The 288,358-nt window shown below is 42.2% G+C and overlaps 5 protein-coding genes and 6 pseudogenes across 31 annotated transcripts in view; all 11 read left to right on the forward strand.

Annotated features, from left to right (window-relative positions):
- The first annotated feature begins 23,334 nt into the window (after window positions 1-23,334).
- Window positions 23,335-31,232, forward strand: LOC103564379 (leukocyte immunoglobulin-like receptor subfamily B member 3). Of its 14 annotated transcripts, none has more exons than XM_008540073.2 (13): window positions 23,335-23,452; window positions 23,614-23,649; window positions 23,841-24,125; window positions 24,274-24,576; window positions 24,799-25,095; window positions 25,343-25,645; window positions 25,958-26,008; window positions 26,690-26,809; window positions 27,122-27,197; window positions 27,281-27,318; window positions 27,554-27,606; window positions 28,407-28,565; window positions 28,645-31,232. In XM_008540073.2, exons 1-13 carry the CDS (start codon window positions 23,419-23,421, stop codon window positions 28,786-28,788), a joined length of 1,899 nt encoding a protein of 632 aa, XP_008538295.2. In that variant the 5' UTR covers window positions 23,335-23,418; the 3' UTR covers window positions 28,789-31,232. The 14 variants fall into 14 exon arrangements, 12 of the variants coding, with proteins under 12 accessions (XP_008538295.2, XP_070414604.1, XP_008538294.2 ...); XM_070558503.1 differs by having other exon boundaries at window positions 27,281-27,348; window positions 28,645-29,596; XM_008540072.2 differs by having other exon boundaries at window positions 27,281-27,348; window positions 28,410-28,565; window positions 28,645-29,596.
- A 21,820-nt stretch (window positions 31,233-53,052) lies between these two features.
- LOC103564378 (leukocyte immunoglobulin-like receptor subfamily A member 5) lies at window positions 53,053-56,745 on the forward strand (annotated as a pseudogene).
- A 12,299-nt stretch (window positions 56,746-69,044) lies between these two features.
- Window positions 69,045-85,923, forward strand: LOC139085394 (leukocyte immunoglobulin-like receptor subfamily A member 6; annotated as a pseudogene).
- A 10,405-nt stretch (window positions 85,924-96,328) lies between these two features.
- Window positions 96,329-97,346, forward strand: LOC139073670 (leukocyte immunoglobulin-like receptor subfamily A member 5; annotated as a pseudogene).
- A 7,401-nt stretch (window positions 97,347-104,747) lies between these two features.
- Window positions 104,748-147,574, forward strand: LOC103564375 (leukocyte immunoglobulin-like receptor subfamily B member 5). 10 transcript variants are annotated; one of them, XM_070558522.1, is made up of 11 exons: window positions 141,149-141,276; window positions 141,440-141,475; window positions 142,079-142,381; window positions 142,604-142,900; window positions 143,145-143,447; window positions 143,762-143,812; window positions 144,095-144,142; window positions 145,180-145,305; window positions 145,764-145,831; window positions 146,041-146,093; window positions 147,076-147,574. In XM_070558522.1, exons 1-10 carry the CDS (start codon window positions 141,243-141,245, stop codon window positions 146,050-146,052), a joined length of 1,278 nt encoding a protein of 425 aa, XP_070414623.1. In that variant the 5' UTR covers window positions 141,149-141,242; the 3' UTR covers window positions 146,053-146,093; window positions 147,076-147,574. The 10 variants fall into 10 exon arrangements, 7 of the variants coding, with proteins under 7 accessions (XP_070414620.1, XP_070414623.1, XP_070414624.1 ...); XM_070558523.1 differs by having other exon boundaries at window positions 145,189-145,305; XR_011522456.1 differs by lacking the exons at window positions 141,149-141,276; window positions 141,440-141,475; window positions 142,079-142,381; ... (6 more) ...; window positions 146,041-146,093; window positions 147,076-147,574 and adding exons at window positions 104,748-104,821; window positions 104,985-105,020; window positions 105,630-105,932; ... (5 more) ...; window positions 109,310-109,639; window positions 110,639-111,547.
- A 17,386-nt stretch (window positions 147,575-164,960) lies between these two features.
- Window positions 164,961-169,005, forward strand: LOC103564381 (leukocyte immunoglobulin-like receptor subfamily A member 5). Of its 4 annotated transcripts, none has more exons than XM_008540084.2 (7): window positions 164,961-165,115; window positions 165,618-165,653; window positions 165,843-166,127; window positions 166,275-166,577; window positions 166,883-166,933; window positions 168,476-168,526; window positions 168,674-169,005. In XM_008540084.2, the coding sequence occupies exons 1-7, from the start codon at window positions 165,100-165,102 to the stop codon at window positions 168,808-168,810; spliced, it is 879 nt and encodes a 292-aa protein (XP_008538306.1). In that variant the 5' UTR covers window positions 164,961-165,099; the 3' UTR covers window positions 168,811-169,005. The 4 variants fall into 4 exon arrangements, with proteins under 4 accessions (XP_008538306.1, XP_008538305.1, XP_008538304.1 ...); XM_008540083.2 differs by having other exon boundaries at window positions 164,981-165,115; window positions 165,603-165,653; XM_008540082.2 differs by having other exon boundaries at window positions 165,012-165,457.
- Window positions 169,006-184,636: 15,631 nt separating this feature from the next.
- On the forward strand, window positions 184,637-189,832 carry LOC103564382 (leukocyte immunoglobulin-like receptor subfamily A member 6; annotated as a pseudogene).
- Window positions 189,833-192,759: 2,927 nt separating this feature from the next.
- On the forward strand, window positions 192,760-217,834 carry LOC139073671 (leukocyte immunoglobulin-like receptor subfamily A member 5; annotated as a pseudogene).
- A 3,006-nt stretch (window positions 217,835-220,840) lies between these two features.
- Window positions 220,841-235,787, forward strand: LOC103543607 (leukocyte immunoglobulin-like receptor subfamily A member 6). 2 transcript variants are annotated; one of them, XM_008510478.2, is made up of 9 exons: window positions 220,841-220,972; window positions 221,193-221,228; window positions 221,399-221,686; window positions 221,846-222,145; window positions 222,365-222,646; window positions 222,952-223,251; window positions 223,541-223,591; window positions 235,186-235,236; window positions 235,385-235,787. In XM_008510478.2, exons 1-9 carry the CDS (start codon window positions 220,924-220,926, stop codon window positions 235,501-235,503), a joined length of 1,476 nt encoding a protein of 491 aa, XP_008508700.1. In that variant the 5' UTR covers window positions 220,841-220,923; the 3' UTR covers window positions 235,504-235,787. The 2 variants fall into 2 exon arrangements, with proteins under 2 accessions (XP_008508700.1, XP_070414619.1); XM_070558518.1 differs by lacking the exon at window positions 221,399-221,686.
- Window positions 235,788-250,048: 14,261 nt separating this feature from the next.
- Window positions 250,049-253,625, forward strand: LOC103543369 (leukocyte immunoglobulin-like receptor subfamily A member 6; annotated as a pseudogene).
- Window positions 253,626-287,637: 34,012 nt separating this feature from the next.
- LOC103554711 (killer cell immunoglobulin-like receptor 3DL3) overlaps window positions 287,638-288,358 on the forward strand; it is a 10,371-nt gene continuing 9,650 nt past the window's right edge. The window contains exons 1-2 of the mRNA XM_070558525.1: window positions 287,638-287,786; window positions 288,027-288,062. Of these exons, the coding sequence (XP_070414626.1) occupies window positions 287,753-287,786; window positions 288,027-288,062 (70 nt within the window). The 5' untranslated portion in view covers window positions 287,638-287,752. The remainder of the gene's footprint in view (window positions 287,787-288,026; window positions 288,063-288,358) is intronic.

The following is a 288,358-nucleotide window of genomic DNA, read 5'->3' on the forward strand; positions in this document are numbered from 1 at the left end:
CATTTTTCCTGGCCTTGACATCCCTGTCTATGATATTAGGATGGAGAAGAGTCCTCCCTAGAGTCTAGACTCTCTCTTTCACTCACAGATGTATCCAAACCCATGAACCCTGGGCCACTGAAGCAGAGTATGCAAATTTAACCACTATGCTACCAGGCTGGCCCCTGATTCTTGTCATCTTTCAAAAACATTTTTACAATCTCACATTCAAGAAATTAAATTAATAGCTTAAAACTTTCCTCCAAAGAAATCTCCAGGCCTAAATTGTTTTATTTGTAAATTAAGAAAACAATAATAATACCAATTCTACACAACCTTTTCTAGAAACTAGATGAAGAGCAAATGTTTTTTCTATTAATGAGGACAAACTCTAATACTAAAACTAAACAAAGACAGAACAAAAAACCAAACTAAACCAAAAACTGCAGGCCAGTATCCCTCATGAACATAGACACAAAAGTCTTCAAAAAAATATTAGCAAATAAAATTTAACAATATCTTTTTAAAATACTACATCACTGGGGGCTGGCCCCATGGCCGAGTGGTTAAGTTCGCGCGCTCTGCTGCAGGCGGCCCAGTGTTTCGTCAGTTCGAATCCTGGGTGCGGACATGGCACCACTTGTTAGGCCACACTGAGGCAGCATCCCACATGCCACAACTAGAAGGACCCACAACTAAGAATATGCAACTATGTACCAGGGGGCTTTGGGGAGAAAAAGGAAAAAAAAAATCTTAAAAAAATAAATTAATTAAATAAAATAAAATACTACATCACATCCAAATGTAGCGTATTCCAGGAATGCAAGGCTGGTTTGATTTTCAAAAATCAATCTATTTTATTGATAATCTGAAGAAGAAAAACCACATGAAATAACCACATCATATCAATGATATTGAAAATTGACTTTTGGCGTAATGCCACATCCATTCATGATTAAAAACACAGCCAAAAAGAACCCTTGGAAGACTATAAGTTGAAAGGAATGTCCTCAACTTGATAAACCACATCTGCAAAAGGCTTCAGTGAACATCGTATTTAATAGTGAGAGATTAAATGTAGGTGGAAAATATGGAGGAAGTAGCTGGAGACAAGGCCCTGAAGCTCAAGCAGGGAGTCTTGTCTGGGGAATGCACTAGGCCTCGAAAGACACTTTTCTTCTGGCATAGAGTCATCTTCTTTGTGGCCATGAGAGGGCACATAAGAGACTCAGTAGAGTCTTGTTGGACTAAGACCCTGTTTGTAATGAGACATATTCTAGGGCTTCTTATTGAACAGGGGCGTTAGTTCACCTAAATAAGTGCCCTTCCTGCAGGAAAAGCCATAAGTCCATCCCATTGGGATAGCAGAGGGCTTTAAACACTCTTCAGTAGGTTAGAGTCTCTATGTCTTCTTTTCCCCTGAGACTCTGCTGTTTAAATGTATCTCCCACATAACCATTAGCTCCCACAGCTCTGCTATCTCATAGCATGTGGGACTTCAAGTTGATAGATTTGGGTGGAAAAGCACTGGACTGGGAATTTGAACCATCTAGTTCTCTCCAAGAGTACCCCATGTTTGCATGATGAACGTGGACAAATCACATTTCCTTTCTTAGGCACGTTTTCTGCCTCTGTTTTAAAAAAGAAAACATTATTTACTACAGACAGTAGATGTTAGACTCACCTAAGATGATACATGGGTTATAGAACACTAGATACAATTATAATTATTAAGTATTTACATCACTTGGGACAAGAGGAACAGAAGACAAACCTCACCAAAAGCAAGGGGCTTCAATATATAACTATTCCCTAAAGGTGGGTCCTCAAAGGGCTACACATTCCCTGGAGGCCAATCAGAAATAAATGTGCCCCAACTAAGGGTGAGGGAGGACAGTCATGGCCTGTAACCAGTAGAAGTAGTGTTTTTCAGGTCTGTGGGGCCATGGCCAAGCAGGGCCCAGGCTTTCAGGAGTCCATGGGTTTTCTGCTGCATAGTGTAGCCAGCTGTCTGCAGTGGGCATCAGGGATCGGCAGGATCTCCCAAGCCCTCAGTGATTGGGCTCCATGTACAGTGTATTTGAAGGAGTAGGTCCTTTTTTTTGCTGAGGAAGACTGGCCCTGAGCTAACATCCATGCCCATCTTCCTCAGGAGTAGGTCTTTTATTGAAGGCCAAATGTGAGATTGAGCAGCTGATTCCAAATCAGGAAGTTTCAGAAGAAACAGAGATACACAGGAACACCTCCAGACACCTTCAGAATAACAATCTCCAAACTCTCAGGAGTGTAGGATTCAGAAACTGAGATGAATTTTTGGAAATTCAGCAGGGAAATTCTACCAGGAAGAAGCTGAAGATGAAGACCAGAGATTTAAAGCCAGTGGAAATCAAGGATGCAAAAATCTTTCTGGAGAAGAAAATCTAGAAAGGTTTTTAAAAAATTGGAGGACCAATTTAGTCTAGGCTCAAAAGGTATTTTTCACTGGAGAAATCCCAGGGAGAAGAATGACGAGCCAGCTTCATAAGTCAAAACACAAGTCACAGCTTATGAAAGGCTTTGATGTGTTGCCCCTCTAGTAGCCAAATTTCAAGAGTCCCCATGGGGAGAGAAGGTTCAAATAGCTCCACCTGACAATCCATGTTATTCATGAGCAGGCTGAACTGAACACTCAAAACCCAACAAAGCCAGCTGTTCCCTACAAACCAAACTCATCCCCGTTGACCACCTCCCCTCCCCAGATGCAAACACAACCTGAGTAATTACCACATTTGCACCTTCTCATGGGCAGCTCCCTGAGCCAATCTGAACATAGCAGACTCCTTTCCAAAACAACTAGACCATGATAATGACAAATTACTCTTCCTGCCTCATCCCACTCAACTGTGAATGTATTTTTGTTGTGGGATTTGTGTAAGGGTTAAATGAGAAATCCCCATCAGCCACTTAGAATAGACATGGCTCATCATCTAGGGGTTGGATTAATGGTGGAGTGTTATCGCTGTTTATATCAATAGGGTCCTCCTACAGAACATTCCTTACAGAGTGGTGCTCTTCTCAAAGCAGTAATCTGTTCATACGTTCCTTTAATGAAATGTTTCCTTTTGCTGAGAGATAAAATCCAGAAATACCTGCAGGATGCACAACACCCTGTGTGACTAGGGTTCAGTGTTACCCGATTTTTCACAGTACTCAGTCTAGTTCACCCTCTTCTTGGTTGAGGATGCTGGTCCCTCACCACACTTGTGCCAACCTACCTTGTCTTGGTTTCTCCTTCTCCAGAGGGTCCCCATATTCTCATGTCAATTAAACTGTGATGTCAGAATTCTAGTACATCCATATTAGAGACAAAAAAATTCGAAATCAATTTGGGGAGAAAATATTGAGTACTTAGAATCTCAATACATTTCTGGGAGGAACCCAAATTGCTTCAGTCAATTTGGGAGTATGTAACAAACATCTTCAGACAATTTGGGTTTTAGATAGTAATTATCTCTTAAAAGGAGAGACACACAGTTGTCATGTATATGCATAACATGTATGGGTGTATAAGGTATATATATGTCCTAATATACATGTATTATACCCTAGATTAAAATTTGTGCAAATAAACAATGATACATTTATGAGAATATTAATATTCACAGATATGTAATTCATTTTAGACACAAATCATAGAAATAAATATCACAAATAATGAATATTATGTTATATATATATACAATGGAATATTATATGGCAGAAAATTGCACAAAGTAAAACTACAGACAGTTAATGCAATGTTATATTTCTATTGTGCCTCAATAAAAAATAATATATCTGAATACAGAAAACACAACAAACAGTAATACAGATCAATTTTCAAACATGATATTGAGTAAATGGAGGGAAATTTTAAGACACATGAGTGTAGGATTATTCAATTACATACATGAAGTTCAAATGGAGACAACGTTTATTATTTAGAGGTAAAATTAAGTTTAACTCTATAAATGAAAAAGGAAAAAGAATCCCACAAACCGTAATAGTGGTAAACTATTAGGTAATTTGGAAGGTTTTTCTCAAGATGGAAACCACCATCTTTAATACACTAGGTTTTTAAAAAATTATTTTATTGAGGTTCTATTGGCTTATAACATCCTGTAAATTTCAAGTGTACATTATTATGTATCAACTTCCACATAGACTGCGTTGTGTTCACCATCAATAGTCTAGTTTTTGTGCATCACTATACATATGTGCCCCTTTGTCCCTTTCACCCTCTTCCCCTCCTCTCTGGTAGCCACTAATCTGTTGTCCTTATCTATGTGTTTATCTTCCACATATAAGTGAAATCACATGGCATTTGTCTTTCTCTGACTTATTTCGCTCAGCAAATACACTCAAGTTTGATCCATTTTGTCACAAATGGCACAAATTTGTCTATTTTATGGCTGAGTAGTATTCCATTGTGTGTGTGTATATATATATATATACACACACTACATCTTCTTTATCCATTCACCAGATGATGTGTACCCAGGTTGCTTTCAAGTCTTGGTTATCATGAATAATGCTGTGATGAACATAAGGGTGCATGTAGTTTTTTGTATTATTGATTTCATGTTCTTTATATAAATACCCATTAGTAGAATAACTGGATCACATGGTATTTCTATTTTTAACTTTTTGAGAAGTCTCTCAATGTTTTCCATGATGGCTGCACCAGTTTGCATTCCCACCAGCAGTGTATGAGGGGTCCCTTTGTCCAAATCCTCTCCAACATTTATTTCCTGTCTTGTTAATTGTAGCCATTCTGATGCGTGTGAGGTGGTATCTCATTGTAGCTTCGATTTGCATTTCCCCAATAAGTAGTGATGTTGACCATATTTACATGTGTCTCTTGGCAATCTGAATATTTTCTGTAGAAAAAATGTTCATAACCTCTGTCCATTTTTTAATCAGGTTGTTCATTTTTTTGTTGTTGAATTATATTAATTCTTTACATATTTTGTAAATTATCCCCTTGTTGGATATATGATTTGAAAATATTTTCTCCCAGTTGGTGGGTTATCTTTTCATTTTTTTCATGGCTTCCTTTGCTTTGCAGAAGGTTTTTAGTCTGTTATAGCCCAATTTGTTTATTTCTTCTTTTGTTTCCTTGCCTGGGTAGACACAGCACTTGAAAAAGCACTGCCCAAAGTAATATCAAAGAGCGTACTGCCTATGGAATACTGTCTATGAAGTTTTATGGTTTCAAGTCTTACAGTCAAGTCTTTAATCCATTTTGAGTTAATTTTTGTGTATGGTATAAGATAATGGGCTACTTTCATTCTTTTGCATGTGGCTGTCTAGTTTTCCCAACACTATTTATTGAAGAAACTTTCCTTTCTCTGTTGTATATTCTTGGCTCATTTTTCGAAGATTAGCTGTCCATATATGTGTGGGTTTATGTGTCACTGTCACTGCTGGGGACCCAGAGACTTTTATACAGCCCCCACTGCTGGTGGAGCTGTTATCTGGGGTGCTCCCACAGGGGGCTGGGTCTCCACTTCTGTTGTGTTTCCTGAACCTCTGGCCACTGGTCAATCTGTTACTACTTCAGATGTACATGTGCATAGATATCTATGTGTCCTGTTGTGCTGTGTAGTGAATCCTGTGTTTGTAAATGGATGTCTGATTGGTTGTGACTTGGGAGGGAAGGACAGAGGAAACAACTCACTTAGCCATGATGCTGAAGGGGGAGTCACAGCTTCTAACATTCTCCTGGAGTCTTGGCCTATGCCTTCATGTGAGGACCTGGGGACCTCTCTGTGTCCACACAGGTGACCTCTTACCTTGGACTCTTTGATGGTCCCAGGCACCAATGGCCACACAGCTTTGTTCTGTACTCTTTACTGTGGTTGCCTCTCTCTTGTGGAAACTTTTGTTTCTCTTTTTCTGCATTTGTCTGTGGCTGAGTATTTCAGAAATATTGTAAGTATCATTTCTCAGTGTTAGGAGCAGACAAGACCTCTAGGGGGGCACACCAATCATCCACTTGACTGTGGAGTCTGATCACATGACCACCTCCCCCCCCACCATGTCCCAAGCTATTCATTTCCGAGCCTGGCCTGGAAATTGATGTGCACCTTCTATGAACCCAGACCATTGACCCACACCACTTTAAGGAGTAAGATTCATGACATCGTGCTTCAGATGTGAAAAAAGCTCAGAGATGGGGCATTGGTGCTCATGGTTACATGGGCAGAGAGTGATGGAGGAACATTAAAATAAAAGTCAACATTGTTCCCAAATTCAGAGCACTGATGTGCTCATTGTCCCCTAAACCTGAAGATAGGACCACAGGATGAGGAGGAGAGCTCCGCCCATGGAAACAACGATCACTGAGAAGAGAGAAATGACTCATAAATCTGTTCCCAGAGAATTGGAGGTAGATGTTGCAAGGAAAAGAGAAGTCTCTGAGGGAGGCTGTGATAGAAAGAAAACCAACAGTCTGCGGCCAGCAGAGGAGGCTGTTTCCCTGTCTTAGATTACTGTATTTCTCCTTTATGCTCATTGCCACAGTGACCTTGAGCTGAACTGTACAGTGACATGGTGAATGTGTGTCTCCACTGATCTGAGCTCTGCAGTGCAGCAGGAACCTGCATCTTTGCTGAAGCATCTCCAGGGCCTGAAGAGTACTGTCCATGGTGAGGACCCCACAGGGATCTACTGATGGATGGACTGAGGACAAAGACTCCATGGAGGAGACTTTGCGAGGAATGGTCGTGCCATGGGTCCCCATCACTTGAAAGGGGCATCTCAGGAAGGCATCACATGTTTTTACTGTGAAGTCCTGTCCTTCAGTGATATAAGTCAAGATCAGGCACTGTGTGGGCTCAAAGGAGATCCCATTTCTATCTGAAATGTCTACATAGAACCTGGTACAACATCAGACCCAGCCCTGGAGAGGTGCCCTTCCTTTTCCTGTGGGGCTGGTGAATGACCTCATGACTTGAAGGACCCGTTTCCCAAGGGCCACACCCTGTGCATCTGTCAGTCCTACTAAGCAACTTTGTCTCCTCCATCTTCACAGTAGATCTAGAGTGAGGAGATGCGATGACCCCCACTCTCATGGCCCTGCTCTGCCTTGGTGAGATTTGAGTAGTGGGAGAAGAAGACCCAGCCTGGGAGGGAGCCTGCCACGCATCCATGTCCTGGTCTATCAGGAGACCACAGCATTCAGGAGGCTCATGGGGAGGAGGGTTATGCTCAGGCTTCAGGGGAAATATCTTTCACAGATAATTCTATTCCAGGGCTGAGTGTGAGCCTGAGGACACCAGTGCACACAGGTGAGTCTCTCTCCAGGTGTCCAAAGTCCCACCTCCGCAAAGGGGACAAGGAGCCATCCTCAGGCAGCTGGGGATGGAGAACAGCACTTCTGGGCTGAGGGATTGGGGACGTCTGGGAGGGTCCAGGGGCTGAGATGTGGGGAAGTGGGGGAGTGGAATGTCTTGTGACTCAGCTTCTGATTTCCTTCCAGGGACTCTCCCCAAACCCACAGTCTCTGCTGAGCCAGGCTCTGTGATCCCCTAGGGCAGGCCCATGACCATCTGGTGTCAGGGGACCCTGGAGGTCCAGGAAAACCATCTGGATAAAGAGGGAAGCTAAGAACCCTGGGACAGACAGAACCCACTGGATCCCAGGAACAAAGTCAAGTTCTCCATCCCACACATGACAGGGCACACTGCAGGGTGATTTCATTGTAAATATTAACAGCCTCATTATTGGGAGATGATTTTTCTCAACAACTCTGAGCTCTTGGGGCACATCCAAACTCTGTCCCAAAGTGACTCAGAGGCAAATTCAGAAAACAAAGGGAGACTGAAAGAATCTAATTAAAACAGAGGGAACCCATCTACAGCAGAGAAAGTGTTTATTAAGGGACTACATAAGAGTTATCTCATGAGAAATTGTAAGGAGGAATTATAAGAACACAGAGCCCAGGGAAAATCCTTGAGCTATATCAACTCCTCACCCATCCCCACTTTTCTATGACTTTCATAGTCAGCTGACACCATCAGAAAATAAGTCAGACTCCAAGAGTAGTAAGCAGGAAAAATTCTCAGTTATGCAGCTGGTACAGGAGGTCATTTCCTGTCAAAGGGAAGCAGGTGCCTGGGTGGACATCCAGGGATTCTGGGTGATTTTTGTCTGCCCTGACCTCTGTGGCCTTTCTGTCCACAATTCTTAGCCTCACATTCCAAGCATTAACAGTGGAGAATCTCATCCAGACGGTTGTGGCTGCCTTGATCCTGCCGGTCTTTGGGATTCTGCTATTTCAGGCTCTAGACAGACCGAGAAGACCACAAGATACAGCAAGGTGGTAAACATAAGAGAGACAATGCACTGTTCAGAGTGATAGGGCCTTGGAGATAAATCTTGTGTGTCCAGGAGCTTCTGAAAAACATCTGGGGCATATGCTGTGTGAAGTATCAGACAGTCATTGCAATATGGAGGAATCATTGTTCATGTGCAAGGACAACGTCTGGACTCTTCTGCCATTAAACTGTGGAACTTTACTTCTCAACCACTGTTGACTTATCTTGAGGTGCTCCTGTCTTCACTCCTTTCTGTGAAATTAGCATATATCCCACATGGAAGATATGGGACCACACCTCCTTACACATTCATGCTTTGGTGCGTTTTCGTGTAATACATTCTTCTTAATTTCTAATTACCACATAACTTGATTTCTGTGTTAAGGAGTCTCCATCTCTTCATGAAAAACACACAATCTATCTTAAATCAATAAATTGGCATAACAAAGATCTTGGCTGAAAGAAGAAATCTAAAATGATGCCCTAACAACCTCTCTGGGCTCCAGAAACCCTTTACTTTTCATCAGGTTGTACCTGTGTAATTTCTGTAGAAATATCATCACTTGGAATCAAGACATTGCTTTCTGAAGTGACAGCACAGTTCTTACCACTTTTGAAAAACCCACTGTTATAAACACTGATCAAGGCTTTTTTCAGTTTCTCTGGTGTATATTCTCCCTTCACAGCCAAATTTAAGGTGCCAAGGTGAAGTCCCTGATGTAGAGTTGGGAAGTGATGCACAGAATTGACTCTTACAAAACAGTCTAAGCCATTAGGACGCCTTGAATTCCACTCTGACAGCCTCCAAATGCTGTTAATTTTCCTTGCATTTTATCTGTAATGATCATTCATACTCCAACGCTGTGGCACAGTTTCAGTGAAATCACAAGACCAAAATTCCAGCACATTCGGGTGAGATGCAAAGTGAAAAATGGGAATATCAGTTTTAGGAAAGAGTAGTGAGCACATAGAATTCTGATTCAATTCACTTCTTGTAGGAACGCAAGGTACAGCCATCAATTCATAGAGTAGATTATACTTATCTACTTGAAGTAAGAGACACACAGCTCTTCTTCAAGTATATACCTTAGAGAAAAGGTATATGTAGATATGCATCAGGATCCATGCACAAGGACATTGACAAGAGAGTTATTCACATTAGTCAAATCTTTTTAAGACTACGTGAACCAAAAAACATAGAATTTGGTGTTCTATGTAGAAAATCAAATATATGCCATTGAAAATGAACAAACTAAAATTCAAAATGGCCGTGCATATCTATCTTCGAATATGATAATGAATAAATGTAAGAAGATTATAAAAACAATATCTTTAGTACTATCATGTTTACTTAATGTTAAAAAGGAAACAATGTATTATTTAGGAATGTATACCTAAGATAAACCCCATGAAGAAAGCAAAGAAAGAATTCCACCAAATACATGATGGTGGTTACAAATAAGATGAGGTTGGATAGTTTTGTTCAAGATGGAAACCATAGAATCTTCTGGAATACTGACAAAGTTCTTCTCAAGTTTCATTTGATGACTCATAAGTCTACTTGTCATTACTTGTAGATTACATTTCTACTCTACAGACTCTATTTTCCATACAAGTTAGTGAGGTGTGTGACAGCCACATCCTATACTAGTGACTAATTCCTAACAAAGTCGCTGTTGACTTGTTATAGCAAATACTTCACAAGTTGGACTTGTGTTTTCATCAAAACATGACCTCCACCTGCCTGATCACTGTCACCTGACTCTAGTCAGACAATGAGCCTCTTTCCAGGTGACAAACTGTGTCTCTGAACAAAGACTTTGGCCAATACTTAACCATATGCAACTAAGAATTTAAAGAAGGTTCATGTGAGTTCCTGAACCCATAATGGCCCAAGTCTCTGAATTGGGATGAATCCAATCAAAACGTGCTTGAGGATGATTTCAGAGATGAGGTTTAACTCCATCAGGTAGTGGTTTGAGGTCATATCCCTAGGGTTGGTTCCAAACTATACCATACTCCGAGTATTTGGCCTTTTCTTGGACCTACTCAGCAAGAACAAGATAGAAGTCATGGGAGAGAACCAGCTCCCCTTTCCTACAAAAAGACCTACGTCAGAGTTTCTCGTGTACCTTGTTCTGTGAATCTTGTTCTGTTCTGTCTGATTCTGTCTGCTTCCCTCATCTGCACTGAACCAGACAAGATGAGCTGGTGTAGTACCTGGATCTCCACATCCTCACCCTGTGTTTCCTGGAGTGGAAGTGGTTTGGACTGCAGGGAAATCAGCCCAGACCTGATTCTAGAAAAATTGGGTCCACATGGAGCTCAGCAGACATAATCACTTTCAAATGGGGTCCTTTATCTATCCACTTCCTTTTTCCTAGAATTCTCAACACTCCTGTTCACTTCAGCTGAGAGTCTTCCACATCTCTCAGATCTATCCTCTCACTTCACCTTCTTGAGGTTGACCTTCCATGATGCCCAGACTAGTTAGGATCCTCTATTGTCTAATATCCAATCTTCAAGGACTTATTCCACACAACATATGTCATAGTGTATAATTACATATAGGTTGTAATTAATTATTTGATGTCCATCACATCCCCAAGACCAGTATGAATCAAGAACAGGATCCACTTCAGTTAAGCACATATTTTTGTTTTCATGCTTGGCAAATTGTGTGAATATGTTGACATTTCTAGATAAATTTTGACTGATCAGAATGTTGAATGGATGGATTGTAAATGGAAAATTGAGAGAATGAGGTTCATTTCCCACACACACTGCAATCTGAAGTAAATCAAGCCTGCATCTTCCCTTGCTGCCTTCCTCTTTCATTTGTGCAAATTTGGTCCCTCTCTCAGTTCCAAGACCCAAGAATTCCCCATTTTCGACACCATTCAGCTGAGACATAAGAAAAAGTTGGCAGAACAAAATAATCCAAGCCAATAAAAAACAAAATGATGGAGGCAAGATTGGCTACACAGTCTGTGGGGCACAGTGCAAAATGAAAATTCAGGGCCTCATGTGCAAATTTCAAGATGGTGACAGCAGAACATTCACACAGTTTTGAGGCATATCCAGGCACACAGCTCACCACCCGTGAAGCCTGCCCTGCAAAGAGCAATGGGGAATCCAGTTATTGCACATTGTTGTGCTGATGAGCATTTTCTGAGAGCCTCTTGGGTGCCAGGACCGGGGAGGGGTACTGCACACACTCCTCTGCTGAATCTTCACCACATAACTATTAAGTGAGGCTCATCTCCTCCTTTGTAAAGAGGATTTCAGGGTCATGAATTAAGTTGCCTAAAATTCACTGATTCAAGGAAACTATCTATTTACAAATGAGCCTGTCTTCTATCTTCTGCCCATTCCAGCTCACTTCCTCCCAACTCAGTCCTACCCAGGCATTGCCTTGAATAGCTGGCAGGACCCTCACCCACAGCTTCACGGTCGGTCCTGGTTTCTGTCTCAGCCCCAGTCTCTGTAACTTTGATGAAGGCAGCTGTGTAAGGAGGTGCTGAACTCTGGGGATTGCGTGATCTGGATTCCATTCACAGATGGAAACTCACTGGAGATATGACCTTGAAGAACAGACACAATATTTCTAAGCCTTGATATTGTAGTCTTTAAAGCGGAGATGAAATTTGAGAGTTAGAAATCATTCCAAAAAATAACTCCACTGACAGGCCCTGAAATAACTGACACTTCACAAACAGTAGTCCCTTCCCTTAGGCCTTCTTTCTGGAAAGGAGAAAAAAGTAGGGCCCCTTGAAGAGAGGTTCTCATTTCTTCCAGGGCCCTCCCTGCACCAAGATTCCAAATTTTCCAGACATTTTTCCATGGCAATGATCCTGTGAACATCTATGCCTGGAGAAAGGGATACGTTGAGCTCCAGTATAACCAGGCACATTGAGATCCAAGAGCAAGACAGCAGTCCCCAATCACTCCATGTGCACAATGACTGCAGGCTTTGCAAATGCCCCCAACAGAAAGTGCCCCTGGAGGTAGAGATGACAGGCCAGGGGCCTCCATAGCCCACTCTTCTATTCTCTGCTTCTGTCCTCAGGCTGAACAGGGAACTGTGTCCTCACACAGATCCCATCTGTACCTGGACCACCCACAGTGCTTTAGGGACCAGACATGGATCATGGTGCTGCAGAGTCTCATGCTACCTTCATAGAAATATCTCTATGATGACGTTAAATATCCTTCAAATAATAAGGTGGCATGCAGTTTGTAAAGTTTTCAATGTAATAAATAATTTGATCCTCATATAAATCTCATGAGGAAATTACTAATTTAATTTACATTGCATGATTAGGAAGTCAAGGTTCAGAGATCCTGCAGCATGTTTAGAGTCACAGAGCGAAAGATCCCTGAATGAGACCAGGCTGCCAGACACCAGAGCGCAGTCTTGCAAACACTATACATTTCTCTATTCTATTAGTTTCCTAGGACTGTCATAACATTATTACAAACCAGGTAGATTAAAACAAATGGATTTTCTTACAATTCAAGAGACTAGAAGTCCACAATCAAGGTGTCCAATGTGCCCATTCTCACTATAGGGTCTCTAGGGAAAAATCCTTCTTTGTGTATTCTTAGCTCTTGTTGGCCCCAGACTCCCCTAGGCTTGTGGCAGCATGACTCCAATCTCTGCCTCCATCTTCACATGGCTGACATTTCCTTGTGTATCCTCTTCTTCAATGACTTTCTCCTTATGTGCCCACTCTCTGCTTCTGAAAAGGGCAGCAGAAATGCCAGATTAGGGCCCAGCCTAGTTAATTACAATCTTATCTTAACTTGATTACGTCTGCAAAGGCCCTATTTCCAAAAAAAGTCACATTCACAGACACTGGAACTGAGAATTTCAACATACCATTTTAGGTGATGCAATTCAACACATAACAACATCCAAAAGAAAGCATACCCAGGAATGAATTTATCAAAGGAAGCGCAACACTTATATATTGTATTATTGCTATTGTTGTTTTAATCTGCTGAAGGAAATATGAAAAGACCTAAATCAATGGAAAGACATTCCAGGATCTTGGCTTGGAAGATTTAACATTGTAAAGATGGCAGTACTCTCCAAGGCAATCTGTAGAATCCCTTTCACAATCCCTTTCAAAAGCACAAAGGCCATTTCTGCAGAAGTGAAAAATCCATTTCTCTAAGTGATGGTAAGTGCAAAAGACCCACAATAGCTAAAAAATCTTAGCAAAGAAGAAATAAGTTGGAGAACTCATGCTTCCGGCTTTCAAACTTACTACAAATCCCGAGTTATCAAAACAGTGTGGTGTTGGCATAAGGACAGACATAGAGCTGCATGAAATAAAATTGAAGGATGAGATATAAACCCATACATATGAGCTATTGACTTTTGACAAAGGTGTCAAGACCACTCAATGAGGAAAGAATAGTCTCTTCAACAAATTGTATGGAGAAAACTAGATATCCACATGCAAAAGAAGGAAGCTGGGACCTTACACATCATATGCAAAAATTATCTCAAAATTAATCAATGTAGAAGCTAAAATTATAATACTATTAGAGAAAAACACAGAGTCAATCTTCTCAACCTTGGACTTGACAGTAGTTCCTTAGAGAAGAATTAAAGGACAAGGAGCAGAGAAAAAAATAGACTAATTGAACATCGCTAAATTTTAAAATATTTATCAAGAGTGTGACAGACAACCTACAAAATTGCAAAATATATTTTCAAATCAAATATCTAATAAGAGTCTAGTATCCAATATCCAGGGCCTAGTATTTAGTACTCTTTATAAAAGCATAAATAATACTTTTAATCCAACAACCAAAAACAATGACCCAATTCAAAAATAGTCCAATGGCTTGAATAGATATTTCTACAAAGAAGATGTAAAATGTACAGCAAGAATATGAAAGATGGTCAACTCATTAGCAATTAGGGGAATGCAAATAAAACTACAATGAGTTACTACTTCAAACCCATTAGATTGGACATAATTTGAAAAAGACAGCTAGTGTTGATGAGGATGAAGAGAAAGCTGAATCCACATACATTGCTGCTGGGAATTTGAAATGATTCAGCCGCTGTAGAAAGGAGTCTGGCAGTTCATTAAAACCTTAAACTCAAAATTACTATATTACCTAGAAGTACCCCTTCTAAGTTTAGGTTTCAATTATGCAAGTTTAATAAGTTACAGAGATTTGCCATACAGCTATGTGCTACGGATTATATTCCATGATCACGTGGCATTTCAGACAGGAATGCAAGGTTTGTTTAGCATTTGAAGATCAATCAGTGCAATTTACTATATCAGTAGACAAATAAGACACAAATATCTCATTAAAAAATGCTTGACATAATCCAACACCCTTTCATGAAATCACTCTTAGAAAATTCAGAAGAGAAGAGAATTTCATCAATGTAATAAGTAGCATTTAAAAAAACCAACAGCTAATGCCACACTTAATGGTGAAAGAGCAAATGCTTTTCTCTAAGATTGGGAACATGTCACAGATATTTCTTCTTATCACATCTATTCCATATTGTACTGGAGATTTAACCAATGCAATAAGATTAGAAAATGTAGTAAAAGGCAAATATGTTAAAAAGGAAGAAATAAAATTGTCTTTATTCTCAGCTTACATGATTATCTACACAAAAATCCTAGAGAATATGCAAAAAAACCAACATCAATCTATAAATGACTTTATTAATGTTGCAAGATACAAGGTAAATAGCTTTTAATTCAATTTCTATATACTAACAATAAACTAGTTGACATTGGCATCAAAATGTCATTTATAGTAACAGTAAAAATCATGAAATACTATGAAATATATTGAACAAAATATGTGAAGGTTCTGAACAGGAAACTACAAAACACCAATGAAAGAAATGACATATGACCTATTGCTGCATTCTATTTCCTAATATTTTGTTGAAGATTTTTGTATTTATGTTTATGATCGATGTTGTTCTGTAGTTTTCTCTTTCTTGTAATTTCTTCACCTAGCTTTGGTATCAGGATAATGCCAGTCTCATATAATAAGTTAAAAAGTGCTACTGCCTTTTCTGGAAGCTTTTTGTATAGAATTGGCATTATTTCTTTCTCAAATATTTGGTGGAAATCAACAGTGTACCCATCTGGGCCAGAGATTTCTCCATGGAAAGGTTTTTAAGTGTCAATTCCATTTATTTAATAGACATAGGGATTTTTACACAATACATTTATCCTTGAGTAAATTTTGGTCACTTGTTTCTTTCAAGGAATTTGTCTATTTTATCTAAGTTGTGAAATTTCTTGGCATAAATTTGTTTGTAATAATTCTTTATTATCCTTTTTAAAGTCTGCAGGATTGGTAGTGATGCCTCTCATCCTTTTTTTTTTTTTTTTTTTTTTGAGGAAGATTAGCCCTGAGCTAACGTCTACTGCCAATCCTCCTCTTTTTGCTGAGGAAGATTGGCTCTGAGCTAACATCTGTTCCCATCTTCCTCTACTTTATGTGGGAGATCCACCACAGCATGGCTTGCCAAGCGGTGCCACGTCCGCACCCGGGATCCGAACCGGTGAACCCCGGGCCACCAAAGCAGAACGTGCAAACTTAACTGCTGTGCCACCGGGCTGACTCTCTCTTATTCTTGATACTGGTAATTTTTGTTCTGTCATTTTTCCTCTCCTTCTTGTCATCTTTCTTTACATCCTATGTGCTTTGATATGTAGTAATGTCATTGACACTTTTTTCAGCAATATTTGGCAAATTCAATTTTGTGTGATCCTATACCTCATAAATAATCAGGATTTTGTTTCCAAAGTACTTTTTTCTTAATGTCTTCTCATTCTTGACTGCTTTTTAAATTGCACTGGAATCAGGAAACATGGTATGTACAAAACCAGTTTGGAGAGAAAAAGACACTTTGTTGTCTAATAAGTAGTCAATATTTTTTGTTCAACACGTGCTTTAGAAATGAGCATTCCCACTTGTTGCAATATATATCACAGAAATATGTCCATAAAAGTTATGCATACTATATACACAATTGAAAGCTTTATCATATATGCACTTCAGGTGAAGATTTAATTCTCATTCAACTCTCATGGAAAATATGTGCCTACTTAATCTATCAGATATTATATATTATTCTGATAAATGTTTGTTCAAATCCTTCATTATATATCTATTTATGTTTTGTATGTTTCAAGGATATGTGATTAGTTGAGTGAAAGTTCATAACCGTTATCTCTTCTTAGTAGTTTATTTAAAAATATGAAATATCAATTCTTGATCTTTCAGAAGTATTTTTGTGTTTGTACCAAATGACCACAAATTTAGCAGCTTAACACAAATTTATTATCTTATGCTTCTGTAGTCAGAACTCCGAAAATGTCTCATCTGGCTAAAATCAAGGTGCTGACATGGCTGAATTCCTTTCTGGAGGCTCCAGCGAGGAGAATCCATTCCCTTACTCATTCAGATTATTGGCAGAATTGTACGTTCTTGCATATATACATATATGTACATATCAATTGATTACTAATTTTTCTATGTACTGTCAATTTATTTTGTTCACAGTAGCATCTCATTTTCTCCATTTTGGGTTTCTTATTCTTCTCACTGATTTATATCATTTAGTATTACTTTCAGAGAGAGTGTGCATGCAAAAACATCTACATCCTTGTATCTCTAAAAATGCCTGATTCATATTAATGTTCTCTCTCTATCATGGTACTTGGTAAAGGAGAAGATTCAACTTGTTAGAGTGAAAAAAATCTGGTATTTAAGAAATTTGCCCACCAATGCCCTCCTTATGCCTCACAGAAATGCAGCCTGACATGATGGGTTTAACGTGTGAGACTTGAGTCCCAATATGTCAGATATTCCTCCAGTCTCTTTATGTTTAAGGATTCAACCACTACTGAGAGTTCACCTTTGCCCCTTAATAAGAACTAGGCTCAGGATAGAACTCTGTACTCACAATTAATACCTTGAAGGTATTTCTCCAGTATTTTCTGTCACTTGTTTTTGTTCTTGAGAAGTCCAGTCCCAATGAGCTTGTGAGGCATTTGCATTTTCTCCACTAGTTTTAGAATTATTTTTTTTAGCTTATTCTCAATGTTCTCTGCCAGAGTAAAGATGTGATTTTCATTTACAAATTCATGCACTTTAAATCCATGTTCTTTCTTCATTTCTGTAAAAATTTCAACCACTCTCTCTTCAAGTTTCCCTGATACCATTTTCACTTCTTTCATCCTGAAACTGTGATAGATGTCTGTTTACTCTTCTCATTCTGCTTTCTGTGAATATTTGTTATCTGTCCTATTTTTCCATTTCTGGTGTCACTGTGATACATTATAGAAACTTTAATCAGTATTTTGTTCCAGTGATGTCAGCAAGATGGTGGAATAGGAAGTCCCAGCCCTCTGTTCCCCAACAGAAGCACTGGTAAAACAATATTTTGGCCAAAACACCTTTATGAGAACTCCAGAATGGAGTTAAGAAGTTGCAACACCTCAGACTAGCATAAAACCAAGAAGAACCAATTTACAAATGGATAAAAAGAGCAGTTTCACTTTTCCCATGTCACCCCTCCCCCAAGCCTCTGAGAGATCAGCTCAGCCCAGGATTCCTCCCTCAGAGAAAAAAGTGTGCAAAGCTGCATCTGAGGGCACTGCCCCAGAGACCTAGGGATGTCTCACCTCAGAGCACAAGATGACAGGTGCACCTGGGGCAGCCAAGAAAGAAGAAATGGGCTCTCAGAAATGGCACAGCCTTGAGACTACTCCTCCAAGAGGGTGGGAGAGGAGCGGAGTGTGCATTTCCACAGAAAACATTTTAAGAGGCTCCCAGAAGCTGTAACTGGGCTGATTGGCGGTCTTCTTCTGCCATAAACAGACCATAAGGACTGGAAGAGGTGCCTGCTTCTTCCAGTGCACAGACACCAAAGCAAAGCTACAAGAAACATGGAGAATCAGGAACATATTACACTACCAAAGGAAAGAAAAAGAAATCTCCATTAACTGATGATATATATATCATATATATATATAACATCTATTATATATATATATATATATGTGTGTGTGTGTGTGTGTGTGTGTGTGTGTGTGTGTATGTATGTATATAATGGAGATCAATGGGTTGCCTGACAAGTTATTCAATATAGTTGTCCTTATTTTAGGTGAACTAATCTTGCAGAAGGGTACTAAGAGTACACAATCATGAAAGAATAGGCTCCTCAATAAATAGTATTGAGAAAAACAGATACCCACATGCAGAGAAATGAAATTGGAACCCCAGCTCACAACACAGGTGAAAACCAACTCAAAATGGATTAAAGTCTTCTCAACTTAAAAAGCAAATCTCCCTGTTATTTTAGCCTCAGGATAAGTTTATTCGGGAAAAGTCAAAAGAATTGCAGTCCAGGTTGTGCATGCTATGGTGAGCCATAGGAAAATTCAGCAAACGAAGGAGGGGAGCTGCCTTTATAAAGGAAAAACGGGGAGTAGGGAGAGGCTGTTCTAGATGAAAATCCATTGGAAAAATGAAACAGTTGAGGGCGGCAATAGCTTTTCACTGGCTGTTCTGTGGAGTTTTTCACTGGCCAGGAGAGAAAAATCTCCCTTCGATAGTAAAATAGTTTTACTTCCTGTGGAAGATGCAGGCTTCCTCTCTTCCGTTTTTGGTATAATTGACAATGCATGATAGGGAATGAGAGCTCCACCTACAGGCCTTCCAGACTCCAGATTGGTTAATATTTGTTTCATTAATTTCCACAGGCATGAACTTAAGACCTGAAACTATAAAACTACCAGAAGAAAACATAGGTGAAAAGCTTCTGACATCTATTTGGACAATGATTTTTTTGGGGGGATATAACACTGAAAGCACAGGCAAGAAAACCAAAAATAGACAAATGGGATTGCATCAAACTAAAAAGCCTCTGCACAGTGAAGGAAACCATTAACAACATGGAAAGGCAATTTGCAGAATGGGAGAAAATATTTCCAAACCATATATCTGATAAGGAGTTAGTTTTCAAACTATATCAGGAACTCGTATAACTCAATGCAATAATAATAATAATAATAATAATAATAAAATAACCCAATTTAAAAATGGCCAAAGGATCTGAATAGGAATTTCTCAAAAGAAGACATCCAAATGGCCAATCAGTATATGAAAAGGTGCTCAACCTCATTAATCATCAGGAAAATGCCGAGCAAAACCACAATATCTCCTCACACCTGTTACAATAGCAACTACCAAAAACAAAAGAGACAACAAGTGCTGGCAAAAATGAGGATGGAAAGTTGTGTACTGTTGGTGGGAAGGCAAATTGGTGCAGACATTTTGGAAAACAGTATGAAGGTTCCTCAAGAAATTAAAAACAGAACCACCGTATGATCCAGAAATCCTGCTTGCGAGTATATTTCCTAACTAATGAAATTAGGATATCAGAGAGATATCTGCACTCCTATGTTCATTGTAGCATTATTGATAATAGCCAAGATATCGAAATAACCTAAATGCCCATCAACGGATGAATGGATAAAGAAGATGAGGTGTATATATACAATGGAATACTACTATTCATTCTTTAAATAGAAAGAAATTCTGCCATTTGTGACAACATGGATGAACCTGGAGAACATTATGCTAAGTGAAATAAGCAAGATAAAGACAAATAAAACATAGTTTCATTTACATGTGGAGTCTAAAATAGTCAAACTCATAGAACCAGAGTGGAATGGTGGTTGCCAGGGGCTGGTGAAAGGGAGAGATGGGGAGATGTTGGCCAAGAGGTGCAAAGTTTCAGTTACGAAGATGAATGAGTGGTGGAGATCTAAGGTACACTCATGGGACTACAGTTAACAATACTCTTCTGTGTACTTGAAATTTGCTTGGAGGGTAGATCTTAGGTTTTCTCACCACACATGCAAAAAACGGTAACTCTGTGAGGTGATGGATGTGGAAGTTAGCTTGATTATGCTGATTATTTCACAATCCATACACATATCAAAACATCATGTTGTACACCTTCAATATAAACAATTTTTATTTGTCAACTATACCTTAATAGAGATGAAAAAAATTGTTTCATGTAATAGATGTGTGCATGTGTGCAACTGTGTGTCCATGAGCGTGTGTGTGTGTGTTTGTAGAATTTTCCTTTACTCGTCATTCCTTTAGTCACCCTTGCATCTCACTTTTTCCATTTTGGGCTCATTGCTTGCCTAACTCAACTGCATCACTTAGTATTCTTTTGGCTCAGTGGGAAAATAGTAAAATATCTAAGAACTTGAAGATCCAGAAATGCCTTCTTTCACTCTCGTTCTCTTTATCAAGTTACTTGGAAACATTTTCTTATTTCAAATAAAGTGTAGGGTTCAAAGTGCTAGGAGACAAAAATCCATCAAGGATCCATCCCCCTAAAGCTCTTCTTGTCTCTCATGAAAACATGGCCCCACGTGGTGGGTTTAACCTGTGAGATTCAGGTCGGAGTCTCCTGCTTGGGGACTTGCCCCTGCTGACCGTTTCTCCTTTGTCCCTTAAAAATAATTTGGCTCCATATACAATTCTCCACAGACTCCTAATTCCTGGAAAGTATTTCTCCAATCTCTTCTGGCATCTCTTTTTCTATGGGGGAAGTCTGGTCCCAAGAGCTTGTCATTCTATTGATGGTTATTTGCATTTTCTTTAGGAAATAATTTTAGGACTTTTCATAGGGCTCCAGGACAGTCCTCCTCAAATTTTTCTTTTGAGTTGAAATTCACGTAAAAGAAAATTGACCATTTTAAAGTGTACAATTCAGTGTAAGATATATATATATATTTAAATCTACCTTCACTTTCTTCATTTACCTAAAGGGTCAAGACAAAAATGTCATTTTTAATTATATGCCTCCTAGCACTTAGTCTTTCCTCATCTCTGTAAAAAGTTCAATTCTTTATCTCTTGAGCTCTTGCTAGACATCATTTCCCTTCTTTCCCCTGACACTTACAAAAATTATGACATTGGTCCTCCTCATTCTGTTACCCTTGAATCTTAAATTTCCATGTCTTGTCTCTCTGCATGGCATTCTGTAAAATTCCCTCATTATTACATTCCATTTTCATAATTGGCCTTAAGCTGCCTTGTCCATGAGGGATGAATTTTTTTAATGTCTTAATTCTACTGGATTTCTCATCTCTAAAATTTCTTACTCATTAAAATAGTTTCTTATTCTATGAAAACGATCCGTGTTATTGCATCAAAAATTCAATTTCTCCCTTTATGTTACAGATATTTAAACTCACAATTTAAAATTACTCTCCTATTTTCCTATTGACCCTATTTCTTGCATATGACAATCCCATTAATCAGTAGCTTGTTTCTCACAGCATGTTCATCATGATTAGGACAACCCGACTGTCCATTCTTCTTAGAAGGCTCTGCTCCCACACACCTGATCTTCCAGAGAGGGTTTTCCCAGGGCTGTCCTGGATTCAGGTTGGCAATGGGGAACTGTTGAAGCTGCTCCTGCCCCATGGCATCCAGTCTCTCAAACTTAGCACCTGCTCAGGGTTGTGCCTGGCAGGGATGGCCCAATGGGAGCCTCACATTCACATGTGGGCCAGATGCCTAGGACTGAAAATACTGGATTCAATCTGTTTCAGGCCACACAGTGGAGATTGCTCAGTGCTGACCACGGGCTCTGGGCAGTGGGAAGATATTTCAGTGCCCACCTAGAAACATAGAGAAGGGGGAGCCACAGCTTCCAACCTTCACCTGGAGCCCTGACCCTTCCCTTCTTGTGAGAACCTGGGATCACTTTCTGCGTCCACACAGATGACCTCCCCACCAGGACTCCTTGATGGTCTCAGGCACCAGTGGCCATTCAGCTTTCTTCTCTATGCTTTGCTATGGTTCCCTCTCCATCTTTGGAACTTTGTTTATCTTTTTTGCATTTGTGAGTGGCTACGTATTTCAGAAATATTGTAATTTACATTTATCAGCGTTAAGAGCAGAAGAGAGATCTTGGGTGGGAACAGCAATCATCCACTTGACTGTGGAGTCTGAATCCATGATTCCTTCCTGGTCCAACCCAGCCATGTCTTAACCTGGCCTTGAAATTGATTTATCCCTCTCATGAACCCAACACCACTGGCCAAAAAACACTCTGAGGAGTGGAGTTCATGACAATATGCTGCCAATGAGGATACCAAGGCTCAGAGACTGGACATTAAAGCTCAACATCAAATGGGCTGTGCATGTTGGAGAAATATTTAAATAAAAATCATCTCTGTCCCAAAATCGGAGCACTGACCCACTCATTGATCCCTGAAGCTGAAGACAGGACTACAGGATGAGGAGGCGATATTGCCCAAGGAAACAAGGGGTTTGAGGAGGTAAGAATGATTCAGAGGTTTGTTTCCAGGAAGATGGGGCTGGATGTTGTTGCAAAAAAAATAAAAGTCTGTGAATTGGGCTGTGATAGAACGAAAGCCCACACTCTTGGGCCATGAGAGGAGTGATGTTTCCTTCCCTTATTTCACTGTATTTCTCCTTTGTGCTCATTCTCACAATGACCTTGACCATAACTGTACAATTAGACATTGAGCGTGTGTCTCTGCTGATCTGAGCTCTGCAGGCAGCAAGAACCTGCATCTTCCATGCAGCATCTGGGCCTGGATGATCAGTGTCCATGGTGAGGACCCCACAGGGATATTCTGATGTGTGGGCTGAGGATGAAGGATACCTCATGGGGGAGGATCTGAAAAGGAATGATGGACCCTGGGTCACCTTTACCTGGAAGGGGCATTTCAGGAAGACACTGGGTGTGTCTGCTGTGAAGTCTTGTCCCTTGGTAAGATGAGTCCAGATCAGGCGGACAATGTAGATCAGGGGAGACACCATTTCTATTTAAAATGTCTCCAGAGAGCCTGGTACAACATCAGCCCCAGGCCTTGGGAGGGGCACTTCCTCTTCTTGTGGGGCTGCTGACATGACAACCCCATGACTGGGAGGACCAGTCTCTGAGTGTTCACAACTCGTGCATCTGTCTTTCCTTCCGGGTACCCTGGTCTCCTCTGCCAGCATACCAGAGGAACCCAGAGGAGACGCCATGACTTCTGCCCTCATAGCTCTCTTCTGCATTGGTGAGATTTGAGGAGGAGGAAGGGAAGCCCCAGTCTTAGAGGGACCCACCCCACAGCCAGGACCTGGTCTGTCAGGGGACCTCAGGACTCAGGAGGCTCATGGGGAGGAGGTGTTCTGCTCAGCTTCAGGGGCAAATCTCTCACAGGGAACTCTCTTCCAGGGTTGAGTGTGGGACTGAGGACCCCAGTGCAGGCAGGTGAGTCTGTTCCCTGGTGTCCCAGATCCCAGGTCCTCACTGGAGACAAGAGACAACTTCCAGGAGCTGGGGAGGGAGAACAGCACTTCTGGGCTGAGAGATGGGGACTGTCTGGGATGGTCTTGTGGGAACTGGGGAACTCGGGGTGGCGTGGGGAATGTGTTGTGACCCAGCTTCTGACTTCCTTCCAGGGACCCTCCACAAACCCACCATCTGGGCTGAGCCAGGCTCTGTGATACCCAGGGGGAAGCCCGTGACCATCTGGTGTCAGGGGACCTTGGAAGCCCGGGAGTATCTACTGTATAGAGAGGGAGTCTCAGTGCTCTGGGACAGACAGCAACCACTAGAGCTGAAGGAAAAGGTCAGGCTCTCCATCCCATACATGGCAGAGCAATATGCAGGGAGATATGTCTGTTACTATATCAGCCCCACTGGCTGGTCAGAGCATAGTGATAACCTGGAGCTGGTGGTGACAGGTAAGAGGACGCTCAGGGGTCCCAGCCCTAGGGTCTACCCTCAGGATGGGGGTCTGGTCTCAGGGATGTGTCCCCTATCTCAGACCAGCTGTGGGGGATAGGAGGGAGTTGTGAGCCCCATTTAACACGCTGCCTCCTCCTCTCCTAGGAATCTACAGCAAACCCACCCTCTCAGCCCTGCCGAGCCCTGTGGTGACCTCAGGAGCGAAAGTGGCCCTACAGTGTGGCTCATGGCTGGGATTTGACAGGTTCATTCTGACTAAGGAAGGAGAACAAAAACCCTCCTGGACCCTGGACTCACAGCCAAAGCCCAATGGGCAATCCCATGCTCTGTTTCCTGTGGGCTTTGTCACCCCAAGCCACAGGTGGACATTCAGGTGCTATGGCTGTGACAGGAACAAACCCCAGGTGTGCTCACGCCCCAGTGACCCCCTGGAGTTCCTGGTTCCAGGTGAGGACGTCCTACCCTTGCCCAATCCATATTTTAAGGCAACAGACAGGGGTCTATACTCCAAGGATAGCCCCAGATGAGAGGGTGGGGTGAGGGCAGCAGGGGTGTCACCTGGAGCAGAGACACACAAGGTGAGAGATAGTGAGGCCTGAGGTCCAGGATGGAAAAGGGGGTTTATGGGAGGAATCAGCCCTGACAATCTACATGAGGTTTTTCTCTCAGGTGTGTCTGGGAAGCCCTCCCTCCTGAGCCAGCAGGGCCCTATCGTGACCTCTGGACAGAACTTGACCCTCCAGTGTCTCTCTGATGTCAGCTATGACAGATTTGCTCTGTCCAAGGAGGGGGGACATGACCTTCCCCAGCGCCTTAGCCAACAGTCCCAGAATGGACGCTCTCAGGCTGGTTTTCCCCTGGGCCCTGTGAGCTGGTCCCATGGGGGCCAGTACAGATGCTATGGTGGACACAAGCTCTCCTCCAAGTGGTCAGCCGCCAGCGACCCCCTGGACATCCTGGTGGCAGGTGAGGAGCCAGTGGATTCCATCAGGGACCCAGACTCTGCACAGACTCTTCCAGGGGGAAAGCTCCAGTTGGTGATGCTGGAAAGAAGGATGTGGGGTTCCCAGAGAGTGATGGAGACAGAGAGATGGGATGGGTAGGGAAAGACTAAGAAAAAAAACAGACAGAGATGATGAGAGTCCTCAAAGGAAGGCCTGGGGACTTAGTTCATAACAAAGTGCAGCCCTTCACCGACACTTAATCTCTCTAGGAGAACTGCTTGACAAACCATCCCTCTCGATGCAACCAGGCCCCACAGTGGCCTCAGGAGAGAACGTGACCCTGCTGTGTCAGACATGGAGCCCGAGGGACACTTTCCTTCTGTCCAAGGAGGGGGCAATGGATCCCCCACTGCGTCTTAGATCAAAGTACCAAGCTCAGCAGTACCAGGCCCGATTCTCCATGAGTCCTGTGACCTCAGCCCACAGGGGGACCTACAGGTGTTATAGCTCATACAGCACTGCTGGCCACCTGTTGTCACACCCCAGTGATCCCCTGGAACTCGTGGTCTCAGGTGAGGGGCCCTGACCTTGTCCTTTCTGAGTCACTCAGCTCAAGGCCCTGTCCCCAGAAAGCTTTGGACTGGGATGGGAGTGAGGGGGCTCTGAGGAAGGGGCGCCCAGAGAGGGATCTGCCCTTCAGAGTGTAGTAGGGAAAGAAGGCTCTCTCATGCCAGCCCGTTCCCACATCCTCATCACCAGAATCCTCCAGGTGGGCAGAGGGAGAGACCCGGGGACCACAGGGCAGATGCAAGAGAAGAGTGTGGACAGAGACAGGGTCTCTGGAGAACCTGCACACCCTCATGTCCTCTTGTCCTTTCTCACAGGACCCTCTGGGGACCAAAACCCCCCAGTCACAGGGCTCAACTTAACATCTGGTGAGTCACAGGGGCCTCTGTCCAGAGAGTTCACAGTTTCTCCAGGCTTGTCTTGAGACTCAGCTGACCTGACTCCTAGTTCCTCTCTCAGCACAGCTTGTCTGCAGGGGGCTGGGAGTCAGGCAGAGATGGGGGATCCACCGGGCTCCAGGGCTGTTAGGCTGGGTGGATGGTGAGTGGGGCAGTCACGGCAGAGGGAGATGTTGGGGTCCAGCCTGGGGGAGGGGCATCCTGGCTGAAGTGGGGAGAAGAAGCCCCCCTCACCTCCATCCTGATCCACAGGAGGCCCTGAGGATTTACTTTTCCCAGTGGAGTCAGGTGTGCAGTGAAATTGTATGGGTAGGAGAGGGGCAGGACAAGGGTCTGGGGCATTCAGGCCCTTTCCCTTCACCTCAGGGTGCTCAGATGGAATGGAAAGTACAAGGTCTGGAATCAGCACCTTTGAATTCTGGTCCTAGCTCTGCCACTTCAGGCTGGGTTTTCCAAGATGTTTGATTTACCTCTTGGTGCCACAGTTTCCTCATCTGTGAAATGAGTGGGTGGGAGTGGAAGCCCTATGTTGTGGTTGATTGTTGGGAGTTAGAGGAGATGAATGCACAAACCCCAGCACACGCCTGGCACACAGTAGGCACTCAATTAAATAGCATCAGTCACTCATTCTTGACATCACTGGTGCCCAAGATCTCAAGTGGTACCTGAAGGCTGTGATCGGGATCTCCGTGGCCTTCATCCTGCTGCTACTCTCCCTCCTCCTCTTCCTCCTCCTTCAACGCCAGCGTCAGGGCAAACTCAGGACATCAGGTGAGTAGGGAACAGGGTGACCTGGGTCAAAGGAGCAGGTGGGCTTAGGGCACTAGCCAGAGGGAAACCAAATAGACGGGAAAGTCAGCCTAGAAAAAGACTTTTCTAGAATCTCAAATCACAAAATACTATAGAAACACTTGATACAGCACACATACACATTTAAGATACTCTTCCACCTTTTCAATTTCATGAAACATTGAAACATACAGACAAGTATGTGTCAAGGTTTCCTTCTTTCCTCTTGAATCACATGTGGAGGGCGGGTGGTCATCACCTCCCAGGGCTGAGACTCTGTCCGTCTTGACCCAGCCCAGAGACAGGCTGATCTCCAGCTTCCTTCAGGGGCTGCAGACCCAGATCCCAAGGACAGAGGCCTGCAGATCAGGTAATTCCTGCCCTGAAGACCGCAGACTCCCACCCCGCCCTCAGCCCCCTCTCTGCCCCTAACACTCCCGTCTCCTCCCCCAGCTCCAGCCCAGCTGCTGATGCCCAGGAAGAGGCCCTCTGTGAGAGGAAGAGGAGGGATCTCCCTGGGGGTGGGGACAGAGATTTCAGTGGGCCATGGGGAGATAGGCTGGGAGGGTCTGGGGATTCGGGGTGAGAAAGACTGAATTCTGAGTGACTCGGGCCATCTCCACACCCCTGGACCTCAGTGGCCCATCTGGGAGCAGAGGGGCCTGCAGCCCTGAGAGACCTCAGGGAATCCTGACAAGAGACACACCCCTTGTTCTGCCCCAGCAGATTCTGCCGTGAAGGACACACAGCCTGAGGAGGGAGTGGAGCTTCACCATCAGGTGAGACCCCTGCCCTGTCCAGGCCACCAGGTAGCTTCCTGTTGCCAAACTTAATCCATGGGACACCTTGCTGTCCTCACATCACCCGGCTCTCAGCAGCGTCCCACACTGACCTCTCCTCTCGGGCACCTGGGTTGTCCTGCTGTGACTTCACTCCTCCTGGTTTCTATGACCTCGTGACCCCTCCTACATGGTCTCCTTTCTTGATTCCTCATCCTCTGTCTGGCCTTCTGGTTGTTGGACTCACCCCCAGGTCCCAAGAGGATGCATGAATTAGTGAGTCACCCACAAGTCCCCTAGGCTCCCCTTCTTTCATTCACCCAACCGTGTGCACAGGGAGCTCACTGTTTACCTGGCTCCATTCAGGTGCTGCATCTACAACAGTGAGAAAAACTTTCTCCACAATCCTTGAGCTCACCTCGTGGGTGAGAGACGACATGAAAATATGTGGGCATGGTCCTAGAGTGCACAATGATGTTAAGGAAAATAAGTAAGGAAAGGGGATAGAATGCTTGGAGGGGTAGAAGGAACAGCAGGTTCAAGGGTCCTGATACAGCAACATGCTTTTTCAGGAAGATGGCCTGCGTGACTGGAGCCAAATAAGTGAGAAATAGCATGTTAGGATAAGAATCAGGACATCTGGATGCTATAGGAAGCATCCAGATGTGCAAAGCTTAGGAAGTCCCTGAAGATTCCATCAGGAAAGTGATCTCACTCTGGCAGCAGTGTAGACAATTGATTGAAGGACGTCAGTTGAGAGATCTAGGAGACAGTGTTTCTAGCCCACTCTCTCCCTCCAGCAGGATCCCAAGGATGAAGATGCCCAGGGAGTGATGGATGTCCAAGTGAGCCACTCAAGATCAAGGTGGGGAGTGGCCATCTCTCCTTTCCCCCTATCAGGGAAGTCACTGGACATGAAAGATAGACATGACGAAGACGACAGACAGAGGGACAGACAGGTGGGTCCCATCCTTTCCTGGACCCCAGGCTTCCCCCACACCAGCCACATACCTATACCCTCCTCTCCCCCTGCTCCAGGCTGCTGCATCTGAAGCCCCCCAGGATGTGACCTACGTCCAACTGAACCACTTGACCCTCAGACAAGAGATGACACCCCTTTCCTCCCAGTCAGAGAAGGCCCCAGCAGAGCCCAGTCTGTACGCTGCTCTGGCCATCCACTAGCCCATGAAGGACCTGGACCCCACATTCCAGGGAGGCAGACTGCAGAGACCCCAGAAGGCACAAGATCTGTCCCCAGTGGACACTCAGCTAATGACCCCCTGCCAGCCTGGGCTCCTAACATGGACCACCAGGAGCTTCTGGGACTCTTTGGGACTCACCTGATTCTGCTGTCATGATAACTGATATCCTTGCATTTGGGGAACAAAGCAGCAGACTTCTCAGTAATCCATGAGAGAAACGAGAAATCCAAAACAGAAATGAGACCCTGTTTTAAATTGAATGATTATGTAAATATTTCACATTAAACCTACAAAATGGGAAAATTAAGAATCACAGATGAATATTAGAAAAGGATTAAAAAATCAATGAACTAAGCTATCACACCAAGACTTTAGAAAAAGAATAGCAAATTATTCCCAATGAAGGTAGAAAGAGGGAAATAATAGAGACAGCATTAGCTACTAAAGAGGGAAAATTAAAAAATAGAGAAAAATCAATAAAGCCAAGAAACCTCATCTTTGAAAACATTAATCACACTTATAAATCCTAGTCACAGCACTCAAGGACAAAAGAGAGAAGACACACATTACATCATCAGGATAGCATTACAGATCCTACAGACGTTCAGTAGATAACAGATAATTATGATCAATTTTATGTCAATGTATTAGAAAATGCAGAAGAAATGGACAAAATGCTCAAAAATACAATTTACCAAAATGATGGACATAAAAGTAAGTAGAAAATCCGAATTATCTTATATATTAAATATGTTGAATCTCTAATTAAAATTTTCCCAAAAAGTGAACTCTGAGTCTGGAAAGCTTCACTGGTGAATGCTTCTGAACACTTATGCACTTATGAAATACACACATACACACACCTGGATACACACACAAACACACATGGACACACATACATATATACACATAACAAACTTAAACTTCTTTCAAAAATAGTGAAGGAAGCAATATTTATCACAACACATTTTATCAGGTGAGAAAAAAAGCTGATATGAAAACCTGACAAGGAAACTGCAAAATGGGAAAATCCCCGGAGGCTCTCTCACAGCATCTTAGCTGTAGATTCCTAAACAAAATATTCTCAAACAACACTAAGTGATATATAAAATGGACGATATATCATGACCATGCTGGTATGTTTTTTTCAGAAATTCATGATTCGTTTCATATTCAAATCATTTAGCACAACCAGAGGCATTCACAATTAGAATAAACAACTATATACTGGGCAGCTTTGGGAAGAAGAAGAAGGAAAAAAAAAAAAAGATTGACAACAGATGTTAGCTCAGGTGCCAATTTTTTTTAAAAAAAAACAAATCAATCAATACATTTCAAACATAAAATGATTAATATAAAAATGATAATAGCATCAGATTCAAAACTTCTGATAAAATACCTCACCATTTATAATGGAAAAAACCTCCTCGTCAGCAAAAGGGAATTTCCTATCATTTATTGAAACATCTTTAAAAATCTACAATAGGAATAATTTTTGCAGGTAAAATCTTGAAATCTTTCCACTTGCGATTGAGAATGAGACAAGAATATTCACTATGGCCTCTTCTATTCAGCACAACTGTAAGAATCAACCAAATAAATAAAGCAAAGAAAAACCATGATATCCACTGAACAGATGGAATTAAAGCATATTACTCATGGATTACAAAATTTCGTACATGGAAAATCCAAAATAATATGAACATCCATTAATTAATTTGAAGAGGATTGATCCAATGTCACTGGATACATCATCAATATATAAAAAAAATCAGCAGCATTTCAGACATCCAGTTTTGGACCAGGAGGAAGTAGCAGTATGTCTCCCTAACTACCCATAAGGCACAATAAAACTCCTGGACCTCGTATATACAAGGAACATGAGAACACTCCAAACAGTGGAGAAAAGACAGCAGATGGGCTAAGACTGTTAGGACCCCAGGAGTGACAGAGCGGGTGTCAAGGGAGCCACATGGGGGACCTGGACTGTAGCCTCCACCTGACAATAATGAGCCAGTAAGAGCGAGACAAGAGGATCAGAGTCAGCAGTAGGAAATGCGATGACAGAGTCAAGAGGTTGCAGTGATGGAAGGAAGGGCTCAGGAGCCAAGCACTACAGGCAGTCTCTGCAAGATGGAAAAGGCCAGGAAACTGATTCTCATGGCAGATCCCCCAAAATCAACCACCCCTGCTGATACCCCAACTTTGCCCAGTGACTGATTTTTTTGATTCATCCTCAAGAACAGTAAGATGATAAATTTGTGTTGTTTAAATCCACTAAGTTTGTGATAACTTGTTACAGCAGCAATGGGAAACTTAGGCAGCCACTTAAGCTCTTTTAATTAATGTTTGCATAATATATTTATCCCTTCACTTTTAAACCATGTACATCGTTGTATTAAAGTGAACCTCTGGCAGACTGAATAGAGTTGGTCATACTTGTTGTTATTCCAACCCTACAATCTCTGCCATTTAATTGCACTTGCACCGTTTATATTTAATGTAATTATTGAAGGTTCTTTTTTGGGTTTACCATTGTATTGTTTCTTTTCTGCTTGTTCCCTCTATTGTTTGTTCTTCAGTTTTCCCTTTCCTGCCTCTTTTGGCTTTTTGGAATACTTTTTAGTATTCCATTTTAATTTATCTATCGGTTGTCTAACTGAAACTCTTTGCATGTTGTTTCTTCAGTGGCTGTTGCAGGTATTATAATTTCACGTCTAATTTCACAGAGTCCACAGAGTGTTAACATTTTACCTTTTCAAGAGAAATCTAGGAGTCTTTACATGTATAGGTCCTTCCACCCTCACCGCTTTGTGCTGTAGTTATTCTGTGTTTCATCTTCACACATTAAAACTCTACCAGACAATGTTATCAGTTTTGCTTTCAACAGTCAAACACGTTTTAAAGATCTTAAGAGGAGAAAAATATGCTGTTACATTTACTTGGATATTTATCGTCTTTTGCTCTTCATTTATGCTTGAATTTTCAAATTTCCCTTGAGAATAATTTTCTTTCTGCCTGAAGAACTTACCTTATATCTTTTAGAGCAGATCTACTGGCAACAAATTCTCTCAATCTTCCTTCCCCTCAGAATCACTTTATCTTACTTCCATTCCTGAAGAATACATCCAGAAAAATTCCTGGTTGTCTCTTCTTGTCTCTCATAATTTTAATATCTTCAGACCTTGATGGTTTCTGATGTGAAATCTGTAATCGTTCAAGTCATTTTTCCTCTGAGCGTTTCATGGCATGTTTCTATGGATGCTTTCAACCTTTTTTTCCTTTGGTTTTCAAAAATTTGATTATGGTTACAATGTGTGTTGGCATGGTTTTTAAAGCTTATCCTATTTTCTTTTGCTGAACATCTCAAACGTATATTTTTCTGACTTTCAACAAATCTCTGAAATGGTCAACTACATATTTCTTCAAATATTTTTTCTTTGTTAATATCATCTCCTTTTGCTGGGAGATCAATGGTATAAATTTTCTTGTACACCCCTGAGTCTGTTAACTTTTTAAAGTATTTTTGGCCTCCAACCCATGCTCTCGCCCAGTTCTTGGGGAAAGAACTCACATTATGAGATGGAGAGTTCTGCCCAGGAGAGGAAGTGGCACTGAGGAGGCAGAAATGACTCAGAGGTTTTGAAGGAAGGCAATAAATAAAAAGATAGAAACTCATAGAAACAAGAAAGTCAGTCAAGGGAAGTGTTTATGGGTAAAAAATCCACAATCCTGGCTCAGGAGGGAGGGCCATGCTTTCTTCTGAGTAATGGTAGTCAGTATTCTAAGCATCTCCCCACGCCTCCTTCTCCCCCAGGGTCATCCTGCCTGTGAGGGCCCCACTAGCTGCTCCAGGTACCAAGGCAGAGAGTGGAACAGCCCTCAGTTCCTCACTCTCTTGCACTTCACATCCAATCATCAAATTCACACCACCACACCCCTTGTGTCCTTCCTAACAATATCCCTTATCTATTGCAAGACTCAGGACATCTCATCTGTGTCATCACATCAGCCTCCTTCCTGGTCCTGCAATCCAGGCCCCCACTCCTTTCTCCAGTTCATTCCCCTCTCTGCCTCCAAAGGACTCTTCTAATAACCCTGTCTGGTCTGATCCTGCCCTGCTCAAAACCCTTCCAACAGATTCCATCTTCAAGAAAGATTCAAATTGAACCACCTGATGTTCAAGATTGACAGTGATCAGGCCTGAACCAAACTCAGCAGCCTCAGCAAACACAACTTTCCTCCTTAACCAAACTCATCATAGTTAACCACATACATCCACAAACACACACGCAAACTGAGCTATTTAACAATTCTCTGCCTTCCTTGGGCTGCTCCCTCAGCCAGTCTGCACCTAGCTGGCTCCTTTCCAAGCTGAGGGAACAAGAAGCCATCCTGTTTCATTCCATTCAACTTTAAATATATTTTGTGTTATAATTTTGCTCAAGGGAAACCACATAAATGACTTAAAATACTGATCAACACACCATCCAAGGACCAGAGTAATGTTGGAGTTTTATTATCAATAGAGACTTCCTGCATTACATTTCTACATGGTGGTAGTCATTCTAACACAGAAACCTGTTCATAACGTCTGTTTCTTGAAATCTTCCCATTGCCTTAAAGATAAAATCCAAAATACTTGCATAGTGCTCAAGATCTTGTGTGACAAGGCCCAGGCTTCTCCGGACTGCTCTCAATTCTGAGAACAGTTCAGGTCTTTCTGGGAGAGGATGCCACCACCATGTCTGGGCTAACCTCTGCTCATGCCTTGGATCACCGCTTCCCCAGAAGGACCCAACACAACCAGGACACAGGTTGCAGGATGACTACCTGTTAGTTAGGATCCTCTATTATCTAATCTCCAACCATCAAGAACTTATTCCGCATAATACACGTCATAGTGTATAATTACATACAGTTTGTGATTAGTTATTTGATGTCCATCACATCCCCAAGACAAGTATGGATCAGAGAAAAGGATCCTTGTCAGTTAAGCACATATTTTAATTTTCATACTTAGCACATTGTGTGAAATATAGTTGACATTTGTAGATAAAATTTCACTGAATGGGTGTATGAGTGTAAACGAAAACAGAAAAAATCACTTATTTCATACACATGGACACACAAACACACACACACTCCAATATTCAATAAATCAAGCCAGCATCCACCCCTGCTGACTTCTCTTTTAATTTCTGTAAATTCAGTCCCTCTCTTACTTTCCTTGTCCAGGATTCCTCATTTTCCAATCCACGCATCTGAGACATAGCCAAAAGTTGATGAACCAAAATGAGGCAATCAAATAGAAAGCAAAACCGTACAAGTGGAATTAACTACATAACTGATGGGGCACTGTGTAAAATGAAAATGCAAGGCCCCATGTTCATATGTCAAGATGCTGACAGCAGAACATTAACCCAGTTTGGAGCCCTGTCTGGTTGTGCAGGTCACCACCCATGAAGCCAGGTCCCCATAAAGCAGTGGGTGACTCGATTACAGCACACTGTGTTACAGACCAGCATTTTCTGATTGCCTCCTGGGTGCCAGGACTTTGGCTGGGTGCTGCACACATTACATCACCGAGTAGTCACCACATAATTATTAGCTTGGGGTCATCTTCTCCTTTGTAAGGATGATCTCAGGCTCATGAAGTAATTTATCTAAAACACACCGGATTAGAGCAACCACCATCTTACTTGTAGTTTTGTTTCCTAGTTCCTGTGCATTCCTGATCACTCCTCCTAACTTGGTCCTACCCAAGCATTGTGCTTAGTATCTGGAAGTTCCCCCACCCCGCAGCTTCATAGTTCTGGTCTGTGTTTCTCCGAAAGTCTCTATAATTTCAAGGAAGGAAGCTATGTTCAGGGGGTGCCAAACCCTGAGTCATGGTGATATGGATTCCATTCACAGATAGAAAGTTGCTGGAAGCTTGAACTTGAAGAACAGACCCAGTATCCCTAAGCTTTGGTGGCGGCATCAAAAGGGGAGATAATGTTTGAGTAGTAGAGAGGTTCCAACAGAAGGAAAAGCTCCAATGACAGGCTCTGCAATAAAGATACCCCCAAAACAGTAGTTCCTTCACTTATAGAGCTTCCTTCTGGAAAAGAGAGCAAAGTTAGACCCCTTGAAAAGAGACTCCCAATCCCTCCAGGGCTCGCCCTGCACCTAGAGGCCAAGTTTGCCAGACTTGTTCTCACAGCAATGAGCATGTGACCCTCTATACCTGGAAATGAGGGATGCTCTGAGTTCCAGGATGACTGGGCACATTGAGATACCAGAAAAACATAGCAGTCTCCAATCACTGAACATGCACAACGACAGCAGGCATTGCAAATGTTCCCAACGGAAGGAGTCCCTTGGGTGATGGTGACAGGTCAGGGGCCTTCAAAGCCCACTCTCTTACTCTCTGCTTTTGTCCTTAGTCCAAACACAGGCCTTTGTCTCCAAGTGGAGCCCATCTGTACCCAGTCCCCATATGGTGCTGTATGGACTAGACCTGGGTCACAGAGCTGCTGAGTATCACAGTGTCCCCATAGAAATATCTCTATAATAATGTTTGCTACCCTTCAGATAACAAGGAGACATGTACTTATGAAAACTTTTAAATGCAATAAATAATTTGAACTTCTCGTAAATATTAGAAGGATGTTACTAATATCATCCACATTCTCAAATTGAGGAAGTTAAAGTTCAGAGAACATGCAGCAGCTCAGAGTTTCAGAACCAAAAAGTGGAAGATCCAAGAATAAGCCATAATTCTAGAGGCTAGAGCCCAGCCTTGAAAATACTACACATTTCTACCTTGTATTAGTTTCCTGGGGCTGTCATGACAAACTACCACAAACCACGTAGATTAAAACAACAGAAATTTATTCTCTTACAATTCTGGATACTAAAAATCTACAATTAATGTACAGGAAAGCCATGCTCATTTCATTGGTTTGAAGGAAATATCCTTCCCCGCTTCTTCTTAGCTTCTGTTGGGCCCAGGCTCTCCTAGGTTTGGGTAGCATAACTCCAGTCTCCACCTCCATCTTCACATGCCTGACATCTCCTTGTGTGTCTCTGTCTTCACATGGCATTCCTTCCTATGTGTCTCTTCTCTTCTTCTTAAAAGGACATCTGAAATATTGAATGAGGAATCACCATAATTCAGTATGAGCATCTCTTAACTTGATTACATCTGCAAAGACCCTATATCCAAAAAAGTCATATGTACGGGGGCTGAGGACTTCAGCCTATCATTTTAGGTGACATAATTAAACTCATAACAGTATCCAAGGGAAAATATAAAGAGGAATGAATTTATTACAGGTGGTGCAATACTTATACACTACTTTTCTTTTTAAATCTGGCGAAGAAAATTTTAAGACCTACAACAACAGAGAGACATTCAAGGATCACGGCTTGCAAGATTTAACACTGTCAAGATGCCAACACTCTCCAAGGGAATTTACAGGATCAATTCAATCCTGATCACAATAGCTCTCAATATAAGAGCTAAAATTATAAACTCTTAGAGAATAACATAGAATAAATCTTCATAAACTTGGTCTTGACAATAGATTTTTAGATATGACACTGAAAGGGCAAGCAGCAAAAGAAAAGAAAACTATGTGAATTGAACTTCTTGAAAATTTACAATGTACATGTGTTTAAAAACCTGATCAAGAGTATGAAAGACAACTCAAGAATTTGGAAAAAATAATTGCAAATCATATATCTATTAAGCATCTAGTATCCACAACATATAAAGAATACCTTTACTCAACAGCAAAGAACAAGCCAATTAAGAACTACTCAAAGGAGTTGGTTATACATTTCTACAAAAAAAGAAATACAAATGAACAGAAAACAAGAAAGACAGCCCACTCATTAGTCTTTAGGGAAATGCAAATAAAACCACAATGAGATAAGACTTCATGCCTGCTAGACAGGCCATGATTTGAAAAAACATAGTAAATGTCGAAAAGGATGTGGCAAAATCTGAACCTACGTATGCTGTTGTGGGGAATGCGGAATAGTTCAGCCAGAGTGGAAAGCAATTTGAAAGTTCCTAAAAGAGTTAAACCCAGAATTGCCATATGACCTAGAAATTCCCCTTCTAGACAAGAGTTTCAGTTATGTGAGACTAATAAATTCTAGAGTTCTGCTGTACAACTATGTGCCTATAGTTAACAATTTGCATTTATGGAATCTCATTGAAGAGAAGTGACTTACCTCAGATCCCACAGGTTCTATAAAAGGCAGAGTCAGATTTGGAACAGAAATTGTGCTGGCTCCTCTCCTGCCCTCTTCAAGCCTCATTCTCTGGGACGAGTGTCATCTCTGTATTTGGGTTTGGCATGAAGTGGAGGCAGAGTGTGTGGGATTTGATGAGTCTCAGATCTGGTCTGAAAAGTCCCCAGAACATGCTGTCTTCTGAGTCTCATCTCAGGGAGAGCAGAGCGAAGCCCTGACAGGGACTGTTCCCCTTCCTGTGAGACCACAGATGAGGACCCTGTGATGTGTCTCATGGAGCCTAGACTTTGTCACACACCTTGCATCTGTCTGTCCTTCCAGCCTATGTGGATTCTATAAGTTACATATATGCGTATCTGAGGACCATGAGAGGAAGTGGCAGGACCCCAACCCTCACTGTCCTTCTCAGCCTTGTGAGTTTTGGGGAAAAGAGGAGGGATAGGTCCCCTCCCCTCCCAGGTCCTAGCTTCTGAGATCCCAGGACTCAGGATGCTCAGTGAGGGCAGAACTTCTGGAGGACAACAGATGTGCTAAGTATCACATATGACCCCAGCCCTCAGGGGCCCAGACTAGGCCTGTAGCTTCTATGTGTGTGTTAGGGGGCATGCTGTCTTAAGGAACTCTCTGCCATGGCTGTTTTGGGGCCCATGACACCAGGCCCATGTGGGCAAATCCTCCATCAGTCCTCCAGGTTCAGCCCAATAACCCCCCCCCAGGTAGCTTGGGGGAGATCCAAGGGTCTGCGCTCATGGTTGTCAGTCTCAGAGGGCCCTTAGACTGACAACTGGGGAAGCTGGGGGGAGAAGGGTTCCCCTGAAACTTCAAGTCTGATTCCTTTCCAGAAGCCCCACACAAGCTCTCCACCTGGCTGACTCAGGCCCTGTGGTCACCACAGGAAGCCCTGTTATTGGCTGGTATCAGGGGTTTCTGAAAGATAATGTCTACCATCTGTATAAAGAGAGGGGTTCTAAACTCTGGGATACAGAGGCCCCACAGGACTCCAGAAATAATACCAGTTTCTCCATTGAACCCACAAGTGCACACACTGCAGGGCTATATTGGTATCCACATCACACCAGCTGGAATGGCAAGTCAGAGTGGAATGACCCCTGCTTCTTGGGGTGACAGAGAAAAGGGAGGATTCTGCTTCTCTCCCCACTATGGACTCCTCCTCACAGGCAAAAGGGAATGAAGTGTGGTTTTAGGGGACCTCAGCCCTCACAGTCTACACCTGGGGCATGTGGGCTGACAGTCTCCCTCTCTTTGATACTGTTTCCTCCTTCCTCAGGAATGTAGGCCGCACCCTCCCTCTCAGCCCATCCAGGCTCTTTGCTGGCATCAGGAGGGGATCTAAGTGGTCAGCATGAGAGGAAATGTATGAAGGGGAAGACCCTCAGCTGAGGTGGGGGAAAAGAGTAGACTCCATCTCTGTTCGTGTGCTGATTTCTAGGGCTCAATAAGAGTCATCATGGCACCTTTGAAAGAGGAGAGTAAAGATAGCCCCTCATTTTCAGGTCGAGGAAGCTGGGGGATTCAATAGAACTTATAACCTGAAGTTGAGTTCTCTCAGCCTCCTCGGCTGAGACATTTATAAAATTCTATCCATATCTGAAACATTATTCTCTCATCTCTCAAAAGTAAAATCCTATCCTGGATTTCAAAACGTTCAACTAGTTCTGAAGTTCTCTGCCAGTGAATTTCTGTGGAGGAAGGTCCATAAATTCTCCTCTAGGAACTTCTGTCCATCCTCAGCATGTTCTGTCCCCACCAGGAACCACTGTCATTGCATGAGAGGAAAGAAGAAAGGTAAGATCTCTGCCCAGTTTCCATGAGCAGCAGGTTCTCAGCCAGATCTGGTCATTCTCTTAAACTTCTCTCATAAGAACTCATGTTTAGTATCTCTTTCCTCACCCTCAGGGTTACATGGTATTCCTTGGTATTGATTTTGTCCAATTTTTAGAGACTGTTGTACATCTATAGATATGTGTAATTTGTCCTTGTGTCCTTATAAATATTTTCTTTTATCATTTACCTTTTTTGCTTGTTTCTTATCAATATTCCTACATAGAATACAAAGTGAAAGAATAATTAGAAGCTCTTGTATCTGGAAAAGTTAGCTTACATGGTTCATATCCCAGAATGAACAGAGAGCATACAAGAATTCAATTATTTCTGTGTTAGGAGACCGCTTTATTTCGACAGTCCTGAAGTCTTGGGGTACATTCAAACTCTATTCCAAAGTGACTCGGAAGCGGGCTCTAAATTCAAAAACAAAGGGAGACTGAAAGAATCCAACAAGAACAGAGGGAATCCTTCCACAGCAGAGAAAGTGTTCATGAAGGGACTGCATAACAGTTATGTCATGAGAAACAGGGAATTATAAGAACACAGAGACCAGGGAAAAGGCTTCAGTCACATCAACTTCTCATCCATCCCAAATTTTTCATGATTCCCGGAAGCAGCTGACACCATCAGCCCATCACAAAACAAATAAGACTCCAAGAGCGGTGAGTAGAAGAAATTCTCAGTTATGGGGAAGGTGCAGAAGGTCATGTCCTGTTCAAGGTGATGCAGGAGCCTGGGTGGACATCCAGGGATCCTGGGGCGACTTTGCTCTGTCCTGACCTCTGTGACCTTTCTGTCCATATTTCCTAGTCTCACATCCCCAAGACTACACAGTGGAGGATCTCATCCGAATGAGCGTGGCCAGTTTGATCCTGTTTGTCCTCAGTATTCTGCTATTTCAAGCTTGACACAGCCTGAGAAGACCCCAACATGAGGCCAAGAGGTAAAAATAAGAGAGACTGATGCATTATTCATAGTGGCAGAGCCTTGAAAATAAATCCTGTGTGCCCAGGAGGTTCCAGAAGAACATCTGGAGCATATGCTGTGTGAACTGTCTATAGGTCATTGCGAGGTGGAGGAATCATTGTTCATGTGCAGGGACAATGTCTGGACTCTTCTGCCATTAGACTGTGCAACATTCCTTATCAACCACTGCTGAGTTATTTTGATGGGTTCTTAGCTTTTCCCACTTCTGTGAAATCAGCATATATCCCACATGGCAGATGCGGGTCCACACCTCCTTACTCTTTCATGTTGTGTTACACATTCATGTAATATATATGTATTTAATTTACAAATATTTAATATATACATTAAATATACATATATTTAATTTAAATGATATATAATTAAATTTATAATTGCCACATATCTTGATGGATATTAAGGAGTCTCCATCTCTTCATTCAGAGCATGCAGTCTCTTTTAATAAGTCAATAAATTGCCATAATAAGGATCCAGGCTGAAAGAGGTAAATCCAGAAGGAAGCCCTGATGCCCTCTCGGGACTCCAAGACCACTTTAACTTTCATCAGATGCTATCTCTGTAATTTCTTCAGAAATATTGGGGCTGGCCCCGTGGCTGAGTGTTTAAGTCTGTGTCCTCCACTTCGCGGCCCAGGGTTTTGCTGGTTTGGATCCTGGGCGCGGATCTAGAACTGCTCATCAAGCCATGCTGAGGCTGCATCCCACCTAGCTCAAGCAGAAGGACCTACAACTGGAATATACAACTATGTACTGAGAGGCTTTGGGGAGAAGAAAAAAGATATCATCACTTGGAATCAAGACATTACTGTCTGAAGTGATAGCAAGGTACTTACTGCTCTTGAAAAACCCATTGTTAAATAGACTAATTCAAGGCCTTTTTCAGTTTCCCTGTTGTATATACTCTCTTCACAGCCAACTTCAAGATGTCAATATGTGGTCCCTATTGTAGAGTTGGGAAGTGATGTGCAGAATTGATTTTACAAAACAGTCTACACAAACAGGACACCTTGAATTCCACTCTGATACATCAACATGCACCTGAGTTTCCTTGTGTTTTGTGCATAATGGTTATTCCTACCTCGATGTTGGGGCACAGTTTCAGTGAAACCACAAGGCCAAAACTCCAGCACATTCAGGAGAGATGCAAAGAGAAAAATGGTAATATCAGTTGTAGGAGACAATAGTTAGCACACAGAATTCTAATTCACTATTTGTAGGAGTGCAAAGTACATCCATCAATTTAGGGAGTAGATGATATTTATCTAGTTAAGGTAGGAGACATGCAGCTATGATCTTTAAGTATATATCTTAGACAAAATGTGTACATATGCACCAGGACCCATTCACAAGAACATTGACAAGAGAGTTATTCATATTAGTAAAAACCATTTTAAGACTACACGCACCAAAAAGAGAGAATTTTATGTTCTTCAGAAAATATGAAATGTTATTTGTCTGTGAAAATGAACAAACTAAAATTCCAGTGGTCATGCGTATCCGTCTTCATACATGATAGTGAATACATGTAAGAAGATTATATAAACCATGTCTTTAAGATTATCCCACTTACCTAATGTTAAAAAGCAAATATCATGCATTATTTCAGAGTATATACTTAAGCTAAACTGTATGAATAAAGGAGAGAAAAGAGTTCCATCAAGTCCATGATGGTGGTTACAAATAAGGTCAGGTTAGATGATTTTGGTCAAGTTGGAGACCATAGAATCTTCTGGAATACAGGTAACCTTCTTCTGGACTTTCCTTTGATGATCCATGAGTATACTTGTCATTTATGGTAGACATTGCATTTCTACTCTACAGATTCTCTTTATTTTCCATACAGTTTAGTGGGGTGGGGTTGAAGTAGGGTGGTGAGAGCCACATCCTACACTAGTGTCTAATTCCTAACAAAGCGGCTGTTGGTTTCTTATAGCAAATACTTCCCATGTTGCATTGAGTTTTTCTCAAAACATGACCTCCACCTGCCTGATCACTCTCACCTGAATCTAGTCAGACAATGAGCCACATTTCAGGTGAGAAACTGGGTCTCTGAACAAACACTTTTGCCAGTCCTAGACCATATCCTGTTGAGAATTTGAAGTGGTTCTTGTGAATACCTGAAACTGTAATGGCCCAAGAATATGAATTCAGATGAAACCACTAAATATGGACTTGGGGGTGATTTCAGAGATGAGGTTTAACTCCGTCAGGTAGTGGTTTGGGGTCACATCTCTGGGGTTTGTTCCAGACTCAACTACAATCATAATGTCTGCTCTTTTATTGGACTTCAATGAGCAGGAATCATATGGAGATCATGGGAGGGAAGCAGCTCCCATTTTCTGCAGAAAACCTATGTCAGAGGTTCTCATGTGCCATGTTCTGTGAATCTGTTCTATATGGTTCTGTTTACTCCCCTCATGTGCCTTGAACCAGACAAGGTGACCTGGGGCAGTGCCTGGGTCCTCATATGCCCACCTTGTGTTTCCTGGAATGGAAGTGATGTGGACTCCAGGAAAATCAGCCCAGACCTGATTCTACGACAATATGGTCCCCATGGAGCTCAGCAGCCATGATCCCTTTCAAATGGCGACCTTTATCTATCTGCTTTCTTTTTCCAGGAATTCTCATTATTCCTGTCCAGTTCAGCTAAGACTCCTCCACGTCTCTGAGCTCTCTCCTCTCAGTTTACCTCCTCAAGGTTGACCTTCCATGATGCTCAGACTAGTTAGGATCCTCTATTATCTAATCTCTAATCTCCAGTGATTTATTCCACATGTGTCATATTTGATGATTACATATATTTTGTAATTAATTATTTGATGTCCATCACATCCCCAAGACTAGTAAGGATCAGGAACAGAGTCTATGTCAATTAAGCACATATTTTAGTTTTCATGATTGATATATTGTGTGAAAATGGTTGATGCTTGTAGATAAACTTTGTCTGATTGGATGAGTAAATGCATTTATTGTAAACAGAAAAAATGAACAAAAAGTTTCTTTTACACACACTGCAATTTGACGTAAATCAACCCTGTATCCCCCCCTGCTGCCTTCCTCTTTCATTTGTGTAAATTTTGTCTCTCTTTCACTTCCCAGATCCAAGGTTTTCCACTTTGCTCAGCTGAAACATGAGAAAAAGTTGGCAAACCAAAATGAACCAATCAAATACAAAAAAAATGATGAAAGCAAGAACAACTACGTAACTTTTGGGTAGCAATACAAAATGAAAATGCAGGGCTCTTGTTCAAATGTCAAGATGATGACAGAAGAACATTAACTCAGTTCGGAGACCTGTCCGATTCACAGCTCACCACTCATGAGGCCTGACCTGGATAGCGCAATGGGGAATCCAGTTATTGCACACTGTGGTACTGACCAGCATTTTCTGAGTGCTTCCTGGGTGCCAGGACCTGGGCTGGATAATGCATACATTCCATCACTGAGTCTTCACCATATAACTATTAGGTGGGAGTCATCTCCTCCTTTGTAAAGATGATCTCAGGGTCATGAATTAATTTGCCTAAAACACCTTGGTTTAGTACTACCATCGGTTTACAAATAGGTTTGTCTCCTATCTCCTGCCCATTCCAGCTCACTGCTTCCAAACTCAGTCCTACCCAGGCATTATCCTGAGTACCTGGCAGACCCTAACTCCCAGCTTCATGGTGCTAGTCTTTGTCTCACCCCCAATCTCTCTAATTTCAAGGAAGGCAGCTGTGTAAGGAGGTGCTGAACTCTGGGGTCAGGGTGCTCTGGATTCCATTCCCACACGGAAACTTACTGGAGATTTGACCTTGAAGAACAGACACAATATCCCTAAGCCTTTGTGCTGTCATCTTTAAAGTGCAGATGATATTTAAGTGTTAGAAAGGATCCCAACAGAAGAAAACCTCCACTGACAGGCCCTGAAATAAATGAGGCCCCACAAACAGTAGTTCTCTTACACTTTTCTTTGGAAAACGGAGAAAACTGGGGCCGCTTGGGGAGAGGCTCCCTTTTCCTCCAGGGATCTCCCTGCACCAAGATCCAAGATTTTTCAGCATTGTTTCCACAGCAGTGAGAATGTGCCGATCCATGCCTGGAGAAGAGGGATGCTCTGAACTCCAGAATAACCAGGCACATTGAGATCCCAGAACAAGGTAGCAGTTCCCAATCACTGCATGTGCACAGCGACTGCAGGCTTTACAAATTCCCCCAACAGAGAATGCCCCTGAAGGTGGTGTTAACAGGTCAGGGGCCTTCATAGCCTGCTCCTCCACCACCAGCTTCTATCCTCTGGCTGGACATGGGTATGTGTTCCCACATGGATTCCATCTTTACCCGGCCCCCTCACACTACTGTAAGGACAAACACGGATCATGGTGCTACTGAATCTCATGGTATCCCCATAAAAATATATCTATAATCATGGTCAGTAGCCTTCGGATAACAAGGTGGCATGCAGTTCTGTGAAGTTCTCAATGTAATAAATAATTTGGTCCTCATGTAAACCTCATGAGAAAATTACGAATCTCATTCACATTTACACGATGAGAAGATCGAGGTTCAGAGATCCTACACCATGTTCAGAGTCACAGAACCAGAGAGTGGAAGACCCATGAATGAGGCCGGGATGCCAAATACCAAACCCCAGTCTTGAAAACACTATAAACATTTCCACCTCCTACTACTTTCCTAGGACTGTCATAACGTTACCATAAACCAGATGGATTAAAACAAATTTATTCTCTAACAATTCTGGAGACTAGTAGTCCACAATCAAAGAGTCAGAAAGTCCCTGCTCACTATGTGGGCTCCAGGCAACAATCATCCCTTGCTTCTTCTTAGCTCTGTTGGCCCCAGGCACCCCTAGACTTGTGGTAGCATGACTTCAATCTCCGCCTCCATCTTCACATGGCTGACATCTCCTCATGTATCCCTGTCTTCACATGATGTACTCCTTATATGCCTATTCTCTGCTTCCGATAAGGACAGTGGAAATCCTGGATTAGGGCCCATCCTAATTCATTAAGATCTTATCTTAAATTGATTACATCTGCAAAGGCCCTATTTCCAAAAAGGTCACAGTAACAGGTACTGGCACTGAGGACTCCAACATATTATTGTAGGCTACACAATTCAATTCATATGAGCACCCAAAAGAAAATGTACAGAGGAATAAATTTATCAAAGGAGATGCAACACTTATACACTATAATATTACTTTTTTAATCTGCTGAAGGAAATTTGAAAAGGCCTAAATCAATGGAAAGACATTCCAGGATCATGACTTGGAAGATTTATCATTGTAAAGATAACAATACTCTCCAAGGCAATCTGTAAAATGAATTCAATCCCTTTCAAAATAACAAAGGCCATTTCTGCAGAAATGAAAAAGCCTTTTCTCTAATCCAAGATAATTGCAAAAGACCCAAAAAATCTTGAAAAAGAAGAGCAAAACTGTAGAACTCACACTTCCTGATCTCAAACTTACTGCAAAGACCCAGTAATCAAAACAGTGTGGTTTTAGCGTGAGGACAGACATATAGCTGCATGAAATAAAATGGAAAGATGAGACGTAAACCCATACATATGAGCAGTTGACTTTTGACAAAGGTGACAATACCACTCAATGGTGAAAGAATGGTCTCGTCAACAAATTGTATGGGGAAAGCTGGATATCCACAGGTAAAAGAAAATAGCTGGACACTTCTTATGCACAAATTATCTCAAAATGGATCAACTTAAGAGTTAAAATTTAAAAATTCTTAGAGAAAAACATAGAGTCAATCTTCATAATCTTGGACTTGACAATAGTTTTTTAGATATGACAAAAAAGAAGCAGCAGCAAAGAAAAAAAGACTCATTGAACATCATCAGATTTTAAAATATATATCAAGAGTGTAAAAAACAACCTACAAAACTGGAAAAGATATTTTCAAATCATATATCTAATAAGGGTCTAGTATCCACAATATATAGAAATCATTTTTAACACAACCACCAAAAAAAATGACCCAATTAAAAAGTAGTCCAATGGTTTGAATAGACATTTCTACAAGGAATATATACAAATGGACATCAAGCATATGAAGGATGATCAACTCATTACCAATTAGAGAAACACAAATAAAACCACTATGAGTTGTTACTTCATACCTACTTCATTGAACATAATTTGAAAAAAATAACAAGTGTTGATGAGAATGCAGAGAAGTCTGAATCCACATATAATATTTGTAGGAATGTGAAATGATTCAGCCACTGTGTAAAGCAGTTTGGGAGTTCCTTAAAAATTTAAGCCAAGAATTACCATATGACATAGAATTCCCCTTTTAGTTTCAAGCTTCGGTTATGCAAAATTAATAAGTTTTAGAGATCCGCTGTTCGATTGTGTGCCTATAGTTAACAACACCGTACTGTACATGAAAATTTGTAAAGAGAGTAGATGTTATGCTAAGTGCTCTTACCACAATAAAGAAAAGAAAAAAGAATTATAAACACATATTTGAACAAACACTTATGCAGTGTGTTCATAGAATAATTATTCATAATAAACAAAAAGTAACAACAGCCCAAATGTCTGTCAACGGATGAATGGAAAAAGAACAAATGAAACCCATCAATTGTCTCCAGCTAGTGATTTCCCAAAGTGTGGAGACAGAATCCACAGTTTCAGATGAAGAGCTGTTTTCTGGGGGACAAGAGGTCATGAGGAGGCAGAAATGACTCAGAGGTTTTGATGGACGAGTGATGAAGAGGTGGTACTGCTGCTCATAGAAACAAGGAAGTCAGAGAAAGGAAGCGCTCGGGAGAAGCAAAACCACAGATCCAGGCCAGGAGGGAAGTGGTGCTTCCCTCTGTGATTCAGTTGACAGTATTACAAACAGCTCCCCAAGCCTCCTTCTCCTCTTGGGGTCCTCCATTCTGTGATAGCTCCATTGACTCCTCTAGCCAAGCAAGGCATAAAGTAAAATAGCCCTCAATTCTTCACTCTTTTCCACCTCACATACAATAAACACGTCCGCTCAACTTGTTAGAGTGAAAAACATCTGGTATTTAAGAGATCTGTCCACCACCGCCCTCCTTATCTCTCATAAGGGCTCAGCCTGACATGGTGAGTTTAACACGTGAGACACGAGCCCCAATATGTCAGATATTCCTTGAGTCACTTAGTGTTTAAATATTTGACCGCTGCTGACAGTTCAGCTCTGCCCCTTAATAATGCTAGGTTCAGTATAAAATTCTGTATTCACAACTAATATTTTGAGGGTATTTCTGCAGTATTTTCTGTCACCTCTTTTTGCTCTTGAGAAGTCCAATCCCAGTAAGCTTGTCAGTGGAGGGTAACTTGCATTTTTCCATTAATTTCAGAATTTTTTAAAAATTTATTCTCAATTTCTTTACCAGGGTAAAGATATGATTTCATTTTTAATTTCCTGCACTTTAAATCCATGTTATTCTTCATTTCTGTAAAAATTGCAGCCACTCTCTCTTCAAGGTTGCCTAACGCCATTCTCACTTCTTTTATCCTGAAACTGTGATAGATGTCTGTTTACTCTATTCATTGTATTTCATTTGTATATTCAAAACTTTTCTATTTTTCCATTTCTGATCTTGCTGTGATGCTTTCTAGAAATTAAATCCATATTTTCTTCCAGTGATGTCAGCAGGATGGCAGAGTAGGAAGTCCCAGCTCTCATTCCCACATAGAAACACTGATAAAACAACAATATTTGGGCCAAAATATCTTTAAGATATTTTGATTCCGGAATCCAGTTAATAATTTGCAACACCTCGGGGAAGCATCAAACCAAGAAAAAATACTTTGAAATGGATAAAAAGAGCAGTTTCACTTTACCCACGTCACCCTTCCCCCAAGCCACTGAGAAAGCAGCTCAGCCCAGGATTTCTCCCTAGGAGAAAAGAGTGGGTGAAGCTGCATCTGAGGGCGCTGACCCAGAGACCTACTGGTGTCTCACCTAACCAAGAGAATGAACTGGCAGATGCACATGGGGAAGCCGAGAACAGCAGATAGGGGCTCTCTGAACAGGCACAGCCCTGAGACTGCTCCCCCAGGAGGGAGGGAGAAGAGTGGAGCTTGCACCCAACATCCTAATATTTCAGGGCACTGCCCTCTGGGAAAAAGATGCATGAGGTGTGTGGTGGCCGACACCACTCTGCAAGATTGAGAGAAGGTGCCCAGCCTTGAGACTGCTCCCCCAGGAGGAAGTGGAGGAGTGGAGCTTGCACAGTCACAGAAAATGTGTGATAGGCTCACAGAAGCTGTAACTGGGCTGATTGGTGGTCTTTCCCTGCCAGAACCAGACCATAAAGACTGGAAGAGGTGACGGCTTCTTCCAATGTGAAACACCAAAGCAAAGCTATAAGAAACACGAAGAATCAGGGAAATACAACACAGCCCAAGATAAAAATCTCCATTGACTAACCATAAGAAAAAGGAGATCGATGAGTTGCCTGACAAATTATTCAAAATAATTATCTTAGTTATTTTAGCTAACTAATCTTCAACAAGTGTACCAAGAACATAAAATGAGGAAAGGATAGTGTCTTCAATAAATGGCATTGGGAAAGCTAAATATCCACACAAACGGGAATGAAATTGGGCCCTCAACCCACATGATATACAAAAATCAACACAAAAGTAAAGACTTAAATGCAAGACCCCAAACCATAAAACTACTAGAAGAAAACATAGGTAAAAAGCTTCTTACGTCGTTTTGGGCAATGATTTTTTTTTGATGTGACATTAGAAGCCCAGGCAACAAAAGCAAAAATAGACAAGTGGATTGCATCAAACTAAAAAGCTTCTGCACAGCAAAGGAAAGAATCAATGGAGTGAAAAGGCAACTTACAGAATAGGAGAAAACTTTGCAAACCATGTATCTTAATTTTCAAAATATATAAGGAACTCAAACAACTCAATGCTAGAATAATAATAATAATAACCCAATTAAAAAATGGCAAAGGACCTGAATAGGTATTTCTCAAAAGAAGACATCTAAACAGCCAATCAGTATGTGTAAAGATGCTCAAATCACTAATCATTGGGGAAAAGCAGAGCAAAACCACAATGAGATATCACCTCACATCTGTTACAATAGCTGCTATCAAAAAGACAAAAGATAAAAAAGTTTGGGCAAAGATGTGGAGAAAAGGGAACCCTTGTGTACTTTTGGTGGGAATATAAATTCGTACAGCCATTTGGGAAAACAGTACAGAGATTTCTCAAAAATTGAAAAATAGAACTACCATCTGATCCAGCGATTTCACTTCTGGGTGTACATCTCAAGGAAATGAAATCAGGATCTCAAAGAGGTATCTGAACTTGTATGTTCATTGCAGCATCATTCACAATAGCCACGTTATGGAAACAACCCAAATGTCCATCAGTGGATGAATGGACAAAGAAGATGTGGTATATATGTACAAAGGAATATTATTCATCCTTTAAAAAAGAAGGAAAGGAACGTCTTCCATTTGTGGCAACATGGGTGAACCTGGTGTACATTATGCTCAGTGAAATAAGCAAGACAAAGACAAATACAATACAATTTCATTCAAGTCTAAAATAGTCAATCTCATAGAAACAGAGTAGAACGGTGGTTACCAGGGGTTGTGGAAAGGGGGAAATGAAGAGATGTTGATCAAGGGGTACAAAGTTTCAGTTATGCAGGTGACTAAGTTCTGGAGATCTGATGCACGGTCATGTGATGACGACTAGCAAAACTCTATTGTGTGCTTGAAATTGGCTTAGGGTGTAGATTTTAAGTGTTCTCACCACACAAATGCAAAACAGTAGCTATGTGAGGCGATGGATGTGTTAATTAGCTTGATTATGCTGATTATTTCACAATGTATACGTATATTGAAATATCAAGTTGTACATTTTAAATCTAAACGATTTTTATTTGTCAGTTATACCTTAATAGAGCTGGAAAAATGTATTTCATCTAATTACACCAAGCATTTTGAAAGTTATTCTATTTCTAAATTTAAGTACTCTCATTTTTAATATATGTATTTACAGGTTTATTTCTGAGGAAGGTATCATTATCCTCTTCCTTTAGAAAAGACAAGGTTCTAGTTACACTTTACCTGAATTCTGAGTACTCATATATATAAATATGTGTGTGTGCACATCTGTATGTCTGTGAGCACCTGTGTGCGTGCATAAGTGGGAGTGTGTGTGTATTGTGTGCAAGTGTGTGTTTGCATAATTTTCCTTTACTTATCATTTTTTCCTCACTATTGCATTTCACTTTCTCCATTATGAGTTCATTGTTCTCCTAACTCAATTTCATCACTTAGTATTCCTTTCACTGAGTGTGTAAATAGTAAAATATCTAAGAACTTTCAGCTCTGGAAATGCCTTCTTTCACTTTTGTTCTCTTTATCAGGTTACTTGGAAACATTTTCTCATTTCAAATAAAGTGTAGGGTTCAACTTCCAGTTGAGGAAAATCCACCTGATGGTCAAGGATCCATCCCCCTAAAGCTCTTCTTTTCTCTCATGAAGAAGTGGTCTCATGTGGTGGGTGTAACATGTGAGATTCAGGTCAGAGTCTCCTCCTGTTTAGGGATCTGTCCCTGCTGACCATTTCATCTTTATCCCTTAAAAATAATTTGGATCAGGATAAAATTCTTCACAAACAATTAATTGCTGGAAGGTATTTCTACAATCTCTTTTGGCATCTATTTTGTCTAAGAGGATGTCTGCTCCCAAAGAGATTTTGATTCTATTGACAATTTGAATTTTCTCTAGGAAGTAATTTTAGGACTTCTATAGGGCCCAAGGGCAGTCCCTCCTCAATTTTTTTTGAGTTGAAATTCACATAAAATAAAACTTACCGTCTAAAGTGTACAATTCAGTGTATGATACGTATTTTTTTAAATTTGCCCTCCATTTTCTTCATTTACAATGAAGGGTCAAAACACAAATGTCATTTTTAATTACATGCTTCCTAATGTTTAGTCATTCCTCTTCTCTGTAAAAAGTTCAATTGTTTATCTCTTGAGCTGTTGCTAGACGTCATTTCCCTTCTTTCCTCTGACACTTACAATAAATATGACATCAGTCTTCCGCATTTTATTCTCCAAGTATCTTAAATTTCCTTTTCTGGTCTCTCTACTCTGAAATCTGGAAAATTCCCTCCTTAGTGTGTTCCAGTTTCATACTAGGTCCTTCGGCTGTCTTGTCCTTGAGGGGATGAGTGTTTTTAGTGTCTTAATTTTGCTGTAATTTTCATCACAAAGTTTGTAATTCAATTCAGTAGTTGCCTATTCTATGAAAACAATCCATAAACTTGAATCAAAAATTCCATTTCTCCATTTATTTTTAAGATATTTAAACATGTTTAATTTAAGATTACTCTCCTATTTTCCTGTTGACCCTATTCCTTGCATATGATATCCCCGTTAATCAGTAGCTCGTTGTTCATAGCACATTCGTCATGATTAGGATGACTCTCGACTGTCCATTCTTGTTAGAAGGCTCTGCTCCCACACACTTTGTCTGCCAGAGATGGTTTTCCCCAGGGCTGTCCCAGGAGTCAGGCTGACAAGGGGGAACTGTTACAGCCATTCCTGCCCCATGGCATCCAGGCTCTCAAACTTAGCATCTGCTCAGGGTTGTGCCCTCAGGGATGTTCCACTGGGAACCTCACGTTCACATGCGGGGAGGCACCCATAGCTGATGATACTGTATTCAATCTATTTCAGGATAGACAGGAGGGGTTGCTGAGTACTGACCACGGGCTCAGGGCAGTGGGCAGGTATTCCAGAGCCCACCTAGAAACACCTTCACCTGCAGCCCTGAACTTTCCCTTCTTGTAAGTATGGGGATCACCCTCTGTGTCCACACAGGTGATCTCCTCACTAGAACCCCTTGATGGTCCCAGGCACCAGTGGCCACTCTCCTTTGTTCTCTATTCTTTCCTGTGGTTCCATCACCATTATGGGAACTTTCATGTCTCTTTTTCTGCATGTGTCTGTGGCTATATATTTCAGAATATTGTAAGTAGGATTTCTCAGTGTTAGGAGCAGATGAGAGTTCTTGGCTGGGCACATCAACTATCCACTTGACTGTGGAGTCTGATCCCATGATCTCTTCCTGTCCTAACCCACTCATGTCTTAATCTTGCCTGGACAGTGATTGATCACTCCCATGAACTCATCACCACTGACCACCCAAATCACTCTGAGGAGTGGGGTTCACGACAGTGTGCTGCAGATGAGGAAAGTGAGGTTCAGAGATTGAGCATTAATTCTCAAGGTCACATGGGTAGTGGATGATGGAGGAATATTTATATAAGAAACAGATTTGCCCACAAATTCAGAGCACTAACCCACTCACAGGCTCATAAAGCTGAAGAAACGACTGCAGGATCAGGAGGGGAGCTCTGCACAAGAAAACCAGGGGTGCCAAGGGGGCAGTAATGACTCAGAGGTTTCTTCCCAGAGACAGCTGGGGGTGGATGCTGTTGAAAGAAAAAAAGAGAAGTCTGTAAAGGGGGCTGTGATAGAAAGAAACCCCACACTCTGGAACTAGGAGAAGAGTGATGTTTCCTTCCCTTATTTCCCTGTATTTCTCCTTTGTACTCATTGTCACAATGACCTCGACCTGAAAATTGAGCGTGTGTCTCTGCTGATCTGAGCTCTGCAGTGCACCAGGAACCTGCATCTTCCCCGCGGCATCTCCAGGGCCAGGATGACCACTGTCCGTGGTGAGGACACAATAGCAATGTTCTGATGGATGGGCTGAGGATGAAGGAGGCCCCATGGGGTCAGCTCTGAGAGGGAAGGACATGCCCGAGGTCTCCCTCATCTGGAAGAGGCATCACAGGAAGACACCACATCTACTTGCTGCTAAAACTTGGCCCTTGGTGACATGAGTCCAGATCAGGCAGACAGTGGCTGGAGGTGAGAGGAGAACTCGTTTTTGTCTGAAATGTTTCCAGAGAACCCAGTCCATGCCTCTGCCCCAGCCCTGCTAAAACAAGAGCTAGGCTCTGGGAGAGGACAGTTCCCCTTCCTGTGTGGCTGCTGCAATGACTGTGACTGGAAGGACCAGCCTCCTAGTGCCACACCCTGTGCATCTCTCAGTCCTTCTGAGCACTGTGGTCTCCTCCATCTGCACAACTTGGACCAGAGGTGGGAGACGTCATGATCCCCACTCTCACGGCCCTGCTCTACCTTGGTGAGATTTGAGGAGGGAGAGGGGAAGCCCTGGTCTGGGAGGGAACCCACCCCACAGCCAGGCCCTGGTCTGTCAGGAGACCCCAGGATTCAGGAGGCTCACGGTGAGAAGAGGTTCTTCTCATGCTTCAGGGGCAAATCTCTCACAGGGAACTCTCTTCCAGGGCTGAGTGTGGGCCCAAGGGCCCCAGAGAAGGCAGGAGAGTCTATCTGCAGGTGTCCCAGGTCCCACTTCCTCAAAGGGGACAAGAGGTCGCCCCGAGCAGTTGGAGACTGAGAACAGCATGTTTGGGCTGAATGTGGGAGACTTCTGGGAAGTTCTGGAGCTGAACTGGGAAACTGGGGCAAGGGTGGCAATATATTGTGACCCAGACTCTGATTTCCTTCCAGGGACCCTCCCCAAACCCACTGTCTGGGCTGAGCCAGGCTCTGTGATCCCCTGGGGGAGGACCATGACCATCTGGTGTCAGGGGATTCTGGAGGCCCAGTAGTACTGTCTGGATAAAGAGAGAAGCTCATCACCCTGGGACCGACAGAAACCATGGGAGCCCAGGCACGAGGCCAAGTTCTCCATCCCATACATGACAGAGCAACATGCAGGGCGATATCGCTGTTACTATATGAGCCATATTGGCTTCTCAACACTCAGTGACCCCTAGAGCTGGTGGTGACAGGTAAGAGGACACTCAGGGGTCCCAGTCTCAGACTCTGTCCTCAGGAAGGGAGTCTGCTCTCATGAGTGTCTCCCTTCTCACAACCCAGCCCTGGAAGATATGAGGGAGGTGTGAGCCCCATTTTGCATGCTGCTTCCTCCTCTCCTAGGAGCATACAGCAAACCCTCCCTCTCAGCCCTGCCAAGCCCTGTGGTGACAACAGGTGAGAACGTGGCCCTACAGTGTGGCTCATGGCTGGGATTTGACAGGTTCATTCTGACTAAGGAAGGAGAACACCAGCCCTCCTGGACCCTGGACTCACAGCTAAACCTCAATGGGTATTTCCAGGCTCTGTTCCCTGTGGACCCCATGACCCATAGTCAAAATTGGACATTCAGGTGCTATGGCTGTTACAGGAACAAACCCCAGGTGTGGTCAGACCCCAGTGAGCCCCTGGAGCTCCTGGTCCCAGGTGAGGAAGTCCTTTCCTGGCCCCAACCATGTTTTGAGACATCAGACTGATTATTTGTGTCTTTATTCTCAGGAAATTGCCTTGTGAGAGGTGGTATGAGGGAAGCACGGGGATCCAGGGCCAGAGACACAGAGGGTGAGAGACAGTGAGACCTGGGGTCCAGGATGTACAAGGGGGTTTATGGGAGGAATCAGCCACTGCAATTCACAGGTGGTCTTTCTCCTAGGTGTGTCTGGGAATCCCTCCCTTCTGACTTAGTAGGGCTCTGTTGTGGCCTCTGGACAGAACCTGACCCTCCAGTGTCTCTCTGACGTTGGAAAGGTCAGATTTGCTCTGTAAAAGGAGGGGCTACATGGTCTCCCACTGTGCCTGGGTCTGCATCCCCAAGGAGGTATCTCTCAAGTTGACTTTCCACTGGTCCCTGTGAGACTCTCCCACAGGGCCAGTACAGATGCTATGGTGAACACAACCTCTCCTCCAAGTGGTCAGCCCCAAGTGACCCCCCCGGACCTCCTGGTGGAAGATCAAGAGACAGCGGGTCAGTCAGGGACTCCAGAAGTGCACAGGCCCTGTAGGGGAGCCCCAGGTGGTGATGTCAGGAAGAAGCGTGTGTGGTCTCCAGAGAGGAAGAGAGACAGAGAGACAGGGAATTGATGGGAGGAGACTCAGAGAAAACAAGACAGACAGAGATGAGGGTCCTCAGAGAGAGAGGCCTGGGGACTCTCAGTTCAGAACAAGGTGGGTGGGCAGCCCCTCACCCACTCTTCCGCTCTCTAGGACAGCTCCCTGACATACCCTCCCTCTTGTGAGGCCGGGCCCCACAGTGACCTCAGAAGAAAACATGACCCTGGTGTGTCAGTCACGGAGCTTGAGGGGCACTTTCTTTCTATCCAAGGAGGGATCATCTGATCCCCCCCTGCGTCTTAGATCAAATACCAACCTCAGCAGTACCAGGCACAATTCTCCATGAGTCTTGTGACGTCAGCCCACAGGGGGACCTACAGGTGTTATAGCTCATGCAGCACTTCCCCCTACCTGTTGTCACACCCACATGACTCCCTGGAGCTCTTGGTCTCAGGTGAGGGGCCCCTGTCCCTATCCTTTCTGAGCTCAGTCAGCTCAGGGCTCTGTCCTCAGGAAATCTGAGACAGTAATAAATGAGGGGCACAGGGGAATCTCCAGAGAAGGGGATGTTCAGGAGCCCCTGACTCCAACCTCCAAACCATGAACTCTGTTGCCTCAGCTGTTCAGTAAGGGGGGCTCTCAGCTGTAGGGGAAAAATTACGCATTCTTATATCTAAGACTGAGCAGAGGATGCACAACACTCATTATTTCTGTGTTGGGAGACCTAATCCATATTTCAACCTAATCGTTAGCTCTTGGGACACAGCCATACTCTTCCAAAGCGACTCAGATGCAGGTTCTGAATTCAAAGAACAGGGACGCTGAGGGAATTCCACCGAGGAGACCAGAGGGAACCTGGTGAAAGGAAAGACGGGTTCATTAAGGGATTATATAAAAGTTCAGATATGAGAAGTGGGGAATATGAGAGCAAAGAACCCAGGAAAAAGGTTTGTATCTACCCAACTCTTCATTCACTCCTTCATTTTATGATTCTCAGAAGTAGCTGATGCCATCAGTTCATCACGAAACAAGTCAGACCCCAAGAGTGGTGAGTAGGAGAAATTCTCAGTTCCGGAACTGCTAAGGAGTCAATAGGAGGCGGGTGCCCTGGGTGGACATCCAGGGATCCTGGGGTGATTTTGGTCTGCTCTGACCTCTGTGACCTCTTTGTCTACAATTCCTAGCCTCACACCCCCAAGACTACACAGTGGAGAATCTCATCCGGACGGGCATGGCTGGTTTGATCCTGGTGGTCCTTGGGATTCTGCTATTTCAGCCTTGGCACAGACAGACAAGGACCCAAGATGCAGCCAGAGGTAAACACAAGAGAGAACAATGCACTGTTCAGAAGGGCAGAACCTTGGAAATGCATCTTACATGTCGAGGAGTTTCTCGGAGAAAATCTGCAGCATATGTTGGTTGAACTGTCTTTGAGGATCTCGATGGAGTAAATGTGGTTTGGGTACAGGAAAATGTCTAGGTGTTCCCAGTCTGGCAGTTCCTTGACTGCCCTCCCGTCTTTTCTCACTACTGAAACATGGGGTACGTCTCTCACCTTTATCCACCTTCATGTTCTGGTCCACTGTCTTGTAACACATTTTTCTTTATTTTTAAATTCCGCATTCACTGACGTGTGCTCTTGACCTGCATCTCTTCAGCCCAGAAACAGAATACTGTTTAAATACCTGAATAAATGGGTGAATATCAAGTCCTGTTTGAAACAGATAAAAACAAACCCATTTACTAAAATCCCCTCTAGACCTGTCAAACTCTTCTCTTTCTATCAGATGATACCTGGTATAGTTTCTTTAGGAATACCACCAGTTTGAATGAATGTACTGGTGTTTGAAGAGACAGCTTGGTGGTGAGCTGGTAAACCAGCTTTATTAAAAAGTCATTTTCCCAAAAGCACTTATTTGCGGCACTTGTCTATTTCTTTGGTGTAAATACTCACTTCATGGCCAACTTTAAGATGCCAGTGTGAATGTACTGAATTCAGAGTTGGGGAGTAACAAATAGAATTGTCTTTCTCAGGTGAGTAGGAGCCAGAGGCGGCTCGCCTCACCAATAGCCCCATGTGGACAGTTGTTTCCTTCTATATTAAATGTCATTATAGCATTGTTTCCTATTCTATTTATGGCAGTTTCAATGAAATTATGATGTCACCACCCTAGCACATTCATTTAAACACAAAAGAGAAAGCAATGGCAATATCAATTGTGGGAGAAAATATTGAGTCTTAGAATAGCAATACTTTATGGGTAGGAGTACAAATTGCCTCAGCCAGCTTTTACAGTAGATAGTAATTATTATTCAAAGAAAGAGACACTCATCTCTGACCTATAAGTATATTCCCTAGAGGAAAATGTGTGCATGTGCATAATGATACATTCATGAGACTATCGACAGGATGTTGTTCATATCCGACAAAATGCACAGAAATAAATCTCACAACAAATGACTAGTTTGGTATATATATGCAGTGGAAATTTATACGTTAGTAAAATTCACAAAGTAAAACTACTACAGTAATACAGATCCTTTTTTAACCATAATAGTGAACGAATGGAAAAAATTATGGGGAGTGTAGAAGTGTGTGGGTTACTGAATTACGTGAAGTTCAAAGGAGAAATATTTATTATTTATGGAGGCATAATTAAGTTTAATCTTTTAAATAAACAAAGAAAAATTCCATGCAATCCCAGTGATTGTTACATACAAGGTGAAGTGGGAAGGTTTGGTCAAGATGGAAACCACAGTGCTGTGAGAACACCGGTAATATTCTTCTTGACTTTCATTTCGTGAACTTATGTCAACTCATCATTATTGGTAGATAGTGCATTTCTGCTATAACCTATCATCATTGCCCATGCAATTTAGTGAGGTGGGGTTGAAGTAGGGTGGTGAAATCCACATCCTACACTAGTGACTAATTTCCAACAAAGTGGCTGTTAATCAGTTATAGCAAACACCTCATGTATTGGCCTTGTGTTTTCCACAAAACGTGACCTCCACCTACCTGATTAGCCTCACCAGAGTCCAATCAGACAATGAGCTTCTGCCTGGGTGAGAAACTGGGCCTCTGAAGAAACACTTTGTCCAATACCAGATGGTATGCAATTCAGAATTTAAACTGGCTCCATGTGAATTTCTGAAGATATCATGAACCAAGAAGCTAAATTCAGATGGAGGCCACCAACATGGGTGTGATAGTTAATTCAGAGATGGGGTTCAGATCCATTATGCAGTAGTGTGAGGATCACAGAAAGACTTGGTTACAGACGGAACCATATTCAGGATGCCTGGGCTCTGCTTGGTCCTCAGTGAGGGGAACAGAGAGCTCATGGGGGAGAATTCCTGTGGAATTCCTATGTGAGACCTTCTTGTATGCCACGTTCTGTGCCTCTGTTCTCTCTCACTCCATTATCCCCTCATCTGACCCAAACTATGCAGGATTTGTCCTGGACTTGACCGCCTGGAATGGAAGGCAGGTGGACTGCACGGAAGTTAGCCCAGCTCAGATCCAAGGACACTGGAGACTGTGTGGTACTCAGCAGCCTTGATCCCTCTTAACTTGGGACCTTTACCTATTCCACTTCTTCTCTATGGAATTCTTAACACTCTTGTCTACTTCCACTAAGACTGCTTCACATCTGTCAGCTCTATCCTCTAACTTCACCTTCACAGGGTTAATCTTCCGTGATGCCCAGACTAGTTATGATCCTCTATTATCTAATCTCCAATCTCCAAAGATTTATTCTACATAACACACGTCACAGTGTATAATTAAATATAGTTTGTAACTATTTACATAATATCCATCACATCCCCATAACTAGCAGGGATCAGAGAACAGGATCCATGTCAGTTATGCACATACTTCAGTCTTCTTTGTCAGCACATTGTGTGAAATATGGTTGATATTTGCATAGAATGGGTGGATGAATGGATTGATTGTCAACAGAAAAGAGATAAGACAGGAATGTTTATTTCACACAGTAACACACGCACGGGCACACACACACACACACACACACACACACACTCTCAATCTACTGTAAATTAAGACGACAATCTCCCCTGATGACTTCCCCTTGAGTTGGAGTAAATTGACCAACTACCTGTTCCATGGTCCCAAGACCATCCTCATTATTCTTCTTCACATTGATGCAGCATAACAGAGAGACAACAAACTGAAAACAGCCAATCAAATACCAAAACAAAATCATAGAGCTAGAACCAGTTGTATACTTTGTGAGGTCCAGCGAAAAATGAAAATACAGGGCCCCATGTTTAAATTTAAATATAGCAAAAGCAGAACATTAACCCAGTCTGGAGCCCTGTCTGGTTGTCCAGCTCATCACCCATGAATCTGGCCCTGCATGGAGCAGTGCATGATTCAGCCTCCTGGATGTCAGACCTTAGGCTTGTTCTGCACACACCCCATCACTGAATCTTCACCACGTAACAATTAGGTGGGAGAACTCTCCTTCTTTGTAAGAATGATTTCAAGCTCATGAAATAATTTGCTTAAACACACTGGATTAGGACAACCATTTCAACTATTTATACGTCTTCTGCCCAGCTCACTGCCCCCTGACTCAGTCTTATCCTAGAACTGTCCCCAGTAGCTGGCAGGACCCTCACTCCCAGCTCCGTGGTCTCAGTTTCTGTCTCATGTCCAGTATCAGTAATTTCAAGGCAGGCAGCTGTGTGAAGTGGGGAGCCAGCCTATGAAGTCAGGGTGATCTGGAATCCATTTCCAGATGGAAACTTAATGGAAGCTTGATCCTGAAGAACAGACACAGTATCCCTAAGCCTTGGTGCTCTCATCAAAAGCAAGATGATATTTGTGGGGTGGAGAGGATTCTAGAAAAAGAAAAGTCCCAATGACAGTTCCCCTCACCACTTTGGGCCCTTCCTCAAAGGAAGAAGGGAATAGACTGGTGGTTCAGGGGACCTCAGCCCTCACAGTCCACACCAGGGGAATGTGAGCTGATGGTCCCCCCTTTAACACCACTCACTCATTCTCCCTCAAGAGTATATGATGCACCCTCATTCTCAGCCCATGACAGACCCTGTGGTGGCATCAGAAGGCAATGTGTCCCTCTCGTGTAGTTCATAGCTCACATTGGGCACTTTCCAAGTGCGAAAGGAGGGAAGAGCTGACCTGCCCCATCACGTGGAACTGAGGCTCTATCCTTAAGGGGGCAGGCTATCTTCCATGTGGGCCCAAAGAACACCTCCCATGGGGGACCTACAGATGACGTATCTTTTACCCCTATGTGTGGTAACACTTCAGTAACTCTTTGCGTCTTGACGCCACAGATGAGTCCCTGACCCACCTCTTTCCTGGGACCTCGAAATGACTAACCTAAGCTGTGTGCCCAGTGGAGCTCTGAGGTTGATGTGGTGTCGGTGACATGACCTCCTGGGGCTTATACCACATAGTGGGATGTTTGCAGGGTAGACCAGCAAGAACTCTCATTGCAGACTCCAGTGGGCAATGTGGGGTGTGCATCCCCTGCGAAGTAGCTGTCCCCTTCTGTCCTGCTGTGTTTAAGGAACACTCCCTCTCGGTCCAGTCAGGCTGACTGGTGCTCTCTGGAGACAACCTGACCCTCCAGTGTCACACGGAGGCCGACTTTGACAGATTCATTCTGATAACTACAAGGGACTCATATTCCTTTCCACCATCTTCATGGATAGCAATGCCCTGAATTCCCTCGGGGCCATGTGAACCACACCCAGGTGAGTCAGTACAGTGCTATGGCGCACACACCTCTCCCATGCATGATCAGCCCCAAGATCCCCCGTGGTCATCCTGATCATGGGTGATGAGCCCCTGCTCTGTCCAGTATCCTGATTGTCTGCCCAAGGCTGCCCTTAGTGGTGATGGGGTCCAGCGAGAGGGTTCTGAAGCAGAGGCTGAGATGGGGCAGTGATTGAGGGATAGTGACTGAGACAGGGGAGTGAGGGGCAAGGAGATAAAACAGACCCACACAGAAGGACTGGGAGGAGCTGAGAGGGGGTCACAGATAGAGTCCCTGGAGAGAGGACTGTGATCCCTCAGCTTGGGGTCAAAAGCATGTGGGAATGGGGCAGATCTCTACACACCATAACTTTATCTCCCCTAGAATGTAGGACAAATCCTCCCTCTTGGCCTAGCCAGGGCCTTCAGCACCCTGGGGAGAAAACATGACCCTGCAGTGTCACTCTGAGACCTGGTAGGATACCTTCCATCTGTCCAAGGAGAGGTCACTTGACCTCCCCAGCACCATCATCTGCAGGACATGGCTGCACTTTTTCAAGCCAACTTCACCATCAGTCCTGTGGTCTCAGATCACAAGAGGACCTACAAGTGATATGGTTCAGACAGTGCCGCCCCCTGCCTGTTCTCACAACTAAGTGAGGCTCTGGAGCTCCTCGTCTCAGGTGAAGAGCTCCCATTCCATATCCATCGAGAGTCCAGACCCTCAGCTCATAGCCCTGTCCCATGAGAGCTCAGCTGGGGCTTGAAGGAAGGAGCAACAGGAAGGTCAGCCACAGGAGGATCTCACCTCATAAAGGGACGGAAAAGATAGGCATTCCCAAACGTTCTCCATGCCTTACCCCCACTAAGGGACCAGACAGTGTGGTTTGCATGCAGGGAAGAGACTGAAGAGTGTAAACATTGACCTTTGAGGGAAAACAATGGGGCTAAAGGTGACAGGAAGGGGCAGTCATAGCCTCACAGCATTCTTCTGTCCTTGTTCCAAGTAATATTTGAGATCTTCAGACCCTGACCTACATGGATCAACTTCATGTCTGTTGAGTAGCAGAGTCCTCTTACCCTAGAGGAATCACAGACTCCACCAGGTGTTTGCTAGTTTCCTAGCTTATCCCACAACAGGACAAATATTTATGGAAGGGATTGTTTCCCACAAAAGTTGGAGACAAAGGTGGAGATTTGACGAAGGGGTGTCCTTTCTTAAATAGCATTAAGATCATCGGTGACTGTCAGGTGGTCAGTATGGGAGGAAATGCATGAAGGGGAAGAGGCTCAGCTCAAGTGGGGAGAAAAGAATGGAAGCCACCCTTCACCTCTGTCCATGGTGCCAACTTCTAGGGGCCCCTAGAATCATCATGGTGCCTATGAAATCAGCCCCATAATATGAAGTGTGGAGTACAGGGGACCTCTCACTTTCGAGTCAAGGATCTTGGAGACCCACTGGGAGTCATAATTTGAAGATTAGTTGTCTCAGTCACTCGGGATTGAACTCATTCACAAAATTCTATCCATATCTGGGAATTTGTTCTCCACTCTATCAAAGGCAGAATCCAATCCTGGACTTAAGAAAACACTTAATTAGTTCTGAACTTCGATGCCAGTGAATTTCGTAGAAGAAACCACAGGGATTCTTCTCTTGGGACTAGTCTCCTCTGAGCGTGTCCTATCTCTACCAGTGACTGTTGTCATTATGTGGGAGGAAAGGAAGAAAGGCAGGATTTCTGCCCAAATTCCATGAGCATCAGTTTGTCAGCTGGATCAGTTCATCCTCCAAAACATCTTCCATAAGAACTCAAGTTAGTATTCCCTTCCTACCTTCCATGGTTACATGGCAGTTCTTAGTATTTGTTTTGTCAAATTATCAGAGACTGTCTTGTACCCATAAATATCTGCATTTTTGTCCAGGTGTCCATCTAAAGATTTTATTTTATCATTTCTATTTTTTGCTTGTTTGTTATCAATCTCCTTATCTAGATCACAAAGTAATTGAATAATAGAAGTTTTGGTTATCCTTTTTTTTCTTTTTTGGCGGAAGATTAGCCCTGAGCTAACATCTGTTGCCAATCCTCCTCTTTTTGCTGAGGAAGACTGGCCCTGAGCTAACATCCGTGCCCATCTTCCTCTACTTTATATGTGGGACGCCTACCACTGCATGTCATGCCAAGTGGTGCCATGTCCGCACCCGGGATCCAAACTGGTGAACTCTGGGCCGCCGAGAAGTGGAATGTGTGCACTCAACCGCTGTGCCACTGGGCCAGCCCCCATGGTTATCCTTGATACTAGAAAAATTTCCGGAAGTGTCGTACATATTCCGTCATTTACTTCCAAAAAGAAAAGATGCAGAGATGGAAGAAAGCAACATGACTTGGAAATACATCACCCCACTCAGAGACAAAATGAGCTGCCTGTAGTGCGAAAGACCCAGCCTTTCACTCCTTCATGTTTCTGATTCTCAGGATCTACTGAAGTCCCAAATCTTCATCTCTCCCTCCTAATTAGATGCAAGGTGAGACCTCAGAGATGATCACTTTGAGGGATTGAGAATGGCACTATTAGTTTTGGAGATTCATTGGAGAGCAGAGAAGAGACAACATAAGTGTTCCTGTGTCTCCTCACCTACACACTACTGTTTTTCTTCTCAAGAGTAGCTGATACCCTCAGCCCATTGCAAAGCAAGTCAGGCTCCAAGAGAGTTGAGTAATGAGAAATTCTCAGTTGTGGGCCTGGGCTCAGAGGTCAAATCCTGTCAATGGCATGCAGATGCCCCCGATGGACATTCAACGATCATGGGGTGATTTTGGTCTGCTCTGACCTCTGTGAACTCTTTGTCTACAATTCCTAGCTTCACACCCCCATGATTACACAGTGGAGAATCTCATCTGGATGCACATGACTGGATAGATCCTGGTGGTCCTCGGGGTGCTGTTGTTTCAGACTCAACAAAGCCAGAGAAGCACCCAACATGCAGGCAGGAGGTAAACACAAGAGGCAGCAAACCCGTCACTCAGTGAGGTAGTATGAATCTTGAAAATGAATCTTGTACGATCCAAAAGTTCTGGAAGAATATCTGCAGCATAAATTAAGGGAACTGTGTGCTGAGATTGTCAAGAGGAGGAAAATATGTTAGCATGAAGGAAATGTCTGGAGAGCTGCCTGTAGAGAACTCTGCTGCTGCTCAACTGTGGTGCTTTCCCTCCTTCCATTTGATTGTCCTTCATGGTCCTATTCTATTCTCACTCTTATTACGTGAGACTACGTCCACACGGCAGGTTTGGATCCACATCTATATGTACCTTCATGCTCTGACCCACCATTATATATACACATTCTTCTTTATTTTGATTTGCCAAGTTCCCTGATGTATATTTCTCTTCAACTAAGAACACAGAATCTGTTTTAGATAAGTGCATAAATGGGTGAAAATAGGGTCCAGTTTGGAAGACATAAATCCAAAATCATTCCCTAAAACCCTCTCTGGACTCATCAAGCCATTCTCTCTATATTAGATGATACCTGGTATAGTTTTTCAAGAAATAGCATCAGTTTGAAAGAGTACACTGGTGTTTGAAGAGAAATTCAGAGGGTTTGCTGATACACCAACTCTGAAAAAATAATTTTTCCAAAAACCTTGATTTGTGGCATTTGCCTACTACTTTGGTGTAAATATTTCCTTCATGGCTAACTTCAAGATGCCAGTGTGAAGGCGCTGTATGCGTAGGTAAGATATAATGGATAAAATAATCTTTTGCAAGTCAATCCAGCTTCAGCGCACCTCACCGATGACCCAAATGTGCACATATGTTTCCTTCTATGTTAAAGGTCCTGATAATTTCCACCTCAATGTTATGCCACAGTTTCAATGAAATTATGATTCCAAAATCCCAGTACATCCACACAAGAGGCAAAAGAGAAAACAATCGTAAAATCAGTTGTGGGAGAAAAGTAATGATTGCCTAGTATCCCAACACATTTCTCACAAGAGTACACATTACTTCACTTAACATGGGGTTAAATAACAATTAAAAGTTAAAAAGAAGAGACACACAGCTCTGGCCCATATCTATATACCATAGAGAAAAATGTGTGTGTACCCACGATGCTACTTTCATGAGAATGTTGGCAATGGTGTCATTAATTTAAGACAAACACAATGGATGTCAATATCACAATTAATGAATGTTTGTGTTTTACATATGTGGTGGAATAATTTATATCAGAAAAAAATCACAAACTGAAACTATAAACAGTAGTACAGATAACTTTTCAAACACAACAGTGAAAACTGAAGAAATTTTAAGAAGCGTGTACGTAGATTTATTCCATTATATACATAATTGAAAAGGAGGAACACACTATTTATGTAGGCGTAATTACATTTAACCCTATAAATAATGGAAGGAAAAGTTTACCATATAATGCAATATGGTAATAAACTATAAACAGATGTTGGAACATTTAGTCAAGATGGAACCCATAGGATCTTCTGGAACACTGGCAATATTCTTATTAACATTCATTTGTTGACTCATAAGACCACTTGTTCTTATTGGTAAATAACACATTTCTATTTATAACTAATTTTCTGCTAATTTTCCATACAGCTTAGTGAGATGGGATTGAAGTAGGATGGAGAAAGCCATAGCCTTCACTCAACACTGAATATCAACCAAAGGTGCTCTTGATCTGTTATAGCAAATGCTTCACATGTTAGCATTGAGGTTCCCTCAAAACAGGATCACCATGTACCTGTTCAGCCTCACCTGAGTCTAATCACAAAATGAGCCCCTTCCAAGGTGAGGAACTGGATCTCTGAACACTTTGCTCCATATCACAGGATGTGTAATAAGGAATTTTAATTGGGCTCATGTGAATTTCTGAAACCAATATGTCCCTTGATCTGAATTGAGATTGAGATCATCACCACAGACTTGGGATTATTTCAGAGATAAGGTTCACAGATCTTCAATTTCAGTTGTCAAAATTGTTGTTCTATGGGACATGATGGTAGGAACTCTTATTCTGCCATCCTGCTAACAGTTTTCTGTATGTCTGCATTTTTATTCTGATATTATCCAAGTTTTGATATGCTGTAATTTCATCATCCCTTTTTCTTAGCACTTCACAAATTTAAATATTCCATGTTTTAGTATTTTACTAATTTCATGAAGTATTGAATTTTTGATGATCTCCTCTGATTGTTGATTGCTAATTAAATTGCAGCATACTCAGGGAATATATTGTATATGCCAGTAATATGAAAAAGTTTGAAGATACTTGCTTTTTTGTCTAACAAGTGTTCAACATTTTAGATACAATATGGGCCTTAAATATGTGCATTCCTTCCTTGTTAGTATATGCACAATATTGTATTTTATTTACTCACTTATTTTTGCACATATACATCAAAAATCATTCTATGCATATCATATTTAATATTTAAAATACTGATTTTTATATTTTTACACATTACATCAATCATTTTTTAAATTTTATAGTTGTGTTTTAATATGGTTGGTTTCTTTTTATATCCTATATAATGTATTTCATACATTGAAAGTATTTTCTGAGAAGAATTCCACAGATTTCCTCAAAGGACCAAGGGCATCCATAACACAAAAATGGCTAGTAATCCTTAGTTACACAGAGAGGAAAGATGAGGTAGATATGAGAAAGGAGCAGGGACAAGAGTCCCTACTCCTCTGGAGAGAAGATTCTGATGAATTTCTACTTTCCATTTTCAATATGGTCCCCATTTTGCTTTAGCTGGACTGAATCCAGCTTCAAGATGCCTTCATACCACCAGTGTCAGCTGACATCATAAGCTCAGTCGTTTCATTGTTGTCCAGTGAAGAAGTTTATCACGTAAGAAAGATGAATCCATTCAGGTAAAGCCAGGTACAGATTAGACTTCCAAGCCATTAGAGCTCTTCCAGAACTAAATAGTAAATCACCACTTCTTAAGTAATCCCAACTCTTTTCAGACCAGTTACTTGGGTTATAAAAACAACTCCCTAGAGAAAAGAAATGCACTAGAGTAGGCTGAAGGCCAAGATCCATTATGATTGCTGAAATGCAAAGCTACTCCAAGCTTCCCTGGTTTTTTGTACCAAACAAACCTATAGAAGTTGACTGAATTTTATAGACTTCCTTCCTGGTTCTATACATCATTATCCTGTGTCCTCTCACACCATAACCATTGACTTTTCTCTTTGGACTAGTACAGAATCTCACCTCTCTTTTCTACAAACAAAAAATTGCTTGGCGATATTTTTCTACTCACTCAGAAATATTCACTTAGATTTTTATTTCTCGTCAGTTGCCTAATACCTAGACTGCAGTCCAAAAGCACATTTTAATTTACAAGTCAAAGTTGACTCTCTAGATCTCCAAACAAAAGCCATCCTTGGAAAACTAGGAAAGAAAAAATGAGAAGGGAGAAGAGACAATTCAAATTTTTATTTTGACATACTTAAATATTTAAATATTTCATTTAATTCCTCTTTCCTGTATTAGCACATACTTCCCAGTAAGGTGTGTGCTGGCCTGAATTAATCTGTCACATACCTTCTATTTGAGCTGGCACAGCAAAGTTGGCCTTGAACTGCCGGTACCTTCCATAATAAGTACTTCTGTTCTCTTTTGTGTCTTCCTCCAGAAAACTGAAAATGCTACTGCAGGCTCTCCTTCTTCAGGATTCAGCTTAATTTCTATTAAGCCTGGAAAAGAAGGACTTGATCCCTGACAGCTTAGGCAAGGTGTGGAGATGCACACTTGATCATACTTACTTTATCAACAGCTGCAGTATAATTTGGATTCACAAGCAAGTTTCCTAAGGGCTTTACTGGCAGAGCATGTATATTGCTGCAAAAGAAGTGAATTACTAATTTGGAATATTGCCATCCTGTGCCAAGGTAGTCCTGCTGTTCTTCTGCTGGGAGAAGGAGGAGAAGCAGCATGAGTCCAGAAGCCAACTCTAAGTTAATCACCACTAAATGTGCACACGCGGCATAGACCTTGGCATTGTGTAGGTGCCAATACTGACTAACAGAGGACCCGCTGTCAGTATTACCTTTCTCCTGTTTGTGACTCTGACACTAGAACACAGTAGCATGAGGGACATGGTCTATAACAGGGGTTATCAAACTATGGCGTTTGGGTCAAATCCAGCCTGCCATATGTTTTTGCAAATAAAATTTTACTGAAACAGGGCCATGGTCATTTATTTACATATTGTCTGTGGCTGCTTTCACACTACAACTTGCATATTGAGTAGTTGCGAGAGACCATTTGGCCCTGCAGAGGTGAAAATATTTACTATCTAACCCTTTAGCAAAAAAATTTGCTGAATCCTGGTCTACGCTGAGGGATTGAAAGTTTCCCTGAGGTCAAAATAATTTGAGAATCATTTAAAAGAACTTTGGGATGCTTCAGGGCAGTGCCTAGAACCAGAAGAGGGCTCTAGTTCTCACTAAGGGGACAAAAAGGAGACTTCAAGCATATGTAGGGTGGGAAGGAGGCACAGAAATTGAGGCAAAAGGTTGTCACATTACATCAATCATTTAAATGTGTCATTTTCTCTTGTAAATATTTTCTTTTTACCCTCTTAATCTATCTTATGAATATTTATTTGAATCTCCAATTATGTACTGACATATTTTCTTTATTTCAAGGATATGTTATTAGACAACTGTATGTTTATGAGTTCTGTATCTTTGAAGTGAATTTATTATTTATAATGACAAAATACTGTTTTATAAAACTGTTTTGCGTTATATTCAATCTTGAATATTTATAAGCTATGCTAATTTTATTAAACAAGAATAATATTATGTGAAATACCCTTTAATGATTTTGCAGTGGATGACAGTTTATTGTTAGTATAAATCTGTTTTTCTCTGGGAGATGTGCTTCGTTCTAACCCTGGAGTAAGTCCATTAACCTTTTAATGTTTGGTAATAAATGAACACTTTCAAGTATTACCACCATTTTATTTGTGTTGGTTCATTACAGATTAAAACATCCTGCAATCTCTTACTTTTGTTTCAAATTTCCAGACTGCTTTTGGTTTGATTAAGATTTAATTGTTTTATATAATGACATCAACCAGTTTGGAGGTTATATAATTGCATTTTAATTTTAGATAGTTACCCCCATTGTTAATATTAGTATTTAAATTTATAATTTTGAACATGCTTTATTCATCCTCTCATTCAGGTAAGAAAAGAACATTTCACATTAGCTGAACTGCTCTCTCCCATGTGCTCACATACACACTCCTCAATTTTTTATTTTGTTTTATTTTATTTTTTGCTGAGGAAGACTCGGCCTGAACTAACATCCATTGCCAATCCTCCTCTTTTTTTGATCAAGGAAAATTAGCCCTTAACTAACATCAATGCCAATCCTTTCCTCCATTTTGTACTTGGGACACCACCACAGCATGGCTGGTGAGTGGAGTAGGTTGGGACCCGGGACTGGACCCCGAACCCGGGCCACAGCAGTGGAGAACGTGAACTTTAACCACTGGATGGCAGGGCCTGGCATCACACTCCCAATGTGTTGAAAACGCTTCCTTAAATATAAATGTGCATGTGCATATATATAAAAATAGGATTTTCCAATGTTTGTTTGCCATTACTTTTCTCACTTTTGCATTTCACTTTCTCCGTTTTGTTTGTGTTTTGTCCTTTTAGCTTAAGTATATATTTTAGTACGACTTTTAGCGAGTATGTAAATAGTAAAATGTCTAAGACCTTGTATATCTGGAAATACCTTATTTTTACTCTCTATTTTTATTAAGATACTTGAAAATATTTTCTTATTTCACGTATAATCCAACTGCGAGGGGGGAGAAATACATCTGATGGTTAAGGATCTACCGCAAACACCCTCCTCATCCCTCATGAAGATGTAGCCTGTCGTGGTGAGGTTAATCTGTGAGACGTGAGTCTCATCAGGTCAGATGTGCCCCAGGTCTCCTCGTACTTATGGATTTTTCCTCTACTGACCCTTCCACTTTTGCCCCTTAATTCTAATTTGGGTGAGTGTAGAATTCTTCACTCACAATTAATTTCTTGAATGTACCTTTCCCATATCTTTTGTAATTTTTTTTGTTTGAAAGTCACCTAACATTGATTTCCTTCACTTTGCCATGAAACGTCAAGACTCACAGTTCATTGATATATCCATGCACCCCAGGGCTTACATGTTCTTTCCATATCTCTGTAAAATGCCCAGCATTTGCCTCTAGGACTGCTGCAGACATTCTCACTGCTTTCCTCCTGAAACTCACAGTACACATTGTCCTTCTCTTTCTATTCCCCATGCATCTTAATTTTCTCATTCCAGTTTCTCTGTGTCGCATCTTATAAATTTCCTCAATATTGTCTTCCAGCCTCATAATTGGATCTTCAGCTGCATCGTCTCCTTGATGGAAAGATTCTTTGAGCAAGTTAAATGAAAGTATTATTTTGGGCTTTAAGATATTTGTCTAATTCATCTCTAAAATAATATATTCTTCATCAATATGACACTTTTTGCTATTCCAGTAATTCAATTTCCTCCTTTAATGTTTAAGATATGTAGACACACTTAAATTAAAATGTTTCATATATTCCTAGTATTTTATTTCCTCGGACATGAAAATCCCCATTAATAACTCCATAGATGATCTTTCCTAACACCATGTGTCACTATTAGGATTTCTCTTTGATGTCCACGACTGTGGGATGCTAACCACCCCCCCACACCTAATTTTCCAAAAAGAGTTTCTCCAAGACTTTCCTGACCTTCAGGGCTGAAAAGAGTGGATTATTGCAGTTGCCCTGCCCCATAGCATCCACTCTCCCAAACTTAGCATCTGACTAGGGATGAGCCCAGCATGCGTGGCTGCACCATGAGTCTCACACTGATACATGAACAGACGCCCATGTTGGACTATCCTGAATTGAATCTGTTTCACACACCATGCTTGATATGGCTCAGTGCTGACCATGGTCTTGGGTCAGTGGGCAGAGATAACTCAGTGCCCACCTCCAAACATGGAGGAGGGGCAACACAGCTTCCAACTTTCACCTTGAGCCCTGCTGCCCTCCCTGCCTGTGAGGACCTAGGGTCCCTCTCCTGTCCACACAGAGGTGGAAACCTCCACCTCTAATAATCCTTTGCTGGTCCCAGGCATCTCTGGCCGCTCAGCTTTGGTATTTTTTCTTGTGGTTCCCTGTCTATTTGGAACTTTCATTTCTCTTTCTCTGCAACTGACTGCAGCTATATATTTCAGAAATATTATAGACGGCATTTCTCAGTGGTAGGAGCAGATGGGGCTCTTGAGTGGGCGCATCAATCATCCACTTTGACTGTGGAGTCCAACAGTTGATCCTCTCACATCTCAAGCCCCATACATCTTAATGCGGTCTGGAAATTGACAATGATTTATCCCCCCCATGTCCCAGGACCACAGACCTCACAACCACTCTGAGGAGTGGGACTCATGACAAAATGCTGCAGAGGAAACTGAGGCTCAGAGATTGGGTGTTACTGCTCAAGGTCACATGGGTAGTGGATGATAGAAGAATATTTAAGTAAAAATCATCTTTGTCCCTCAAGCCAGAGCACTAATCCACTCATTGACCCCTAAAGCTCAAGACAGGACCCCAGGATTAGGAGGAGAGATCTTCACAAGGGAACAAGGGACACTGAGGAGGCAGAAATGACTCAGAGGCTTGTTCCCAGAGAGATGAGGGTAGACGCTGTTGTGAGAAAAAAGAGAAGTCCGTGAAGGGGGCTGTGATAGAAAGAAAGCTCACATTCCAGGGGCAGGAGAGGAGTGATGTTTCCTTCCCTTATTTCACTGTATGTCTCCTTTGCAGTCATTGTCACAACGACCTCGACCTGAACTGTACAGTTAGATGTTGAGCGTGTGTCTCTGTTGATCTGAGCTCAGCAGTGAAGAGGGAACCTGCATCTTCCCTGAAGCATCTCCAGGGTCTGGATGATCAGGGTCTGTGGTTAGGACACAAAAGGCATGTTCTGATGGATGGGCTAAAGATGGAGACCCCATGAGGGAGGCTTTGAGAGAGAAGGACACGTCCTGGGTCACCTCATCTGGAAGGGGCCTGTCAGGAAGTCACATCTATTTGCTGCTCTGCTTTGTAAATGAGCGCCAGGCTCCTGGAGTGGGGTGGTTCCCCTTCCTGTGGGGCTGCTGTTGTGACAACCTTGTGACTGGGAAAACCAGCCTTCAAGTGGCCACACCATGTGTGTCTGTGTGTCCTGCCAAGTACTGTGGTTTTCTGAATCTGCATATCAGAATCAGAGGGTTTAGATACCACAAGCCCCAGCCTCATAACTATGCCCTGCCTTGGTGAGATTTGGGGAGGGGTGGGGGAAGCTGCATTCTGGGAGGGACCCACATCACAGCCAGGCCTTAGTCTGCCAGGAGACCCCTGGACTCAGGAAGCTCATGGGGAGGAGGGTTCCGCTCAGGCTTCAGAGGTAAATCTCTCACAGGGAACTTTCTTCCAGGACTGAGTATGGGTTCAAGGACTCCAATGCAAGGAGGTGAGTCTGTCCTCAGTTGTCCCAGGTCTTACCTCCTCACTGGAGACAAGGGGCCACCCCAGGCATCTTGGAACAGAGAATAAGGATTTGGGGCTGAGGGATGGAGGGTGTCTGGGAGAATCCTGGGACTGAGAGCCAAGGAACTCAGGCTGGGCAATGACTGTGAGCCAGCCTCTGATTTCTTTCCAGGGACCCTCCCCAAACCCATCATCTGTGCTGAGCCAGGCTCTGTGATCCCCTGGGGGAGGCCCCTGACCATCTGGTGTAAGTGCACCCTGGAGGCCCAGGAGTACCATCTGGATAAAGATGGGAACCCATTCCCCTGGAACAGACAGAACCCACTGGAATCCAAGGACAAGGCCAATTTCTCTATCCCACACATGACAGATATATCTGCAGGACAATATCACTGTTACTATCACAGACTCACAGAATTGTCAGAGAGCAGTGACCCCTTTAAGATGTTGATGACAGGTGAGAGGACACTCAGGGGTCCCAGCCTCAGGCTCTGCCCTCAGGAAGGGGATGTGCTCTCAAGGGTGTGTCTTCTCTCACAGCCTAGCTCTGGGGGATATGAGTGAGGTATGAGCCCCATTTAGCTCGCTGCCTCCTCCTCTCCTAGGAACTTACAGCAAAACCACCCTTTCAGCCCTGCCAAGCCCTGTAGTGATGTCAGGGAGGAATTTAACCCTTCATTCTAGCTCATGGTTTGGATTTGAGCTTCATCCCTAAGGAAGGAAACCACCATGCCTCCTGGACCCTGGACTCACCCCAGTGAGCAACACCCCAATGAGCAGCCTCAGACCCTTTTCCCTGTGAGCCTTATGACCCCTAATCACAGGTAGATGTTCAGACGCTATGGCTATAACAGTAAGTCCCAAAGGGGTAGTCAGTCCCCATTGACACCCTGGAGCTTGTGGTCTCAGGTGAGGAGCCCCTGTTCCCGTCCTTTCTGAGCTCAAAAGATCAACTCAGGGCTCCGTCCATAGCAGAGTTCTGATCATGAGGGAAGTAATTGGAGCACAGGGGTGGTTCCACAGGGCAGGGTTCGTCCATTAGAGGATGGAAATAGGCATGGGCCTCTGACTCCTGGAGGACATTATCCCTGAATCTCAGCACAAATACAGAGTAGGGAGGGCTGAGTGAGATGTGGGTGAATCCAGGAGGAATATGACTAGACTGAGGGTAGAAGAAGCTTATTTCGCTTAGCGTAATACCCTCAAGATTCATCCATAGTGTTGCAAATGGGATGATTCTGTCTTTTTAATGGCTGAATAGTATTCCATTGTAAATATATGCCACATCTTCTTCATCCAATCATCAGCTGATGGGCACTTGGATTGTTTCCATGTCTTGGCTATTATGAGTAGTGCTACAATGAACATAAGCGTGCATATGTTACATTGGATTGTTGATTTCAAGTTGTTTGGGTGGATACTCAATAGTGGGATAGCTGGCTGATGTGGTATTTATATTTCTAGTTTTTTGAGGAATCACCATACTGTGTTCCATAGTGGCTGCAATGGTTTGCATTCCCATAAGCAGTGTATGAGCGTTCCCTTTTCTCCACATCCTCTTCAACATTTTTTGGATTTTGTCTTGGTAATTATAGCCATTCTGACTGGTGTAAGGTGATATCTCATTGTAGTTTTGATTTGCCTTTACCTAATAATTAGTGATGTTGAGCATCTTTTCATGTGTCTGTTGGCCAACTGTATATCTTCTTTTGAAAAATGTCTGTTCATATCCTCTGCCCATTTTTCGATCAGATTGTTTGTTGTCATTGTTGCTGCTTTTGAGTTGTGTGAGTTCTTTATATACTTTGGATATCAGTCCTGGACTGAGAGTTTGGGAACTGGGGGTGGGGAATGTCTTTTGACCTACCCTCTGATTCCTTCCAGGAACCCTCCCCAAACCTCTCAGGGGACCCTGGAGACTCAGGAGTACCTTCTGTATAAAGAGGGAAGCCTGAATCCATGGAGAAGACAGAACCCACTGAAGTCTGGGGAAAAGGCCAAGTTCTCCATCCCATACATTACACATCCATATGCAGGGCTATTTCACTGTTACTATCTCCACTGCACTGGCTGGTCAGAGCCCGGTGACTCTTGAAACTGGTGGTAACAGGTAAGAGGAAACAGGTAAGGGATCCCAGACTCAGGCTCCATCCTCAGGAAGGGGATCTACTGTCAAGGGTGTGTCCTCTCTCACAGCACAGCCCTGGGGTTTATGAAGGAGGAGTGACTCCATTTAACACGCTGCCTCCTCCTCTCCTAGGATTCTACAGCAAACCCACCCCCTCAGACCTGTGGAGCCCTGTGGTGACCTCAGGAGGGAACGTGGCCCTAGAGTGTGGCTCATGGTGGGGATTTGACAGGTTCATTCTAATGAAGGAGAATACCAGCCCTCCTGGACCCTGGACACACAGCGACACCCCAGTGGTCATTAACAGGCCATGTTCCCTGCGGGCCCTTTGACCCTCAGCCACAGGTGGACGTTTACATGCTATGGCTATGACAGTAAAATCCCCTAGGTGTGGTCACACCTCAGTGACCCCCTGGATCTCCTGGTCCCAGGTGAGGAAGTCTCATCCTGGTCCCATTCATGTTTTGAGGCGCCAGACAGGGATCTTTAGTCTCAGGGAGCTCCAGGTGAGTGGGTGGGGTGAGGGGATAATGGGGCTCCTGAGGAAGAGGCACAAAGGGTGAGAGATAGTGAGTCTTGGGGGCCATGACTGGAGAAGTGGGTTCTTGAGAAGAATCAGCCCCTGCAATCTACAGGTGGTCTTTCACCCAGGTGAGTCTGGGAAGCCCTCTCTCCTGACCCAGCAGGGTTGTTTGGTGGCCTCTGGACAGAACCTGACCCTCTAGTGTCTTTCTGACGTCAGCTATAACAGATTCGCTCTGCCCAAGGAGGGGAGATATGTCCTCCCACAGCATCTAGCCTTGAAACCCCAGACTGGAGTCTCTCAGGCCAACTTTCCATTGGGTCCTGTGAGACCCTCTCACAGAGGGCAGTACAGATGCTATGGTGGACACAACTTCTCCTCTGAGTTGTCAGCCCCTAGCAACCTCCTGTACCTCCTGGTGGCAGGTGAGGAGCCATGAGGTTAGTCAGGGACCCAGCACAGGCCCTGGCAGGGGAGCCCCAGGTGGTGATGTCAGGAAGAGGTGTGTGGGGGTCTCCAGGGAAGGAGAGAGACATAGAGACAGGGGATGAGTGGGGAGAGACTCAGAGAAAACAAGACAGACATAGATGAGCATCCACAGAGAGGCCTGAGGACTCTCAGTTCAGAACACGGTGGGAAGGCAGCGCCTCATCCACCCTTGCTCACTCTAGGACAGCTCCCTGACACACTCTGTCTCGGTGCAGCTGTGCCCCCTAGTGGCCTCAGGAGAGAATGTGACCCTGGTGTGTCAGCCATGGAGTCTGATGGATACTTTGCTTCTGTCCAAGGAGGGGGCACCTGATGCCCCGTGCATCTTAGATCAAAGCACCAAGCTCAGCAGAACCAGGCCCAATTCTCCAACAGTCCTGTGACCTCAGCCCACGGGGGATCTACAGGAGCTACAGCTCAGACAGCACCACTCCCTACCTGTTGTCACATCCCAGTGACCCCCTGGAGCTCATGGTCTCAGGGGAGGGACCCTGACCCTGTCCTTTCTGACACAGTCAGCTCAGGTTCCTGTCCTCAAAAAATCTGACATTGTAACAGATGAGGGGCACAGGGGGAGGGTCCACAGAGGAGGGTGCAGGTCATGAGAGGGTGGAAAGAGACGGAGGCCTCCCATCCCTGGAGCACCCCACCCCTGAGGCCTCCGCAGAGATACAGAGTAGGAATGACAGAGTGAGATGTGGGTGAACCCAGGAGGAACATAACTAGACTGAGGGTAGAAGATAGGCCCCACCATCACCTCCTGATGTGTCCATCTCAGAATCTGGGCCTCTGGTGTCCCAGGGCCCACTGGACACTCTCCTATAGACGGAAGCAATCCCACCTGTGGGTATCGCTCTGTACGGCCCTCCTGTGCTCACCTGGAGGCCTCCAGCCACTCAGTGCACACCTGAGACTAAGGAGGGACCATGCACAGCTCACTGAGGTCACTAAGGGCATTACTGCACAGCACTTCTGTGTGCCACTCATGTCTACTCTGCATTTTCTGTGCACACTACTCTATTATTGTTCTCTCTTTCTCTAAGAGCTTGCGTATATAAATTTACAAATTTAATTGGTAAATATTTCTGACTTTAAAACAGGTAATTCTACTACTATGTTCATGGGGATTATTAAACTTATACTTTCATTATGGAGAACGATTAAACTTCTTATTAATATGAAGTTTTCTTACAAAAGCTGCTTAAAAGGAAGGTTTATTAATGACTTCTCACACTTTGTATTTCTATTCATAAAATTGTCTATATCCATAGCTTAAAAATTGTTTAACTACTTTAATATTTTATAATCAAGATCTTGATTTCTTCATATTTTTATTTTATTTAATCAATTTATTTTAAAATTTCACTTTTCATATTTTTTGTATATTATATTAATAAGACATGATTTTTTTCAAATGATCATTTCTGGTTTACTGACAATAACTATATCAACCACAAGAAAATGGAAATTTCACTTCTTTGGGGCTTTTGTTAAGAATTTTTCTTTTTTTTTATTTTGCAGCAGTAGATTCTCCCCAAGCTAATATCTGTTGCCAATCTACCTCTTTTTCCTTCCTTTTTCCCCCAAAGAGCCCCAGTACATAGTTGTGCATAGTTGTAAGTTCTTCTAGTTCTTCTGTATGAGCTGCTGCCACAGCATGGCTCCTGACAGACGAATGGTGTGGTTCTGCGCCTGGGAACCGAAACTGGGCCGCTGAAGTGAAGCCGCTGAACTTTAACTGCTAGACCATCAGGGCCAGCTCCGAAATCTCTCTTCTTTGTCTAAATTGTATGACAATTTTATTTGCATCAAATACCATATGATACTGATGACAAAGAAAAGGTTAAGACGTACCTAAGTGTCACTTTAGGAAAACATCTTCATTTTTAGCAGAAATTATTGAAGGCAAATGAATCAAAAACGTATGTTTTCTATGCACAGTGTTATTAATCCCTCCATTTCAGTTCATTCTTCTTTTAAATCAGGGATTTATTAGGAAAAATATCTTTTAAAAATAAGTCTGAATTTCTTTTCCAGACAATTGTACCTCTCCTGAGCAGTTATATTTTCTCTTTAATTTATAATATGGTGAGATACTTTTTTTTTGAGGAAGATTAGCCCCAAGCTAATAGCTGTTGCCAATCCTCCTCCTTTTTGCTGAGGAAGACTGGCCCTGAGCTAACATCCATGCCCATCTTCCTCTACTTTATATGTGGAACGCCCACCACAGCATGGCTTGCCAAGCGGTACCATGTCTGCACCCATGATCTAAACCAGTGGGCTGCAGAAGTGGAATGTACACACTCAACCACTGCACGACCAGACCGGCCCCAAGTGAGATACTTTTAAAAGTCTTCTTGGTGACAAACATTAATAATAATCCCACTGAAGGATATCTATCCTTAGTTCATATTTTCTGAATTGTACAAGCTTATTTAAAATTTTTACATGGCATCTATCATTAGCATTAACCTCTAGTATATATATATTTTTTTTTCTTATTTTGCATTTTTAAAACCACATTACCACAAAGTATTTAGACAGTTGTTTCACTTTTTCTGTGTTTATTTCTTTGGTATGATAATTTTTTAAATTGAGCTCATAGTAGTTTACATCAATGTGAAGTTTCAGTTGTACATTATTCCTTGACTCTAACCACATAAGGGCTTCCCTTCCTCCTCTGTGCCCCTTCCCCATACCTCTAACCCTGGTAACCGCTGAACTGTTTTCTTTGCCCATGTGTTTGTTCATATTCCACATATGAGTGAAATCATTTGGTGTAGGTCTTTCTCAGTCTGGCTTATTTCGCTTAGCATAATTCCCTCGAACCCTTTCCATGTTATTGCAAGTGGGCAGAATCTGCGTTTTTTATGGCTGAATAGTATTCCATTGTATATATATACACCACATCTTCTTTATCCAATCATCTGTTGATGGGCACTTGGATTGTTTCCATGTCTTTGCTATTGTGAATAGTGCTGCAATGAACATAGGGGAGCATATGTTACTTTGGATTGTTGACTTCAAGTTGTTTGGGTAGATACCCAGTAATGGGGTAGCTGGGTCGTATGGTAGTTCTATTTTTAGTTTTTTGAGGAATCTCCATACTGTTTTCCATAGTTGCTGCACCAGTTAACATTCCCACCAGTAGTGTATGAGGGTTCCTTTCTCTCCATGCCCGCTCCAACATTTGTTATTTTTAGTCTTAGTGATTATAGCAATTTTAACAGGCATAAGGTGATATCTTAGTGTAGTTTTGATTTGCATTTCCCTGATGATTAGTAATGTTGAACATCTTTTCATGTGTTTATTGTCCATCTGTATACTTTGGGAAAATGTCTTTTCATATCCTCTGCCCATTTTTTATCATGCTGTTTGTTTTTCTATTGTTCAGTTGTGTGAGTTCCTCATATATGATGGAGATTAACACCTTGTTATATATATGATTTGCAAATATTTCCTCTCAATTGGTGGATTGTCTCTTTATTTTGATCCTGGTTTCTTTTGCCTTGCAGAAGCTCTTTATTCTGATGAAGTCCCATTTGTTTATTTTTTCTTTTATTCTCTCGTCTGAGAAGACATGATATTTGAAAAGATCCTTTCAAGTTCAATGTCGTATAGTGTACTACCTATATTATCTTTCAGGAGTTTTATGGTTTCAAGACTTATCTTGAGTTCTTTGATCCATTTTGAGTTTATTTTTGTGTATGGCTTGAGATAATGGTCTACTTTCATTCTTTTCCAGTTTTCCCTATACCATTTATTGAAGAGACTGTCTCTTCACCATTGTATGTTCTTGGCACCTTTGCTGAAGATTAACTGTCCATAGATGTTCGGCTTTATTTCTGAGGTTTCAGTTCTGTTCCATTGATCTGTGTGCCTGTTTTTGTACTAGTACCATGCTGTTTTGATCAATATGGCTTTGTAGTACATTTTGAAGTCAGGGATTGTGATGCCTCCTGCTTTGTTCTTTTCTATCAGTATTGCTTTTGCAATTCAGGGTCTTTGGTTGCCCCATATAAATATTAGGATTCTTCATTCTATTTCCATGAGAGTGTCATTGGGATTCTGACTGGGATTGCACTGAATCTGTAGATTGCTTTGCATAGTATGGACATTTTAACTATGTTTATTCTTCCAATTCATGTGCATGGAATCTTTTTCCATCTTTTTATGTCATTATCTATTTCTTTCAGTAATGTCTTATAGTTTTCGTTGTATAAGCCCTTCACCTCCTTGGTTAAATTTATTCCAGGTACTTTATTCCTTTAGTTGTGATTGTAAATGGAATTATCCTCTTGAATTCTCTTTCTGTACATTTGCTATTAGAGTATATAAATACAATTGATTTTTCTAAATTGATTTTGTATCCCCCAATTTTACTGTAGCTGTTAATTATTTCTAACAGTTTTCTGATGGATTCTTTAGGGTGTTCTATATATAAGATCATGTCATCTGTAAACAACGAGAATTTCTCTTCTTCACTCCCTATTTGGATTCATTTTATTCCTTTCTCTTGCCTAATTGCTCTGGCCAAAACCTCCAATACTATTTCGAATAAGACTGTTGATATTGGGCATCCTCATCTTGTTCCTGTTCTCAGAGGGATGATGTTCAGTTTTTGCCCATTGAGTATGATGTTGACTGTGGGTTTGTCATATATGGCCTTTATTATGTTGAGGTAATTTACTTCTATCCTAATTTTGTTATGACTTTTTATCATAAATGCTGTTGGATCTTGTCAAATGCTTTCTCTGCATCTATTGAGGTGATCATGTGGTTTGTATTCCTCAATTGGTTGATGTGGTATATCTTGTTGATTGATTTATGGGTGTTGAACCATCCTTGTGTCCCTAGTATCCATCCCACTTGCTCATGATGTATGATCCTTTCAATGTATTGCTGTCTTTGGGTTGCCAATATTTTCTTGAGGATTTTTGCATCTGTGTTCATCAGTGATTGGCCTGAAGTTTTCCCTTTTTGCGCTGTCCTTGGCAGGCTTTGGTATCAGAGTGATGTTGGCCTCATAAAATGTGTTAGGAAGCATTCCATCTCCCCTAATTTTTTTGAATAGCTTGAGAAGAATAGGTATTAAATCCTCTTTGAAAGTTTGGTAGACTTCTCCAGGGAAGCCGTCTAGTCTTGGGCTTTTATTCTTTGGGATGCTTTTGATTGGGATTCCTTGTGATTGGTCTATTCAGATTATCTGTTTCTTCTCAATTCAGCTTTTGGAGGTTGTGAGAGTCTAAGAATTTATCCTTTACCTCTAGATTATGCATTTTGTTGGCATATATTTTTTCGTGGTATTCTCTTATAATCCATTGTATTTCTGTGGTGTGTGTTGTTATTTCTCCTCTTTCATTTCCAATTTTGTTTATCTGAGCTTTGTCTTTTTTTTCTTTGTAAGCCATGCTAAGGGTTTGTCAATTTTATTTATCTTCTCAAAGAACTAGCTCTTTGTTTCCTTGACCCTTTCTACTGTCTTTTTTGTTTCAATAGCAGTTCTACTCTTATTTTTATTATTTCTCTCCTGCTGACTTTGGGCTTTGTTTGTTCTTCTTTTTGTCACTCAGGTGTAATTTGAGGTTGCTTATTTCGGATTTTTCTTGTTCGTTAATGTGAGTCTGTATTGTGATGAATTTCCCTCTTAAGACAGCTTTTGCTGCATCCCATATGAGTTGGTATGGTATGTTTTTATTTTCATTTGTCTCCAGATATTTTTTATTTCTCCTTTAATTTCTTTAGTGATATATTGCTTGTTCAATAGCATGTTGTTTCGTCTCCACATCTTTGTCTCTTTCTCATCTCTTTTCTTGTAATTAATTTCTAGCTTTATAGTATTGCTATTGGTAGAGGTGCTTGTTATTATTTCAATTTTCTTAAATTTTTTGAGCCTTGCCTTGTTTCCCAACATACGTGCTATCCTTGAGAATATTCCATGCACATTTGAGAAGAATGTGTATTCTTCTATTTTTGGAGAGAGTGTTCTATATATGTCTATTAAATTCAACTGGTCCAGGATTCATTTAATTCTACTGTTTACTTGTTGATTTTCTGTGTGGATTATCTATCCATTGATGTGAGTGGAGTGTTGAGGTCCCCTATTATTGTGTTATTATTAATGTCTTCTTTTAGGTTTGTTAATAGTTGCTTTATGTACTTTGGTGCTGCTGTGTTGGGTGCATAGATATTTATGAGTTATTTCTTCTTCATGGAATGTCCCTTTGATGATTATATACTGCCCCTCTTTGTCTCTCTTTACCTGTCTCATCTTGAAGTCTACTTTGCCTGATATAAATAGTGTGAGTCCTGCTTTCTTTTGTTTGCCATTAGCTTGGAGTATTACCTTCCATCCCTTCACTCTGAGCCTCTGTTTGTCCTTGGAGCTGAGATATGTTTTCTGGAGGCAGCATATTGTTGGGTCACATTCTTTAATCCATCCCACTACTCTGTGCCTTTTTATTGCAGAATTCAATCCATTTACATTTAGGGTGATTATCAATATATGAGGGCTTAGTGCTGCCATTTTATCACTCGTTTTCTGGTTCTTCTGCATTTCCTTTGTTTCTTGTCCTGTGTGTTTTGGTCTACCCATTGAATTACATAGTTTTTTATGATGTGTTTCTTTGTTTTCTCCTTACTTATTATTTGTGTCTCTGTTCTGCTTTTTGTTTAGTGGTTACCATGAGGTTTGTATTCAGAATCTTGTGTATAAGATAGTCCATTTTCTGATGGGCTCTTATTTCCTTAGTCAAAACCAATTCAGTCCCTTTCCTCCTCCCATCCTAAGCTGTTTTTCTCACATCTGATTTCATCTTGTGTTGTGAGTGTGTGGTTAAAATGAGAAGATTACCTCTGGTTTTGCTTTTGTCCTTCCCTTTATCTTTAATGCTATAATTGAGTATTTGCCATCCTATTCTGATTCTGTCTATTTATCTCCTTAATCTGTGCTTGTAACTCCTTTCTCTCTGTTTTTGTTTTTTTTTTTTTCCAGGTTTGACGGCTATCTTGAGGATTTCTTGTAGGGGGAATCTCGTGCATATGAACTTCCTTAGCTTTTGTTTGGGAAAGTTTTTGTTTCTCCATCATATCTGGAGGATATGTTTGCTGGATAGTGTATCCTTGGCTCAAAATTTTTGTCTTTCAAAGACTTGAATATGCCATTCCATTCTCTCCTAGCCTCTAAGGTTTCTGCAGAGAAATCCACTGAAAGCCTGATAGGGGTTCCTTTGTAGGTTATTTTCTTCTGCCTTACTTCTTTTAGTATTCTCTCTTTGTCATTCATTTTTGCCAGTTTTACTATTATATGCCTTACAGTAGATCTTTTTGCATATCTAGGAGATCCAGAACTTCTTCCACATGGATATCCATCTCTTTCCCTAGGTTTGGGAAGTTCTCTGCTATTATTTTTCTGAACACACTTTCTGCTCCATTCTCCTTCTCTCCTCCTTCTAGTATGCCTATAATTCTTATGTTACATTTCCTAATTGAGTCAGATATTTCTTGGAAACTTTCTTCATTTCCTTTTAGTCTTTGTTCTCTCTCCTCCTCTATCTGGAGCATTTCAACATGTCTATCTTCGATTATTTTGATACACTCCTCTATGATGTCCACTTGAGTATTCAGGGACTCTGTATTTTGTTCCTATAGACATTGTGGCATGTTTCCTTCCAGAATCTCTTAGTTTTGTTTCTAGAGGCTTAAGGTCAACCATGTTTTCTGAGGGTCCTCGAAGTGGCTAGTTGGTTGCATTATCTGAGAGAACTCCACATACCTTATGGCTTCTAGGAGCAGTAAGACATGGAGATACAGTCAGGAGGCAATACATAATCAGGAAATAGCAGGTTCATGAAAAGACACACACACACACAAAATCAGTCAGCACTGCAGAAAGAAAGGTGACATTGAGAGGCACTAGAAGACATACACTGTGGACACCCTAGAGCAGGAATAGAGAATGCTTTGTCATGACCAAAGACAGTGTGATAAGACTTGGGCTCTCAGAAAAGGCCTCTTTTCTCCCCCTAGGAATATACAAGAAAACTCTCTCTGTCCAGGTGGGCCTCATGGCAATGTCAGGACAGAACCTGACCTTCTTCAGAAACTCCAAGAGCTCTTTTGACGTGTCACATATACTGAGGGAGGTAGAGGCCCATGAATTCTGGCTCACTGGAGGGAAGATCCACAATGGTGCATTCCAGGCCATCCTCCCTCTGGGCCCTGCAATCCAACCCATAGAGGGACCTATAGGTGCTATGGCTCTTTGAATCAATCTACCTGTGAGTGGTCAGGCCTAAGTGGCCCATTGTACCTTTCTGTCACAAGAGAGGAACCTCATCCTGCCCGTGTCTTATGATACACTAAATCATGGAGCTGTAGCTGAAGAGCACCCTATTGGTGATAAGAAAACCTTAGGGATTCCAGAGAAATCTCAACAATGAAAAACACAGAGAAGAAGAGATAGGATGGTAATCAAGGTACCTTCAAACCTTGCTCCACCTCTTGTGTGGACACCCATGTTGGGGTCCTATGTATCCAGGACAATGAAGAGAGGGGTCAGGGCTGACTCAGCAGGAGAGGCTGGGCACTGTTTGGGGATATCAGAGGTTGCATGAGGTCGTCACCCTTATGTTTTTCTCAGAAGCCCCTCTGACACACAAGTAACTTACCAGTTTTGGAGCATAGATATTCACCACCCAAGATGACATAATGCTTCATGATCATAGCTATCTTTCAGCACTAAGCATATCCGAGTACCTCTTTACACTATCACATCTCAGGGTAGAAGAACCTACACAAGGCATTCAGGTGGAAGGACCAGAATGCCCCATAGGTCCTTAGGGGGATGGCAGAGTAAGGGATGGAGAGAGGACCAACTTTTGAGGAATGGTCCTACTTCAGTGGGCAAGGAAAGACACTGGCTCACCCTTCTCTGTCCTTGTTCTTAGTATTACTTACAAGTACTTGCCTGTCACCCAAAAAACCAAGTACCACAAAAGGTGAGAAAGAAATCCTCTTAATTTATTCAAAGGATCCTACTTTCCAGAGGGCTCCCATGTGAATGGTGGCTCTGCCACCTCCCAGCTCTGTGACAGTGGGCTGGTCAACTTCCCCCTCTGATCCCCAAATTCTCCATCTTCATTTGAGAATGTGGTTAGCATGGAAATCAGAAGAGGCACTTAGTTACTCATGCTCTTGGACAGGGGCCTTTTCTAATAAGGATGAAGTGGTCATGGTGACCATGACCCAATGCCCAAAAGAGATGCTTATCCTCCCTCCATCAGGGCCTATGGGGATGAGGATGATGAGAAATGGGAAGGATTTAAAGGAACACTTTAAATATGTACTGTCTATCTGTTAATATTCCTTTAGATGAAAATCCAGAAATTAAACAGAGTACGGATCTTGTTATAATGAAGATCATATTCCAGATTTCTGTGGAGGTAGGAGAAAAAGTATGACTAATAAATAAATGAAAATGTTTTAATACTCATGAACCCATATACATTGAGATAGGGTCATATGATAGAAAAAGATTAAGTGGATAATTTAGAGTGGGTGGGATAGAAGAACCTATTGAGGGTGACATTTCAGGTGTGATCTAATGACAAAGAAAGCTAGTCTTGAGAAGATCAGTGGACAGGTATTCCTGACAGATGGAACCATGAGTGTCGTGAATCCAATGAAGCAATGTGCTTGGTGGGCTCAGAGAACCAGTGTGCCTGATGTGTGCTGGGTGAGGTGGAGTTGAGAGAGGTGGACAGGGCCAAATTAGCTAAACATGGATAATTAATGAGAAGAAGGCTGGATTTTATTCTGTCTCAAGTGAAAAGCCATTAAAATATTTATATCAGAAAAGTGGGATTATGTGCATGATATTTTAGAAGGAACAAATTGGCAGGTGTGAACAGAATTTATTCAATGGAACATGAAGGAAAGTCATGAGCCTGGCAGGAGGCTATGTCAGTCCGTCAGGACAACAATCATGGTGACTTAGCCATGAAAGTTCTGCAGAAGAAGTTTAGTGGGTGGATTCATGACATCCTCAGAGGTAGACTCATTAGGAAAGAGCTTTCAGAACATAGTTCCTGTATTTGTCAGTTGAGCAAACTTGGGTATAGTGATTTCTTTCAGATTCTCTGCAATGGGTGGAAACTCATACTTGGGATGTCAGGGAAAGGGACAGCAGGCAGGGAGCCTAGTGCGGGAGCCATTATTCTTGAAAGACAAAAGTTTTGGGCTCTACTGAGAGCTCTTCCACTTTTAGTGACTAAACTAAATTTCCTCAACTAGAATGTTAGGTTAATGATTCCTCCCTCTATGGCTTGTGCTGAGGAAAAGATACACAGCCACAAATGTGAAAGTCTCCTTAGCCCCAGAAGGAACTCAGGCACAGAGAAGGTGCTCAATCTATGATATAATGCTTACTAACTCCCTCCTGCACTCCTTAATACCTCTACCTACCCTACTCCTTGTCATTCTAGGAGGGTGCATCAATATTTTTCAGAGCAATTTCAAATCTCAGTACTGTGAACTAGATGTATCCTGCAAACTCTTGCCACCTCCACTTCAACTCTCAGAATGTGAAGCTGTGGTGGAGTGAGAAGGGACGGGGGTAAAGACGTTCAGTTATAGTAGATGTAGGGGGTACCCTTTCATGCAGAACCCTAATGTCTTGCCTCATGGGCAAAATACGTATGTTGAAGCTTCTTAGTCCTGGGTTCTGACCTCTGCTTGTCCCTCACTGTCTTTTTGATTTGGAACATCATCATCACTTCTCTTGGATTTTTTTTTTTTGCACATGTTAAAAAATTAAGTATTTGCTCAAATTTATGGACATTGAGAGAACTTGAGACAAGATATGTAATGATTCCAGTACATACTCACACAAATAGGAAACCTATAAATGGAGCTTCTATCATTTTCTTATTGATGGAAACACATCTTTCTCAAGGACACTCCAGCACACTGTACATTCTCATTGGACACTTCATAGCCTTCATCTCCTTTGGTGTTTTCCTTGCTGCTATTGTTTGTCACTGATGTACCATAAAAGAAACTCTAGATCTGATGGAAGAGAGGACAACATCATCTGGACTAAGAGAGGGATATGATTGGGGCACAAAAATGCGTGTTCACTTCCTGTAACTTGATCTGTGTCGTTTTCTTTTTTGGTGTTTTGTTTTGCTTTCATTTGTGAGAAAGATTGGCCCTGAGCTAACATCTGTCTCCAATTTTCATATTTTTTTTTCCTTCCGAAAGCCCCAGTCCATAGTTGTATATCCTAGTTGTAGGTCACCCTAGTTCCCTTATGTAGAACACCCCCACAGCATGGCCTGATGAGCAGTATTTAGGTCCACGCCCAGGATTCAAATCAATGAACCCTGGGCAGCTGAAGTAGAGTGCACAAAATTAACCACTCGGCCACAGGGCTGGCCTCTGATCTGTGGTTTTGGCGTTGAGATACTTGATTGAAGACCTTCCAGAGAGACCATGGGACCCCTGTCCTTTCCCTCAATTCCCCAAACACCCCAATGATGTTAAAAGAAATATAGTGGGAAACACAGGCTGAGCAACATCGGGCACATTAGTACTTTTTCTGGCCTTGATGTCTACATCTATGATGTAAGGACATGGAAGAGTGCTCCCAAGAGTCTTGATTCTCTGTTCCACTCAAAGATGCTACCATTATGGATCCTGAGTCCAAGGAAGATGAAATGATAGATGGGTAGTTGAGCTCTCCCAGCCCAAACCCTCACCACAGCTTCAGCTCCTCCACGTGTCCAATGGTTCTGCCTTCAATGATCATTTCTAAGTCCATTATACTTTACATTTCTCCTCCTAGAACCGGGAAGCAGAAGAAACACAGGATGTAATATATCTCCATTTGAAACACTGACATTCTCACAGAGAGGATTCACTCCCTCTTCTCTAAGCCATAGGTATCCCTTGGCTGAGGACAGTGTCTACATGGAACTCAATGGAATCCAAGCCCATGCTGAGGCCAGATATGGCCCCAGTCTCTGAGCAGACAGAGTTCCCAAACAAGGACCTGGAATGCTTCCTAGAAGTTCCTCCAAGCACGTTCTTCCTCCTCAGAACCAGCCCCAGATCTCTAAGCTGACAACAGCAGACTCTCAAGACTTGTGGGGTCATCTTCAAAATCCCACTACTCCTTACTAAATGCTCAGCTTTATTATAGGGCTCTATTGTGAATATCCAACTATTCCCAGAGATTTTACCATACTCATCCACACACACCGGAAATCTAATCATTACCATCCTACTTTTTCTATCACTAAAGAAAATCTGGAAAGCCTGAAGTAAATACTCTGTCTGTTAATTCTTCAATTAATCAATAAACTATTACAGACATAAAGTAAAATCTATCTGAGCTGTCTAATATGGTAGACACTAGCCATATGTGGTCAGTTTAAATTGAAATTAGAGTAGGTTAAGTTAAATAAAATTTAAAATTCAGTTCCTCACCTATACTAGCCAAAATTCACATGCTCAGTAGCCACATGTAGCTGCTGCCTGCCATATAGAACAGAGCAAACAAACAACATTTCCATTGTCACAGAACATAACAGATGTTCTAGATTGATGATGAAAATTTAAAGACATAGGGTCTATATTCTCATGGAGCTGAGACTGATGGAAGAGACCTACAGGTAATGATAATATTTAAAATCCATCTATTAGGAGATGACCACATCTTATGGAATGTAAGTATTAAGCAGAATCTCTTCCTGGAATGTCTTATCACCTCCCAAATCCATGAAATTTCTCCCAGATATATTTTCATCCAGACTCTGAGAATATCATCTCCTACTTACACATTTTCTTGGTCCCCACTGTCTTCTGGAGGGAAACCACATGTCTGTCCTTAGCACCCAATATACGTAGGATATGGCTTCTGCTGATGTCTCCGTCTTACCCTTAATTCTTTCCCTTTCTATTTGAATTGGTGTCTACACAAAACAACCTACAAACAGCCATATACAATACACTGGTCACTCACTTCTTGGAATTAGAAGATGCTATTTCTCCACCTGGCAAATTGCTAGATTTCTTGAGTATTCTAATGTAACATCACTTTTCACAAGTATTTTTATCTCATGGTCTTAGGTACATGAGACTTTTGTCCCCAAGGTGCTTATGCCATCGCTCCTACATGAGCAATACGTTGAGTTATAATTGCAAGTTCTCCACTGGTCCTTCATGCCTGGACCATGAGCTTCCTGAAGCAAGATGGAAGGTAACTACTCTCTGCGGCTCAAGTGTCCAACAAGATCCTGCCCATAGGAGGTTTTAGGAAACCCAGGCCTGGTGAAGACAAAGATACCCACGGCCCAACAGACAGAAGATGGTGTTGCCGCTTCTGAAAACACCTAATGTGATGATCAATGAATATCCATTTTGTTGTAGTTCAAAAGGGGAGAGACAAAGAGAATAGCTCACTCTGCTGTGTTTCTGACTTCATCACCAAATTCACCTGCTATTTTACCCTCAAAATGAGTTTATTCAGGAAAAGCCAAATCAAGCAAACAAAGGGGGGAGCTTCTTTGACAGATAAATAGGGGGGAGTAGGGAGAGGCTACCCTATAGTAAATTCCACTGGAGAAAAGCAACAGGTCAGGGTGGCAACCACTTCTCATTGGCTGGGCTGTGGTGTTTCTCAGTGGCTGGATTGTTTCCAGGTGGGGAGAGAAGTCTTCCCTCAGCAGTAAGTAGTTGTACTTCCTGTGGAAGGTGGGAGCCTCCTCTCTTCCTGTTTAGTGTAATTGATGATGTGAGAAAGGGCATGAGAGTTCCAAATACAGGCCTGCCCATATCCAGTTTAGCTACGGGTTCTTTTCTTAGTTTCCATAACTTCAGCCTCTCCCCTCAGATTCACAGGATTGACTTGGAGTGAAAGTGACGTTCACACTGACTCATACCCAGAGCAGTGTTTACCAGATGTCCTTAATGTCTTTGGACAGAAAACCATTTAAAATAATAAACATCAAACTGACACTGCTGACAGGAGCACATTTACTATCAGCATCCGAGAGACAGGTCTAAATTCTTGCCTATCCCTCAATTCAGCCAATGTAAGTCGTGACGGCTACTTTATTTTATCTTATTTCATTTTTGGTTTAGTTATTAGCCTGTTTTCTGGGGGAAAAAAAAAACTTGGTACTTGTACCTGTGTTTAGAAGACATTGATAATCTACCATCCTTTTCCTTCCCAATCCTCTAAACAGAATATTTGAATGAACACAGCAATCGAGTGTGTCCAGGATTAACAAATTTCCTATTTGAGTCTGACCAGAGCCTTAAGCTTAGCCCCAAGCACACCATGCAGGGAAAGTCACTCCTGTTTGGGTGATGTTCCCTGCAAGACTGTGTGTGATGTTAAACTTGAGGAAAATGCACACAATTCAGGAACTTGAGTGTTTTCTTATTAGCAAAGGCAGATTTGGGGACACACTTTAAATGCCAATGTTCACTAAAACACTTTGTCTCTGATGAGTGTCATTTTCAGCAGTTATGGGGCTCCTTAAAAGGACATAATAGTTTATTCTCTGTGTGTTCACACAGGAAATCCAAGAGATAGAGCTCTCCTCAAACACCTGTATGTCTAATTTAAAGGCAAAATCACTTAAAAGATTAACTCTCTATCTCCTGGATGTGTGTGTTTGTGCGTGTGTTTGTGTGTGCATGGGCATAAATTGGGGGGCATTTGGTCGTGTTTGCAGGCCACTTAGGAGAAGGTCACAGGAGATCATGGTGTTCTATCTGTGTGACACGGTTGATGGAGAAACCTTGAGTCGATGCTCTCAGAAAACATGCCAGGGAACCTAGCATATCTGTAAAACACTGTCACCAACTCCTCCACCTCAGAACGAGACAATATGGACTGTGGCGGTGCCAGGATGCTGAAATTCACCCCCTACACTGTCTGGAAAAATGGAATCCACTGGAGAGAAGTGATGGGGACAGAGGTTTCCAGCTCAGCTTGGTTATAGTGCAGGGAACCCCTTTAAAGGAGATCCTTTAAAGGACATGCTATTCTGACATCGGGTGGGACAGTCCTACACAGCACCACACCAGCTCTGTTCTCTCCTCCCTCACACCTGCACCAAGATATTAAGGGCATCCTAAGTCTAAGAGTCAGGGCCCTTGAACCAAATAAGATATGTGCCTGTCTTCAAATCTTGAATGGCCCACCAGCCCTTACATGCCCCCACATGGCCTCACTCATTGACGAGGCTCCAAATGAAGTGCACCCCCTACAGCAGGGGCTGGAAATGTAGTCTTTCAGGGCCAGCAAGCGACCACTCCACCAGAGCCCCCCAGCAAAAACACTACAGAATCACTGCCACCTGAATACATAAATGATGTTACCCGATTTTTCTGGAAAAGAAGAAGAAAACACAGAAACATCTTTCTACATATTTGATCTGTGTACACATGTGGTCCTTGGATTGGGGAGAAAGAGAGGCAGAGAGAGCTGAATTTTCAGTCATAGTCAGATAAACAAGAAAAGTCAGAGCTCGCATCTTCATTTCTCTTCTAAGAAAGCCTGACCAAGGTCTCTATTAACTGTCTTTGTTTAGTAGGAGAAGTAAGAAATTTGCAGCCAGTACTAGGAGAAAAAATATGAAGTGGGACACATTTGATTTCTCTTCTGAAAGCGTTCTATTAGATTAAAAATACTTATATATTAGCTTAGGAAGACAATATTGTATATTATAAATTGAATCACAGTTATGACTTTCAAAGTGCAACATGATCTGTTAAAATCCTTACATGATTGTAGTGTTTAGGAAAAGTAAATGTGCTACTTTAGGCTTGAGGTGTGATCAGTGACATGGCTCAAGTCACACCCTCAGCACCCACCGTCCTTAGGGTGAGAAGAAACTGGTCATCTTCCTGTGTGACAGGCACCTTGTGAACTGCACACACTGAGGTGTGGGGAACCTTGCCCACCACATCCTGTGAATGTGTCAGCTCTGCTCAGCTCCTGCCTCTTGTCCACTAGAAGCGGCCTCAAGTCCCCCAAATTCGTTAAGCTCCTGAGTTTCATTGCATCATGGAAGGGAAGGGAGGAGAGGGTCATCGTGGAAATCTGGGCTTCTTCATGGCACATGACCAGGTTTCGTGGGTGGGGGAGCATCGAAGACTGGAATCCATGGGGGATGAATCATCTATGATGTGGTTTCCTTCAAGGTTTCTGTCTGACCCAGAGGATCTGGGCACATCTGAGTGAGTCCTCCCCATTCCCTCATTACTGTGTGGACCAATAACAACATGTTTTATCCACAGCTGTGTGGGAGCAGAGGATTTGACGCTAGTGAGGATGACACTCAGGGATCCATGTTGATACTTCTTGAAATACAAGGAGAGCAGCATGCCCTGTGGTTCCTGGCTTCTTATTTTGTCCCGGAGACTCTTCCTACATGCTCCCTGGAGCCTAATCCAGTTCTTTACTTACCTGAAGGAGGCTGTCAATTTCTGAACCTGTGGCCAGGGCAGATGAATGACACTTCTATAATGAATGGAGGACAAAATACTGGACCCCCAAACCCATCCTAAAACTATGACCTCACATGCTTTCTCCAAACTGTCCTTGAAATTAGGATCTGCAGGGCCTCCCAGTAGACCTACCTCAGGGGAAAGGACTGGTCAGCAGGCAGGGCCACCTGGACCTCGGGGCACACTCTGATGTAGGAGAACTTATCAAATGATCACAGGTCAGATTTCACCTCACTTTCAACAAGTAGAACTCACTCCTCTCTCCTAAGTATATATTTTGTTGCTGTTGTTTAAAACTGTGCTTGAAGTGAAATTTTGTTGAAGATTTTATCAAGAATCAACAAGGGGATATACAATGGAATATTATTCAGCCATAAAAGATAAGGAAATCCTAACACTTATGACAACATGGACTGAGCTTGAGGACATTATCCTAAGTGAGATAAGTCAGAGAAAGACAAATGCTCTATGATCTCTCTTATATGAGGAGTTATAAAGAAGGAAAAGACAAGGTTATGGATACAGAGAACAGCTTGGCGGTTTGCAGAAGCAGGAGGTGTGGGGTGGGAAAAACGGTGAAGTGGGTCAAAAAGTATACACTTCCAGTTATAAAACGAATAGCATAAAGGTGTAATATACAGCATGGCCACAATAATTAAAAATATTATGTTGCATAGTTGAAAGTTTCTGAGAGAATATATCTTCAAAGTTCTCATCACAAGAAAAAAATTGTAACAACATGTGATGACTGATGTTAAGTAGACTTCCTGTGTTCATCATTTTGCAATATATACAAGTATCGATAATTATTTCATACACCTGAAAGAAAGATAATATTGTATGTCAATTACATCTCAATTAAAAAAATTATCAAAACAAAACAAGTGGGACTACATCAAACTAAAAATTGCACAGCAACAATCTATCAACAAAAGCAAAAGACAACCTACAGAATGGGAAAAAAAATTGGTAAACCATATATCAGATGAGGGATTAGTATGCAAAATATGTATACAGGGGTCGGCCTGGTGGCGCAGTGGTTATGTTTGCACGTTCCGCTTCTCAGCTGCCAAGGGTTCGACAGTTCGGATCCCGGGTGTGGACATGGCACCACGTGGCAAAAGCCATGCTGTGGTAGGCGTCCCACGTATAAAGTTGAGGAAGATGGGCATGGATGTTAGCTCAGGGCCAGTCTTCCTCAACAAAAGAGGAGGATTGGCAGCAGTTAGCTCAGGGGCAATCTTTCTCAAAAATAAAGGATAAAAAAATAAGTATAGAATGTGTACAACTCAATAGAAAAAAATACACATAATCCAACTAAAAATGGTAAAAATACCTGAAAAGACATTTTTCAGAAGAAATTACACAGATGGCCAATAGGTACATGAAAAGGCGAGCAAAATCACTAATCACCAGGGAAATGCAAATCGAAACCACAATGAGACAGCACCTCACCACTGGTAGAAGGGCTGTCATCAAAAAGACAAAACATAAATGCTGGTGAGGATGTGGAGAAATATGACCCCTTGTGCAATGTTGGTACGAACGTAAATTGGTGCAGCCAGTATGGAATGCAGTACGTCGGTTCGTCAAAAAATTCAAAATACAACTACAACATAATCTAACGTTTCCATTTCTGGGAATATATCTGAAGGAAACAAAAACACTATCACAAAGAGATGTCTGGGCGCCCTTGTTCATAGCAGCATTACACACAATGGGCAAGACATGGAAACAACCAAAGTTGATAGACATATATAATTGAATATTACTCAGCAATAAAAAGAAGGAAATCCTGACAATTGCAACAACATGGATGGAACTTGATGGGATTATGCTAGTGAAAAAATCAGACAGAGGAACACAAGCACTGAATGATCTCAGTTATATGTGGAATCTAAAAAGAAAGAAAAATGAATGGGAAAAGATATTAGATTTGTGTTAACCAGAAGCAGAGAGTGGGGGGAGGGTGAGCTGGATGAAAGTGGCCATAAGGCATAAACTCCCAGGTATAAGATAAATAAGTACCGGGAATGGAGTGTGCAACATGATGACTATACTTAGCACGGCTGCATGGTATACCTGAAAGTCGTTAATAGAATAGATCCTAAGAGACAATAACAGGGAAAAATACTATTGTTTTCTTTTCTTTTGCATATATATGAGATCATGTATGTTAACTAAAGTTATTGTGGTGATCATTTCACAAAATATCGAAGGAAAGTCCTTATACTTACACTTTAAATGTATACAGCGCTGTATGTCAATTATATTTCTATAATACTGGATGGATAGGAAGATTGACCAATTAATTCATTAATAGGTGAATAAGTAAACAAGTAGAGATGCACAGACATAAATATAAATCATAGCACTACCACTTCCTGAATGGGCTGATGTCCTTTAGCAGGCTACTTCCTCTCTTGTTCTCATATGTGTGTATAGATAAGGGTATGTATCACTGTTCTCAATAGGAGCTCTGTTGGGGACCGTTCTTATCTGAATCCTGAATAGTCTCCAAAGTTTGACCTGGAGAGCAACACCCAGCACCGAAGGCTGCTCTGAACAGGCAGAAATGACACAAATGATTCACCCCACGGTGATAGAGAGAGAGGTCCTGCTTCTTACAGAAACTAGCATGTCAGTCGGAGAGCTGTTTCTGAGAAGTAAAACCCACATTCCAGGACCAAGAGGAAGAGTTGTGCATTCCTGTGGGATCAGAAGCATACTGTGCCCAAATCCCCAGGCATTCTCCATCCCCACCACCTGTTGATTCACCATATCTCTCAAGGCACTGCTAATGTCTCCAGGCTGCCAAGGCAGAGAGTGAAGGTTGCCCTCACTTCCTTGTCTCTTACTCCTGTTACCCAATCACCCAATAAAGACCATTAAGCCTCCACAATCCCTTGGACCCTGTGGAGCTCCCCATCCACAGAGTCCAGCCCATGGCTCACAACTGGACACACCTTGCCTGTGTGGTCACATCTACCACTTTCTTGGTTTCTGAGATTCAGATCCACCCTACCTTTCCTAATTCACCCACCACATATCAGACTTTCTAACATCCATTTCAGAATCTGTCCCTTACAAGCCCAAAATCATCCCACGCTTCTCACTGTCTTCAGGGTAAACTCCAAACTCTTCTTTCTGAACTCGAGTGCTCATGGTCAGTCCAGACATGACCCTCCACCCTCAGCTCTCACCTCTCCTTCCCTCCAACCAGACAGTGAGGTTACACCACAAATACACACATTTGCACTCAGACAAGGGACAATTTAAGACATCTGTGTTTTCCCTTATCAGCTCTCCTGCAGAACTAGGACCCAACCAAGCCCTTCCCAACTCTCAATCCAAAAAAGACATCAAAAATAAACTCTGAATCATTTCTTTGTTTTTTTCTCATTAAGGGGCACATGACTTCAATATGAAAAGTCCACATAAATCATTTACAATGCTGCTTGGCACTACACTATGGGAATTATTTGAGTTCAAATATTGTTCTTTATTTACTTATTTATTTGTATTTACTTGCTATATAGCATCCAATATATCTTCATGAAAACGTCTTGTCATAAGTCTTTTGTTTATATATTCCATTTCTATTAAAAGTAAAATCCAATATCCTCACATGGTGGACAGCACCCTGCATGACCAACCACCACCTTCCCCTCTCTTCCTCCCTTTAAGACTTTCTCAAAGTCTCTAGGGTTCCCCGGAATGTCCTTACATTTCTATAAAGTTCTCCTAAGTGTCCTATCCCATAGATCTCCCTTCTTCAAACAGCTGCTCCCTCAACCAGATTCTAGTCGTAGTCTCCATTTATTCTCTTATTTCTCATATTTCTCCTTTTAAATATAATAAGTGCAATATGAGCCTTTGAATGTCAATATTCTGTTAATCTAAGTTCCCAATATAGAGCAAATGAGTTTATCTGGATCACGGATGTACTTCTGGTTTCTGGCATTCATGTCGTGTACATGATAGGTGCTCAACAAATATTTGTTTATGAGCTGGCCAAAGACACAAAGTAAATTCCACTTGTGGAGCTGCTGAGGAAATACTCGGCCAGTCCTATTTAGAGCCAGCCATCAGAGGCTGGCTCGGGATGAGATTCTGGGTCGCACCCTCCACTAGAAGGATTCAATCAAGGCAGAAAGAGGCTTGGGAATCAGGTGGGTTCTCAGGTTTGGTCTGAGATGTCTCCACAGGATCAGGAGTCCTCCTGAGCCCCTGCTGTGGGGAAAAGCAGAGCCAGGCCCAGAGAGGAGCCCTCCCCTTCCTGTGGGTCCACAGCTGTGGAAACCCAAATGGGTGGCAGCAGCCCCTGAATTACCACATCCTGTGCATCTCTCTGTCCCTCGGGCCAATGGTCTCCTCTATGTGCACAGTGGGAGCACTCAGAGCAGGCACCATAGTTTCCATCCTCTCTGCTTTTCTCTGTCTCAGTCACTTGTGGAGAGCAGGAAGGGGGACAGCAGGAGGAGATGGAGAGGCTCTACATCACACTGTTCATGGGGAACCTCAGCACTCAAGCAGCTCAAGTGGACTGGGGCCCTGATGGGAAGACAAACAGCTCAGACATCTGGCTGCAAATCTCTCCCTTTTTTCAAGGGACTCTTTTCAAGGGCTGAGTCTGGGCCCAAGGATGTGAGTTAGGCAGGTGAGTCCTCCCCAGTCTGCCATGTCCCCACCTCATACCTCAGCCCGTAAGCACTCAGGAATGAGCCCAGAGATTCTGAGATGATAGTGATAAAACCATGAGGGGTCATGGGCTGAGCTTTGAGAATGAGGGGTGGGGAAGGAATTTAGACTCCGGGCTCTGTTTTCCTTCTTGGGACCCTCACCAAACTCACCATCTGTGTTGAGCTGGGCTCTGTCATCTCTGGGGAGGCCCATGACCATCTGGCATCAGGGGACCCTGGAGGCCCAGGTGTACAATCTGGATAAGGAAGCCCATCTCACTGGGACAAGCAGAACACACTGGGGTCTCAGGATAAGGCCAAGTTCTCCATCCCACACATGATAGAGAAAAATGAAGGGCAATATGAGTGTTACTATCAAAGATCCACATATTGGTCAGAATGTGGTGACCCTCTGGAGCTGGTGGTGACGGAGGAGAAGACACTCAGGGGGCCCAATCTCAGGCTCTGCCCTCAGGAAGGGTATCTCCTGTCAGGGTGGTGTCCCCTTACACAGCTCAGCCCGGGAGGTATGAGGGAGGTTTCAGCCCCATTTAACACACTGACTCCTCCTCTCCTAAGATTCTCTCGAAAACCCACCCTCTCAGCCCTGCCAAGCCCTGTGGTGAGCTCCGGAGGGAACATGACCCTCCAGTGTGGCTTGTGGCTGAGATTTAACAGGTTCATTCTCACTAAACAAGGAGAACACAAGACCTTCTGGACTCTGGACTCACAGCGACACCCCAAAGGGCAGTCCCAGGCCCTGTTCCCTGGTGGTTCCATGCTTCCGTTCTACAAGTGGACATTCACATGCTATGGCTGATACTAGAACATCTCCCAGGCATGGTGACCCCAGTGACCCCCTGGAGCTCCTGGCTCCACGTGAGGAAGTCCCACCATTGCCCCATCGATGTTTGGAGGCACCAGAGAACTTATTGGGACCTTTGCTCCCAGGGGCATCCCAAGTGGGACACAGAGGAAAAGGAACTCAGGGATCCTGGGACAATGGACACAGAGCTACAAACACAGTGACACTAGAAATTCCAAGGAGGAAAATGTGACATCTGGGGAATAATCAGCCTGTGCAATTCTTGGCTTGTCTATCTCCCTGGTGTGCCAGGGCAGCCCACCATCCTGACACAGCAGGGCAGTGTCATGACCTCTGGACAGATTCTGACCCTTCAGTGTCCCTCTGATGTCAACAATGACAGATTCACTCTGCTCATGTCGTGGGGGCCTGGCTTCCTGCAGGACATTGTTTGACAGCCCGAGGCTGGGCTCTGTGAGACAACCAGTGGGACTAACAGGAAATCTAAAGGGAAATGTTAAAGCATGTTGAAACAATTGAAAATGGACACACAATACACCAAAACATATGAGGTGCTGAAAAAGAAGTTCTGAGAAGGAAATTTATAGCAATAAATTCATATATAGAGAAAATAGGAACATTTCAATTATCCAATGTAACTTTATACTGGAAGGAATTTAATAAGACAAATGAAGTTCAGGGTTCATGGAAGGAAATAACAAAAATCAGAGAGGAAGTGAATGAAAAATACCAGAAAATCAAAAAAATTAAGCGCTGGTTTTGCCAAAAGATAAAGAAAATTGTCAAACCTTTAGGGAGACTAACTTGGAAAAAAAGAGAGAACATTCAAATAAATAAAACCAGAAACGGAAGAGGAAACATTACAATTGATACTACAGAAGTACATAGGATCATAATATGTTACTATAAACCATTATATGTCAACAAATTAGATGACATAAGAAATGGACAATTCCTAGAAACCCACAATCTACCAAGATTGAATCAGGACACAAAACAATCGATGCGATACACCACCTTAACACAATGAAGAATAAAAATCACATGATTATCTCAACAGATACCTTAACACAATGAAGAATAAAAATCACATGATTATCTCAACAGATGCAGAGAAAGCATTTGACAAGATACAGCATCCATTTATGTTACAAACTGAATAAAATAGGCATAGAAGGAAAGTATCTCAACACAATAGATGCTGTATATGACATACCCACAGCTAGTATCATTCTCATGGGATTAAACCTGAAAGCTATCCTTCTAGAAAAAGTAAACAGAGAAGGATGCCCACTTTCACCACTCTTATTCAACATAGTATTGGAAATCCTAGCCAGAGCAATCAGGCAAGAAAAATAAATGAAAGTTATACAAATAGGAAATAGAGAAGTGAAGCTGTCACTTTTTGCAGACGACACGATTTTATGTATGGAAAACACCAAAGAATCCATGAAAAACTTTCAGAAATAATAAATGAATACAGTGAAGCTTCAGGATACAAAGTCAACATACAAGAATCAGTTGTGCTTCTATGCACTAACAACGAAGTCGCAGAAAGAGAAATTAAGAATACAATCCTATTTATAAGGACAACAAAAAGAATAAAATACCTAGGAAATAACTTAACCAAAGATGTGAAAGAAATGTACACTGACAACTATAAAACATTGTTAAAAGAAAGTGAAGACACAAAGAAATGGAAAAATATTCCATGCTCTTCTTTTGGAAGAATTAATATAGTGAAAATGCACATACATCCTAAAGCAATCTGCAGATTCAATGCAATACCTATCAAAGACCAAGAAAATCTTTCACAGAAATAGAAGAAAGGATCCTAAAATTCATATGGAACCACAAAAAGCCCTGAATAGCCAAAGGAATCCTGAGATAAAAGGACAATGCTGGAGGTATCACACTCCTTGATTTCAAAATATGTTACAAAGCTATAGTAATCTAAATTGCGTGGTACAGGCACAAAAACAGCAACACAGATCAAGGGAACAGAATCGAGACCCCAGAAATAAACCCACACATCTGTGGACAGCTCATTTTAAAAGGGAGCCAAGAACATACAATGCAGAATGGAAAGTCTCTTCAATAAATGGTGCTGGGAAAACTGAACAGCCACATGCAAAAGAATGAAAGTAGACAATTATCTTACACCATACATGAAAATTAACTCACAACGGTTTAAAGTCTTGTATGTAAGACCTGAAACCATGAAACCTATAGGAGAAAACATCGGCAGCATGCTCTTTGACATCGGTGGTAACAGCATATATTCAAGCACCATGTCTGATGGGGCAAGGGAAACAATAGAAAAACAAATGGGACTACAACAAACTAAAAAGCTTCTGCACAGCAAAGGAAACCATCAACGAAAAGAAAAGACAACCAAATGCTTGGGAGAAGATATTTGCAAACCACATATCTGACAAGTGGTTAATATCCATAATATGCAAATAATTCATACATCTCAAAAACAAAAATCTAAGAAGCCAATTAAAGGATGGGCAAAAGATCTGAACATACATTTCTCCAAAGAAGATACACTGATGGCCAGCAGGCACATGAAAAGTTGTTCAACATCGTTAACTATCAGGAAAATGCAAATCAAAACTACAATGAGATATTACCTCATTCCCGTCAGAATGCCTACAATTAACAAGACTGGAAACAAGTGTTGGAGAGGATGTAGATAGTAAACAACTCTCATACACCACCGGTGTGAGTGCACATTGGTGCAGCCACTACGGAAAACAGTATGGAGATTCCTCAAAAAATTGAGAATAGAACTACCGTATGATCTTGCTATTCCAATGCTGGGTATTAATCCAAAGAACACGAAAACATGAATGGATAAAGATACATGCACCCCTATGTTCATCGCAGCATTATTCACAATAACCAAGACTTGGAAGCAACCTAGGTGCCATCAAGGGACGAATGGATAAAGAAGATGCAGTGTATATACACAATGGAATACTACTCTGCCCTCAGAAATGATGAAATCTGGCTACTTGTGACAACATGGATGGACCGTGGGAGTATTATGCTAAGTGAAATAAGTTAGAGGGAGAATGTCAAATACAGGATGATCTCACACATAAGTAGAAGACAAAAAACAAAAAACAATCACATAGAGACAGAGATTGGATTGGTGGTTACCAGAGGGGAAGGGAGGAGAGAGGAGGGAGAAAGGGGTCATTAGTCACATGTGTGTCGTGATGGATTGTAATTAGTCTTTGGGTGGTGACCATGATGTAATCCACACAGAAATCAAAATATGATGATGTACACCTGAAATTTATATAATGTTATAAACCAAATGTAAAACCACAATAAAAAATAAATTAATTGAAAATAGAAGTACTGCATGATCCAGAAATCCTACTTCTGGGTGTATTTCCTGTTTAATGAAATTATGATCTCAGAGAGATATCTGCCCTCCTAAGTTCATTGCAGCATTATTCACAATAGCCAATATATGAAATAACCTAAATGCCCATCTATGGTTGAATGGATAAAGAAGATGTGGTATATACGTACAATGGAATGCTATTCATCCTTTTAAAAGAAAGAAATTCTGCCATACGTGACAACATGAATCAACCTGGAGGACATTATGCCAAGTGCAATAAGCAAGACAAAGACAAATAAAACATACTTTCACTTACAGTGTAGTCTAAACAGTCAAACCTATAGAAACAGTAGACTGGTGGTTGCCAGGGGCTGGGAAAAAGGGGGGATAAGGAGAGATGCAAGAGTCACTTTTGCAGATGAATGAGTTCTGGGGATCTAAAGTACAGCCATGTGACTACAGTTAGCAAGACTCTATTTTGTCATTGAAATTTGCTTAAAGGGTAGATCTTAATTGTTGTCACCACACATGCAAAATAATGGTAGCTCCATAAGATGATGGATTGGTAATTAGCTTGATTATTTCACAATGTATACTTATATCAAAACACCACATTGTACATCCTAAAAATAAATGATTTTTATTTGTCAATTATACCTTAATAAAGTTGAAAAAATTGTTTCATGTAATTACACCAAGGATATTGGAAGTTCTTCCGCTTCTAATTTTAAGTGGTTATTTTCATTATTAATATACATTTTTGCAATGTTATTTCTGAGCAATTACTTATTACCATCTTCCCTAACAGAAGATAAGTTTCTAACTAACTGCACTTTTTATATTTTGTTCCTTTTTCTCCCCAAAGTACCATGGTACATAGTTGTATATTCTTCGTTGTGGGTCCTTCTAGTTGTGGTACGTGGGACGCTGCCACAGAGAGGTTTGATGAGCAGTGCCATGTCCGCGCCCAGGATTCGAACCAAGGAAACACTGGGCCACCTGCAGCGAAGCATGCGAACTTAACCACTCAGCCATGGAGTCAACCCCAGTTCTAACTGCACTTTACCTGAACTCTGAGTACTCATAGATATAAATATATGTGTGTATGTTGTATGTGCACATCTATGTGTGTACGTGCACGTGTGTGTGGGCACGTGTGTGTGGGCACATGTGTGTGCATTATGTGCGTGTGTTTATATAATTTTTCTTTCTTTGTCATTTTTGCCCTCACTGTTGCATCTCTCTTTCTCCATTTTGGGTTCTTTGTTCTCCTAACTGAATCACATTGCTTAGGATTCCTTTCACTGAGTGGGAAAATAGTAAAATATCTAAGTACTTGAAGATCTGGAAATGCCTTCTTTCGCTCTTGTTCTCTTTTTCAAGTTAGTTGGAAACACTGTCTTATTTCAAATAAAGTGTAGGATTCAACTACCAGGAGAGGAAACTCCATCTGATGGCCAAGGACCCATCCCCCCCAAACTCTGCTTATCTCTCAGGAAAACGTGGCCCCACGTGGTGGGTTAAACCTGTGAGATTCAGGTTAGAGCCTCCTCCTGTTTAGGGACTTGCCCCTGCTCACCCTTTCTCCTTTGTCCCTTAAAAATAATTTGGCTCCATATACAATTCTTCACAGACTCCTAATTCCTGGAAAGTATTTCTCCAATCTCTTCTGGTGCCTCTTTTTCTAGGGGGAAGTCTGGTCCCAAGAGCTTGTCATTCCATGGATGGTTATTTGCGTTTTCTCTAGGACATAATTTTAGGACTTTTTATACAGCCTCAGGCAAGTTCACTTCAATTTTTTTGAGGTGAAATTCACATAAAATAAAATTGACCATTTAAAAGTGTACAATTCAGTGTAAGATATGTGTTTTTAATTTACCCTTCAATTTCTTCATCTACCATGCAGGGCCAAAACAAAGACGTCATTTTTAATTGTATGCCTCATGGCACAGAGTCTTTCCTCGTTTCTGTAAAAAGTTAACTCCTCATCTCATGAGCTCTTGATAGACGTCACTCTCCCTTCAGTCCTCTGACACTTACAATAGATATGACATTGGCCCTCCTCATTCTACTACCCAGGAATCTTAAATTCCTTTTGTGGTCTGTCTGTGCTGCATTCTGGAAAATTTCCTCATTTTTGTATTGTGGTTTTATAATTGGCCTTCAGGTCTCTTGCCTTGAGGGATGAAATTTTTTGCTGTCTTCATTCTACTGGAGTTTTCATCTCTAAAATTTCTAACTCATTAAACTGGTTGCCTATTCTATAAAAATATTCCATATCTTTGCATCAAAAAATCCATTTCTCTCTTTATTTTTCAGATATTTAAACTCACTTAAAATTACTCTCATATTTTCCTATTGAGTCTATTCCTTGCAGGCTGTAATCACCATTAATCAGTAGCTCATTGGCCATAGCATGCTCATCATGATTGGGATGACCCTCAACTCTCCATTCTTGTTGGACGGCTCTGCTCCCACACACCTGATCTTCCAGAGAAGGTTTTCCCAGGGCTGTTCAAGCTGACAATGGGGGACTGTTGCAGCTGTTCCTGCTTCAAGGTGTCCACTCTCTCAAAATTAGAACCTACTAAGGCTTGTGAACTCCCGGATGGTCCAATGGGCACCTCACACTCACATGTGGGGCGGACACCCATGGCTGACGACGCTGGATTCAATCTGTTTCAGCCCACACAGAGGAAGTTGCCTGGTGCTGACCGTGGGCTTGGGGCAGTGGGGACATATTCCAGCTCCTGCCCAGAAACACAGGGGAGGGGAGCCACAGCTTCCAGCCTTCACCTGGAGCCCTGATCCCTCCCTTCCTGTGAGGACATGGAGGTCCTCTCTCCCTAGGACCCCTTGATGGCCCCGGGCACTGGTGGCCACTCACCTTTGTTCTCTATTCTTTGCTGTGGTTCCCTCTCCATCTTGGGAACCTTATCTTTTTTGAAGTTGTATGTGGTTACATGTTTCAGAAATATTTTAAGTTAGATTTATCACTCTTAGGAGTAGACAGGAGCGCTTGGGTGGGCACGGCAATCATTCACTTGACTATAGGGTCCTACCCCACAAATCCTTCATGGCCCAACTCACTCATGTCTTAACCTGGCCTGGGAGTTGTTTTATCCCTCCCATGAACCCAGCACCATTGACTCCACAACCAATTTGATAAGTGGGTTTCGTGACAACATAATGCCAATGAGGAAACCAAGGCTCAGAGATTGGACATTAATGTCAAGGTCACATGGCCAGTGCATGTTGCAGGATTATTTCAATAAAAATCACCTTTGTCCCCAAAATCATAGCGCTAACCCACTCATTGACCACTGAAGCTAAAGACAGGACCCAAGGACGAGGAGGTGATTTTGCTTAAAGGGAACAAGGGGTTTGAGGAGGCAAGAATGACTCAGAGGTTTGTTTGCAGCAAGATGGGTGTGGACATTGTTGGAAGAAACAAAAGAAGTCGATGAATTGAGCTGTGATAGAAAGAAAGCCCACACTCTGGGGCCAGGAAAGGAGTGATGTTTCCTCCCCTTATTTCCCTGTATGTTTCCTTTGTGCTCATTTTCCCAATGACCTCGACCTGAACTGTACAGTTAGATGTTGAGCGTGTGTCTCTGCTGATCTGAGCTCTGCAGTGCAGCAGGAAACTGCATCTTCCCTGAAGCATCTCCAGGGCCTGGATGACCACTGTCTATGGTGAGGACCCCACAGGAATGTGCTGATGGACAAGCTGAGGATGAAGGAGACTCCATGGGGCAGGAACAACAAGGATTGACGTGCCCTAGGTCACCCTTACCTGGAAGGGGCATCTCAGGAATACACTGGATCTGTTTGCTGCAAAGTCCTGTCCTTTTGGGAGATGAATGCAGATCAGGCAGAAAATGGGGGTGAGGGGAGATGCTATTTCTATTTGAAATGTCTCCAGAAAGCCTGGTAAAAACTCAGCCCCAGCATTTGGGAGGGGTATTTCCTCTTCTCCTAGGGCTGCTGACATGACAACCCTGTGACTGTCCTTTCTTCCGGGTACCCACGTCTCCTCCACCAGCACAGCCAGAGGAACAAGGAGAAGACGTCATGTCCCCCATGCTCACATTCCTGCTCTGCCTTGGTGAGATTTGAGGAGGGGGAGGGGAAGCCCTAGTCTGGGAGGGACCCCACCTCACAGTCAGGCTATGATTTTTCAGGAGACCCCAGGAATCAGGAGACTTATGGGGAGTAGAGATTTTGCTCAGGATTCAGGGGTAAATCTCTAACAGGAATCTCTCTTCCAGGGCTGAGTGTGGGACCGAGGACCTCAGAGCAGGCAGGTGGGTCTGTTCCTAGGTGTCCCAGATCCCAGCTTCTCACTGGGGACAAGGGACAACTTCTGGGAACTGGGGAGGGAGAACAGCAGTTTGGGGCTGAGAATTGTGGGATGGCTGGAAGGGACTTGTGAGAGCCAGCGAACTGATGGTGGGGAATGTGTAGTGACCCAGCGTCTGATTTCCCTCCAGGGACCCTCCCTAAACCCACCTCTTGGCTGAGCCAGGCTCTCTGATCTCTCGGGGGAAGCCCGTGGCCATTTGCTGTCAGGGGACCCTGGAGGCCAAGGAGTATCTAGTGTATGGAGAGGGAAGCTCAGCGCCCTGGGACAGACAACAACCACTGAAGCCTAAGGCCAAGGTCAGGTTCTCCATCCCACACATGTAGGAAGAACACGCAGGGAGACATCGCTGTTACTATCTCAGCCCTACTGGCTGGTCAGAGCACAGCGACACCCTGGAGCTGGTGGTGACAGATGAGAGCACACTCTGGGTCCCAGCCTCAGCTCAGGAAGGTGGTCTGCTCTCAGGGTTGTCTCTCCTCTCACAGCCCAGCCCTGGGAGATATGAGGGAGCTGCAAGCCCCATTTAACACGCTGCCTCCTCCTCTCATAGGAATCTACTGGAAAGCCTCCCTCTCAGCCCTGCCCAGCCCTGTGGTGACCTCAGGAGGGAACGTGACCCTCCAGTGTGGCTCCTGGCAGGGATTTGACAGGTTCATTCTCACTAAGGAAGGAGAACACAAGCCCTCTTGGACTCTGGACTCACAGCGATGCCCCAAAGGGCAGTTCCAGGCCCTGTTCCCTGTGGGCCCTGTCACCCCAAGTTATAGGTGGACATTCAGATGCTATGGCTGTTACAGGTATACCCCCCAGGTGTGCTCAGAACCCAGTGATCCCGTGGAGCTCCTGGTTCCAGGTGAGCACGTCCTACCCTTGTCCCATCCATATTTTAAGGCAACAGACAGGGGTCTATACTCCCAGGATAGCCCCAGATGAGAGGGTGGGGTGAGGGCAGCGGGCGTGTCACCTGGAGCAGAGACACAGAAGGTGAGATACAGTGAGACCTAGGGTCCAGGATGGAAAAGGGGATTTGTGGGAGGAATCAGCCCTTACAATCTACATGAGGTCTTTCTCTCAGGTGTGTCTGGGAAGCCCTCCCTCCTGAGCCAGCAGGGCCCTGTCATGAAATTTGGAGGGAACTTGAACCTCCAATGTCTCTCTGATGTCAGCTACGACAGATTCACTCTGTCCAAGGAGGGGGAACATGACCTCCTCCAGCACCTCAGCCAACAGCTCCAGACCGGACGCTCTCAGGCTGATTTCCCCCTGGGCCCTGTGAGCTGGTCCCATGGGGGCCGGTACAGATGCTATGGTGGACACAAGCTCTCCTCCAACTGGTCAGCTGCCAGTGACCCCCTGGACATCCTGGTGGCAGGTGAGGAGCCAATGGCTTCAGTCAGGGACCCAGACCCTGCACAGACCCTGCCAGGGGAACCCCACATGGTGATGCTGGAAAGAGGGATGTGGGATTCCCAGGGAGGGAGGAAGACAGAGAGGTGGGATGGGCAGGAAGAGACTAAGAGCAAAAAGGCAGACAGAGATGAGTTTCCTCAGAGAGATGCCTTGAGACTCTCAGTCCAGAAGAGGATACAGCCCCTCACCCACCTTTCCTCTCTCTAGGAGTACTCCCTGACACACCCTCCCTCTTGATGCAGCCAGGACCCACAGTGGCTGCAGGAGAGAACATGACCCTGCTGTGTCAGACACGGAGCCAGAGGGACATTTTATTTCTTTCCAAGGAGGGGACAATGGTTCCCCCCCTGCGTCTTAAATCAAAGTACCAAGCTCAGCAGTACCAGGCCCAATTCTCCATGAGTCCTGTGACCCCAGCACATGGGGGCACGTACAGGTGTTACAGCTCATACAGCACCTCCTCTTACGAGTTGTCACACCCCAGTCACCCCCTGGAACTCGTGGTCTCAGGTGAGAGGCGCTGACTCTGTCCTTTCTGAGTCACTCAGCTCAGGGCCTTGTCCTCGGGAGAAGTCTGGGGTGGGATGGGAATGAGGGGGCCCCGAGGGAGGGTCACCCAGAGCGGGATCTGTCCCTCAAAGTATAGGAGGAAAACCGGCCCTCCCATGCCTGCCCCTTCCCATGACACCATCAGCAGAATCCTCCATGTGGGTGGAGGGAGAGACTTGGGGACCACAGGGCAGATGAAGGATAATTGTGTGAGCAGAAATGGGGTTTTTGGGGGAACCCCCAGCCCCTCATCTCCTCTTGTCCTTTCTCCCAGGACCCTCAGGGGACCCCACCTCCCCACCCACATGGCCCAACTTAACATCTGGTGAGTCACAGGGGCCTCTGTCCAGAGAGCTCACAGTTTCTCCAGGCCTGTCTCTCGAGACTCAGCTGACCTGACTCCTAGTTCCTCTCTCAGCACAGCTTGTCTCCAGGGGCTGGGAGTCAGGCAGAGATGGGGGGTCCACAGGGATCCAGGGCTGTGAGGCTGGTGGATGGTGGGTGGGGTGGTCATGGCAGAGGGAGATGTTGGGTCTCAGCCTGGGAGAGGCTCAGCCATGTGAAATGGAGACAAGAGTCCCCCTCACCCCCAATGCTGATTCCCAGGAGCCTCTGAGGATCGACTCTCCACAACAGAGTCAGGCCTGTGGAAGGGTAAGAGATGGTCTCTGTGGGGAGGTGGTGGATGGGCTCATGGTGGCGGGGGCTGTGTTAAGACATCAGGACACTTTGACTTGGACACACCTTCCCTGTCTGGGCCTCAGTTTCTCCAAGTGTAAAGGAGAGAAGTGTGACCTAGAGCTTAGATTTCCTGTCAGTTCTGACTAGGGGTCTGACCTCCTGGGAGAGGAAGCCTCACAGGAAGCCCCCCAGCACGTGATTTTATGGGGCTCTGTCCCTTCTGCAGCAGTGATGGTGAAATTTTACAGGGGAGAGAGGGGCTGGATGAGGGTCCACGATGTTCAGGTCCTTTCCCTTCAGCTCAGGGTGCTCAGCTGGAGTGGAAAGAGCAAGGGAGGAAGTCAGCTCCACCGGTTCAGTTTCCAGTTTTGCAGCTCCCGCCCTGGGGCCCTGGGCAGCTCATTTCTCTTCTTTGAGGCTCACTTCTTCCTGTTTAAAGCTCCCATCCTGCTCACAGGCCTGTGATGACATTAGGCTAAATGAGGGGCCCAGGCATTACAGAGCTCAGGAAGGGTAGAGCTCCCATCCCAGCCCAGACCTTCCCATGAGGCTTCATGGCCCTGCACATGGAGGACAGATCCCTGGAGAGATGCAAAGTCCACCTCATGCAGCCCACCCTCCCCCAGATCCTTGGTGTGTGGGGGACAGGGAGGTGATGTGGAAGGAAGCTCAGCTCCATATGATACACTGGGACAGGCCCCATCTACAGATGAGGAGCCCCAGAACATGAAGCTGGTGGCCACCAGGGGGGCAGCATGATGAGAGCACAGGGAACCCACAGCTCTGAGTTCGAATCTCAGCTCTGCCGCTTCAGGCTGGCTGACTCGGACACATGATTTGCCTCTCTGTGCCTCGGTTTCCTTCTCTTGGAAATAGGTGTGTCGGGATGGCAGTCATGTTGCAGGATTGTTGTGAGTGGGAGGAGATGAATGCAGAGACCACAGCACATGCCTGGTATGCAGTATGTGCTCATGTAAGTGGCATCAGTGGCTCAATCATGACATCACATGTGCCCAAGGTCTCAAACCGTACCAGAACGTTCTAATCAGGGTCTCTGTGGCCATCATCCTGCTGCTCTCCCTCCTCCTGCTCCTCCTCATCACACAGTGGCATCAGGGCGAATGCAGGACATCAGGTGAGTAGCGAACAAGGTGACCTGGGTCACAGGAGGATGTGGGCTCAGGGCTGCAGCCAGAGGGAAACCAAATAGGTGGGAAGATCAGCCTAGAAAAAGACTTTTTCCAGAATCTGAAATCAGAAAATCCAAAACAAAACACTTCATGTCAGCACAGGTATACACATTAAGGTATTTTCATCTTTTCAGTCTCACGAAATACTGAAACATACACACAAGTCTCTGTTAAGTTTCCCTTCTTTTCTCCCAAATTACATGTGGAGGGTGGGTGGTCATCATCTCTCAGGGCTGAGACTCTGTCCATCAGGCTGATCTCCAACTTCTTGCAGGGGCTGCAGACCCACAGCCCAAGGACAGAGGTCTGCAGATCAGATCATTCCTGCCCTGAAGACCCCAGACTCCCACCCTGCTCTCGGCCCCCTCTCTGCCCCTAACACTCCCGTCTCCTTCCCCAGCTCCAGCCCAGCTGCTGACGCCCAGGAAGAGACCCTCTGTGAGAGGAAGAGGAGGGTCTGCCCCGGGGGTGGGGACAGAGATTTCAGTAGGCCATGGCAGCATAGGCTGGCAGGGTCTCAGGATTTGGAGTGAGAAGGACTGAAATTCCTCTGAGTGGCCTCGGGCCATCTCCTCACCCCTGGACTTCAGTGGCCCATCTGGGAGTAGAGGGGCTGCAGCCCTGAGAGACCCGAGGGAATCCTGACAAGAGACACACCCCTTGTTTTGCCCCAGTAGATGCTGCCGTGAAGGACATACAGCCTGAGGAGGGCGTGGAGCTGAGCCATCAGGTGAGACCTCTGCCCTGTCCAGGCCACCAGGGACCTTCCTGTTGTCAAACTTGATCCAATGGACACTTGGCTGCCCTCACATCACCCAGCTCTCAGCAGTGTCCCACACTCACCTCTCCTCTCGGGCACCAGGGGCATCCTGCTGTGAATTCACTCCCCTTGGTCTCTGTGACCTCGTGGTCCCCGTACATGGCCCCCTTTCCTGATTCCTCATCCACTCTCTGAACTTCTGGTTGTTGGAGAGCAGCCCCAGGTCTCAAGAGGATGTATCAATAAATGAATCACCCACAAGTCCCCTAGGCTCCCCTCATTCATTCATCCCACAGTGTGCACATGGAGTTAGCTGTTTATGCAGCTCCATTCAGGTGCTGCAGGTACAGAAGTGAGCAAAACTTTCTCCACATTCCTAGAGCTCACCTTGTGGGTGACAGGCAGCATGCAAATATGCAGGTAGCATCCTGGAGTGCAAAGTGCTGTTAAGGAAAATAAAGTAAGAAACGGGGGTAGAGTGCATGGTATGGGAAGAGGAAAACACAGGTGCAAAGGTCCTGAGGCAGCAACATGCTTTTTCAGCAAGATGGGCTGTGTGGCTGCAGCCAATTGAGAGGGACATAGCATATTGGGATAAGAATCTGAATGCAGAAAGCAGCCAGATGTCCAACGTTAGGAAGTCCCTGATGGTTCCATCAGGAAAGTGACCTCACTCTGTAACAGTGTGGACAGTTGACTGGAGGAGGTCAGCCCTGGGATCAAGGACATACTGTTTCTCTCCCTCTGTCTCCTTCCAGCAGGACCCTCAGGAAATGAGGAAAGCCCAAGTGAGCCACTCAAGATCAAGACTCAGGCAAGGGGTGGCCACTTGTCCTTTCCCCATGTCAAAGGAATCAGTGGATGAGAACAACAGGTAGATGGACAGACAGATGGGTCCCATCCTCTCCTGGACCCCAGGCTACCCTCACCCCAACTACATATCTATCCCCTTACTCTCCCCTGCTCCAGGCTGATGCATCTGAAGCCCCCCAGGACATGACCTACGCCCAGCTGAACCACTTCACCCTTGGACAGGAGATGACATCCCCTTCTTCCCAGTCAGATGAGCCCCCAGCAGAACCCAGCATGTACGCTGCTCTGGCCATCCCCTAGCCCAGGAAGGACCTGGACCCCACCCTCCAGGGAGGGAGACTGCAGGGACCCCAGAAGGCACAGGAGCTGCCCGCAGTGAACACCTCCTAAGGACCCCCATCCTGCCTGGACTCCTAACCTGGACCACCAGGAGCTCCTGGGACTCTTTGTGAGTCACCTGATTCTGCAATCAAAGATGACTGATATCCCCACATTTTGGACATAAAGCAACAGACTTTTCTGTAATCCATGAGTGAAATGAGAAATCCAAAACCAAAGTAAGAGAATGTTTTAAAAAATATTATAATGTAAATATTACATATCAAACCTATGAAGGAGGAAAATTAAGAAAGATCGATGTTTATAGTAGAACAGAAAAGCCTAAAAATCATTGTTCTAAGGTATTATACCAAAATTTAGAAAAAGAACACCAGATGAATCTAAATGAATGTAGAAGGAGAGAAATGATAAGATGACTAGCTTCTAATGAGGACAAACAAAAAATAGAGGAAAAATAATAAAGCCAAAAAGTTCCATCTTGAAAACATTAGTCAAATTTATAAAACCTAGTCCAAATGACCAAGAAAAAAGGTAGAAGGCATACATTTCTAATATAAGGAATGAAATTTCAGACAGCCCTACAAATCCAATAGACTTTTAAAAAGATAGTAACAGAACATTAAAAGCAATTTGATGCCATTACATCGGAAAATGTAGATAAAATGGACATCTTCAAATGTACAATTTACTAAATGGACATGAGAATAAATAAAACATATGTATCAACTTAGATATGCATTAAATTCACTGACTCCGTAATTAAAAATTGTCACACAATTGAACTATATGGAATCTAAAAAGGTCAGAGAGACATAGAGCACAAAATGGTGGTTACCACGGGTTGGGGGTTAGGGGAAATGGGGAGATACTGGTCAAAGGGCACAAACTTCCGATTGTAAGATTAACGAGTCCTGGAGATCGAATGCACAGCATGGTGGTTATAGGTAATCAGACTGTATCATATGTTTGAATGTTGTTAAGACTGTAGATCTTCAATGTTCTCACTAACAAAAAAGAACTGGCTGCTATGTGAGCAGGTGCAGGTGCTAGCTAATGCTGTGGTGGTAATCATTCTCAATGTATTAGTGTAGCAGTTCAGAAGGCTTTATCGGAGCTTTCTTCCAAACATTTATCCACCTATGACAAAAATGTACACACCCCCGAAACTTACACAAAATTTTCCTGAGAATATAGAAAGAAGAAATATACCCCAAATCAAGTAGGAAAATACTGACACCAAAACTTGACAGGGAAATTACAAAATGGGAAGATCTTTCTCATGAATTTAGATGCAAATCAATAAACAAAATATTCGTAAGTAAGATTCAGTGACACATAAAAAAGTTATTACATTATGACCGCACTGAGGTTTTGTGGCATTTTTTCTGAAAGGATAGAGTAGCTTAAAATTTAAAAAATCCTTCAATATAATGCAACACATTAGCAGAATAAGTAAAAAAAAAAAACAATCATTTGACAGATACAGACAAAGCTTCTGATAAAATACACCAGCAGTTCACAATCAAAATAAAAAATCATCAGAAATAAGAGAATTTCCTATAAGTTACAAAGGCATTCTTAAAATGTAGCGCTAGACATCACTTTTAATGCTGAGGACTTAAACTTGTAGAAAAAGTACAGTAACAGAATATTAAAAACAGTTTCATGCCAGTCTTTCCCCTGTGAATAGAAATGATCCAAGTATGTTCCCCACGACCACTTCCATTCAGCATGACACTAGAGCTACCCACCAATTAAATAAAATTAATCAAAGTTATATGCACTGAACTGGGTAAGAATAATATTATACTGCTCAGAGATTACACAGTTGTGTGCACAGAAAATCAAATCAAAAATAGCATAAAGATGTATTACTCAAATTTAAAAGAAATTTTCCTATATCACTGGATTCAAGGCCAATATATAGAAGTCAATAGCATTTCAGATTTCCAGTTCTGGATCGAGATGAAGTAGATGCATGTCTTCCTTTTCCTTGTCTTCAAATCAGTGAGCCAGATTTTACACTTCTGACATCTAGAACCGTAAGGTAATAAATCATTTTTGTTTTAAACCACTAAGATTGTGGTAATTTGTGACAGCAGCAATTGGACACTAACATAGCCACTTGAGTTTTCTTTTGATTAGTGTTGGTATAGTACATTTATAATCTTTCTACTTCCTTAATATGGCAAAATATATACAACATGAAATTTACAATATGAATGATTATTAAGGTGTACAATTCAGGGGCATTAAACAAGTTCCCATGTTGGGCAAACATCGCCACTATCCCTCTCCAGAGCATTTCCGTTATGCCAAACTGAAGTTCTGCACCCATTAAACTAGAACTCCCCATGTCCCCTGACCACCAGCCCCTGGTGACCTCTCTTCTACTTACGTCCTGTCTCTAGGGATTTGGTTATTCAAGGCAATTCATAAACATGGAATCACACAACATGAGACCTTTTCTGTCTGGCTAATTTCACTTCGCATGATTTTCCAAGGGTCACCCACATTGTTTGTTCTTTTACTTTTAACCTATTTACTATATTACATTAGAAGTGAACTTTTTCTGGACTGCATATGGTTGTGTCTTGTTTGTACTTGTTTTCCTTTTTCTTTTTTTTTAAAGATATTATTTTTTTCCTTTTTCTCCCCAAAGCCCCCCGGTACATAGTTGTATATTCTTTGTTGTGGGTCCTTCTAGTTGTGGCATGTGGGACTCTGCCTCAGCGTGGTTTGATGAGCAGTGCCATGTCCGCACCCCGGATTCGAACCAACGAAACACTGGGCCGCCTGCAGCGGAGTGAGCAAACTTAACCACTCAGCCACGGGGCCAGCCCCTGTAGTTGTTTTTCTTAAAACAATCTTACAATCTCTGTCTTTTAATGCTCTGTTTAGGTCATTTGTATGTGATGTAATTACTAACAGATTGTTAAGTTTACTATTTCTCTTTATTTTTTTCTGTTTGTCCACTCTATTGTTTGTTCTTCTATTTTTCCCTTTCATCCCTTTCTTCACTTCAAAAAATATTTTTAGTATTTCATTTTAATTTCTCTTTTGGTTTTTTAAATATACCTCTTTGAATATGGTCCATATGGCAGTGGAGATCTCACCGCATACATACCTAAGTTTACACAGTCAAGTTAGAGTTAGTATCATACTCTCCAAGTGAAATGTAGAAAACTTGTAAATATATAAGTCCCTTTATCTTCACCCCTTTATTTTGTGGTTGATATATGTATTAGATCTACATACACTTCCAAGGTTCTTTTGAGGACCATGGGACCAGGTACAAGGTGAGGGTTCTCCCTCAGACATCCTGCTTCAGGGAACACTGAGGCTCTGGACTGATGGTGACCAGTCTCAGATGGACCTTGACTTATAACTGAGGAAACCGAGGGAAGAAGGGCTCCCCTGCCACTTCAGGTCTGATTCATTTCCAGGAGCACCCCCAAACCCTCTATCTGGGCTGACCTAGGATCCATGGTCACCACAGGGAGCCCTGTGACAATCTGATATTAGGGATTTCTGCAGGAAGATGTCTACCATCTGTGTAAAGGGAGTCTTTCTACACTGGGATGAGGGGCCGCACACGACTCAAGTGGTAAGGTCACTTTCTCCATCAAATCCAAGAGCTCACACTGTGCACATCACAGCTGGAACAACTGGTCAGAGCACAGTGATCCGCTGTCCCTGGTGGTTACAGGTAACGGAGAGGATCCTGGTCCCTTCCCACTAGCGACACCTCCTCACGTGCAGAAGGAAGCAGAGTGTGGCATCAGGGGAACCTCAGCCCTCACAGAACACACCTGGGCTATGTAAGCTGGTGGTCTCCCCATTAACACAGTTCCCTCCTTCTCCCACAGGAGTAAATGGCATATCTCATTTTGTTGTTTCTATCAATAATCCTATCTCAACCACAAACTCAAGGAATAATTCGGGGTTATTTTGATTACAGTAATTGTTGCTCCTAGAAAGATTGCCTGGGGTGTTGTAGATATTTTATTCTGTGTTTGTAAAAATGAAAGATGATAGATAGAAGAAAGGAGTGTGACATGAAGATATATAATCCTTAGTCAGAGACAGAAAGGAGCAGGCTGAAGTAGTGGAACTGAAAGCTAAACACAGCCTTTCTCTCCTTCATGTTCCTGATTCTCAGGACAAAATGAAGCCCCCAGACATTCATCTTTGCCTCCTAATTAGTCAAGAAGAAGAGACACTGGAGATGCTCACCGCAAGGATTGAGATTGGCATTAGCTGGTTTTTGAGACTCATTGGAGATCAGAGAAGAGATTACCTAAGTCTCCTCACCCACACTCTCTATTTTCTGCTCTCGGGAGAAGCTGATATCCTCAGACCCTCACAAAACAAGTCGGACTCTGAGAAGGACAACTAAGGAGAAATTATGAGTATAGAGTTGGGTAGGGAGGGTCAAATCCTGTCAACAGAAGGCTGGTGCCCAGAATGGACATGCAGGGATCCTGGGGTGATGTCAGTCTGCCCTGGTGACTATGATCTCCTTGTCCTCAATCTCTAGCTCAAAAACTCAAGATGACACAGAAGAGAATCTCATCTGGATGGGCATGTCTGCCTTGATCATGGTGGTTCTCGGGGTGCTGCTGCTTCAACTCCACACAGTCAGAGAATGACCCAAAATTTCAGCCATGAGATGAACCCAAGACAGATAAACCTACTGTTTAGTGAGTTGGATCTTTGGAAGTAAATCTGATGATACCAAAAGGTTCTGACACAAAGTCTGGGGCATAAAATAGGGGAAATGTCTGCTGAGAATATTGAGAATATAAACAAGATTCAAGTGCAGGAAAATGTCTGGGTTGATCCTGTAGGGACTTTTCTGTAATTAAACTTTGGTTATTTCCCCGCATACCACTATTGATTGCTGTTGCCTGGACTGGTTCTTTTCTCACCCCTATGACATAAGGCGATAAACACATGGCAGGTTTGGGTCCACACCTATACTCACCTCATGCTGTGATCCATTTTCCTCCATTTTTATTCATCACATGACCTGACATGTGCATCTCCTCAAGTCTGAAGAAAGAATCTATTTAAATATCTGAATAAATGGGTGAAAATGGGATCCAGATTGGAACGTGTAAATTCAAACTCATTCCCGAAAACATTCTCTGGAGTCATCAAGCACTTGGCTCTTCATCAGATGATACCATGTATTGTTCCTCCAGGAATACCATCAATTTGAACACACTATTCTTTAAAGTGAAAGTCAGGTGGTGTGCTGGTTAACCATCTGTGTAAAAATTATTTTTTAAAAAGCCCTGATTTGTGAAATTGCCTATATCTTTGGTATAAATACTCACTTGTTAGCCAACTTCCAGGTGCAGTGAGAATGCACTGAATGCAGAGTTAGGAAGTAACAAGTAGAAGCATCTTTTGAAAGTCAGTCAATCCAGCTGCTGCACAGCTCACTGATGACCCCAACGAACACGTATGTAGCTCTAAGGACCCTCCCTCCAAGCTCCACGACCCTTGTCTCTGTCTTACCCCCAATGTCTGTAATTTCAAGGCAGGCTGCTGTGTGCAGGGGGTAACTGGTCTCTGGTGTCAGGGTGACCTGGGTTCTATTCCCAGGGGTAAACCTAATGTAGGCTTGACCTTGAAGAAAAGACACAGTATCCCTGTGCCTTGGTGTTCTCGTCAACAGTGAGATGACATTTGGGGAGTGGAGAGGATTCCAACAGGGGAAAAGCCCCAGTGGTAGTTCCTCTCCACACTGGGTGCTCCTCCTCATAGGCCGGAGGGAATGGAGTATGGAGTTAGGGGACCTCAGCACTCACAGTACACACCTGGGGTATGTGGACTGACAGTCGTTCCTCTAACACAGCTCCTTCTTTCTCCCTCAGGAGTGCATAGTGCATCTTACTCTCAGCCCATCCAGGCCCCATGGTGGTATCAGGAAGGAAGGTGCCCTCTCTGAACCACAAAGTTCACACTGGGCACTTTCCATTTTCTGAATGAGGGCAGGGCTGCCCATCCCCAATACATGGGATCAAGGGCCTATCCTGAGAGGAGGCAGGCTCTCTTCCCTGTGGGCCCCATGAACACTTCCCATGGGTTAACCTACAGATGCTACAGCTTCTACCTGTATGTATGCTAACACCCCAGTGACCTTCTGCATTTCAAGGTCGCAGGTGAGGGACCCCACATACTAACCTCTTTCCTGGGTCCTCAAAATGAGTGACCTAAACTATGTGCCCTTTGGAACCCTGAGGTTGATGTGGAGTCGGTAACATGGCATCCTGGAGCCTGAATCACAGAGTGGGATGTTTGGGGGGTATGCCATATAGAGCTCTTATTGCAGACCCCAGTGGGCTATGTGGGGGGTGTGTCCCCTTTGATGCTGCTTTCCCCTTCTTTCAAGGAATGTACTGGGAGCCCTCCCTCTCAGCCCAGCAGGGCTCAACGGTGTTCTCTGGAGACAGCCAGACCCTCCAGTGTCACATGCAGTCCAGCTTTGACAGATACACTCTGATCACTATGAGGGATTCACACTCCTTCCCAGTGTCTTCATGGACAGCAAAGCCCCAAATTCCATCTGGACAGTGTGAACCACACCCAGGCATGTCAGCGCAAGTGCTATAGTCAACACAACCTCTCCCATGTGTAGTTGGTCCATGGCACCCTCCTGAAAATCCTGATCGTGAGCGAGAAACCCCATATCTTGATTGTTTGCTCAAGGTTCTGGACCCGGGGTCACCCCTACTGATGATGGTGTTCAGGGAGATGGCCCTGGAGCAGAGGCTGTAATGAAATAGTGCTCTAGTGAGAGGGAATGAGAAAGGGGGAGATGGGGACAAGGAGATAAAAGAGACCCCCTCAGAGGTAATGACAGGGGATGAAGGGGGTTCACAGACAGAGGCCCTGGAGAGACGACTGTGGTCCTTCAGCTCTGGATCGATTCATGTGGAGAGGGGACAGCTCTCTACACGCCACTACCTATTCCCTAGGAATGTAAGACAAATACTCCCTCTTGTCCCAGCCAGGGGCCTCAGTGTCCTGCAGAGAGAATGTGACACTGCAGTGTCACTCTGAACCTGTTACAATAGCTTCAATTTGTCCAAGGAGTGTTCACTTGACCTCCCCAGCACCTTTGCCTGCAGGACAAGGCTGCACGTTTTCGGGCCAACTTCAACATTGGTCCTGTGACATCAGACCATGAGGAGACCTACAGATGATGCTGTTCACACAGCACCACCCCCTACATTTTATCATAACTGAGTGGCCCTCTGGAGCTCTTGGTCTCAGGTGAGGAAATCCCACCCCATATCCATTGATGGTCCAGGCCCTCAGCCTACAGCCCTGTACCAAAAAGAGCTCACCTGGGATGGGATGAAAGGGGCCAGAGGAAGGTCAGCCACAGAGGGTCTTAGCTCATACAGGGATGGAAAAGACAGGTATTCCCATACCTTCTCCATGCCTTACCTCCACTGAGGATCCAGGCAGTGTGGCTTGCCTGCAGGGAAGAAATTAAAGAGTGTAAACACTGATCTTTGAGGGAAAGCAGTGGGACTAAAGATGACATGATGAGGCAACCCCAGCCCCATAGCAGCCTTCTGTCTTTGTTCCAAGCAATATTTGGGGTCTGTAGACCTACGTGGATAAACTTCATGTCTGTTGAGTAAGAGAGTTCTCTTAGCCTAAAGGAATCACAGACTCCATCAAGTTTTTGCTAGTTTAGCAGCTTATCTTACAACAGGGCAAATATTTATAAATGGGATTGTTTCTCATAGAAGTTGACGATGAAGATGGAGATTTAATGAGAGGACCTCCTGTCTCAACTAGCATTAAGGTCTTTGGTGCCTGTCAGGTGGTCACTTTGGGAGGAAATGCACAAAGGGGAAGACAGCCAGCTAAGGTGGGGAGAAAAGAGCTGACTCCAAGTCTCACCTCTGTCCACGGTTCTACTGTCTCCTTAGGGTCATCCTATTCCCTATGGAATCAGGCCCACAATGTGAAGAGCAGAGTAGACAGGACCTCTCATTTTCAGGTCAAGGAGTTTGGGGATCCAATGGGAGTCATAAGATGAAGATTAGTTGCCTCAACCACTCAGGATTGAGCCCATTGACAAAATTCTACCCATATCTTGGAATTTCTTCTCCCCTCTATCAAAGACAGAATCCTATCCCACATTTCAAAATGCGCAATCACTTCTGAGTCACTTCTGAACTTTGGTGCCAGTGAATTTCTGTAGAAGAAAGTCCAGGAATTCTTTCCTTGGCATTTTGGTCTACTCTGAGTATGTCCCGTTTCCACCAGTTACTGTTGTCATTTTGTGGGATGAAAGAGAGTAAGGCAGGATTTTTCCCCAATTTAAATGAGCACCTGCTTTTGAGCTGGATCAATTCATCTTCAAAAACATCTTCCATAACAATTCACGTTTGGTATGCCCTTCCTCCCTCCAACAGTTATCTGGTGGTTCTTAGCGTTACTTTTGTCAATTTATCAGAGCCTGTCTTATATCTATAATATCTGTATGTTTGTCCAATGGCCATCTAAACATTTTATCTTATCATCTGTCTTTTTTGTTTGTTTCTTATCAACATTCTATCTAGACTAAAATATGATTTAATAATTATAAGTTATGTTCATTGTTATTCTTGATACTAGAAAAAAAGCCTGATATGTTGTACATATACCATCATTTGCTTTCAGAACGAAAAAAATGATACATAAAAGGAAGGAACGTGTTTCTGAAAATATATATAAACCCAAAAGAGACAAAAAAAGAGCTCCCTTGGTGGAGGAATGAAAAGGCAGACATAGCCCCTCACTCCTTTATCTTTCTCATTCTCAGGGAAAACGGAAGCCACAAATGTTCATCTCTGCTTTCTAATAGGATGCAAGAAGAGACACCAGAGTTGATCACTTCAAGAGACTGAGATTAGCTCTATCAGTTTCAGAGACTTATTGGAGATCAGAGTAGAGATTCCTTAAGCATTCCTACCTCTTCTCATACACACCCTATCCTTTTTCTTCTCAAGTGTAGCCAGTACTCTAAGAGGAATGAGTAAGGGAAAATTCTCAGTTATGGGGCTGGCCTCAGAAGGTCAAATCCTGTCAACAGACGGCAGGTGCCCTTCATGGAATCCAGGGATCGTGGGGTAATTTTGGTCTGTTCCACCCCAGGTGGACACTTTGTCCACAATTCCTAGCCTCATATCCCAAGATTGCACAGTGGAGGATCTCATCTGGATGGTCAAGGCTGGCTTGATTCTGATGGTACTCGGGGTGCTGCAGATTCAGGCTCAACAAAGCCAGAGAAGGAATCAAGATGCAGCAGGAGATAAACACAAGAGACAATAAATGCACCATTCAATGACACAGAAACTTGAAAATAAATCTTGTATGATCAGAAGGCTCTGGAAGAATTTCTGGAGCTTAAATTGAGAAAAATCTCTGCTGAGAATGTCAACATTAATGAAAGATGCTGGCAGCAAGAAGTATCTGGAGAGTTGCCTGTAGGTAGTCTGCTGCAGCTCAATACTTGTGCTTTCTCTCCCACCATTACTTGTTGTCCTTGATGGTCCTCTTCTATTCTCACTACCATGACATGAATCAAAATTCACAAGTGAGGTTTGGATCCACACCAATACACATCTTAATGCTCTGGTCCACTTTTATTTTTATGTATATATATTTCTTGGGGTGGGGTGAGGAAGATTGGCCCTTAGCCAAAACCTGTGTCAATCTTCCTGTATTCTACACGCAGGACACCATCACAGAATGGCTTGATGAGCGGTTTGTAGGTCCGTGCCCACTGTCCAAATCCATGAACCCCAGGCCTCTCAAATGGAGCATGCAAAATTAACCACAACACCACTGGGCCAGGCAACTCTGGTCTGCTTTTATACATGTATATTCTTCTTTATTTCTATTTGCCACATTCTTTGATGTATATTTCTCCTCAGTTGAGGATACAGAACCTGTTTTAGATAACCAAATAACTGGGTGAGAATAAGGTCCAGTTTTGAACAAATAAATCCAAAATCACTCCCTAAGCCTCAGTCTAGACTCATAAAGCCCTTGTCTCTTCATCAGATGATACCTGGTGTAGTTTCTCCAAAAACACCAACAGCGTGAATGAGCATTCTGGTGTTTGAAGATAAAGTCAGGTAGTATGCTGGAAAAACAACTCTCTGAAAAATCAATTTTTCCCAAAACCCTGATTTGTTACATTTGCCCTTTTTTGGCATAAATACTCCATTCATGGCTAACTTCCATATTCCAATGTGAATGCACTGCATGCACACTTGGGATGTAATGGACAAGACTGTTTTTTGCAAGTGAGTCAATCCAGCTGCAGCGCGACTCACTGATGACCCCAATGAGCACGTATGTTTCCTCCTATGTTAAAGATCAAGATACTCTCCATCTCAATGTCATGCCACAGTTTCAATAAAATGATGACCTCAGAATCTCATTGCATCCACATGAGAAGCAAAAGAGAAAACAATGGCAAAGTCAATTGTGGGCAAAACATAATGATTATCTAAAAACCAAATACATTTCTCATAAGAGTACAAATCGCTTCCATCAATTTGAGCAGTAAATAACAATTACTAGTTAAAAGGAGAGGACACACAATTCCGGTCCATAACTATACACCATAGAGGAAAATTTGTGCATATGCACTGTGATACTGTCATGAGAATGTTGACAATGGTGTCATTCATCTTGGACAAACAACACACAAGTGAATATTACAATTAATGAGAGTTCTATATCTGTAATGGAATACTTCATATCAGAGAAAAGCACAAACTAAAACTGTAAACAGGAATACAGATAACTTTTCAAACGATAGTGAAAAACTGAAGGGAAATTTTAAGAAGAATGTGTGTAGAATTATTCCATTATGTACTGAATTCAAAAGAAGGAACATTTATTATTTATGAAAGTATAATTACATAACCTTAGAAATAATGGAAGGAAAAGATTCTCATATAATCCAATATGGTAGTAAATTAGAAGGAGATGTGGAAGGTTTTGTTCACGATGGAAACTACAGGGTCTTCTGGAACACTGGCAGTGTTCTCACTGACTTTCATTTGTTGACACATAAGGCCACTTGTTATCAGTAAATGACAGACCAGAGCTCTTTTGACATGTCGCATCTACTGAGGGAGGTGGAAGCCCATGAATTCTGGCTCACTGGAGGGCAGATCCACAATGTTGCATCCCAGGCCATCCTCCTTCTGGGCCCTGCAACCCAGCCCATGGTGGGACCTCTAGGTGCTGTGGCTCTTTCGATCACTCCACCTGTGAGTGGTCAGACCTGAGTGCCTCACGGTACCTTTCTGCCACATGAGAGGAACCTCATCCTGCCGCATGTCTTATGATACAATAGATCATGCAGCTGTAGCTGAAGGGCACCCTATTGGTGACAAGAAAACCTTGGGGATTCTGGAGAAATGGAAGTAATGAGAAACGCAGAGAAGAAAAGATAAGATGGTAATCATGGTACCTCCAAACCTTGCTCCACCTCGTGTGTAGACACCAAAATTGGGGTCCTATGTATCCAGGACAATGAAGGGAGGGGTCAGGGCTGACTCAGCAGAAGGAGAGGCTAGGCACAGTTTGGGGATATCAGAGGTTGCATGAGGTCCTCACTTTTATTTTTTTCTCAGAAGCCCCTCTGACACCAAGTGACTTACCAGTTAAGGAGAATAGATATTTATCACCCAATGGGACATAATGCTTCACGATCATAGCTATCTTTCATCACTAAGCATATCCAAGTACCTCTTTCCACTATCACATCTCAGGGAGGAATCACCTGCTCAAGGCATTCAGGTGGGAGGACCAGAATGCCCCATCAGTCCTTAGGGGGATGGCAGAGTGAGGGGTGGGCAGAGGATCATCTTTTGAGGAATGGTCCTACTTCAGTGGACAAGGAAATACACTGGCTCACCCTTCTCTGTCCTTTCTCTTAGGATTACTTGCAAGTATTTGCCTGTCAGCCAAAAAAACAAGTACCACAAAAGGTGAGCAAGCACGTCTCTTAATTTATTGCAGGAATCCTACTTTCCAGAGGGCTTCAGTGTGAGTGTTGGATTTGCCACCTCCAAGCTCTGTGACCCTGTGTTAGTCAGCTTCCCCCTCTGATCCCCAAATTGTCCATCTTCATCTGAGAATGTAGTTAGTATGGGAATCAGAAATGGCACTTAGTTATTCATGCACTGGGACTGAGGCCTTTTCTAATAAGGATGAAGTGGTCACAGTAACTCTGACCCAATGCCCAAAACAGATGCTTATCCTCCCTCCATCAGGGTCTATGGGGATGAGGATGATGAGAGGTGGGAAGGATTTAAAGGAACACTTTAAATATATACGGCCTATCTGCTAATATTCTATTAGCTGAAAATCCAGCAGTTAACCAGTGTACGGATCTTGTCTTCACAAAGATCATGTTCCAGACTTCCATGGAGGTAGGAGAAAAAGTATGACTAAAAGGAATGAAAATTTATTAATATTCATGAATCCATATACATTGAGATAGGGTCATATGATACAAAATGGTTAAGTGGATAATTTAGAGTGGGTGGTATAGAAGAACCTACTGTGGGTGACATTTCAGGTGTGATCTAGAGACAAAGAAAGCTAGTCTTGAGAAGATCAGTGGACAGGTATTCCTGACAGATGGAACCGTGAGTTTCATGAATCTAATGGAGCAATGAGCTTGGTGGGCTCAGAGAACCAGTGTGCCTGATTTGTGCTGGGTGAGGTGGAGTTGAGAGAGGTAGACAGGGGCCAAATTAGGTAAACGTGGATAATCAATGAGAGGAAGGTTGGATTTTATTCTGTCTCAAGTGAGAAATCTTTAAAATATATATATCAGAAAAGTGGATTATGTGCATGATATTTTAGAAGGAACAAATCGGCAGATTTGAACAGAATTTGTTCAGTGGAACATGAAGGGAAGTAAAGAGCCTGGCAGGAGACTATGACAGTCTGTGAGGAGAAAAATCATGGTCACTTAGCCATGGAATTTCTGCAGAAGAAGTTTGGTGGGTGGATTCATGACATCCTCAGAGGTAGACACATTAGGATAGCGCTTTCAGAACATAGTTCCTGTATTTGTCAGTTGAACAAACTTGGGTCTATTGATTTCTCTCAGATTCTCTGCAGTGGGTGGAAAGTCATACTTGGGATGTCAGAGAAAGGGACAGCAGGCAGGGAGCCTAGTGCAGGAGCCACTATTCTTGAAAGACAAAAGTTTAGAGTCAGACTCTTGAGCTCTACCGAGAGCTCTTCCACTTTTAGTGACTAAACTAAATTTCCTCAACTAGAACGTTAGGCTAATAATTCCTCCCTGCATGGCTTGTGCTGAGGAAAAGATACACACTCACAAATGTGAAAGTCTCCTTAGCCCCAGATGGAGCTCAGGCACAGAGAAGGTGATCAGTATATGATATAGCACTTGCCGACTCCCTCCCGCACTCCTTCATACCCCTCTACCTACCCCTCTCCTTGTCATTCTTGGAGGGTGCATCAATATTTCTCAGGGCAATTTGAAATCTCAGTACTGTGAACCAGAGGCATCCTCCAAACTGTGGCCACCTCTGCTTCAACTCCCTGAATGTGAAGCTGTGGTGGAGTGAGAAGGGATGGGGATAAAGACGTTCAGTTATAATAGATATAGGGGGTACCCTTTCGTGCAAAACTCTAATGTATTGCCTCATGGGCAGCAGAAAAACGTATATTGAAGCTTCTTAGTCCTGGGGTCAGACACCAACGTCACTTCCTTTGGATTTTTTTGCACGTGTTAGAAAATTAAGTATTTGCTCAAATTTATGGACATTGGGAGAATTTGAGACAAGATATGTAATGATTCCAGTACATTCTCACACAAATAGGCAACCTATAAATGGAGCTTCTGTCATTTGTTTATTGATGGAAACACATTTTCCTCAAGGACACTCCAGCACACTGTACATTCTCATGGGACATTCATAGCCTTCATCTCCTTTGGCGTTTTTCTTACTGCTATTGTTTATCACTGATGTTACATAAAAAACCCTGAGTCTAAAGAAGGAGAGGACAGCATCATTTGGACTGAGAGAGGGATGTGTTTGGGGCACAGAAATGCATGTTCACTTCCTGTAAGTTTATCTGCGTGGTTTTCACTTTTGGTGTTCTGCTTTGTTTTGCTTTGTGAGAAAGATTGGCCCTCGGCTAACATCTGTCTCCAATATTCCTGTTTTTCTTTTCCTCCCCGAAGCCCCAGTGCATAGTTGTATATCCTAGTTGTAGGTCACCCGAGTTCCTTTCTGTTGGGCCCCCACAGCATGGCTTGATGGGCGGTGTTTAGGTCCTCGCCCAGGATCCAAACCAAGGAACCCCGGGCCGCCAAGTGAAGTGCACGAAATAAACCACTCGGGGTCATGGCTGGCCCCTGATCTGTGGGTTTGATGTTGAGATACTTCATTGAAGATCTTCCAGAGAGGCCGTGGGACCCCTGGCCTTTCCCTCAACTCCCCAACCACCCCAATGATTTTAAAAGAAATACAGTGGGGAAAACAGGCTGAGCAGCATCAGGCACACCAGTACTTTTTCTGACCTTGATGTCTACAGGCCTGCCCAAATCCAATTTAACTATGGTTTCTTTCCTTCATTTCCACAACTTCAGCCTCTCCCCTCAGCCACACAGGATTGACTTGGAGTGAAAATGAGGCTCACACTGACTCATACCTAGAGCAGGGTTTCCCAGACGTCCTTCATGTCTTTAGACAGAAAGCCATTTAAAATGATAAACATCAATTTGACACTGCTGAGAAGAGCACATTTACTATCAGCATCCCAGAGACAGGTCTAAATTCTGGCTTATCCTTCAATTCAGCAATTCTAAGTTATGTCAGCTACTTTATTTTATCTTATTTAATTTTTTCATTAGTTATTAGCCTGTTTTATGGAAAATAGCAGTTGATCTTTGTACCTGCGTTTAAAAAAAATACTGATAATCTACCATCCTTTTCCTTCCCAATCCTCTAAAGAGAATATTGGAATGAACACAGCAATTGAGTGTGTCCAGGATTAACAAACTTCCTATTCGATTCTGACCAGAGCCCTAAGCTTAGACCCGAGCACACCATGCACTGAAAGTCATTCTTGTTTGGGTGATGTTCCCTGCAAGACTGTGTGTGATGTTAAACTTGAGGAAAATGCACACAATTCAGGGACGTGACTGTTTTCTTATTAGCATAGGCAGGTTTCGGGACATACTTTAAATGTCAATGTGCACTAAAATACTTTGTCTCTGATGAGTGTCATTTTCAGCAGCTATAGGGCCCCTTAAAAGGACATAATAGTTTATTCTCTGTGTGTTCAACAGGAAATCCAAAGATAGAACTCTCCTCAAACACCTCTATGTCTAATTTAAAGGTAAAATCACTTAAAATATTAACTCTCTATCTCCTGGATGTGTTTGTGTGTGTGTGTGTCTGTGTATGTGTGTGTGTGTTTGTGTGTGTGTGTGTGAGTTTGTGCATGGGCATAAATTGGGGGAATTTGGACGTGTTTGCAGGCAACTTAGCAGACAGTCACAGGAGATCATGGTTTTCATTCTGTGTGACACGGTTGATGGGGAAACCTTGAGTAGACACTCTTAGAAAACATCTCAAGGAACCTGGCATATCTGCAAAACACTGTCCTTTTGTGCCTCAGAACAAGGCGACATGGTCTGCAGTGGTTCCAGGACCCTGAAATGCATCCCCTACACTGTCTGGATAAAAAGGAATCCACTGGAGAGAAGAGATGGGGATCGAGGTTTCCAGCTCAGCCTGGTTATAGTGCAGGGAACCCCTTTAAAGGAGATCCTTTAAAGCAAATGTTATTCCTACAATGGGTAGGACAGTCCTACACAGGACCACGTCACCTCTGTTCTCTCCTCCCGCACACCTGCACCAAGATATCTAGGGAATCCTACGTCTAAGAGTCAGGGCCCTCGGACCAAATCAGATATGTTCCTGTCTTTATATCTTTGACAGCCCCCCAGCCCCTACATGCCCCCACATGGCCTCACTCATTGACGAGGCTCCAAGTGAAGTGCACCCCCTACAGCAGGGGCTGGAAATGTAGTCTTTCAGGGCAGCAAGCGACCACTCCACAGAGCCCCACAGCAAAAACACCACAGAATCGCTGCCAGCTGAATACATAAATAATGTTACCCAATTTTTCTGGAAAAGAAAAAGAAAACACAGAAACATCTTTATATATATTTGGTCTGTGTATGCATTTGGTCCTTGGATTGGGGAGAAAGAGAGGCAGAGGGAGCTGAATTTTGAGTCATAGTCAGATAAACAAGAAAAGCAAGTTTGCATCTTCATTTCTCTTCTAAGAAAGCCTGACCAAAGTCTCTGTTAACTGTCTGTGTTCAGTAGGAGAAGTAAGGAATTTGCAGCCAGTACTAGGAGAAAAAATATGAAGTGGGACACATTTGATAACTCTTCTGCAAACGTACTATAAGATTAAAAATGTTTGTATATTAGCTTAGGAAGAGAATATTGTATATTATAAATTGAATCATAGTTATGACTTTCAAAGTGCAGCATGATCTGTTAAAATCCTTACATGATTGTAGCGTTTAGGAAAAGTAAATGTGATACTTTAGACTTGAGGTGTGATCAGTGACATGGCTCAAGTCACACCCTCAGCACCCACCATCCTTAGGGTGAGAAGAAGCTGGTCATCTTCCTGTGTGACAGGCACCTTGTGGACTGTACAAACTGAGGTGTGGGAAACCTTGCCCACCACATCCTGTGAATGCGTCAGCTCTGCTCAGCTCCTGCCTCTTGTCCACCAGAAGCAGCCTCATGTCCCCCAAATTCTTTAAGCTCCTGAGTCTTGTTTCATCATGGAAGGGGAGGGAGGAGAGTGCGTTGTGGAAATCTGGGCTTCTTCATGGCACATGACCAGGTTTCGTGGGTGGGGGAGCATCAAAGACTGGAATCCACGGGGGGTGAATCATCTATGATGTGGTTTCCTTCAAGGTTTCTGTCTGACCCAGAGGATCTGCGCACATGTGAGAGAGTCCTCCCCGTTTCCTCATTACTGTGTGGACCAATAACAACATGTTTCCTCCACAGCTGTGTGGGAGCAGAGGATTTGACGCTAGTGAGGATGACACTCGGGGATCCATGTTGACACTTCTGGAAATACAAGGAGAGCAGCATGCCCAGTGGTTCCTGGATTTGTATTTTGTCCTGGAGACTCTTTCTACATGCTCCCCAGAGGCTAACCCAGTTCTTTATTTACCTGAAGGAGGCTGTCAATTTCTGAACCTGTGGCCAGGGCCGATGAATGACACTTCTATAATGAATGGAGGACAAAATACTGGACCCCCAAACCCATCCTAAAACTATGACCTCACATGCCTTCTCCAAACTGTCCTTAAAAGTGGGATCTGCAGGGCCTCCCACTAGACCGGCCTCAGGGGAAAGGACTGGTCAGCAGGCAGGGCCACCTGGACCTCGGGGCACACTCTGATGTAGGAGAATTTATCAAATGATCACAGGTCATATTTCACCTCACTTTTAACAAGTAGAACTCACTCCTCTCTCCTATGTATATATTTTTGGTGGTGTTGTTTAAAACTGTGCTTGAAGTGAAATTTTGTTGAAGATTTTATCAAGAATCAACAAGGGGATATACAATGGAATATTATTCAGCCATAGAAAGGAAGGAAATCCTGCCATTTAGGACAACATGGATAGAGCTTGAGAACTTTATCCTAAAGGAGATAAATCAGAGAAAGACATATGCTCTATGATCTCTCTTCTATGTGGAGTTACAAAGAAGAAAAAAGACAAGGTTATGGATACAGAGAACAGCTTGGCAGTTTCCAGAAGCAGGAGGTGTGGGGTGGGAAAAACGGTGAAGCGGGTCAAAAGGTATACACTTCCAGTTATAAAATGAATATCATTCAGGTGTAATATACAACATGGCCACAATAATTAATAATATTATATTGCAAATTTGAAAGTTTCTGAGACAATAGATCTTAAAAGTTCTCATCACAAGAAAAACCTTGTAACTACATGTGATGACTGATGTTAACTAGACTTACCGTGTTGATCATTTTGCAATATCTACAAGTATCGATCATTGTTTTATACACCTGAAAGTAATATAGCATTGTATGTCAATTACATTCGAATTAAATAAATAACATCAAAACAGAACAAGTGAGAATACATCAAACTAAAAATTGTCTGCACAGCAACAATCTATCAACAAAAGGAAAAGACAACCTACAGAATAGGAAAAACCATTGGCAAACCATATATCAGATGAGGGATTAATATGCAAAATATGTATAGAGGGGCAAGCCTGGTGGCGCAGTGGTTATGGTCGCACGTTCCACTTCTCGGTGGCCCAAGTTCTACGGTTCGGATCCCAGGTGCGGCCATGGCACCACGTGGCAAAAGCCATGCTGTGGTAGGCATTGCACGTATAAAGCAGAGGAAGATGGGCATGGATGTTAGCTCAGGGCCAGTCTTCCTCAGCAAAAGAGGAGGATTGGTAACAGTTAGCTCAGGGCCAATCTTTCTCAAAAATAAAGGGTAAAAAAATTGGTATAGAATGTAGTCTATAGAAAAAAATACACATAATCCAACTAAAAATGGTAAAAATACCTGAAAAGATACTTTTCAGAAGAAATTACACAGATGGCCAATAGGTACCTGAAAAGGCGAGCAAAATCACTAATCACCAGGGAAATGCAAATCAAAACCACAATGAGACAGCACCTCACCACTGGTAGAAGGGCTATTATCAAAAAGACAAAACATAAATGCTGTTGAGGATGTGGAGAAATACGAACCCTTGTGCAATGTTGGTACGAATGTAAATTGGTGCAGCCAGTATGGAATGCAGTACCTAGGTTCCTCAAAAATCCAAAATACAACTACAAAATAATCCAACGTTTTCATTTCTGGGAATATATCTGAAGGAAACGAAAACACTATCTCAAAGAGATGTCTGGGCCCCCTTGTTCATAGCAGCATTACACGCAATGGGCACGGCATGGAAACCACCAAAGATGATAGACATATACAACTGAATATTATTCAGCCATAAAAAGAAGGAAATCCTGACAATTGCTACAACATGGATGGAACTTGAGGGGATTACGCTAGTGAAAAAATCAGACAGAGGAACACAAGTACTGCCTGATCTCACTTATATGTGGAATCTAAAAAGAAAGAAAAATGGATAGAAAAAGATATTATATTTGTGTTAACCAGAAGCAGAGAGTAGGGGGAGAGTGAGCTGGATGAAAGTGGCCATAAGGCATAAACTTCCAGGTATAAGATAAATAAGTACCAGGGATGGAATGTACAACATGATGAATAAAGTTAGCACTGCTGTACGGTACACCTGAAAGTCGTTAATAGAATAGATCCTAAGAGAGCATCACAGGGAAAAATACTGTTGCTTTCTTTTCTTTTGCATATATATGAGATTATGTATGTTAACCAAAGTTATTGTGGTGATCATTTCACAAAATATCGAAGGAAAGTCCTTATGCTTACATCTTAAATGTATACAGCGCTGTATGACAATTATATTTCTATAAAACTGGATGGATAGGTAGATTGATCGATTAATTCATTAATAAGTGAATAAGAAAAAAAGTAGAGATGCACAGACATAAATATAAATCATAGCACTACCACTTCCTGAATGGGCTGATGTTGTTTAGCAGGCTACTTCCTCTCTTGTTCTCATATGTGTGTATAGATAAGTATATATATATATCACTGTTCTCAAATACGAGCTCTGTTGAGGTCCGTTCTTATCTGAATCCTGAATAGTCTCCAAAGTTTGACCTGGAGAGCAACACCCAGCACTGAAGGGTGCTCAGAAAAGGCAGAAATGACACACATGATTCATCCCAAGGTGATAGAGAGAGAAGTCCTGCTTCTTACAGAAACTAGCATGTCAGTTGGAGAGCTGTTTCTGAGAAGTAAAACCCGCATTCCAGGACCAAGAGTAAGAGCTGTGCATTCCTGTGGGATCAGAAGCATACTGTGCCCAAATCGCCAGGCATCCTCAATACCCATCACCTGTTGGTTCACCATATCTCTAAAGGTAGCTCTAATGCCTCCAGCCAACCAAGGCAGAGAGTGAAGGTTGCCCTCACTTCTTTGTCTCTTACACCTCTCAGCCAATCACCCTATAAAGACCATTAAGCCTACAAAATCCCTTGGATCCTGTGGAGCTCCCCATCCACAGAGTCCAGCCCATGGCTCACAACTGGACACGTCATCCCTGTGTGGTCACATCTACCACTTTCTTGGTTTCTGAGATTCAGACCGACCCTACCATTTCTAATTCACCCACCACATATCAGACTTTCTAGCATCCATTTCAGAATCTGTCCCTTCCAAGCCCAAAAACCTCCCACGATCCTCACTGTCTTCAGGGTAAACTCCAAACTCTTCTTTCTGAACTCGAGTGCTCATAGTCAGTCCAGACATGACCTTCCACCCTCATCTCTCACCTCTCCTTTCCTCCAACCAGACAGTGCGGTTACACCACAAATACACACATTCACACTCAGACAGGGGACAATTTAAGACTTCTGTGCTTTCCATTATCAGCTCTCCTGCAGACCTTGGACACAATGAAGCCCTTCCCAACTCTCAGTCCAAAACAGACACCAAAAGTAAACTCTGAATCATTTCCTTGTTTTTCGCTCATTAAGGGGCACATGACTTCAAGATGAAAAGTCCACAAAAATCATTTACCATGCTGATTGGCACAACACTATGGGAATTATTAGAGTTCAAATATTATTCTTTATTTATTATTTATTTTTATTCATAGGCTATATAGCATCCAATAAGAGCTTCAAAGAACTTCCTGTCATAACAGTCTTTTGTTTACATATTCCATTTCTCTTAAAAATAAAATCCAATATCCTCACATGGTGGACAGCACCTTGCATGACCAACCACCATCTTCCCCTCTCTTCCTCCCTCTCAGACTTGTTCAGTCTCTCTAGGGTTCCCTGGAATGTCCTTTCATCTATATACATTTCTCCTAGGTGTCCCATCCCATAGATCTCCCTTCTTCAAAGAGCTGCTCCTTCAACCATAGTCTAGTCGTAGTCTCCATTTTTTCTCTTATTTCTCATATTTCTCCTTTCAAATATAATAACTGCAATATTAGCCTTTGAATGTCCATATTCTGCTAATCTAAGTTCTCAATATAGAGCAAATGAGTTTATCTGGATCACAGATGTACTTCTGGTTTCTGGCATTCATGCCTTGGGCATGATAGGTACTCAACAAATATTTGTTTATGAACTGGCCAAAGACAAAAAGTAAATTCCACTTGTGGAGCTGCTGAGGAAATACATGGTCCATCCTATTTAGAGCCAGCTGTCAGAGGCTAGCTCGAGATGAGATCCTGTGTCGCCACCCTCCCCTAGAAGGATTCAATCAAGGCAGAAAGAGGCTTGGGAATCAGGTGGGTTCTCAGCTTTGGTTTCAGATGTCTCCACAGAGTCAGGAATCCTCCTGAGCCCCTGCTGTGGGGAAAAGCAGAGCCAGGCCCCAAGAGGGGCCCTCCCATTCCTGTGGGTCCACAGCTGTGGGAAACCAAATGGGCAGCAGCAACCCCTGACTTACCACATCCTGTGCATCTCTCTGTCCCTTGGGCCAACATTCTCCTCCACATGCACAGTGGGAGCACTCAGAGCAGGCACCATGGTTTCCATCCTCTCTGCTTTTCTCTGCCTCAGTCAGTTGTAGAGAGTGGGAATGGGGACAGCATGACGAGATGGGGAGGCTCCAGACTACACTGTTCACGGGGAACCTCAGGGCTCAAGAAGCTCAAGTGGTCGGGGGCCCTAATGGGAAGACAAACAGCTCAGACATCTGGCTGCAAATCTCTCCCTTTTTTCAAGGGACTCTTTTCAAGGGCTGAGTCTGGGCCCAAATACGTGAGTGCAGGCAGCTGAGTCCTCCCCAGGCTACCATGTCCCCACCTCATACTTCAGCCCCTGAGCACTCAGGAATGAGCCCAGATATGCTGGGATGATGGTGATAAAACTGTGAGGGGCCATGGCCTGAGCTGTGAGAATGAGTGTTGTGGAAGGAATTTAGAACCCAGGCTCTGGTTTCCTTCTAGGGACCCTCCATAAGCCCACCATCTGAGCCCAGTGTTGAGCTGGGGTCTCTCATCTCCTGGAGGAGGCTCATGACCATCTGGCACCAGGGGACCCTGGAGGCCCAGGAGTACCATCTGCATAAGGAGGTCCTTCTCACTGGGACAAACAGAACCCACTGGGGCCTGAGGACAAGGCTAAGTTCTCCATCTCACACATGGTAGAGAAAAATGAAGGGCAATATGACTGCTCCTAGCAAAGATCCACATATTTCTCAGAGTGTGGTGAACCCATGGAGCTGGTGGTGACAGGGGAGAAGACACTCAGGGGACCAAGTCTCAGGCTCTGCCGTCAGTAAGGGTATCTGCTGTCAGGGTGGTGTCCCCTTTCACAGCCCAGCCCTGCAGGATATGAGGGAGGTATCAGCCCCATTTAACACTCTGCCTCCTCCTCTCCTAAGATTTTCTCAAAGACCCAACCTCTCAGCCCTGCCAAGCCCTGTGGTGTGCTCAGGAGGGAACATTACCCTCCAGGGTGGCTTGTGGCTGAGATTTAACAGGTTTAGTCTCACTAAACAAGGAGAACACAAGACATTCTGGACTCTGGACTCTCAGCGACACCCCAAAGGGCAGTCCCAGGCCCTGTTCCCTGGTGGTTCCATGATCCCGCTCCACAAGTGGACATTCAGATGCTATGGCTGATACTAGAACATGTCTCAGGCATGGTCAGACCCCAGTGACCCCCTGGAGCTCCTGGTTCCACGTGAGGAAGTCCCACCCTTGCCCCATCAATGTTTGGAGGCACCAGAGAACGTATGGGGATCTTTGCTCCCTGGCGAGTCCCAAGTAGGACAAAGAGGAAAAGGAACTCAGGGATGCTGGGACAATGGACACAGAGCTACAAACACAGTGACACTAGAAATTCCAGAGAAGGAAATGGGAGATTTCAGGAATAATCAGACCCTGCAATTCTTGGCTTGTCTATCTCCCCGGTGTGCCAGGGAAGCCCACCATCCTGACCCAGCAGGGCAGGGTCATGACCTCTGGAGAGATTCTGACCCTTCAGTGTCCCTCTGATGTCTACAATGACAGATTCACTCTGCCCGTGTCGTGGGGGCCTGGCTTCCTGAAGCACATTGTTTGACAGCCCGAGGCTGGGCTCTGTGAGACAACCAGCGGCACAAACAGCAAATCTAAAGGGAAATGTTAAAGCATGTTGAAACAATCGAAAATGGACACACAATACACCAAAACATATGAGGTGCTGAAAAAGAAGTTCTGAGAAGGAAATTTATAGCAATAAATTCATATATATAGAAAAGAGAAACATTTCAATTATCCAATGTAACTTTATACTTGAAGGAATTTAATAAGACAAACAAGCGAAGTCCAGGGTTCATGGAAGGAAATAACAAAAATCAGAGAGAAAATAAATGAAAAACAATGAAAAAGTCGAAAAAATTAAGAGTTGGTTTTGCCAAAAGAAAAAGACAATTGTCAAAGCTTTAGGGAGACTAACTTGGAAAAAAAGAAAGAACACTCAAATAAATAAAACCAGAAATGGAAGAGGAGACATTACAATTGATACTACAGAAATACATAGGATCATAATATGTTACTATAAACAATTGTATGTCAACAAATTAGATGACATAAGAAATGGACAATTCCTAGAAACACACAATCTGCCAAGATTGAATCAGAAAGAAATGGAAAATCTGAACAGAACAACACAAGGAAGGACCTTGAATTGGTAATCCAAAATCTCCCAACACAGAAAATCTGCAGAACAGATAGCTTCACCGGTAAATTCAACCAAACAATCAAAGACGACTTAATCCCTATCCTTCTCAAACTCTTCCAGAAACTTGAAGAGAAGGGAAAGCTTCCTAACTGCTTCTATGAAGAAAACAACATACTGATACCGAAGCCAGACAAGGACAACACTAAACAAGAAAATTATAGGCCAACATGACTGGTGAACACCCATGCAAAATTCCTCAACAAAATACTAGCGAATAGATTACAATACGTTAAAAGGATCATATGCCTTGTTCAAGAAGGATTTATTCCAGAAATGCAGGGATGCTTCAACATCCACAAAACAATCAATGTGGCACGCCACATTAACAAAATGAAGAATAAAAATCACATGATTATCTCAATAGATGCAGAGAAAGCATTTGACAAGATACAGCATCCATTTGTGTTAAAAACTCTGAATAAAATAGGCATAGAAGGAAAGTATCTCAACACAATAGACGCTGTATATGGCCCACCCACAGCTAGTATCATTCTCATGGGATTCAAACTGAAGGCAATCCTTCTAGAAAAATAACCAAATAAGGATGCCCACTTTCACCACTCTTATTTATCATAGTATTGTAAGTCCTAGCCAGAGCAATCAGGCAAGAAAAATAAATGAAAGTTATACAAATAGGAAACAGAGAAGTGAAGCTGTCATTTTTTGTAGATGACATGATTTTAGGTATGGAAAACACTAAGGAATCCACCAAAAAACTTTCAGAAATAATAAATGAATATGGTGAAGTTGCAGGATACAAAGTCACCATACAAAAATCAGTTGTGCTTCTATGCACTAACAACGAAGTCGCAGAAAGAGAAATTAAGAATACAGTCCCATTTATAAGGGCAAGAAAAAGAATAAAATACCTAGGAATAAACTTAAACAAAGACATGAAAGAAATGTACACTGAAAACTATAAAACGTTGTTAAAAGAAATTGAAGAAGACACAAAGAAATGGAAAAATATTCCATGCTCTTGGATTGGAAGAATTAGCATAGTGAAAATGCAAATACTTCCTAAAGCAATCTGCAGATTCAATGCAATACCTATCAAAGTCCCAACAACGTTTTTCACAGAAATAGCAGAAAGAATCCTAAAATTCATATGGGACAACAAAAAGCCCTGAATAGCCAAAGGAATCCTGAGATGAAAGAACAATGCTGGAGGTATCACACTCCTTGATGTCAAAATATATTACAAAGCTATATTAATCTAAATTGTGTGGTACTGTCACAAAAGCAGCAACACAGATCAAGGGAACAAAATCAAGACCCCAGAAATAAACCCACACATCAATGGACAGTGAATTTTTGACAAGGAAGCCAAGAACATACAATGCAGAATGGAAAGTCTCTTTAGTAAATGGTGCTGGGAAAACTGAACAGCCACATGCAAAAGAATGAAAGCAGACCATTATCTTACACCATACGTGAAAAGTAACTCAAAACGGTTTAAAGTCTTGTATGTAAGACCTGAAACCATGAAACCTATAGGAGAAAACACAGGCAGCAGGCTCTTCGACATCGGTGGTAACAGCATATATTCAAGCACCATGTCTGAAGGGGCAAGGGAAACAATAGAAAAACAAATGGGACTGCAACAAACTAAAAAAGCTTCTGCACAGCAGAGGAAATCATCAACAAAATGAAAAGACAACCAAACACTTGGGAGAAGATATTAGCAAACCACATTTCTGATAAGTGGTTAATATCCATAACATACAAATAATTCATACGTCTCAACAACACAAAAACTAAAAAGCCAATTAAAAGATGGGCAAAAGATCTGAAGATACATTTCTCCAAAGAAGATACACTGATGGCCAGCAGGCACATGAAAAGTTGTTCAACATCGTTAACTGTCAGGGAAATGCAAATCAAAACTACAATGAGATATTACCTCACTCCCATCAGAATGCCTATAATTAGCAAGACTGGAAACAAGTGTTGGAGAGGATGTAGAGAGTAGACAGCTGTCATACACCACCGGTGTGAGTGCACACTGGTGCAGCCACTACGGAAAACAGTATGGAGATTCCTCAAAAAATTAAGAATAGAACTACCGTATGATCCTGCTGTTCCAATGCTGCGTATTAATCAAGAACACGAAAACATGAATGCATAAAGATACATGCACCCCTATGTTCATCGCAGCATTGTTCACAATAACCAAGACTTGGAAGCAACCTACGTGCCCATCAAGGGACGAATGGATAAAGAAGATGCAGTGTATGTACACAATGGAATACTACTCTGCCCTCAGAAATGATGAAATCTGGCTACTTGTGACAACATGGATGGACCGTGGGAGTATTATGCTAAGTGAAATAAGCCAGAGGGAGAATGTCAAATACAGTATGATCTCACACATAAGTAGAAGACAAAAAAACACCAAACAATCACATAGAGACAGAGGTTGGATTGGTTCTCACCAGAGGGGAAGGGAGGAGGGAGGAGGGAGAAAGGGGTGATTAGTCACATGTGTGTCTTGATAGATTGTAATTAGTCTTTGGGTGGTGAACATGATGTAATCCACACAGAAATCGAAATATGATGATGTACACCTGAAATTTATATAAAGTTATAAACCAATGTAACCACAATCAACATAAATTAATTGAAATTAGAAGTACTGCGTGATCCAGAGATCCTACTTCTGGGTGTATTTCCTATTTAACGAAATTATGATCTCGGAGAGATATCTGCCCTCCTAAGTTCATTGCAGCATTATTCACAATACCCAATATATGAAACAACCTAAATGCCCATCTATGGTTGAATGGATAAAGAAGATGTGGTGGAGATGTACAATGGAAAGCTATTCATCCTTCAAAAAGAAAGAAATTCTGTCATACGTGACAACATGAATCAACCTGGAGTACATTATGCCAAGTGCGATAAGCAAGACAAAGACAAATTAAGCATACTTTCACTTACAAGTGTACTCTAAAATAGTCAAACTTATAGAAACAGTAGAATGGTGGTTGCCAGGGGCTGGGAAAAAGGGGGATATGGAGAGACGCAAGTTTCACTTTTGCAGATGAATGAGTTCTGGAGAGCTAAAGTACAGCCATGTGACTACAGTTAGCAAGGCTCTATTTTGTCATTGAAATTTGCTTAAAGAGTAGATCTTAATTGTTGTCACCACACATGCAAAATAATGGTAGCTCCATAAGATGACAGATGTGGTATACAGCTTGATTATTTCACAATATATACTCATGTCAAAACATCACATTGTACATCCTGAAAAAAACGATATTTATTTGTCAATTATACCTTGATGAAGTTGAAGAAATTGTTTCATGTAATTATACCAAGGATATTGGAAGTTATTCCGTTTCTAATTTTAAGTATTTATTCTCATTATTAATACATATTTTTGCAATGTTATTTGTGAGCAATTATTTATTACCATCTTCCCTTACAGAAGATAAGGTTCTAACTGCACTTTACCTGAACTCTGAGTACTCATAGATATAAATATATGTGTGTATGTTGTATGTGCACATCTGTGTGTCTACATGCACTGTGTGTGAGCACGTGTGTGTGCATTGTGTGCGTGTGTGTTTGTATAATTTTTCTTTTTTTGTCATTTTTGCCCTCACTGTTGCATCTCTCTTTTTCCATTTTGGGTTCTTTGTTCTCCTAACTGAATCACACTGCTTAGCATGCCTTTCACTGAGTGGGAAAATAGCAAAATATCTAAGCACTTGAAGATCTGGAAATGCCTTCTTTCACTCTTGTTCTCTTTTTCAAGTTAGTTGGAAACATTTTCGTATTTCAAATAAAGTGTAGGATTCAACTACCAGGAGAGGAAACTCCATCTGATGGCCAAGGACCCATCTCCCCCAAACTCTTCTTATCTCTCAGGAAAACGTGGCCCCACGTGGTGGGTTTAACCTGTGAGATTCAGGTCAGAGTCTCCTCCTGTTTAGGGACTTGCCCCTGCTCACCCTTTCTCCTTTGTCCTTTAAAAACAATTTGGCTCCATATACAATTCTCCACAGACTCCTAATTCCTGGAAAGTATTTCTCCAATCTCTTCTGGCGTCTCTTTTTCTATGGGGAAGTCTGGTCCCAAGAGTTTGTCATTCTATGGATGGTTATTTGCATTTTCTCTAGGACATAATTTTAGGACTTTTGGTATTGCCCCAGGCAAGTTCTCTTCGATTTTTTTGAGGGGAAATTCACATAAAATAAAATTGACCATTTAAAAGTGTACAATTCAGTGTAAGATATGTGTTTTTAATTTACCCTTCAATTTCTTCATCTACCATGCAGGGCCAGAACAAAGATGTCATTTTTAATTGTATGCCTCATAGCACAGAGTCTTTCCTCATTTCTGTAAAAAGTTAACTCCTCATCTCAGGAGCTCTTGATAGACGCCATTCTCTCTTCTGTCCTCTGGCGCTTACAATAGAAATGACATTGGCCCTCCGCATTCTACTGCCCAGGAATCTTAAATTCCTTTTGTGGTCTGTCTGCACTGCATTCTGAAAAATTTCCTCATTTTTTGTTCTGGTTTTATAATTGGCCTTCAGATGTCTTGTCTTTCAGGGATGAAATTTTTTCTTGTCTTCATTCTACTGGAGTTTTCATCTCTAAAATTTCTAACTCATTAAAATAGTTGCCTATTCTATAAAAGTATTCCATATCTTTGCATCAGAAAATCCATTTCTCTCTTTATTTTTCAGATATTTAAACACACTTAAAATTACTCATATTTTCCTATTGAGTCTATTCCTTGCAGGCTGTAATCACCATTAATCAGTAGCTCATTGACCATAGCATGTTCATCAAGATTGGGATGACCCTCAACTCTCCATTCTTGTCAGAAGGCTCTGCTCCCACACACCTGATCTTCCAGAGAAGGTTTTCCCAGGGCTGTCCTGGGGTTCAAGCTGACAATGGGGGACTGTTGCAGCTGTTCCTGCTTCAAGGTGTTCACTCTTTCACACGTAGCACCTGCTGAGGGTTGTGCCCTCAGGGATGCTCCAATGGGCACCTCACACTCACATGTTGAGCAGACACCCATGGCTGACAACGCTGGATTCAATCTGTTTCAAGCCACACAGAGGAAGTTGCTTGGTGTTGACCAAGGGCTTGGGGCAGTTGGGACATATTCCAGTGCCTGCCTACAAACACAAGGGAGGGGAACCACAGCTTTCAACCTTCACCTGGAGCCCTGATCCTTCCCTTCCTGTGAGGACCTGGAGGTCCTCTCTCCCTAGGACCCCTTGATGGTCCCAGGCACCAGTGGCCACTCACCTTTGTTCTCTGTTCTTTCCTGTGGTTCCCTCTCCATCTTGATATCTTTGTTGATGTTTTTAGAAGATATATGTGGCTAGATGTTTCAGAAACATTTTAAGTTACATTTATCAGTGTTAGGAACAGACAGGAGCTCTGGGGTGGGCACGGCAATCATCCACCTGATTGTGGAGTCCTACCTCACGATTCCTTCATGGCCCAACTCACTCTTGTCTTAACCTGACCTGGGAGTTTTTTATCCCTCCCATGAACCCAGTAACATTGACTCAACAACCAATTTGATGAGGGGGTTTCATGACAACATATTGTCAATGAAGAAACCAAGGCTCAGAGATTGGAAATTAACTTCTAGTTCACATGGCCAGTGCATGTTGCATGAATATTTAAATAAAAATCACCTTTGTCCCCCAAATCATAGCACTAACCCACTCTTTGACCCCTGAAGCTAAGGATAGGACCCCAGGATGAGAAGGCGATTTTGAGCAAGGGAAGAAGGTTTTTGAGGAGGCAAGAATGACTCTGAGGTTTGTTTCCAGCAAGATGAGTGTGGACGTTTTTGGAAGAAACAAAGGAAGACCATGAACTGAGCTGTGATAGAAAGAAAGCCCACACTCTGGGACCAGAAAAGGAGTGATGTTTCCTCCCCTTATTTCCCTGTATTTTTCCTTTGTGCTCATTGTCCCGATGACCTCGACCTGAACTGTACAGTTACATGTCGAGCATGTGTCTCTGCTGATCTGAGCTCTGCAGTGCAGCAGGAAAGTGCATCTTCTCTGCAGCATCTCCAGGGCCTAGATGACCACTGTCCATGATGACGACCCACAGGGATGTGCTGATGGACAAGCTGAGGATGAAAGAGAACCCATGGAGGAGGATCTAACAAGGAATGACGTGCCCTAGGTCACCCTTACCTGGAAGGGGCATCTCAGGAAGACACTGGATCTATTTGCTGCAAAGACCTGTCCCTTAGTGAGATGAATCCAGATCAAGGAGAAAATGGGGGTCGGGGGAGACACTATTTCTATTTAAAATGTCTCCAGAGAGCCTGGTACAAACACAGCCCCAGCATTTGGGAGGGGTATTTCCTCTTCTCCTGGGGCTGCTGACATGACAACCCTGTGACTGTCTTTCCTTCCGGGTACCCAGGTCTCCTCCACCAGCACAGCCAGAGGAACCGGCAGAAGACATTATGTCCCCCAAGCTCACATTCCTGCTCTGCCTTGGTGAGATTTGAGGAGGGGGAGGGGAAGCCCTAGTCTGGGAGGGACCCCACCTCACAGCCAGGCCCTGATCTGTCAGCAGACCCCAGGAATCAGGAGACTTATGGGGAGAAGAGGTTTTGCTCAGGATTCAGGGGTAAATCTCTAACAGGAATCTCTCTTCCAGGGCTGAGTGTGGGACTGAGGACCCCAGAAGAGGCAGGTGAGTCTGTTCCCAGGTGTCCCAGATCCCAGCTTCTCACTGGGGACAAGGGACAACTTCTGGGAACTGGGGAGGGAGAACAGCGGTTTGGGGCTGAGAGTTGTGGGGTGGCTGGAAGGGACTTGTGAGAGTCAGGGAACTGATGGTGGGGAATGTGTAGTGACCCAGCTTCTGATTTCCCTCCAGGGACCCTCCCTAAACCCACCATCTGGGCTGAGCCAGGCTCAGTGATCTCTCGGGGGAAGCCTGTGGCCATTTGTGGTCAGGGGACCCTGGAGGCCAAGGAGTATCTAGTGTATGGAGAGGGAAGCTCAGTGCCCTGGGACAGACAACAACCACTGAAGCCCAAGGCCAAGGTCAGGTTCTCCATCCCATACAGGGAGGAACGACATGCAGGGACACATCGCTGTTACTATCTCAGCCCTACTGGCTGGTCAGTGACGCCCTGGAGCTGGTGCTGACAGATGAGAGCACACTCTGGGTCCCAGCCTCAGCTCAGGAAGGGGGTCTGTTCTCATGGGTTTGTTTCCTCTCACAGCCAAGCCCTGGGGGATATGAGGGAGCTGCAAGCCCCATTTAACACGCTGCCTCCTCCTCTCCTAGGAATCTACAGAAAACCCTCCCTCTCAGCCCTGCCGAGCCCTGTGGTGACCTCAGGAGGGTTTGTGACCCTCCGGTGTATCTCATGGCAGGGATTTCACAGGTTCATTCTGACTAAGGAAGGAGAACACAGGCCCTCGTGGACTTTGGACTCACAGCGACGCCACAACGGGCAGTTCCAGGCCCTGTTCCCTGTGGGCCCTGTCACCCCAAGTTACAGTTGGACATTCAGATGCTGTGGCTGTTACAGGTATATCCACCAGCAGTGCTCAGAACCCAGTGATCCCGTGGAGCTCCTGGTTCCTGGTGAGCACGTCCTACCCTTGCCCCATCCATATTTTAAGGTGACAGACAGGGGTCTATACTCCCAGGAGAGCCCCAGACGAGAGGGTGGGGTGAGGGTAGCGGGCGTGTCACCTGGAGCAGAGACACAGAATGTGAGAGACAGTGAGACCTGGGGTCCAGGATGGAAAAGGGGATTTGTGGGAGGAATCAGCCCTTACAATCTACATGAGGTCTTTCTCTCAGGTGTGTCTGGGAAGCCCTCCCTCCTGAGCCAGCAGGGCTCTATCATGACCTTTGGACGGAACTTGACTCTCCAGTGTCTCTCTGACGTGGGCTATGACAGATTCGCTCTGTCCAAGGAGGGAGGACATAACCTCCCCCAGCGCCTCAGTGAATGGCCCCAGACTGGACGTTCTCAAGCTGATTTCCTCCTGGGCCGTGTGAGCTTGTCCCATGGGGGCCGGTACAGATGCTATGGTGGACACAAGTTCTCCTCCAAGTGGTCAACCCCCAGCGACCCCCTGGACATCCTGGTGGCAGGTGAGGAGCCAGTGGATTCAGTCAGGGACCCAGACTCTGCACAGACCCTGCCAGGGGAACCCCACATGGTGATGCTGGAAAGAGGGATGTGGGTTCCCAGGGAGGGAGGGAGACAGAGAGGTGGGATGGGCAGGGAGAGACTAAGAGCAAAGAGGCAGACAGAGATGAGTTTCCTCAGAGAGAGGCTTGGGGACTCTCAGTTCAGAAGAGGATACAGCCCCTCACCCGCCTTTCCTCTCTCTAGGAGTACTCCCTGACACACCCTCCCTCTCGGTGCAGCCAGGACCCACAGTAGCTGCAGGAGAGAACGTGACCCTGCTGTGTCAGACACGGAGCCAGAGGGACATTTTATTTCTGTCCAAGGAGGGGACAATGGTTTCCCCCCTGCGTCTTAGATCAAAGTACCAAGCTCAGCAGTACCAGGCCCAATTCTCCATGAGTCCTGTGACCTCAGCACATGGGGGGACCTACAGGTGTTACAGCTCATTCAGCACCTCCCCTTACGAGTTGTCATACCCCAGTGACGCCCTGGAGCTCGTGGTCTCAGGTGAGAGGCACCGACTCTGTTCTTTCTGAGTCACTCAGCTCATGGCCTTGTCCCCGAGAGAAGTCTGGGGTGGGTTGGGAATGAGGGGGCCCCGAGGCAGGGTCATCCAGAGCGGGATCTGTCCCTCAAAGTATAGGAGGAAAACCGGGCCCTCCCATGCCTGCCCCTTCCCACGACACCATCAGCAGAATCCTCCAGGTGGGTGGAGGGAGAGACTTGGGGACCACAGGGAAGATGAAGAATAATTGTTTGAGCAGAGACAGGGTGTCTGGGGGAAACTCTAGCCCGTCATCTCCTCTTGTCCTTTCTCCCAGGACCCTCAGGGGACCCCACCTCCCCACCCACATGGCCCAACTTAACATCTGGTGAGTCACAGCGGCCTCTGTCCAGAGAGCTCACAGTTTCTCCAGGCCTGTCTGTCGAGACTCAGCTGACCTGACTCCTAGTCCCTCTCTCAGCACAGCTTGTCTCTAGGGGGCTGGGAGTCAGGCAGAGATGGGGGGTCCACAGGGCTCCAGGGCCGTGAGGCTGGTGGATGGTGGGTGGGGTGGTCATGGCAGAGGGAGATGTTGGGTCTCAGCCTTGGAGAGGCTCAGCCGTGTGAAATGGAGAGAAGTGCCCCCCTCACCCCCAATCCTGATCCCCAGGAGGCTCAGAGGATCGACTCTCCACAACGGAGTCAGGCCAGTGGAAGGGTAAGAGATGGTCTCTGTGGGGAGGTGGTGGGTGGGCCCATGGGGGCGAGGGCTGTGTTAAGACATCAGGAGACTCTGACATGGATGTACTTGCCTTTTCTGGGCCTCAGTTTTTCCAAGTGTAAAGGAGAGAAGTGTGACCTAGAGCTTAGACTCCCTGTCAGTTCTGGCTATGGGTCTGACCTCCTTGGAGAGGCAGCCTAACAGGGAAGCCCACCAGCATGTGATTTTATGGGGGCCTGTCCCTTCAGCAGCAGTGATGGTGACATTTTACAGGGGAGGGAGGACCTGGACAAGGGTCCTCGGTGTTCAGGTCCTTTCCCTTCAGCTCAGGGTGCTCAGCTGGAGTGGAAAGAGCAAGGGAGGAAGTCAGCTCCACGGGTTCAGTTTCCAGTTTGGCAGCTCCCGCCCTGGGGCCCTGGGCAGCTCATTTCTGTTCTTTGAGGCTCAGTTCTTCCTGTTTAAAGCTCCCATCCTGCTCACAGGCCTGTGATGACATTAGGCTAAATGAGGGGCCCAGGCATTACAGAGCTCGGGAACGGTAGAGCTCCCATCCCAGCCCAGACCTTCCCGTGGGGCTTCATGGCCCTGCACGTGGGGGACAGATCCCTGGAGAGATGCAAAGTCCACCTCATGCAGCCCACCCTCCCCCAGATCCTTGGTGTGTGGGGGACGGGGAGGTGATGAGGAAGGATGCTCAGCTCCATATGATACACTGGGACAGGCCTTGTCTACAGATGAAGAGCCTGGGAACAAGAAGCTGGTGGCCACCAGGGGGCAGCTGATGAGAACACAGGGAACTCACAGCTTTGGGTTTGAGTCTCAGCTCTGCCACTTCAGGCTGGGTGACCTAGGCACATGATTTGCCTCTCTGTGCCTCAGTTTCCTTCTCTGGGAAATGGGCGGGTGGGGATGGCAGTCATATGTTGTGAGATTGTTGTGAGTGGGAGGAGACGAATGGAGAGACCCCAGCACATGCCTGGCACATATTAGGTGCTCCAATAAATGGCATCAGTGGCTCAATCATGACATCACAGGTGTCCAAGGTCTCAAACCGTACCAGAATGTTCTGATTGGGATCTCTGTGGCCTTCGTCCTGCTTCTCTTCCTCTTCCTTCTCCTCCTCATCCGACATCGACGACAGGGCAAATGCAGGACATCAGGTAAGTAGGGAACAAGGAGACCCAGGTCACTGGAGGAGGTGGGCTTAAGGCACCAGCCAGTGGGAAACCAAATAGATGGGAAGTCCAGCCTAGAAAGACTTTTCCAGAATCTCAAATCAGAAATCCAAAACAAAACACTTCATTTCAGCACAGGTATACACATTAAGGTCTTTTCATCTTTTCAATCTCACGAAATATTGAAACATACACACAAGTTTTCCTTCTTTTCTCCCAAATCACATGTGGAGGGTGGGTGGTCATAACCTCCCAGGGCTGAGACTCTGTCTGTCTTGACTCTGCCCAGAGACAGGCTGGTCTCCAAATTCTTGTGGGGGCTGCAAACCCAGAGCCCAAGGACAGAGGCCTGTTCATCAGGTCATTATCACCCCGAAGACCCCAGACTCACACCCCACCCTCAGCCCCATCTCTGTCTTTAACACTCCCGTCTCCTCCCCCAGCTCCAGCCCAGCTGCTGACACCCAGGAAGAGACCCTCTGCGAGAGGAAGAGGAGGGTCTGCCCTGGGGGTGGGGACAGAGATTTCAGTAGGCCATGAGGGGATAGGCTAGGAGGATCTCAGGATTTGGGGTGAGAAGGACTGAAATCCCCTGAGTGATCTTGGGCCATCTCCTCACCCGTGGACTTCAGTGGCCCATCTGGGAGCAGAGGGGGCTGCAGCCCTGAGAGACCTCAGGGAATCCTGACAAGAGACACACTCCCTGTTCTGCCCCAGCAGATGCTGCCGTGAAGAGCACACGGCCTGAGGAGGGAGTGGAGCTGCACCCTCAGGTGAGACCCCTGCCCTGTCCAGGCCACCAGAGACCTTCCTGTTGTCAAACTTCATCCAATGGACACTTGGCTGTCCCCGTATCACCCAGCTCTCAGCAGTGTCCCACACTGACCTCTCCTCTCGGGCACCTGGGGCATCCTGCTGTGACTTCACTTTTGGTTTCTGTGACTACATGGTCCCCTTTCCTGATTCCTCTTCCTCTGTCTGATCTTCTGGTTGTTGGACTCATCCCCAGGTCTCAAGAGGATATATGAATTAGTGAATGACCCACAAGTTCCCTAGGCTCCCCTTCATTCATTCACCCAACAGTGTACACAAGGAGCTCACTGTTTAACCGGCTCCATTCTTGTGCTGCAGGTACAGCAGTGAGAAAAACTTTCTCCACACTCCTTAGCTCACCTTGTGGGTGAGAGACAACATGCAAATATGCAGGTAGCATCCTGGAGTGCAAAGTGCTGTTAAGGAAAATAAAGTAAGAAAAGGGGATAGAGTGCATGGTGGGGGAAGAGGAAACAGCAAGTGCAACGATCCTGAGGTAGCAACATGCTTTTTCAGGAAAATGGGCTGTGTGGCACCAGCCAAGTGAGTGGGAGATAGCATGTTGGGATAAGAACCTGAACTCAGAAAGCATTCAGATGTCCAAGGTTAGGATGTCCCTGAAGATTCCATTAAGGAAGTGACTTCACTGTGTTACAGTGTGGACAATTTACTGGAGGAGGTCAGCACTGGGATCCAGGAGACACTGTTTCTGTCCCTCTGTCTCCTTCTATCAGGGCCCTCAGGAAATGAAGAACACCTAAGTGAGCCACTCCAGATCAAGACTCAGACAGGGGATAGCCACCTCTCCTTTCCCCGTGTCAGAGGAATCACCAGAAGTAAAAGACAGGCAGATGGACAGACAGATGGGTCCCATCTTCTCCTGGATCCCAGGCTGCCCCCATCCCAACCACATAACTATACCCCGACTCTCCCTTGCTCCAGGCTGCTGCGTCTGATGTCCCCCAGGACGTGATCTATGCCCAGCTGAACCACTTGACCCTCGGACGGGAGACAACACCCTCTTCCTCCCAGTCAGAGGAGCCCCCAGCAGAGCCCAGCATGTACGCTGCCCTGGCCATCCACTAGCCCAAGAAGGACCCGGACCCCACCCTCCATGGAGGGAGACTGCAGGGACCCCAGAAGACACAGGAGCTGCCTGCAGTGAACACCTCCTAATGACCCCCATCCTACCTGGACTCCTAACGTGGACACCAGGAGCTTCTGAGACTCCTTGAGAGTGACCTGATTCTGCTGTCTGAAAGCTGATATTCCCCCATTTTGGAAATGAAGCAAGAGACATTTCTGTAATCCATGAGTGAAATGAGAAATCCCAAACCAAAGTGAGAGAATGTTTTAAAAAATATGATAATGTAAATATTACATATCAAACCTATGAAGTTGGAAAATTAAAAATGATGGATGCTTATATTAGAAAAGAAAAGCCTAAAAATCATTGATCTAAGGTATTATATCAAAATTTAGAGAAAGAACTCCAGATGAATCTAAATGAATGTAGAAGGAGAGAAATGATAAGATGACTAGCTACTAACGAGGACAAACAAAAAACAGAAAAAACAATAAAGCCAAAAAAGTTCCATCTTGAAAACATTAGCCAAACTTATAAGATCTAGTCAAAATAACCAAGAAAAAAAAGGAGAAGGCACACATTTCTAATCTGAGGAATGAAATTTCAGACAGCACTACAAATCCAATAGACTTTTAAAAGGGTAGTAACAGAACATTAAAAGCAATTCGATGCCAGTATATTGGAAAATGTAGATAAAATGGACATCTTCAAAGGTAAAATTTACTAAATGGATATAAGAATAAATAAAACATAGGTACAACTTATATATGCATTAAATTCATTGACACTGTAATTGAAAATTATCCCACAATTGAGCTATATGGAATCTAAAAAGGTCAGAGAGAAATAGAGCATAGAATGGTGGTTACCAGGGGTTGGGGGTTAGAGGAAATGGGGAGATATTGGTCAAAGGGCACAAACTACCAATTGTAAGATTAATGAGTCCTGGGGATTGTATGCACAGCATGGTGGTTATAGCTAATCAGACTGTGTCATATTTTTTAATGTTGTTAAGACAGTAGATCTTCAATGTTCTCACTAACAAAAAAGATCTGGCTGCAAAGTGAGCAGGTGCAGGTGCTACCTAGTGCTGTGGTGGTAATCATTTTCACTGTATTAGTGTAGCAGTTCAGAAGGCTTCATCTGTGCTTTCTTCCAAACATTTATCCAGCTATGACAAACACGCACACACCCCCAAAACCTACACTAAATTTTCCTAAGAATATAAAAAGAACCGGGATTCGCCGGTTAGGATCCCGGGTGTGGACATGGCACCACTTGGCAAAAGCCGTGCTGTGGTAGGCGTCCCATATATAAAGTAGAGGAAGACGGGCATGGACGTTAGCTCAGGGCCAGTCTTCCTCAGCAAAAAGAGGAGGACTGGCATGAGTTAGCTCAGGGCTACGCTTCCTCAAAAACAAAAAACGTTATTACATTATGACCGCACTGAGGTTTTGTGGGGGGATTTTTTGGAAAGATAGAGTAGCTTAAAATTCAAAATCTCCTTCAGTATAATGCAACACATTAGCAGAATAAGTTTTTTTAAAAAAGGGATCATTTGACAGATGCAGGCAAGCTTCTGATAAAACAGACCAGCAAGTCGCAATCAAAATAAAAAGTCATCAGAAATAAGAGAGTTTCCTACAAGTTACAAAGACCTTTTTAAAACTCAGCGCTAGACATCACTTTTAATGGTGAGGACTCGAACTTGTGGAAAAATATACTAACAATATTAAAAACAATTTCATGCCAGTCTTTCCCCCTGTGAATGGGAATCATACAAGTGTTCCCTGTGAGCACATCTATTCAGATGGCGCTGGAGGAACCAACCAATTAAATAAAACAAATCAAAGTGATAACCACTGAAATGGGTAAGAATAATATTATACTGCTCAGAGAATACACAGTTGTGTGCATAGAAAATCCAATCAAAAATAGTATAAAGATGTATTACTCAAAGTTAAAAGAAATTTTCCTATATCACTGGATTCAAGACCAATGTATAGAAGTCAATAGCATTTCAGATTTCCAGTTCTGGAGCGAGATGAAGTAGATGCATGTCTTCCTATTCCTTGCCTTCATATCAGTGAGCCTGATTTGATACCTCTGACCTCCAGAATGGTAAGGTAATAAATCTTTGTTGTTTTAAACCACTCAGAATGTGGTAATTTGTCACAGCAGCAATGAGAAAATAACATAGCCACTTAAATTTTCTTTAGGTTAATGTTTGTATAGTACATTTATAATCTTTCTGCCTTGTTAACCTGCCAAAATATACACAACATAAAATTTACAATTTTGATGATTATTAAAGTGTACAGTTCAGTAGCATTAAACAATTTCCCATGTTGGGCAGAAATCACCACTATCCATTTCCAGAGCATTTCCATTATCCCAAACTGGGGTTCTGTACCCATTAAACTAGAACTCCCTATGTCCCCTGACCACCAGCCCCTGGTGACCTCTCTTCTACTTACTTCCTGTCTCTAGGGATTTGGTTAATCAAGGCAATTCATAGAAGTGAAATCACACAACATGGGACCTTTGCTGTCTGGTTTATTTCACATAGCATAATTTCTCAGGGTCACCCACATTGTTTATTCTTTTCCTTTAACCTATTTACTATATTACCTCCAATGCTATGTGGGGGGTTTTTTGTCATTTTTATCTTCTACTTATGAGTGAGATCGTATGGTATTTGACTTTCTCCCTCTGACTTATTTCACTCAGCATAATACCCTCAAGGTCCATCCATGTTGTCACAAATGGCCGGATTTCATCATTTCTTATGGCTGAGTAGTAGTCCATCGTGTATAAATACCACATCTTCTTTATCCATTCGTCCCTTGGTGGGCACCTAGGTTGCTTCCAAGTCTTGGCTATTGTGTATAATGCCGCAATGAACATAGGGGTGCAAGTATCTTTATGCCTTTGTGTTTTCAACTTCTTTGGATAAATACCCAGCAGTGGAATAGCTGGATCATCTGGTAGATCTATCCTTAATTTTCTGAGGATACTCCAAACTGCTTTCCATAGTGGCTGCACCAGTTTGCACTGCCACCAGCAGTGAGCAAGGGTTCCCTTCTCTCCACACCCTCTCCAACATTTGTTGTTTCCTGTCTTGTTAATTATAGCCATTCTGACCGGAGTGAGGTGATACCTCATTGTAGTTTTGATTTGCATTTCCCTGATAGTTAATGATGTTGATACTTAAGCATATACCTGTAGAAAATGTGTACATATGCAGCAGGATCCTTTCACAAGGACATTGACAGGAGAGTTTTCCCTATTAACCAAAATCATTTTGAAATTACATGCACCAAAAACGAGAAGAGAAAATTTGGTGTTCTATCTAGAAAATCAAATATTAAATGCCAAAGAAAATGCACAAACTAAATATCCAAATGGTCGTGTATATTCATCTTCAAACATGGTAGTAAATAAATGTAAGAAGATTGTAAAAACTATTTGCTTAAGACAGTCCCATACACCTAAAGTTTAAAAGCAGGCATCACATATTATTTATGAATGTATACCTAAGATAAATCCTACAAAGGAAAGAAAAGAATTCTGTGAAATCCATGATAGTGGTTGCAAATAAGGCAATGTTAGATGGTTTTGTTCAAGATGGAAACCACAGACTCTTCTGGAATACCGGCAATCTTTTCTTGACTTTCATTTGATGACTCATAAGCCTACTTGTCATTACTGATAGATAGTGCTCTTCTATTCTATAAACTATCTTTATTTGCCATACAATTTAGTTAGTTGGATGACAGCCACATCCTACTAGTGCTAATTCCTAACAAAGTAGCTTTAGATCAGTTATAGCAAACACTTCACAAATTGTCATTGTGTTTTCCTCAAGCATGACTTCCAACAGCCTGATCACACTCATCTCAGTGCAAGCAGACAATGAGGGGCATTCCAGGTGAGAAGCTGGGCCTCTAAACAAATATTTTGGCCAAAAGCAGAAAATATGCAATTAAGAATTTAAAAAGAATTCTTTTGAGTTTCTGATTCTATCATGAACCAAGATTCTCAATTGGGGTGGAGCCCCCTTATGTAGACTGGGGTGATTTCAGGGATGGGATTCAACCACATCAGACATTGGTTTGGAGTCATACTCATGGGGGTGACCAAGATTGAAGCATAATCAAGATGCCTGGTCTTTTTTTGGACCCTGCTGAGGGGGAAGCAGATAAAGGTAATGGTATAGAAACAGCTCTCCTTTCCTACAGAAAACATCTGTCAGAAGTTGTCATGTGCCGTGTTCTATGAATACATTCTGTATGATTCTGTATGCTTCCCTCATCTTCACTGAACAAGACAAGCTGGGCCGGGGCAGTGCTTGGGTCTTCACATGCTCCCCCTATATTTTCTGGAATGGAAGTGGTGTGGACCTCAGAGAAATCAGCCCAGACCTAATTCTAGGACAACACAGTCCTCATGGCACACAGTAACCATGATCCCTGTCAAATGGGGATCTTTACCTACCTGCTTTCTTTTTCCCAGAATTCTAAACACTCCCACCCACTTCAGCTAAGACTTTACATCTCTCAGCTCTATCCTCTCACTTCACCTCCTTGGGGTCAACCTTCTATGATGCTCGAATGAGTTATGATACTCTGTTATCTAATCCCCAGTCTCCAAGGATTTATTCCACGTAGCACATGGCATTGTGTATACTTACATAACCTTTATAATTAATTACTTTATGGCCATCACATCCCAAGACTAGTAGGGATCAGAGAACAAGATCCCTGTGAGTTACACACATATTTTAGTTTTCATGCTTGGTACATTGTATGAAATGTAGTTGACTCTTGTAGATATACTTTGACAGAATGGAGGTGTGAATAGATGGTAAGTAAAAATACAGGGAGAAAAAGTTTTATTTATTTCACACGCACACAGGCACACTTAGTGCAACCTGTAGTAAAGCAAGCCAGCATCCATCCCTCTGCCTTCCTCTTTCATTTTTGTAAATTTGGTCCCTCTCTCAGTTCTCTAGACCAAGTTTTCCCAGTCTTCCATTCCACTCAGCTGAGACATAATAAGGTAACTACTAAAATGAGCCAATCAAAAGCAAAAACAAAATCATGGACATAGGATGGGATACACAATTTGGGTGCACAGAGAAAAATGAAAACTCAGGGCCTGATGTTCATATTTCAAGACGATGACAGCAGAGCATTAACTCAGCTTGGAGTCCTGTCTGATCACACAGCTCACCACCCATGAAGCCAGCTCTGTATGGAGCAACAGGCAATCCAGTGATTGCACATTGTGGTACTGACTGGAATTTTCTGAGAGTTTCCTGGTTGCTGGAACTTGGGCTGAGTGCTGCACACATCCCATCACTGAGTCTTCACCACTTAACTGTTAGGTAGAGGTCATCTCCTCCTTTGTAAAGATCATCTCAGTCTCATGAAGTAATTTGCCTGTAACACACTAGATTGGGGCAACCACCTATTTACAAAGAGGTCTGGCTCTAAGCTCTTGTCCGTTCTATCTTGAAGCTTCTCAAATGATTCCTACCCAAGCCTTTTCCTGAGTATCTAGCAAGACCCTCACTCCAAGCTTCTTGGTCCTGGTCCCTCTCTTACTCACAGTCTCTGTAATTTCAAGGAAGGCAGCTGTGTGAAGCGGAAGCCAAACTCCGTAATCTTGGTGATCTTGATTCCAGTCACAGATGGAAACTTACTAGAGGTTTGACATTGAAGAACAGACATAGTATCACTATGGCTTGGTGTTGTCATCAAAACTGGAGATGATATTTGAGTGGTGGAGAGGTTATAACAGAAGAAAAGCTCCAAAGGCAGGCCCTGAAATAATTGATACTCCACAAAGAGTAGCTCCTTCCTTTAGATTGTCCTTCTGGAAAAGAGAAAAATGTAGAGCACCTTGAAAAGTGGCTCCCATTTCCTCCAGGGCTCTTCCTTAACCAAGATCCCAAATTTGTGGGCCTTGTTTCCACAGCAGTGAGCATGTGACCATCCATGTCTGGAGAATGGCTATGCTCTGAGTTCTAGGATTTCCAGGCACCATGAGATCCCAGAACAAGACAGCAGTCCCCAGTCACTGCACATGCACAGTGACTGCAGGCATTGCAAATGCTCCCAACAGAAAGTGCCCCTGAAGGTGGTGGTGACAGATCAGGGGCCTCCATAGCTCACTCTCTCACTTTCTGCTTCTCTCTTTAGCTGGACACAGACTTGTGTTCCCACATAGATCCATCTGTACTTGGCCCCATCACAGTACTATAGGGGTCAGACCTGAGTCACAGTCTTGCTGAGTTTCATAAAAATATCTCTATAAGATGATCAATAGCATTCAGACAGCAAGGCAACATGCAGCTTTGTGAAGTTTTCAATGTAAGCAATAATTTGGTCCTTACATAAACCTCATGAGGAAATTACAAATACCGTTTACATTTACATGATGAGAAAGTCAAGGTTCTGAGATCCAGCAAGATGTTCAGACTCACAAAGCCAGAGAGTGGAAAATCCAGGAAGGAGGCCAGGATGCCAGATACCACAACTCAGTCTTGCAAACACTATACATTTCCTCCTTCTGTTAGTTTCTTAGAGCTGTCATAACATTACCACAAACTGGATAGATTAAAATTTATCCTATTACATTTGTGGAGACTAGAAGTCCACAATGAAGGTATCAGCAAGTCCATGCTCACTATGCAGGCTCTAGGGAAAAGTCCTTCCTTGCCTTATATTAGCTTTTGTTGGCTCCAGGCTCTCCTAGACTTATGACAACACAACTCCAATCTCTGCTTCCATCTCCACATAGCCGACATCTCCGCATGTGTCCCCACCTTCATGTGACTTTCACTTTATGTGCCTATTCTCTGCTTTTAATAAGGACAGCTGAAATATTAGAGTAGGGACTGTCCTAATTCAGTATGACTTCATCATAACTTTATTAAATGTGCAAAGGCCCTATTTCCAAAAAAAATAACATTCCCAGGTACTGGCACTAAGGACTTCAATATATCACTTTAAGTGCCACCACGAGCATCCTTAAGACCATCCATAAGAAAATATACATAGAAATTAATTTATTAAAGAAAGCACAACATTTATACACTGCAGAGTTTTTTTTTCTTTTAACCTGCTGAAGGAAATTTGAAAAGACCTAAATCAGTAGAAAGACATCCCAGGATCATGGCTTGGAAGATTTAACCCTGTAGAGATGACAATACTCTTCTAGGCAATCTACAGAATCAGTGAAACACGTATGAAAATTCCAAAGGCCATCTCTGCAGAAATTAAACAGTTATTTCTCTAATTCAAGATGACTCTAAAAGACCCACAATGGCCAAAAAAAAAAATCTTGAAAAAGAAAAAGAAGAGCAAAGTTGGAGAACTCACACTTCCTATTTTGAAAATTACTACAAATCCCCAGTAATCACAGCAGCGTGGTGTTGGCATGAGGACAGACATATAGCTGCATGGAATAAAATTTAAGGACGAGATAAAAATATGAGCAATTGGCTATTGGTGAAGGTACCAAGATCACTCAATGGGGAAAGAATAGTCTTTTCAACAAATTGCATTGAGAAAACTGGATGTCCCCCTGCAAAAGAAGAAAGCTAGACTCTTAGCCAATGCAAAAATTTGCACAAAATGGTTGAAGAGCTAAAATTATAAAACTCTCAGAGAAAAAATAAATCTTCATAAACTTAGACTTGGCAATAATTTTTTAGACATGATACCGAAAGGACATGCAGCAAAAGAAAAACAAATACATGAACTGTTTCATCAATATTTAAAATATACGTGCACTAAAAAATATTATCAAGAGGGTAAAAGATAACCTATAAAATGGAAAAAAGGGGCTGGTCCCATGGCTGAGTGGTTAAGTTAGTGCGTTCCACTTTGGTGGCCCAGGGTTTTGCTGGTTTGGATCCTGGGCACAGACATGGCACCATTTGTGGGCCACGCTGAGGCTGCGTCTCACATGCCACAGCTAGGACTCACAACTAAAATATATACAACTATGTACTGGGGGGATTTGGAGAGATAAAGCAGAAAAAAAAAAAAAGAAGACTGGCAACAGTTGTTAGCCCAGGTGCCAACCTTTAAAAACAAACTGGAAAAAAATAATTACAAGTCATATATCTAATAAGGACCTAATATTCACAATATATAAAGAATATCTTTAATTCAACAATAAAAAGACCCAATTAAAAAAACAGCTCAACGGGGGCCAGCACGTTCCACTTCAGCAGCCCGGGGTTGGCTGGTTCGGATCCCAGGTGGGGACATGGCATCGCTTGTCAAGCCATGCTGTGGTAGGCGTCCCACGTATAAAGTAGAGGAAGATGGGCATAGATGTTAGCTCAGGGCCAGTCTTCCTCAGAGAAAAGAGGAGGATTGGCAGCAGTTAGCTCAGGGCTAATCTTCCTCAAAAAAGAAATAAACAGCCCAACGGCTTGAATAGACATTTCTACAAAGAAGACATATAAATGCAGAGCAAGCATATGAAAGCTGGTCAACTCCCTAGTCATTAGGGAAATGCAAATAAACCACAATGAGATACCAATTCACACGCAGCAGATGAGCCATAATTTGAAAAAAATGACATGTTGATGAGAATGTGGGTGGAGAAGTCTGAACCCACATGCTTTGTTTATGGGAATGTGAAATGGTTTAGCCACTGTGGAAAGCAGTCTGTCAGGTCCTTAAAAAGTTAGACTCAAATTTGCCTTCTGACCTAGAAATTCTCCTTCTACATCTCACTTTTAGGAATGCAAGTTTAGTAACTTCTAGGTATCTGCCCTACAGCTGTGTGACTATATTTAGCAATACCATACTGTGCATGAAAATTTGTAAAGAGGGTAGACCTCAAGCTAAGTGTTTTTACCACAATGAAAAAAAAGGAAATAAAAAAACTTCAGACAAGTATTTGAACAAACATTAATGCAAACGTGCTCATAGAAGAACTGTTCACAATAGAGAAAAAGTGACAACAGCCTGAATGTCCATCAACTGATGAATGGAAAAACAGCAAAAACAAATGTGTAAATTGTCTCCAACTAGTGCTTTTGCTCAAAGCACGGAGATAGAATTCCCAGTATCAGATGAAGAATTATTGTCTGGGGGACAAGAGGTGGTGAGGGGTCATAAATGACTCAGAGGTTTTCTTGGAAAGTGATGAAGAGAAAGTGCTGCTGCTTATAGAAATAAGGAAGGCAGAAAGAGGAAGTGTTTGGGAGAAGCAAAACCACAGACCCAGGACAGGAGGGAGGTGGTGGCTCCCTCTGTGAGTCAGTTGACAGTATTATAAACATCTCCCCAAGCCTCCTTATCTTTTTGGGGTCATCCATCCTGTGAGAGGCCCAGTGGCTCTTCCTGTCAAGCAAGGCAGAGAGTGGAAGAGTCCTTAATTTTTCACTCCCTTCTACCTCACATACAATGAAAAAATCCACAGTTCTGCTCCCAAGCCCTACTTTCCATGATCCCTATCCACTTCCACAGTCAAGTTCAGTTGACGACTCAAGACGTCTTGCTGGCACCACCCCATTAACCTCCTTCCTGCCTCCTATCTTAGGCCCTCACTATCTGATGAAGTGGTTTATATTCATGTCCCCAAACTTATCTGTCACTGACCCTACCCAGCTTAAAACCATCCACAGCTGTCCTCCTTCCTGCAAGTAAATTCTAACTATCTCCACCTGAGAATCCATGAGGTTGACGATCTGGCTGAGCTAAATTCTGCAGCCTGAGCAAAACTGGGTCCTCTCAACAAACCAAACTCATCCCAGTTGACCAGCTGCCCTCCCCAGACACACACACAACCTGAGTAAATACCATATTTGTCCCTTCTCATCAGTGGCCCCCTGTACCAATTGGAACATAGCCAACTCCATCAAAACTTCCTAGACCATGATAACAACAAAAAAGTCTTCCTGCCTGATCCCACTCACCCTTGAATGTATTTTTTTTGTGGGATTTTGTGGAAGGGTTACATGAAAAATTCTCATAAACCACTTAGAATACTGATCACTCATCATCTAGGGGTTAGATTAACATTGGATTTTTTCACTGTTTATATTAATATAGTCAACTTACACAACAGTATCTATAGAGTGGTGCTCTTATCAAAACAACAATTTGCTTATATGGTCCTTTACTGAAAATTTTCCTGATGCTTAAAGATATGAGTCAGAAATAGGTGCAAAGTAAACAAGTCCTGTGTGACCAGAGTGCAACACTATCTGATTACTCAAAGTTCTTAGACTATTTCACCCTCTTCCTTGTCGAGTATGCAAGCCCCTCCGCACATTTGTGGTAACTCTTATATTTTCATGGTTTCTCCTTCTTCAGAAGGTCCCCACAGTCCCACATCAATGAAATTGTGATGCCAAAATCCTGGTACATCCAACATAGAGACAAAAAAGGACAAAATCAATTGTGGGAGAAAAAAAACAAGTACTTAGAATCTCAATACTATTCTGGTAGGAGTAGAAACTGCTGCATTCAATTTGCAGAGTAGATAATAATTATCTTCAGTCTATTTGGGGAGTAAATAATTATAAGTTAAAAGGAAGAGACACACAGCTGTCCTTTTACCTGATAATGTGGTGTGTGTGTGTGTGTCTGTGTATATATATATATATATATATATATATATATATATATATATATATCCTGGATTGAAATGTGTGCGTATAAACAGTGATATATTTATGAGAGGGTTGACAGGGGATTCATTCATTTTAGACACAAGAGATAGGACTAAATCGCACAAATCATGAATATCTGCATTATATATATTCAATGGAATATTACCTAGAAGTAAAAATACACAAACTTCTAGGTTACTGAATTTGTGGGCATATAGTTTTTCATAGTATTCTCTTATAATCCTCTGTATCTCTGCAGTGTCTGTTGTAATTTCTCCTCTTTTATTTCTAATTTTATTTATTTGATTCTTCTCTCTTGTTTCTCGGTGAGTCTGACTAAGAGTTTGTCAATTTTATTTATTTTCTCAAAGAACCAGCTGTTAGTTTCATCAATCCTTTCTACTGTTTTTTTAGTCTCTATTTCATTTATTTCTGCTCTGATTTTTATTATTTCCCTCCTTCTGCTGATTTGGGCATGGTTTATTCTTCTTTTTCTAGTTCTGTTAGGAGCATTCTAAGATTACTTATTTGAGATTTTCCTTGCTTGTTGAGGTGGACCTGTATTGCTATGAATTTCCCTCTTATCACCACTTTTGTTGCGTCACATAAGAATTGGTATGTTGTATTTTCACTTCCCTTTGTCTCCAGGTATTTTTTTAATTTCCCCTTTGATTTCTTCAATGATCTAATGGTTGTTCAATAGCATGTTGTTTAGTCTCCACATATTTCTGACTTTCCCAGTTTTTTCTTGTGGTTGATTTCTAGCTTCATAACATTCTGGTTAGTAAAGATGTTTGGGAATTCTTACACTCATACAATCTCCCAAGGCTGAATAAAGAAGAAATAGAGAACATGAATAGACCAACCACAAGTACAGAGATTGAAGCACTAATTGAAAACCTCCAAAAAAACAAAAGTATAGGACCAGATGGCTTCTCTGGAGAATTCTATGAAACATGCAAAAAAGATTTAATACCGATCCTTCCCAAACTATTCCAAAAAGTTGAAGAAGGTGGAACACTTCCTAACACATTCCATGAGGCAAACATAACCCTAATACCAAAACCAGACAAAGACAACAAAAAGAAAGAAAAGTATAGGCCAACTTCGCTGATGAACTTAGATGCAAAAATTCACAACATAATGTTGGCAAACCAAACACAGCAACGCTTCAAAAAGATCATATACCATGATCAAGTGGGATTTATTCCAGGGATGCAGGGATCGTTCAACATCTGCAAATCAATCAATGTGATATACCATATTAACAAAGTGAGGAATAAGAATCAAATGATAATCTCAATGAGGCAGAGAAAGCATTTTACAAGATCCAAAATCCACTTATGACAAAAATTCTCAATAAAATACACATAGAAGGAAAGTACCTCAACATAATAAATGCCATATATGACAAACCCTCAGCCAACATCATACTTAATGGTGAAAAAAAGAAAGCCAGCCCCCTGAGAACAGGAATGAGATAAGGGTGCCACTCTCACCACTCCTATTCAACATAGTACTGGAAGTGTTGTCCAGAGTAATTAGGTAAGAAAAGGAAATAAAAGGAATCCAATTTGAAAAGGAAGAATTGAAACTTTTGCTATTTTCAGATTAAATGATTCTCTATATAGAAAACCCTAAAGAATCCACCAGAAAACTATCATAAATAGTCAACAACTTCAGCAAAGTTTCAGGGTACAAAATTAATTTAAAGAAATCAGTTGCACTCCTATACACTAACAATGAACCAGCAGAAAGAGAAGTCAAGAATATGATCCCATTTACAGTCACAACAACAAGAATAAAATACCTAGGATTAAACTTAACCAAAGAGGTGAAAGGCCTTTACACTGAAAACTATAAGATACTATTGAAAGAAATTGAAGAAGACATAAAGAAATGGAAAGATATTGCATGTTCATGGGTCAGAAGAATAACCATATTTAAAATGTCCATACTACCCAAAGCAATCTACAGATTCAATGCAATCTCAATCAGAATCCCATTGATATTCTCCACAGAAATAGAACAAAGGATCCTAAAATTTATATGGAACAACAAAAGACACCAAATAGACAAAGCAAACCTGAGAAAAAAGAGCAAAGCTGGAGTCATCACAATCCCTGACTTCAAAACATACAACAAAGCTATAGTAATCAAAACAGCATTGTACTGGCACCAACCAGACAAACAGATCATTAGATCCAAACTGAAAGCCTAGAAATAAAACTACACATCTGTGGACAGTTAATCTTTGACAAAGGAGCCAAGAACAGAAAATGGAGAAAGGTAAGTCTCTTCAATAAAGGGTGTTGGGAAAACTGGACAGCCACATGTAAAAGAATGAAAGTAGACCATTATCTTGCACCATACACAAAAATAACTCTAAATGGATTAAAGATTTGAATGTAAGACCCGAAAGCATAAAACTCCTAGAAGAAAATATAGGCAGTACACTGTTTGACATTGGTCTTAGCAACATCTTTTCAAATACCATGTCTCCTTGGGCAAGGGAAACAAAAGAAAAAATTAATGATTGAGACTACATCAGATTAAAAATCTTATGCAAAGCAAAGGAAACCATGAACAAAACGGAAAGACAACCCACCAACTGGGAGAAAATATTTGCAAATCATTTATCAGACAAGGGGTTGACCTCCAAAATATATAATGATGTCACAATGAACTCAAAAACTACAAAAAAACAAACAACCCAATCAAAAAGTGGGTAGAGGAAATGAACAGACATTTTTTCCAAGAAAGATACACAAATGGCAAACAGACACATGAAAAGATGCTCAACATCACTAATTATTAGGGAAATGCAAATCAAAACTACAATGAGATGTCACCTTACACTGGTCAGAATGGCTATAATTACCAAGAAAAAAACAATAAATGTTGGAAAGGATGTGGAGAAAAGGGAACGCTCATACACTGCTTATGGGAATGCAAAGTGGTGCAGCCGCTATGGACAACAGTAATGAAATTTCTGAAAAAATTAAAAATAGAAATAGCATATGATCCAGCTATCCCACTACTCAGTATTTATCCAGGGAACTTGAAATCAATGATCCAAAGAGATTTATGCACCTCTGTGTTCATTGCAGCATTATTCACAATAGCCATGATGTGGAAACAACCCAGGTGCCCTTCTACAGATGAATTGATAAAGAAGGTGTAATATATATATATATATATATATATATATATATATATATATATATATGCCATGGAATACTACTCAGCCATAAAAAAGGACAAAATTATCCCATTTGCAAAAACATGGATGGAACTCGAGGGTGTAATGTTAAGAGAAATAAGCCAGGGAGAGAAAGACAAATACTGCGTGATTTCATTCATATGTGGAAGATAACAAACACATGGATAAAGAGAACGGATTAGGAGTTACCAGAGGGGAAGTGGGTTGGGGGTGGTTGAAAGTGATGAAGGGGCACATATATATGATGATGGATGAAAATTAGACTACTGAGGGTGAGCACAGTGAAGCGTATTCAGGATTGATAAACAATGATGTACACCTGAAATTACACAATGTTATAAACCATTATAATCCCAACAAAATTACTTTAAAAAAAGATATCCTCCATTCACTTACTTTCATTTTGAATTTCCAGACCGTGTTTGTTTTGATCAAGATTTGTTTGTTTTATACAATAATGTCACCAGTTTTCAGGTTATATATTGTATTTCTAATTTTAGGTTATTCTCATTGTTAGTATAGATATTTACATTTATAATTTTGAACATTTTCTAAATTCTTCCTCTCCTTTAAATAAGAAAAAGACATTTCACAATAGCTAAACTTTTTTCATTTTAATATTCAGCTTAAACTCCACCTTCTTTTCTTTTTTTAAAAAAGATTGACACCTGAGCTAACATCTGTTGCCAATTTTTTTTTTTCCTTTCTTCTTCTTCTTCTTCCCCAAATCCCCCAGTACATAGTTGCATATTCTAGTTGTGAGTGCCTCTGGTTGTGCTATGTGGGATGCTGCCTCAGCGTGGCCTGATGAGTGGTGCTATGTCCTCACCCTGGACCCGAACTGGTAAAACCCTGGGCTGCCGAAGTGGAGTGCACGGACTTAACCACTCAGCCACGGAGCCAGCTCCTAGCTAAACAATTAGTACTTATTTTCTTGCAGGATCTCTCCCTCTCTGTCTCTCTCTCTCTCTCTCACACACACACACACCCTACAAATATTTTGTTTCAGCTTCCTTAAATTAAAATGTATATGTGCATGTATATCCAAATATAGTTTTCCAAACGTTTATTTGTTTGGCCATATTTTTTTCTCACTTTTGCCTCTCACTTTCTCTATTTCATGTCTCTAGTTCTTTTGGCTTAATTACATACATTAGTTTTGCTTTAGTGAGCATGTAAACAATAAAATGTCTAAAACCTTGTATATCTTTAAATGGCTTATTTTCATTCTTTATTTTTCTAAAGATCCTGGAAAACATTATCTTAAGTAAAGGAGATGATCGAACTGTGAGGAGGGAAAAATATATCTGATGGTTAAGGATCATCTATCGCAAACACCCTCCTCATCCCTCATAAAGTTGAAGCCTGACTTGATGGGTTTAACGTGTGAGACATGAGTCCAAGCAGCCAGACATGCCCCACGTCTCCTTGTACTTAGGTATTTTTCCCCAGCTGACCCTTTAGCCCCTTAATAGTAATTTGGGTGAGTAGAATTATTCATTTTCAATTAATTCCTTGAATGTATTTTTCCCACATCTTTTGCTATTTTTTGAAATGTCTTCTTCCATTAAAATTCCTTCAATTTGCCATGATATATCAAAACTCAAATGTCATTGATATATTCGTGCACCCCAGCACTTACATGTTCTTCCTGCATCTCTGTAAAATGCCCACCATTTGCCTCTAGGACTGCTGCAGACGTCATTCTCACTGCTTTCCCCTGAAACTCACAGCATACGTGTCCTTCTCTTTCTAGTCCCCATGCATTTTAATTTTATAATTCCAGTTTCTCTGTATTGCATCCTACAAAATTTCCCTCAATATTGTACTCTAGTCTCATAAGCGGATCTTCAGTTGTACTGTCTCCTTGATGGAAAGAATATTTTGAGTGTGATAAATGAAAGTATTAATTTTTACCTCTAAGTATTTGCCAAATTCATTTCTAAAATCTATATTATTCTATAACACACCTTCTGTTGTTTTTCAAGAATTCAATTTCCTACTTTATTTTTTCAGATAATTAAACACAGTTATATAAAATGAGTTTCCTATATTGCAGTATTCTATTTCTTTGGATAAGATAGCCACCATTACTGACTCTGTATATTGTCTTTCATAGCATTAATCGTTATTAGGATTTGTCTTTGATGTCCATTCTTGTTGGATGCTCACCTCTCATACACCTGATTTCCCACAAAGAGTTTCTCCCAGGACTATCCTGACTTTCCTGGCTGAAAGGGGTAGACTGGTGCAGCTACCCTGCCCCATGGCAGCCTCTCTCCTAAACTTGGCATCTGACTAGGGATGTGCCCAGCGGGGATGGTTCCACCATGAGCCCCACACTCACACATGGTCATATATCCATGTGAAACTATAGTGAATTAAATCTGTTTCACACACATGGGACATACCTCAGTTCTGACCATGGTCCTGGGTCAGTGGTCAGAGATAACACAGCACCTGCCTTCAAATATGTGGGAGTAGCATTCAGCTTCCAACTTTTACCTTGAGCTCTGCTCCCCTTTCTGCCTGTGAGGACCTGAAGTGCTTCTCCTGTCGACACAGAAGTGGAACCTTCACTCTAATGGCCGCTTGCTGGTCTCAGGCACCTGTGGAGCCTCAGCTTTGGCCTCTTTGTTTGTCGCAGTCCCCTCTCTATTTTGGAGCAGTCATATCTCTTTTTCTACAGTTCACTGTGGCTACATATTTCAGAAATTATGTGAACAGCGTTTCTCAGTGTTAGGAGCAGATGGAGGCTCTTCATTTGGCATATCAATCATCCACCCTGACTGTGGAGTCCAACACCTTGTTTGTCTCACGTCTCAAACTCCACATGTCTTTTGTTTTTATTGCAGTAACATTGGATTATAACATTACATAGCTTTCAGATGTACATCATAATCTATTTCGAATTCTGTGTATATTACATCATGTTCACCATCCAAAAACTAATTATCGTCCATCACCACACATGTGCCTAATCACCTCTTTTGCCCTGCCCCCTCTCTCCTTCCCCTATGGTAACCACCAATCCAATCGCTGTTGCTATGTGTGTGTTCATCGTTGTTTTTATCTTCTACTTGTGACTGAGATCATATGGTATGTGGTTTTCTCCCTCTGACTTATTTCACTCAGCATAATACCCTCAAGGTCCATCCACGTTGTCACGAATGGCCAGATTTCCTCATTTCTTACTGCTGAGTAGTATTCCATTATGTATATATACCACATCTTCTTTATCCATTTGTTACTTGATGGGCACCTAGGTTGCTTCCAAGTCTCATCTATTGTGAATAATGCTGCAGTGATCATAGGGGTGCCTGTATCTTTATGCATTAGTGTTTTCAAGTTTTTTGGATAAATACCCATCAATGGAATAGCTGGATCATATGGTAGATCTATCCCTAATCAAGTCACATACATCTTAATCAGGTCCAGAAGTTAACAATGATTAATCCCTCCCATGTCCCAGATCAGTGACCCCACAGCAACTCTGAGGAGTGGAATGCATGACTAAATGCTGCAGACAAGGAAACTGAGGGTCAGAGATTGGATGTTAATGATCAAGGTCACATGGGCAATGGATGTTGAAGGAATATTTAAATAAGAATCATCTTGTCCTCCAAATCAGAACACTTTCCACTTATTGAACCCTAAAGCTAAAGACAGAACCCCCAGATGAGGAGAAGACCTCTGCCCAAGGGAGCAAATGGCACTGAGGAGGCAAGAATGACTCAGAGATTTGTTCCCTGAGAGATGGGGAGGGGGGATGCCCTTGCAATAATAAAGAGAAGCCCAAGAAAGGGGTGGGATAGAAAGAAAGCCCACACTCCGGGTCCAGGAGAGGAGTGATGTTTCCTTCCCTATTTCACTTCATTTCTCCTTTGTGCTTAGTGTCACAATGACCTAGACCTGAACTGTACAGTTAGATGTTGAGCGTGTGTCTCTGCTGATCTGAGCTCTGCAGGCAGCAGGAAACTGTGTCTTCCCTGAAGCATCTCCAGGGCCTGCATGACCACTGTCCATGGTGAGGGCCCCACAGGGATGTGTTGATGGATGTGCTGAGGATGAAGGAGACCTCATGGGGGAGGCTCTGAGATAGAAGGACATACCCTGGGTCACCCTCACCTGGAAGAGGTGTCTTTGCCTCTGTTTGCTGCTCCAAACTGTAAATGAAAGCCAGGCTTCTGGGAAGGGCAGTTCCCCTTCTTGTGGGGCTGCTGACATGACAACCCGGTGCTGGGGAGGACCAGCCTTCTAGTGACCACACCTTGTGCCTCTGTCTGTCTGTGGTCTCCTTGATCTACACAGCTGGGGCCACAGGGAAGAGAGGCCATGACTCCCACCCTCACAGCCCTGCTCTACCTCGGTGAGATTGAGGAGTGTGAGGGGAAGCCATAGTCTGGGAGGGGCCCCACCCCACAGCCAGGCCCTGGTCTGTCAGGAGACCCCAGGACTCAGGAGGCTCATGGGGAGGAGGGTCCTGTTCAGCTTCAGGGGCAAATCCCTTACAGGGAACTCTCTTCCAGGGCTGAGCATGGGCCCAAGGATCCCAGTTCAGGCAGGTGAGTCTGTCCCTAGGTGTCCCACATCCAAACTCCTCAATGGGGACAAGGAGCCACCTCAGAGAGCTGGGGATGGAGGACAGCAGTTCTGGGCTGAGGGATGAGGGTGTCTGGGAGGGTCCTGGTCCCGATACCTGTGGAAATTGGGGTGGGGAATGTCTTGAGACACAGCCTCTGATTCCCTTCCAGGGACCCTCCTCAAACCCACCATCTGGGCTGAGCCAGGCTCTGTGGTCCCCTTCGGGATGCCTGTGACCATGTGGTGTCAGGGGACCCTGGAGGCCCTGGAGTACCGTCTGGATAAAGAGGGAAGCCCGGAGCCCTGGGACCGAGTGAGCCCTCTGGGCCCCAGGGACAAGGCCAAGTTCTCCATCTTATACATGACAGATCAATATGCAGGGCGATATTGCTGTTACTATCTCAGCCCCATTGGCTGGTCAGAGCACAGTGACCCCCTGGAGCTGGTGGTGACAGGTGAGAGCACACTCTTGGGTCCCAGCCTCAGGCTCTAGCTTTAGGAAGGGCATCTGCTCTCAGGGGTGTGGCCCCTCTCACAGACTAGCCCTGGAGAATATGAGGGAGATGTGACCCCATTTAACACACTGCCTCCTCCTCTCCTAGGAATCTACAGCAAACCTACCCTCTCAGCCCTGCCGAGCCCTGTGGTGACCTCAGGAGGGAACATGACCCTCCAGTGTGACTCATGGCAGGGATTTGATGGGTTCATTCTGACTAAGGAAGGAGAACACAAGCCCTCCTGGATCCTGGACTCACAGAGACACCCCAATGGAAAGTTCCAGGCCTTGTTCCCTGTGGGTCCCATGATCCCCTTCCACAGGTGGACATTCAGATGCAATGGCTATTACAGGAAATACCCCCAGGTGTGGTCACACCCCAGTGACCCCCTGGAGCTCCTGGTCTCAGGTGAAGCTCCTCATCCCTGCGCCCTCTGTTCCTATGATCTATTTGGGGTCCTATCCTCAAGATGTGTGTGGGCTGGGATGGATGTGACGGGTCTCTGAGGGAAGGTCACCCAGAGGGGATCTGCCCCTCAGAGGACCTCCAACCCCTGCCCACCCCGTTCCCTCTCACCTGGGGTCTAAAAGGTGCCAGGTTGGCAGAAGAGGGCTCTTGGTGTTGGCACAGGACAGATATAGGAGAAGAGTAAGAGTCAGGTAGGGACTCCAGGGTCAGCCCCAGCCCTTCACTCCCTTCCTGTCTCATTCTAGGACCCAATGTGGAACCCAGACGCCCACCGACAGGTCCCATCTCCACAACCGGTGAGTCACTGAATCCCCTTTTCTCAGAGGGAGCACAGACCACCCAGGGCAGTTCTGAGAGTCTCTCTGAGGATCTAATGCCCCTCAGATATTCATGGACAGGTTTGTGTCCCAGGGGAGCTGGGGCATCTTTTGTACATCTCTTGAATTTTTTCTCTTTAATTTTAACCATGGTGAGATACATGTGAAAGACTTCTTAGTGTCAACATTTGGATATTAACTCCACTGAATCACATCTATTATTAATTCACACTTTCTGACTTGTATAAGCCTATTTAGAAATTTTACATTTGTATGTATAATTAGAATTGATCTATATTTTTTCTTTTTTTATGTTAAAACTGGTTAAAATAGATTTGCAGGGTTACTTATTTTTGTGCTCACTCCATTTTGTAATATCACTGATTTTCATGTTCCCTTAGGCTTTGAAGACCACAAATGTGGACTTTCTTGGTTTTGGACATTTGAAATGGGCAGGGTAGAAGTTATATTTTCTTTTTCTTTCATTTAGTGTTTATTGAGTGCCATTAAATATTACATGATTTTAATATCAAAGAAGCTGAGAAATTCACACATTCTTACAACTCACTTACCCAGCATTGTAGCATGAAAAAGTTCAAATATAAAATTGAATGACTAGTCTTCTCTCCTTGAAAAATGTCCAAGTCTGATAAGTTTCCAGAGTTCTTTCAAACAGGGAGAGAAAGAGAGAGAGATGATGATGGTGGTGGTGGTGATGATGATGGTTATGGAAACTCGCTCATCTCTCCTGTCATTTCCAGCCTGTCTTGAATGTACCAAGCCCCCAAATCTCAGCTTTCCTTTCTCCTTTGGACCCTCCCTATTTCCTACAGACATGACTGTATTCCTTATTGAAGAACAGACTGAGATCTTTCTAGGGACCTGATCTTTCTGTGGCCTGTGATGAACCTAGTCTGGGTCTTCACATGGCTCTTCTCAGGCTCCTTCTATTCAGGAATCAGCTTCAAAGTCATCTCCATGTGTGACCCTCACTGAGATACTGTGTATAAAAGACCTGCGTCCTTATTAAATAATTTACTTCTTGTAATTAACCCAACCTACTCTGTATGGGTTGAATTTTCTCTCTTCTCTCATATGTATATGACCAACCTCTCAACCATGGATCCTGGGTCCTCAGTTGATGAATAAATGGAAGCTCTCATATCTGGAAAAGTTAGCTTACATTGTCCATATCCCAGAATGAACAGAGAGCATACAAGAAGTCCATTATTTCTGTATTGGGAGACCACTTTTCTCAACAATCCTGAGCAATTTGGACACATTCAAACTCTGTTACAAAGTGCCTCAGAAGCAAAATCTAAATTCAAAACACAAAGGGAGACTGAAAGAATCCAATGAGAACAGAGGGAATCCTTTTACAGCAGAGGAGGGGTTCATTAAGGGACTACTCAACAGTTGTCATGAGAAACAGAGGGAATTATAAGATCTCAGAGCTCATGGGAAAGCCTTGAGTTGCATCAACTCTTCATCCATGCCCACTTTTTTTTTTTTGGTTCTCAGAAATGCCTGACACCATCAGCCTATCACAAAACAAGTCAGACTCCAAGAGTGGTGAGTAGGAGAAATTCTCAGTTATGGGGCTGCTGCAGTGGGTAATGTACTGTCAAGGGGTGGCAGGTGCCTGGGTGGACATCCAGGGATCCTCAGGTGATTTTGGTCTGCCCTGATCTCTGTGGCCTCTCTGCACACAACTCCTAGATTCATATCCCAGAGACTACACAGTGGAGAATCTCATCCGGATGGGCACGGCTGGCTTGATCCTTGTGGTCCTTGGGATTCTGATATTTCAGGCTCAACACAGCCCAAGAAGACCCCAAGACGCAGCCAAGAGATAACCATAAGAGAGAACAATGTGCTGTTTAGAGTGGTAGAGACTTGGAAAGAAATCTTGTATTCCCAGGAGGATCTGGAAGAACATTTGGGGCATATGTTGTGTAAAATGTCTGCAGGCCATTGGTAGGTGGAGGAATTCATGTACAGGGACATGTCTGGTCTCTTCTTCCATTAAACTATGGAACATTCCTTCCCAACCACTGTTGAGTTATCTTGATGAGTTCATGACTTTCCTCCTTTCTGTGAAATTAGCATATGTTCCACATGGCAGATTTGAGTCCACACTTCCTTACCCTCTCATGCAGTGGTACATTTTCATGTAACACATATTTTTTAAATTTCTAATTGCCACATACCTTGATGTGTATTAAGGAGTCTCCACCTCTTCATTCAGAGTATGCAATATGTTTTGATAAATCAATAAATGTCTTTAACAAGGATTCAGCCTGAAAGAGAGAAATAAAAATTATGTCCTAACATCCACTCTGGATGCCACATGCCCTTCAAATTTCATCAGATTCTACCTGTGTAGTTTCTTCATAAATATCATTGGGAATCAAGACATTACTATCTGAAATGACAGCAGGGTTCTTACTGCTCTTAAAAAAACAGGGTTAAAAACACTAATTCAAGGCTTTCTTCAGTTTCTCTTCTGTATGTAGTCCCTTCATGGCCAACTTTAGTGTGCCAATGTGAGGTCTCAGATGCAGAGTGATGCACAGAATTGATTTTACAAAACAGTCCAAGCCAGTATGACACCTTGAATTCCACCTTGCTGACCCCAAAGTGCACCTGTGTTTCCTTGCATTTTATGTATAATGATCATTCCTACTTCAATGTTGTGGCACAGTCTCAGAGAAATCACAAGGCCAAAATGTCAGCACATTCAGGAGAGGTACAAAGAGAAAAATGGTAAATATCTGTTGTGGGAGACAATGGTGAGCATATGGTATCCTGATTCTTTACTTGTAGGAGTGCGAAGTACATCCATCAATTTGGAGAGTAGATGATATTTATCTAGTTAAATTAAGAGACACACAGCTATGATCTTTAAGTATATACCTTAGAGAAAATGTGTACATATGCACCAGGATCCATTCACAAGGACACTGAAAAGAGAGTTATTCACATCAGTCAAAATCATTTTAAGACTGCATGCACCAGAAAAGAGAGAATTTGGGGTCCTACATAGAAAAATCAAATATCACATGTCAGTGAGAATGAATAAACTAAAATTCAAGTGGTCCTTTGTATCCATCTTCAAACACAATAGTGAATAAATGTAAGAAGATTACAAAAACCACGTCTTTAGGATTATCCCATTTACCTAATGTTAAGAGGGAAACCTCATGTATTAATTAGGGCTGTATACTTAAGGTAAACTCTATGAATAAAGGAGAGAAAAGAATTCCATCAAATCCATGATGGTGGTTACAAATAAAGTGAGATTACATCGTCTTGTTCAAGACTGAAACCATAGAATTTTCTGGAATACTGGCAATGTTCTTTTTGACTTTTGTTTGATGACTGGGAAGTCTACTTGTCATTACTGGTAGACAGTGCGTTTCTTTTTTTTTTTTTTAAAAGATTGGCACCTGGGCTAACAACTGTTGTCAATCTCTTTTTTTTCTGCTTTATCTCCCCCAACCCCCCCGTACACAGTTGTATATCTTAGTTGCATGTCCTTCTAGTTGTGGGATACAGCGCGTTTCTATTCTATAAACTCTCTTTACTTTCCAAACAATTTATTAAGTTGGGTTGAAATAGGATGGTGAGAGCCGCGTCCTACACTAGTGACTAATTCCTAACAAAGTGGCCGTTGGTTTGTTATAGCACATACTTCCCACGTTAACATTGAGTTTTCCTCAAAACATGACCTCCACCTGTCTGATCACCCTCACCTGAATCTAGTCAGACAATGAGCTGCTTTTCAGGTGAGAAACTGGGTCTCTGAAAAACCAGTCTGGCAAATCCTAGACCATATACAATTAAGAATTTAAAGAGGGTTCATGAGAATTCCAGAACCCATAATGGCCCAAGTACCTAAACTGGTATGAATATACCCAGTATGGACTTGGGGGTGATTTCAGAGATGTGGTTTAATCCAGTCAGGTAGTGGTTTTGGATCATATCCCTGGGCTTGGTTCCAGACTGAACTACACTCAGAATGTACGCTTTTTTATTAGACTTCAATGAGGGGGAATCATATAGAGCTCCTGGGAGGGAAGCTCTTCCCATTTCCTACAGAAAACCTATGTCAGAGATTCTCATGTGCTGTGTTCCATGAATCTGTTCTGTGTGATTCTGTCCAGTCCCTTCATCTGCACTGAACCAGACAATATGGACTGGGGCAATGCCTGGGTCCTCACGTGCCCACTCTGTGTTTCCTGGAATGGAAGAGGTGTGAACTGCAGGGAAATCAGCCCATCCCAGATTCTAGGGCAAAATTGTCGCCATGGAGCTCAGTAGCCATGACCCCACTCAAATGGGGACCTGTATCTTCCTTCTTTTTCAAGGAATTTTCAACTTCCCTGGCCAGTTTACCTAAGACTCCTCCACATCTCAGAGCTCTTTCCTCTCATTTCACCTCCTCAAGGTTGACCATCCATGATGCTCAGACTAGTTAGGATCCTCTACTATCCAATCTCCAATCTCCAATGATTTATTCCACATAATACGTGTCATACTTCATGGTTACATATATTTTGTAATTAATTACTTGAAGTCCATCACATCCCCAAGAATAGTAGGGATAAGGAACTGGATCCATGTCAGTTAAGCACATATTTTAGTTTTCATGCTTGGTACGTTGTGTGAAGATAGTTGATATTTGTAGATAAACTTTGTCTGATTGGATAGGTGAATGGGTTTACTGAAAATGGAAAAAAATAAGTAAAAGAGTTCATTTCACACACACACTGCGATCTGAAATAATCAAGCCTGCATCCTCCCCTGCTGCCTTCCTCTTTAATTTGTGTAAATTTGGTCCCTCTTTCATCACCCAGACCCAAGGATTCCTCATTTTCCACTCCACTTAGCTGAGAATAAGGAAAAGCTGACAAACCCAAATGAGCCAATCAATACAAAAAGAAAATGATGGAAGTGATAATGGTTACATAACTTGTGGCGCCCAGTGTAAAATGAAGATGCAGGGCCTCATGCACAAATTTCAAGAGGGTGACAGAAAAACGTCAACCCGGTTTCAAGACCTGTCTGATTCACTGCTCACCACCCATGAAAGCTGCCCTGCCTAGAGCAATGGGTAATCCACTTATTGCACACTGTGGTATGGACCAACATTTTCTGAGTGCTTCCTGGGTGGCAGGACCTGGGCTGGGTACTGCACACGGCCCATAGCTAAGTCTTCACCACACAGCTATTAGGTGGAGCGCATCTCCTCCTTCCTAAAGGTGATTTCAGGATATGAATTAGTTATCCTAAAACACACTGGTTTAGGACTACTGTTGATTTACAAATAGGTTTTCTCCTATCTCCTGTCCATTCCAGCTCACTGCCTTCCAACTCAGTCCTACCCACGCATTGTCCTGAGGACCTGGCTGGACCCTCACTCCCATCTTCCTTGTCCTGGTCTCTGTCTCACACTCAGTCTCTGTAACTTCAAGGAAGTCACTGTGTGCAGGGAGTGCCAAACTCTGGGGTCACAGTGATCTGGATTCCTTTCCCAGATGGAAACTTACTGGAGATTTGACCTTGAAGAACAGACACAATATCCCTTAGCCTTCGTGTTGCTGTCTTTAAAGTGCGGATGATATTTAAGTGTTAGAAAGGATCTCAACAGAAGAAAACCTCCACTGACAGGCCTGAAATAACTGATTCCCCACAAATAGTAGTTCTTTCTCTTACATTTGCCTTCTGGAAAAGACAAAAAATGGGATCCCTTGAAGAGAGGTTCCCATTTCCTCCAGGGCTCTCCCTGCACCAAGATCCCAGATTTTCCAGGCTTGTTTCCACAACAATGAGCATGTGACCATCTATGCCTAGAGAAAAGGGATGCTCTGAGCACCAGGATAACCAGGCACAATGAGATCCCAGAACAAGACAGCAGTCCCCAGTCACTGCATGTGTATAATCACTGCAGGCTTTTTAAAAGCCCCCAACAGATAGTGCCCCTGGAGGTTGTGGTGACAGGTCAGGGGCCTCCGTAGCCTGCCCCTCCACCCTCTGCTTCTGTCCTCATGCTGGACATGGTTGTGCGTCCCCATATGGATCCCATCTCTACCTGGCTCCCTCACAGTACTGTAGGCACAGACATGAATCATGGTGCTGCAGAGTCTCATGGTGTGCCCAGAGAAATATCTCTATAATGATGGTCAGTAGCCTTCAAATAACAAGGTGGCATGTAGTTTTGTGAAGTTTTCAATGTAATAAATAATTTGGTCTTCACATAAACCTCACAAGGAAATTAATAATCTTGTTTACATTTACATGATGAGAAAGTCAAGGTTCAGAGATCCTGCAGCATGTTCAGAGTCACAGAGCCAAAGAGTGGAAGACCCAGGAATATGCCAGGCTGCCAGATACCAGAGCTCAGTTTTGCAAACACTACGCATTTGCACCTTTTATTAGTTTCCTAGGGCTATCATAACATTACCACAAACGAGTTGGATTAAAACAAATTAACTCTCTTACAATCCTGGAGACTATAATCTCACAATGAAGATATCAGCAAGTCCATGCTCACTATGCAAGCTTTAGGGGAAAATCCTTCCTTGCCTCTTCTCAGCTCTTGTTGATCACAGGCACTCCTAGACTTGTGGTAGCATGACTCCAATCTCTACCTCCATCTTCACATGGCTGCCATCTCCTCATGTGTCCTGTCTTCACATGACTTATTCCTTTTGTGCCTATTCTCTGCTTCTTATAATGACAACAGAAATCCTGGGTTAGGGCCCATCCTAATTCCTTAGGGTCTTACCTTAACTTGATCACATCTGAAAAGGCCCTATTTCCAAAAAGGTCACATTTACACGTATTACCATAGGGGCTTCAATGTATCATTTTAGGTAACACGATTCAATTCATATGAGTATCCAAAATAAAACATACATAGGAATTAATTTATCAAAGGAAGAGCAACACTTATACACTGTAGATTTGTTTTCTTTTGTTTTGATCTACTGAATGAAATCTGAAAAGACCTAAATCAATGCAAAGACACTCCAGGATCATGGCTTGGAGGATTTAACGTTGTAAAGGGGACAATACTCTCCAAGGCAACCTACCAAATCAATTCAATCCCTTTCAAAATCACAAAGCCCATTTCAGCAGAAATGACAAAGCCGTTGCTCTAATTCAAGGTTGTTCCAAAAGACCCACAATAGCCAAAAAATCTTAAAAAAGAAGAACAAAGTTGGAGAACACACACTTCCTGGTTTCAAACTTAATACAAATCCCCAGTAATCAAAATAGTGTGGTGTTGGCATCAGTACAGACATATAACTGCATGGAATAACATTGAAGGACGGGCTATAAACCTGTACATATGTGCTGTTGACTTTTGAGAAATGTTCCAAGACCAGCTAATGGGGAAAGAATGGTCTTTTCAATAAATTGTGTGGGGAAAACTGGATATACACTGGCAAAAGAAAAAAGCTGGACACATCTCAAATCATCTCAAAATGGATTAATATAAGGATTAAAATTATAAAACTCTTAGAGAAAAACAGAGAGTCAATCTTCATAACCTTGGACTTGACAATAGTTTTTTAGTTATGACAATGAAGGACAAGTAGCAAAGAAAAAATAGACTATACCAACGTCAACAAATTTTAAAATATATATCAAGAGTATAATAGACAACCTAAAAAATTGCAAAAGACATTTTCAAATCATATATATAATAAAGGTCTAGTATGCACAGTATATAAAGAATACCTTTGACACAACAACCCAAAAAATGACTCAATTAAAAAACGGCCCAAAGGCATTGAAAGAATAAACATAGTTAATTTGTCCATACTACCTAAAGCAATCTACAGATTCACTGCAATCCCAATCAGAATCCTAATGATGGTCTTCACAGGAATAGAACAAAGAATCTTAAAATTCATATGGGGCAAGAAAAGACCCTGAATAGCCAAAGCAATCCTGAGAAACAAGAACAAAGCTGGTGACATTGCAATCCCTGACGTCAAAATATATTACAAAGCCATAGTAATCAAAATAGCATGGTACTGGTACAAACACAGGCACAAAGATCAATGGAACAGAACTGAAAGCCCAGAAATAAAACCACACATCTACGGACAACTGATCTTCAGCAAAGGAGCCAAGAACATACGCTGGAGAAAGGAAAGCCCCTTCAATAAATGGTGCTGAGAAAACTGGACAGCCACATGCAAAAGAATGAAAGTAGACCATTATCTTACTCTACACACAAAAAGATACTCAAAATGGACCAAAGACTTGAAGGTAAGGCCTGAGACCATAAAACTTCTGGAAGAAAATACAGGCAGTATACTCTTTGACATCAGACTGAAAAGGATCTTGTTGAATACCATGGCTACTCAGACAAGGGAAACAAAAAAATAAATAAACAAGTGGGACTTCATCAGACTAAAGAGCTGCTGGAAGGCAAAGGAAACCAAGATCAAAATGAAAAAACAACCCAACAAGTGGGAGAAAATATTTGCAAATTTTATATTCAGTAAGAGGTTAATCTCCATAATATATAAAGAACTCACACAACAGAACTACAAAAAAACAAACAACCCAACCAAAAAGTGGGAAGAGAATATGAAGAGACATTTTTCCAAAAAATATATACAGATAGCCAATAGGCACATGAAAAGATGCTCAACATTACTAATCATCAGGGAAATGCAAATCAAAATTACACTTAGATATCACCTCATGTGCATTAGACTGGCTATAATCACCAAGACGAAAAACAACAAATGTTGGAGAGGTTGTGGTGAAAAGGGAACCCTCATCCACTGCTGATGGGAATGCAAACTGGTGCAGACACTATGGAAAACAGTATGGAGATTTCTCAAAAAATTAAAAATAGAAATACTATATGATCCAGCTATCCCACTACTGAGTATTTATCCAAAGAACTCAAAATCAACAATACAAAGAAATTTATGCACCCCATGTTCATTTCAGCATTATTCACAATAACCAAGACGTGGAAGCAACCCAAGTGCCCCTCAGTTGATGATTGAATACAGAAGATATGGTATACATATACAATGGAATATTACTCAGCCATAAAAAAGACAAAACCGTCCCATTCATAACCATATGGATGGATCTTCAGGGTATTATGTTAAGTGAAATAAGCCAGACAAAAAAAGACAAACACCATATGATTCTACTCGTATGTGGAATATAAACAAACTTATGGAGAGAGAGAACATTTTGGTGGTTAGCAGGGGGAAGCAGAGTGGAGGGTGTGCACAAGGGGTGAAGGGGAAAATGTATATGGTGTCTGACAAATATTAACGTACAACTTAAATTTCACAATGTTATAAACTATTATGACCACAATAAAAAAATAAAAATAAAAAAATGGTCCAGTGGCTTGAATACACATTACTATAGGGAACATGTACAAATGCACAGCAAGCATGTGAAAGATGGTCAACTCATTAGCAATTAGAGTAATGCAAATAAAACCACTATGAGGTGTCACTTCACACCCACTAGATTGAACATAATTTGAAAAAAAATAAATGTTGGTGAGAATGTAGAAAAATCTGAATCCACATACATTGTTGATGGGAATGTGAAATGATTCAGCCACTATGGAAAGTAGTTTGTGAGTTCCTAAAAAGTTAATCCAGAATTGCCATATGACCCAGAAACTCCCCTTGTAGGTGTAAGTTTCAGTAATGCAAGGTTAATAAGCTCTAGAGATCTGACATACAACTGCTTGTCTATAGTTAACAATACTGTACTGTGCATAAAAATTGTAAGGAAGGTAGAGATCATGTTAAATTCTCTTACAACAATAAAGAAAAGAAAAAAGAATTTCAAACAGGTATTTGAACAAACACTTTTGCAGGTGTGTTCATAGAAAAACTATTCACAATAGACAAAAAGTGACAACAGCCCAAATGTCCATCAACGAATGAAAAAACAACCAAAAAAGCCTGTGAATTGCCTCCAACCAGTGCTTTTGCTGAAAGCATGAAAATGGAATTCACAATATCAGATGAAGAGTTATTGTCTGGGGGACAAGAGGTGTGAGCAGGCAGAAATGACTCAGAGGTTCTGATGGAGACTGATGAAGAGAAGGTGCTGCTGTTTACAGAAACAAGGAAGTCAGAGAGAGGAAGTGTTTACAAGACACAAAACCACAGACCCAGACCCAGGAAAGAGGCAGTGGTTCCCTCTGTGAGTCAGCTGACAGTATTATAAACATCTCCCCAGGCCTCCTTATCCTCTTGGGGTCATCCATCCTGTGATAGCGCCATTGTCTTCTCTAATGAAGCAAGGCAGAGAGTGGAAAAGCCCTCAATTCTTCACTCTATTCCATCTCACGTACATTTAACAAATCCACTCACCTTGTTAGAGTGGAAAACATTTGAGATTTTAGCGATTTGTCCACTAATGCCCTCTTATTCCTCATAGACATGCAGCTGGACATGGTGGGTTTAACATGTGAGACACAAGTCCCAAAATGTCCGATATTCCTCCAGTTTCTTTGTGTTTACGGATGGATCTGCTGATGAGAGTTCAGCTTTGCCCAGTAATAACAATTATGCTCAGTATAGAACGCTTTGCTCACAATTAATACCATAAAGGTATTTCTCCAGTATTTTCTGTCGCCTGTTTTTGCTCTTCATAAGTCCAGTCCCAATGAACTTCTCATTCGTTTGAGGGTCACTGGAAATTTCTCCAGTAGTTTTAGGATTATTTTTTAATTTATTCTCAATGTTCTTTAGCAAAGTCAAGATATGATTTCATTTTTGAATTCGTGAACTTTAAACCCATGCTGTTTCTTCATTTCTGTAAAAATTTCAACCATTCTCTCCTCAAGTTTGCTGAACATCATTCTCACTTCTTTCATCCTGAAACTGTGATAGATGTTTATTTACTCTTCTCATTCTTTTTCCTCTGTATATTCAGTATTTTTTTCTGTTTCTCCATTTTTGATCTGACTGTGATGCATTCTAGAAAGTCTAATCAATATTTTTTTCTGGTGACATCAGCAAAATGACAGAATGGGAAGTTGCAGCCCTCCTTCCCCCACAGAAACGCTGATAAAACAATGATATTTGGGCCAAAATACCTTTATGTGAACTCCAGAATCCACTTAATAATTTGCAACACCTAAGACAAGCATAAAACCAAGACAAAATGCTTTGAACTGGATCAAAAGAGCAGTTCCACTTTTCCCATGTCCCTCCTCCCCCAAGCCACTGAGAGACCAGGTTAGCCCAGGATTTCTCCCTTGGATAAAAGAGTGGGTGAAGCTACATCTGAGGGTGCTGTCCCAGAGACCTACTGGTGTCTCACATCACTCAGAGTGTGAGGTGGCAGGTGCACCTGGGGCAGCCAAGGACAGAGGAAAGGGGCTCCGAGCACTGACACAGCCCTGGGACTGCTCCCCCAGGATGGAAGGAGAGGAGTGGAGCTTGCACCCAATGTCCTGGCATTTCAGAGCACTGCCCTATAGAAAAGGGGTAGGGAAGTTATGGTGGCCCACACAGTTCTGCAAGAGAAGAACTTCTCTTGGGAGAAGGTGCCCAGCCCTGAGACATCTCCCCCAGGAGGGAGTGAGAGAAGTGGAGCTTGCACATCCACAGAAAACATATGAGAGATTCCCAGAAGCTCCAACTGGGCTGATTGGTGATCTTTCCCTGCCAGAACAAGACCATAAGGCCTGGAAGAGATGCCTGCTTCTTCCAGTGGGCAGACAAAAAGCAAAGCCATGAGAAACATGATGAGTCAGGGAAATATGATATGATCAAAAGAAAAAAATAAATCTCCATTAACTGACTATTAAAAATAAAGATCGAAGAGTTGCCTGACAAATTTTTAAAAATAATTATCTTAATTACTTTAAGTGAACTAATCTTCAACGAGGATGCCAAGAACACACAATTAGGAAAGCATAGTCTCTTCAATAAATGGTGTTGGGAAAACTAAAAAACCACATGCAGAGGAATGAAATTGGACCCTAAGCACACAGCATATACAAAAATCAACACAAAATGAATTAAAGATTTAAATCTAAGATCCAAAACCATAAAACTGCTAGAGGAAAACATAGGTGAAAAGGTTCATACGTCAGTTTGGGCAATGAGTTATTTTTGGTTATCACACCAGAAGTGAGGGCAACAAAAGCCAAAATAGACAAGTAGATTGCATCAAACTAAAAAGCTTCTGCACAGCACAGGAAACAATCAAAAGAGTGAAAAGTCAACTTAAAGAGTGGGATAAAATATTTGCAAATCATATATCTGATAAGGAGTTAATTTTCAGAATATATAAGGAACTCATACAAGTCAATACAAAAATAATAATAACCCAATTAAAAACGGCAAAGGACCTGAATAGGTATTTCTCAAAGGAAGACATCCAAATGGCCATTAAGTATATGTGAGGGTGCTCAACCTCACTAATCAGCAGGAAAATGCAAATCAAAACCACAATGAGATACCACCTCACGTCTATTAGAATAGCTACTATAGAAAAAGCAAAATGTAAAGAGTGTAGGTGAAGACGTGGAGAAAAGAGAACCCTTGTGCATTGTTGACGAGAATGTAAATTGGTGCAGTCATTTTGGAAAACAGGTGGAGGTTCTTCAAAAAAATTAAAAATAGAACTACCATGTGATCCAGCAATTCCACTTCTAGGTATACATGCAGAGGAAACAAAATCAGGATCTCAGACAGATATCTGCATTCCTATGTTCATTTCAGCATTATTCATAGTAGCCAAGATATGGAAACAACTTAAATATCCATCAACAGATGAATACATAGAGAAAATGTGGTGCATACATATACAAAGGAATATTATTCATACTTTAAAAATAAAGTAATTCTGCCATTTGTGACAACATGGATGACGCTGGAGGACACTATGCTAAGTGAAATAAGCAAGGCAAAGACGAATACAACATAATTTCACTTACATGTGAAGTGTAAAATAGTAAACTCATAGAAACAGAGTAGAAAGGGGTTTCCAGGAGCTGGAGAGAGAGGGAAGTTGGGAGATGTTGGTCAAGGGATACAAAGATACAGTAATGCAGAAGAAGTTCTGGAGAACTAACATACAGTCATGTGACTATGGTTAAGAAAACTCCATTGTAGATCAAAACAGCAATCAAAAACCTCCCAAAAAATAAAAGTCCAGGACCTGATGGCTTCCCTGGTGAATTCTACCAAACATTCAAAGAAGACTTAATACCTATTCTTCTCAAACTCTTCCAAAAATTGAAGAGGAAGGGAGGCTTCCTAACTCATTCTATGAAGCCAACAATATCCTGATACCAAAACCAGACAAGGACAACACAAAAAAAGAAAATTACAGGCCAATATCACTGATGAACATTGATGCAAAAATCTTCAACAAAATATTAGCAAATCCAATGCAATTATACATTAAAAAGATCGTACATCACGATCAAGTGGGTTTCATTCCGGGGATGCAGGGATAGTTCAACATCCACAAATCTATCAACGTGATACACCACATTAACCAAATGAAGAATAAAAATCACATGATCATCTCAATAGATGCACAGAAAGCATTTGATAAGATAAAGCATCTATTTATGATAAAAACTCTAAATTAAATGGGTATCGAAGGAAAACACCTCAACATAATAAAGGTCATATATGACAAACCCACAGCAAATATCATTCTCAATGGAGAAAAACTGAAAGCTATCCCTCTAAGAACAGGAACCAGACAAGGATGCCCACTGTCACCACTCTTATTTAACATAGTATTGGAAGTGCTAGCCAGAACAATCAGTCAAGAAAAAGAAATAAAAGGGAGCTATATTGGAAAAGAAGAAGTGAAACTGTCACTCTTTGCAAATGGCATGATCATATATATATAGAAAACCCTAAAGAATCCACTAAAAAACTTTGAAAAACAATAAATGAATACAGTCAAGTCACGGGATACAAAATCAACGTACAAAAATCGGTTGTGTTTCTATACACTAACAATGAAGTAGCAGAAAGAGAAATTAAAAATACAATCCCATTTACAATGGCAACAAAAAGAATAAAAGACCTATGAATAAACTTAACCAAAGAGGTGAAAGATCTGTACACTGAAAACTATAAAACATTGTTGAAAGAAATAGAAGAAGACACAAAGAAATGGAAAGATATTCTGTGCTCTTGGATTGGAAGAATTAACACCATTAAAATGTCCATACTTCCTAAAGCAATCTATAGATTCAACGCAATCCTTATTAAAGTTCCAACAACATTTTTCCCAGAAATAGAAAAAAAGAATCTTAAAATCTATATGGAACAACAAAAGACCCCGAATAGCCAAAGGATTCCTGATAAAAAAAAAAAAGAACAAAGCTGGAGGTATCACACTCCCTTATCTCAAAATATACTACAAAGCCACAGTAACCAAAACAGCATGGTACTGGCATAAAAACAAACACAGAGATCAATGGAACAGAATCGAGAGCCCAGAAGTAAACCCACACGTTTATGGACAGCTAATATTCTACAAGGGAGCCAAGAGCATACAATGGAGAAAGGAGAGTCTCTTCAACAAATGTTGCTGGGAAAACTGGACAGCCACATGCAAAAGAATGAAAGTAGACCATTACCTAACACCATGCACAAAAATCCACTAAAGATGGATTAAAGACTAATGTAAGTCCCTAAACCATGAAACTTCTAAAAGAAAACATAGGCAGTACGCTCTTTAACATTGATCTTAGCAGCATATTTTCAAGTACCATGTCTGACCGGGCAAAGGAAACAAAAGAAAAAATAAACAAATGGGACTACATAAAACTAAACGGCTTCTGTACAGCAAAGGAAACCATCAACAAAATGAAATACAAACTAACATTTGGGAGAAGTCATTTGCAAACCGTATATCAGATAAGGGGTTAATATGCAAAATATACAAAGAACTCATATTTTTCAACAACAACAAAACCAACAACCCAATTAAAAAATGGGCAAAAGATCTGAACAGACATTTCTCAAAAGAAGATATATAGATGGCCAACAGGTACATGAAAACATGTTCCACATCATTAACTATCAGGGAAATGCAAATCATAATTACAATGAGGTATCATCTCACTCCAATCAGAATGTCTATAATTAACAAGACAGGAAACGAGTGTTGGAGAGGATGTCTAAGGAAGGGAACCTTGAACACTGCTGGTGGGAGTGCAAGCTGGTGAAGCCACTATGGAAAACAGCATGGAGTTTCTTCAGGAAATTAAGAATAGATTTACTATATGATCTAGCTATTCCACTACAAAGAACTTGAGAACAAAAATTCATAAAGAGACATGCACCCTTACGTTCATTGCAGCATTCCTCACAATAGGCAAGACTTGGAAGAAACCTAGGCGCCCATCAAGTAACAAATGCATAAAGAAGATGTGGTATATATACACAGTGGAATACTACTCAGCCATAAGAAATGATGAAATCTTGCCATTTGTGACAACATGGATGGACCTTGAGGATATTATGATAAGTGAAATAAGTCAGAGGGAGAAAGTCAAATACCGTATGATCTCATTCACAAGTAGAAGATAAAAACAACTACAAACAAACACATAGCCACAGAATTGGACTGGTGGTTACCAGAGGAGAAAGGGGAAGGGAGGAGGGTGAAAGGAGTGATTAGGTACATGTGTGTGGTGATGGACTGTAATTAGGCTTCGGGTGGTGAACATAATGTAATATACACAGAATTCGAAATATATTATGATGTACACCTGAAAATTAGATGTTATAATCCAATGTTACTGAAAAAAAGCATAAAAACAATAGTGTATCTCTGTGTAAACCATTTAAATACATCAGTAGCATTGTTTTGACCAACATTTTTAGTATATAATTACTATTTTTTAATTCAGCACATTTTTATGCTAATATTTTTCTAATTGTTTAATTTTATCTTGGTTTCTATAACATGTTTTGGGTCTGAATAACTATCCCCTTCATTTAATTTTTTCCCTTGGAGATGCACAAGTTTGTAACACCTTGTAAATCTCTTTTTAAATTGATAAAATGAAAAATAAACAAATTAACATTTGTTTAAAAAATTTCTTTTTGATGTCCATTTTTGTTTGATCCTCACTTCCCACGCACCTGATTTTCTGAACACAGATTCTCCCAGGACCATCCTGACCTTCATGGCTGAAAGGGTTGGACTGTTGCAGCTGCCCTGCCCCTTTGCATTCACTTTTCCAGCATCACATCTCATTAAGGATGTGCCCAGCAGGGATGTCTCCACCATGAGCCTCACACTCACACATGGACAGATGACCTTGCAGGGATGTACTTGATTTAATCTATTTCAGCACCACATGGGAGGTGGCTCATTGCTGACCATGGTTCTGGGTCAGTGGACAGAAATATCCCGGTGACAGTCTTCAAATATGAGGGAGAGGAAACAGGCTTCCATATTTCACTTTGAGCCCTGCTCCCCTCCCTGCCTGTGAGGACCTGGCATCCCTCTCCTGTCCATACAGAGGTGGAAACCTCCACTCTCATGATCCCTTGATTGTTCCAGACACCTGTGGCCACTCCACCTTGTCCTCTTTTGTCTGTTGTGGTTCCCTCTCAGTTTCAGAAATTTTTGTTTCTCTTTTCCTGCAATCGACTGTGGCTACATATTTCAGAAATATTATAACTAGAATTTCTCATTACGGAGCAGATGGGGTCTCTTAAGTGGGTACATCAATCATCCACTCGGGCTGTGGAGTCCGATACCTTGATCATCTCATGTCTCAAACCCCATATGTCTTAATCAGCTCTGGAAATCAACAATAATTGATTTCTTCCGTGTCCCTGGCACCACTGACCCCAAAACCACTCTGAGTAGGTTCTTTACAACATGCGGCAGAGGAGGAACACAAGGCTCAGAGATTGGACGTTGATGCTAGAGGTCACATGAGTAGTGGATGATGGAGGAATATTTCAATAAGAATAAGTTTTGTCCTGCAAATCAGAGCACTAACCCACTCACTGACCCCTAAAGCTCAAGACAGCTCCAGGATGAGGAGAGCTCCACCTGAGAACAAGAGGCACTGAGGAGGCAGGAAGGACTCAGAAGTTTGTTCCCTGAGAGATGGAGGTGGATGCTGTTGCAAGAAAAAAGAGAAGTTGGTGAAGGGGGCTTATATAAAGAAAGCCCACACTCCAGGGCCAGGAGAGGAGAGGTATTTCTTTCCCTTATTTCACTATATTTCTCCATAGTACTCATTACCACAATAACCTCAACCTAAACTGTACAGTCAGATGTTGAGCGTGTGTCTCTGCTGATCTGAGCTCTGCAGTACAGCAGGAACCTACATCTTCCCTGACGCATCTCCAGGGCCTGTATGACCACTGTCCATGGTGAGGGCCCTACAAGGATGCTCTGGTGGATGGGCTGAGGATGAAGGATGATGGAGGCTCTGTGAGGGAAGGGCATACCCTGAATATCCCACACCTGGAAGGGGCATCTCTAGGTCTCTTTGCTCCTCTATCCTGAGAACAAGAGCCAGGCTCTTGAGAAGAGGCAGTTCCCCTTCCTGTGGGGTTGCTGATGTGACAGTCCCATGATGAGGAGGACCAGTCTCTGAGTGTCTACACTTAGTGCATCTGTCTCTCCTGCTGGGAACTGTGGTTTCCTCCATCTGCACAACTTGGTCCAGAAAGAGGAGATGCCATGACTCCCACCCTCACAGCCCTGCTCTACCTCGGTGAGATTTGAGGAGGGGGAGGGGAAGCCCTAGTCTGGGAGGGACCCCACCCCACAGCCAGGCTCTGGTCTGTCAGGAGACCCCAGACTCAGGAGGCTCATGAGGAGGAGGGGTTCTGTTCAGGCTTCAGGGGCAAATCTCTCACAGGGAACTCTCTTCCAGGGCTGAATATGGGCCTGAGGGCACCAGTGCAGGCAGGCGAGTCTGTCCCCAGGTGTCCCAGTTCCTTCCTCCTCACTGGGAACAAGGGAACCCTCTCTCCAAGAGAGCTGGGGATGGGCAACAGCAGTTCTGGGCTGAGGGATGAGGCATCTAGGAGGGTCCTGGGGCTGAGAGCTGAGGAAATTGGGATGGGGAATGTCTTGTGACTCAGCCTCTGATTTCCTGCCAGGGACTCTCTCCAAACCCACCATATGGGCTGAGCCAGGTTCTGTGATCCCCAGGGATAGGCCCATGATCATCTAGTGTCAGGGGACCCTGGAGGCCCAGGAGTACCATCTGGATAAAGAGGGAAACCCAAAGCCGTGGAGCAGACACAGCCCACTGAAGCCCGAGGACAAGGCCAAGTTCTCCATCTTACACATGGCAGAGCAATATGCAGGGAGATATCACTGTTACTATCTCAGCCCCACTGGCTGGTCAGAGCACAGCAAGCCCCTAGAGCCAGTGGTGACAGGTGAGAGCACACTCTAGGGTCCAAGCCTCAGGCTCTGCCCTCAGGATGGGGATCGAGTCTCAGGAGGTTCTCCCCTCTCACAGCCCAGACCTGGAGGATATGAGGGAGCTGTGACCCCATTTAACACAGTGCCTCCTCCTCTCCTAGGAATCTACAGCAAACCCTCCTTCTCAGCCCTGCCGAGCCCTGTGGTGACCTCAGGAGGGAATGTGACCCTCCAGTGTGGTTCACAACTGGGATTTGACAGGTTTGTTATAACTAAGGAAGGAGAACACAAGCCGTCCTGGACCCTGGACTCACAGCGACACTCCAATGGGCAGTTCCAGGCCCTGTTCCCTGTGGGTCCTGTGAATCATAGCCACAGATGGACGTTCGGATGCTATAGCTGTTACAGGAACGCCACCCAGCTGTGGTCACACGCCAGTGACACCCTGGAGCTTCTGGTCACAGGTAAGGAATGCCCATCCTGGCCCCATTCCTGTTGTGGGGCACAAGACAAGTTATTGGATTTTTTGCTCCCAGGGGAGCCCCTCATGAGAGGGTGGGGTGAGGGGATTAGGGGGATCCTGGTCCAGAGACAGAGGGTGAGAGACAGTGAGACGTGGGGGCCAAGATGGAGAAGGGGATTTATGGGAGGACTTAGTCCCTGCAATCCACAGGTGGTCTTTTTCCCAGGTCTGTCTAGGAAGCCCTCCCTCCTGACCCAATAGGGCCCTGTCCTGGCCTCCAGACAGATCCTGACCCTCCAGTGTCTCTCTGATTTTGGCTACAAAAGATTCCCTCTGCCCAAGGAAGAGGATGTGATCTCATTCAGTGCCTTGGCCAGGAGCCCCAGGCTGGACTTTCTCAGGCCAACTTCCTCCTGGACCCTGAAAACAGGTCCCACAGAGGCCAGTACAGATGCTGTGGTAGACACAATCTCTCCTCCAAGCTGTCAGCCCACAGTGACCCCCTGGAAATCCTAGTGGCTGCTGAGGAGCCAGTGGGTCAGAAAGGGACCCAGACTCTGCACAGGCCCTGCTGGAGGAGCCTCAGGTAGTAATGCCAAGATGAGATGTGTGGGGTTCTCAGGGAGGGAGAGAGACAGGGAGACAGGCGATGGGTAGGGAGACCTCAGAAGAAACAGGAGAGACAGAGACGAGGGTCTTCAGAGAGAGGCCTGGGGACTCTCCGTTCAGAAAAAAGTGGGTGAGCAGCCCCTCACCCACTCCTCCTCTCTCTAGGACAGCTCCCTCACACACCCTACCTCTCGGTGCAACTGGGCCCCAAGTTGACCCCAGCAGAGAAGTTGAGGCTGCTGTGTCAGTCATGGGGCTCAAGGGGCACCTTGCTTCTATCCAAGAAGTGGGCAGGTGATCCCCCTCTGAGTCTTAGATCAAAGTACCAAGCTCAGGAGAAGCAGGCCTAATTCTCCATGAGTTCTGTGAAAGCCCACAGGGGCACCTACTGGTGCTACAGCTCAGACAGGACCACTCCTTACCTGCTGTCACATCCCAGTGACACCCTAGAGCTTGTGGTCTCAGGTAAGGGGCCCCTGACTCTGCCCTTTCTGAATCAGTCAGCTCAGGGCTCTGTCCTCAGGAAATCAGAGAGTGTAATAAATGAAGGGGCACAGGGTGAGGGCCCACAGAGCAGGGTTCATCTCATGAGAGGGTGGAAAAATGACACAGTCCTCCTGCCCCTGGGGCACCCCAACCTTGAAGTCTCAGCAGAAATATAGAGTATGGAGGGCTGAACGAGACATGGGTGAACCCAGGAGGAAGTGACTAGACTGAGGGTGGAAGACAAGCCCCCACCACTCACGTCCTGATGTCTCCATCTCAGAATCTGAGCCTCTGGTGTCCCAGGTCCCCCTGGACACTCTCCTATAGAAAGAAGCTTCTCCGCCCACAGGTACCGCTCTGCATGGCCCTCCTGTTCTCGCCTGGAGGCCTCATGCCACTCAGCGCACACCTGAGACTGAGAAAGGACTGTGCATCGCTCGCTGGGGTCAGTTAGGGGATTACTGCACAGCACGTCTGTGTGTAGCTCACGTCTACTTTGCATCTTCTGTGCACACTTCTCTATTATGCTCTTTTTCTGAGAACTATTTAAGCCATATTTTGATGTATAAACTTATGTATTTAAATAACATAATACCGATTTACGATTCAAAAATAAGTAATTCTACTATTGTTATTTGGATTAGATTAAATTCATATATTCATTATGGAGAACAACTTTTTGCTAATATCAAGTCTTCTTATCACACAAATTTTCAAAAGAAGTTTATTAATGAACTTCAGAAGCATTTTCAATTTTATTCACAAAAATTGTACCACTTCATAGCTTATTTTAAGAATAGCTCCACTGCTTTTCTAATTTATAAGTAAGGTGTTTGTTTCCTTTATATTTTCTAAGTAACAGCTAAGTACACATGAAGAAGCCCTTGGTTGGGGCATATGTCCTATTCACTTACTAAAGATTCTTTCCCTTCAATTATTTTTCAATTGATCTCTTCTGATATACCACTAAAAATTTCAGTGTCCACAAGTAAAAGGAAATTTCACTTCTTTATCATACCTATTTTTATTGCTCCAAATCCTCTACGATGACACAGTAAAATGTTCTTGAGCTTCACATCTGGAAAACAGCTTAACTTAGGCCCAACATTAGTTTAAGGCAAACTCATTAAAAATCTATGTTTTCTGTCTATAGTAGTATGTGCGTGTTCCATCCAATTCATTTTCCTGTTTCACTGGGGTTTTATTAAAAACGCTTTCTTTTCCAGACAGTTGTACATCTCCTGCACAATTATCTTTTCTCTCAGATTGATCACCATGTGAGACACATTACAAAGGCTTCAAACTTGGTGAGAGATTAACATGTTTTTCTTTTTTTATCCTCAGTCAATGCTATAATTCCACTGGTTTTTCCCTGTTCCTTGAGATTCAAAAACCAGAACTGTGGACTTCTTTGGTTCTAGACTTTTAACAAAGAAAGGTAGAGGTTGTCTTTTCTTTTTAATTAAATTATTTATTTATTTTCGGGTTACATCATATTTTGAATTCTGTGTAGATTACGTCATGTTCACCACCCGAAAACTAATTATAGTCCATTCCCTCACATGTGAGCCTAATCACCCCTTTTCCTCCCCCCTCTCCCCTTCCACTAAGTGCCCAGAAGAGGGAAGCTCCATCTTCGTGTCTCTCTTTTTGGACAAACTCTAGATAGTCTGATGAATTATCAAGTAGAATTGGCTAATCAATTGATTTTTGTCAACCTCTAAGAGGTTGTGTCAGTGTTTACACTTTGATTCACTCTCCAAGTAAGGAAAAATAGTGTTTTATAACTCAATGACTAAACATTACCTTTAGAAAATACATACGTGCTTGTTGTGTGTATGTATCTATATATCTACCATTGTAGATATTACTAACTATGAAGAACGAATTAATGAAAGAATAAATGGATGGAAGACTCCAGGTGACGGTTAAAATGCACATCCCAGAGGGGAGGGAACTGGACGAGGTGGGGTGAAAGGGCCTCAGCCTCAGATTTTCACTCCTTTGTGCTCCTGACATTCAGGAGTCCCTGACACCAGCCCCTCATCCCTGAAACCTGGAGCCCCAGCTGTTGAATAAGAGGAAACTCTCAGCTGTAGGGAACAAGCTTATGGCATCTTGAGTCCCAGACTGAACACAGAACATACAAGGACTCAACTGTCTCTGTACTGGGACACCATTTTTCTCTCCCAACCTGAGCTCTTGGGGCACATCCAACCTCTGTTCCACTGTGACTAACAGGTTCTGAATTCAAAGAAAACAAGGAGCCCAAGTGAATCCAATGAGGAGACCAGAGAGAATCCTGCTATAGCAGAGAAAAGGTTAATTAGGAAACTATAAATTATGTCATGATAAATGGGGTGATATAAAACACAGTCCCCAGAGGAAAGGCTTCAGTTGTATCTCTTCAATCCCTCACCCATCTACTATTTTGTTTTCCTCAGGAGCAGCTGATATCCTCAAGCCATCACAAAACAAGTCAGACTCCAACAGTGGTGAGCAGGAGAAAGTCCCAGTTCTGAGGCTGGGCTCAGAGGGTCATGTCTAACCAAGGGGAAGCAGGTGCCCTGGGTGGACATCTAGGGATCCTGGAGTGATTTTTGTCTGTCGTGACCTCTGTGATCTCTTTGTCCAAAATTCCTAGACTCACACCCCCAAGACTACACAGTGGAGAATCTCATCCGGATGGGAATGTCTGGGTTGATGCTGGTAGCCCTTGGGGCACTGCTGATTCAGGCTCAACACAGCCAGAGAAAGACCCAAGATGCAGCCAGGAGATAAACACAAGAGGGATCGCTACATCTTCGGAGTAGTGGAGCATTAGAACAAATCTGATGATCCCAGAAGGTTGAAAGAAAATCTGGACCATAAGTTTGGGGATCTGTCTGCTGAGAATGTTGAGGAAAGTAAATCTGGTTTAGAGTCAGGAAAATGTCTTGAGTGCTCCCTGTACAGGACTCTTCAGCCATTAAATGTGTATTTTCTCTCTCTACCATTGTCGACTTTCTTTGACTGTTTCCCCCTTTTTCTTGCCCCTATGACATGAGGTTACATCCCAAGTGTCTGGTTTGGGTCCATATGTAAATCCTCATGTTCTCACCCACTTTTATGTACTGCAATTTTCTTTACTGGTAAGAACCACATTACCGGATGTACATTGTTGAGTCTCCCTCTCTTCAGTTCACAGGACTTCACCTGGTTTCAATAGCTGAATAAATGGGAAAATATCAGATTATAGTCTGGAAAAGATAAATCCAAATTTATACCTATTACCCTCTCTGGACCCCACAATCCTTTCTCTCTTCATCAGATGCCATCCATGTCATTTTTCCAGAAATGTCATCACTTGGAATCAACACATTTGCATTTGAAGGGACAGTCTATTGTTGTGCTGCCTCTGTAAAATTTATTTTTTAAATCTCTGATTTGTGCATTTGCCAATTTCTGTGGTGTAAATCCTCTCTTCAAGGCCAACACCAAGGCACAAATGTGACTTCCCTGAATGCGGAGTTGAGAGGAGATGAACCAAGTCATCAACACGAATGTGTAGGAGCCATCTGCAGCACCCCTCCCTATCAGCTCCATGCAGACCTGCTTTTCATTATTTTTAGAGATTACTATAATTTCTACTGCTGTTGTCACCCAGTTTCAATGGAATTATGACACCATAATCTTAGCACATCCACATGAGAGGCAAAAGAAAAAAAATCCAATGTGGGAGATAATATGGGTCACTTAGAATTCCAATGTATTAGCTATGGGAGTAAAGATTACTTCAACCAATTTGGGAAACATATTGGAATTATCTAGTTAAAAGGAACAGACACAGAACAAGGACCATAAAGTATACAGCCTAGAGGGAAATGTGTATGTAAGCACAAGGTACACTCACAAGAACATTGGTAGGAGAGTCTCTTAGTATATAGAAAACAGCCATAAAGTACAAAAGAAATCCATAAGTTAAAAAAACAAAGATGGATGGTATATGTCCACCATCGAACATCATATGGCACTGCAAACGCACAGATTAAATCTACAAAGAGCAATGTATGTCAACCTTCAAACATGATGATGAGTAAATGAAAGATTGTCTTAGGAGGCATGCAGGGCCATTTCATTACATAAAGTTCAGAAAGAGACATCATTTGTCATTTAGGTAAGCATACCTAGACAAATCCAATATATAAGAGAAGAGAAAGAACCTCATGTAATCCATTTAGTGGTTAAAGAGTCGAAAGTTCAAAATGGAAAACACAGGCACTGCTGGAAAGCAGACGATGTTCTTTGTGACCCTCATCTGGTGACTCATAAGACTGGTTGTCATCCTGGTAAACAGTGCATTTCTATTATGTAACGTATCTTTATTTTCCGTACAATGTAGTGAGCTGGAATTGAAATAGGTGAAATCCACAGCCTGAACTATGTATTGAACTTCCAACAAAGTGGCTGTTGATGTATTAGATGGCAAATAGGTCACATCTTGGCATTGCAGTTGCCTCAAAACATGATCACCACCTGGCTGATTATCCTCACAAAGTCCAGTCAAACAATGGGTCCCTGCCTAGGGAGAAACTGGGCCTCAGAGGAGAAAACACCTTGCCCAGGATTGCTTTACATGCAAGAGAAAACATTTAAATTGCTATTAGAATTTCTGATTCCATTTTGTTCAATCAATCTGAATTGGTATGGAGGACACCAATATGGACTTGGGAGTTATTTCAGAGATGGGAACAACCATGTCATGTCATTGTTTAGGGATCACAGAGAGATTGGTTCCAGATTGAACAATACTCAGGCAGCCTGATCTCTTCTTGAACCCCAGTGAGAAGGGATCAGGGAAAGGCAGCTGGGTGCAGAGGGTGCCAGATTTTTGGGTCAGGCTTGTTTTGATTCCATTCCCAGATGGAGACTCACCGGATGCTTGACCTTGGAAAACAGACACAGTATCACTAAGATTTTGTGTGTCTTACAAATGGTGTTGGATAACCAAATGCAAAAAGAAAGCATGCAGAAGAATGAAGTTGACCCTCACCACACACCACACACTGAAATGACCTCAAAATGGATCAGTATAACAGCTAATATTATAAAACTCAGAAGAAAATATAGGGACAAATCTCCATAACCTACATCAAAAGCACAATAAAACAAAAAAAGAAAAAAAAGAAATAGATACATAGGACTTCATCAAACTTAAAAATGTGTGTGAATCAAAGGACACTATTAATAAAGTCGAAACACAACCTGCAGAATTTGCATTTTATATATCTGATAATGGTCTGGTCCAGAATATATAAAGAAAACATACAACTCAACTACCAAAAAAAAAAAGTCCAATTTAAAAAATTGGTCAAAGGACTTGAGTAGCAATTTCTACAGAAAAAAATATTCTTCAAAGAAGACTTATTTCTGGAAATAGACCACGAGCACAGGAAGGTACTCATCATCATTAGTCATTAGAAAAATGCAAAATAAAATAACAATGATGGACATCATCAAGACGGTGTGATAGAAAGACTCGGTACTCATTGCCCACAGAAACAACAATTTAACCACCATCCACAGACATAAATATCTTTATGAATGCTCTGGAGTGCAGGTGTGAGGTCTCAGCACACCAGTGGAGCTCAATATCTGAGAACAACCACATTGAAAAGGATAGAGAGAACAGGTTCACTTCCCCTGAATCACCTTCCCATGAGCTGGCTCAGCTCAGCACAGAGAGAGACCCCTCCACCTGCGATTACTCCCAGTGGGAAGAGAGCAATGTGATTGTCTCTTTTGCAGCCTTTCCAGGTGCTGCATGAAAGCTCCCTTCTATCTTGCTGAGGGAATCAGCATGGCTGGATCCTCTAGAGGCAGCAAAGAGCAAAGAAATGTGGAGGAGTTCACAGTAGACAATGCGAGATCTCAAGGAACCCACAGAATCTGCCAGCAGCCCACCCATGGACCCTGCAGCTGGTATGGAGATTCCTCAGAAAACTGAAAATATAGCTACCACATGATCCAGCAATGCCACTCTGGGGATATAGCCAGAGGAAATCAAATCAGGCTCTTAAAGTGATATCTGCACCCCATGTTCATTGCAGCATTATTCACAGTAGCCAAAATATGAGAGCAACCTGAGTGCCCATCAATGGATGTGTGGATTAGAAACCTTGCTGTATATATTTGCAGTGGGATATTATTCAGCCTTGAGGATGTAATGCTAAGTGGAATAAGCCAGACATAGGAAGACACAGATTGCATGATTTCACGTATATATAGAAGAAAAAGAGGGGGAAAAAGCTGAATTCATAGTAACACAGAGTAGAATGGCGGTTACCAGAGGTTTGGGAAAAAGAAGACATATTGATCAAACACTACAAACCATCAGTTACAAGATGAATAAGTTCTGGAGACCTAATGTACAGTGTTGTGACTATAGTTAATAATAATATATTATATACTTGAAATTTGCTGAGAGAATTCAAGTGTTCTCACCACATACACACACACACACACGTACATGGTAACTGTGTGAGGGGATGGATGTGTTACTTAGCTTGAGCACGATGATCCTTTCAAAATGTACCTATATATCACAACATCAAGATGTACACCTAAAATATATACAATTTCTATTTGTCAGTTGTACCTTAATAAAGCTGGGAGGGTGGAAGAAACAAAGTTTCTAGTTAACTGCTTGTTGTTTTACAGAAGTAAGGAATTTGCAGCTAGTACAAGGCCTAAAAAATATTAGTGGGAGACACATTGACTATTCCATCTGCAGAGTTTTATAACGTTAATATTTATATATCATCTTGAGAAGAGAAGATTCCTTGTTATAAGTTGAATAATAATTATGACTTACAAAATGCAGGAATGGCTGCTAAAATCTTTACATGATTGTAGATTTTAGGAAAACTAAATGTGTTGTTTAGACACGAGGTTTGTTCAGTGACATGGCTCAGTTCAGACCCTCAGGACATGTCACCCTTAGGGTGAGAAAATCTGGTCATCTTCCATGTGGACTATACAACATATGATGTGGGGACGCTGCCCACCACATCCTGTGAATTTGTCAGCTTTGCTCAGCTCCTGCCTCCTGTCTAACAGAAGCAGCACCATGTTGCCCAAATTATTTAGCTTCCTGGGTGTTGGTGAGTCCTGTAAGGGAAAGGAGAAGAGGGTCATGGTGGAAATCTGGCCTTCTTCATGGCATATGACCAAGTTCCATGGATGGAGCTGCATCAAGCCTGGGATCCATTGGAGATGAATCCTCTCTGGTGTGGTTTCCTTCCAGGATCTGTCTGAGCCAGAGGATCTGGACTCACGTGGGTGAGTCCTCCACATTCCCTCATTACTGTGTGGATCAAAAACAGCAGGTTTTACCCATACCTGTTGGAGGAGCAGAGGAGTTGATACTGATGAGGACGACACTGGGGGACCCATGCTGAGACTTCTAGAAATACAAGGAGAGCAGCATGCCCTGTGGATCCTAGGGTCTTATTTTGTCCTGGAAACTCTACCTACTCATAAGAGGATAAATCAGCTCAGTATTCACCTGAAGGAGGGTGTGAATTTCTGAAACTTGGGTCGGGGTAGATGACTGTCATCTCCATAATGAGAGAGGGACAAAATACTGGACCCACAGAGCCCTCCTAGAACCAGGACTCTACACTCCTTCCAACCTGTCCTTGAAATTAGGATCTGCGGGGCCTCCCACTAGACCTACTTCGGGGGAAGGGAGTGGTCAGCAGGCAGGGCCACCTGGACCTAGAGGCACACTCTAATATAGGAGAACTTAACAGAATATCAGAGTTCATATTTCACCTCATTTTCATCAAGTAGAACTTGCTCCTTTCTCCCACGTATAAGTGTTATTATTTAAGATTGTGTTTTCAGAGAAACTTTGTTCAAGATTTTATTAACACTCTTGCACAAGCAACAAAATCAAGAATACACCAGTGGAGGATGTCAGCAACATGGTGGAGTCAGCTGCTCCCTTCGCCTCTCCCCGTTTTGAACCACAACTAAATGGACATTCACTGACCAATGGAGGAAGCCCACACTGCACAACAGGATGCCTGAGAGACACACGCATCTATACAGCTGAGAGTGGATGGACTGGCTCCCTGGGAAGCTGCAGAGATAGATGAGCATGCCCTGATCTCCCCAGTAACCCTGTGCACACATGAATGCTTTCCAACCTGGTGCAAGCACACAGAAAGTGGGAACACATACAGGAGTGACCTTAGGAAGAGGCAGCAGTAACCCTTCGACCACACTGGTGTTCACTTTCCTGGCATGGAGGGAGGGTCCACCACATCCCTGTGCTGTCAAGAAGAAGTTGTAACTCATCCCAGAGAGGAAGCCCCACTCACCAAGCACAGTGGCCCTGCAGACCACCATCCACTATAAACACAGAGCTTGGCAGATCTATGCACTGAGCCAAATGCTTCCCAGGCAGATGTGTGAGCACTTCCAGAGAAGCTGAGCCTCCAGAGAGGGAACGTATCCCAGAAGGCTGAGAGAATAGATGCAGTAGATCTGAGCCCACTGATGATCACATTCTTGTGGGGCAGGGGAGCTCAGAGTGCCCCTGAGGTGCCAAAGAGTGGTGCTAGCCCAATGAGGAAGCCCTGCCTGACAAGGACAATCCACACAAGTTTCTGAACTGAGACAAGCACGCATAATACCCCCAGAGCTTATAGCAGACCGGGTGGGGCCAGAAACGCTGCTCTTGCTTCCCTCTAGTGGTTACAGGGGGAATCTGTGTCCTAAGAATACCACAAATGACCTGACAAAATGTTAGTTCATCAAGCACCATGAGAAACTGCAGCAACAATTCAGACCAAAAAGAAAATGACAATTCTCAAGAAACCAACACTGAAGACACAGAAATATGCAACCTAAATGATAGAGAATTCAAAATACCCATCATAAAGGAGCTCAATGACTTACAAGAAAACGTGGAAAGAAAATTCAAGGAGCTCAACAATAAAATGATTCTCTTCACCAAAGAGATTGAAACTATAAAAAAAATCAAACAGAAATTCTGGATATGAAAAACACAATTAATGAAATAAAAAGTGATCTAGAATCATTGAGAAATAGAACTGATCTTATGGAGGAAGAAAATAGTCTTCTTGAGGATAAAAATGTAGAAATTTTACAGGTGGAGGAGGAGACAGAACTAAGATTTTTTTTTAAATGAAAGAATTCTTCAAGAAATACTCTACTCAATTTGGAAAAGCAACATAAGGATTATAGGTATTCCAGAGGGAGAAGAGAGGCAGAAAGGAGCAGAGAGCTTGTTCAAAGAAATAATTTCTGAGAACTTTCCAAAGTTCTCATCCCCAAAAGGGGATGATTTCAGATCTACAGATAAGTGAAACTAATCAAACACCCAACTTCAGCAATGCTAAAAGACCCTCTCCAAGGTGTATAATAGTAAAAATGGCAGAAGTTTGTGATAAAGAAAAAATATTAGGAGCAGCATGGCAGAAGACAGTAATGTACAAGGGAAATCCTATCAGGTTTTCAGTGGATTTCTTAGCAGAAACCCTACAGGCTAGGAGAGAATGGAATGGTATATTCAAAATACTGAAAGACAAAATCTTTCAGCAAAGAATACTCTATCCAGAGAAACTTTCCTTCAGATATGATGAAGAAGTAAAAGCTTTCTCAGATAAACAAAAGCTGAAGGAGTTCATTGCCACTAGACCTCCCCTACAAGAAATAACTAAAGATGACCTCACAGCGGCAACAAAAAGGCAAAGGTCTGCAAAGGTGTGAGCAAGGAGATAAACAGACAGACATGATCAGATACCTATAGCTCTCTACCAGAACAGGGAGACAAAGACTCAATTACAACTTAAAAGAAAAAGGGAAAGAAAGCATCAAAATTAATGATAAAGCTATTTTGGGAGGCGGGACCAAGATGGCAGAGTGAGTGATCTTCTTTGTCTCTCCCCCATCGAATCTACAACTAATTGGACATCCACCAATTAACAAAGGATATCCAGATAGCATCTCAAGACGCCTAAGAGACTCGCACTGCTATACATCGGAAGGCAGAAGGACTTCTTCCTGGGAGGAGGTGGAAAACTCTCCTACCCCCAATACCCGACCCCTGGACAGACTAGTTCCTGCAAGAGGCTCTCTTCCAGCAGACTCCCCCATAGCATCGCCACGCACCAAGAGCGGGAGTGTGCACTCACCAGCAGAGCAACGGTGGAAACAGGTGACAACAGCCCTACCTAAGCCCCCTGCAACTACACCTAAGCCCGGGGGAATCACCAGGGTCCTGCACCCACCGACAGGGAAGGCCTCTGCTCGCCATTAGCAGGGAGGCGCCGCCCAGAAACCAGAACAAAGGAAAGCTCCCGGCAGGAGGATTCCCCAGCACGGCAACAGACCACCAGCTGCTGCTGGGCCCACAGTCTCTGGCACACAGGTCGGTGCAGAGGGCACCTGGACTTCCCATGGACATGCTTGGGGACAGGGTTGGAGCTCCAGCACCTGGTTCTGCGGCCCAGGGGGAAGCTCCAGGTTCCCGCACCCCTCCCCCCCCCACAGGGAAAGCCTCTGCTCGCCATTAGCAGGGAGGCCCCACCCAGAAACCAGAACAAAGGGAAGCTCCCAGCAGGCAGATTCCCTGGCATGGCACCAGACCACCAGCTGCTGCTCGGCCCACGGTCTCCGACCCTGCACGGGTTGGTGCAGGGGGTGCCTGGACTTCCCGTGGATGTGCTTAGGGAATGGGTGGGGCTCCAGTGCCCAGCTCTGTGGCCCAGGGCGAGGCTCCAGGGTCCTGCACCCCCCTGGCAGGGAGAGCCCCTGCTTGCCATTGGCAGGGAGGCCCCACCCAGCATTTGGAACACCAGGAAGCACCCTAGAGTAGAATTCCCTGCAAGGCAGCAGCTTACCAGCCACCGCCAGGCCCACAGACTCTGACCATGTCCCAGATGAAGCAAGGGGCTCCCAGAGATCCCGTGGACTGGTGTGGAGCAGAGTGGAGCTCCAGTGAAATGGCTACATGGCCCAGGGGGGAACTCCAGGTTCCTACAGAAGCCTCGGCAAAAGCCTCTGCACAGCACTAGTGGAGAGGTCCTGACCGGCAATCGCAAGGTGGGAAGGCCCTGGGGCAAAAGTAGCACAGCTAGGTGAGCTAACAACAGACTGCAGAAGATACCCATAGCTCTGCTGGGACCTATAGTGGACAAGTGTGATCTTGTGGGCTCTGTCAGTGACAAAGCTGCGATTATAGGTGATCCTGCTCCCGGCTGCTGGGAAAGCCCATAACACCACTGCAGACCACGAGGAGGGAGTGTGTCTAAGTGGGCTGCAACAGTAGGCACCAGCAGCCTGAGGCCCCCTTGAGATTGCCCCCACAACCGACGAGGGACCCCACAGGACCACTGTGACTATGAGGAGGGGTCCAGCTCCAGTCAGTAACAGCTGACAGGGTTCCTGGTTGGTGCAGTCTAAACAGCTTCCCCCCCCGCCATAACATTCGCAACAAGTGGAAGCAGCAACTAAACTCTATCTCTATGCGGAGGCACAAATCCACGCCATAAAGCAGTATGAAAAAATATATTAAATCTCCAGAACAGAAGGAAAATGATAAGCACCCAGAAAACAATCCCAAAGACATTGAAATCTATAACCTAAATGATGATGATTTCAAAACTGCCATTATTAAAAAACTCAATGAGTTAAAAGAGAATTCAGATAGACAACTCAATGAGTTCAGGAGCTATGTCACAAAAGAGCTGAACACTATAAAGAAGAACCAATTAGAAATACTGGAGATGAAGAACACAATGGAGGAGATCAAGAAAAATCTGGACTCTCTGAACAGTAGGGTCAATAATATGGAGGACAGAATTAGCAATTTGGAGGATAGGAATATAGAAATGCTGCAGACAGAGGAGGAGAGAGAACTAAGACTAAAAAGAAATGAAGAAACTCTCCGAGAATTATCTGACTCAATTAGGAGATGCAACATAAGGATTATAGGTATACCAGAGGGAGAAGAGAAGGAGAAGGGGGCAGAAGGCCTGTTCAAAGAAATAATAGCTGAGAACTTTCCAAACTTTGGAAGAGAGATGGAACTTCTTGTGACAGAAGCCAATAGATCTCCAAACTTTACTAAGGCAAGAAGACCAACCCCAAGGCATACAGTAGTGAAACTAGCAAAAGTCAACAACAAAGAGAAAATACTAAGGGCAGCCAGGCAGAAGAAAATAAATTACAAAGGAAACCCCATAAGGCTATCAGCAGATTTCTCAGGAGATACCTTACAGGCTAGAAGAGATTGGAATGAAATATTCAAAACTCTGAAGGACAAAAACCTGCAGCCAAGAATACTCTACCCAGCGAAAAGATCCTTCAAATACGATGGAGAAATAAAAACTTTCCCAGATAAACAAAAGTTACAGGAGTTCATTGCCACAAAACCTCCTCTTCAAGAAATGCTCAGGAAGAACCTCATTCCTGAAAAATCAAAACAAGGAAAGGGGTTACAAAATCCAGAACAAAGGAGATAAGCAGAAGGACAATAATACAAAGTAACAGGTCTCCATCAGGACAAAATGCAAAAGAACCAGAAAACAAGTGATAAAATGGCAACAGTATGCCCCCACGTTTCAATAATCACTCTAAATGTGAATGGATTGAACTCTCCAATCAAAAGGCACAGAGTGGCAGGATGGATCAAAGAACAAGATCCAATAATATTCTGCCTCCAGGAAACGCACCTCAGCCCCAAAGACAAACACAGACTCAAAGTGAAGGGATGGAAGACAATACTCCAAGCTAATAATGAACAAAAGAAAGCAGGTCTTGCCATACTTATATCAGACAAAGTAGACTTCAAAGCAAAACAGATAAAGAAAGACAAAGAGGGGCAGTATATAATGATAAAAGGGACGCTCCACCAAGATGACATAACACTTATAAATATATACGCACCTAACACAGGAGCACCAAAATTCATAAAGAAACTATTAACAAAACTAAAAGGAGACATCAACAGCAATACAATAATAGTAGGGGGCCTCAACACCCCATTAACACCAACGGACAGATCATCCAGACAGAAAATCAACAAGGAAATTATAGAATTAAATGAAAAATTAGATCAGATGGACCTAATAGATATATATAGGACACTTCATCCAAAAACAGCAGGTTACACATTCTTCTCAAGTGCGCATGGAACATTCTCAAGGATAGACCATATCTTGGGAAACAAAGCAAGCATCAATAAGTTCAAGAGGGTTGAAATAATATCAAGCATCTTTTCTGATCATAATGCTATGAAACTAGAAATCAACTACAAGAATAAAGCTGGGAAAGAGCCAAAAATGTGGAGACTAAACAACATGCTACTGAGCAAACAATGGATTATTGAAGAAATTAAAGAAGAAATCAAATATTATCTCGAGACAAATGAAAATGAAAACACACTGTACCAAATTATTTGGGACGCAGCAAAGGCAGTCCTAAGAGGGAAATTCATTGCAATAGAGGCTCACCTCAATAAACAAGAAAAATCTTACATAAACAACCTCAAAGGACACCTAGCGGAATTAGAAAAAGAAGAACAAACAAAGCCCAAAGTCAGTAGAAGGAGGGAAATAATAAAAATTAGAGCAGAAATAAATGATATTGAAACAAAAAAGACAATAGAAAGGATCAATGAAACAAAGAGTTGGTTCTTCAAAAAAATTAACAAAATCGACAGACCCTTAGCCAGATTCACTAAAAAAAAAGAGAGAGAGGTCTCAAATAAATAAAATTAGAAACGAGGGAGGAGAAATCACAACAGATACTGAAGAAATACAAAGGATCATAAGAGAATACTATGACAAACTATATGCCAACAAATTGAACAGCCTAGAAGAAATGGATAAATTCCTAAACTCATACAACCTCCCCAAACTGAATCAAGAAGTGGAGAATCTGAATAGACCAATCACAAGTAAAGAAATAGAAACAGTAATCAAAAACGTCCCCAAAAATAAGAGTCCAGGACCAGACGGCTTCTCTGGAGAATTCTACCAAACATTCAAAGAAGATTTAATACCTATCCTTCTCAAACTATTCCAGAAAATTGAGGAAGATGGAACACTCCCTAATACATTCTATGAAGCCAACATCACCCTGATCCCCAAACCTGACAAGGACAACGCAAAGAAGGAGAACTACAGGCCAATATCACTGATGAACATAGATGCAAAAATCCTCAACAAAATTTTGGCAAACCGAATACAGCAATACATCAAAAAGATTATACACCATGACCAAGTGGGATTTATACCAGGGACACAGGGATGGTTCAACATCCGCAAGTCAATCAACGTAATTCACTACATTAACAAAGTGAGAAACAAAAGCCACATGATCATCTCAATAGACGCAGAGAAAGCATTCGACAAGATGCAACACCCATTTATGATAAAAACCCTCAATAAAATAGGTATGGAAGGAAAGTACCTCAACATAATAAAGACCATATATGACAAACCTACAGCCAACATCATACTCAACGGACAAAAACTGAAACCCATCCCTCTCAGAACAGGAACAAGACAAGGGTGCCCACTTTCACCACTCTTATTCAACATAGTACTGGAGGTTTTCGCCAGAGCAATTCGGCAGGAAAAGGAAATAAAAGGAATCCAAATAGTCAAGAAAGAAGTAAAACTCTCTCTGTTTGCAGACGACATGATCTTATATATAGAAAACCCCAAAGAATCCATAGAAAAACTATTAGAAACAATCAACAGCTACAGCAAAGTTGCAGGGTATAAAGTCAACATACATAAATCAGTAGCATTTCTATATGCTAACAATGAACTAACAGAAAAAGATCTCAAGAACTTAATCCCATTCACGATCGCAACAAAAAGAATAAAATACCTTGGGATAAATTTAACCAAGGAAGTGAAAGATCTATACAACGAAAACTACAAGACCTTCTTGAAAGAAATCGACGACGACATAAAGAGATGGAAAGACATTCCATGCACTTGGATTGGAAGAATAAACATAGTTAAAATGTCCATACTACCTAAAGCAATCTACAGATTCAACACTATCCCAATCAGAATTCCAATGTCATTCTTTACAGAAATTGAACAAAGAATCCTAAAATTTATATGGGACAACAAAAGATCCCAAATTGCTAAAGCAATCCTGAGAAAGAAGAACAAAGCTGGAGGCATCACAATCCCTGACTTCAAAACATACTACAAAGCTACAGTAATCAAAACAGCATGGTACTGGTACAAAAACAGGTGCACAGATCAATGGAACAGAATTGAAAGCCCAGAAATAAAACCACACATCTATGGACAGCTAATCTTTGACAAAGGAGCTGAGGGCCTACAATGGAGGAAAGAAAGTCTCTTCAACAAATGGTGCTGGGAAAACTGGACAGCCACATGTAAAAGAATGAAAATCAACCATTCTTTTTCACCGTTTGCTAAAATAAACTCAAAATGGATCAAAGACCTAAAGGTTAGGCCTGAAACAATAAGTCTTCTAGAAGAGAATATCGGCAGTACACTCTTTGACATCAGCTTCAAAAGAATCTTTTCGGACACCATAACCCCTCACATGAGGGAAACGATAGAAAGAATAAACAAATGGGACTTCATCAGACTAAAGAGCTTTTTCAAGGCAAGGGAAAACAGGATTGAAACAAAAAAAAAGCCCACTAATTGGGAAAAAATATTTACAAGTTATTTATCCAACAAAGGGTTAATCTCCATAATATACGAAGAACTCACGCAACTCAACAATAAAAAATCAAACAACCCAATTACAAAAAGGGCAGGGGACATGAACAGACATTTCTCCAAAGAAGATATACGGATGGCCAATAGACACATGAAAAGATGCTCATCATCACTAATCATCAGGGAAATGCAAATCAAAACTACACTAAGATATCACCTTAGACCTGTTAGAATGGCAAAAATATCCAAAACCAAGAGTGACAAATGTTGGAGAGGCTGTGGAGAAAAAGGAACCCTCATACACTGTTGGTGGGAATGCAAACTGGTGCAGCCACTGTGGAAAACAGTATAGAGATTCCTCAAAAAGTTAAGAATAGAAATACCTTATGACCCAGCCATCTCACTACTGGGTATCTATCCTAAGAACCTGAAATCAGGTTCCAAATTCCAAAAGTCCCATGCACCCCTATGTTCATCACAGCATTATTCACCATAGCCAAGTCATGGAACCAACCTAAGTGCCCAGCAACTGATGACTGGATAAAGAAGCTGTGGTATATATATATATACAATGGAATACTACTCAGCCATAAAAAAGGACAAAGTCGTCCCATTCACAACAACATGGATAGACCTTGAGGGTATTATGTTGAGTGAAATAAGTCAAACAGAGAAAGATGAACTCGATATGACACTACTCATAGGTGGTAGTTAACATATGGACAAAGAGAACTGATTGGTGGTTACCAGGGGAAAGGGGGGTGGAGGGAGGGCACTAGGGGTGAAGTGGTGTACCTACAACATGACTAATAATGATGTACAACTGTAATTTCACAAGGTTGTTAACTATCATAACCTTAATAAAAAAAAATTCTTTCCAAAAAAACAATTAATGATAAATACTCCAACTTAGCCACAAACTCACAAATTTAAAAACAGAACAATTTGTAACAGCAATTACTCAGAAGGAAAAGGAAGGAACTTCCTTAGGTTAATGGAGATAAAAGGCTACAAGAAAATGGACTATTTCTTCTCCAATATCTTTCATACAATACTCACAGTAACCACTAAAAAAAATCAAAGCAGAGCCACAGTTCACAAAAAGAGAGAAAACTGGGAAATCCCCCTCAGAAAACCAACAAAATGAAATGGCAGACAGAAATACAAAGGAAGAGAAACAGTGGATGACTGTCTTTTGCAAGTGAATATGATGCCACTGCAGCACACCTCACTAATGGCCCTGATGTGCACATATGTTTCCTTCTACATTAAAGGTCATGACAATTTCCACCTCAATGTTATGCTACATTTTCAGTGATATTATTCTGACCAAACCCTAGTGCATCCACAAGAGAGGCAAAAGAGAAAACAATGGCAAAGTGAAATGTGGGAGAAAAATAATGGTTAACACAATAGAAATATGTTTCTTGTAAGAGTACGAATTGCTTCAGCTAATTGAGAAGTAAATAACAGCTACTCAGTTAAAAGGAAAAGACACATAATATTTTCATTGACTTTCCTTGGTTGACACATAAGGTCACTTATTTTTATTGGTAAGTAACACATTTCTAATCATAACCTCTGTTTATTTTTCTTTCAATTTTGTGAGACAGGAATGAAGCAGGATGGAGAAAGCCATAGCCTTCACTAGACTCTGAATGTCCATCAAAATTGCTCTTGATCTGTTACAGTAAATACTTCATATGTTTGCATTGAGGTTTCCTCAAAATAAGATTACTCTCTGTATGTTCGGCCTCAACTGAGTCAACCAAACAATAAGCCATTTCCCAATGAGAAACTGAGTCTCTGAACAAACACTTTGCCCAATATCACAAGATATGTAATGAATAATTTAAAATGGATTCATGTCCCATGAATGTGAAGTGAGATGGAGGTCATCAATACAGACTTGGGGTTATTTCAGAGTTGGTGTTCACCCATGTGTGTTTTTGTTTGTCAAAATCATTGTTCTGTAGGGGCATGATGGTAGGAACTCTTAGTCTGCCATCCTGCTGAGAGTTCTCTGCATGTCTGCATTTTTTTATTCTGACATTCTCCAATTTTTGATATGATGTAATTTCATCATGCCCTTTTTTTGGTATTTATTTCAAATTTTTATTCCATGTTACTGTACTGGTGGGGTTTTTTCAATTATTTTATTGGGATCATAATGTTTTATAACGTGTGATTTTGGGTGTACACTATTATTTATAAATTTCTGTATGGACTTCATTGTGCTCAACATCAGTAGTCTAATTTTTGTCCATCGCCATACAAATGTGCCCCTTTACCCTTTTTGCCCACCCCCAGCTGCCTTCCCCTCTGGTAACCACTTATCTGTTATCTTTATTCATATGTTTGTTTATCTTCTACATGGGAGAGAAATCATATTTTAAACAAATATTTCATGTTTTAGTATTTTACTAATTTCATGAAGTATTGAATGTTTTTATATCTTCTCATTGTTTATTGCTAATTAAATTGCAGCACTCTCAGGGACGATACTACATAGGCTAGAAATACAAAAATAATTGTAGGGAGTGATGTCAGCATCAAAGCAGAGTGAGTTGTTCCTTTTGTCTTTCTCCTGTAAGTTACAACAATCAGACATCCATTTACCTAAGGAGGAGTCCCTACACAGCACAACAGGATGCCTAAGAGATCCATGCATCTATACATCTGGAGGTTGGTGTACTGAACCGCTAGGAGGAAATGGAACTAGAGGAACAGCTCTCTCTGCCTCACCTAGCAGCAGGTATGCAGGGTGCAGATCTCCCATCAGTGTGCATGCTTGGATGCAAACACTATGAAAGCAGAAACAATGGCACAGCTTGGTACCTGTCCATCCCCAAGCAGACTCAGTGCACCCACTATTTGAGACTGTGGGAGCCAAATAGAGACGGTGGGAGCCAAAACCATAGGAGTGGATTCGTCCCTACACCACTCCCAGTGTATCTAGCATGGACAACTGCAAGTGGATGCTGCAGGAGAAAAAAAATTGGTGCAGCTTGGTCCCTGCCCCTCTCCCAGAGGATCCAGAGTGCACACCCTCATTCTCTCTCACAACAGTGTCTCAGTCTTTCCAAAAATGAGGACAGTTTACAAAATTCATATTTTTCTGGCTGCTGTGGTGCATCCAGATGTGAGTTTTCCAAACATGCCTCCTAGTGCCAGAGACCAGAGTCTGCATGAGTGAGCAGTAGCAGCAACCTCTCCCTGCTTAGCCTCTGCTCCCCCAAAGTAGTAGGAGGTAGAACTTATGACCAGAAGCTTCAGGAACCCAGACCCCAGGGGCACACTCCCAACACTGACTCCAACAGCTGTGGGGGCTGCATAAAATTCCCTGGATCCCTGGCACCCCAGCAGCAAAATTGAAACCTGTGAACCCAGCCTCCCTGACAGCAATGCAGCCAGCACCCCCAGCCAGCCTCAGAGCAGCAACAAAGGAGGTGCCTGGGGTAGCAACATCTAAGACCATGGAGAGCCCATAGAGAGCTGGAGGAACATGAGATCCAGGCAACGCTGGAAGCAGCAGAAATGCTCACAGCCAGGTGACCCTAGTGGTGACACCTGAAACTGGAACAACATCATAAGCACTAAGGTTCAAGCAACCTCAGAGCCACAAGATGCACGAGGAGGGCACTAGTGATGCCTCTAGCAGAGGCAGTGGAGGGTGGAAAGGGTAGGCTCTCACATACAACTAAAAACAGCTCAAAATCAAAGCAACAAAAGCTGTACCCAAATAAGAAATGTGGTTACCACCACAAATGCACCACCAGAGGATGAATTCACCAACCCATGAAAAAATACACTAACACATCAGACCAGGAGAATGACACCTCTCCAGAAACCTGAAGTCATAGAAGATTACAATTTAAGTGATAGAGAATTCAGAATAGCTGTCAAAAGAAACTCAATGAGTTATAAGAAAACTCAGAAAGACAGATTAATGAGCTCAGGAAAATATTTATTAACAGAAGGAGTACTTCATTGAAGAGATTGAAAATCAAAAAAAAAAAGCAGAAATGCTGCAGATGAAGAACACAATTAATGAGATGAAAAATAAAGTAGAAAACATGTAAAAAGAGAGCAGACATATATAAGAGAGAATTAGTGAGCTCCACAATAGAAATCTACCAATGATTCAGGTGAACAAGGAGAAAGAACTAAGATTTTTGAAAAATAAAGAAATTCTACTTGAAATATATGATTAAAATAGGAAAATTAAAATAAGAATAATAGGTATCCCAGAAGGAGAAGAGAAAGACAAAGAAGGAGAGAGCTTACTCAAAGAAACAATAGGTGATAACCTCCCAAAGCCAGGGAAATAACTGGACATACAAATACATGAAACTAATAGAATTCCTAATTACCACAATGCAAAAAGACCTTCTCCAAGGCATGTAATATTAAAACTATCAAAAGTCAATGACAAAGAAAGAATACGAAGGGCAGCCATAGAGAAGAAAATAACCTATAAAGGAACCCCCAGACTTTCAGCAGATTTCTAAGCAGAAACCCTACAGTCTAGGAGAGACTAGAATGACATATTCAAAATACTGCGAGATAAAAACTATCACCCAAGAATACTCTATCCAGATAAATTATCTTTCTGATATGACAGAGAAAGAAAAGCTTTCCCAAAGAAAAGCTGAGAGGGTTTGTTGCAACTAGATCTGCCTTTAAAAAAATGTTGAAAGGAGACCTCCTGCCTGAAACAAAAAGGCAGATGGCTACAAAGCTTTGAGCAAGGGAATAAAAAGACAGACATAATCAGAAAATTGCAGCTCTATATTGAAATAGCTTAGTAAGCACTTAATTATAACATAAAGGATAAAAGGAAAGACTGTATCAAAAATAACTACAGCCACTTCAATTTGGTCACAAACTCACAACACAAAAAAGATTAATTTGGGACAAGAAAAATATATAGGGGAAAGAAGAAAATGATGGACCCTGAATAGGCAAACAGAGATAAGAAGCTATCAGTAAAAGGACTATGTCATCTATGAAGCCTTCTATACAAACCTCATCGTACAGTCACAAATCATAAATAACGGAAAATCCATCACAGAAAACCACCAAACTGAAATAGCAGTCAGAAATACAAGTAAAAAGAAACAGTGGAAATATAGAACAGCCAGAAAATGATAGATAAAATGGCAGTATTAAGCCCTCACATATCAATAATCACTCTAAGTGAAAATGGACTGAACTCATCCATCAAAGAAACAGAGTGGCTGGATGGATTAAAAAACGATATGCAACAACATGCTGCCTCCAGGAAACATATCTCAGCTCTAAAGGAAACATAGGCTCAGAATGAAGGGGTGGAAGATGATGCTCCAAGCAAACAGCAACTGAAATAAAGCAAGTAGAGTCCTACTTATACCAGACAAAACAGACTTCAAGATAAAAAAGATAACAAGAGACCAAGATGAACATTAAATAATGATAAAAGGGACATTCCATCAAGAAGACATAACACTTATTAATATATATGCACCTAACACAGAACCACCAAAGTATATAAAATAATGACTAACAGACCTAAAGGGAAAAATTTACAGCACCACAATAATATTACAGACTTCAACACATCACTTTCCCTAATGGATAGATCACCTAGACAAAAAGTCAACAAAGAAACAGTCATTTTAAATGAAACACTAGACCAGATGGATTTAATAGACATATATAGAACATTCCAACCAAAACAGCAGAATACACATTCTTCCCAGGTTTACACGGAACATTCTTAAAGATAAACCATATGTTGGGAAACAAAGCAAGCCTCAATAAATTTAAGAAAATTTAAATCATGTCAAGCATCTTTTCTGACAACAATGATATTAAACTAGAAATCAACTACAAGGAAAAAGCCGGGAAAGTCACAAATTTTTGGAGACTAAAAACATGCTACTGAATAACTATTGGATCAATAAAGAAATCAAAGGAGAAATCAAAAAATACCTGGAAAAAAATGAAAATGAAAACACTACATACTGAAACTTAGAGGATGCTGCAAAAGTGGTACTAAGAGGGAAGTTTATAGCAATGTAGACCTACCTCAAGAAACAAACAAACAAACAAAAACAAATAAACAGGGTCCAGCCAGTGGCTCCAGGTTCACCAGTTCGGATCCCGGGTGCAGACCTAAGCACTGCTTGTTGAGCCATGCTGTGGCAGGCGTCCCACATATAAAAAAGTAGAGGAAGGTGGGCACAGATGTTAGTTCAAAGCCAGTCTTCCTCAGCAAAAAGAGGGGGATAGGTGGCAGATGTTAGCTCAGGGTTAATCTTCCTCAAAAAAAAAAAAAAAATCTTACACTACACCTAAAGGAAATAGAGAAAAGAAGAACAGACAAAGCTCAAATTCAGCAGAAGGAAGTAAAATATGAAAATCAGAGCAGAAATAAATGAAATACAGAATAAAAAAATAGAAAGGATCAATGAAACTAAGAGCTGGTTTTTGAAAAGATAAACAAAAGTTTACAAACCCTTAGCCAGACTCACTATGAAAAAAAGAAAGACTCAAATAAATAATATTTTAAATAGGAGAAAAATTACAATGGACTCCAGAGAAATACAAAGGATTATAAGATGATACTATGAAAACCTATACACCAACAAATTGGATAAGTTAGAGGAAATGGATAATTCTTTGAATCATACAATCTCCAAAACCTGAATCAAGAAGAAATAGAGAATCTAAATAGAACAATCACAATTAAAGGGAATGAAACAATAATCAAAAACCACTGGAACAAACAAAAGTCCAGGACCAGATGGCTTCTCTGGTGAATTCTACCTAACATTCAAAGAAGATTTAATACTTATCCTTCTCAAACTCTTCCAAAAAATTGAGGAGGATGGAACCCTTCCTAACTCATTCTACAAGGCCGACTTTACCCTGATACAAAACTGGACCAGAACAACACAAAAAAAGAAAAATTATAGGCCAATATCTCTGATGAACATCGATGAGTAAATCCCCAACAAAATATTGGCAAACCGAATACAACAATACATTAAAAGGACCATACACCACGATCGAGTGGGATTTATTCCAGGGAAGCACAGATGGTTCAACACCCACAAATCACATCAACGTGATACACAACATTAACAAATGAAGAATAAAAACCTCATATTCATCTCAACAGATATAGAGAAAGCATTTGACAAAATCCAACATCCATTTATCATAAAAACCTTGAATAAAATGGGTATAGAAGGAAAGTACCTCAACATAATAAAGGCCATATATGACAAACCCACAGCGAACATCGTAATTAAAGGTGAAAAACTGAAAGTTATTCCTCTGAAAACAGGAACAAGAAAGGATGCCTACTCTTGCCAGCAATTAAGCAAAAAAAGAAATAAATTATATCTAAACAGGAAAGGAAGAAGTAACTGTCACTATTTGTGGATGACATGATCCCAAATATAGAAAACCCTAAAAATCCACCAAAAAACTACTAGTAATAACCAAAGAATACAGTCAATATGCAGAGTACAAAGTCAACATAGAAAAATGAGCTGCATTTCTACACACTATCAATGAACTAGCAGAAAGAGAAATCAATAACACAATCCCACTTACAACTGCAACAAAAAAGAAGAGAAATTGCTGCTGCTTATGGGGGGAAAGGAAGTCAGAGAGAGGAAGTGTTTGGGAGAAACAAAAGCACACACCCAGGCCAGGAGGGAAGTGGCTCTTCTCCCTGTGAGTTAGTTGACAGTATTATAAACATCTCCCCAAACCTACTTTTCCTCTTGGGGTCATCTATCCTGTGATATCCCCATTGGCCCCTCTAGTCAACCAAGGTGGAGAGTGGAAGAGTCCTCAATTCTTCACTCTCTTCCACTTCACATATGATGAACAAATTCACAGTTCTGCCGCTGATCCCTTCTTTCCACAACCCCAGTCCATCACCACAGAGAAGTCCAGTTGAAGACTCAAGACATCTTGATGGTGCCATACCATAACCTCCTTCCTGATCACTACCCCAGATCCTCATTCCTTGATGAAGTGTTTTATTCTCATGGCCCCAAATTTATCTGTTACTGACTCTCCCCTGCACAAAACCCTCCCACAGTTTTACCCTTTCCTTCGAGTAAATTCCAACTATCTCCACATGACAATCCATGACGTTGATGATTCAACTGGGCTAATCTCTCCAGCCCCAGCAAAGCCAGCTCCTCCCTACAAACCACTCATCCCAGTTGACCACCTCCCCTCCCCAGACACACACACAACCTGAGTAATTACCACATTTGTACCTTCTCGTGGGAAGCTCCCTGAGCCAATTTGAACATGGCAGACTCCTTTCCAAACCTCCTAGACCACGATAATGACAAAGAACTCTTCCTGCCTCATCCCGCACAACCATGAATGTATTTTTGTGGTGGGATTTGTGTAAGGGTTACATGAGGAATCCCCATAAACCACTTAGATTACTGATTAAGTGTGCACCCTGTGTGGCCAGGGTGCAGCATTACCTGCTTACTTACAGTTCTTAGATTAGTTCTCCTTCTTCCGGGTCAAGGATGCCAGCCCCTCCCCAGACACATGCTAACTCTACCTTGTCTTGGTCTCTCCTTCTCTAGAAAGCCCCCACACTCCCATCACTAAGGTTGCTAGACATCCACCTGTTATTGAGTCTCTCTGTTCTCTATTTTCCTTTTTCTACAACTTACCCAAACAATAGCCAAATTGTCCATCATCTAATATCTGTATTGTCTGTTGTTACTAATTAAAGTTCCATGAGTCCAGGGAAGGAACTTATCAACTTCACCACTGAATCTCACGTCTGGACAGGGTAACTACTTAATAAACACTAGTTGATGCCTGAATGGTGGAGGAAGGAAAACAGTTTGCATTTACAGGCTCCTAGGTCCTGCCCTGCCTCCTCTACCCTCATGCTCTGAGACAAGTGTCGCTGTCTGGATTTGAGTTTGACACAAAGTGAAGACAGAGCATATTGGATCTGGTGAGTTTCAGATCTGGTCCAAAAGATCCCCCAAACCTGCTGCTTTCTCAGCACCATCCTTCAGAGAGAGAAGAGTAAGGCTCTGTGAGGGGTTGTTCCCTTTTTCATGAAGCCACAGATGAGGAACTCGTGACATGTCACCTGGAGCATGGACCTTTTAGTACCCTGTGTGTCTGTCTGTCTTGCCAAGTTCTTTGATTTTATAAATTGACTGTACTTTTTATTCATTTAAAATACTCTAATGATTTCGTGTTGGATGAAAGTTTATTGTTAGTATAAATCTGCCTTTTCCTGGGGGATGTGCTTTGAGTTAACACTAGAGTAAATCCATTAATCTTTGAATGTTTGGTAATAAATGAGTATTTTGAAGTATTGCCACCACTTTATTTAAGTGCTGCTTCTTTATGGATTAAGATATGCTATGTTCCCCTACTTACCTTTCGAATTTCCAGACCACTTTTGGTTTGATTAAGAGTTATTTGCTTTGTATAATTACTTCAACCAGTTTCGAGGTTATACCTTGCACTTTAATTTTAGGTAGTTGCCCACATTGTTAATATTGGTATTTAAGTTTATAATTTTGAATCATTTTTTGATTCCTCCCTTCCTTTAGATAAGCAAAGAACATTTCACGTAAGCTGAACTCTCAGTACTTACATTCTTTCAAAAACTCGCTCTTTCTCTCCCTCTCTGTTTATAACATACACACACAAACACACACTCACACACTCCTAGCATTTTGACTCAGCTTTCTTAAATATAAATATATATGTGCATATCTGTATAAATATGGTTTCAAATATTTGTTTTGCCATTATTTTTCTCACTTTTGAATCTTACTTTCTCTACTTTTTGTATATTGTTCCTCTGGTTCAAGTACATATTTTAGTATTACTTTTAGTGGGTGTCTATAAAATAAAATGTCTAAGATCTTGTATATCTTGAAGTATCTTATTTTTACTCTCTATTTTTGTTAAGATACTTGAAAATGCTTTACTATTTCAAATAAAATATACCATCCAACTATGAGGTGGGGAGAGCATATATAATGATTAGGGATCTACCATCAAACACCCTCCTCATCCTTCATGAAGATGAAGCCTCATATGGTGGGTTTAACATGTAAGACAGAAATCTAAACAGGTCAGTTGTGCCCCAGGTCTCCTTGCACTTAATGGATTTCTCCCCTGCTGACCTTTCACCTTTGCCCCTTAATAGTAATTTGGTGGAATGTAGAATTCTTCACACATAATTAATTCCTTGGATTTACTTTTCCTGTATTTTTTTTCTGTTTGAAAGTTCTTTCTCATTAATTTCATTCACTTTGCCATGAAATGTTAAGACTCAGATTTCACTGATATATCCATGCACCCAAGCACTTACATGTTCTTTCTACATCTCTGTAAAATGCCCACCATTTGCCTCTAGGACTGCTGCAGACATCATTCTCTCTTCCTTCCTCCTGAAACTCACAACATACATTGTTCTTCTCTTTCTATTCCTCATGTATCTTAATTTTCTCATTCCAATTTCTCTGCACTGCATTCTACAAAAGATCCTCAATATTGTATTTGATTGTCATAATTGGATATTCAATTTTGTCATCTCCTTGATGAAAAGATCATTCTGACTCCGTTAAATGAAAGCATTATTTTTGCCTCTAAGATATTTGTCTAATTCATTTTTAAATTCTATGTTCTTCTATAATATAACCCCTGTTGTTCCAAGAATTCAATTTCCTCTTTTATTTTTTTTTGATGTTTAGAAATGCTTAAATTAAAATGAATTTCATATACTTAGTATTTTATTTCCTCCTATATGAAAACCCCTATTAGTTACTCTATAGATTGTCTTTCATAACAATATTTATCATTTTTAGGGTGGCTCTTTGATGTCCATTCTTGTTGGATGCTCACTTCCTACACCTGATTTTCCATAGAGAGTTTCTCCCAGGGCTGTCCTGACCTTCAGGGCTGAAAGGGGTGGATTGTTGCAGCTTCCCTGCCCCATGGCATCCTCTCTCCAAGCTTAACATTTGACTAGGCATGTGCTTAGCAGGAATGGCTCCACTGTAAGCCTCACACTCACACGTGGGTAGACACCCATGATGGACTATGCTTAATTAAATCTGTTTCTCACACACACAGGACATGCCTCATTGCTGACCTCTGGGCTGGATCTATGGACAGAGATATCACAGTGCCCATCCACAAACATAAGAGAGGGCAAACTCAGCTTCCAACTTTCACCTTGAGCCTTATTCCCAACCTAGGGTCCCTCTCCTGTCCACACAGAGGTGAAAACTTCCCCTCTAATGACACCTTGCTGGCCCCAGACATCTGTGGCTGCTCAGCCTTGGGAATTTTTTGTTGTGGTTTCCCCTCTATTTTGGAAACTTTCATTTCTCTTTTCCTACAATAGTCGGTGGCTGCATATTTCAGATACACTTAATAAACAACATTTCTCAGAGTTAGGAGCAGATGGGGGCTCTTGAGTGAGCCCACCAATCACCCACTTTGACTGTGGAGTCTGACACCTCGATCCTCTCATGTTTCTAGCCCCACACATTTTAACCAGGTCTGGAAATTAACAATGATTGATGGTTCCCATGAACCCAGCACCACTGATCCCACAATCACTCCAAGTGGGGTTCCAGACAACAATCTGCAGAGGAAGAAACTGAGGCTCGGAGATAGGGCATTAATTCCCAAGGTTACATGAGCAGTGGATGATGGATCCATATTTAGATAAAAATCAGCCTTATCCCTGAAATCAGAGCATTAATCCACTCACTGACCCCTAAATCTCAAGACTGGACCTCAGGATGAGGGAGAGACCTCTGCCTAAGGGAACAAGGGGTATGAGGAGGCAGAAATGACTCAGAGGTTTGTTCCAAGAGAGACAGGAGTGGATGCTATTGCAAGAAAAAAGAGAAGTCCATGAAGGGGGCTAAAGGAGAAAGAAAGCCCATACTCAGAGGCCAGGAGAGGAGGGATGTTGTCTTCCCTTATTTCATTGTATTTCTTCTTTTTACTCATCATCACAATAACCTTGACCTGAAATGTACAGCTAGATGTTGAACGTGTGTCTCTGCTGATCTGAGCTCTGCAGTGCAACACGAGCATGCATCAGCCTTGAATCATCTTCAGGGCCTGAGATGACCACCATCCATGATGAGGACTTCAGAGGGATGTAATGACGGATGGCCTGAGGATAAAGGAGATCCTAGTTGAAGAGGCTCTGAGAGGGAAGAACATGCCCTGGGTCCCCCCACCTGTAAGAAGTGTCTCAGGAAAACACCACACCTGTTTGTTGCTCCAACCTGGAAACAAGAGCTAGGCTCCTGGGGATGGGTGCTTCTGTTCCTGTGAGACTGCTGACATGGCAACCCCTTGAAGGGACAACCATTCTCCAAGTGGCCACACACTGTGTATCTATCTGTCCTTCCAGGCACTGTGATGTCCTCCATCTGTACAACCAGGGCAAGTGGGAGGAGACACCACGATCCCCACCCTCACAGTCCTGCTCTGCCTCAGTGAGATTTGAGGAGGCAGACAGGAAGCCCTAGTCAGGGAGGGACACTGCCCCACAGCCAGACCCTGGTCTGTCAGGAGACCACAGGACTCAGGAGACTCATGGGGAGGATAAGTTCTGCTCGGTATTCATGGGAAAATCTCACAGGGAACTCTCTCCCATCGGTGAGTGTGGGCCTAAGGACACAAGTGCAAGCGAGTCCATCCTCATGTGTGCTAGGTCCAACCACCTTTTGGGGACAATGGGCCACCCTTGGGCAGTGGGGATGGAAAACAGCATTGTTGGGCCAAGAGATGGAGGAAGTCTTGGAGGGTCTGGGGGCTGAGAGCTGGGGAACTGGGGGTAGAGAATGTCTTGTGACCCGATGCTTAATTTCATTCCAGGTACCCTCCTCAAATCTACCGTCTATGTTGTGCATGTTCTGTGATCCCCTGAGGTAGGCCCGTGACCATCTGGTGTCAGAGGACTCTGGAGGCACAGGAGTACCATCAGGATAAAGAGGGAAGCACAGAGTTCTGAGATACACAGAACTCACTGGAGCCCAGGTACAAGGCCAAGTACTCTGTCTCACACATGACAGATCTATACGCAGGGAGCTATTGCTCTTATTATCTCAGCCACACTGACTGGTCAGAGCGCAGTGACCCCCCTGGAGCTGGTGGTGACAGGTGAAAGGACAGACTTGGGTCCCAGCCCAAGGCTCTGTCCTCAGGAAGGGAGCCTGCTCTGAGAGGTGTGTCCCCTCTCACTTCCTAGCCCTGAGGGATATGATGGAGTTGTGAACCTCATTCTCCTTCTCTCCTAGGAACCTACAGCAAAGCCACCCTTTCAGCCCTGCCAAGACCTATGGTGACCTCAGGAGGATACCTGATCCTCCAGTGTGGGTCATAGGAGGATCTTACAGGTTCATTCTGACTAAGAAAGTAGAACACAAGCCCTCCTGGATGCTGGACTCACAGCTACATCCCAATGGGTAGTTCCAGGCCCTGTCTCTGTGGGCCCCATATCCCTGAGCCACAGGTGGATGTTTAGATGCTCTGACTGTTACAGAAACAAACCCCAGGTGTGGTCACATCTCAGTGACCCCTGGAGCTCCTGGTGCCAAGTGAGGAAATCACTTTCTTGGCCATGAATGACTCAGGGCCTGAGACTGGTCCCTAGGGGGATGATGAGGTGACAGGATCGCAAGGACTATGTATGAGTCCAGAGACACACAGAGAGTGAGATGCAGTGAGAGCTTGAGACACAGGAAGAGAGAAAGGTCTTCAGTGGCTCCTCTGAGGCCCCTTCTCCCCTGTCAGGAATCAGCTTAAATGTGACCTCCAAGGGTGATCTTCACTGATGACACTGCTCAGAACAGTCCTGCCTTCTCCTTACCTATTAAATATTCCTTCTCTATATATGTATGTGCACATGCACGTATCTCCAGTTACCTTACATATATCTAGAATTTTACTGATATATCATATATTTACATAAAGATGTGTACACATATATTATAAGTATAAACATAAATATATATAATCCTCAGTTTAAGATATTTATCCATCCAACTAATGTATTTCACCTGGTATGGGTTTATGTGTTTGCTATTGGTCTACTCAACTTCACTCACACTCCAGAAAATCTGAAACACTGTGCTAATGAATCACTGACTTAACATTGCCATTTGGAAAAAATATGCACATATATGAATGTGTTTATATGTATAAATGTATATATGTTTGCATGTGTATATATGTAAAATATATACAAATATAATAAATGCACACTCACACACACATATATACCACATTGTAGATATCCCCAAGCACTTGAGGAATTATTAACGAGAGATTAAATTGATGATGAAACACCCAGGGATCTGGTTGAGCTAGAGTGAAAAGGGGGGCAGCCCCAGACTTTCACCCCTTTATGCCCCTGACATCAAGAGCCCATGACAACCAACCCCTCATCCTTGGATCCTGGATCTTCAGATTTGAATAAGTGGAGACTCATCTCCAAGGGATTCAGCTTATATGGTCCTGTATCCCAGATTGAACAGAGAACGCACAAGAGCTCCATTAATTCTGAATCGGAGAGAAAATTGTTCTGACCTCTTGGGGCACCACCAAAGTGTGTTCCACTGAGATGAGACTCAGAAAGGAGACCTGAATTCACATAACACAGGGAGCCTGGGGAATCCAATGAGCCCAGAGGAAACCTGGCTTCAGCTGAGAAAGGGTTAATTAAGGGAACACATAAAACTTATGTTGTGATAAGGTCAGAACCAAGAACACACAGAAAGGCTGGACTTGGGACTCCTCACTCAGCCCCTCATTTTATGAATCTCAGAAGCAGCTGACACCACAAGCCCATCACAAAACAAGTCAGACCCCAAGAGTGGTGAGCAGGAGTAATTCTCAGTTATGGGGTTGGTGCAGAGGGTCATGACCTGTCAAGGGGAGGCAGGTGCCCTGGGTGGACATCCAAGGATCCTGGGGTGATTTTGATCTGCCCTGACCTCCGTGATCTCTTGTCCAAAATTTCTAGCCTCGCATCCTCAAGACTACATAGTGGAATATCTCATCCAGGTGGGAATGACTTGCTTCATCTTGGTGGTCCTCGGGATTCTGCTATTTCAGGCTCTGCACAGCCAGAGAAGGAACTAAGATGCAGCCAGGAGGTAAACACAAGAGAACAAACCCACAATTCAGTGAGGTAGAAACTTGAAAATTAATCTTATGGACCCAAGATGTTCTGAAAGGAAATATGCAGCATATATTGGTTGAATTCTCTGCTGAGAATATCGAGGAGGTAAACATGGTTTGGGTGCAGGAAAATGTCTGGGTGTCTCCAGTCAGGATTCTTCCTCTATTAAACCATGGTGCTTTCCCTCCCTGCCACTGCTGACTCTCCTCGATTGCCTTCTTTCTTTTCTCACCCCTATAACATGAAGGTACATACAACATGGCAGGTTTGGATCCACGCCTATACACACTTTCTTGCTCTGGACTGCCTTTTATAAACAAAATCTGCTATCTCCATCACGTTGAACTTTTATTCAGCCATAAAAGGAACGAAGTACGGATACACACAACAGTGTGAATGAACATCAAAAATATGAATCTAAGTGAAAGAAGCCAGACACCAGAGATCACATTTTGTAGGATTTCATTTATATAAAACAGAGAGAAGAAGAAAACCCATGGAGACAGAAATCAGATGTGTGTCTGTCAGAGCCTGAACTGGAGGAGGGAGTGGAGACAAGCTTCATGTTTCTTTTGGGGTGATGAAAATCTCTTGGAACTAGAGGAAAGCGGTGGTTGCAACATTGTGAATTTACTAAATTTCGGTGAATTATGTGCTTTACTAAGGACAATACTGTGTTATGTGGATTTTACATCAATAAAAAGAAAAGTAAGTAAAAAGGACCTGGTTCCCTATAAATCTCTTGTACTTTAAGAAATTGCCCCATGTTCCTGTGGAGTTTTATCTGTGGTAAAATCCTCACCAGCACAGAGATGCTCCAAGTACCATAGAGCTTAGGAACGAATCCACTGATGAAATTTTCGCCTTCACTCTTGATTTGGTAGAGTATAGAATCCAGGATGAGCACCATCATTCTTGCATCCTTTAAGTCTTTGGTTATCTGCAATTCGACCATGGATGTGATGTGGCTTCTCATTGATATTGTTACTTGGCTAGGAGGGCAGATTTGGACACTTCCAAGTATCCCTTCCTACCATATGTCTCTTACAGCACATGTCTTAATCATGTCATAGAAAAGACATCAGATCAAGACCCTTCCATGTCTCAGACACTACTGACCCTACAACAACCCTGAGAGCTGAGGTTGTGATCATTTTTTCCCGCAAAAAGGAAAATAGGAGAGGGCATGTTACTTGCACAAAGTACACTGTCAATAAATGTCCCCTCTTGTCTTAAAATCTGTGAATTGTCTTTAACTAGTACATTTGCCCAAAGCATGGAGACAGAATCCACAGTATCAGATGAAGAGTCAGGGTCTGGGGGACAAGAGGTGGTGAGGAGGCAGAAATGACTCAGAAGTTTGATGGAGAGTGATGCGGAGAAGGAGCTGCTGCTTATGAAAACAAAGAAGTCAGAGAAAGGAAGTGCTTGGGAGAAACAAAACCACAGACCCAGGACAGGAGGGAGGTCGTGGTTCCCTCTGTGAGTCAGTTGACAGTATTATAAACATCTTCTCAAGCCTCCCTTCTCCCTTCTCCCCATAGGCTCCACTAGTCTAGCAAGGAAGAGAGTGGAAGAGCCCTCAATTCCTCATTCTCTTCCACTTCGTATACAATGAACAAATTCACAGTTATGCCCCTTCTTTCTGTGACCCTGGTCCATCATGACAGTGAAGTTCAGTTGAAGACTCAAGATGACTAGTTGATGCCAACCCATCGTTGTCCTTCCTTCCTCATACCCCAGGCCCTCACTCTCTGATGAAGTATTTTATTCTTATGGCCCCAAATTTATCTGTCACTGACCCAACCCTGCACAAAGCCCTTCCTCATGTATCCACCCTCCTTCATGTGAATTATAACTGTCTCCACCTGACCATCCATAACGTTGATGATCCCACTGGGCTAATCTCTCCAGCCCCAGCAAAGCCAGCTCTTCCCTGAAAACCAAAATCATCCCAGTTGACCACATCCCCTCACCAGACCCACACAGAATCTGAGTAACTACCACACTTGTGCCTTCTCATGGGCAGCTCCCTGAGCTAACTAGAACATAGCAGACTCCTTTTAAACCTCCTAGACCATGATAATGACGAAGACTTCTTTCTGCCTCATCCCACTCAACTGTGAATGTGTTTTTGTTGTAGGATTTGTGTAAGGGTTACATGAGAATTCCTCATAAACCACTTAGATTACTGATTGTCTCATCATCTAGGGGTTGGATTAATGACGGAGTTTTATCAGTGTTTATATCAATACTTCCCTACAGAATAGCCCATACAGAGTGGTTCTCTTCTCAAAACAGCAATAGGTTCTTACATTCTTTTACTGAAAATTTCCCCATTGCCTGAAAGATAAAATCCAAGAATACTCACAGGGTGCACAAGAGCCTCTGTGAAGAGGGTGCAGCATTACCTGATTACTCAGTTCTTAGACTAGTTTACCCTCTTCCTGATCAAGGATGCTGGCCTCTCACCACACTTGTGCTAACCATACCTTGTCCTGCTCTCTCCTTCTCCAGAAGGTCCCCACACTCCATCACCAAGGTTGCTAGACGTCCACCAGTTACTGAGTCTCTCTGCTATCAGTTTTTCTTTTTCTCTACAACTTACCAAAACTATAGCCAAATTATCCATTATCTAAATATCTGTATTTTCTGTTGTCCCTAATCAGAGCTCCATGAGCCCAGGGAGTGAATCTGTCAGCTTCACCAACAAATCTCATGCCTGGGCATGGTAACTGCTCGATAAACCCTGGTTGATGCCGGGATGGTGGAAGGAACCAAGAAAATTTGTAGGATGTAGAGGGAGAGCATGTGGGGCCTGGAGAGCCTCAGACCTGGTCTGGAAGGTTCCCAAAGCCTGTTGTTTTCTCAGCTCCATTTTTCATGGAGAAGAGAGCAAGGACTTGGGAGGGGCTGTTCCCTTTCCTCTGAGGCTGCTGTTGAAGAACCTGTGACGTGTCACATGAAGCCAGGATCTTGTCACTCCCTGTGTGTCTGTCTGTCCTCCTTGGCTCTGTGGACTTTTAAAGTTGTCTGTACAGCTGGGAGCATGGGAGGCAAAGCCAGGACACCTACCCTCACTGTCCTTCTCTGCCTTGGTAAGTTTTTTGGAAAAGAAGAGGGATAGGGTTGCCTCTACTCCCAGGACTTGGTCTTGAGACCCCAGGACTCAGGAGGCTCAGTGGAGGAGGCAACTTCTTGGTGGAGGGAGACTCTACTCAGCCACAGATCTGACCCCCAAACTCAAGGGCCTCCACCAGGGTTAGAGCTTCTATGAGTGGGTGAGTGGATACACTCTCACAGGAAAATCTCTTCCAGGGCTGTGTTGGAGCCCATGGAACCAGGTACAGACAGGTGAGTCCTCCCCCAAACCCTCTGCTGCAGCCCATTGAACCCCCAGGAAGCTTGAGTGAGGTCAGAGGGTCTAGGCTGAAGTGACCAGTCTGGGAAGGGCCTTGAGTGATGGCTGGGGAAACTGAAGAGAGAAAGGCTCCCCTGACACTTCAGGTCTGATTCTTTTGCAGGAGCACCCCCCAAACCCTCCATTTGGGCTGACCCAGGACCCATGCTCACCAGGGAAAGCCCAGTGACCATCTGGTGTCAGGGGTCTCTGCAGGCTGTTTTCTACCATCTGTATAAAGGTGGAGTCTCTAAACCCTTGGTTACAGAGACCCCACAGGACTCCAGCAACAAGGCCAGATTCTCCATTGAATCTATGAGCTCACAGACTGCAGGGCTGTATCAGTGTGCATACAACACCAGCAGGAATGGCTGGTCAGAGCGCAGTGACCCCCTGCCCCTGGTGGTGACAGGTAAGGGGGAGGAGCTGGGTCCCCTCTCACTGTGGGCTCCTCCTCACAGGCAGAAGGGAATGAAGTGTGGAATCCAGGGACCTCAGCCCTCACAGTCCACACCTGGGGTATGTGGGCTGACGGTCCCCCCTTTAACACAGCTCCCTCCTTCTCCCTCAGGAGTGTACAGTGCACCCTCCCTCTCAGCCCACCCAGGCCCTGTGGTGGCAAAAGGAGGGAACGTGTTCTTAACCTGTAGCTCAGAGTCCACACTGGGCATTTTCCATCTGCTGAAGGAGGGAGCAGCTGACCTGCCACAACACATGGAATCAAGGACTTATCGTGGGAGGTGGCAGGCCCTCTTCCCTGTGGGCCCCGTGAACACCTCCCATGGAGGAACTTACAAATGCTATGGTTCCTCCAAAGCCTACCCCTATGTGTGGTCACTCGCCAGCAATCTTCTACATCTTGAGGTCACAGGTGAGGGCCCCCACAACCTATCTCTTTCCTGGGACTCCAAAATGACTGACCTAAGATGTGTGCCCAGTAAAGCCCTATGGGGGATGGGGTTCAGTGACATGGCCTTCTGGGACCTGAACCACAGAGCACAATGTTTTGGGGGGTAGACCAGTGAGAAATATCACTGAAGGCCCCAGTAGGCAATGTTGGGTATGTGTCCCCTATGATGCTTCTCTCTAGGTGTGTACAGGGAGCCCTCCCTCTCAGCCCAGCCTGGCTCGCTGGTGCTCTCTGGAGACAACCTGACCCTCCAGTGTCACTCAGAGGCCGGCTTTGATAGTTTTGCTCTGACCAAGGATGAGGGGCTCACACCCCCCCAGCATCTTTGCGGGCAGCACAGCCCCAGCTTCCCCCTGGGCCATGTGAACCACACCCATGGGGGCCAGTACAGATGCTACAGTGGATACAACCTCTCCTATGTGTGGTCAGCCCCCAGTGCACCCCTGGACATCATGATCACAGGTGAGGAGCCCCATGTCCTGATTGTCAGCTCAGGGTGTTGGGCCCAGGGTCTCCCCTGGTGGTGATGGGGTCCAGAGAGAGGGTCCTGGAGCAGGGACTGAGAAAGGGCAGTGGTCTAGGGAGAGTGAGTAAGAAAGGGGGAGTGAGGGGCAAGGAGATAAAAGAGATCCATCCAGAGGGACTGAGAGGAGCTGAGAGGGAGTCACTGACAGAGTCCCTGGAGAAAGGACAGTGGTCCCTGAGCTCAGGGTCAAGGGTATAAGGGAGACAAGGCTCTCTACACATCACAACTCTCCTCTCCCCAGGAATGTATGAGAAGCCCTCCCTCTCCACCCAGCCGGGGCCCTCAGTGTCCTGGGGAGAGAAGGTGACCCTGCAGTGTCGCTCTGAGATCTGGTTGGATACTTTTCATCTGTGCAAGGAAGGGTCACTTGCTCCTCATCAGCACCTTCGTCTGGAGGACACCAATGAACCCTTTCAGGCCAACTTCACCATCAACCCTGTGACCTCAGACCATGAGGGGACCTACAGGTGCTACAGTTCAGACAGCACCTCCCCCTACCTGTTGTCGCTCCCCAGTGACCCCCTGGAGCTCCTAGTATCAGGTGAGGAGCCCCAGCCTTGTCCCTTCTGTCCCCATGTTCTATTTGGGGCCCTGTCTTGGAGATATTCTGGGCTAGGATGAGAGTGAAGGTCATCTCTGGATCTTCCCCTCAGAGGCCCTCCCAACCCTGCCCACCCCCTTCCTCCTCACCTGTATCTAGAAGGTGCAAGGTGGACAGTGGGACAGTCTTGAGAGGGGAGCATGGGGCAGATGCAAAGGAAGAGTTTGAGTAAGGTGGGGACTTCGGGGTCGGTCCCAGCCCCTTATTCCCTTCCTGTCTTCAATCTCAGGACCTTCTGGGGACCCCAGTCCCCCACGCACAGGACCCATCTCAACAACTGGTGAGTCACTGAAGACCCTTTGCTCAGAGGGAGCACAGATTATGCAGGGCAGTTCTGAGAGTTTCTCAGAGGGTGTGATACCCCTTCAGATGCTCAATGACAGGCTTGTCTCCCAGGGGAGCTAGGAGGTGGACAGAAATGCCAGGGGACCACAGGGCTACAGGGGCTGTAAGGCTGACAGATGATGCATGGACAGTCATGGTAGAGGGAGATGCTGGGCATCCACCCTGTGGGAGGGGCAACTGGACTGAAGAGGGAAAATGGCAGCCCCCCTTCACCTGCCTCCTCTTTGGTTTATGATGTATGAGTGAGATCCACTGGGGGAGTCTCAGTGACTCTTCAGATGGTGATTTTGGACAGGTCCCTGGGGCCTGAGCTCCTGGTCTGTGGTGGGGAACCCCTGACCATGTCCACTCTGAGCTCAGAAGCTCTTCTCTGGGTCCTATCCAGAGGAAAGTCTGAGACATGGTGGAAATAATTGAAGCACAGGGGACGTTTCATAGATGAGGGTCCAGCCCATGAGAGGGGGATATAGGTGGGAAGCTGCCACCTCTGGGACACCCCATCCCTGCAGTCTCAGATGTGGCTGAGGAAGGGAGAGGGGTGGAATGAGACTCAGTGAAATGAGGAAGATTTGAAGTTTCTCATTTCTCATTTATTGGAGGAAATGAGATTAGACTGAGGTTTCAAAACAAAGGTCCCCACCCACTGACTTCCTTGTATCATAATCACAGCATCACTAAACATCAGGAGACAGGAGCATGGGGAGAACCCACAGAGGCACCTTTGAGATGGGACTGAGTCTGTGTTGGCTCAGCTCTCCTGGGAGGTTGAACATATGAGAAAGTCTTTCCCCATCTGAGTAAGTGGGGTGGCCTGGCCATGACATCCAGAGGACCCTTCATTTTCAACCTTCTGGAGTATCTGGAAAGTGGCTCATCATAGACTTGCTTCTGGTCCACCCCTCTCTGTGCCTGTCCTGCTTCTCCCAGTAACTCTGACCTTGTCAGGATTAAAAAGCTGAGGGAGACAGGAATCAAGTTCATGTGATTTTTATCCATCAGGCCTAGAATCTCACCTTAGCGAGAAGACATAGTGTTGTGGAGACTGCAAAGATTTGGAATACCCATTGATTGAGCATCTCAACCCAGTTTTGACCAGTTTTGGAAAATGTGTGGAGTAGAAGGAGAGGGGAAGGTTTGCAGCATTTGGTGTCCAGGACTGACTTGGAATCCAGGGAAGATGCTGGACTGATGGAGGTGGGCAGGCTGGGGGAGTTGCAGAAGGGATAGAAGGGTGCTCCCTTGGCAGCTCCTATTTCTTATTCCTAAGAGACCCTTAGATGAAACTCCTCATCCTCATCTATGAGGCGTCCCTGAGCCCTCTCAGACCAGGAGAGAAGACTGTTCAGGCAAGGTGGGATCTGTTTTGGGTGCCAGTGGAGCCTGCACTAGACACTCTCCTATAGAGGGAAACATGCCCGCCTGTGGGTACCAATCTGCATGACCCTCCTGTGCTCACCTGGAGGCCTCCATGCCACTCAGTGCACACCTGAGAGTAAGGAGGGACCATGCATGGTTCACTGCAGTCACTTGGATTACTGTATACCATGTCTGTGTTCAGTTCCTGTCTACTCTGCATTTTCTGTGCACATTCCTCTATTATTGCTCTCTCCTTCTCTGAGAATTTTTACAGCAATGCTTGCCTATATAAATTTACAAATTTAAGTTAAAAATTTTCATGACTTAAAAACAGGCAGTTCTACTACTATTTTCATTGGGTTTAGATTAAATTTATACAGTCATTCTGGAGAACAATTTCTTATTAATATGAAGTTTTCTTATAAAAGATGTTTAAAAGGACTTTTATTAATGACCTCAGATGCATTTTGAAGTTTTATTCATAAAATTGTCTACACTCACAGTGGAAGAATTATTCATAGACTTTATTAAATTATGAAGAAACTCTTTGATTTCTTTATAATTTCTAAATAATAGTTAATACAGATAACAATGATATTGGTTTGGTTACATTAATTTTATATCCTATTAACTTACTACAGTTTATCCGACTTTGAATTATTTTTCAATTGATCTCTGATTTACTGATAATAAGTATATCAACCTCAAGATAATTGAAATTTCACTTCTTTATTTCCACATTGTGTACCAATTTTATTTGCATGAAATGCCATATGATAACGATGACAAAGCAAACTGTTACAATGTACTTGTGTCACTTTAAGAAAACATCGTCATTTTTAGCCAAAATTATTTTAATTCAACCACATCAAAAATCTATTTTTGACCTATCCATGTTCAGTCCATTTTTCTGTTACATTCAAATTTTATTAGAAAAAAATACCCTTATCTTCATAAAAATAAGGAAGGTTTTTTCTGGACTTTGGTACATCTCTGGAATTGTTTTCTCTTTAATTTTAACCATGGTGAGATATATTTAAAAGACTTCTTAGGAGAAGTTCGGTCAAGGTGGTGGCATAGACGGACTCTGAACTCCCCACCTCCCACAAGCACAACAAATTTACAACTACTCTTGGAACAATTGCCCCTGAGAGAGAACTGAAAATTGGATAAAAAGAACTCCCACAACAAGGGACACTGCTGACTGAAGTGAAAGAAGCCAAAAATCCTTTCTGGAGAGAAAAAAATCCCACCTTCATGAGCCATGGAGATTCACAGTCGGCCTGGAGCAATCCTAAGTTACCCAGCCTTCCCTGAAGGAGAGGGGATCTGAGTGGGGGAGTGTTGCAGCTACAGTTAGGAGCAAGCAGCTTTTGGACTCAGCACAACCAAGATGAGTGCCGTAATATCCAGCTTTACTGGCTATTAACTGCAAAGGGGAATATCCCTAGAAATGCTATCAGATATAAGCAGAGGAAAGCAAGCTCTTAAAGGGCCCATGCATAAATTCACCTGTTTCAGAAAGCAACCTAAAATCACCAGAAAGAATGGTGCACAGTCCTTTTGTGAAAAGAGACTCACCTGATAGGCTCTGGGTGCATATCACTGAGAGGTGCGACCTCTCCAGGGACTGAGACATTGGCAGCAACCATATTGAGACCTAGTACAGGCGTGCTGACACAGACACTGGCAGACATCATTGGAGTTCTTCTCCTGGCCTGTTAGTCTAGGGTCTGCCCCACCCACTAGAGCACTGATTTAATCTAGCTCAGCCAGGAAAGGCAGCCTGCCCTAGGGACTTGCCCCACCCAAGATCAAACACTTGGGCAACTTTGGGGCCTGCATAGGCAAGGTGCCTGGAACCTCTTCAGCCTCGTTAGTGGGTCTGACTTGTGGGGCAGGGCATGCATGAGGAGTGGGTGGAGTGTGTGGGGGCATTGGTGGTGTGGGAGGTCTTTTCAGTGGAATGACTGGGTCAGCTTCAGTGGGTCAGGGTACACACATGGAGCAGGACTGTGTTGATGGGGTGTGTGGCCTAGTGTGCAGTGGGGCTTGTCAGCTGCAACAGACTTGTGCTTCTCAAACAACCACATAGGGGATCAGCCCCACCTTCCAAAGCTTGAAAAAACTGGGTACTCCCATGCCTGTGGTCAGCTCCACTCAGCAGCAATCCTGAGACAGCTGACAATAACCTTGCAGGCTGGAGGCCTACAGCAATTGTAAGACCCTGAGGCTATCAGCCAACCATGCTGGGAGCCTACTCACTTAACAGAAAAACTGAAACAGGAATGTGCTATTAGACCTTGCAGCCAACTGCACTGAGGCTCCCTAAACTTGATAAAGCAACTGAAGCCTCCATAGCAGCCAAACAGAGTTAAGCATTACAATCCAAAAGACAGGGGGACAGCCTAGCCTCCCTGGGCACCTTCAGCAAGAGCAACCCTGCCACAACAGAAGGACACATGTAGCCCACACAGGTGGTACTCCTGGAACAACCGGAACAAGTGAAGAGAAGGAAGCATACAGCTGGGCCTCATAAGGCATCTCTTACATAAGGCCACCTCTCCAAGATCAGGAGATGTAGCTAACCTACCTAATACATAGATATAAGCACAGAAAAGGGACAAAATGAGGAGAGAAATGCATTCATTCCAAGTAAGGAAACAGGACAAAACTCCAGAAAAAGAACTAAACCAAACAGAAATAAACAATCTACCTGACAAAGAGTTCAAACAAAAGCAATAATGATGCTTACTGATCTTGGGAGAAGAAGGGATGAACTCAATGAGAACATCAACAAAGATCAGAAAATATAAAAAATAACCAGAAGAATACAACAGTGGAAACGAAAAATTCACTAGAGGGACTCAAGAGCAGAGTAAATTATACAGAAGAATGGATCAGTGAGCTGGATGAAAGACTAGAGAAAACCATCCAAGCTGATCAGATTAAAAAAAAAGAATTTAAAAGAGTGAGGACAATCTCAGGGACCTCAGGAACAACATTAAGCACACTAACATCTGCATTATAGGTGTCCCAGAAGGAGAAGAGAGAGGCAAACAGACAGAGAATCTATTTAAAGAAATAATAGCTGAAAACTTTCCTAACCTAAGGAAGGAAACAGACATCCAGGTACACGAAACACAGAGCACAAAACAGAATAAACCCAAAGAGACCCACACCAGGACACATTATAATTAAAATGTCAAGAATTAAAGATAAAGAGAGAAGCCTAAAAGCCACAAGAGAAAGGCCACAAGTTACATACAAAGGAAACCACATCAGTGGACTTCTCAGCAGAAACGTTACAGGCTAGAAGAGAGTGGCATAAGATATTTAAAGTCCTGAAAGGAAAACACGTACATTCAAGAATACTCTACCCAGCAAGGTTATTATTCAGAATAGAAGGAGAGATGAAGAGTTTCCCATATATGCAAAAAGTAAGGGACTTATAACCAAGAAACTGGCCTTACAAGAAATGCTACAGGGACCCATTTAAGTGGGAAAGAGAAGACCACAAATAGGAATAATAAAATTATCCCCAAAAAAGCAACAAGAGGCGCTGGCCCCGTGGCTGAGTGGTTGGGTTCGCGGGCTCCGCTGCAGGCGGCCCAGTGTTTCGTTGGTTCGAATCCTGGGCGTGGACATGGCACTGCTCATCAGACCACGCTGAGGCAGCGTCCCACATGCCACAACTAGAAGGACCCACAACGAAGAATGTACAGCTGTGTACCGGGGGGCTTTGGGGAGAAAAAGGAAAAAAAAATAAAAACAAACAAAAAGAAAACAACATTTATAAAAAAAAAAAAAAGCAACAAGATCACTGGTAAAGGCAAATATACAATAAACGTAGCAGATCCAACACCTATGAAGGTCAAAAGACAAAAGTACTAAAGTTACCTACTTCCCAGGTAAAAGAGTAACTGTTAAAAAACACACCAAAAACAGAAGTTAGATATGATATCAAAAATACAAAATGTGGATGTAGGGGAGCAAAAGAGTAGAGCTTTCAGCAATGAGTCAAGCTAAAGAGATTGTCAACTTAATATAGATTGCTATATGTGGGTTATAACATATGAACCTCATGGTAATCAGAAACCAGAAACCTATAATAAATACATAAAAAAAAATAAGAGAAAGAACCCAAACATAATACTAAAGAAAGCCAGCAAACGACAATAGAAGAGAGCAAGAGAAGAAGAAAGGAAGAGAGAAGAACTACTAAAACACCCAGAAAAAAGTAACAAAATGGCAATAAGTACAGATTTATCAATAGCTACTGTAAATGTCGATAGACTAAATGCTCCAATCAAAAAGAAAAAGGTGGCCAACTGGATAAAAAATGAGATATAGATATATGCTGGATACAAAAGACACACTTCAGACCTAAAGACACTCACAAACAGAAAGTGAAGAGATGGAAACAGATACTCCATGAAAATGACAATGAAAGGAAATCTGGGATAGCAATACTTATATCACACAAAATAGACTTAAAACAAAAACTGTAACAAGAGACAAAGAAGGGCACTATATAACAAAGGACATGACATGGGAACAATCCAACAAGGGGATATAACACTTGTAAAGACCTATGCACCCAACATAGGAGCACCTAAATATATAAAGCAATTATTAACAGACATAAAAGGAGAAATAGACAGTAATGCAATAATACTAGGGGACTTTAACACTCCACTTACACCAATGGATAGAGCATCAAAACAGAAGATCAATAAGGAAACACTGGCCATAAATGACACATTAGACTAGAGGAACTTAGATACATACAGAACATTCCATCCAAAACCCACAGAATACACATTCTTTTCAAGTGCACATGGAACATTCTCCAGGATAGATCAAATATTAGGTCACAAAGAAAGTCTCAATAAATGAAAGAAGATTGAAATAATACCAAGTATCTTTTCTGACCACAACGGTATGAAACTAGAAATCAACTACAGGAAGAAAATCAGAAAAGCCACAAATATGTGGAGATTAAACAAAATGCCACTGGAAAACAATTAGATCAATGAAGAACTCAAAGGAGACATCAAAACATACATGGAGACTAAAGAAAATGGGAATATTTATGGGATACAGCAAAAGCAGTTCTAAGAGGGAAGTTTATAGCAATACAGGCCTACCTCAACAAACAAGAAAAATCCCAAACAAATAATCTAACAGTGCACCTAAGGGAACTGGAAAAAGAAGAACAAACAAAGCGCAAAATCAGTAGAAGGAAGGAAATAACAAAAATCAGAACAGAAATAAACGAAATAGTGACTTTAAAAATTAGAAAAAAATCAATGGAATGAAGAGCTGGTTCTTTAAAACGATAACCCAAATTGACAAACTTTTAGTTAGACTCACCAATAAAAAAGAGAGGAGGTTCAAACAAATAAAATCAGAAATGAAAGAGGAGAAATTACAACAGACATATCAGAAATACAAAAGATTGTAAGAGAATACTACAAAAAACTATACACTGAAAAATGGGAAAATCTAGAAGAAATGGATAAATTCTTAGAATCATACAACCTTCTAAAATTGAATCCAGAAGAAATAGAGAATTTGAATAGAAAAATCACCAGTAAGGAGATTGAAACAATAATCAAACCCCCCCCCCCCCAAAAAAAATAAAAGTCCAGAACCTGATGGCTTCCATGGTGAATTCTACCAAACACTGAAAGAAGACCTAATACCTATCCTTCTCAAACTCTTCTAAAAAATTGAAGAGGAGAGGAAGCTTCCTAACTCATTCTACGAAACCAAGATTATCCTAATACTAAAATGAGATAAGGACAACACAAAAAAAGAAAATTACGGGCCAATATCACTGACGAACATCCATGCAAAGATCCTTTAAAAAATACTAGCAAATCAAATACAACAACACGTTAAAAAGATGATATACTATGATCAAGTGGGATTTATTTCAGGGATGCAGGGATCATTCAGCATCTGCAAATCAATCAACGTGATACACCACATTAACAAAATGAAGAATAAAAATCACATGATCATCTCAATAGATGCAGAGAAAGCATTTGACAAGATACAGCATCCATTTGTGATAAAAACTCTGAATAAAATTGGTATAGAAGGAAAGTACCTCAGCATAATAAAGACCATATATGACAAAACCACAGCTAAAAACATTCTGAATGGAGAAAAACTGAAAGCTATCCCTCTAAGAACAGGAATCAGACAAGGATGCCCACTTTCTCCATTCTTACTTATAGTATTGAGAGTCTTAGCCAGAAAAAATCAGGCAAGAAAAAGAAATAAAAGGGATCCAAATTGGAAAGGAAGAAGTAAAAGTGTCACTATTTGCAGATGACATGATTTTATATATAGAAAATGGTAAAGAATCCAGCCAGAAACATTTAGAAATAATAAATGAATATGGTCAAGTTGCAGGACACAAAATAAACATATAAAAATCAGTTGCGTTTCTATACACTAACAATGAAGTAGAAGAAAGTGAAATTAAGAATACAATCTCATTTACAATTGCAACAAAAAGAATAATATACCTGAGAATAAACTTTACCAAAGAGGTGAAAGATCTGTACACTGAAAACTATAAAACATTGTTGAGGGGCCAGCCCCATGGCCGAGTGGTTAGGTTCACACTCTCTGCTTTGGCAGCCCAGGGTTTTGACAGTTTGGATCCTGGGCATGGACATGGCACTGCCTATCAGGCCATGCTGAGGCAGCGTCCCACATAACACAATCAGAGGCACTTACAACTAGAATATACAACTATGTACTGGAGCACTTTGGGGAGAAGAAGAAGGGAAAAAAAAGATTGGCAACAGTTGTTAGCTCAGGTGCCAATCTTTAAAAAAAAATCGTTGAAAGAAACTGAAGAAGACAAAGAAATGGAAAGATATTTTGTGCTCTTGGATTGGAAGAATTAACATATTAAAATGTCCATACTTCCTAAAGCAATCTATAGATTCAATGCAGTCCCTATCAAAGTTCCAATACAATTTTTCACGGAAATAGAATAAAGAATCCTAAAATTTATATGGAACAACAAAAGAACCCAAATAGCCAAAGCAATCCTGAGATAAAAGAACAAAGCTGGAGGTATCAAACTCCCTGATTTCAAGATATACTACAAAGATACATCAACCAAAACAGCAAGATACTGGCACAACAACAGACACACAGATCAATGGAACAGAATTGAGAGCCCAGAAAAAAACCCACTCATCCATGGACAGCTAATTTTCAACAAAGGAGCCAAGAACATACAATGGGGAAAAAAATCTCTTCAATAAATGGTATTGGGAAAACTGGACAGCCACATGAAAAAGAATGAAAGTAGACTATCATCTTACACCATACACAAAAATTAACTCAAAATGGATAAAAAGACTTTAATGCAAGACCTGGAATCATTAAACTTCTAGAAAAAAACATGCGTAGTATGCTGTTTGACATCGGTCTTAGCAGCATATTTTCAAGTACCATGTCTGACCGGGCAAGAGGAAAAATAAGCAAATGGGGCTACATCAAACTAAACAGCTTCTGCACAGCAGAAGAAACCATCAACAAAGTGATAAGACAATCTAACAATTGGGATAAGATATTTGCAAACCATAATATCTGATAAGGGGTTAATATTGAAAATATGTAAAGAACATATGCATCTCAACAACAAAAAAACTAGCAACCCAATTTTAAAAATGGGCAAAAGATCTGAACAGACATTTCTCCAAAGAATACATAGAGATGGCCAGCAGGCACATGAAAAGATGTCCAACATCACCAACGATGAGGGAAATACAGATCAAAACTACAATGAGACGTCTCCTCACTCCCATCAGAATGGCTACAATTAACAAGACAGGAAATAATGTGTTGTCTCAGAAAAGAGAACTCTCATACACCATGGGTGGAAATGCAAACTGGTGCAGCCACTATGGGAAACAGTAAGGAGATTCCTCAAAATGTTAAGAATAGAACCACCATATAATCCAGCTATTCCACTGCTGCGCATTTAAACAAAGAAGAGGAAAACGCAAATGCATAAAGATACAAGCACCCCTGTGTTCATTGCATTATTATTAACAATAGCCAAGACTTGGAAGCAACCTAGGTGCCCAACAAAGGATGAATGCATAAAGAAGGTGTTATATATATACACAATGGAATACTACTTAGCCATAAATAATGCTGAAATCTCGCCATTTGTGTCAACATGGATGGACCTTGAGGATATTATGCTAAGCAGAGTAAGTCAGAGGGAGAAAGTCAAATACAGTATGATCTCACTCATAAATAGAAGGCAAAAACAACAACAAACAATCACATAGAGACAGAGATTGGATTGGTGGTTACCAGAGTGGAAGGGGGGAGGAAGGAGGGCAAAAAGAATGATTAGGCACATGGTGATGGATTGTAATTAGTCTCTGGGTGGTGAACATGCTGTAATCTAAAAAGAAATCGAAATATAATGATGTACACCTGAAATTTATACAATGTTATAAACCAATGTTACCTTAATAAAAAATAAAGACTTCTGGGGCCGGCTGGGTGGTGCAGTGGTTAAGTGGTTCAGTTCTCACATTCCACTTCTCTGCGGCCCGCGGTTTGCCGGTTCCGATCTCGGGTGCAGACATGGCACCGCTTGGCACGCCATGCTGTGGTAGGTGGCCCACATATAAATGAGTGGAAAATGGTCATGGGTGTTAGCTCAGGGGCAGTCTTCCTCAGCAAAAAAGAGGAAGATTGGCAGTAGTTAGCTCAGGGCTAATCTTCCTCAAAAAAATAAAGACTTCTTAGTATCAAAAACTTGGATATTAACCCCACTGAATGACTTTTATTGTTGTTTCATACATTCTGACTTGCATAAGCTTCATTAGAACTTTTGCATGGAGATGTATAATTATACTTGATCTACAATTTGTTTCCTTTTTCTTTTTTTTTTGTTAAAACTGGTTAAAATAGATTTGCAGAATTACCTAGTTTTTGTGCTCGTCCAATTTTATAATACCACTCATTTTTTCTGTTCCTTTAAGGCTTTGAAAACCCGAACTGTGGACTTCCTTGGTTCTGGATATAGGATATGGAGAGTGTAGATGTTATCTCTTCTATTCATTCATTTACTGTTTATTGAATGCCATTAACCATCACATGATTTCAATTTCTAAGAAGCTGGGAAATTCACACATTCTTGCAACCCACTATCTTACTCAGCATTTTATCATGAAATATTTCAAACATAAATTTGAATGATTTGTCTTCTCTCCTTGAAATCTTATAGTGGTTTACAGAATTCTTCCAAAGAGAGAGAGAGAGAACGAGAAGGAGGAGGAGGAGGTAGAGGAGGATGGTGATGATGACGGTGATGGGGCCTCTCTCATCTGTCCTGTCATTTCTGGTCTGTCTTGAGTGCACTAAGACCCTGAATCTCAGCTCTTCTTTCTCTTCTGGACTCTGTCTACATCCCGCAGACATGACTTTATTCCTTATTTAAGAACAGACTGAGATCTTTCTGGGTACCAGCTCTTCCTGCAGCCTGTGGTGTGCCTCCTCTGGGTCTTCACATGACTCCCCTCAGGCTCCTTCTCCTATCCAAGCATCAACTTAAATATCATCTCCAAGCATGACCGTCACTGTGATACTGTTCAAAACAGACCTACCTCCCTCTTACCCAATTTATTTCATGTGTTTAACACAACTTATGCTGTATGAATTAAATTACCTCTCTTTCTCACATATATGAATGACCAACCCTTCATCTGTTGATCCTGGGTCCTCAGTCGGTGAATAAATAGAAGCTCTCATACCTAGAAGAGTTAGCTTACATGATCCACATCCCAGAATGAAAAGAGAGCATACAAGAACTCCATTATTTCTGTACTGGGAGATCATTTTTCTCATCAATTCTGAGTTCTTGGGGCACATCAAAACTCTGGTCCAAAGAGACTCAGAAGCAAAGTCTAAATTCAAAAACAAAGGGAGGTTGAAAGAATCCAATGAGAACAGAGGGAATTCTTCCACAGCAGAGAAAGGGTTATGAAGGGACTGCATAAGTTATGTCATGAGAAACAGAGAGAATTTTAAGACTCCAGCTCACAGGGGAAAGGCTTGAGACTCATCAACACCTCATCCATCCCCACTTTTTTTTGTTTTTTGTTTTTTGGTTCTCAGAAGGATCTGACACCATCTGCACATCACAAAACAAGTCAGACTCAAAGAATGGTGAGTAGGGGAAATTTTCAGTTATGGAGGTGGCACAGAGGGTCATGTCCTCTCAAGGGGAGGCAGGTGCCCTGGGTGGACAATCAAGGATCTTGGGGCGATTTTGCTCTTCCCTGACCTCTGTGAACTTTCTGTCCACAATTTCTAGCCTCACATCCCCAAGATTACACAGTGGAGAACCTCATCCGGATGGGCATGGCTGGTTTGGTCCTGGTTGTCCTTGGGATTCTTCTATTTCAAGCTTGTCACAGACCACGAAGACCCTAAGATGCAGCCAGGAGAGAACAATGCATTGTTCAGATTGGTAGAGCCTTGGAAATAAATTTTTTGTTCCCAGAAGTTTCTGGAAGGGCATCTGGGGCATATGCTGAGTGAACTGTCTGCAGGTCATTGCGAGGTGGAGGAATCATTGTTCCTGTGCAGGGACAATGTCTAGACTCTTCTTCCATTAAATTGTGGAACTTTTCTTCCTGACCACTGTTGAGTTATCTGTTTTTCCTTTCAGAACATGCAATCTGTTTTAATAAATCAATAAATTGTAATAACAAAGATCCAGCCTGAAAGAGGTCAATCCAAAATGGTGCCCTAACGCCCTCTCTGGACTCCACAAGCACTTCACTTTTGATCAGATGCTACCTGTGTAGTTTCTTTGGAAATATCATGACTTGGAATAAAGACTTGCTGTTTGAAGTGATAGCACATTTCTTACTGCTCCTGAGAAACCCACCGTGAAAAACACTGATTCAAGGCATTTTCCAGTTTCTAGGGTGCATATTCTCCCTTCATGGCCAACTTCAAGGTGGCAATATGAGAAAAACATAGAGTAAATCTTCATAAACTCAGACTTGACAATAGTTTTTAGATATGACACTAAAAGGACAAGATGCAAATGAAAAAATACACGAAAATTTAAAATGTGTGTGCATTAAAAAATATGATTAAGAGTGTAAAAGACAACTCACAAAATTGGAAAAAATATTTGCAAATCATATATCTAATAAGGATCTACTATCCACAATATATAAAGAATACTTTTATCTCAACAACCAAAAACAATCCAATTAAATAATCCAATTAAAAAATAGTCCAATGGCTTGAATAGATATTTCTACAAAAAAGAAATACAAGGGGGCAGCAAACTTATGAAAGATGGTCAACTCATTAGTCATTAGGGATATTCAAATAAAACCACAATGAGATACTACTTCACACCCACTGGTTTGGCCATAATTTGAAAAAAAAAAAAAAAGAAGTGTTGGTGAGTATGTGGAGAAATCTGAATTTGCATACACTGCTGGTGAGTATGTGAAATGGTTCATCTACTCAGAAAAGCAGTTTGGCCATTCCTCAAAAAATTAGACCCAGAATTAGCATATGGTCTAAAAATTCTCCTTGCAGGTGTAAGTTTCAGTTATGCAAAACTGATAAATTATAGAGATCTGCCATACAACTATGTTCCTATAGTTAATAATTCCATACTGTACACTAAACTTTGTAAAGAGGTAAATCTCATGTTAAATGCTCTTACTACAACAAAGAGAAGGAAAATGATTGCAAACAGATATTCTAATAAACACTTATGCAACTGTGTTCATAGAAGAACTGTTTACAATGGACAAAAAGTGACAACAGCCCAAATGTCCATCAACTGAAGAATAGAAAAACACCATAAACAAACCTGTGAATTGTCTCTGGCTAGTGCATTTCCCAAAGCATGGAAACAGAATCCACAGTATCAGATGAAGAGTTATTTTCTGGAGGACAACAGCTAGGGAGGAGGCAGGAATGACTCAGAGGTTTTGAAGGAGAGTGATGGAGAGAAGGTGCTGCTGCTTATACAAACAAGAAAGTCAGAGAGAAGTGCTTGGGATAAAAAAAAACCACAGACCCAGGACAGGAGGGAGGTGATAGTTCCCTCTGTAATTCAGTTAACAGTATTGTAAACATCTCCCCAAGCCTCCTTCTCCTCTTAGGGTCATCCATCCTGTTAAAGCCCCATTGGCTCCTCCAGTCAAGTAAGACATAGAAGAGCCCTCAATTCTTCACTCTCTCCCACCTCACACACTATGAGTAAATTCAGCAGTTCTGCCCCTGAGCCCTTCTTTCCATGACCCTGGTCCATCACGGCAGTCAAGTTCAGTTAAAGACTCAAGATGCCTTGTTAGTGCCACATCATCAGCCTCCTTCCTGCCCTCTGCCTCTGGCCCTCACTCCCTGATGATGTGTTTTACTCTCATGGCCTCAAGCTTATCTGTCACTGACCCTCCCCTGCACAAAACCCTTCCACAGGTCTCCTCATTCCTTCAAGAAAATTCCAACTATCTCCACCTGACAATTCTTGAGGTTGATGATCCAGCTGGGCTAAACTCTCCAGCCCCAGCAAAGCCAGCTCCTCCCTACAAACCAAACTCATCCCAGTTGACCACCTCCCCTCACCAGACACTCACACAACCTGAGTAATTACCACATTTGTGCCTTCTCATGGGCAGCTCCCTGAGCCAATTTGAACACAGAGACTCCTTTCCAAACCTCCTAGACCATGATAATGATGAAAACTTCTTCCTGCCTCATCCCACTCAACTATGAATGTATTTTTCTTGTAGGGTTTGAGTAAGGGTTACATGAGAAATCCTTGTAACACTCTTAGAATACTGATTGACACATCACTAGATTAATGATAAAGTTTTATCACTGTTTAGGATCATTACAGTCCTCCTACAGAACAATCCCTACAGAATGATGCTCTTCTGAAAACAGCAAGCAGTTCATATGTTCCTTTACTGAAAATTTTCCTGGTACCTGAAAGAAAAAATCCAAGAATACTTTCGGGGTACAGAAGATCTGTGTGACCCGGATGCAGTGTTACCTGATTACTCAGTTCTTAGACTAGTTGTCCCTCTTCCTGGTCAAGCATGTCAATCCCTCATCTCACTTGCGCTAACTCTCTCTTGCCTTCATCTCTCCTTCTCCAGAAGCTCCCCACACTCCCATCACTAAGATTGCTAGACATCCACCTATTGCTGAGTCTCTGCTTTCAGTTTTTCTTTTTCTCTACAACTTACCAAAACGATAGCCAAATTATCCATTGTCTAAATATCTGTATTGCCTCTTGTCACTAACCATAGCTCCATGAGTCCACGGAAGGAATTAGTGAGCTTCACCCACATATCTCATGCATAAACATGGCAACTACTCAGTAAACACTCATTGATGCCTGGATGGTGAAGTGAAGGAAGAAATTTTGCATGTTTGGAGTCTCAGGAAAGAGAAGTGACTTACCTCAGGTCACAGAGCTTCTATAAAAGGCAGAGTGAGAAGTTGAACTGAAATTGGCTGGCTCCTAGATCCTGCCTTGCACCCTCTTACCCTCATGTTCCAGGATAAGTGTCACTCTCTGGATTTGGTTTGGCACAAAGTGGAGACAGAGTGTGTGGGGTCTAGTGAAATTAAGACGGTCTGGATGGCCCAGAGACTCTGCTGTGTCTTTGGCTCCATCTTTCAGGGAGACCAGATCAAGTTCCTGGGAGGGGCTGTTCCTCTTCCCAGGAAGCCACCGATGAGGAAACCATGACATGTCACATGCAGCCTAGACCTTTTCACTCCCTGTGCATCTGTCTGCCTGCAGGCTCTGTGCTCTTTATAAGTCATATGCAACAGTGGTGACCACTGAAGCCAGTACGGAGATCCCCAGCAGTCATTTCCCTTCTCTGCCTCTGTGAGTTTTTTGGAAAAGCAGGGGATGAGGTCTCCTCCTCTCCCAGATCCTGATTACTGTCACCCCAGGACTCAGAAGGATCAGTTGTGGCAGAAATTCTTTGGGCAGGAGAGATGTGCTCAGCCTGAGATCTGACCCCAGCACTAAGGACCCCAGACCAGGCTTGAAGTTTCTATGTGTAGGTGAGTGGATGTACTCACAGGATGTACTCTCACAGGAAACTCACTTCCAGGGCTGTGGTGCGGCCCATGGGACCGGGTACAGGCAGTGAGTCCCCAACCTCACCTCCTGCTTTAGACCAATGAAGCCCCTGGGCTTCTGATAGGAGGACAGAGGGTCTGATTTGTTGGTGACCAGTCTGTGAAGGGCCTTTGAGTAACTGCTGGGGAGCTGAGGTTGTGAAGGGCTCCCCTGACACTTCAGGTCTGATTCCTTTCCATGAGTTCCCCCCACAATCCTCCATCTGGGTTGATCCAGGTCCTATGGTCTCCATGGGGAGCCCTGTGAGCATCTGGAATGGGAGATCTCTGCAGGCCAATGTCTACCATCCTATATAAAGACAGGGCCTCTGAACACTGGGACACAGAGGCCCCACAGGACTCCAGCAAAAGGACTGATTTCTTCATTGAATCTATGAACTCCCATGCTGCAGGGCTATTTCGATGTGCATAGCATATCAGCAGGAATGGCCGGTGAAAGCAGAATGACCCTCTGCCCCTGGTGGTGACAGATAAGGGGAAAGCCGGGTCCCCTGCCACTGTGGGCTCCTCCTCACAGGCAGAAGGGAATGTACTGTGGTCTCAAGGGATGTCAGCCCTCGCAGACCACACCTGGGATATGTGGGCTGATGATCCTCCTTTAACAAGATCCTTCCTTCTTTCTCAGGATTGTAGGGCACACTCTCCCACTCAGCCCAGCCAGGTCCTGTGGTGGCATCAAGGGGGAAAGCACGTGGTCAGTATGTGAGGAAATGCATGAAAGAGAAGACCCTCAGCTGAGGTGAGGAGCAAAGAGAATCTTTGTCCATGGTGCTGATTTCTAGAGGTCAATGAGAGTCACCATGGAACCTTTGGTAGAGTAAAGATAATCTTTCAATTTCAGGTAAAGGAGGTTGGAGGATTCACTGGAAGTCATAAGCTGAAGTTGAGTTGGCTCAGGCACTCTTGGTTGAGACATTGACAAAATTCTATCCATATCTGAAACTTTATTTTATCATCTCTCCAAAGTAGAATCTATCCTGGATTTCAAAAGGCTGAATTAGTGCTGGATTTTTCTGCCAGTGAATTTCTGTGGAAGAATGTGCATAAATCCTTTTCTGGGGACTTATATCCACTATGAACATGTCCTGTCTCCACTAGGGACCACAGTCACTATGCAGAGGAAAGAAGAAAGAAGGATTTATTCCCAATTTCCATGAGCACCAGGTTGTCAGCCAGATCAGGTCATCCTCCAAAACATCTCTCATAAGAACTCAAGTTTAGTATTCCCTTCCTCTCTCCCAGTGTTACCTGGTATTACTAGGTATTGCTTAGGTCAAATTATCAAAGCCTATTTTATATTTATGTGTCCATGTATCCATCTAAATATTTTCTATCATTTATCTTTGTTGCTTCTTTCTTGTCAACCTTCCTACCTAGCCTATAATCTGGAAGAATAATTAGAAGTTATGTTAAGGATCTCGTGGAGTGCATGGATGAGACACTAATGCTCCAGTTTCCAAACGCCATCACACTTCACAGATGGAGATCCACAAGGAGTTATCTTGCTCAGAGAAGGCCTCCTGGTGAGAACTGCAGAAGCCCACCCAAACCTCTGCACTAAGAGACCACCAAACCCTAGCATGACGTTTAGCAGCTTAAGGCTGTGTCCCTCAGAAGACCCCAGCCCCCCATCAAAATGTCTCCCTGAAGAGAAGATCCAAGATGGCAGCATGAGTAGTCTTCTTTGTCTCTCCCCCTTCGAGTCTACAACTAATTGGACATTCATTGCTTAACAAAGGATATCCATATAGCATCTCAGGACGCCTGAGAGACCCATGCTGCTATACATTGGAAGGTGGATGGACTTCCCTCTGGGAGGAGGTGGAGATAGGTGAAAACTCTCCGACCCCGACCCCCAAACAGCCTAGTACCTGCAGGCGGCTTTCTTCCAGCGACGCCCCCAGAACATCACCACACACCAAGGGCAGGAGGGAGCGCACACCTGAGGAGTGACAGTGGAAACAGGTGACCAGAGCCCTACCTAAGCCCCCTGCAATTACACCTAAGCCCAGAGGGAAGCTCCAGAGTTACACACCGGAGGCAGCGGGGAAAACCCCTACCTGCCATTAGTGGAGAGGCCCCGTCCAGCATCCACAACGCCGGGAGGCTCCTGGAGAGAATCCCAAATGGGGCAGCAGCCCACCAGCTGCTGCCGCTGGCCCCACTGATCGGGCTTTCACCTCGGCAGAGCTCGGGGCTACCAGAGATCTCCTGGGAGAGGACTGGGGCTGGGTGGAGCTCCAGCGGCAGGCTCCGTGGCCCAGGGGGAAACTCTGGAGTTCCATCCAGGCAGCAGGCAAAGTCTCTACCTGCCATTAGCAGAGAGGCCCCACCCAGCATCCACAACCCCAGGAGGGTCCCGAAGAGGAGAATCCCAGGTAGAGCAGCAGCCGGCCAGCTGCCACTGAACTCAAGGTCTCCGGCTATCCCCCAGACAGGGCAAGGAGCTCCCCAAGGTCCTAGGGGAGAGGACTGGGGCTGGGTGGAGTTCCAGTGACCTGGCTCCGTGGCCCAGGGGGAAACTCTACAGTCTCACAGCAGCCTCAGCGATAGCCTCTGCACAGCACTAGTAGAGAGCACCCACCCAGCAACCACAAGGCTGGAAGACCCTGGGACAAAAGAAGCATAGCTAGGTGAGCTAACCACAGACTGCAGAAGATGCCCATAGCTCTGCTGTGACCCATAGTGGACAAGTGAGATTCTGTGGGCGCTGACAGTGACAGAGCTGGAAATATAAGTGATCCTGCCCCTGGCCGCTGGGAAAGTCCATAACACAGCTGCAGACCCTAAGGAGGGAGCACGTCTAGGTGGTCTGCAACAGTAGGCACCAGCAGCCTGAAGCCGCCTTGTGACAGCCCCCACAGCTGAAGAGGGAACCCACCGGACCACTGTGACTATGAGGAGGGGCCCAGGCCCAGTTAGCAACAGCTGATAGGGTTCCTGATTGGTGCAGTATAAACAGTTGTCCCCCTACCACACCAGTAGAAACAAGTGGAAGCAGTAACTAAACTCTATCTCTATGCGGAGGCACAAATCTACACCACCAAGCAATATGAAAAAATATACAGAAGGAACAGAAGGAAAATGACAAATACACAGAAAACAATCCCAAAGACAATGAAATATACAACCTAAATGATGATGACTTCAAAACAGCCATCACTAAAAAACTCAATGAGTTAAAAGAGAATTCAGATAGACAACTCAACGAGTTCAGGAGCTATGTCACAAAAGAGTTCGATACTATAAAGAAGAACCAAACAGAAATACTGGAAATGAAGAACACAATAGAGGAGATTAAGAAGAATCTAGATGCACTGAACAGTAGGGCTGATAATATGGAGGAAAGAATTAGCAATTTGGAAGATAGGAATATAGAAATGCTGCAGGCAGAGGAGGAGAGAGAACTAAGACTAAAAAGAAATGAAGAAACTCTCCGAGAATTATCTGACATAGTTAGGAGATGCAATATAAGGATTATAGGTATATCAGAGGGAGAAGGGAGGGAGAAGGGGGCAGAAAGCCTATTCAAAGAAATAATGGCTGAGAACTTCCCAAACCTGGGGAGAGAGATGGATCTTCAGGTGACAGAAGCCAATAGATCTCCAAACTTTATCAATGCAAGAAGACCAACCCTGAGGCATATAGTAGTGAAACTAGCAAAAGTCAACAACAAAGAGAAAATACTAAGGGCAGCCAGGCAGTAGAAATTAACCTACAAAGGAACCCCCATCAGGCTATCAGCAGATTTCTCAGCAGAAACTTTACAGGCTAGAAGAGAGTGGAATGATATATTCAAAAATCTGAAGAACAAAAACCTGCAGCCAAGAATTCTCTACCCAGCGAAAATATCCTTCCAATACGATGGAGAAATAAAAACTTTTCCAGATAAACAAAAATTCAGCGAATTCATTGCCAGAAAACCTCCTCTTCGAGAAATGCTCAGGAAAACCCTCATTCCTGAAAAATCAAAAAAAGGAAAGGGGCTACAAAACCAAGAGCAAAGGAGATAAGTAGAAGGACAACCACAGAGAGTAGCAGCTCTCCATCAGAACAGATTAAACCATGGGATGAGAAACAAAGGAAATTGAAGAGAACCGGAAAACAAGAAATAAAATGGCAGCGGTAGGCCCCCACATTTCAATAATCACTCTAAATGTAAATGGATTGAACTCTCCAGTCAAAAGACACAGAGTGGCAGGATGGATCAAAGAACAAGACCCAACAATATGCTACCTCCAGGAAACACACCTCAGCCCCAAAGACAAACACAGACTCAGAGTGAAGGGATGGAAGACAATACTCCAAGCTAATAATGAACAAAAGAAAGCAGGTGTTGCTATACTACTATCAGACAAAGTAGACTTTAAAGCAAAACAGATAAAGAAAGACAAAGAGGGTCAGTATATAATGATAAAAGGGACTCTCCACCAAGAAGACATAGCACTTATAAATATATACGCACCCAACACAGGAGCACCAAAATTTGTAAAGCAACTCTTAACAGAACTAAAAGAAGACATCAACAACAATACAGTAATAGTAGGGGACCTCAACACCCCATTAACACCAATGGATAGAACATCCAGACAAAATCAACAAGGAAATTATAGAATTAAATGAGAAAGACCAGATGGACTTAATAGATATATATAGAACACTTCATCCAAAAACAGCAGGTTACACATTCTTCTCAAGTGCGCATGGAACATTCTCAAGGATAGACCATATTTTGGGAAACAAAGCAAGCATCAATAAATATAAGAGAGTTGAAATAATATCAAGCATCTTTTCTGATCACAATGCTATGAAACTAGAAATCAACTACAAGAATAAAGCAGAGAAAGGTGCAAAAATGTGGAGACTAAACAACACGCTACTGAAAAACAATGGATTATTGAAGAAATTAAAGAAGAAATCAAATATTATCTGGAGACAAATGAAAATGAGAACATGTCATACCAAATCATTTGAGATGCAGCAAAGGCAATCCTAAGAGGGAAATTCATTGCAATACAGGCTCAGCTCACTAAACAAGAAAAAGCTCACCTAAGCAATCTCAAACGACACCTAATAGAATTAGAAAAAGAAGAACAAACAAAGCCCAGAGTCAGTAGAAGGAGGGAAATAATAAAAATAAGAGCAGAAATAAACGATATTGAAACAAAAAAGACCATAGAAAGGATCAATGAAACAAAGAGTTGGTTCTTTGAAAAAATTAACAAAATCGACAAACCCTTAGCCAGACTCACCAAAAAAAAGAAGAGAGAAATCTCAAATAAATAAAATTAGGAATGAGAGAGGAGAAATCACAACAGATATCAAAGAAATACAAGGGATCATAAGAGAATACTATGAAAAACTATATGCCAACAAATTGAACAGCCTAGAAGAAACGGACAAATTCCTAGACTCTTACAACCTCCCCAAACTGAACCAGGAAGAAATGGAGAATCCGAATAGGCCAATCACAAGTAAAGAAATAGAAACAGTAATCAAAAACCTCCCCAAAAATAAGAGTCCAGGACCAGACGGCTTCTCTGGAGAATTCTACCAAACATTCAAAGAAGATTTAATACCTATCCTTCTCAAACTATTCCAGAAAATTGAGGAAGATGGAGTACTCCCTAACACATTCTATGAAGCCAACATCACTCTGATCCCCAAACCCGACAAGGACAACACAAAGAAGGAGAACTACAGGCCGATATCACTGATGAACATAGATGCAAAAATCCTCAACAAAATTTTGGCAAACCGAATACAGCAATACATCAAAAAGATTATACACCATGACCAAGTGGGATTTATACCAGGGACACAGGGATGGTTCAACATCCGCAAGTCAATCAACGTGATACACTACATTAACAAAATGAGAAACAAAAACCACATGATCATCTCAATAGATGCAGAGAAAGCATTCGACAAGATCCAACACCCATTTATGATAAAAACTCTCAATAAAATAGGTATAGAAGGAAAGTACCTCAACATAATAAAGGCCATATATGGCAAACCTACAGCCAACATCATACTCAACGGACAAAAACTGAAAGCCATCCCTCTGAGGACAGGAATAAGACAAGGGTGCCCACTTTCACCACTCCTATTCAACATAGTACTGGAGGTTTTGGCCAGAGCAATTCGGCAGGAAAAAGAAATAAAAGGAATCCAAATAGGCAATGAAGAAGCAAAACTCTCGCTGTTTGCAGACAACATGATCTTATATATAGAAAACCCCAAAGAATCCTTAGGAAAACTATTAGAAACAATCAACAGCTACAGCAAAGTTGCAGGGTATAAAATCAACATACATAAATCAGTAGCATTTCTATACACTAACAATGAACTAACAGAAAAAGAACTCAAGAACTCAATCCCATTCACAATCGCAATGAAAAGAATAAAATATCTTGGGATAAATTTAACCAAGGAAGAGAAAGATTTGTGCATTGAAAACTACAAGACTTTCTTGAAAGAAATTGACGACGACATAAAGAGATGGAAAGACATTCCATGCACATGGATTGGAAGAATAAACATAGTTAAAATGTCCATACTACCTAAAGCAATCTACAGATTCAACGCTATCCCAATCAGAATCCCAAGGACATTCTTTACAGAAATTAAACAAAGAATACTAAAATTCGTATGGGGCAACAAAAGACCGCGAATTGCTAAAGTAATCCTGAGTAAGAAAAACAAAGCCGGAGGCATCACAATCCCCAATTTCAAAACATACTACAAAGCTACAGTGATCAAAACAGCATGGTACTGGGGGGCTGGCCCCATGGCCGAGTGGTTAAGTTCGCGCGCTCCGCTGCAGGCGGCCCGGTGTTTCGTTGGTTCGAATCCTGGGCGCGGACATGGCACTGCTCATCAAACCACGCTGAGGCAGCGTCCCACATGACACAACTAGAAGGACACACAACAAAGAATATACAACTATGTACTGGGGGGCTTTGGGGAGAAAAAGGAAAAAATAAAATCTTTAAAAAAAAAAAAAACAGCATGGTACTGGTACAAAAACAGGTGCACAGATCAATGGAACAGAATTGAAAGCCCAGAGATAAAACCACACATCTATGGACAGATAATCTTTGACGAAGGAGCTGAAGGCCTACAATGGAGAAGAGAAAGTCTCTTCAACAAATGGTGTTGGGAAAACTGGACAGCCACATGTAAAAGAATGAAAATTGACCATTCTTTTTCACCATTCACAAAAATAAACTCAAAATGGATCAAAGACCTAAAGATTAGGCCTGAAACAATAAGTCTTCTAGAAGCGAATATTGGCAGTACACTCTTTGACATCAGTTTCAAAAGAATCTTTTTGGACACTATAACTCCTCAGATGAGGGAAACAATAGAAAGAATAAACAAATGGGACTTCATCAGACTAAAGAGTTTCTTCAAGGCAAGGGAAAACAGGATTGAACCAAAAAGCAGCCCACTAATTGGGAAAAAATATTTACAAGCTACTTATCTGACGAAGGATTAATCTCCATAATATACAAAGAACTCACACAGCTTAACAACAAAAAAACAAACAACACGATCAAAAAATGGGCAGAGGACCTGAACAGACATTTCTCCAAAGAAGATATACGGATGGCCAATAGACACATGAAAAGTTGTTCATCATCACTAATCATCAGGGAAATGCAAATCAAAACTACACTAAGATATCACCTTACACCCATTAGATTGGCAAAAATCTCCAAAACCAAGAGTGACAAATGTTGGAGAGGTTGTGGAGAAAAAGGAACCCTCATACACTGTTGGTGGGAATGCAAACCAGTGCAGCCACTATGGAAAACAGTATAGAGATTTTTCAAAAAGTTAAAAATAGAAATACCCTATGACCCAGCCATCCCACTACTGCGTATCTATCCTAAGAACCTGAAATCAGCAATCCCAAGAGTCCTATTCACCCTTATGTTCATCGCAGCATTATTTACAATAGCCAAGACGTGGAACCAACCTAAATGCCCAGAAACTGATGACTGGATAAAGAAGATATGGTATATATACACAATGGAATACCACTCAGCCATAAAAAAGGACCAAACTGTTCCATTTGCATCAACATGGATGGACCTTGAGGGTATTATGTTAAGCGAAATAAGCCAGACAGAGAAAGACGAACTCTATATGACTCCACTCATAGGTGGAAGTTAACATATAGACAAGGATAACTGATCGGTGGTTACCAGGGAAAAGGGGGGGTGGGGGGAGGGCACAAAGGGTGAAGTGGTGTACCCACAACATGACTAACAATAATATACAACTGAAATCTCACAAGGTTGTAATCTATCATAATCTTAATTTAAAAAAAAGAAGTTATGTTAAGTGTGGTTATCCTTGATTCAAGAAAAATTGTCTGATGTGTTTAGATATTCCATCATTTATTTTCTAAAAGAATATGCTGGTGGATAAAAGTAAAGAAAATGATGTGAAATATGTAATCCTGAGCTAGAGAGACAAAGAGCTGGCTAAAATGGAGGCATTCCTGATTCTCACTTCAAAATGAAGCCCCTAATGTTCGTCTTTGTATCCTAATTAGACGGAAGATGAGACAGTGGGGATGCTCCCTTCAAAAGATTGAGATTGACGTTAGCCAGTTTTTGAGTTTCATTGTAGACCAGAAAAGAAGTAACCTAAGCTTGCCTAAGTCTCCTCACGCAGACTCTCTATTTTTGGCTCTCAAGAGTAGCAGATACTCACAGACCATCACAAAACAAGTCAGACTCCAAAAGGGATGAGTAAGGATAAACTCTCACTATGGGGCTGGGTACAGAGGGCAGGTGCCATGGATGGATGTACAGGGATTCTGGGGTGATTTCAGTCTACCCTGATGACTATTACCTCTTTGTCCTCAATCTCTAGGTTCAAACAACCAAAATTACACAGTGGAGAATCTCATCGGGATGGGAGTGTCTGCCTTGACCATGCTGGTTCTCAGGGTGCTGCTGTTTCAAACCCAGCACAGTCGGACAAGGACCCAAGTTGCAGCCAGGAGATAAACACAAGAGAAAACAAACCCACTATTAATGAGGTAGAACTTCTGAAATAAATATAACGATACTAAGAGGTTCTGAAAGAAAATCTGGGGCACAAAATTGGGGGAACTGTCTGCTTAGAATACTGAGAATGTAAACATGGTTCAGGTGCAGGAAAATGTCTTGGTTGTTCCTGTAGAGGATTTTCTGTAAGGAAACTGTGGCAATTTCCCCCCATACCACGATTGTTTGTCCTTTTCTCACCCCTGTGACATGAGGCTACCTCCACAAGGCAAGTTTAGGTCCACACCTGTATTCACCTTCATGCTCTTGTCCACTTTCATGTAATACATTTTCCTCTTTTTTTATTTACCACATTACCTGAGGTTTGCAATTCTTCAGCTCAGAACACAGAATCTGTTTTAAATAACTGAATAAGCAGGTGAAAATTGGTTCCAGATTAGAACAGATAAATCCACAATAATTCTCTAAAACCCGCTCTGGAACCTTTAAACCCCGCTTTCCTCATCTGAAGATACCTGGTATAGTTTCTCCAGAAATACCAACAGTTTGAATGAGCACACTGGTGTTTCAAGTGAAAATCAGGTGGTGTACTGGTAAACCAGCTCTCTGAAAAAATAATTATTAAAAATGGTGGAATACTACAAAGATATCTTGGACCGTTTTGTTCAAGATGGAAACCACAAGGTCTTGTGGAACACAGACAATGCTCTTCTTGACTTTCTTTTGTTAACTTATAAGCTTATTTGTTGTTATTGGTAAATAACCCAGTTCTGTCCATAACTTACGTTTCTATTCCATACCACTTAGTGAGGTGGGATTGAAGCAGGATAGAGAAAGTCATAGCCTTCACTAGACACTGAATATCAACCAAAGTTGCTCTTTATCTGTTACAGCAAATCTTTCATACGATGGCTTTGAGTTTCCCTCAAAACGTGATCACCCTTTACCTGTTCAGCCTTGCTTGAGTCTAATCAGGCAATGAGCCACTTTCCCAGGTGAGAAAATAGATTTCTGAACACTTTGCCCAATATGACAAGAAATGTAATTAGGAATTAATATGAGTTCATATAAGTTTCTGAGCCCATCATGCCCCATGAATGTGAATTGAGGTGGAGGTCATCAATATGAACTTGGGGGTTATTTCAGAGATACGGTTCACCCGTCTTTGCTTTTTGTTGTTAAAATCATTGTTCTCTGAGGGAAAGATGGTAGGAGCTCTTATTCTGCCATCCTGTTGACGTCTCTCTGTATGTCTGCTTTTTTCATTCTGACAGTCTCCAAGTTTTAATATGATGTAATTTCACGATTGTTTTCTCACAATATTTTAGATATTTAAACAAATAGTTCATGTTTTCACAGTTTACTAATTTCATGAAGTATTGGATGTTTTAATAATAGCTTCTTATTGTTAATTGCTATTTATATTGCAGCATGCTCAAGGATCAGAATGTATACTCTAGAAACTTGAAAACAATCAGAGATGATTTTTTTTCCTAGTAAGAGCTTAACATTTTGGGTACAATATGATCCTTAAATATGCATATTTCCTCCTTATTGCTGTATGCACAACACCATATTATTTATTTACTTATTTTTGTACGTCTATATATCACAAATTATTTCATGCATATTTATATAACATAAATAAGGCAAAGCTTTCTAATATTTGTACAGATTAGATCAACCATTTAAGTGTGTCATTTACTCTTATAAAACATTTTTTTCACCCACTTTATCTTATAAGTGTTTCTTTGAATCTCCAATTATGTATTTACTTATGCTTTATGTATTTCATGAACAGTGATTAGATGAAGGTTGTTTATGAGCGCTATATCTTGAAGGTGAATGTACTATTTTAAAAGATAAAATATTTGAAAAGATAAAATAATTAGTCTTTGGGTGGTGAATGTGATGTAATCTACACAAGAATTGAAATACAATGACGTACACCTGAAATTTATATAATGTTATAAACCAATGTAACCACAAGAAAAAAAGAGAGAGATGAAGGCACAAAAAAAAGTATAAAAAAGATCTTTTCATAGGAAAAAAAGAAGTTAAAATGATAAAATAATTTTTCCTTATAAAACCATTTTTCTCTTACATTCAATTTTGTTGACTATATCTATCAGCTAACTTTATTCAATAATAGTAATACATCTTTTATTGATTTAAAATACTGTTTAATAATTTTGTTTCAGATAAGATTTTATTGTTGCACATATCTGGTTTTTCAGGGGCACATACTTTGATCTAACCCTTGAGTCAGCCAATTAATCTTTTAATATTTGGTAAGAAATGAACAATTTTAAATTATTACCACCATCTTATGTAAGCATGGGTTCATTATGGATTATGATATCCTGCTTTCTGCTGCTTTCATTTCGAATTTCCAGACCATTTTTGGCTGGATCAAGATTCATTTGTTTTATATAATTACATCCAGCCAGTTTGGAGGTTATGCATTGTGTTTCTAATATTAGGTAATTATTCCCATTGTTAATATTAGTATTTACATTTATAATTTTGAGCAGTTTTTTATTCACCCTCTCCTCTAGATGAGAAAAGGACATTACACAATAGCTGAACTCTTAATACTTACATTCTTTCAAAATCTCTCTCTCTCACACACACACACACACACACACACACACACACACAACACTCCAAATATTTTGTTTCAGCTTCTGTAAATAAAAATGTACATATGCATGTAAATACAAATATAGTTTTCCAATGTTTATTTGTCTTGCCATCTTTTCCTCACTTTTGCATCTCCTATTCTTTTGGCTTACTTACATACTTTAGGTTTGCTTCAGTGCCCAGGTAAACAGTAAAATATCTAAAACTTTGTATATGTTGAAATGCTTTATTTTCAGTCTTTATTTTTATGAAGATATTTGAAAACATTATCTTATTTCAAATAAAGTATAAGAACTAATTACTAGGAGGGGAAAATGCATCTGATGGTTAAGGATCTACCCCAAAACCCCCATCTCTCACAAAGATGAAGACTGACATGGCGGGTTTAACATGAGAGACATGAGTCCAAACAGACCAAATATGCCCCAGGTCTCCTTGCACTTACGAATTTCTCCCCTGCTGATCCTTTCACCTTTGCCCCTTAATAGTAATTTGGGTGAGCATAGAATTTTTCTATACACACAGTTAATTCCATGAATTTACTTTTCCCATATACTTTGCCATGTTTTGAAATGTCTTTTCTCCAACAATTTCCCTCATTTTGCCATGAAATGTCAAAATACAGATTTCATTGATATATCCACGCACCCCAGCACTTAGATGTTCCTTCTACATCTCTGTACAATGCCCACCATTTACCTCTAGGACTGCCGCAGACATCATTCTCACTGATTTCCCCCAGAAACTCACAACATACATTGTCCTTCTCTTTCTATTCTCCATGCATCTTAATTTTATAATTCCAGTCTCTGTGCATTGCACCCTACGAATTTCCCTCAATATTGTATTTCACTTTCATAATTGGATCTTCAGCTGTACCATCTACTTGACGAAAAGAATATTTTGAGTGTGTTAAATGAAAGTATTATTTTTTTGCCTCTATTTGCCAAATTCATTTCTAAAATATTCTTCTATAGTATAACCTCTGTTTTTCTTTCAAAAATTCCTTTTCCTTCCTTGTTTTTTCAGATATTTAGATATCTGGTTAAAGAGAGAAATTCATTCACCTGGAGCAGACAGAACACACTGGAGCCTGGGGACAAGGCTGAGTTCTCCAACCCACGCTTGACAGAGAATTATGTAGAGAGCTATCACTGTTACTATCTTAGCCACACTGTCTGGAAAGAGCACAGTGACACCTGGAGCTGGTGGTGACAGGTGAGAGGACACTCAGGGGTCCCAGTCTCAGGCTTTACCCTCAGGAAGGGGGTCTGCTCTCAGTTGTGCCTCCCCACTCGCAGCCCAGCCCTGGGGGATATGTGGGAGCTGTGAGCCCCACTTAACACGCTGGCTCCTGCTGTCCTAGGATTGTACAGCAAACCCTCTCTCTCAGCCCTGCCGACACCTGTGGTGACCTCAGGTGGGAACCCTCACAGCTGGGATTTGACAGGTTCATTCTAAGGAAGGAGAACACAAGTACTCCTGGGCCCTAGATTCACAGCAACACCCCAATAGACATTTCCAGGCTTGTTGTCTATGCACCCTGTGGCCTCCAGTCACAGGTGGATCTTCAGATGCTGTGGTTGTTACAGGAACAAACACCAGGTGTGGTCACATCCCAGTAACCCAGTGAAATACCTGGTGCCAGGTGAGAAATTTCCATCCTGCCCCACTCATATTTTGTGGCACCAGACAGCTTACTGGGGTCTTTGCTCCCAGGGGAGCCCCAGATGAGAGTGTAGATTGAGGGGAGCATGGGCTCCTGAGCCAGAGACACAGAGGGTGAGAGAGAGTGATACCTGGGGGGCAGGACTAGAGAAGGGGGTTTATGGGAAGAATCAACCCCTGCAATCCACAGGTGGCCTTTCTCCCACATGAGTCTGGGAAGCCCTCCATCCTGACCCAGCAGGGCTCTGTCATGGCCTCTGGACAGAGCCTGACCCTCCAGTGTCTCTCTGATGTTGGCTATGGCAGATTCGCTCTGTAGAACAAGGGGGCACATGACCTCCCCCAGAGTCTTGGTCCTCAGACTCAGGCTGGACTCTCTCAGGCCAATGTCCCCCTTCTCCCTGTGAAGAGGTACCACTGGGGCCTGTACAGATGCTATGATGGACACAACCACTCTCCCGAGTAGTCAGCCCCCAGCGATCCCTTGGACATCCTGGTGGCAGATGAGGAGCCAGTGGATTCACCCAGAATCTGTACAGGCTCTGTTGGGGAAGCTCCAGGTAGTGCTGCCAGGAAGATAGACGTGGGATCTCCAGGGAGGGAGAGATATTAAGAGAGACAGAAGATAGGTGGAAAGAGGGAGAGACTCAGAGAAAACAAGGCAGACAGAGATGAGGGTCCTCAGAGAGAGATCTGGGGACTCTCAGTTTAGAACAAGGTGGGCAGGCAGCCCCTCACCCACCCTTCCTCTCTCTAGGGCTGCTCCCTGGCACACCCTCCCTCTCAGTGCAGCCGCATCCCACAGTGGCCTCAGGAGAGAATGTGACCCTGCTGTGTCAGACATGGAGCTCAAGGGATGCTTTCCTTCTGTCCAAGGAGGGGACAGCTGATCCCCTACTGTGTCTTCTATCAAAGTACAGAGCTCAGCAGAACCAGGTCCAATTCCCCACGAGTCCTGTGACCTCAGCCTGTGGGGTTACCTACAGGTGTTGCAGCTCATACAGCACCAGCCCCTACCTGTTATCACACCCCAGGGACACCCTGGAGCTCATGGTCTCAGGTGAGCAGCCCTGACCTTGTCCTTTCTCAGCTCAATCGGCTCAGGGCTCTATCCTCAAGAAATCTGAGACAGTAATAAATGAGGGGCACAGGGTGAGACCCCACAGAGGAGAGTCCAGCTCATGAGAGGGTGGAAAGAGACAGGGTCCTCTCACCCCTGGAGCACCATATCCCTGAAGTCTCAGCAGAGATAAAGAATACGGAGGGTAGAGTAAGACATGAGTGAACCCAGGAGGAATGTGACTGGACTGAGGGTAGAAGACAGGCCCCACCACTCACCTCCTGATGTCCCCATCTCAGAATCTGAACCTCTGGTGTCCCAGGTCCCCCTGGACACTCTCCAATAAAGAGAAGCATCCTTGCCTGTGGGTACCACCCTGCACAGCCCTCACGTGCTCACCTGGAGGTCTCCAGCCACTCAGTGCACACCTGAGACTGAGGGATGGCGCACAGCTCACCAGGATCACTTAGGAGATTACTGCACAGCACGTCTGTGTGCAGCTCATGTCTACTCTGCACTTTCTGTGCACACTTCTCTATCATTGCTCTTTTTTTGATAACTATTTAAGCAATGGTTTAATGTATAAACTTACAAATTTAATTTATATAATACAGATTTCTGATTCAAAAATAAGTAATTCTACTATTAGGATTAGGTTAAATTCTTACCTTCATTATGGAGAATAACTTTTTGTTAATATCAAGGCTTCTTATTACACAAAATTTCAAATGAGGTTTATTGTCAAACTTCAGAAGCATTTTCAATTTTACTTACAGAAATTGTGTCAATTCATAGCCCATTTTAAGAATTGCTCCACTGCTTTACTAATTTATGAGCAAGATGTTTGATTCCCTTATATTTTCTAAATATGAGTTAAGAATATGAGAAAGCTCTTGGTTCAAGCATATTAATTTTATGTCCTGTTCACTTACTATAGATTCTCTCCCTTTGAGTTGTTTTCAACTGATCTCTTCTGATATATGAATAAAAAATTTAATAGCCACAAGCAAAAGGAAATTTCACTTCTTTATTCTAAATTGCATACCTATTTCCTCACTCCAAATACCATATGATAACGATGACAGAGTAGAATGTTCCTGAACTTCACCTCAGGAAAACCGCTTAACTAATACACAACATTATTTAAAGGCAAACCCATTAAAAATCTGTATTTTATCTATAGCACTATGCACCTGTCCTTTTCAATTTGTTTTCTTGTTTCATTAGGGTTTTATTAGAAATGCTTTCTTTTCTTGACAGCTGTACATCTCCTGCACAATTATCTCTTCTCTTTGATTTATAACATTACGAAGGCTTCTTGGTTTCCAACATTTGGATATTAACCCAACTGAATAATGTTTATCATTCATTCACATTTTCTGAATTTTGTAAGTTAATATTTATTTAGAATTTTTGCATGGATGTTTACAATTAGGATTGGTCTCTAATGTGTTTCTTTCCTTTCTTTCTTCCCTTCTCTTTTTCTACCATCTTGGTTTTCATACCAAAACTGGGTAAGAGAGTCACATGATTTCCTGTTTTTGTGCTCATTCAATATTATAGTTCCACTGATTTTCTCTGTTCCTTGAGATTTGAAAACCAGAACTGTGGACTCCCTTGGTTCTGGATCTTTGATAAAGAAGGGGTAGATGTTGTCTTTTAAGATAAAAATCAAATGATTAGCCACCTCTACTTGATACTTTATCAGGCTTTCTAGAGTTCGTCCAAAAAGAGAGAGATGATGATGGAGCCTCCCTCTTCTGGGCACTTGTACCTGACCTGTCCCCACTTTACCAAGCCCCTAAGTCTAAGTTCCTCCTTCTCCTCTGCCCTCCTCCAACATCCTAGAGACAAGATTTTATTTCTTATTGAAGAGCAGACTGAGACCTTACTTCTCTCTCTTTCTCTCTCTCTGTATATATATATATATTATATATATATATATATATATATATAAAATTATGTATATATGTAGTTATATGTATATCAGCTATCATATAAACATATATGTATGTGTTTATGTATATTTATATATATATTTATACATACACATCTATGAATATATACTATATATTCATATATATCTACAGATACTTATCCTTATGACAATACTTTTCATCAGGTATGTTTTCACACATTTGTTATTAGTCTTTCCACTTTGATTCACACTCCAAGCATGGACCATAAGTTTGGGCATCTGTCTGCTGAGAATGTCAAGGGAAGTAAACCTGGCTGGATACAGAAAATGTCTGGAGTACTCCCTGTAAAGGACTCTTCAGCCATTAAATTCATATTTTCTCTCTCTGCCATTGTTGACCTTCTTTGACTCACTCCCTCTTTTTTCTCACCCCTATGACATGAGGGTACATCCCACATGACCAGTTTGGGTCCACATGTAAAACCTTGTGTTCTCATCCACTTTTATGTAATATAATTTTCTTTATTTCTAATATCCACATTACCAGATATACATTGTGGAGTATCCAACTCTTCAGTTCACAGGACTTGACTTGATTTCAATAACTGAATAAATGGGCAAAAATCAAATTGAAGTCTGGAAAATATAAATCAGAAGTGATGCTTACCACCATCTCTGGACCCCACAATCCTTTCTTTCTTCATCATATGCTGCCTGTGTCATTTTCCCAGAAATGTCATCATTCGGAATCAACACACTAGTGTTTGAAGGGAGAGCCCAGTGTTGCGCTGCCTCTGAAAAAAAGGCTTTTTAAAAAGTCCCTGATTTGTAGCATTTGCCAGTTTTGGTGGAGTAAATCCTTCTCTAAGGCCAACACCAAGGTGCCCATGTGACTTCACTGAATGCAGAGTTGGGAGGAGATGAGCAGAATCATCCTCACAAATGAGTAAGAGCCATCTGCAGCACACTTCCCTATGAGCACCATGTAGACCTGTATTGCATTTTCTTCCAGGGAAAATGATAATTTCTACTGCCATGCTATGGCACAGTTTCAATGAAATTATGACACTACTGTGTTAGCACATCCACATGAGAAGTGAAAGAAAAAAGTCTAATATAGTAGACAATAGGGTTCACTTAGAATTCCAATACATTAATGGTGGGACTAAAAATTAGTTCAACCAATTTGGGGAATATATTGGAATTATCTAGTTAAAAAGAAGAGACACAAAGCTATCACCATAAAGTTTATACCCTATAGGGAAATGTGTATGTAAGCACAAGGTTACATTCACAAGAATGTTGACAGGAGAAGCTCTTATTTAGAAAACATCCATAAAACAAAAAAAAAACTACATAAATTAAAAAAAGAAAGATGAGTGGCATATTTCTACCATGAACCTGTGAACCCATGCCACCAAAGTAGAGCATGGGAACCCAATCACTATAACACCACGCTGGCCCCATTTTTAATTTTAATGAAGTCCAATGTATGTATTTAATTTTTTAGTTTATTGTGCTTTCAATGTTCTTTCTAAGAAAATATTGGAAGCCCAAGGTCATGATTTACCCCTATATTTTCTTCTGAGCTTTATAATATTAGCTGTTATACTGATCCATTTTGAGGTCATTTTGGTGTATGGTGTGTGGTAAGTGTCAAACTTTATTCTTTTGTATATTTTCTTTTTGCATTCATTTATCCAACAACATTGTCAAAGTATCCAGTGAGTTTCCATCTGGGAATGGAATCAAAACAAGCCTGACCCCAACATCTGGCTCCCTCTGCACACAGCTGCCTTTCCTTGATTCTCCCTCATTGGGGTTCAAGAAGAGACCAGACTACCTGAATATTGTTCAGTCTGGGACCAATCCCTGTGTGATCCCTAAACCATGACATGATGGGTTTGTCCCCATCTCTTAAATAACCCCCAAGTCCATGTTGGTGGCCTCTACCTCAATTTGAATTGTTTGAACAAAGAGGAACCAGAAATGTTAATGTCCATTTAAATTTTTCATTTGCATGTCAAATGATACTGGGCAAGGCGTTTTCTCTTCAGAGGCCCAGTTTCTCCCCCAGGCAGGGACCATTGTTTAACTGGACTTTGTGAAGCTAATCAGGCAGGTGGTGGTCATGTTTTGAGGCAACCAGATTGCCAAGATGTGACATATTAGTTATCTAACACATCAACAGCCACTTTGTTGAAAGTTCAATGCCTAGTTCAAGCTGTGGATTTCACCCCTTACTGCAATCCCAGCTTGCTAAATCGTATGAAAAATAAAAGTAGGTTACAAAATAGAAATGCACTGTTTACCAGTATGACAATTGGACCACTGGGAGGCAGAGAAACTAGGGGAGAAGGCCACTGTCCCCCAGCAGCAGCAATCCAGGGCAGCTAGCACCAGATATAAAAGAGTGCACAGCAAACAGCAAAAACAACCTCTCTCTCGTTAGCCTCTGCTCCCCGCTAGTGGTAAAAGGTGGAATCTGCCACCAGAGGCTTCAGAAACCACAGCAGAACTGGGGACCCAGCTCTTAGCGGAGCATCCCCAACACCAGCACCACCTGCAGCAGGGACTGCATGCAAGTCCCTGGGTCCCTGGGCCCCAGGCAGTGGCAGCAGCACTCATGAACCCAGTACTGCTGACAGCAGGGCAAGCAGCACGCCCAAACAACTTAGGAGCAGTAGACACAGGTGGTGCATGGGGCAACAGCATCTGAGCCTATGGAGAGCCAGTGGAGGAACACAAGTTGCTGGTGACCCTGGAAACAGCAGAAGTGCTGGAAGCATGTTGACCCCAGTGGTGACAACTGAGACTGCAGTGACATCATAAGCAGCAAGTCACCAACAACCTCAGAGGCATGGGAAGAGCATTGATGACAACTCCGGCAGAGGCAGTAGAGTGTGGACAGTGCAGGCTCTTAAATGCAATAAGAAGCATCCCAGAACCAAAGTTGTACCCAAATAAGAACAGTGGTTACTACCATAAATGTGCCAGCAGAGGATGAATTCATCACATGCCATGAAGAACTACAGTAACACAGCAGAACAGAAGGAGAATGACAACTTTCCAGAAACCAAACTTCAAGTCACAGAAGATGACATTCTAACTGAGAAAGAATTCAAAATAGCTGTCCTAAAGAAACTCAATGAACTACAAGAAAACTCAAAAAGACAGTTCAACGTGCTCATGAATAAAATTAATGAATAGAAGGAGTACTTCACCAATGAGATTGAAAATCTAAAAGAAAACAAACAGAAATTCTGGAGATGAAGAACACAATTACTGAGATGAAAAATAATGTAGAAAGCACTTAAAAATAGAGCAGATCATATGGAAGAGAAAATTAGTGAGCTCAAAGATAGAAACGATTCAGGTGGAGGAGGAGGGAGAACTGAGATTTTTTTAAAAGGAAGAAATTCTACAACAAATATCTGACTCAACTAGAAAAAGTAACAAAAGGATTATAGGTATCCCAGAAGAAGAGAGGAAGAAAGGGACAAAGAGCTTATTCAAAGAAATAGTTGATGAGAACTTTCAAAGCCTAGGGAAGGAAGTGGACATGCAAGTACATAAAGCTAAAAGAACTCCCAATTACATCAATGCAAAAAGACCTTCTCCAGGGCATATAATATTAAAACTGCCAAAAGTCAATGACAAAGAAAAAATATACAGAACAAGACAGAAGAAAATAACCTACAAAGGAACCCCCATGAGGCTTTCAGGAGATTTCTCAGCAGAAAACCCACAGGAAAGGAGAGACCAGAATGATATACTCAAAATAGTGTAATACAAAAACGATCAGTCAAGAAGACTCTATCCAGCAAAATTATCCTTCAGCTATGACAAAGAAGTAAAAACTTTCCCAGACAAACAAAAGCTGAGGGAGTTCATCACCACTAGACCTGCCTTAGAAGAAACGTTGAAAGGAGCCCTCCTACCTGAAATAAAAAGGCAAAGTTTTACCTTTGAGCAAGGAAATAAATAGATGAATCAAAATATTGCAGCTCTATATCAGAATAGTTAGTAAGCACTTAATCATAACATAAAGAACAAAGGGAAAGAAAGTATCAAATGATAGCTATAACCAGGGGCTGACTCTGTGGCTGAGTGGTTAAAGTTCCATGCACTCCACTTCAGGAGCCCAGGTTTGTGGGTTCGGATCCTGGGCACAGACCTACACCACTTGTCAAGCCATGCAGTGGCAGTGAATCACATGCAAAATAGAGGAAGACTGGCACAGATGTTAGCTCAGGGCTAACCTTCCTCAAGCAAAAAAAGAGGAGGATTGGCAAAAGACATTATTAGCTCAGGGCTAATCTTCCTTTAAAAAAATAAATAAATAAAATAACTATAGCCATATCAATCTGATGACAAACTCACAACATAAAGAAGAATAATTTGTGACAACAAAAACAAAGAAAGAGAAGAGGAAACAGATGGAACTTGCTCAAGCTAATGGGGATAAGAGGCTATCAGAAAATGGACTATCTCATCTATGAGATCTTTTATATAAACTTTATGGTAACCACAATACAAAAAATCAGAGCAGAGTTATAAATCATAAATAAAGAGAAAATTGAGGAAACCACCAAACTGAAGTGGCAGCCAGAACTACAGGGAATGAAAATATAGAACAACCAGAAAACAAAGATAAAATGGAAATATTAAGCCCTCATATGTCAGTCATCAATCTAAATGTAAATGGATGGAATACTCCAATCAAAAGACACAGAGTAGCTAGATGGATCAGAAAAAAATGGCCCAACAATATGCTGCCCCCAGGAAACACACATCAGCTCTACAAACAAACATAGGCCCAGAGTGAAGTGAAGGAAGATAATATTACAAGCAAATGGCAAGCAAAATAAAGAAAGTGTAGCCATAATTATATCATACAAAGGAAATTTCAAGATGAAAAAGGTAACGAAAGATAAATATGGTCATTATTTATGAATAAAAGGGACATTACACCAAGAAGGCATAAAACTTATATATACACCTAAGACAAGAACACCAAAGTATATATAGAAACTATCAACAGAACTAAAAAGAGAAAGTAACAACAACACAATAATAGTAGGGGACATCAAAACCCCAATTACATCAATGGATAGATCATCCAGACAGAAAATCAACAAGAAAACAGTGGTCTTAAGTTAAACACTAGACCAGATGGACTTATTGGATATATACAGAATGTTCCACCCAAACAGAGCAAAATATACATTCTTCTCAAGTGCACAGGGAGTATTCTCAAAGATAGACAATATACTGGGAAAGAAAGCAGGCCTCAATAAATTTAAGAAGATTGAAATCATATCAAGCTTCTCTTCTAACCACAAGATATGAAATGAGAAATCAACTACAAGAAAAAGGCTGGAAAAGTAACACATATGTGGAGAGTAAACAACATGCTACTGAACAACCGTTGGATCAATGAAGAAATCAAAGGAGAAATTAAAAAATACCTGGAGACTAGGGGCCAGTCCCATGGCTGAGTGGTGAAGTTCACAGGCTCCACTTTGGTGGCCCAGGGCTTCGCTGGTTCAAATCCTGGGCACAGACATGGCACCACTCATCAAGCCATGCTGAGGCAGCATCCCACATGCTACAACTGGAAGGACACACAACTGGAAAATACACAACTATGTACCAGGGGGCTTTGGGAGAAAAAGGAAAAATAAAATCTTTAAAAAAAAATACCAGGAGACAAATGAAAATGAAAACACAACATACCAAAAATTATGAGATGCAGCAAAAGTGGTACTAAGAAGGAAGTTTATAGCAATGTAGGCCTACCTCAAGAAACAAGAAAAATTTCAAATAAACAAGCTTACACTATACCTACAAGAACAAGAAAAAGAAGAACAAAGTGCAAAGTCCATAGAAGGAAGGAAATGAAAAATAGAGCAGAAATAAACAAAATAGAGACTAAAAAAAATACAATAGAAAGGATCAATGAAACTAAGAGCTTGTTCTTTGGGAAGATAAACAAAACTGACAAACCCAGCCAGATTCATTAAGAAAAAAAGAGAGAACACTCAAATAAATAAAATCAGAAATGAAACAGGAGAAATTACAATGGACACCACAGAAATCCAAAAGATTATAGGAAAATGCAATGAAAATTTATATGCCAATGAATTAGGTAATATATTAGATAACGTAGAAGAAATGGATACATTCTTAGAATCATTCAGAGTCCCAAAACTTAATCAAGAAGAAATAGAGAATCTGAAAAGACCAGTCACAAGTAAAGAGATGGAAACAGTAATCAAAAACTCTCCAAAAAACCAAGAGTCCAGCACCAGATGGCTTCTCTGGTGAATTCTGCTAAACATTCAAAGAAAATTTAATATCTATCCTTCTAAAACATTTCTGAAAAATTTAAAAGGAGGGGATGCTTCCTAATTCATTCTACAAGGCCAAAATTAGCCTGACACCAAAACCAGACAATGACAAAAAAAACAAGGAAAATTACAGGCCAATGTTGTTGATGAACACAGATGCAAAAATCTTCAAAATAATTTTAGCAAATTGAACACAATAATATATTAAAAGGATCATACACTACAATCAAGTGGGATTTATTCCAAGGGTGCAGGGCTGGTTCAAAATCTGCAAATCAATTAATCAATATTTGCAGATGACATGATTCTGTATATAGAAAACCATAAGGAATCCACCAGATAAATATTAGAGACAATCAACAAATACAGTAAAGTTGCAGGGAACAAAATCAACACAAAAAAATCAGTGGAACTTCAATAAATAATGAACTAGCAGAAAGAGAAATCAAGAATACAATCAACTTTACAATCACAACCAAAAGAAGAAAATACTTAGGAATAAATTTAACCAAGGAAGTGAAAACCTACACACTGAAAACTATAAGATATTATTGAAAGAAATTGAAGACATAAAGAAATGAAAATATATTCCATGCTCATGAATTGAAAGAGTAAACTAGTTAAAATGTCCATATTACCTAAAGCAATCTACAGATTCAAGGCAATCACAAGCACAATCCCAATGACTTTCCTCATGGAAATAGAACAAGGAATCCTAAAATTTATATGGAACAAGCAAAAAACTGGAATAGACAAAACAATCCTGAGAAAAAAGAGCAAAGTTGGAAGCATCACAATCCCTGACTTCAAAATATACTATAAAGCTATAGTAATCAAAACAACATGGTACTGGCAGAAAAAACAGGCACATAGATCAATGTAATAGTATTGAAAGCCCAGAAATAAAACCACACTTCTATGGACAGCTAATCTTCAACAAAGGAGCAAAGAGCATCCAATGGAGAAAGGAAAGTTTCTTCAATAAATGGTGTTGGAAAAACTAGACAGCCACATGCAAAAGAATGAAAGTAGACCATTATCTTACACCACGCACAAAAATTAACTCAAAGTGGATTAAAGACTTGAATGTAAGACCTGAAACCATAAAACTCCTAGAAGAAAATCCAAGCAGTGCACTCTTTGACATTAGTCTTAGCAGTATATTTTCAAATACTGTGTATACTCAAGAAAGGGAAACAAAAGAAAAAATAGACAAAAGAAACTACGTCAGACTAAAAAGCTTCTGTATGGCAAAGGCAACCATGAACAAAATGAAAAGGGAACCCCTAAGTGGGGGTTGGGGGGGGAATCATATATCTGAAAAGGGTTAATTTCCTAAATATACAAAGAGCTCATACTCTTACCAGACAAAACGTGGGTCCTTTCTTGGGAGTTAAATCAAACAGCACCAGAAGTAGTTGTTTCACAAAGTAGAATTTTTGTTTGCAACATGCAGCAAAGAAAAATGGAGATGATAAGGAATAATTTCACAAAGCTATGGCTCCCCACACATCGGGATGTGGCTACCTTTATTTGGTGTAGGAAATGAATGTTCAAAAGGGAAATTTCATCATCTCATGTAGAGATGGGCAAAAGCTTGCACATGCCTCATTTGAAATCAGGCTTCTACATACATCACATGACCTAAAAGTGGCTGTTTTGCCCCTCCAAAAGGAGGGGAATTCACAATGTTATTGAGGGCAGGTTATCTTAGTACAACTCTCTGCCTATCTTTGCAGGGGTCAGTCTTTTGGCTGCAGCCTGGGTCAGTCTGGTCCAGTTAATAGTAGCTGGGTCCAGGGTGGTTGTCACTTAGAGCTTCTTCTTGGAACATAGCTGAGAAGTGCATGAGCTCAAGGCCCCAAAGTGTTAGATAAAGGAATACCAGCACCTTTCAAGAAGACAAGAGACTTAGGTCAAACACAAAGGTCAGAGTTTAGGCAGGACTAAAGTGGGTTAGGGTCCATGTCTGGTGACAAAATAATTCAACAACAAAAAACCAAACAACCTGATCAAAAAATGGGCAGAGCCAATCCCAATCAGAATCCGAATGACATTCTTTACAGAAATAGAACAAAGAATCCTAAAATTCATATGGGGCAACAAAAGACCCCGAATTTCTAAAGCAATCCTGAGAAAAAAGAACAAAGCTGGAGGAATCACAATTCCTGACTTCAAAACATACTACAAAGCTACAGTAATTAAAAAAGCATGGTACTGGTACAAAAACAGGTGCACAGATCAATGGAACAGAATTGAAAGCCCAGAAATAAAACCACACATCTATGGACAGCTAATCTTTGACAAAGGAGCTGAGGGCATACAATGGAGAAAAGAAAGTCTTTTCAACAAATGGTGCTGGGAAAACTGGACAGCCACATGTAAAAGAATGAAGATCAACCATCCTTTCTCACCATTCAGCAAAATAAACTCAAAATGGATCAAAGACCTAAAGCTGAGACCTGAAACCATAAGGCTTCTAGAAGAAAATGTAGGCAGTCCACTCTTTGACATCAGTATTAAAAGGATCTTTTCGGACACCATGCCTTCTCAGAGAAGGGAAACAATAGAAAGAATAAACAAATGGGACTTCATCAGACTAAAGAGCTTCTTCAAGGCAAAGGTAAAGAGGATTGAAACAAAAAAACAACCCACTAACTGGGAAAAAATATTTGCAAGTCATACATCCAATAAAGGCTTAATATCCATAATATATAAAGAACTCACACAACTCAACAACAAAAAATTGAACAACCTGATCAAAAAATGGGCAGGAGACATGAACAGACATTTCTCCAAACAAGATATACGGATGGCCAATAGACACATGAAAAGATGTTCATCATCACTGATCATCAGGGAAATGCAAATCAAAACTACACTAAGATATCACCTTACACCCATTAGAATGACAACAATAACTAAAACAAACAGTAACAAATGTTGGAGAGGTTGTGGAGAAAACGGAACCCTCATACACTGCTGGTGGGAATGCAAACTGGTGCAGCCACTATGGAAAACAATATGGAGATTCCTCAAAAAATTAAAAATAGAACTACCATAAGATCCAGCTATCCCACTACTGGGTATCTATCCAAAAAGCTTGAAGTCAGCAATTCCAAAAGTCCCATGCACCCCTATGTTTATTGCAGCATTATGTACAATAGCCAAGATGTGGAAGCAACCTAAGTGCCCAGCAACTGATGATTGGATAAAGAAGATGTGGTATAAATATACAATGGAATACTACTCAGCTGTAAAAAAGAACAAAATTGTCCCATTTGCAACAACATGGATGGACCTTGAAGGGAATTATGTTAAGTGAAACAAGCCAGATAGAGAAGGACAATCTCTGTATGATTCCACTCATATGAGGAATTTAAAAATGCAGACAAAGAGAACAGATTAGTGGCTACCAGGGGAAAGGTGGGGTGGGGGGTGGGCACAAAGGTTGAAGGGGTGCACCTACAACACGACTGACAAACAATGTACAGCTGAAATTTCACAAGATTTTAACCTATCATTAACTCACTAAAAATTAAATTAAAAAAATGAGCAGAGCCATTTTCACCACTCTTACTTAACATAGTATTGGAAGTCTTAGCCAGAGCAATAAGGCAAGAAAAAGAAATAAAAGGGATCCAAATTGGAAAGGAAGAAGTGAAATTGTCACTATTTTCAGATGACATAATTTTATATATAGAAAACACTAAAGAATCCACTGAAAACTTAGAAACAATAAATAAATACAGTCAAGTTTCAGGGTACAAAATTAACACACAAAAATCAGTTGTGCTTCTATACACTAACAAGGAAGTAGCAGAAAGAGAAATTAGGAATACAATCTCATTTACAACTGCAACAAAAAGAATAAAATATCTAGGAATAAACTTAACCAAAGAGGTGAGAGGTCTGTACACTGAAAACTATAAAATATTTTTGAAAGAAATTGAAGAAGACGCCAAGAAATAGAAATATATTGATTCTCTTGGATTGGAAGAATTAACATAGTTAAAATGTCCACACTTCCTAAAGCAATCTACAGATTCAATGCAATCCTTATCAAAGTTCCAACAACATTTTTCACAGAAATAGAACAAAGAATCATAAAATTTATATGGGACAAAAAAAAAACCAAATAGCCAAAGCAATCCTGAGAAAAAAGAACAAAGCTGGAGGTATCACACTCCCTGATTTCAAAATATACTAAAAAGCTATAGTAACCAAAACATCATGGTACTGGCACAAAAACAGACACACAGATCAATGGAACAGAATTGAGAGCCCAGAAATAAACCCACAGGGACAGCTAATTTTCAACAAGAGAGACAAGAACATACAACAGAGAAATGAAAGTCTCCAAGTCTTCAATAAACGGTGTTGGGAAAACTGGGCAGCAACATGCAAAAGAATGAAAGTAGACCACTATCCACTATCTTACACCATACACAAAAATTAACTCAAAATGGATTAAAGACTTGAATGCAAGACCTGGAACTTTTATAAGAAATCATAGGCAGTACTCTCTTCAACGTCTGTCTTAGTAACATATTTCAAGTACCACGTCTGACAGGGCAAGGGAAACAATAGAAAAAAATAAACAAATGGGATTACATCAAACTAAAAAGCTTCTGTACAGCAAAGGAAACTATCAACAAAATGAAAAGACAACCTAACAGTTGGGAGATGTTTGTAAACCATATATCAGATAAGGGGTTGATATCCAAGATATACAAAGAACTCATACATCTCAACAACAAAAAAAAAACTAACAACCCAATTAAAAAGTAGGCAAAAGATTGAAACAGAGATTTCTCCAAAGAAGATACACAGATGGCCAAGGTGAATGTGAAAACTGCACATGAAAAGATGTTCAATATCACTAATTATTAGGGAAATGCAAATTGAAACTACGAGATATCACCTCACATCCATCAGAATGGCTATAATTAACAAGACAAGAAGTAACATGTATTGGAGAGGGTGTGGAGAAAAGGGAACACTCACGCACAGCTGGTGGGAGTGCAAACTGGTGCAGCCACTATGGAAAAAAGTGTGGAGACTTCTCAAAAAATTAAAAATAGAAATACCATGTGATCCAGCGATCCACTACTGAGGGTTTATCCAAAGAACATGAAATAAATAGTTCAAAAAGTTTTATGCAATCCTATGTTCATCGCACAATATTTACAACAGCCAAGATGTGGAAGCAACCTAAGTTCCCATCAAAGGATGAATGGATAAAGAAGATGTGATATATATACACAACGGAATGCTACCCAGCCATAAAAAAAAAAGACAAAATCGTGCCATTTGTGACAATATGAAGGGACGCTGAGGATATTATGCTAAGCGAAATAAGTCAGAGAAAGACAAATACCATATGATTTCACTCGTATGTAGAAGATAAACAAACAAACACCTAATAAGGAGAACAGATTAGTGGTTACCAGAGGGGAAGGGGGTGGAGAGATGGTGAGAGGAGTAAAGGGGCACATAGGTATGGTGATGGATAAACACTAGGCTATTGGTGGTGAACATGATGCAGTCTACACAGAAACCGAAATATAATAATGCACACTTGAAAATTAACACAATGTTCTAAGACAACATGACCTCAATAAAACAATTTTTTTAAAAAGTCCAGATTACACTTTAAATATACACATTTCCTATTTGTCAATTATACCCTAATAAGACTGAGGGTAAAAGAAACAAAATTTCCAGTTTACCATCTTTTGAACTTAAACTGTTATGAACCCTAAAAATTATTGGTGGGAAACACATTGGATATTCCTTCTGCAAAGAGTTTAATAATGTTAATATTTATATATTAGGTTGAGAAGGGAATATTGCTCATTAAAATTGAATAATAGCTATGACTTACAAAATCCAGCAAGAGATGCTAAAATCTTTACATGATTGTAAGTTTAGGGGAACTAACTATGATACTTAGACATAGGGCATGCTCAGTGATGTGACTCAATTCAGATCCTCAACACCATCCTTAGGGTGAGAAGAAGCTGGTCACCTTCCTGTGTGACAGGCACCTTGTGGACTGTACAAACTGTGGTGTGGGGACCCTGCCCAGCACATCCTGTGAACTTGTCAGCTTTGCTCAGCTCCTGCCTCTTGTCTGACAGAAGCGGCACCATGTCCCCCAAATTCCTCAGTCTCCTGGGTCTTGGTGAGTCCTATAAGGGAAGGGAGGAGAAGCTCATGGTGGAAATCTGGACTTCTCCATGGAATATGACCAGGTTCCATGGATGGTGGTGCATGGGAGCCAGGGATCCACAGGGGATGAATCATCTCTGATGTGGTTTCCTTCCAGGATTCTGTCTGAGCCAGAAGATCCTGACATACATGGGTGAGTCCTCCCTGTTCTGTCATTACTGTGTGGACCAAACACAATGTGTTTTACCCAGAGCTGTGGGGGAAGCAGAGGAATTGGAACTAATGAGGATGACACTGGGGACCTGTGGTGAGACTTCTGGAAATACAAGGAGTGCAACATACCCTGTGGATTCTAGGTTCTTATTTTATCCTGAAGACTCTTCCTAGACACTCTTCCCAGGCTCAGTCCAATTCTCTATCTTGTGAAGGAGGCTGTGAAATTCTGAAGCTGTGACCTAGGGCAGATGGCATCATCTCTATAATGAGAGGGGAAAGGAAATGCTGGACCCTGCAGAACCTTTCTAAGACCAGGTGGCTCATGCTTCCTCCAACCTGCCCTTGACAACAGGATCTACAGGGCCTCCCATTAAACCTACCTCAGGGTAAGGGACTGATCAGCAGGCAGGGCCACCTGGACACCACGATGCACTCTGATGTAGAAGTTAACAAGAGATCAAGGTTCTTATTTCACCTCATTTTTCAAGTAGAACTCATTCCACTCCCCCATGTATAATTTTGTTGTTATAGAAAATTGTGTTTTAAGGGAACCTTAGTCAACATTTTATCAACACTCTAATAAAAAATCCTGTTCTGGGATCACCTGTCATGTTCATGTGGGGTAGGCTGTTTTCCTGGCCCTCCACCAGGTCTCCCTGGGCATCAGGAATTCCAGTTTGGAGGGGAAGCCTTGGAAGAATGTAATGGAGGAAAAGCCCCCTGAGGGCAGTGAGGGGAGGGGGAGGGTCCCCATTTTCCTCTCTAAGGCTGTGCCTCCTTCTCTCCCAGGTGGACAGGACAAGCCCTCCCTGTCAGCCTGGCCGAGCCCTGTGGTTCCCCTAGGAGGGAATGTGACTCTTCAGTGTCATTTCCATCTTCCATTTGTCGTATTCAAAATATTCAAAATAGGAGTGACTCATGTCACTGAGCTCCAGGGAGGTTTTTTCAAGAACAACTTCACCATGAGCCCTGTGACCACAGCACATGCTGGGTCCTACTGATGTTCTGGATTTTACAACCACAGACCTGTGTGGTCACACAGCGACCCCCTAAGGATCATAGTCACAGGTAGGAGAAGTGCAGCCCAGCTCAGTGTGCAGAAGGTCCAACTCAGTTATGAGTTGTAGCCCAAGAGTTATCACAGGATCCCTAGTCATGACCTCACCACGGAAGGAGAACCTGCTCTGACAATGCAAAGACTGGGTGTTTAACATAGGGAATGGGGTGCCCAGGTGAAGAAGGAGGAGCCAATAAGCATGAAAGCCAACCTAGGGATTAGCAAGAACTGAGTGCTTCTACCGCCTGCCAGTAGGGCAGACCCAGGGAGGAGTGATGTCACCTGATCCCAGCATCAGCATCCCACTAGGGAAGTTGTAGCCCTGTCTTGCGGGAGCAGGAGCCTCAGGTAAGACACAGTCCCCTCAGAAGAGGTCTCCAAAGGCACAGGTTGGGCACAGACTGGGAAATATCCCCTTCCATCTCCTCCTCCTTCTCCAATCTGCAAACAGCCATCCCCTTTGTTCTAGGAGTTGTAAGGACTCTGAAAGGGACCTGGTAATGCATCCTGTAGGGTCACCCCCACCCCACCACAAGATAGATCAGGGGGGAAATAGAGTGAGAGTGGATCTAAATGTCACAGAGCTTAGAACCAATGCAGAGGAGGTTAAGGGTCCTTTGCCAAAAGAGATAGAAGAGCACATGGAGGTGAGACAGTGAGATCCAGGCTATAAGAGTCATGAGCCAGAGGATGGAGAATGAGGCTCAGAGCAAATGCAGTAAGAAAGGCATAGGAAGGAACTGAGACAGGTTTGGGCTTGAGGGAAGTAGAAATGACTCTGAAAATATCAGGAGAAGTGGGAAGAGGGTGCACCTGGAAACTCACACGCTCGCTCTTCCCAGGCGTGTTTACAAAGCCCTCCATCTCGGCCCACCCAGGCTCCCTTGTGCGTGCAGGAGGGACTGTGACCCTGCACTGTCACTCAGAACTAGTGTATGACACTTTTATCCTTCTCAAGGAGGGGGACACAAAGCATTCTCAGCAATTTGTAGAGGAGCTTCCTGACAGGCACACCCAAGCTCATTTCTCCATGGGCCCTATGACATCTGCCCATACAGGGACCTACAAATGCTACGGCTCTGTCAGTCACTCCCCCAATGAGTGGTCAGTGCCCAGTGATCCTCTGGACATGGCAATTACAAGTGAGTATGCCTGGCACAACCCGTGTTCTCTTTGTGCCCTGAAGTCTTAGAGGGTGACGTGGGATTGAGTACAATGTACTCAAGGGGAGAAAGACAGACATATAGAGGTACTGACAAACTCAGGAGAGAGAGAAAGAACATAGAAGAGTAAAGAGAAGAATACAGTACTTCCTATAAGCTAAGGAAAAAACATAGTCTGTGACAAACGAAAGAGAAAGAATATGAAAGTAGAATGCAGAGGGACTCCCCAGCACAGAGATGAAGGGTGTCTCCAGCTCAAGCACGAAGGGACAGTTCAGAGCTGGTTCCTACTTTAACTCCACAGCCCCTCCCTCTGCCATGAGAACGACACACCAGATAGCCCTGCAGCCAGACGGGTGAAAGATCTGAGCAGATATAAGTACACTGATCAGCAATGTGGTTTAACACGTCCTTTTGCACAAAGACAGAGAAGAGATCACTTCCAACCATCACCACTCAGTGGTCCCTTCCAACACCTTGGGACACAGGGACACACTGGCCAGTATCAGCCTGTGAGGTTCTTGCAGTTCCTATGGAGATTTGGGCACATTCTGCTGCAAGGAATTTGGAAATAGTGAGACCCACACTCTCTTAGTTCCTGCCAAGCATCATGTTTTCTGAGCATTTCCAACATGACTACTTATGTCCATGTTGCAGGAGGACCCCACATCTCCTACAGCTTTAAGGACAAGTGCACCATGAAGGCACAGGCAGGATGTAAGAGGATCGAGGCAGTGCAGAGGCCAGAAGGACACACACACACTGACTCACTGGGTCAGAGGCACAAAGACAAAATAGAGAAGCAGAGAGCCATGGGAAGAGAGGCAGGGGTGATTCACTACGATGAAAAAAGATCTTCCATTCATGCCCAAAGATAATTGAGTAAGGTGTATGCTCTAAAGTTAAGGTCACTTTTTCTACCAGGTCTGTACAAGAAACCTTTTCTCTGACTCCCCCTCCCACTCGCAGATGCTGTTACTGTGGTACAGACTACAGCCTAAAGCCATATCTGAAAGTAATAGAATATGATGATGGGGGAGGCCAGGGATTCTGGAGAGAGAGACAAAGACTGAGAAGTGGTGTCATAAAAAGTGTACGCTGGGGCCAGCCCTGTGGCTGAGTGGTTAAGTTCCCGCGCTGCACTTCAGCAGCCCAGGGTTTCGGCTGTTCAGATCCTGGGCGCAGACATGGCACCACTCATCAGGCTATGCTGAGGCAGCATCCCACATGCCACAACTAGAAGGATGCACAACTGAAAATATACAACTGTGTACCAGGGTGTTTTGGGGAGAAGAAGGGAAAGTAAAATCTTTAAAAAAAAAAAAAAAGTGAACACATTGGGGCCAGCCCAGTGGAGTAGTGGTTAAGATGGTGCACTCTGCTTCAGCAGCCCAGGGTTTGCAGGTTAGGATCCCAGGCACTGACCTAGCATCACTCATCAAGCCACACTATGGCGCCATTCCACATAAAATAGAGGAAGATTGGCAACAGATGTTAGCTTAGGGCCAATCCTCCTCACACACACACAAAAAAATGAATGCATGTAACACTCTAGGATGCCCTAGCTTCTCTCATGGATGGAGGCAGAGAGGATCCCTACAAAATCCTTCTCCATATCTTGTTTGAGGTCCTCCTTGGGGTCTTATGTATTCAGGCAGATTGAAAAGGGAGTCAGGACAGAACAAGGAAAAGGAGAGGCTAGACCTTGCTTGGGGAAATCAGAAGTTACATCAGATTCTCACCATTATCCATTTCCTGGAATCTGCTCATGACCTCACCTGGGTTATTTCCAGGAGGCGAAAAGACAGAGATAGTGTTTCTTGAATATGGAACTCTTTGCTCACCAGACATCTCCTAGTCCCTTCTATGCTTCTCATTTCAGGGAGGGAGTTGTCCCCCAAGGGATGATGGGAAAGGGGTCCCAGGATCCCCATCAGTCCTTAGGAGGATGGCAGTGAGGGGTAGGCAGAGAATCAACCTTACAGAGGAATGGTCCTACTTCCTTGGGCAAGGAAGGACACTGGCTCAACCTTCTCTGTCCTATTGCCTAGGATCTCCTGAAAGTAATTTCCCATTACCCGCAGGAAAAAGCACCACAAAAGGTGAGCAAGGAGGCCTCAATTTAATCCATTATCCCTGGGGAGAGAGAGGCCTTCTGTGTGAGTGTATGTTCTGCCACCTCTCAGCTCTGACCTTGGGCTAGTCACCCTCCCTCTCTGACCCCCATATTCTCCATCAGTGCTTGAGACTGTGGTCAGCATGGGAATCAGAGGGGACATTTAGCCTCTCATGTTCTGGGACTGAGACCCCTTCCAAAAATGAGGTATGGATCAGAGTGAACCTGACCCCCTGCCCAGGAGTGATGCTTATCCTCCTTCAATCATGGTCTGTGGGGATGGTGATGACAGGGGATGAGAAGGATGGAAAGATGCACTGTAACTATTTATTGTCCACCAGTAAAGTTCTACAAGTTAAATATACAACAGCTAAGAAGGCAGAGACCCCTCTCCTCATGATGATCATTTTTCAGTGTTGGGTGAAGGAATGGGAGACGGTAAAATAAATACCTAACACATAATTAAAATTTTCTTCATAAAACTACAGAAGCATTACTTGATAGAGAATTAAAATAGGCTCACATTATAGAGAAAACTTAAGTAGATAAATTAGAGTGGAGGAGTTCCTAAAATGTAAGGAGCTATGTTAATGACAGAGTTGGTCTTAACAAGATTGGTTGAGAGAGAGTATCAACAACTATATCCATGAGCACCGTGAATCCAACCCAACCAGTGTGGCTGACGTGTGGTGGGGGAGGTGGAGTTGAGAGAGGTGGACAGGATCCAAATTTGTGAATGCTCATAAGCAATGGAAAGAGCTTGGATTTTATTCTGACTAAGATGCAAATCCACTCACAATTTTTTATCATAAATGTGTCATGATCTGGATTCTACTTTAGAAATGACACATTGGCATAATTGAAAAGAATTGATTTAGGGGGAATGAGAGGAAGCCACGGACATGGTGAAAGGCTATGACAGTTCTTCTGGGGAAAACTCATGGAGGTTTAGACATAAAGGAGGTAGAGAAAGAACTGAGAAGGTAGATTCAGGATACACTCAGAGGTAGACTCATTAGGAGGGAAATTTAAGGACCTACTTGTAGTAATTTCCAGCTGTGTGATCTTGAACATACTCATTTCCCTCTGAGCCTCTGTTTCACCAAGTGGAAAGTCATACTTGGGGCATTATAGGTATCTTCCATCCCTATGTCTCCCTTACTCCCTCGCTACAACTTTAGTCCTGGGTAGGCTGCTATCTTTCAGAGAATTGTCATAAAGGAGATTACAGTACAGTCTGTCTGTGTACATGTCACTGGCTTAAGAGCCCTGAGTTGCTGAAGTGATGACCAGGTGTCCTATCCAGGTGACAGTCAACAAAGTGACTGTTTTCCTGACTCCCAGGAAATAGGGGGATCCCACATCATCACCTGACCATATGCTCATAGCTCCTGAGTAACTTGGGACGCTATCCTCAGGTGATACAGGTGAGCTGAGAGCAAGGAACAATGTGAGAGCTCACAACATGATTCCTGAGTTTGAGGAATGATGTACAATCTCTCAGCCTGCTGTGTGGCAACGCAGCCACACTCACGAGAAAATAAATTTCAGTGACATCACCTCTTCAAGGCAGACTCAAATTCTGATTATTTGGAACAAGGAAAATAAGCAAGAGGTTTCATGGAGCAAAGCTCAGGAAGAAGAGCTGGGCCGTGACTACTACTGGATCCCATCTCCTCACCCTTTCTGTGTTTCTAGTTCCAGGCACTCCTGGGAGCACCATCTCTGCAGTTAGCAAGCCAGACTCCAAGACTAGTAAGACAGCAACACCCCCAGGTCATGGGGAGTGGGAACACTTGGTTTAGGAACTCATAAGGAGGAGCAGGAAACAATACAGCACCTCAGGTTTCCATGGGTGGGATTTTACTTCTCTTCCTATGTGAGACTCCTTCTTTCCATCATTAGTGAGACGGTCCAAATTTCGTTCATTTGAAAGTCACAAGATAGGGAAAATTCCGGAGCTTTTGGGCTATCCAAACACCTTAACAACTCTGGAGGATGGATTTGCTTTCAGCTCATTTTTGGGGGGTAACAGAGAAAGGAGTCCTAAACAGTAACAAGGGAAATGGACTAAGTTTGAGTATCATGGTCCCAATGTATCTCCACGACCCTATAGAGGGACGCGGACTATTGCAGTCCATGTAATGAATGAAAAAGAAGGGTGCCGTGAGCAGGAAATACAAGTGAAAAGTCACATCTCAGACATTCTGAATTTTTCCTCCTCACCTACTTCTAAGGCAACAACAAGTGGGCTCAATCTCCAGGGTGTCAGAAAGGAGCATACACTTGGCTGTGTGGGTGAACTAGGTGTATGGGGAAGGATGAGGGTCCCTGAACATTTTGGCATTTGTAGATATATCAAAGGATGCTTCTTAGCAAAGTATCAGGAAGATTCAAAGATAATTTTCTATGATAACCCAGGAGTAAAGGACAAAGTCCCTCAACAGTGGATCTGCTTAAGGTGTGCATGATGATCTAAGGACAATGAAAGGGGATCTGGACAGAAAGAATTTGGGCAAGAAGGGAAGGGAGATGGGCTCTATTTCAGAGCTCCTGGGGAGGGATGGTCCTGGCTCGCGTGTAAGGATCTCTGATTCTCCCCAGCCCCTATTCTCCAGGATTATACTGTGGGAAATTCCATCAGGATGGCTGTGGAAGGGCTGGTCTTCCTGGCCCTGTTGGCAACACTGGCCAAGGCCTGGTGAAGTCATGAGGAGCCACAGTTGGAAAGTAAGAACTTGATAGAACCTGGCTGAGTGAATGGAGGGATCTGACAGAATGGACCTTGTGGAAACGGATCAGTGACAAGCTGGTTTCCATTGATGGATGACACATGACATTATTTTCAGTTCCCTATTGAACCTTGGACTTTTTATCTCCTCCCTTCTTCTAATTATGTGCTACATTTCTCCAAATGTGTATGACTTCTCCTTTTTCTTCCTTCCCTCCTCCTCCTCCTCTACCTCTTCCTCTTATTCTATCTCCTTCTTCTTCTTCCCCTGGCCTTTCTCCTCACATTTTCCATATAGGGCTCTTTGTGGTCTACTTTCTACTTACATGGATCCAAGTGTTCAAAATCATACAAATTTAAATTTTTGCTTCCTGCAACATCAAATCTTTTGAAACCTAGGTCTTTGACGTAAAAGTTCCACAACTGCAATAAATAATTTTGAAACACGCAGATATTAAAATATCACTAATTTTATCAATGAATTGGTGGATAGATTGTTGAATTCTTATATATTTATCATCATAACTTCCTCTTAGGCCATTATTAAAATAGTCACTTTTCTCTTATTTTTAGGCTGCAGCCACCTTTTTATTTTTTTGGTCTGTTACTTCTTAACATCGCCAATCAAAGCATGATTTTTGGACTTAAACTTAAGGTAGTTCAACGTTGTCAAAAAACAGAAAGAGAGAACTCTCTTTTGACTCATGAAGGGAATTCAGATAAAATTTCACAACCAGAAATTTCATATATTGGTATTCCTAATCATGGATACACACATAGATAGATACATAGATATAGATGTAGATACCTCATATGATAAGATATTAAAATATTTATGTATGTATAATAAAGTTAAAAGATTTTTGAAGCCTGTGTTCTCCTGATGAGCACTATTTACAAAGTCATTTTTCCAGATGCAATGAATAGTTATCTACACTATTAGAATTCCAGAAGATTAGAAAGACTAATTTATGAAATTTCTGGCCTTGGAAATTTTAGCTGAAATTCCTTTGTTAATCAAAAGAGAGCTCTCTGACAAGATTTGGCATGCATTTATGATAAAAACTCTCAATAACATGGGTATAGAAGGAAAGTACTTCAAAATAATAAGTGCCATATATGACATATCCACAGCCATCATCATACTCAATGGTGAAAAACTGAAAGCTATCCCTTTAAGAACAGGAACAAGACAAGGATGCCCACTCTCACCACTCTTATTCAACATAGTATTGGAAGTCCTAGCCAGAGCAATTAGGCAAGAAAAAGAAATAAAAGATATCTAAATTGAAAATGAAGAAGTAAAACTGCCATTATTTGCAGATGACATGATTTTATATACAGAAAATTCTAAGGAATCCATCAAAAAAGCTATTAGAAATAATTAACAAATACAGTAAAGTTGCACCGTACAAAATCAACATACAAAAATCAGTTGCATTTTTACACACTAACAAAGAACTAGAAGAAAGAGAAATCAAGAATAAAAATCTCATTTACAATCACAATAAAAAGAATAAAATACCTAGGAATACCAGGAGCCATGGCTATATTATTTGGTCAGCTGTTTGACAGGGTCCAGCCAATTAATGCCGGTGAAGAATAACCAGCCAGCCCCTCACATAGTTCTGAAACCTGTACTGCTTCTAATTGCCCTTCATTCCTTTTCCTTTCTTAACCTCCAGTTTTCACTCCTTTGGATGGCTGCTTGGGAGGCACTACCTCCCGGGAGAATTAAATATAGTAAGAGAATGTGACCACCTGCAGGTAACTTTCAAGATATTTTTCAGTTAATTAATGGAGGAGCACACAGTCCCTGTTGAGGCAAGCAGAAAGGAATCCTGCCCAGATAAGATGTCGAATTAGGTTTATGGCCTCCATCTGGTTAATCTTTCCTTTTTCCTCCAGTTCTTTGTCTAAATATATATGCATCGTCCTTCCAAGTTTGCTGGTTAATTGGATGATCAAGAAGTATCTATATATTATTCTTGACCTTCTGCTTTCTGTTAAAATGTTACAGAGGTTTTCTCCTAAAAGCAATAAATAATAAATAATTGATGAGTAGAAGGGCCGAGGGATGCCTCTCGGTGAAGAATGGCCGGCCGACACTCCTGATATTTTCTGAGTTATATGCATGCTTTCTATTAAGGTATTCTCTATACTTATTTCTGTTTTTTATTCTTGAAGATATATAGTTTAGCTTAGCTTTTCAGCCCTTTACTTTACTAACAAAATGATATCTTCTCTGGGCAGTGTGCTTAAGGGACTCTTATCTCTGCAACCTAAAAGACAAAGGAATGCTTTTACCCCCTAAAGGACGAGGGAATGTAAAGATGTTTAACTGCCCTCTGAGAATGCAAATAGCCCTGGGGATAAGATACCCTGGAGTTGCCTTTTGTTCCCATTAACCCTCTACACTAATGGTGTAAATGATTGAGGGAGGCAGGGGTGGCTCCCCCAGGATGTAAACAGACGGAATGCTGTCCTGTCTGGAGGCCTGGACCTTCTTTCTTTGATTTAACTTTACCGTGAATTACAACAGATGTCTAGGTACCTATCTCTTTTAGCTTAGAGACAACAAACACTAGTTAATTGCGGAGAAGACTACCATTAACCTTATGCTCTATAGAATAGAATGCTAATAAATATTCTTGTGCTCGTTTTTCTACTTCCTTATCTCTCTGAGAATATTTGTAGAGCTATTTCTGTACTAATCCTGAAAAATATAAAAATGACACTTGTGCACAGTAAAGTTGGACTTGCTAACACCAACCCAAGTCTCACGTCCCCTTTATTTTCCCCTCATTGCGCCGACGCCGTCCATCCCTCAGGAACCTGGACTCAGCCGGGGCGGGACTCTGGCATAGGAACAAACTTAACCAAGGAGGTGAAAGCCTTAAACACTGAAAACTATCAGAAATCGTTGAAAGGAGTCGAAGAAGACACAAGGAAATGAAAAGATATTCCATGTCCGTGGCTTGGAAGATTTAACATAGCTAAAATATCCATAGTACCTAAAGCAATCTACAGATTCAATGCAATCTCAATCAGAATCCCCATGACAGTTTTCATGGAAATAGAACAAAGAATCCTAACATTTATATGGAGCAAGAAAAGATCCCCAAAGAGCCAAAGCAATCTTGAGAAAAAAGAACAAAGCTGGAGTTTATCATACTCCCTGATTTCAAAATATACTACAAAGCCATAGTAATCAAAACAGCCTGGTACTAGCACAGAAATAGACACACAGATCAATAGAACAGAACTGAGAGCCCAGAAATAAACCTACACATTTATGAATAGTTAATCTTTAACAAAGGAACCAAGAACATATTATGGAGAAAGAAAACTCTCTTCAATAAGAGGAAAACTGAACAGCCACATGCAAAGAATGACAGTAGATCATTATCTTACACCATACACAAAAGTTAACTCAAAATGGATTAAAGAATTGAATGTAAGATCTGAAACCATAAAACTCCTGGAAAAAAAGCATTGGCAGTACACTCTTTAACATCAGTATCTTTTTGTACACCGTGTCTCTGCAGGCATGGGAAACAGAAGGACAATAAACAAATGAGACTACATCAAATGAAAAAGCTTCTACACTGCCAAGGAAACCATCAACAAAATGAAAAGACAACATATCAATTGAGAGAAGATACTTGCAAATATTATCTCCAACAGGGATTTAATATCCAAAACATATAAGAACTCATACAACTCAACAACAAAAAAAAAAACCTGATTAAAAACTGGGAAGAGGATCGGAACAGACGTTTTTCCAAAGAAGATATACAGCTGGCCAATGGGCATGAAAAGATGTTCAACATCTTTTATTAGGGATATTAATAAAATTAACACGAATTAATTAATAGCACTAATTATTAGGGAAATTCAAATGAAAACTACAATGAGATACCACTCATCAGAATGGCTGTTATTAAAAAGACAAGAAATAACAAGTGTTGGAGATGTGGAGAAAAGGGAATCATTGTACACTGCTGGTGGGAAGATAAATTGGTGCAGCCACTACGGTAAACAGTATGGAGATTTCACAAAAAATTAAAAATAGGAATACCATATGATCCAACTATTCTACTTCAGGGTCTTTATCTGAAGAACATTAAATCAATAATTCAAAAATATATATGCACCCCTATGTTCATTGCAGCATTATTCACAATAGCCAAGACTTGGAAACAACACAGGTGCCCATCAATGGATGAAAGGATTAAGATGTGTATATAAATACAATGGGATGCTACTCAACAGTCCAAAAAGATGAAATCTTGCCATTTTCAACAACATGCATAGACCTTCAGGGTATTATGCTGAGCAAAATAAGCCAAACAGAGAAAGACATATACTATATGAATTTACTCATATGTGGAAGATAGACAAACAAACACATAGATAGGGAGAACAGATTAGTGGTTACCAGAGGGAAAGGAGGGGGGAGAGGGAGAAAGGGGTAAGGGGGCACATATGTATGGTGAGAGATGGAAACTAGACTTCTGGTGGTGAACATGATGTAGTCTATACAGAAGTTGAAATATAATGACGTACACGTAAACTTTATGTAATCTTATAAACCAATGTTACCTCAATAAAAAAAAGAAAAAATAGAAAATAATTTATTAGAGTAATTTTGCATATTGTAAATGGAGCATACAGCTCATAAAGGGCTGTACAACACATTAAACAGATGGCTTGAGTAAATGAAAATGGCGAATCTGGGGATAGTCCCTCAAGGGAATCATAATCAGGAATCCTACATGGAATCCAACACAAAGTACTTTTAACCTGTGCTTAGAATGCTTTCGGTTTCCATTAAGGATGAATCCATATAATTAATTAAGCTAAGTAAAAGCTTAAGTATCATTTTCTTTAATCTATCATGTTTAATTAGTTTAATCAACTAATTCCATGAAGATATCTAGAAGGGGAGCTGAAAGTTATGGAGCAGATACAAAGTGTGTTAAGTCGTTGGAAAAATTAATTTGGACTTTACTCTCACTCCTCAGCCTGAGATTCTGTGAAGCATCTGATGATGTTGACCCTCCAGTCTGTCTGAACTTAGCTCTTTTCCTATTATCTGGGCCATGAGTTTTAGACATTTTTGAGCCTGTTTCTCCTTCTTCTTCTAATCCTATCTCAGAATTTCTTCCAAAATTTTGCAATTACCGTTCTTATTTTCCTTCTGCTTATAATCCCCCTTGAAGGTATTGTTACCTCCTGAGTTTCACTACTGAAACATTTATCATAAAAACCTCTGGCATAAAAATTTCCAGTGTGAGTTGAGCACTTTGCCTGACTGATGAACATCACCAACATGACACTGCAAAGAAATTTCAAAATTTCCACCTAGAATTCAGAAATCAGGACAGTTCACTACATGCAAGAAAGGTAGGCTGACCCAGATCTTGTCCAGCCTTTAACCAGAGACTTTCATTTGTATCTAGAATGTTTTCCTTAAGACCAGGAACCAGCACCATCTTCCTACCCTACCTCTGACTTTGTCCGGAAATCATAAGAGAGTGTGGTCGAACTCAGCACTGGGTCTTGGACAGTTCCACCAGGGGTACCTAGATATGAATCACATCCAGTGGCCCTAGAATTTCATATAAAAGAGAATATATAGATATATGTGTATGTGATCATATGATTTATATATGTTCTTGTATAGATTTTATATGTACATATTTTCATAAATTGCTTGCCTGCCACACAACTACATGTTTAGTGTATAAAGACATCTTGGTTGTTGAACAACAAGAACAAGTTCTTAGGGTGAAAACTGGGTCTTGTTTCAAAATAAATTACGGGAACCTACAGTTCTTTTGAGATCCAAGGAAAGACTCTCTGTGAAGTAGGAAAGAAATCAAGCTGAAGACAAGATTTTCTATCAATGGGCCTTGTCAAGGAGTTGCAATTTCTCTATTTTGATGTTGTTTTTGCTGTCTGTTTATTTAACCATGATCCTGTTGGCCTGTGTTTGCTTTAGCTGAGCATTTATGGTTAATCTTGACATTTGAGCACCAAGAGTCACGCTTTCTGTGATTCCAGGCACTTCCTTCTTGACACATTAGATCACAACAATATTACCCGATGAAGATCAGGGCCACTTATCACCTCCTTTCTTTGGTTGCCATCTAAAGAGCACAAGGAGATGGAAATGATCAGGAGGCACCCATAGATTCAAGCTCATTGTAACCGTTATTGTTTCCCATGGTTGAAGTGATCCTCCTCCTGAGAAACAGAATATCTGGACCCAGGAAACCTATAGCTGTGGGATATAAAGCACATAATTCCCAAGTGTGTCACTGCAAGTGATGATGAAAGGAGTCACTCTTAGCTAAATCCTAGGTTCCCAGAACAATAGATGTTACACAACATCTGTATACAGAACATCATGCAATTGCTACTGGACATAGAAATATCCAAAGCACCTCAACATAAAGGACAGTGCTCTACCCACTGAAGGACATCATCTCCATGCTAGCATCTTACCTGTACTACTAAGAGGCCGTTATACTTTCTATCAGGCTGGCATTTCTTAGGAAATCCAGTATATAATAAGACTGGTGAATTCCTTGGCAATATAAGCATTTACCCACTTCCTTTGCCGTAGTGTGAGGCCGTGAAAACAAGAAACACAAACACATACCTGGATCATGCATCAATCTTGATCAAAATAAATCACTGCCCAATCATGAAATGGGTCTGATAGCATGAATTTTTAACCAGTAGCTGGTTTGTCTCCTTGAGGGCTAGCACTATATCAAGGACTTTGAACCACTCTGCTGTTATTTAATTTGGACATTCAACAGCAGCGAAAGTTAGGGCATCCTTGGTGAGAAGACATTCATGCTGTTTGGTTCCCTGCAGAGACTCATTTTTCATCATGGCTGCTCCACAATGAGCCCCTTGTATGTTTATTAGCTTTTAGCTGAAGACATAATCTGGCTGACATCAACAGATAAATATAAGTTATCAATATTTCTCTGTGCATAATTTACTGTCTCCAAGACCCAAATAAGCCTTCTAATACAGCATTCTACCTTTTATTTTGTGGTAGATGCAAGGATTAAAATTTTTTCCGTTACCTGGTAGAGGATACTTCCATGAATCAGAAAAGAGCCCCATAAGTTTCATTGACATTGTAGGTTACAAAATATTTATAGTTATGTCAAAATTCTATAATCTGCAGCACATTGTCTCATCACAGGATTCAGAGAACTTGTTACTTCCTGTTCCTCAAGTCCAATTAAAATCATGTTATCGGTAGAGCACACCAGAGTAATGGTCTATAGATACCAAGATGATTATGGTCCCTTCAGACTATACTGTAACAGAAGACTCTGGGTGAGCAAAGCTCTGGGCATGATGGTGCATGCGTACTGTTGTCTTTATCAAGTGAATGTATATATTTCTGATCACTCTTTCTGATGTATTTTGGAAATAACATTCACCAAATCAATGACTAAATAAAAATTATGTTGTAATAAATAGATACAACAAATATATCTATTAAATATATCCACCCATAATAATAGCCACATTTGGAAATATGATTAAGTTTGTGGTGGTCCAGCATCACCTGCCACAATCCATCTTGATTTTTTGGATGCCATACAACTGAATTAAATGGAGGTCTGATGGTGCCAACATGATTAGCTGTCGCTATGTAGGACTTAAAATTTCATCCCCTGCCAAGATCCTTTTCTCACATGCTAGTAAAAGCCTCAATCCACTGGGGGAGGTTCAGCAAAAACTGTCGACCTCAGATCCCAAGTAATGACCCATTGTGGCTGGAAGAAGGGTAAACTTTTAGGAACCCTCTTCCCCTAGGGGGAGTGTAGGACACATGATTTGCAACTCCTAACTGAGGAATAGGGATTTCCACAAGTTTAGGAAAACACACAAGTTTGAGTCTGGCTGCCATGGGGAAGAGGGACAGAAACACTGAGCGAGCCCCACCCTCAAAGCCCAGGCACATAGATACTGCCTAAAATTGATGCTGGATGAGGACAAGAGAAACCTCTACTTTCCACCATGAGCCTGTCCCTGTGGCACTGAATTTTGGATGTAGGACAACTGCCAGGACATGAGTATGATACCAAGATAATGAAGACAAGTGAACTGAGTACAGGTTACCTGCTTGGATGCAGTTCTAGACTACAGTGTAGGAGGAGAATCTCAAACAAGATATCGTGGTCTCCTGTATAGAGGAGATGGAGTTCAGAGCACAGGACAGCTGAAGAATATAGAATTTTATAACCAATAGAACTGGAGGAGGAGCTTCCAGATGTCTGCATAAGGGATCAATTGAGTTTGTTGACCAGTAAAAGCCACACAAGCATAGAGCGAAACTCTACATTTCTGGTAAAAGAATATTTGGGAATTGGAAATCTGAAGACTTCCAAGAACAGAAGCTGCTCTGCCGGGTATCTGACTGCATGCCAAAAGGACGTAACACTCTTTAGAAGAAGACACCAAAATCCAGTACTCAACAAATAACATTCATAATGTTCTCATTCCAATCAAAAATTGCTAGACGTTCAAGGAACTGGGAAATGTGTAAATATGCAGGAGAAAGATGATACAATATAAGGAAATCCATAAATTTAAAAAATCATGAAACTGGCAATTTCAATAGAGAAATTTTATTATGGATATTATAAATATGTTTCAGCATTAAAGAGAAAATACAATATAATGTTTCAAAATAAACTTTTAAATATAATAAAGAAGCAATTAGGAAATTCTATGCAAAGGATATCAAAAGTGAAAAAACAAAATAATTCAGTGCATCACATTAATAGCAGATTAGACATTACAGGGTAAATGTTTAGTAAAATTGAAAATATAGCAATAGGAACTCTCCGAAATGAAAGACAAATAGAAAAAAGTATTAGAACAAATGAACAGAGCCGCAGTGACCCATGGCTATAAGTATATGGTGTTACATATGTGTAATTGGATTGGTGTTGCATATGTGTACAAAGATAGGAGGAGAAGACAGAAAAATATCTGAAGATATAATGGCCCAAATTTGTTCATATTTGATAACAAATATAAACTAACTTACCCAGTTTTGTGATGACTCTGAAGAAGTAAAAACATAAAGAACACTGCTCAAAATAAATCTCATTCAAATGGTTGAAGAACACAGAAATCTTAAAAGCAGCCAGAGGTGAGGGGAAATCACATTGTATATAAAGTAAGAAATTAAGAATGATAGCATGTTTTTCATTGGAAACTATGGATGTGGGAAGTCAACAGATCAACATTTTTAAAGTACTGAAAGAAAATATTTCATCCAAGAGTTCTATAACCCAAAAAAGAGTTTTTAGCAATAAAGATGAAATTAAATATTTCTCAGTCAACTAAAGATTAAGAAAATTGTTCCCAGAAACTTCGTTCTACAATAAATATTAAATTAAGTTATTGAGGCAAAAGATTGATCACACTAGTTGGAAACTTGAATTTCAAAAAAAAAAAAAAGACTACTAGAAGGAGTATATTTGTGTGGAATTGTGAAATATTTCTTACCAAAACCCAATCATGTGCTGTCTGCATGAAGTCTACTTCAATTAAGACGACATTGATAAGTAGAGCGTAAAAGAATGACATTAGTTGTACTGGTATGATGTACAACTCTAAACATAGTACTAATAGTCAGTGAACTGTGTTTGTAAAACAGGTTAATTTTATGATATGTAAAGGATACCTCAAGAAAACTTTTAAAACTAAAATAATGGAAGATTTTATCCACACAAACTCTAAAACTGGGAAAGATGGAGATAGAAAAATAGTGCTTCATAATGATAGAGCAGGTTCAAAAAAGGATGTAACCATTCCAAATGCATATGCACCTAAATTTGGAAACTCAAAATACATTAAAACAAAGACAGAATGGAGAGCAGAATTGATCACATCCAAATTATAGCTAGAGATATCAGCACTCCCCTCTAGGAAGGTGAGAGACCAAGTAGACAGAAAATCAGAAAGGATATAAAAGACGTGAAAAGCAGTTCAACCCTTTTTACCTAAATGATATTTAGAAAACCTTCCACCCTAAAATGTCCTAATCCACAGTCCTGTCTAGTGCCCTTGGAACATTCAGCAAGATCAATTTTAAAATAATGAATCATAGAGAATATGATTTACAGCAACAGCTGAATTAAAATAGAAATATTTGATCAAGAACTAGCTGAAAAATCATCAGATATTTGGAAATTAGTGAACACACATCTAAATTACCAATGGGTCAGAGAAAAACATTGCAAAGGAAAGCATAAAATATTTAATACTTAATGGATAAGGAAGACGCTGTATATATACACAATAGAATATTACTCAGCCATAAGAAAGGATGAAATCCAGCCATTTGTGACAACATACTTGGACCTTGAGGGCATTATGCTAAGTGAAATAAGTCAGGGGAGAAAGTCAGATACCATATGATCTCACTCATAAGTAGAAGACAAAAACAACGACAAACTAACACCCAGAAACAGAGACTGAATTGGTGGTTACCAGAGGGGAGGAGGAAGGAAGGAGGGCAAAAGGGGTGATTAGGCACATGTGTGTGGTGATAGATTGTAACTAGTCTTTGGGTGGTGAATATGTTGTAATCTATACATAAATTGCAATATATAATGAAGTACACATGAAATTTACATAACGTTATAAACCAATATTATCACAATAAAAAAAGGAATAAAGAATCAAAAAAGAAAAAGAAAATATGTCATACTTAGTGAAAATGAGCACTTGCCATATCAAATGATGAGTGATCCAGATAAAACAGTGCTGTAAGGGACTTTAAGCTTCAAATGACTGTGTTGAGAAGAAAGGTTTAGATAAAGATCTGAAGCTCACTTTAAGACATTTTTCAAAAGAGTAAATGAATTCAAAAGTAAGTTGAAGCAAAGAAGTGAATGATAATAAACAAAAATACATACATGCATGTACATATGTGTGCATACATACATACATGACAGAGAAAAACATATGAAACCAAAAGATTGTTCCCTGCAAAAAGGAATAAAATTCATAAACATTCTTCCTCTGGTGATTTTTTTGCTCATATTGGAAGTATTTTGCACTATCTATTAAAGTTGAACATCAACTTGTTCCAAAACCCAATAATTTCACTTCTAGCTAGATATGCCACTTAATCCTGTATATGCATGCAAGGGATTAAATACAGAAGTAATCAGAAAGACATGAGTCATAACAGGGAAACACTGAAATTACAAAATTGCCTATAAAAAGAAGAATGGATAAGTCTATGTTGATATAGTCATGCAAGGAATAGTATACAGAAATCCAAAAGAATGAAATGGAGCTATAAAAATCAGTATATGTGTCAGCAATATAAATGTGAGAACAAAATAGTAAGATTCAAAGTTTATATTTTTTTCATTTGTAACGACTACGAATGTGGGTGCATAGGTGTGTGCGTGTATAAACACACACATACAACTTATAAAAATTACAAGTTTTACAAGCATGAATGATATAGAACTCTATTTATGATACATAATGGAAACATTTATGCAAATTTCAGAAGCTGTAAGGGTCAAACAAGGAACAGAATGAAGGCAAAAACACATGGGTAAATTTGATTGGTTATTGCAATGGTTTTCAAGTTGGTATATATTATCAAGTTTTTTCTAACATTCATAATTGGCTGTTGGAAAGTTTATTTTCTATACTACTGTGTTAATGAATATTTATATATTCTTATATAATTTAAAGTTAGAGAAAAAGAGAGAGAGAGAGAGCAATGAGTTTGGATTCTTGGGACACAAGATGAATTCCAGATAAAACTGCAATATCCAAAATTTACATTTTGTTTATTGGAAACAAAGTGGAACTATGCGATTCCAGATAAGTGCATAAACCTTCGACTGAGAAATTCAATCATTTTTAACTGGCACTGCTTCAATACTAGAAATATCAGTGTGGAAATAAATTTTGATTTGTATGTTACAATTGGTATAATATTAATAATATCTATTAGATATGTTAGATATCTAACACACATGAAGAGTTTGAAGTTCACATACAAACGACAAAAATACGTCAGAGGCCTTTAATCGAAGTACGGAATTTGATCATTCAGCCTAGGAGGGACTGGGTCTAAGATTTTATTTCAAGTCTGACCCTATTAAATGCTCTGAAGTGACAGCTCTAGTCTGAACATTTTCCAGGAAGCTCGATTACGCCCTCAACCTGGCCCCCGCCTCTGCCATATGTAGGGTCAGACGAGCCTGTGTGCGTCATCCTTCCACACTGTGGTCAACTTATAAGTTACATGAGCTGGGCTCTTCTTGCAACATCCTGTGCACTCATCAGCTTTGCTGGGTCGCTGCCTCCTGTTCCGCAGAAGCTACGCCATGTCGCCCATGATCATCAGCCTGGTGTGTCTTGGTGAGTCCTGGAAGGGAACAAAGGGGCTTGAACACTATGGTGGAAATATTGGCCTGGAAGTCTGTGTCTCTCCACAGTAGAGCACCCTGTGCATGTGGGGAGAGGTGGGCATTTTTGGCTGAGTTTATCTTCTGCCGAGCACGGGCCTCACTGGTGGGGCTCCTAGGCCAGGCAAGGGCAGGAGTGGGAGGCCAGGTCTTGTGTGGAGATGGATCGTCCATTATGAGTCTTTCTTTCCAGAGTTCTTCTTGGTCCAGAGGATCTGGGCACAAGTGGGTGAGTCCTCTCTCCAAATCTTGGGTTGCCACCCATCCCAAATATTTCCTGTAACAGGAGGGCAGGAGGCATAGGACGTTGGGTGATGGGTTGACTTCTGTAAGCCTTGTGGGTAAATCTCTTGTGAACCAGAAAATGGGTTCCCTTGGAAACCTGGCCCCAATTCTTGTCTATAAACTCTCCCCAGACTCTTCCTCTTAGTTGAACCAGGCTCTACGGGCTCCTGGAGGAGACTGTGGTGCTCAGGGCTGGCGTGTCTGGAGATAAAATGGTGTCGTCTGTAGAGTAAGGGAAGG

Source organism: Equus przewalskii, chromosome 9 (genome assembly GCF_037783145.1).
Source record: "Equus przewalskii isolate Varuska chromosome 9, EquPr2, whole genome shotgun sequence".
Lineage (NCBI taxonomy): Eukaryota > Metazoa > Chordata > Mammalia > Perissodactyla > Equidae > Equus > Equus przewalskii.

Coding starts and splice junctions, on each gene's coding strand:
- LOC103564379 (XM_070558503.1), top strand. CDS start 23,419: ATGACTTCTGCCCTCATAGCTCTCTTCTGCATTG. Junction 23,650..23,840: donor GAGGACCCCAGTGCAGGCAG/GTGAGTCTGTTC, acceptor ACTTCCTTCCAG/GGACCCTCCACAAACCCACC. Junction 27,349..27,553: donor GAGGAGGGATCTCCCTGGGG/GTGGGGACAGAG, acceptor CTGCCCCAGCAG/ATTCTGCCGTGAAGGACACA.
- LOC103564375 (XM_070558519.1), top strand. CDS start 104,788: ATGTCCCCCATGCTCACATTCCTGCTCTGCCTTG. Junction 142,901..143,144: donor CCTGGACATCCTGGTGGCAG/GTGAGGAGCCAG, acceptor TCCTCTCTCTAG/GAGTACTCCCTGACACACCC. Junction 143,448..143,761: donor CCTGGAGCTCGTGGTCTCAG/GTGAGAGGCACC, acceptor CCTTTCTCCCAG/GACCCTCAGGGGACCCCACC.
- LOC103564381 (XM_008540081.2), top strand. CDS start 165,424: ATGACTCCCACCCTCACAGCCCTGCTCTACCTCG. Junction 166,934..168,475: donor AGGTCCCATCTCCACAACCG/GTGAGTCACTGA, acceptor TTTGGTTCTCAG/AAATGCCTGACACCATCAGC. Junction 168,527..168,673: donor CAAGTCAGACTCCAAGAGTG/GTGAGTAGGAGA, acceptor CACAACTCCTAG/ATTCATATCCCAGAGACTAC.
- LOC103543607 (XM_008510478.2), top strand. CDS start 220,924: ATGGGAGGCAAAGCCAGGACACCTACCCTCACTGTCCTTCTCTGCCTT. Junction 221,229..221,398: donor ATGGAACCAGGTACAGACAG/GTGAGTCCTCCC, acceptor ATTCTTTTGCAG/GAGCACCCCCCAAACCCTCC. Junction 223,592..235,185: donor AGGACCCATCTCAACAACTG/GTGAGTCACTGA, acceptor TTTGGTTCTCAG/AAGGATCTGACACCATCTGC.